Genomic DNA, 288,358 nt, shown 5'->3' on the forward strand with positions numbered 1-288,358 from the left:
TGGTTATGACAAAATGAATATTCAGCCAGTAATATTAAGCAATCATTTGCATTATTTACTGTCCATTATTGATATTACAGTGCACACACAGAAAGATTAATTTCCTCCTAGATTTTTTTCTAATAGTCTCATGATTTTAGGACATATGATTTCAATATGATTTTTAAATAGATTTCATTACTCTCCAAGGTCCTCTGTCTATTTGCTTTTGCAAGTTTTTAAAATGTCTATTTAATTTTGGGGTACTTACAACCTTATTTCAAAATCCTGAAAAATATTTAAGATATATTTGTCTCTAAGTCTGGAAGCCAATGCAAGTGTGTGGAGCCAAAGTCCTGGTCTCTGAAAAATCTGTCTAAGGAAAGTATTTAATAAGTTTTCCTCCTTAAATTAATGTCATGGATTACGCTGTTCTTTCAGCCATGTAGGCTGAAACAACAATAGCTCTCATTAATTAGTTAATGAGAAGGATAAGAAAGAAAAGAACCAGCTTATTACAAATACATTCAACAGTTTAGTCATAATAAGGTGCTCTTACCACCATGTGACCTTTCAGTATACAGGACTGAGCCAAACAGGCACAGCTTTCTTTATAAAGGTCAGATGCTGTTGAAATTTCTCTTCCACACAGAACAGAATTTGTTTTACCCTCCAATTTCTCACAAGGTGAAACTTGTCAACCAAATTCAGCGCAAATATCTGATTCTAGGGTCCTGGTGTTCCAACATTTTTGCCTTTTTCGCTGAGAAAATCTACAAGGCTTAGAAAAATTTCTCTAAAGCTCCTCTGAAATGGAGTAATTTTCATCTATAATGATATTTCAGCCCCAAGTCCCTACAAGTGCCAGATTTCTCTTTTCAGCTTTGAATCAAGAGCATGTTCTGTTTTACCAGTTTGATTTAAATGCCAGAAAGTTGTTTAGGACTGTTGATCTTCCCAAAACCTGGATACAGCTTAAATATAGTGGTGAGGAGGGAGAACAGCTAGTTTTAATGAAATGAATAAAGTTTTTTGAATCTTCTTGGCTTATACCAATGGAGTTTTTTTCAATATTACAGCAGCACTTCAGAATTTCAAGAAGGACTGTGCTCTTATTCTGTTACTGCAAACACAGTAAAAAACAGTCTGACCTAAAAAACCTGAGACAACAGGAAAATCATGGAGAGGACATGGAAAGCCACAGAAAAAGAGTGATCTCTAGTTGCTATATAGCCACCTGTTGATGATCTTAATGTGTTTTTATACTTCATATTAGCTTTCTTGTTATTTATTTCCCTTTATTTATGGTTATATGTATTGTCCATTTATAATAACCATGTCTGGAGCAGACCTTCTCAGTGTAACAACCTGCACAGAGCTGTCAGATAAACTAACCTGTCCTACAGATAACTAATTTAAAGATCCATACTCATGCTTGTCACAAAAAAAGAAAACCCAAATCCAAAAAAAAAACCCAAAAAAACCAACCCAAAAAAAAACCAAGGGAAAAACCACACACCCACGAAAAACAAACAAACAAACAAACAAACAAACAAACAAACAATCAAAAAACAAAAAACCTCAAAAACCTCAAAAAAACCCCAAAAAACAAACAAAAAAAAAACCAAACCAAAAAAACCCCACACAAAACACCCACAAGCCTGGGAACTTTGAGGGCAGGTTTAAAACCTTGTCTTACTAAGAGTAGCACAGTATGATTTCTGTAACATCCGTTATCAGTGAACTCTCACATTGCTGCAGCAGATTCAGTGGAGCATGACCATTTCATTTCTCATGAAAGATAAACCAGACAGACCTGTGCAGCTGGCAAAAATTATAAAAATTAGAAGATGTGAAAAACCCTCAGGTTCATTTTGGCCTTCTGCCTCTTAAGGAGAAAATGAGTCCAGCAATATAAATTTTCCACAAAATTAGGACTGCAAAATAAGGGAATATATGAATCATGGAAGTTGTACTTAATCTTTTATTATGCTTGCATTTTCCCTCAGGACTGCAAGGCATTGTGCTTCTGGAATTAGGATACTAGACTCAAAAAAGAAAATTAGATATTCTTCCTGACCTCCTGCTCAGGAAGTTACTAGAATGGTATTTATTTTCAGTGACTAAACCCTGGGTTAACCATGGCCCAGATTAGCAGGGCAAATCACCTCTCCCAGCTGAAAGTGTTTTGCTTTACCCTGTAAATAACCAAGCACATTTTTCAACACATAAGAACCTTGAATTGCAGTAATTAATTAATGAGACATCAGCATCACAGCTGAAGAAAGCGTGTCCTGCTGATTAAATTCTTGGATGGGCATCAACGGATTCATTGCTGGGACGTATTAGCTTTTAATTATCATTGCTGTGTGCTCCGTTGCAGGGAGGGGATTGCAGGTGGCTGAGTGAGAGGCACCCAGCACCCAGCCGCTTGGAATTAACACAGAGCGCTCCCTGAATGCAGGAGCACTGCAGAGGGGGAGAGGAGGGCACCTCTGGAGGCCCTGACTCACAGCGGACACTCAGTCTGACCTCTCTGTCTTGCAGCACGAAATGGAGAGGACAGGCTGCGTCCTCAGCTCTGGTTTTAGAAGTTGTGCTGCTGTGGCAAATTGACAGGCAAAAGGTGATCCAGCCCACAGGAGGAAAAAGGGAGGTGTGGTTTCGGTAGTTTGAGAGGAATTGGATGGTTTGACAAAAATGTCTTTCGCTGACAAAAGGGAGATATTTGAGAATTGACTGGAAATGAATTGTCAGATACATTTTCCTTCTTTCTTTTCTTTCTCCTCTCTCATCCCAGTAGTCTCTTCCTCCCACTGAAGACAACATAGTATTTACTACTTGTTTTTCCTGTTTCCATTTGAATCCTTTTCAAAGTGAGGGCAGATTGGTAAAAGACACAGATTACTTGCAATATTTTCCTTCAATTTTGATATTTTTATAGTTTGTGAGTGACCTACTCTGCCACACTGAGCTGGATATTCATTACATTTCCTGAACATATGCATATATGCAAATTCAGTGGACTTATTTGGATGTGAGTAGGGGTCTTCTGAGGATCTTTGATGATCATTTAGGAACATCCCATTCCCCAAATTTCCCTTTTATGGTTCCAGATCTTCTAATGAATCTTTTCTTCTTGAGAATATCTCAAGTATGTGAGCAGGTGAAGATGTACTTCTGTTACCATTCTTTGCTCTGACACACAATCCCAAAACTAAGAAGTCTGCTCCTACATTTTATCACATATTAATCACTGATGTAGGTACAAAACATTATTGTGCTAAAGTTAAAAGAATTTTCCAACATCTTCCCCCACTGCTGCATAGACTCTTCTTTAAAGAACTTGTGGGGTAACACCATCAACGTTGTTTATAATTAGTTCCTTGGTTTTGCTTTTTTCCCACTGCTTTTTTATCTAAAAATTATTTGTCTCATGTTATGTTGCTGCTTTCAGTGATTTTCTTCTAAATTTTTGTTCTGTTAGGAGAAGAACACCCCAAAACTTCTGAAGAAAAGCTAAAATTGGTCCATAATTACCATTCAGGAAATATGCCTGGATCTCTGTACACGTGTAGCACCTACTGCTATCCTCATTTGGTATGAGGTTGGTGACAGAAGTGTTGTTTACTTTATTCTGGAAATTGCTCCAAATGACCAAGCAGGAGCCTCCAGGCTCCTGAATGTCATCCCTTGATCAAAGCACAGATTTTCTTATCAGAGCTTCTTCCACCCTGTGGTGGGTACAAACACATGTCCAAGCAATTCCTTAAAAATGTGACCATATTCTCCCCTGGGAAGGCCACCGTGCACCTTTTTTAAATTGCTTTTTTGGCAGGATTAGAAGAGCAAAGAAAACATATTTCCTAAAGTTTTTTTTTTTTTTTTTTTTTTTTTTTTTTTTTTTTTTTAATTTCCTCTCCAGAAAACTGCCATTTCTCGACATTCCACACAGATTTCCACTTCCAGGGCCAGAAGAAGTTCTTTTACTTGGCATTATTAGGTGTTTTGAGTAGACACATGGTTACAAATCATTTTTTTCTCTAACAAAGGAGGAGCTGGAATCCTGATGTTCAGAATATGCCAGAGTGTTGAAAAGATAAATACCGCTGCTCCATTAACATCTTAATGAACTCACAGAGAAGCCCATCAGATGTCTTACACTCATGTTTTACACATGCTGAACAGCCTTAGGTTTCTTTCGCATTCCTTTGAAGCCCTTACATGCAGAAGACCATCACAGGATTTGGGGTTTTTTAACCTGAAATATTGAGAGCAGTTGCAGGTGTGACTCCAGGCACACTGTGCTGATATCTGGCACAGCAGAGAGAAAACAAAGTGCCAGGCCTTTGTCACGAGCACCACCTGCTCCAGGCACTGTCAGCCTTGCAAACTCCTGACCCTGCTGCAGACATGGCAGGGAGAAGGAGGAAGGGGAGCTGGGGAAGGACAGAAAGATTTCAAGGCAAAAGCTCCAAAAACAAAACGCAGTTTCCTTCCAGCCCAGGGAGTACACCAGAAATGTCCCTGCCTGAAACAAAGCAGAGGGAGGAAGGGTGAGGTTGAATTTTGTGTTTTACACTCTATCTCAATTCCACATGAGCATTAGTTATAGATCTGGCCTGGAACATAGTTATTTCTGAAGCAGCACAGAAGAGATCAACTCATTTTGGCATTTGCTTCACAAAATAGTTTTGCAGTTTCACAGGTACACTGAGATGGACCATTTCCAAGGTCCTTTAAATCTGTGAGACATGTGACAACTATGGAGGAGCACCACTTTCAATCTAAACCCTTCTGGCAGTGATTTTCAAAATTCCTTGAATGGCTGAGTGGAAATTTAGTATTTAACTCAAATTTTTTAAAAAATTCTTGCATTGTCATTTCAGGAATTGAATTTTGTAATGCTATCAGACTCAGTGTTTAATAAAATGAGATTAAGGCATTTAATTTTTCCCAGTTCAGGTGGGGTAATTATCTGTAGGGTGATGATACAGAAATTGCTCTTCTGTGATGTCAGCATACCACAGCCTAGAAGGCTAAAAACATTTAATGAAAATTTTATCTCCACGTCATGGATCCTGGGAATAATAATACTGTGGATTGATATTTTTTTTTTTAAATCAGAACATCCCATGGGTCGAGATTGAAAGACATAACCAATATTACTGCCCAGGTCAGACTGGGAGCTGCAGAAAGGGTTTTTCAGGGAGAACTTTCCACTGAGTCACCAGGTGGGGAAGGGACCTCCTGGATTTCTAAATTCCTTCTCAGAGTGAGGCTGGATCCAATCCCAGCCCCAGACTCAGCCAACAATTTATGTCTGAACGATTGTATGGGTGTAATTGAACCTTTGGATTAAGGATGGCACACCAGACATATGTATATGAAAGTAAGTTATTTATTATAGTTGCCAGGTGAATAATTGTTTTCACCTGGTGGGTAAATACAATGCTTATTCTTCAAAAATCACTGGCCTGTGGAACCACACAATGCTCATTCTGTAGGAAGAAGGAATGGAAAGCTGTGCCAAGTTTTACCAGTTCACTGGACGGTCAGGCGTGACTCGGGGTCCCCAACCAGGGACCACCACAGAGAACCCCCAGGACAGAAGAATGCATGAGCAGAGGGGAGGGAACACCTCCATGCCAATGATTTCAGGGAAATTATTATTATTTGTATGTTTTTCCTGGAAAAACCTATGAATATGTATGTAAAATATAGTGCTCCTGTTTATACAGGAGCTTTTCCTGAACTCAGCAGGCTCAGTATTTCAGAGGAGATTTCTTGCATCCTGCTGAAAAAAAAGAATGCCTGCTTCTTAATTCCATACTGGTGGTAAGGAGTTTTTATTTTTACCTATTTTTGGTAAGATTATGATAATGATTGGACTACAACATCTCAGTCAGAATTCTTTACTACACAGTACAGGTAGCTATAGCTACTGTATAGCATAGTGCACTATTTTTTAAATCATATCGAAGCAATTGTAGTGAAGCTAGAAAAATCAGTTTTTAAGTAGAGGTTGGTGTTGCTCATCCACACCCAGATGGGGTAAATCTCTGCCTTTAGCCTCAAGAGATAACCTGGAGGGGAGTCCCCTCTCCGGGGAGGGGTCTCCACACACACTCCAAGAAGGGATGTGTGATAATATCCTGCCTTTAAAAAATGGACCTGGGCTTTCACAGTATCAGGGGATGGACTGTCAGCCAGATGTCCCCAGGCCGGCTGTCGGCTCAGCAACCTCAGATAAGTTATCAGTAGTATCACTTGTTCTCCCTCTATCAGGTGCTTCACCACGCCTGCCACATCCTCACCTCACTCTCAGGATGTTTGACTTGTGCCGATGACGACTTGGGCTGGTCTCAGCATTGTTCAACACTAAGAACAGGGAGACACCCCCTTCTCCATCCAACGCTGGCAGGGTGTTGTCAGAGTTGTTTTACCCCCGCTCCAGGCAGAGCATCCTGCTCCAACAACTCCTTTACTCCTCACACTTTTTTCCTCTGGAGCACCGTAAGTGCTGGATTTGGAGTGGAATACTTCTCAGAATGTTTTTCCCCTCTCATTCTGATTGCGTGGATGGAGGAGCACTTACAGAGAAGTTGTTTCTTTTGTTGCTTGTGCTTTTTGTGGGTTTTTTGTTGTTTTGTTTTGTGGGGTTTTTTTATCTTTAAAGGTCCTTATGAGCTGAGAGCAACGTTTCCACCTTCAGAAAGCTCAGCCAACTGGAGTGCTTGGATTCTGGGAGAAGAAATAGTTCTGATTTAATTACTTACAATGATGTTGTCAATGTGCAAACAAGCTTTCTAACTGAAGACTGTCATACCAGGAAAGCTGCTTGGCAGAAAGTTGCTTTTTTATTTTTTACCAATAAAAAATGGTATCTTAAGGACACTTGTGCTGCTTAAGGTAAAACAAGTGTGGCAAGGCACAATAGAGACTTCGAAAAGCAGCATTGGCTTGTTGTGATTATAATTCAAATTTATGTCACTTCAGTTGTCACAGACTCAGAAAAGCTTTACAAACTTGAGTCATCCTGGATGGCATCCAAATCTCCTACATACAACCTGTAAAAAATGGTCCTTTATAAATATATATCTGACATATCCTACCCATTTTCTGGAGTGACTGTTTGATGTTCTGTTGTCTTTGTGTTGTAAGAGCTTTATGCATGGCAAATAATATGTAATTTCTTACTGTTTTCCTAGTAAGACCTTAAAATCTTTGAAACATGTAGGAGTCAGCTTCCTAATAACATACACACTACTGAGAAGAAATTATTAGGAAGTCACTTGCTATTCTGCTGCATGGTGCCTCAGACATTCCTGTAGACTGGAATTGAACTTTTTATATAAGCACTGAGTGAATATGAATTAAATATTCTCCAAGTACTTAAAACATCCCAGGTCTGCCATCGAGCACTGGACCTCCTGAGCAATTTCCCATCAGTGACTCCACATGGAAAGTGGGAACCAGAAGCAAATCAAACTCTCAGAACTCTAAGAGCACCCAGTATTGACATTTCAACAGCTGTAGCAGACGTTGAACAATATTAAAAAGGCAGAATTTAGTTTTTGGTTCAAAGCTGGAGGAATCCGTGTTTTGCTATCTCTCTACCATTCTTGGGAACATTACTTTACAAGAAATCAGAAATAGAAGCTTTTTGTGTTTCCCTGGTACATACCATGGACAATAAAATTGTCACTTGAAATCATTTGAGATCTGACCTGTACAGGACCTAACAGGGTGAGCTTTATATCCCTTTCTGCTCCCTCATCAGGTACCACTCACTGCCAGCCCAGCTTGCCACTGAAGGAATTTGGGTTGTTTAAACATCCTGAAGTTTGTATTTGTTTTGTTGACATTCACAGGGCGTTCTGTGCTCAAATGAAATATGGGACCTTGGTAAAACTCTAACATCCAACCTTATCAGCAGTGTACCAATTTTCTCACGTTGTTTCTGGGTCTTCAAACTCTGAATAAAATGTGTTTTTATAGTATCTAACACACAATTAATCCTCGCAGCAGCTTATGAACTGCTGGATTCTTCTAAAAATTATGCTGGCAAATATTTAAGGGGGGGAAAGTGTCCTTTTTGGAAACTTGTTTGCTCACCTACTACATTGTCATAATCTCCCTTTTAATTGCTGTGCATTTATTGGATTCTGACAAAGAGTTGCAAAACATGCCTCTGATGATTGCATACATTCAAACACATTTAGATAGCACTTGCCTTAAGCAATCGGTGCTGTGAAAGCAATCCTTATGTAAAAGGGGTGAAAAAACCCTGTAAACTGAAGAGGAGACAATGTTCTGTCATCTTCAGAAACACACAGTCAGTCAAACAATAACACCAACCGTGCTAAAACAGTGGAAAAACCCCAAGCATTGTACGTCAGCATTCCAGTGTCTTTCACAAATGATTCTTGCAGCTTTGTGACAAGATGACACAAGACATCAATCTTCTCCCTATCTGCAACAATAAAATCATATGCCACTTGGGACATGTAATTTATCTTTTCTGTCTCATGTGCAGGAAGTGTTTTCTGCATGCACTAAAATGCTCTGAAATGCACACGTTACGGTGCTGTGCCAGTGGAAAAACCTCATTGGTATAGTATCATAATAGTGATAAGTGAGGAGTAAGGTATGCCAGGGTAGATTTCTCTGCTGTATTTAGACATCTGGAAAAACTATTTGCACAGACTCATCTAAACAGTTGACTCGGTTGCCTTAATGGGTCATCATTCTTTTCTTCCTGCGAGGAGGTCACCAGCATTCACGGATCACCCTGACGTCACCATTACTACTGGCACCTGGCTCCCTCTGACAGCAGAAGGCACGAAGGAGGTGCCAGTTATGCCAAGAGGGAAAGAATGAGGGGAAGGAGTGCAACACAGATTATTACTCAGGGAAAAGGCGGTGGAAGTCGCCAACGTGATTAAACCGAAGAATTCCTCAACACAAGAATGTTCAAGGGCCTGCTTCTGTCACAAGCATCTGTTAGGACACTGGTGTGTCTCAAAAACACTTCCAGTGCACGGTGGGTTCTGCCTGAAAAACCCATTAAATAACAATTTTGGAAAGTGTGTGACGGGCTGCCCAGCAATTCGAACATGTGTCCTCCTCTCCGCGTGCCTGCACTGCCTCTTGCTTGAATTTAGTAATGAGGAAGATTAAAGCTGTCAGTTACATATAAGGGTTAAGAACTCCAAAAGGATTTATGATCCCTGTGCAGTCTCCAGGGAGAATAAGCAGACTGCTCCCTGCCAAAACACTCCTAAGCTGCCCTGCAGTGAGGAGCATTACAGGAAAAGTACCAGTTAGACAGGGGGAGGGGGGAAAAGCTAAGGAATAGGGAAATGCAGCTGTCAGCATCTTACCTGCTGTGTGTATTCCCCATTCCTACTTCACTGCGCTTCCTCTTTTCTTTTAAGAAATGTATTTAAATTGACTGAAATTTAATGCAAAGTTTAATTAAGTCAAGTTACAGAGTATTAGTACATCCTCTGCTGCATATAGAAACTTCCTTAGAATAATGAATTTAAGGAACTCAGAAATAATGAACTGCTAATAATAGTGAGCTACTAATGAAGATGGCTCTTTTCTCAATTTGCTTATTCATTGCTTGAACCAATATTAATAGTTTACTACTGATGGATGGGACAATTATTATTGTTTTAGCACTCTCCTGGAGAATAGTGTTTATGGAGAATATTGTTTAAGTTACAGTATTTTAGTATCTGAAAATCCCAAAAAATAATTTGCTTTCAGCTTCTCTCCTTTACATATTAATAAAAGAAAACCTTCTGGAATTATCACAGGTCAGTCTCCTGTCAAAACATAATCATATCATCTGCCCCTGCCTTTTTGCACAAATCTACCAGTCAGCAGAGGTCTTTCAATCACTTATTTCTCAAAGTCATCGTGAAGGGGTTTTCAAGAGGACAGAAACCCCAGATGAGGAAAAAAAAAAAAAAAAATCTGTGATTTGACTGCAGATCTGCAGCTGAGGCCAACAGCTTGCGAGCCGCAGCTGTGTGAAGCCTCCAGCTGGAAGAACACGCATCTCTGCAAATATCAAAACCATCCCTCAACCGTGGTTCACCTCACCGAGCAGTCCACACTTCCACAGCTGCATCAGACTGTGGCAAAGGTGATGATAAAGGTTTACAAGAGCTTAAGCTCACCCACAACGCTTAATCACGCGGTTCGCGTAATTTGGGCTGGCGTTTCTAAAAACTGCCCCGTTGGCACCAAACCTGCTGCACGGGAGCACGGTCAGTAGGGGTCAACCCAACCTTGAACGAGGAGCTGGGACAGGGGAGGGGGTTGTTTTTCACGGCACAGCTTTTTTTCTCCCCGTTAGTGATGAAGAAGCAGAGTTTTGTCAGCCCCAAAAAAGAGAGGAAAACAAGCCAAAGGGAGGGTTTCACTCCCTGGCACAGGGAAGGGCCATGATGACTGCAGCTGAGTAGCCTTTTCAGGCATAATGTTGCATGTCCTCACTTGTGTAGCAATTTATATCTTGTTTGCATAAGGTGTGTGAATGAGATGCATCTTTCCTGTGAAATGGGAGCATTTCTGAACAGTTATGTAATAAAGGTATTAGCGTGCCTGTCTGCATGCATAATGCCAAAGGAAAGGGAGAATTGTGGCTGAAACTGGAGGAAAAATTAAAAGGCTTCAAGCTTCTCTGTAAGTCCAAATTTCTGTACATCTTTTGGTCATCTTTTGGACTTCTTCACATCATAAAACACTGGCAAACAGGGAATGCAGTGGGGTGCAAATTGTGCACAACCAACCAGCTGTGGCTCTGAGCCCCAAGCATTGCCAAAACTGGGTAAGGAGGGCAAGAATTTGATACCTGTGCATATCAGATTGACTCCAAAACATACAGTGTTAGTGTATCCTCAATCTGAAGTAATTTTCCTATCATTTCATTGGGTGTTTTAATCAAATGACCATCCATGTGTAACAATTCATGTAACAAAAAACCCAGCAGATCACTTAGAGAATGCAGCTCTGCCTGGACTGTGCACTTCAGCAGAGTTTGGGTTAAATTGGCTGCCAGAATGACTCATTGAACCTGGATCATTACATTGGAAAAGAGCTCTTCTGGAAGGAAATTAATGAGCTGAAGGTACAATCTAGCAAGACCCAGGACACCAGTATCAGTTCCAAGCGAAAAAAAAAAAGGCGGTTTCTTTATGGAACACGTGTATTTTTGGATAGCACTAAGACAGTGCCATAAGGAACTGTAGGAGGAGAGCAGATTACAAGCCAGGATCTCAGAAAAAGTCAGAGGCAGGAAACAAGCAGAAGAAGCTGTGGGGAGCCTGTCTACATCCAAAAGTCTCTTTGGAAAGACTGAAGTTAGAAACTGAGAAGGCACAGAAAGAGAAAGACAAGTTAATATCTCTTCAAATTATGTAATGCTTCTATTGTTATCCCCATCCTTTCCATGCCAGAGCTAACAACTTCATAGATCTTACGACCCATTTTTTGTCAGGAAATTAACTGAAGCAGTATTTCAGCACCCCCTTTCTCCTTTTAGCTCCAGTGCTGAGCTCCTGTGTCAGTCCTGTTGCTTCAACAGCTGACTTCTTCCTTTTCCAGGCATTGCAGGACATTTTAGCCTTGTGTGAATCCCTTTCCAGCATGGTTCTGCCTCCATGTGGCCCAGAAGTCCCAGGCAGATGGCTGACAGCAGTTCACTGCGTTTTGTCTCTAGCCACTCACTGAATATGTAAAAAATTCAAGGCAAGAATAAATGCAGTAAAGTGACAACAAAATTATCAGGAATAGAGTTTCTTCCAGCATTCCACTGTTAGACACTAAAATCAGTGTAAAACAAGGAAAAAAAAAGTTATTGTTTCTTGTTTCCTCAAGCCTCAGGATTTGGTTTTTTGCTTAAGTTTAGCGGTAGTCTCACAGACAGGTGACAGTAATTCCCTGTAATCCCCGACAAATTCTTTTGAAGTTTTCCTGTTCTGGAGTTTGTAATTTTGTGGGATGTCTCTCAGCTAATTTTACCTGTTTGAAAGTTAGATGTCCTCCACAAGATTTAGGTGGCTTCTCCAATGGAAAGACAGGCACTTCCCATCTATCTTACATTTTTATCTTCAGGTGGCTGAATCATCCACTGGAGATGCTTATCTCTGTCCATTAGTGCACTGTGAGAATAGGCTGGTAATTTAAAATTGATGTTTAAATTTAGATGGTTAAAATTCAAATAAATCAGTCTGTTAGTGAATAGTTAAAAAAAAAAAAAAACCAAAACAATATTGTGGACAAACAATCTTTATTAAAAGTATTTATCATTAACCCGTTAGTGTCTGGAATATATTCAGAGTACATTGACTAGACCATTTTTTTTTTTTCTGGTCAATATTAGAACCATTCTGCCTATGTTGGCAAGAGTTAGAAAGGGGAATGTAATAATTTTTAAATCAAAGCCCCATTTATTGGCAGTGCTCCATTTCAGATGCATGACATTAATTTTCCTATGTTGAGTTCTGATACTACATTCCCATGTCCCTGTGTTTCTATCCCAGGATGCTGTGTTGAACCATGCTGAATTCTGATACTCTGCTGAAATGTACAGGAGCCTTGACTATCACAGGAATCACAGTTTCTAGATTCTTTACTTGGCTTTTCAGGATCAGGAGATGCTTTTGAAATCCCTGGAATGATCCTTTGAATGATAATTCGAGGTGATCCCCAAAGACACCAGCAAACCTAGTAACAAAGCCTACTTATTCTCAACTTGCTGTTTAAAATATGAGGGTTTTTCCCTGTTTTCTATAATTAGTTTTCTACCACAAAATTGGAGAATTATAATCACAGAATACCAACACCTTCTGCAGCATGTATTCAAGGCAGCCCTGGATGCACGGATGAAATTCCCAGAGGCTTTCACACATCAGTGTAATATTTGGTTAACTCCCATACTTTACACATTTTCTCCTTTTTTTTTTTTCCCTATTTTTTCCCGTGAATCGTTAACTGGAAGCATTATTTTCTTACCAATAACAAAAAAAAAAAGCAAACTTTATTTGATCGGGACCTTGACTCTCGACCTTGTCCAGGCAGCAAAGTGAAATCTTGGGGCTACATAATTTAAATTGTAGACTGACTCAAGGAAGAGGAAACTTCCATGGCTTGATCCCTGCAGAGGGAGAAGCACTGCAGCATCCAGGAAATGCCTGTCTTCCTCAAATTTTGCTTGTTTGTGTTATTTGGAGCTATCTGCCATCTTGGTACAAAGTGACTTCATCCCAGAAACTTGCAACCCCCTTACAGCCAAGTGTCAAAGAATGCAAACAGTAAGGCAGAGAGTATGGAAGTTTAATATTTACTTAGTGTTTTAAAACAGAACATCTATTCCGACATACGTAGGGGTTCAGATGCTGTGGAAAAAGCAGAACTCTCATCTGAGGAGCAGTGCCCCAGCTATTCTTATCTTGTACTTTCCCTCTTCTGGTTTTCAGCTTTAATGAGATTTCACAAGCAATTCTGTTTCCACATCAATTTACACATTGCCATATCCTTGTCAGAGTAATTTTTTTTTTTTTTTTTATTTTTGGTCTGGAACATTATGGAGAGGAGAGGTAATTGGAGGATGTGTGTAACTTCAAACACTCCTTGATTTGTGTAAAGTTTGATAGCTTCTTGTTTATGTTTCCCATGACTTACAGAATTGGGAAACAGGCCCAAATCAGTAAGTTAGGTATATGAACTGTGTAAATATGGCCACATCCCAATGAGAAGCATTAAGTGGTAGGGGACTGGACACTAGGCAGTTTTTTTTTGATATTTTGCACATAAATACGGCCTGTAAAAAGGATAATTATGTATGTGGCAGTCTCATGGCCTGTTTTCAGAAATTAGAATACTAACATTTAGCAGGTCTTTATTTGTAGTTAATCCGTGTAAGTACAGGTTTAGACTTTTATTATTCAGGATCCTGGCAACAGATATTCAGACACTGCTTTCTAAATCCATCCCTTTATGTTCCAGATTGTAGTTCAGAATAACCCAAGCCCAAAGCACCATCTCAGGCACTGGTATTTTGATATTTCTCTTGGAGCTGGGTACAGTACTTGGGAAAGCTGTTTCTCAAAGGAATGGCCTTTCAGAAGATAAAGTGAGCACAAGCTTGAAAGAAAAGCTTAGGAGAGGAGCTTATGACTAATCTGATTCAGCCAGCTGATAGTCATGTCTCTTTCTCAAGATAATCAGCCTTCAATCCTTTCCTGGTGGTAGTAATCATTCAAGAAGCTTAGTTTGGACCTGCTAAACCCCTGTACTTGTCATTCACTGCGCTGGCTTCCTCTTGTGTATTCCTTAAATTCCAAGTGTTTTCTGCACCAGTCCCCTGCTGTCTCTCACTGTTATGGATCTGTCTTCCCTGATGAATGTTAAGTAATAGTTATCAGGCACGTTGTAAGAGAGCCAGCGATAAGGAAAGGCTGCCTGGGGCTCCTGTTGTGACTATTTCAGCTGTGGCACCCGCAACAGTCTACCTCACATGTGGCTAGACTGAGAACCCCTAATCCTAACAAGGTTATCCTGAGAGCCAGCTCCTGGATGGCAGCAACATTTAGCATCCAGGCTAAATCCACTGGAAACTCATGTCATCTGCCTCTGACCCCACAGAGCTCTTTTCTGTTAGCCTCTCCATATGTTTCCTGGGGTCCAGCCTTTGTGAATTCTTTGAGAAATGGTTTGTAACACCTGGAAGGTTGGTTTAATGAATTCTGCCTTTTCAGCCTAGCTAAAAAATCCACTCTGGGGTCCCTGGGGCATTTGAAGTTGGGTTTTCCATAATGTTTTAGTACCGACGAGGCACACTGTGGTTTCTAAATATTAAAAGGTAGAAAGAAGAATGGTAGAGGAGAGTCATCTAAGTAATTCTGAGGTTTTGTGCTGGGCCAAGATAGCAAAAAACCCCATGGAATTGCTATCATAACTTGCATGTCAGCCTCTCTTCATCTATTGATTAATTTTTTTTTGCTCCAGTAATGACTGTAAAGTCAGCAGGAACAGGTCCTCATCATTGTATAAAATGAAATATGTAGAAATATATATTGTTGCTTTTTTTAGTGCTTTATATCTGAAGTATATTTGGAGCCTCTCTGAGGTACATGATGTCCCGCTTGCAGCCAGACAGCCAGTAAGAAGATCAAGCATTCTGTGCTATGCAAAACTGACTTTCTGAGAACATTGCACCTCCTCAACATTAGCCTGAAAGCAATTTACCAGAGTACAAACCTGCATCTCATCAAATAAGAAAGTTCTTACTTGTTAATGTGGGAGTAAAGTGATAGGATGATTAGGACAAACTCTAAATGACCAGAATCACTCTGTTTAACAGAGATCAGCTTAATCCAAGTAAACTTCAGGTTTAATAATGCTCTGTAGCACCTTGTGTGATGTGATGCTTCAGATCCACCTTGTCCATATCCACACTTGAAGGATCATCCTGCACTTGAATTTGAACACTTAAACTTCAAACACTTGAATTTTAATCCTGCAACAGGATTAAAAAACCTTCTCACTGCTGCCTAGGAAAATTTTCAGAATATTTGCTTCTATCTCTGCTTTCACCCATTATTTTGTATTATGAAGACATTTTTATGAAGACATTATTATGTATTATGAAGACATGTCAAGTAAATTGTTCATATCTGGATCACAGGCATTGGGGTGGCCCTGCCCGTGGGGTGAGAAAAAACATGTGGTGCTTGCAAAGCAAAAACAGTGGCACAGGCACAGAAGAACTGATCCTGGCAAGAGTCTCCCAGGGAATCACCTGACCAATGGGACAAGGCTCTAAGAATATTTTATTGTCATTATTGCTGTCAAAATATGAGTATTGTTTCCAAGTCCCTGGCTACTGGGCATCTCCAGAATAGTTTAGTACCCTCAATATTGCTACACACAGCTCTGTGAGCTCTCAGCCTAAGGGACATTCTTTTGTCTCCCTCTGTAAATATTTAATTACTGGCTACAAGCATAATACCCAGTTGACATAAGCATGCACACATCCTGGTGTCTGCATTTCCATTAGCTTACAGTCACACAATATTTGTGCGTATTATGGTTTTTTTTAAAAAACATTATGCATTATTTAAAAATCACCATGCATTGTACTGGGTATTTTCACAAAGATATGAGAAAAACCACACATAAACTAATAATGTTTGGTAGTTAAAATTTAATTTAATAATGCTGCAAATGTATTCATAGGCATAAGAAAAATACTTTTTAGAAAACCCTCTTAAAATTCAGAGATCCAATTTATAGAAATCGGACTTAGAGAAAATACATTCCTGCATTTTCAAATATAACAAGGCATGAAAATACCTACACTGCATTGTAACTCTAAACTGTGCTGTAGTACGTAAGATTTTATGAAGACAAGTCAAGTAAATTGCTCATATCTGGATCACAGCAATACACCAAATATAACCCAAGGTTCAAAACACAGCAGAATGCATATAAAATCTCAACAATGCTACCTGAGAGATATTTGTAAATATCTCAGGTTTGTTTGGATGTGGGATGGCTTGTTCCATGTTTAACACTTTCAATAGAAAACAAGGTGAAAAGAAATGTGAAAGCTTATAATTTCATGATAGTGTGGCAAAGATGGCACCATCTTTGGCTTTATTGTTATTAAAATCAATGTTTCTGCAGAGAACCACTTAGCCTCCTGTGCAACAAACTTCTCCAGCAAATGCCAGCATTTAGGCACCAACAAATTATACTCCTGATCAACAAAGCATCTAGTCAACTTTGACAGAGTTTAGATTTGTATAAAAGCTGTAAGTTTAAGTGTGTGGCTCAAACTGGCTGCTCTTCTGACAAATAATTTTATGTCACATGAATGTAAATACCATAAATTAAACTGAAGCTGACGTCATTCACTTTCAATTTTAACCTTACTCATGCAACACTTAGTTTGAGGCTATTCTACTGAAATTAAGTTTTGTTATCATGAGGGTTAGATTTAAATTTTAGCTTTAAAAAAATCCCAACCAACAGCATATTTCAATCCACAGGTAATGGTAATTTCTAATGCAGATTTTTAACTTTTAACAATATAGAGGATACTGTTTAAATCTAAATTCCACCAAAACTTAGTAAGCAGCACACTGCAAACAAAGGAAAATGTTGTATTCCTCAAAGTGCAAGTTGTCAAAGTACTTCATAGTTCTAATAATAGCTTTCTGGCATTAACAACCTAGAACACAAATGACATCCGCTGAATATTTGTTAATTGTGTTTTTGAATTGCTTATGGCTACACCAGAGGATATATTCCAGGCTCTGACTTCTATTAATAGATGCCTGCTTTGGGAAGCACAAACCTCCCTCTGTCCTATCCAACCTCTCCAGGGCTAAAGACAGCAAGTCCCCATCTTTTAGACCACCTACTCTCAACAAAAGAAAACAATCTGCTGCTCTCCCATAATATACAGGGAATATCCACGTGGATGCACAAGGTGCGCTTCTGTAGGTTCTGCGAAACCCTTTGTGAGCCCTTAAATGCAGAAGTTTAATTAATCTGAGCCAGCAGTTGCATTTAATGCTGTCACGGACTCCAGCATTCTGTAATCCTTCAGGAATAGGTGAGGTTCAGTTCAAAGGGATGTTTATCTCAGTTATCTAAATGTATTGAGATTAGGCTCCACTGTAAATAGAATAAAGTGAACTTTCTTAGCAGGCATCTATTAATTTCTCTTTTGATCACTCGGAAACAATTCAAGTGCAATCAGAGCCCGAGCCAAAACCTGGGACTGTGGAGTTATGAAGTTTGCACAATGTTTTGATTACAACTGTTGAGTTTCAGAAAGTTCTGACAAAAACTCATGTCTGCATTTTAGCTCTTCAGCTTTATTGAACTGACTGAATCTAAAGAAAGGCCAAAGGTATGTAAGTTTTCTCCCCTGTTTTGGGACCCTACAAATCTAACTGATAGTCCATATTACAGAAGAACAAATAATCTGTCCCACCACCATTGTTAAATCCCGTTCTATTTCTACACCCATAAGGCAGAAGACACATAGTGAATTACCTGCTTTGACATGAGTGCTTCATATAGAAAATAAAAGATTTCTTTTTAAAAGTCAGTGGGCAAAGAGGGTAAAGAGGGCAACATGATTTAATCCTGAAAATGCCATGGAATGACCTCCTCAGGAGATGTAATATCTCAGCAACAAAACCAGATCTTCTAAAATTTTCAGTATTTGTTAATGAAATATTATATCTATGGTGGCAGTAACACAATTAATTGCTCTTTTTGTTTAACAAGGAGACAGTCTTTTAATAAGTACTACCTTGTTTTTCCAAAAATGTCCCTGAAAAGTACCTACTGACTGCAGACACAAACATTTACATGTTGCAGCTCGTGCTACTGATTAAAAAAAAAAAAAAAAATTCCATGAAAACATATTACGTAGGTATTGACAAGTTGGATAAGAATGCAAAAACTGATCCAGGAACATGTATCTGCTACTTTTGGCATGGAACGAGCCTGACATTACACCTGCCCTGGCTAGGTGAAAGATTGCCTAGATATGAAAAGGCAGAACAAACACCAACAATGACGCCTTCATGCGAGAGGCTGGAGAGCGTTGTGGTGTGAGGGTAGGGCAGATGGAAACGTCTGCTCAAAAGTTCTCCAAGGGCAGAAAATCAAAGCTGCTTGAACACCGATGAGAGAGAGGCAGTGGGAAGTCTATCGTCGTGGGTTTTATTGGACAAACAAATATTCTGAATGTCATTGGGGCAGTCGATTTGTCTTATCCCAAAGCTACAGTTCCACACCTTCTGAAAAACCTGTTTTCCTTCCTCCTCACCCTGACCATTATTGTTCTCTCATGATCTGAGTCCACTGCACATTTTTCTTGGTCAAATCTGCCTCTCTACATCACCTGGGGCTGTAATAACCCTACTGCTTCTTTTCAAGAGGGGGGGGGGAGGAAATCAAAAAGAAAAATGCACACACTGAATCCAGAAGCAAAGGTTCTACTGTCCAGTGGCAGAATCCTGTGTGAAGCAGATCTCTCCTCACAGAAGAGGTGACAAAATCCTGCCCTCTCCTCTCGTTGCCTGGCAGCATCAGCAATCCTGAGTTCTGATGCAAACCTCTGGGGTTGCATGCCAGCTGCCCAATTTTGCGAAGTTTAAGAACCTAGCTGGCCAATCTGCTCTGCACAGCCTGCAGAAGGAGTTAGGACCCTCTGGAGGGAGGGTTGGAACAGCCACTTAGGCTGTTCTTAGGCTGACTGCCTTTAGAAGTTCTCCCCCACACCATTTCCAGGCTGGCTCTGTGAGGACAGGGTGCCTCAGCTGAACGGAATAATTCACTTCATGTGAACTGAGGCTTCCGTGCAGTAAGACAAATTATTATCAGAGAATAGGATTGCAAAGCTGAAGGGCTCTTAGAGTTAACCTTTAACTGGAATGGCTAACCCAGTGCTTTGTCTACTGAGGGCGGGCAAGTTCCTAGTGTTCCCATCAGAAGGGGAGGACAAGGTGCTTTGGCACAGCCAGGCTGTAGGATGCTGGCACTGGCAGACAATTCTTGTGGGAGCTCTGGAAGAGCGTGTTCTATTGCTGTCTTTGGGAAATTCCCATCCAGGCCCAGTCCTGCAAAAGAGAAATGAGGAATAAAAGCAGCAAATTTATTCACAGAGAGTGGATTTCTGCTGGCTAAAAGTCATGTTTATGGTGGTGGCTCTGTAAGGTGGGGAGCAAAGGAAAGACCTGGCTCTAAGTGACTGTGGGGAGAGAAAGCAGAGGAAGAGAAAGAACAGCTTTACCCTGGCAGGAGAAGAATGGCAAGAAGGAGAGGAAAGAATTTTCCCTGCATGCTTTTTCCCAAGTAGGAACACCACTGAGGAAGCGTCTGATTTAAGTTGCCTGAAGGTTGTTTGCATCCTTGAATCTTTGGCAATAATTTGACATTCAAAGTAGCTACACCTATATTTACCAGCCAAGAAAAAAAACAAAGTACAGGATTTCTTTTGCAAAATTTAAGAAGACAACAAATTATTGAGACCAAATTAGTCACATGGCTTATACCATTTTTGGCAAATGTCTACGTGTACATTCATAATTTTCTAATATTATATTACCTAAATCAGACTGTCATAATTAACTTATATTTAACTAAAGAACCCTGCTTTCCTGCATAATAAATAAACAAATAAATGGGGGGTTGAGTTTTCATTTCCAACAAAGTTTTAATGCAAGAGTGGTAATGTTTTATCCTCCCTAAGTATTCATAGTTCCTGTGAATTACTGGGGTACATCTCAGCTGGTGCATTGTGATGATGAACCTCTAGAGCTTTTTGTGAAAATTCACTATTTTGAAGAAATACCACTTTACATTTTTAAAAAACATGTTAGGAAAATACAACTAGCAGGAAGATATTAACTTACAGACCCATTCAAATGCAGAACAAGGTAAAGGGGTATCTATTACCAATCCTGAAAAGAATATGAATAAAGGTTACAATATTTCACAGACAGATCAGGACTAAAACAGATTGATAATGTATTTTGACCTGAGGATTGGTTTGGGTTTTTTTTTTTTTAATGATAACAGTAAATTAGCAAAATATTTAACTTAATTTACTCAATTTTTTCCAATTAGGTTTTAAAAAAGCAGCACAACATAAATGTAAGTTAAAGACAATCTCACTGCAGAACAATGGAAAAATTATCCAGAAGAACCTAAGATTTTTCTTAGTATTTTGTTTGGCCCTGATATCTGCAGAATAAGTCAACTGGGAAAAAAACATGTTTGAATTTGACCCATGTCCAAGTCCGAATGAAGGTGAAGAAATCAAGAGTGACTTCAATTGTGTGTGTGAAATGTTTAGTGTTCAATCTGACATTAGCCAGATTAAAAACAAGAATTTTGGTACATCTGGATAGTACAGAAAGAGGGATAGCAACAGCTGCACAAATTTAGAACACACTATGTATCATAACTTTTTGTCCTGGATTTTTAAACTTTCTGCCTTTAGCCCTGACCTTTCCTTCCTGTGCATACTGGATAAACAGAAAACAAAATTTTTACTGTGGACTCTCAGGCAATCATATTTGTATTTATGAGTCAGTTATCTTAAAGTCATTAATCCACTAACATGTTATTTATCAAACAAGTAATTCCTTTCCAGAACCTAAGGACTACTTTATGTGAAGTAATTATAGCTAATATAGCAGTTTTAATGTAATTTTATTTTTTCATTTCACTGTTCAAGGTGGTAAAGTTATTATATTACATCATCTTTTAAAGTCATCCTGGTTTCTTTGAGAAAAGTAATTCCTTTTCTTTGGGAACAAATTGATTCATTGTAGATTATGAAGTCAAAGTTGCAGTTTTTACAGAGCACTGCTAAGTGTAAGGTTTCAGGTAATCTTATTAGGCAAGGCCTTTCTGGTGTCTTAAGTTATATTTAATAATGTCTACACTTTAGTAGGAAGATAAAATAGTAATATTTTTCAAATTGGCAGGACAATTGATTTGTGTCTTGTTGCCAAATGCTTGAAATATCAACCCTTCACCAACCTGTTGACAGAGAATTAAGGAATGAGTGGAGCAACAAGCCTTCCAAAATGCCAGTTTCAGCATTCACCTATTTTGCTCATTTAAAAAAGAGAACACCTGCTCTCCTGTTGGAGCATGAAAATATATATGTCACTATTCTACCTAGACAGACATAATTGTCAGGTTAGCAAAGTAAAGGTGCCATCCATATTGTAATAAAAGTAGGAACTCAGAAAAGATGCCCACATTTTTCTATCTAAAATTACATTTCTGAAATGTATACTTCGCTGCCCATCAAATATCCTGTGTGTTACTTCCTGCAAAAGTTTCCCCCAAACAGCATGCAGAATTCTTCCTTATATTTAATACAAGAGCGTGTTACAATGCTGTGGATGGATGACAGTGTGTGCTCACCCAAGGAGCAGTGGGGTCAAATGGAAAAACATAATATGAACCATAAGAGAATCTTTTCTGGGGGTCACTGCCTGTGCCTCTCAACTAGGCTCAGTTGCTAGAAAACTAAATCCAGATAAATTCAATGTAAATATCGTTATTCAGTTCTATTTCTATTCTTTATTAAATATACTTCCTTAAAAAAAAAGAGAAAGAAAAGAAAAAGCAACCAAATTAATAACTTCAGTGACAATATTTAAATATATCTGATGACAGCGCAAGTGTTCAATCTAGAACTCCAATCTCTTTGTTAGAGTCTGTATTTTTACCTCATTTTTCCCCCCCTATGCTCCAAACTGCAAAATGAAGGATTTCTTCCAGCAATCCACCTCTGTTTGGCACGTCTCTCAAACAAACTGCTTGACTTCAGTGGGCCTCAGCAAGTTTAATGCTAAATTCATTCTTCAGTGCCTTGCTGAATAGCACAGGAGACAAACTCATGATTACATAATTTGCCAAGTTGGGTGTCTAGCTATACATATATAAAACAGCTATTCAGCTGAATATTTGTTTCAATACAGTATAGATGATTAAGAATTTTTTTAAAATTCAGTGACCTAGAGTACTGAAAACTTTAATCTGGGATCAGATACCTTTTAACCTGCTAAAGCTCAAGATCTATTGCTGAAGAAGGCCAAGAGGAAAGACAGAAGAGAACAAGACAAGGAACATAAAACAGGACAGTAGCAATAGCTTTAGGAGAAACAAGCAGATAGGGATTCAAAATTTCTCACATAAATGAGACAGGACAGTGGCAGAATGGAGGCAAATCCTTGTCTAAGGTGAGTCTCTGCTGTGGAAGGTAGCTGGTCACACAAGGAGCAAGGTTTGTCTTTACAGGGCAAATAGAAGCACAAATGGAATGAAGAATCAGTTATCATTTCCATTACAAAAGAGAACAAAAATATTCTTTGAAGACATCATACCATAAAGGGACAGGAAGAAAAACTGCTGCTTGCTGACAGAATAAAGAAATAAGAAAAAGCACTGCCAAAAGACAAAATTAGTTATTTTTGCATTTTTGATGTTCTAGTTGAGAAGGATAATCAGATTTCAAAAGTAGAGGATTTTCAAAACTAGAGGATGTGCAGAGAGAAATACTGCAGGACAGTATTTCTACTGCATTTTCTTCCAGTCCATCCTGAAGATTAGGGAGTGCCTAGGATATTAATTCCCTTTGACATAAATGGGTGATGACAATCGAATGTGATGTGTGGGGGTGATGTTTGCCATATGTTTTTTGACACCGTTGAAGGAGTTATTTTTGAAACTGGCTAAAACAGATTTTACAATATGACATCTGGGATGGGAATGAGTTATAGTTACAGCAGAAGTTCTGCCTCTTGGTCTGAATGAGCTGCCTAGAGGATGTTTTGAAAAAATGAACCAGTAAATCGATCAAAGCAGCAGCAAGTCAGTGTCTGTTTCAATGGTGCTTTAGGTACCTTTCATCAAGGGAAAAGCAAATTATAAAAGAAGATTCTCTTTTGAACATTTTTACCAGGATTTGTATCATATTTTGTGCTGCCAGTTCAGTTTCCCAGCATTTATAAAGGTACCTGACGTCCACTTTCTCCACCAGATTCCTCTGAACAGGGGTGTTTTCCTAGGAGCAGGAGCACTACATGAGGTAAATTAATGCAAACGTCATCTGGAAATCCAGTCTCTGAAGGGACCAGTGCCAGTTGCAAGCATGAGGAAATTCAGACAGCAACTTGTGCACTGATTTTGAGGAGGAATTCTGTCTAATCCTTGCTAAGAGTCCACATATATTTTGACAGGAAAAGATTAAGAGCTCTAATATTTTCCTCTGCCTGAAAACTGCTGATGTTTTATTGGTCATTTGAATGGCTAGTCCCTTCTTCCCACCCACCTAAGTCTATGGCATCTGCAAGATTATTATGCTGCATGTCATCATTTTTTAACTTAATTGATAGTTCTATTACAGTTGAAAGATTGACTGTAGCTCCCTATTTTCCCTCTTCAGTGCCTTACAGCATTTTGCACACATGTATTAAGCTCCCTCCTATTTCCATCATAGTAACCACAGCCTTTTTCAGTCTCTCATTTTTCCACTGCTAAGTACCTCTATTTCTATTTTCTAGAAAACTGGAAATTTTTGTCTATTGTGCTTTTTTTTTTTTTTTAAATGCAGACTAATCAAACTGTATGATTTTAAATTGAGATGAGTGGCCAACTGAATATTATTATAAAAATTTTGTAGAATCATAAAATAATAGAATCACAGAATGGCTTCAGTTGAAAGGGACCTTAAGGATCATCTCATTCCAACACCAAGGCATGGACAGGGACACCTTCCACTATCCCAAGTTGCTCCAAGTTCTGTCCAACTTGGCCTTCCAGGGATGGGGCAGCCACAGCTTCTCTGGGCACCCTGTTCCAGGGCCTCACCGCCCTCACGGGTTTCATCCCTTTTTCACCTTTTCACACCATGATTGGGTTTTCATATTTCTTTTTTTTTTTTTTCCTTTGAAACAATCATGTTTACTTGGAAGCGTCATATACATGTTAGCTACATGCTATCTTTTCCAATTAATTTTCATAAACATTAAATTTCCTTAGCACTCCCGGGGACCGTTCATTCAGGTCACCCTGAACTTATCCTAGGGAAAGAGTTCAAAGACATTTGTAATGATAAGAAGAAACGCATTTGGATTCTAGCCCTATAAAAAGTAGGGCTACTTTTTTTTTTCTTTTTTCTTTTTTTCTTTTTCTTTAATAAAATGTTGGTGTAATGATTTTCAGAGATTAGTGATAAACTCTTTGAAAGGATGCAGGTGAGTCACTATCTGAGCATTCAAAGGCTTCAATAGCACATACAAAAATACCCCAACAAAAAAGAACACTTGACCAAAATACTTAGCATTGTTCAGGAATACAATATACAGCAACTTATCCTGCCAACATATCTTTAAAAGTTACACAAAGGACCTACAACTAGTATCTGTAATGCAATCTGTATTTCTTACCCTGAAAGCAAGGGAAAAACAAGTGCATTGCTACAAAAAAAAAAAACCTGCGTTTTCAGCTTCCACTGCTTATAAGATTAGAATGGATTTGACTGCCTTCTGTATTAGCAATTTCCCCAATGAATCTGTGGGTGGAACAAAAATGTGGAAATGAAAACTGAGAGGGTATTGTGTGTTCAAAATAATCCACCTCCACTCTCACACAGTAGAGTCGATTCGGGCTGTCATCTCTCTCTATGCCTCAGTTTTCCCATCTGTGAAATGGTTCAAGTCAGAATATGTTCTTTTACCACTGTATCTTCTCACACTTTGGTTCCTTTGTGCTCCCACACTAATTTCCTGTTCTGGAGATGAAAGGAGAGAAGAGTTATTAAAACTGATTGTGAACAAGCTTCCTTGATTTGCTCCCAGTGGCTGCACTCCAAAGGCTGGACACATGCTCCCTGTGCAGACATCCTCGGGGATGAGGTAAAGGTTCATCTTCCCTGCCTGGTCTCCAAGGATCTTCTGATGCCAAATGTGTACCGTGCACATCACAATCATACACCATACTTCCCCAAAGATCTGAATATGAAATAAAGTTAAGGAGTAAGAGATTACTTTGGTGACACACGATAGAAGTAGTGCAATCCTCGTTTCCCATAATCTTAAACTTCCTGAATTTGCAAATTCTACAAACTCATACATTAACATGAAAAGAAATCTATAAAATCTAAAAAAAAAAAATCTATAAAACTGGATTAACTACACTTGGTGCTGATGGTATATGGAAGACATTTTGTCCATCATATGAGAGGAAGGTATCAAGATTTCCATTCAAACAATTGGACTTTTCCCTCCACCCTGAACCACTCAGTTTTAAGCTGTTACAAGGCAGGACAAAAGCAAGGAGTTTTCTAAACACTGAATTAAGTAGGCAAAGTGAAAAAAAAAACCAAACCCAAAACGATTACTGTAGCATAAATTATTGGTAACTTCCACTCAGTTTTGACAACGAGTGTTTATAGAATATGAAAAAATAAAAAATATTACTGCACCGACTGTCATAGTACAAGAAGAATGAAAAGAAAAGGACTGAAAATTAATTGTATGAGTAGAATGTGGTTGGCTGGCTTGAGCTTCTGGAAATATAGATATCTGTGGACACTGGTGGGCTGCTGGCCAACCTGTCTCCTTTGGCTTCTTTACAAAACGGGTATTTGCTCCACAGGACATGCATTTCACCAGATAATAAATGGGACACAAAGACATAGAAGCTATTTTATCTTCTGGAAACATAATTAAGTAACTAAACAAAAAAAAGGCCCCACCAACAAAAAAAAAAAAAAAAAAAAAAAAAAAAAAAACCAAACCAAAAAAACCAGCAACAACAACTAAAAACTTTGAAAAGGAAAAATGAGAAACAGAAATCTTTTAGCTATATCCCTGAAGGGTAACACACTTCCTTATCCCTGTGCTCTGGCTATCTCATGACTATAGGCCACAATCTCCAGAAGTTTTATGTCTGAGACAACTTCTTGCTTGTAGTTCTAGAGAGCAAAGAGATGAACTGATGAAGGAACTGAAATTTGCAAAATGGACTTTGCTCACACAGAGGTTTCAGAAAGAAACTATCAGAACAGGTTCCTAGCTCACAGAGAAATGAAATAGGAGGCTCTCTGGTGAGATTGACTGTATGAGCTCAGTCCTGAGCAGCTCAGCTGCTTGGTTTGGAATCAAAATTAGTGCTCTGTAGTCTGGACTGAAGTTACTGAGAATTCAGGCTGCCCACTTTACATTTCAGCAGCACCCCAGTGGTAGCCTGCAGCTTCATCTGTGACAAAATTCCTTAGAGACTGAGACATAGGAAATACTAAAACTTTACAACAAAAGAAACATAACAAACAAACCAAAACCACAAAGAACATCATTTTATTTTGAAAATACATTATACTGCACAAAAGGCCTGTTTGTTGTCTTATTTCCAGAATTGTAGCAGTAAGTTCATCTATATTCTCAAATCATTCCTGATGCATCTGCCTATAGCAGCAGCACTTTAAAATAATTAATTCCATCTCCCTTTGAATAATTTCTTCTTCCTAACGCATGTAAGTACACACTGCAATTTTCGAATGCTGGGCAAAAAGAGGAGTGAGTCAGACAATAAGTGCTCTGAATGATATGTGGTAATTGAAGTTCGTAATTATAAGGTCTGTCTTTGCATTTAATCTCCCTGTGTCACATGCACACCTTGGCAGTGGTTTCCAGAGCCTGTGGGCTTTGCTGGTCTCAACCAGACTGTTATGGGCACAGGATGAAAGGCAGTTTCTTGGGTACCAAGACAACCAGAACTTTAAAGATAAACCAGTACCCTAAAACTAGACATGGGAGCTCACACTCAGGGCAGAGAGCAAGTGCTGAATATCCTTCCTCCAGCCACCAAAATCACACAGCATCTTGCAGAAACTTACATTTCTGGATGGACATGAGATGCACCCTGCACCTCTCTCCTAAGCAAATGCATTGGTGACAGAGTATTGAAGAAGCTATCCAAAATGTATCTTGCATGTCAGTCTTCAGAGAATGTTAGAAACACTAAAATTTTAGGACTAGCATAATTATGGTGGTGGTCTCACTCCCACCAGGTCCATAAAAGCAAGGACAGTGAAATACTGAAGACACACAGGGACACATCTAAGGCATGGATAGAACAAGAAAGGCCCCCTGGAAGAGATTTTTCCGGCACCACATCCGGCTGCCAGCAAACGGATTTCACTTCTAAGTGTCTTAATCATAGGATTTATCTGGCAGCCTTTCAAAAGTGTTGCTGCAATTACCTTTTTTTTCTTGTAAGCTAGGATTAGTGTAATACAAATACAGGTAAGTTACCACATGACAATACCGTATTTGTTAGGACTTCATCCAGATTTCTTGGAAAATAAATTATTACTTAAACCTGATTTGGATGAACACCTGTAATAATTACAAAGGACACAATAAACAGCGCAGTAGGAGAATACAAATGTTAACTCCGCCTCTATTTTCTAAGGAGCAGGAAGGAAAAATAGAAGGAAAGGAATAATATAAAGGAAATGAAGAGAAAAGCAGAACAAAGAATCAGGTTGTGTATGAGCTGAGGAAATGGGGTACAAGATGCAAAAAACCAACCTTTTTAGATCCTAATGATGACTGCATTAAGGAACAAGTAGGTAGATGACAATCCAAGAGGGTAAATACCCTCATTATTGTTCAAGTAGCACATGCACAGAGCCTGCTCTAGAATTTTAGCACTGAAGAACTGCATAGAAACAGTGGCTTGAGCTTACTCTACAGGACCAAGAAGCACAAAAAAATCCCCAAATCCACCCATGCTCACTAAAAAAAAAAAAAAAAAAAAAAAAAAACCAAAAGAAAAAAACCCCAAAAAAACAAAATGACGAAACTGATCTAAGACAAAGCTCATGCGGAGACTAAAAGAGACTAAAAGGAGTTGAATTCTTACAGGTGCCAATTGCTGGAAAAAATGGAGAGATAACAAATTTGTATCACCAATCAAGAATGTCTTGAGAAAGGTTGAGAGGAAGTTGGCACAAACAAACAGCAGGAATAAGGCAAGTTACTAGAGAAAACCTTTTCTGTGCAAAAGCTCAAATGTATTAAAACCAAGTCAAAACAGATCATGAGCATAAGATGAATGCCCCAATACAGAAAAATATACAGAAAAAAAAATTAAATTAGCATATAGATCTGGGACAGCAACCTTAACCTCAAGAGCCTAAGGCCAGTGGATGATTATGATGATGATATAAAGAACCCTCGGAGAAGAAAAGGCCCTGTCCCGTTGGCAAAATGAGTTGTTGTCATCTGCTTGCACTTTGGAGGAGAGAAAGACTTAAAATTACAGTTCTTCTGCTTGGCAAAGAGGCACACAGGAGTGAGATCTAGTCTAAATGACCATAACAATCATAATGGCATAAACTGTTTGCATTTTCCAGTGTTTCACATTAATTATCAAATGAGCCCTATGAAGTATCTGGAAATGGCAAGCCCAAAGCAGAAAAAGTTTGTCAAAAGATACTGAAAACCTCCACAGCTCCTCCCTCCTCTCTTTCTAAAGAAAAAAAAAAAAAACAACCAATTCTGTGGTCAACAATCTTGGCCAGAATAGGAGTAATTTAGTGCTTGCTTTTATTTAATGTGTTATGCTATTTCCTTTACCAATAACACCCAAACTCTACTGCAGTGCTATTTTAAGCAGTGGTATGTCAGAAACCATTTAATTATTAGCTTAAAGTGAATATTGTTTTATTTTTCCCCTCAAAGTGTATTTCTTACTATCGATGACATTTTCAGTGGCAGTTAATGGGAATTTGTGTGCCCTTTATTCTCCCTTACAGCTACAGAATCCCTCACCCTTCTCATGGGTTACATGAAGTCCCAGAACCCTGATGAAATCTCGGTTCATCTTCCTCTTGCTGTTGTTGCCAGCTTCTCATACAGTGATTATTTTAATTCTGAGAGGCTTGAATTTTCCTCATGTCCTCCATTCCCTTGCCTTCCTTGGGGGCTGTGGTAGCATCCTCAACTTTTTGTTTTCTTCCAAGCCAGTATTTAGCTCTATCTCACATTCATAAAACCATGGAATCACAGAAATGTTAAGAACTGATGCCAGGCAGGCCACGGGCCTTGCAGACGTAGCCGACACACATCCACTCACCCATGAAGAGTGTCCTTTAAAATATCTAAATACTGCAGGTACCATCCCACCATCACCAACTGTATAACATCCGTGGGATTTCAGTAGCTGCTTGTCTCCGCTGCTTTCACTTATTTATACAGGGAACTGACAGAAATTGCCATTTCCAAGTCTAAGCTGTTTCCAAACACCTTATCATGTGACATTCTATGCAGATGTTGATCAAGAACTGTTTATGTCTGCTTATGAAAAATGCACGGTGGATTTTCTTTGCATATCGTCTGTTGTTTAGGTGCTGTTTACTTTCAGTTCTGAACAGAAATCTTTTATTTTAACTTGTTCCCTTCATCATCCGCTGTTTTACAAGTCTTTGCACCCTGACAAAAGTAAAAAAAACTTCACCATGGCCTAATCTTTTAATTTCCAGCTTGTACAGAGATGTTTTTTCTTTACACTCTGAAAATTTGCTGAATTTTTCAAATATTTTCTCTTTTTTTCTTTTTAAATTTGTGAGTCTATCAAATAATGTCTCAAACTATTTTGAAGTATGATTTTTTTCTGTATTTCTAGAACAGTGTTTAAACAAAGAAGGATCAGTGTACCTTCTTTTTAACCTACGGAGGCATCCTTAGCTTTTTTAGGCATGTACACATCCCTAGAATTGAAATACTTTTTCCTCTAATTGTTATGGAAAAGCGAGCTTTGTTTTATAGTTCCAGTCATTTTCTGTTGGATGACGTCACTAGGTTTGTTGTTAATTGAAATAAAACAGTAGAGATGTGGTGAGCTAGAAAATGGATGCTGGCACTCAGAGTTTGCTAGGCAGAGGAGGAAAATATACAGAACTTCACATCAGGGAAAAAAAAAAAATATTTGGAACCCAGAAGTACCAACTAAAATGTCACTGACATAAAGAGGTGGCATTGCCCAAGAGGCCTGGCTGAAGTGAATGTTTGCTGGATGATTTGTAGCAATCTAAATAAGGTGAAATTGTTTTGGAGACGTAGGCCACCTCTCGTGATCTTCTGTGAGCTGCTACGTTCAAGTATAAAGACAACAGAAATACACAATGAAAAATCACCGGTGAGCCCCTGCTTAAATTCTGACTATGGAAGCTGAAGTATTTTACTCCCATCTGAGGTTTCTTTTCACAAAGAGCCAACTTCATATGCTTTAATAGATTATCCAGGCACTTATGTTCCAGTGAGAGCGAGGAGGCAGAACGACTTCACTTTTCAAATTAAAGAACCACGTATGCTTCTGGAGAAAGAATAAACTTGAAGAGAACAGGGACAAAAAGCTGCAGCAGAGGAGACAGAAAAAGGCATTACTGACATTAGATCTACTATGAAAGTGGTTTTTACAGTGCAATTGGCAGAGATCCAGAGGCTGGAAGGTAAAAAAGGGGGATCCAGGGTGGGTGTGAAGGAGTCCAGGGTGAGGTGAGGGGTTCAGGGGGTGTCAGAGGAACCAGAGGGTGTGTGAAGGGGCCCAGGGTGTGTGGGGTGCAGGGGGTGTGTGAAGAACCAAGGAATGTGTGAGCAGGTCTGGGGGCAATGAGGATGATGGGGGCACTGGAGCATCACTCTTGAGGACAGGTGAGTGAGCTGGGCCTGTTCAGCTTCGAGAAGAGGCAGCTGAGGAAAAACCTCATCCTTGTTTATAAATATGAGAGGGGGGTGCCACGGAGATGGAGCAGGGCTCGGTTTGGTGATGGTCAATCACCACGGCGAGAGAAAGTGCAGGAACTGAAGCACAGGTACAGTCCACCTGAGCATGAAGAACTTCTCTCCTGTGCAGTGACCGAGCACGGGAACAGATTGTCCAGGGACGAGGGTGTGGAGTCTCTGTCTCTGGAGACATTCCAGAGCCGAATGGTCACAATCTGGTGCCATATGCTTTGGGATGACCCTGCCGGAGCAGGGAGACCGGATCAGATGACCCCGTGTGGTCCCTTCCAGCCTGACCCAGTCTTGTGATTCTGTGGGGTAGCTGAGGAACTGGGGGGTGTGAGGTGGTTCGTGGGGTCTGTGAAGACCTGGGGGTTTGTTAGGGCATCTGGGTGTATGTGAAGGACCAGGGGGTGTGTGTGAGCAACAGGAGGGATGCGAGGCGATCTAGGGGTACATGAGGGGTCCAAGGGGCTGTCTGAGGCACCAAAGCATGTGAGAGCTCTGGGGGTGTGTGTGAGGGGAACTGGGGGTATCTACGAGGGGCCCAGGGGGTGTGTGAGAGGTCCGTGTGTGTGTGTGTGTGTGTGTGTGTGTGTGTGTGTAATGGATCAAGGGGTTTCTGAGGAGATCTGGGGAGGTCTATCAGTCCGACAGTACGTGTGAGGGACTGGAGAGGGAACTGAGGGGATCTGGGGTGTGCATGTGAAGTCCAGAGCCGTGTGTGAACGCTCCGGGGGTGTCTCAGGGGATCTGGGGGTATGTATGGGAGGTCAGGGGTGCGTGAGGGCTCCGGGGGTGTCTGAGGGTATCTGGGGGTGTGCATGGGAGGTCAGGGGTGCGTGAGGGCTCCGGGGGTGTCTCAGGGGACCTGGGGGTGTACATGCGAAGCCCGGGGCCGTGTGTGAACGCTCCGGGAGTGTCTGAGGGTATCTGGGGGTGTGCATGGGAGGTCAGGGGTGCGTGAGGGCTCCGGAGGTGTCTCAGGGGATCTGGGGGTGTGTATGCGAAGTCCGGGGCTGTGTGAGGGACCGGGCGGGTGCCTGAGGGGTCTCGGGGGCGCCCGAGGGGTCCGGGCTCTCTGAGGCACCGCGCGGTTCCGAGCGCCCCCACGCTCCTCTCGCGAGACGTGGCGGCGGCCGGCGGGGCTGTGCCGGGCGGGATCGCGGTGCGGCCCCCCCCCCCGCTCCTCCCAGCGGCGCCGCGGGGCGGATGCGGCGGGGCCGCCATAGTGCGGGCGGGAGGAGCCGCCGCCGCCCCGCCGGGGACGCGCTCCCGCCGCCCCCTCCGCCGCAGCCGGGAGCGGGCGGAGCCTGCGCGGCGCTGCCGGCTTTTTTCCCCCCGCATCCCTCCCGCCGCGCCAGCTGAGGAAGCGACCGCGCTCCTGCCTGGGCAGAGCGGGATCGGGCGGAGGGACCGGAGGCACCGTCACCTGGCGCTGCGGCGGGGGCGGGGCGCGGCGCCTTGTCTGCGGCAGCCCCGGGGCGCTGTTCGGCCGCTTAAAGCAGCGGAGCCGCCGGCCGGGAGGGGCGTTCGGAGCAGTGGCGGCCGCAGAGCGAGGGGAAGGCATGGAGGGCAAGGATCTGGCAGCGGGGTCCGCGGGGGATGAGGGCTCCAAGGATGCGCTGGGGAAGCCGCTGGGTCCCACGCCGAGCCAGAGCCGCTTCCAGGTGGACCTGGTGGCCGAGGGGCCCCGCAAGTCGTGCGGGGACATCGGCGCGGCGGGTAAGGGAGGCGAGGAAGCCAAGGGCAGGTTTCGGGTGAACTTCGTGGACCCCTCGGCCGGCGGCGAGAGCCCCGGCGAGCCCGGGGGAGGCAGCTCGGAGGGCGGCAACGTGAGCGGCGTCCAGAACGGCGGCGACACGGTGATGAGCGAGGGCAGCCTGCACTCGGGCGGGCACCACCACTACTACTATGATACCCATACCAACACCTACTACTTGCGCACCTTCGGCCACAACACCATGGACGCCGTGCCCCGTATCGACCACTACCGGCACACGGCCGCCGACCTGGGCGAGAAGCTGCTCCGGCCCAGCCTGGCCGAGCTGCACGATGAGCTGGACAAGGTGAGAGCGGCCCCCGGGCTCCCCCGGCGCCGGGGGTGCGGCGGTTTCTCGGAGTGTGTCGGCAGAAAAGCTTAAAAAAAAAAAAAAAAAAAAAAAAAGCCGAAAGCTCACCGAGCCTCGAGCAGGCGCAAATAGCGCGGGTGCATAGCTTGCGTCTCAGTTCTGTTATATATATTTTTTTTGTCTTTTCGTGACGCAGTGGTATCCATCCCCCCACACACACGTGCTTTTGGGAGATGGTCGCCCAGTGGGAGAGGTGTTTAGAGCCGTAGGTCTGTTTCCCCCGTCAGCGAGCGGGGATCTCTTACAGGTTTTCCACTTCCAAATCGCCTCCAGCAGATAGGGTATTGATTCGGATAGGGTATCGATTCGGGGGCTCGCCGTGGGAATCAGTCTGGGAAGGGAAGTGAAAACATTTGGTAGAGACGCTGAAAAAAAAAAAAAAAGAAAAAAAGTAAATAAGGATGCGCTTGCTTTGGTAGCGGCTTTTGGTAGGTTTGTCTCTGCGGCGCCGAGGCAGAGCCCGCTGGATCCGATGGGATCGGGATCGGATGCTGCTGGATCTGCACAGGCACAGATCCTGAGCGAGCCCTCCCAGGGCTGCTCGGTGCCTCCTGCGCCGCCGTCAAGGCTTGAAAAATTTCGGAGCTGTGCGTCTGAAGCTTTTTTTCTATTTTGGACTACGAGTCCGTGTGTTACTTGAGACGAGTTGACAGTGAGAGCCTTCTTTGCATTGCACGCTGGCTTGGCTAGAAGACCAGCTTTAGCTGAACACAGAATTAATTTCCTAGACCTTTTTTTTTTTTTTTTTAGGCTATCATCACTAAACTAACTCCAGATAAACATTAAGCTCTTGCAGTGCTGTTTTCCTCACAGTTTGAAAATTGGTGTATGGCTGTGCTCAGGAGCCTGTGTTTTGAGTGGGGTCTTTCTGCTGGGTTTAGGGAAATAAAGAAACACAGGGACCACATTCCAAGGAAGTGAATATTTTGTTTCCAGAACTTTTTTTTTGCATCCCACTTTTCACTCCTCATAGGTGAAGTTCCATGAGGAAAGGTGTGTTCTTTCCGGATTTACTTGTTTCACACCGTTTTATTAGGCTGCTCAGTGCATCAGCACTGATATGTGGGGTTTGGAGTTTTTTAGGGAGTGTTGGTGATCCTTTAAGTGTACTTTTGACACTGACTGTGGAATTGTTCCAATAGAAATAACTGGTTGGTGTATTGCAAAGATACTTGTTTGTGACATCTGAGATAAGATGTCAGATTTTAATTACTAACCACCACTGCAAATTACTCCTGCCTTCCAGGTCCCCTTTTGATGGAGCCAAATGATGATCTGTGGTCTGATTCTAAGTTAGTATGAAATCGAAATTGACAATTACTGCTATGCGTTTGGAGCTGGGTAAACTATAAATAAAACACATGTATGTGTTCATGTAGTACATGTGAAACCACGTTGGTTTTCTGTCCTGCTCCCCCAAATTTCTGACTCCTGGTCCATGATGGGATGACCAGGTGTTGGATACTCAGCATTGTAAGGAGAACATTTCTCAAATTTCTAAGGTTGGCACATGGCATTTTCAGTGTGTTGCAGCACTGTGGAAAGCTCTTTGATACCATTAAGATATTTCAGTGCAGAATACAACATATTCTGGAGCTACAATTTCTAAAATTGTAATTTCTTTATTAAGAAGAAATTTATGGCAAGGAATTTTCTTTGTAGTCTGTGGCATAGAGGAGTGGTAGACAACCTAATTACAGGATCATTATCAAAACAGTTTCATAGTGAGCATTAATTAAGTCAAATTATTAATTTCTTAAGTGTCATTAATTCGTTCTGCAGTGTCGATAGATGTACATGTGAAGATACTTCTTTTTTTAAAGCCATGCCCCATCTTCTTGTGCCCCTCCTCCCATTAAATAAATGTTGGGGTGGAATATGGAATTTCGGTTGCATTTGATATTAAGTATTAATTTTTTAAAAGGTCACAATATAGACTTCAGAATTTTAAGTTGAAGTTCAGTGGAGTAACTCAAGTTTTCTGTTGCAGGATGTTTAATGTCCAACGCAATTAAGGTGTTAGCAGCTACTTAGGCTTATAAGAAGTAGGGAAGCCATTTATTTTTGCTTCCAACTTAGCAAAACACTTTCCAGTTAAAGCTGTGAACAGAAAAGCTTTTAATAATAATAGGGGTGTGTTGTGCATGCTAATAGCGTTGGATACCTACATTCCTGGCAATCTCATGTCAATCTCAGGGGAGTATGAAGTACATCCCATCTCTGATTATGTACTTGGTTTGCGAACACAGAGCCCTGATAACTTTTAAATCAAGATGGTTCTGTGCTTTTATGTGGAAGATGTTCTCAAAGCTGTTGTGCTTTTTTGTTTTACTGTTGCCAGGGGGCTTTTTGTCTCCGTTCTCAGAGTGACCTCAGTTCCCACTGACTAGCAGGTCTCTGCTGTTGGGTAGTGCTGTGTGCATTTGGGAAAGCAGCTTGAACAATTAACCTTGCTCTTTAGCTGTGGGTTCTGTACCAGTTTATCAGGTACAGCACGTCTGTTCAAGGCAGCTGGTACATCCTAGCACCCTTACAATAAAGTTTGCACAGCCTATTGTTGTGCCTCTGCTCTTGACCCGGTGCATCAGGAGTGGCAGATACTTTGTGTAAAGAGTGATCCAAAGCCGTTTACCAGCGGCATGGTTCACTGCTTTGAATGCAGCTATTTTATCCAGCAGTTAGAGTTCCTGCTATTCCCTTTGCTTTTAATAAGTGGATAAATGTGAGGCAATGTTGGAGCATTGTCGATGCCAGTGCCCAATATAGAACAGATTTTTTTTCTTTTCCTTTAGCTTTGTTTGGAAGCTTCATCTGTCTAACACTTCTACTGATTCTGTTCTCACAGAAAAGCAGTGTTGGAAGAAGAGTGACTGTTTGGGGAAGACACACACGTGTACTGGAGGGGTCCCATTTCCAAAGGGTTTGTCCTGCAGTCCTGCTGGGATGGGTCTTTGTGTGGTCATTCCAGCAGTGGCTTTTCTCATAGGAAAGGGATTGTTCTTGAAACTGGCTGTGGAAACACAGCTGGGTGATGCTGGAGCACTCTGAGGTGGATGAATTGCATAACACTGGTCTTGGTTGATCATATTAAACTCCAGGTGAGGGGTCTTGCCTTAGCATGTCATTGACTGCAGATAACGAAGGTGATCAATCTGTTCCTTACCCAGTTGGTACGTGTTGATTTCTCTCTGCTTTAGAGAGATGAGAGAGAGAACTTGGTGATGCTGTTGCAGTTGCTGTCCTGTAAAGAGAATGTGTTGCAGGAGCTCTGGTCTCTGGAGATGTTGAGGTGAGAGGGTGTTTATTAGCAAAGAAGTGGGAGGGAAGTCAGCATACCATGTCATGCAGGTTTTTCTTGCACTGGTGTCCCCTGCCCTCTTGAGGGGGATCTGTCTTCAGACCATGGGAAGATTAAAAGTGTTCTTTTCTTAAATTTTTTTTTGCCTGTCTTAACAGCTTTTCTTGGGTCAGCTACATCTGTACGCAAAGATACAGCCTGTAGAAGTACTGCACATGCCTTTGTGCCCCTCAGTTTATCAATACCGTGTCATAACATCACACACCTTATTGTTCTGACAAGTGTGTACTGTTAGGGTATTCAGACCTGCACACTGTAACCCGCTGAAATAATTTAGGATTTTTCTGTATAGCATTGAGTGATTTGGGGAGGTTCTTATTATTATTTTTTTTTCCTTTAAGACTAGATCTCGCTGTGTATGAGTGGTTCGGATTTGATTTTTGTGCAGTCCCTCGCAGCTGTGGTGAGTGGATGTGGTGCGAACCACCAAGCCCTCTGCTGGCAGCTCTGCTCTGCTGTTTGTTAAATACTCACCGGGAGCGCTGACAGGGTAAGGTGCTGATCTCAGAGGAAGATCCTTACACCACCTCCACCCCATCCCCATCAGGATCAAGTTATTAATCAAAACAAAAAGAAATCCCAAGGTATTTAAAAGCACAAGTGTGCTTTGCTTCCTCCCACACAAAAATCTGTGCACCTGTCATTTGAATTTGGAGACAAGTGTAAGAAAAAAAGCAATTACTGGTAGTCCTGATACAAATTGAGGGGGTTTTTGTTTGTTTTTACTCAAGTTGGATGACTGTAATTGTTTTCAGTTGTCTTTCAGGCTTTGTTAAGTATTTTCTCAAACGCTGCAATTATTCCTCTGACTTGACGACTTCAAATGTTTAACATAAGCACAGTGAAAAGGTCTGTGTATGGCACTGCTTTCTAACAAAAATGTTTTCTGTCTTGAGAATGTTGAACAACTGCTGCATCTCTAATATTTGTTTAGTTGTATTTTCTTTCAATTTGTGGTTTATGTTCGCTTAGCCTGTAATAAAAGCAGAATTCAGCTAAAGATGCATAAAAGGCTAAAAGATTGTAGGATATCAAGCTAGCTGACCCTGTTATGTAAGGTCTGTCTTTAAGAGGTCCTTCTTTCCCTCTCACAGAAGATTGGGACCCTCTTGCAGATGGTTTTTACTGCACCACCTTGCTGAATCTTGTCTACAGTCTGGAGGTCTGTTTCTTTCTTCAGTCCCTGTTATTTTTAATTTAAATTACATTTCCTTCTTGCTGTCCTTCATACATGTGAGCAGAATTTGAATCTTCTTTCTGAAGTTCACTGTACTAAAATTAAACAAGGGAAGCTCTCTTAGTCTTGGTCTCAGTGCTGTTGTGTGTCCCAGAAGCCTATAATTGGTAACTGTTCTTTCATCAGTTTTAAACAGCAGTGACCTTAATGCACCTGTACTCAGGCTTTACTTGCACCGTGCAGAGGAATGTTTTTATGCTTTTTCAGCCTGTGTCAAGAATCCTCACTTTACTTACACTGATGCCCCACTTAAGCACAACTATTTTTATCAAGGAAAAAATGAGTGTACCGCTCTGTTTGCAGCAAATAATATTGGAGTTCCATGGGTTGTATTTTATAAAGACCTGGTATAATTTGTGTTTTTATGTTTCTTGATGCTTGTTTCTCTTGAGTCTTTGATAAATCTTTAGTCCAGAACACCCATGGAATGCTAAAAAACATGACCTGTGTTCAGCAAACTGCTAATGTTGTTCTTATTACTTTTTTTTTTTCCCCCATGTCCTAGGGAAGCTGGAAGTAACTGAACCTTTAGCAGCTTATGTGGCTCACAGCGCAAGTGTGGACTGCTGCTGAAAGGAGTGAACTTTTTGCTGTCACAGATCTTAGTTGGATCTGATACAGATCTGATCTGGTTTACAGAAAGCCTACACCCCCTCTGCTGCAAAATCGTGTGCTGCATGTGATGATTCAGTTCCCTGATCCAATACTTAGGGGTTCTCCACAGTCTTTTCACTGCACACAGGCATCAGTAAAAAAGTTTGAGTGTGCACTCCTAATATAAGTATATTAATTTGCTTCAAAATTTTGTATACATGTGCTAATGTTCAAACAATGTGTATAGCACAGAGTAAAATTTCAATAGTGATATAAAGATGAAATTCACACTTCCTTTTTTTCTCTTTATTAACATTACAAAAAAGTGTCCCACTCCCAGTGGACTGTTTCAGAGCTGGTTAAAGAGGAGGGCTGCAGAATTCATCTTCATATTAACTTTTTTCTCTTTTGGTACTGTACTTGATTAGATGTCAAATGATTTCCATTCAAGAACAGTTTTGTAGGGGAGGAGCTTGGCAAGATCAGTATCTTGAAGTAATTTTAAACCACTGTACTACATCTTCTATTGAATTCTTCAGATTTTTTCCTAAAGCCTCATATAATACTCATTCATGAGCAACCCCAAACCCATTTTCCCCACTTCTTGGTATAGGTAATAGCAATCACACTATGGTCATTGGTCTCAATTAAGAATTTTTTTAATTAGTTGACTTCAAATTATTTGCCTTTCAGAATTTTGGGAGCTATCCAGTTTTTACAGTTTAAATCCAGAATGGTCTTTGATTTATTTCTGCACTTCACCCTACTGATTATACCTGACAAACTTACTGACACTTCATTTAGGCATAAAAAATAACCTTGGATGTATTGTCTGTGCCTTGTAAACGTGACTGATTTAAGGATAAGGTGACAAAAAGAGTAAAGAAATTCTAAAAAATTACAGTTTTAATAAGAGGGATTATCTCTTGCATCTGCATTTTGTTAGTTAACTTCCCTTCTTTGAATCCACTGCTCCTGCTTCAGATGATTCAGTTGTTTGGGTTTTTTTAAAATTCAAAGAAAATAGCTCTGTCTGTTCCAGCTGTGAAGGAACTGTGATGCTACTCAACTTGGTCTGTCAGTCTGCATGGCAGAGACTCCTAAGACTATTCTGAGTAATACTGCTTCTGAAGAGTAAGCAATTTGGCAACTTTGGCTGAAATGTGGTGCTGTGCCAGTGAGTACTTTTCTGTGTGAACATACCAGCCCTGCTCACTTCTGGCTCAGGGCTGTGCTGTAGCTGCATTCAGAAGATGACATTCAAAATTCAGGTGGTACTTTTAAAGATTTTTTTAGGATTACTTCAATGGGCTCTTTAGTCTGTTGTAAGCCAACAGGTAAAATGTAATTTTTCAGGAACTTACTACATTGGAGCTAGACTTTTTATAGAAATGGGATGTTTTATTAGGGTTTTACTATTGCTGCTCCTGCTTTCTATTTCTTGAATAGAAAGTGCACCATGTTTTGCAGAAGTAGATGAAAACCAAAAGCTGTTAAGAGCAAGGATGCCTCAAATTAACCTTCGTTTTGGGGCGGAGATGACTTGTGTGCTGGTTTTGGCTGAGGTAGAGTTTATTTCCTTCCCAGTAGCTGGTGTGGGATTCTGTTTTGGATCTGTGCTGGACACAGGGTTGGTAATTCAGAAATGTTTTTCTTTTTGCTGGGCATGACCTGTACAAAGCCAAGGCCTTTCCTGCTCCTCGTCCTGTGGCCACACTGGTGAGGAGGCTGGGGGTGCATGGCAGGGGACACAACCAGGGCAGTGACCCAGATTGACCCAAGGGATGTTCCAGGGCAGGTGACAACATTCTCAGTATAAAAAGTGGGGGGGAGAAGGAGGAAGGGGACATTGGGAGTGACGCTGTTTTTCTTCCCAAGTCACCGAGATGTGATGGGACCCTGCTCTCCTGGAGGGGGCTGCCCAGCCATGGGAAGGAAGCAGGGCATTAATTCCTTGGTTTGCTTTGCTTCTGTGTGTGTGGCTTTTGCTTTCCCCGTTGAACTGTCTTCAACTCAACCTGTCAGTTTTTACCCTTTAGTTCTCTCCCCAGTCCTGCTGGTGGAAGAACGAGTGAGTGGCTGCTCGGGGCTGGGCTGCTGGAGTTAACCTGTGATGACTGGGAAACCTGATGTGTCCCAAACAACTTCTTGACAAGACTGAAATGGATTCTCTTTTGTACTTAATAGCAGAACATTGTATTTCTTGGACTACACTTGAGTATGCTAAGCCTCTCTGCAGGAGGCTTCCTAATTGGATTTACTTGAGCTCTTTTGCAATCAAGTGCTGCATCTGCTTCATTCTGGAGTGTATCAGGCTTCTGTGTTTCAGATACTCATGAAAACTACCCGTGTTCAGAGCATGGGATCCACTTTTCCTGTGAAGTGTGGTTACTCCTTCCAGGACAATGGATATCCAAAGGAATATTGCACTCAGTGCGCAGTAAGGAGTAATTACTTCTGTAGATCATTCAGAGTGCAGTGGTGGTTCTGGGAAGGGTCGTACACATCAGTGCAGAAACGAAGGTGCATTCTTGAGGTGTGGAGTAGACTGCGTGCATTTCTTTCCCTTGAACTGAAGGGGTTGGTTGCCCCTACACTTGTGCAGGAAGTCATGCCTCCTGCAGCTTTCTGTTAACCAGAACTGCAGGGAATTTGGGCTTTTTATGGGGGAAGTTTGGTTTTTTTGGCAGGAAGGCCTTATTTTAGCTACAAAATTTCTGATAGTGCCGACCATAAGCATTTGGATTTTCCCAAATGCAAAACTACTGAACAAAGGCCTTTTCTTGTTTGTTTCTAATTTTCATGATCAGCTTGCCCAGAATTTTCATACCCTCCTGTGCTTAGGAGGGATGTATGAATCAAGATGTAAAGATGTGGGGAAGTTTCCTTTATTTTGCAGAGTGCTCTCATTCTTTAATTAATGTTTATGCTATGGGGGAAAAGCAAATATTATTTATATTTCTGATAGGATACTGGTCTTGCATACTTGTAGAAGTCAGCAAGAATTTGCTGCTTTATCACATACCAAAACTGCTTCAGAGAGATGCAGCCTTCATGTAATAAGCTTAGAGATTTGTCAAGAAAACTGTGTTCAAGTAAGACATTAAATTAGTGCTAATCTTCATCAACAGATCTCTTTATTTGTAAGTATACCACCTTGAAAGAAAAGATTTACAACTAAGCTGAAATCAATTGCTTGAGTAAGTTTCCTGATTAAGTCTTGCTAACTTAGTTAATACATCATACTACATGGAAGAGCTAAGGGATGAGTGGATGATTATCCCTTTAAAAGAATTAAAGTAAAAATGGCTTTTTAAGTCATTATAGATACAATATATACGTGCACACACATAAAAAAAACCGCACTGTTTAATGTTTCTCTATTAAAAGCAGTGTGCAAGACAGAAATACAAGCTGATGGCAGAAGCACATAGCTAATCCTTCAGTTGACATGTTAATTGCAACTATAAATTTCTTCTGTTTAAAATTGCTCTGCTGCAATCACAGTACAACATTCTTTAATTTCAGCTTAAGATAACATTAATGTTCAGTTTGATGCAATCTCTTTTAAAATCTCTGGAAGTGGATGCCAAAGACATTTGCTACTGTATTTTAATGTATAATTGTAGAGAAGGTAATATAGTCAAAGCACTTAAGTTTTGGTCTCTTGGCTGCAAACCTACAAAGGATTTCCTTTGACTGAGGTGAGTAACCAGTGTTTGTAAGCTGTTCATGTTTGAATCCAAGGAATCCCGAGTTTTAAGAACTGTGTTTTTTCCGGGCAATTTATCTCCTGCTGTTCTAGGTAACTTCTGGATGCCATTTAATGGCTTAGTAGGCTTTTTAAAGTTATGACTGTAAAGACACCAGGGTGGGAATTAGGGCAGATTTGCTAATAGAATTTATAATTCATTCCTGTTTTATAACCCAAGTAGTAAAATACCTAATACGACTGCTGAAATTTCTAAACGGCTGTCAACAGCAATGACTAGTCACTGTTCCCTGATAGTATTAATTTTTTGAATTAGTTCTTTGAAGAAAGTGCTAAGAAGGTGTTAGGCAGACTGAGGTGTCTTGAACGTGCTGTGTTTTCCTTTCTGTGTGCTACCTGACTGGGTTTTCTTCCCCCCTGGGAGCAATGATGATCAGTCAAGCTTCCCATTAACTCCTGAAAAACCTGAGCCTCTGAATCTTTTTCGTTAGCTTGGTTAACTCTTTTTAACTAATAAATAAATAATCAGAAATCTGTCAATTGCTCCAGGTGTTCTCTGGAAGATACTGGCCTTTCTGAGTAGCAATTTCTAAGTGAGGGGTAACCCTGTCTTGAATACCAAAGATTCAGATTGTTACATCTTCTAGAATTTACACTTTCATTGCTCTGTCATCAGTATGAGGCCAGTTACAAGGCATTAGTTGAGAGTTGTTCTTAGCTTCCATACCTGTCGCCATCCTTCTTCCAGCAGAGCAGGACTAGTTTACAAAATACTGACCAGTCAGATTGTTCTTTAAGAGAATGTTACATAGAGTAAGATTTTTTAAAAGTCATTACCAGTGGTACTTCCTCCCTTTGGAGTTGTTTGTTTCCCTTACAGGAATAAAAACCACTTGAAAACTGTCAGACTTGGCAGAGCTGTTTTCCAAGTTTAGTGTTAAAAACTCACTGTGATTTGTAGTTTACGAGCAAAGTTAGAAATAATATCTCAGCCTCTCTTGAGAAGTGATTTCCTGAAAAAATGGTTGCAAGCAGTACTGGGTGTCACCAGCTTGAGTCAAAGACTGGTGAAAACTTCTATTCCCTCCTGTGTATTTAAGTACTGAAATACTCTGGAATCTCAGGCAACCAAACTCAAGGCTTTTCTTGATAAAGGACTTATCATAAGATTGTCTGGTGTCCCTGGGCAACAATATGATTAAAACCATTCTGTGGAGATTTAGGTGTTTTGGAAAGGAAGCTCAGTCCTCTTGATCTCTTTCACAACTGTGCAGATAAAAGCAGTAAAAGATAAACACAGCTTATCAAACTGACTTGTAGACAAAAAACTGGGAATTTTATGATTACAAACATTAACATGCTGCAAAAGTAATGTTTAAAGGACAGATACATTTGGTACGGCTTGGTGTCCTTCAGACAGCATTTTTATTATTAGCTTATTATTTATTCTTTATCAGACAGCATCACACTTGTACCAGTACAGACTGTTTTCAAAAGTTCTGTTATATAAGAGGTAAACACCATAGCAGCAGGATTATTCTATTATTCATAGTTATTCTATGCATGAAATACATTTAGCACTTCTAAAGTCTTTTATTCAGCTCCTTGGGAGTGTCACAGGTGGTGAGAGCTAGAGTCCAAAAGTTCATTTGCTCTTGAAAGGAAAAGATCTTTGGTGGTGTTTAAAAATCCTTTGAAGTGTTACTATCATTTGAGGCAAAATGTCTAGTAATTTTTATGTAACTTGGTAGCTTTCTTTATTCTGTCATTTTTACTATATCTGTGCTCTAGCTGAAGTATCCTTTAGTTAGGAAAGAAAAAAAAAACAAAGCAAATGTTTATAAGCTCCTTTTTAATGTATGTTTTGAACTGTGTTAATTCTGCAAAAATAGGTTTTGTAGCCATAGTCTTAATAGTGTGCAGGACTGGAGTTGGGATAGATGGGAGTATAATCCCTCCAAATAATGATTCTGCCTCTGAGACAGATGGTCAGCTGCATCTGGATCAATACATTTTACTGCTTCTTCCCTTCCACAAAATAAGGAGCATCTTAAAATGGCAATGACTACAAAATTGACCTTTGGGAGATGGAAACAAGAAATTGTGGTTGTAAGGGCTGGTGAACAGGTTGCAACAGAGTTGTGAACCACAGTGAAGGACTGCAGCAGATGTGTGAGAGCACGAAATTGTTCTGTCAGTTCTCTTTGGGCAAAGATGGTTCTCAGGGTAGCTCCCTTTATTTTTATTTTTTTTTCTGTTCTCAGTAAGCATGAGAGAGTTATGCTCATTATCAGAATATAGGTAGGTAATCAGAATAAAGTATTATATTATCAGGATACAGTATCAGAATTTAGAATGCAGCAGGGACAAAGCAATTTTAAGTGTCAGCAGCTTGACTAGATGGAGTGGAAGGCCATTTTTATGTTTCTTTGCAGAAGCTGCAGCTTGAAAGGATTACGCTCTTGATTTTTAGCATTGTGATAATATAAACTATTGAAACCAGCTTCAGTGCTGTGTCCTGCCAAGATGAGAAGAAGCTGCTTTTGTGAAGCCTTTCTAGGGAGATTGTGTGAGAAGAACCTCATATTATGTGGCATGTGCTAAATCTGTAGCTGGCTAAATGTGAGGAATGGGAAAAGCAGTCAAATGCTGTAGTCTGAGGTGCTTCTCTGGCCTCCTGTTTTTGCACAGGACTAATAACAGCAGGAGGGACTAGCTAAAGAAGTCAGTGACTGCTTGGAGCACACCAAATCAGGCAGTTCACAGTGACAGCAATCTGCCTGGAGATCCAGAAAATACTCTTACATACAAACTTGCTGGTGGTCCTGCCCTTTACTTGTGGCTTCCAAGTTGTGATTCTTGAAAAGAAACAAGACTTCATGTGTGTTTATTCTGGTATTACCTCATACGGTGCAACATAGCCCAAGTATGTTGCCATTAAGATGGGATTTAGATAAGTTCACCACAAAAAAAAAAAAAAAATTATGCTGCATGACTTATACCACTGTCAAGAACTCTTAAATAAAGCAGTTTTTACTGAACTTTTTGATGGACCAATGTATTATAGGCTGTTTGTGGCAAACCTCAGATCTCCTCTACCAAAATATCAAGTATTTTCTCATTACTAATCTATGTCTAATAGATGTGGAGGCTATTCACAGTTGTCACAAGTAACTTATTGTTATGATCCAACACTGGAGATGAAATAGTAGATTATCTGTGTAGGAGCAGAAATTAACTGTTTCTTCCCTGAAGTCCTGTCAGTGTGTGATAGAATTGTCAGCTTGTAAACATACCTTATTTTTCCCTTAACAATGCAAATGAGCACCATTACTATTTTTGGACTGATTATTTTGTTTTAAGAATTGTGTTAATAAGATTGTTTCTGGTCTGAAATGCTAAACCCCCTTTTCTTTCCCCTTTTGTTACACCCCCTCCAAATCCACAGTGTGTTAGTGTTTTTTACTGTTTATGAAGATCTTATCGTGCATGTATTGGCTGTTCTAAAATAGTGCTAGGGCAGTTTTTTCCATTCAGTGTCTGACTTGAGTAGAAGCATTGTTTCCTCATGAACACGAGCATGAAGAATACTACGCCTGCTTGATTTACAGCTGAGACCACAGTGGTTCTTTCTTAATATTGCCTTAGAGGGCTGAGCTTGGAGCCTTCTGGAGTGAAATTCCTTTGTGCCCACACTCTGTAATATCTGTTCTCAGTGCTGCTTTATTGGGCACCCACCAGCACTGATAACCAGGAATAACCTTTCAGTTATTACATTTTGCTTGTGCCTCAAAATATTTTCCTAAGAAATATTGCACAGTGTGGAGAGACGAGACATACAGAACAAAACTCGCCTGTGTTCACAGTGTGCAGTATCTTGGAGCTGATCTGGTAACTGATAACTCAGAATACCAGTTGTGACCCATTATCTATCTCCTCCCCAAACAGGCTATGGGCTTGTTGGGGCACTGCAGGAAAATGCGTAGCTGCCCCATGGTGGTTGAGGTTTTGGGGTGACCTTTGGGGGTCACATTGGTGATGCGTGCAGGCTTTACCAATACTTAGTCCACCATGCTCACATGATGAAGTATGTGATCCTTTCTTAGACCAGATAAAAAGATATTTCTCCACCATCTTACCAAACCTGAACTTGCAGCAAACAAGCTCCAAGCTTGTTCAAAAAAAAAAAAAAAAAAAAAAAAGGCATTAACCACTTCATTCGCATTTCAGTATTTTAAAGACATGAAGATAAAGATTCCTCCTACTGTTCCTTGATCCTCCCTGACCAGTCTTCTCAGAGAGCAATTTTTGTTTTTTCTTATTACAGACATGATGCGTGTTGTTGTAATAGCAGAAGATGTTATCTAATGTTGGCAAGTTTTTTTGGCCAAAGCTTAAAAATTGTTTAGATAATTTGGATATGACTTCTTTTATGTAATGGTTTAAAATAGAGTGTGTTCCAAGTATAATGTGGTGGTTTTCTGTGAGGAATTAGAATGGGTTTTATATGAACCAGTAATAAGTGGTCGTACTGTCTCATGCTTGATGGGAGGTTTTGGCATAGTGATGAACATGTTTATAATATGCCCCTTGTTTTAATGCATCTTTTTTCTCTCTGTTTCCTCCCCACTTCTGAAAGAAGTCATAAAGGGATACATTAATGCTTAGAGGAATTTTTATATTTTGTTCTGCACTTCTAAGCTATTGGAGCAGGGTAGGTGGTCAGCTCATCCTCTTCTGGCATGAACCTCAGGCTTGAGTAGATGTCTTCTTAGTTCTGGTTCAGGCAGGCCAGCATTTCTGAAATGTAGCAGCATTGTAATTCTCTTTTTGGTCCTCGCTGTTCTTCTTACCACTCTAAATGATTATGTGCCGCTACTTGATTTGGCTTGAGTGCCTGAATACAAATAATCAGCAATCAATAGATTCATCTGGTCAAAGGCTGTGCAAATCTCCCAAGAATTACAGCCATTAGTTCTATCCAGGAAAGCTGCAGTTCAGCAAACTGGGTACCTCCTGGTCAGGTTTCTACTTGTCCTCTGTTTAGTGTATATAATACATATACACACACACACACAAAAAATATTTTATATATATATAACACATAAGGTGTCTTTTTTTTTTTTTTTTTTAATTGTAATCTCTTCAGGAGGCAATATAATGTGCTCTTTAAGAGAGTAAACTGTTAAAGGTAATGATCTGGAAACTGATCATGATTCTGCATAACAGTGGAAGGCTTGTGCCTTACAGGATCACCAGATGTGCCTTACAGGATCACCAGATGTGCAGGTATATCTATTTCTATGAGAATTTCATAATTCCACATCAGTGAGAGAAGCACTGTAATGAATCTGTGCTACTGACCTTTGGATAAGGTTGACATAATCTGTTTTTAAAAATCTGGTTTGTGTGTTTACTGCTGATAATAAGAGCATATGGATGACACCCTTCATAACTGACAGGTTTAGAAATATTTCCTCTGAACCCTGTGCTAAGGATATATCTGGTACTAATGAATCAAGAGTAGAAAGAATTTGGTAAAATGCCTCACCCTAATCTTTATTAGTCTTTCCCTGCATATGCTTAGAAGCCTTATTTGTGTCCATTCTGTTTTGTGTCTTACTTAGCAAATCTGGGTTTTGCCCTTTACCTCATTGGGATTGAATCTCTAATTGTTCAAATGTTTTCTAAGCCCTGGGATGCAGGCTGCTTCACAGTGTGCTGCTTCAGCTGGTTTGTTGAATGTTGTTCAGGGTTTTTTTACTGTATCCATTCTTAATACTTGTTGCCTTGGATAAACTACTTAGAGCGCTTCTTGCTTTCTTACAGCAAGTGTAGGAAATGTTTGAGTTTAAATGTTCTGGTGCTTGCCTGGCTTGGCAAAACAAAATTGCCTATTAAGCAAGCATATATGTGTGTGTATACACATATATTTTCAATTTATGTTTAAAGTTGAGGTTTTCTGCATTTTTGAAGTTGAGAGTTGAATTGTAAATAAGAGACATAAGTTGGCCTTTGTCCGTGGGGCTGATGTTTTCTCTATCTGTGATCCTTCCCATTTAACTGGAGAGCAGTGTTTGGGAAGAGACTTCTCTTCCCTCCTTTTCCCTGAAATGCCGATCTCCCATCCTTCTTTGTGGCAGCATCACCTTACAAAGAGTAGTAGAATAGTTTGCAGGGAAATGAATAATTTATTTCCTGAAAAATTGATCAAATGACAGCTACATCTGAACAACAGGAAATGCTACAGCAGAGACAGTAACTTGTGGTAGAGCAGTCTGTGCTTTCAGATGAAGAAGTAAAATTTCTTGTGCATTTGAAATCTTCCAGCTCTTTTTCTACAGACCAGGTGTTTGACTTTTTTTAGGGATCTGGGGCTAATTCTTAATTATATTTACCACACTGGCTGTTAATGGTTTGCTCTTGTAAGTTTGTTTTACATTCCTTTAAATCCGAGATGTGCATCATGCAAGGGACATAAAGGAGCAATTCAAAACTTCTGCCATGTCTTTCTGTTTATTTTTCTGTTTACACAAGTAAGATGGGTTTTTTGTTTTTTGGTTTTTTTTGTTTTTTTTTTTAACAAGATTAGTTTCACATGCCCACTTTGCTCTGTCAGTCACCCAAAATACAAACTTTTTTTGTCTTTTCAAAGGAGCCCTTTGAGGATGGCTACGCAAATGGTGAGGAAGGCACACCAGCTGGGGATGCAGCTGCTGCTTACACACCTGACAGCAAAGGGGTAGTCAAGTTTGGCTGGATAAAAGGTGTGCTGGTAAGTTTGGTATATGGCTCTTCAGTTTTTTTACAGGTGCTGATCTATTCTTACAAATCTTTCCAACCACCTCCTTTGTTGACAGGCATTGTGATAGTATAGTATAAAGATTACGTGTATGAGAGGTGTGATAAATGCCATAATTTTATGAAGGATTGCTCCTATTTCAACTGAGTTTTAAGTCAATAAATACTTCAGGGCTTTAAGTTCTTAAGGGCTTATGGTTTCTTACCGCAGGTTTTAGGAGTTTTTACATTGCATGATTTCCAGGAAGGAAAAAGATACTGTAGTAGAAAAATGCATGCTGTACTTCTGTGGTCTGGAGAGGTTATCTCCTTTTTTGTAGGATTGATATATTACTCTTTAGGGAAGAGAGAGACCCAAGATCTGTTTTTAGTCTCCTGTCTTAATTCTGAACAAAGCAAACGATTTTTATTGAGACCTAAGAGTTGTAAATACTAGAATTAAAAAAAAAAAATGCACACCTCTCCATCCTGTTACTGTGCAGATGTGTTTTAAGATACAAAGGTTAGGGCTTTTGTTCTTTTAAGAAGAGTAAGTTATTTAGTAGGGTCCTGCTTTAGTGCATTTTTTTTTAGAGAGAGACAGGCTTGTAGGACATGCAAACTGGGGTTTTTGACCTCACAATCATTATAGACTTCTATCTTATTTTAAGTCATTTTTTCTGTAGTGTGACTTTTGGATCCTAAGGTTAGGGTCTAAATTATTATTATTGTTTGCTTATGGCATACTGCAGGTGTCAGATATTGAACTACTCTTAACTCTGTGTTTAAGGTAGTAACTTTTTAATCATATTTAAGTCCCCTTTTTTTTTTAACCAAACTTAAACTTTTATGATAACATCATATTCTTGTGAAATAATTTTAAAAGTGGTGAGGAAATGCAGCAAGATAATTTCAAGAACAGTAAAAACCGAAAGGAAGAATTAATGTAAATGACTGCAGATAAAAGAACTAATCCATGTTATATTTCTGCTTTATCCTAGGTACGATGTATGTTAAATATTTGGGGTGTGATGCTCTTCATCAGACTATCATGGATTGTAGGACAAGCTGGGATAGGTATGGATACTAATGCTGTAATTTTATTTCAGTGACTTTCAAATGTGACCCACTAGAGATGTTGATCCTGAGCTTTTACTTAAAACAGGAATAGGAAATTACCTTAATATTGCTAATTTTTATGGTAATTTATCTTATCAAAAACTTCAACCAGTTACTTAGACTTCTTCATTTAGGTACAAGGCAAGTATTTCAAAGTTGACATTTATAAATCTTCAGTGAACTGTAGAGATAAACTTTTGATCTCTAATTATTAAACCCTGCATGTGGACTGTGTAGTATATAAGCAGATCTTTTCAAAGGCTTAACCTAAGTGTTGGATTGATCTGTAGAATACAGCTCTTACCTTGCTGATTAAAGAGAATCTTTGCCCAATTTTATTTTTATCCTTACGGGGAAAGAGGAAGCCTTTTGCTTGAAAGTAAATTTGTGTTCTACTTGCAAGACTTGAGTATTTAAATGAAATTAAGTTGAAGGCTTGTACTCTTTAATACTGCAGGGCTTACAGTGTTTTCATCTCTTTTCCCAAAAGGTCTCTCTGTCTTGGTTATTGGAATGGCCACTGTTGTGACAACTATTACAGGACTGTCTACTTCAGCAATAGCCACAAATGGGTTTGTAAGAGGAGGTAATGCTATTTTCATGAAGTTTTTAAAGCTTTCCTCACTCTGGAGTGCACACTTGAATGTTGCTGAGGAGCAAAGCCTTCCTTGTGTCCCGTGTGTGATTAAACAGTCACGTAATTAACAAAAACTCAGTAGGGAGCCTACTAATTACATTTGAACTAGTACCTTGCTTTTGTGCTGAAAAAAAAAAATTATTGGTGTAAATTTTTGTAATACAAACACTTTTAAGGCTACATATCCAGCTATGAGTAGGATCTTAATATTCTCCTGAGCTGCACTGGTTGGTTAAGAGTGTCTTCATATGTGTTCATGTCCTGAAATAAACCTTCACCCAAGTAGCTCTCCAAACTCTGTTAGCTCCAGCTTTCCTGAGGGTGATGGTTTTCATTCTCTTCCATGGTTTATGTGGTGGTGTCAGCTGTTTTTGGAAATGGTTGGTGTCTCTGACACGATCTGCTTGCTTCATGACATTACCAGACTGCTACTAGGTGGTGGAATTAAAGTAGGAGGTTGTAAAACTATCTTCATTAAGATTAAGAATGAAGAGAAAAGCCTCACGATCACAAAGTAAACAGACTCAATGGGAAAAGTCAGCTATGAGTGTTAGCATTATGTCAAGCTTAGTTTCTGAATGCCCTTCTATTTTTTTAATTCTATTGTGTATATCAGGTTTTCCCATCTGTACAGGAGCTTCTTTTCTTTTTTTAAGTCACTCTTGAAAAATACTTCTTCATGAGAAAATTTGAAGTCCTGAATTGCAAGAACTGTAGAATTTCATAGGAACAATTGTTCCTATGAAAACGTTATATTACAATAAGATTTTTTTAATGCTACATAAGAAATACAGAGTATAGCCAAGCTGGGTACATATATAGGATTTCCACTTCTAAGAAGTCTAATGCAGTGAAATTAAGCATTTTCTGTTGCAGATTTTTAACATGCACTCAGTTATTTATTTCAGACTGGAGCTGGAGGATTTTGTTACTTCTAGAAAGCTTAACCTTAAGTTTGAGGAATAAGCCTTTGCTACATTTTCTAAACTTTACCTTCCTGTAATACTCCAGATACTCAGATTTTCATTTGTCATGTGGGATTTGTTGTTTTTGTCCAGCTCAAAAGTACAAAGAACAGGCTCTTGAGAGTCCCATTGGAGGGCAGAAAATTCATTTGACAGCAGAGCTTTTAGAAGCAGGTCTTGGAAGTTTGGAACTTTTGTGGGTTTATTGCAATCTGCTTTGCCAGTTCCTTAATCTTGACTGCACAAGTGAAACTGCTTTGAGCAGTTTGAAGTAAAAAGCCCAGCTATACTGCAGCTTGTGTTCTGCTGTTTTTTAACCATAGAACTGGTTGCATACCTAATATGCATTAATATGATGTGGTCCATCACTTATGGTTATTTCCACCTGGTCTCTTTTCCTAAGAACTTGAAATACATTGCTGAAACTTCAGCACATCTGTCCCTAAAATACTGAGTTAAGGGTTATTTTCTAATACATCAGGGAATGAAGAGTGAGTAGATTCTGGCTTGTAATGTTAATGTGTGTAAATGTTAAAGTGCTGATCACTGTCTGTTATAAGCTCTATCATGTAGAGGATTTTTTTTTGTTCATTTTGTAATTTGGTTTTGTTTTTGTTTTTGGTTTTTTTTTTTTTCTTTCAGGAGGAGCATATTACTTAATTTCCAGAAGTCTGGGGCCGGAGTTTGGTGGTGCCATAGGTCTGATTTTTGCATTTGCCAATGCTGTGGCAGTGGCAATGTATGTCGTTGGTTTTGCAGAGACTGTTGTCGAGTTACTCAAGGTACATGGAGGACAGTGCTTGTATTGATTATACTTTATCTATAAAGTTTTACACCTCATACAGAATGTTTAACTATATAAAGTGTATACTTTACATGTAAAGTTAAAGATTATACTTGGTTTTTGATTCATCTGATCATAAAACAGTGTGGCTTGGAAGAGACATTTCAAGGTCACCTAGTCCATCCCCCAACCAGGTAGAATTCAGAATGGTTTGAGTTGAAAGGGACCCTAAAGACCACCCAGTACCACCCCCTACCATGGACAGGGACACCTTTGACTATCCCAGGGTGCTCCAAGCCTCATCCAGCCTGGCCTTGGATACTTCCAAGGATCCAGGGGCAGCCCCAGCTTCTCTGGGCACCCTGTGCCAGGGCCTTCCCACCCTCACTGCAAAATATTTCTTTTTTTCCTTAAAACCATTACTCCTTGTTCTGTCACCACAAGCCCTATCCAAAAGTCTGTTCCCATCTTTCTTTTAAGCCCCCTTTAAATATTAAGTGATGGCAGTAAGGTCTCTCTGAGCTCCCTTTTCTCCAGGCTGAACAGCCTTTATCGTTTCCATTTGGAAGATTCATTGATTTAAAAACAAGGCAAAACCCAAATTACTTGTATCCTTAAAGAGAACTTAAAATCAGTAAATTTGTGGTGTGCAGGTTAACTACTAATAAATTATAGTGAATAGAATGCTGTTGTTTTAGGGAAGGCATTTACCTGATGAAGTACATGATTGTGTATTTTTTGTTTGTTTTGTTAGGAAAATGGAACATTGATGATCGATGAAATGAACGATATCAGAATCATAGGGGCTATCACAGTGGTTATACTGCTGGGCATTTCCATTGCAGGAATGGAGTGGGAAGCAAAAGTAAGGAACTCCCTTTTTTTTTTTTTTTTAATTCTCTGCTTCATAATTTTGATTCCATTTTTTGTACCTTAGCTTTCTGATTTATTTTTAGTGTATTCAGTATTGCATGATTGTGTGTTAGAAGTCAGTTAATTTTTATGCAGTAGCTCTTGGTCTGGCACTAGCATGTGCAGCTCTAAACAAAATCTTAAGATTTTTCAAATCTTAAACCACTTCACTGGAAGCTTAAGCATCTATGAGAACCTAAACTCCAGCATAATCCACTCTTAATGACATTGTCAAATAGATTAATGGTATTTCCCTCTTCTGGGCAGTTGCAGCACAAGAGAAGGTAAGAACTTCAGCATGGGAATTTTCCCTTACTGTGAACTTTAGGCAGGTTCTGAGGATGAAAAACACAGGGCTGGCTTCCCTTCTCTTTCATTCTCTTCTGGTTTGATTTTCACAGCCAGACAGTGGGATGCATTCACAGCATAGAGAAAAGGGTGTTGAATATTGGTGGTGATGATCTGTAGGAGGGAAAACCTCAGTCTTAGGTCAGCTCTGACTGAAGAGATCTTACCAGAGAAGCTCTTCTGCCTTACCAGTTTTCTGCTTGGCATTTTGAGGCACTGTAGCTTGCTCTCTGTTTCCTGCACCTTGTAGGCTTTTTATGAATATCTGTCCTTAATTTGCTCAAAAAAAAAAAAAAAAATGGAGGAGAGCCTCTCAGTGGGGCTTCATTCCCAACTTACATTTATATCACAATAGCTCCTATTTTCTTGACTGAGAGGCAGCTGAAGGAACCTCCTCATGAAGTGTTGTAAGTTTCTTGTGCTCCTTCATCAAGAAGATGATGCTATTTATAATAAAAATGAGAGGGGGTTTTTTATCATTGTTGCTTCCAAGAAATAGGGATCCTAGAAGAAGTGAGTGAAGATCGAGTGCATTGCTTAGATCTACTGGGGAGAAAAGAAACTTACAGAAATTGACTTGGGCATGAGCTTCTAAATTGAACTTCTGTAGAAACTGTTTACCTTTCTCAAGTAGCCCTTCAGTGTCTATAACTTGAATTTGTGATGCTCTCTATACACCCAACTGCAAACAGTGCTGACCTTCTTATTCTGAACTGTTTTGAGGGAATTATTGTTAATAATCCTCTGGGTGCTGCCACTTGAAGTCACAGGTAGTATCTTCATTTTGCTGCTTAGTATGAGCATTTATATAACAATAGTTTGCATGAAAATACCCCTCTTTAATGTTTCTACATCAAACCAGAAATGTGGTATTATGCAATTACTGCAGTGCCATCCTTATTTTAGAGGTAGCTTTCAAAAGTCCTGTTCTCAATGTAAAAGTCAAGACTTGGTTTCTCTGTCATGGAAGGAGGCAAGTGGGAGCAATGATTGGCCACTGAACCTATCAAACAAGCATTTCATGTGGGCTAACAGAACTCAGCGTAGCAAAGCACCAGTGTCTCCATCTTGATCTGTGGTGTTCTCCTGTGCCTTGGCCGTGTCTTAGAGAAAATGGAGCAGGGAAATCTATAATAATGCCTTTGAACCAGATGTAAAATCGAGGAGAGACTGTGGTTGATTCTAGGAAGTTTGCTTTAAAAAATGGCTTTTTATAGAGTTTGTGGTGTTTACTGCTCAGCTCCTTGTGTTGAAGTCTTAGAAGCCCATTCTTTCAGATTTTAGAATTTGAGTAAGATACTCTCAGCATACATCCCTAGCTTCAGGGAGAAGCCTGGTTAGTTACTGGAAAACTCCACTTGTGGCAATTGCTCTGTGGTAACTTCATGTGTTTATGTTTCTGTCTTACAGAAGACTTCTGTAAGCACCCAGCTGTATCCTCACACCTTTCACCTATTTTTGAGGCTTTACAAAGATTTAAATAAATAAGGGCACAAACTGTTTTCCTTCAGGTGGACTTTTAAATCTGCTCCAGCCCATTTTGCTGTGTTTATCACTGTCCCACCCTGTTTTCCTGAGAGGCTGTGTGAACTGAAAACTTTGTTTTGTAGGCATGAACAATGCCACAGTGATACTGCATATTAACTCCTGATCCTAGGCCTGAAAAAGGTCTGTGAATAGCTTTCCCCAAGCTACTGGCATTCTTTCTAAGGAATGAAACCACCCAAAAGATAACAGCAGTGGGATTGCTTATTTAAATGGAGGACCTGAACCATCCTTACAGTACCTAGATTTATCTTTGTACACACTTTAGAGGTGTGGGATGGTTTAAAGTACTTCTTGTTCAACTTGTAGGGTTTATAATAGTTCTGCAGAAAAGTGACTAAAAATCTAGGTTGTAATAAAAGAAGTGTCAAAATTAGGAATTAACAATTAATGGTTGCAGTTTGCAGTTTAATATCCTTAGTAAGGATTGAGAACATGAGAATGTAGCAAAGTAAACTATTTCCTTGCATAAAATAGGAAACAAGAGCTGTTTCATTCTGGATGTATTAAAATTTTTAGAAAATACCACATACTAAAAGATAAGACAAAGGATGACCATGGCTAATAAAGTAGTAGCATTTGTGTTGCATTTGGCCATTTTCATGTAAATTTCTTGAATCTCCTCATGCATTCCTTCTGGAAGGCTTATATATAGAGAAATTAGTTCTTTTAAGCATTTTGTGTCTAGAAGTATAATTTGAGGCATTTAGTAATAATAAACCTTTTGGATTAGGCATAAAACTTGGAAATTATTCCTATTTCATAATTAAAAATCCTTGTACAAGTTCTCTCCAGCTTTCCTCATTTTTTTGCAGAGAACACGCTGAGAAGGTGAAGCTGAATTTGGAATCAAGTAAACATTTACATTTTATAGCACAGCACTTGATACTATGAAAAGAACAAGTTCTCCTGTCTGACAGCAGTCATTGTGTTTCAGGCACAGATAGTCCTGCTGGTGATCCTCATTCTTGCTATTGGAGACTTTGTCATAGGAACATTTATTCCTCTGGAGAGCAAGAAGCCCAAAGGTTTCTTTGGTTACAATGGTATGTTGGAACAGTTTACAGTATGGTAAACAATTCCTTCCTTTGCAAAATAAGCTGCTATTATTAAATTAAACATCTAGTATATCTTACAGTCCTTTTTAACTGTGGAGACTTTTCCTGGTTTCTTGTAACTTCTGCAGCTGGGTCAAAACTTGAGTATTGCTTAATGTTGAATATATATTAAATTTTAAAAAGCTGGATTATACGGGAAGTATTTTTTACATTTAACATTTAAATCTGCTTAAGTTTACTGTCTTGACTTTGAGTTGAAGTGATGAATTAGGGCTTAAATGTTCTACATTTAGTTTTAAGAAGGTCCAGTGACTGTCAGCTTTTTTACTGGTCTGATAGTGGCTGGAATGGGTTCATACTTCAGCTTCCATGTGAATATTGACAGACTCAAATCTTCCTCTGCAGCCGACATATTCATGGAGAATTTTGGGCCGGATTTCCGACAAGAGGAAACTTTCTTTTCTGTGTTTGCCATTTTCTTCCCTGCTGCAACTGGCATACTTGCTGGTGCAAATATCTCGGGGGACCTTGCAGTAAGTAGTGAATTAAAGACATTTTTCATGACCACTCAAGTGTGCATTGACCTCTGTCATCACTGTCCACTGACGTTTTTCTTTCAGGATCCTCAGTCAGCCATACCTAAAGGAACGCTGTTGGCCATCTTAATCACTACATTGGTTTATGCAGGAATTGCAGTATCTGTAGGTAAATAGAGAATGTTTTTAACTTTATCCTTTCACGTTCGTTCTGAGGATGTGTTTTGATTTGGTTTTATGTAATTTGTTATGCAAAGTCGTTATGTAATTGACTTTCCTGCACAGGAAAGTAATAGCCAAAGGTTTGTTGTTTTTGCTGTTGGGAGATTCAGTTTTCAGCTGGTTTTATAATTTCGTGAAGTAACTGATGCTTTTCTAAGAAAAGTGACTGCTTCAGACTAAAGATGACAGAAGACTTCTATCAGTGTTGCCCCATTGTTGCAGTTATTTACATTAAAGGATTTACAGAGTTTAGCAGTGGGATAATCCCTGGATTAGAAAAGCAGGTTTTCAGGAAATACCCACTGAAAAAACACCTGTATTGTTTTGAGGATTATGGTAATCAGCCACATACCTGCAGGGAGCTGTGGGATGATCGGAGAGCACTGTGGTGAGGATGTTTGAGCAGTAATTCCCCAGCTGAGGGAGGAGACCAAGAAAGGCCTTCAGTTCTCATCAGCCCACTTTTGGAAGTGTTATGTTCTTCTGTAAAGAGGAGAAATAATTACAGACTGATCTGAGTCTTCTCTTCCCAGTCTTTCCCACCCCAGAGTTATTTGAAATCCTCTGTAGAAGTCACCCTGGGGTTGATACCAGTCTTGCTGTAGAGCACCACTGGTTTACTATGTTTTTCCCACGTATAAAATAATTCTAGTAACCTTAAGATTACAGGATTGTAATTGAATCATGCACGTTTCTTGCCTGTGATTGGAAACATTTTTTAGTCATGTCACATAAACTAGTTTCTGACAGCAATAATAATTTTTCTTACATGAAAGACCTTGTTTTATAATAGCTGTGGTGCCTTTTGAATGAAATTCCCATTTCTAAGAGGACCATTGATCTTACCACTAATGATACTTCCTTTCCAAAGATACCAATCTTGCTAGTCTGCCTCTGTTGGCTAACGTGGGAGTGTAGTTCTGCCAAATAGTTGCTCTGTAGTGATTGTGCTTTATGCAGCATAATGAGCTACACTCATTTCCTAATTAGATTGACTGCTTAGACCTCTTGCTACCAAATTTGAATCCTTTGGAACCTCAACCCACACAGGACTAAAATTATTGTTAATACTCGCTTATTAATGGAATACTTTGATCAGCTTCCAAACATGAAAAGTGCAGTATAAAAACTGACAAAAGAAGCAGTTTGCAAAACCAACTGGACGTGAAATTGATTCATCACAAACGTTCTGCCGTGTACTGACTTCTGCTTTGAATTCTGCTCGTTAGAAAAAGGCAGCAGGAGTCAGAGATCATGAGTGAAATTTAGCTCCTTTTGAGGCATTGGATTAGGAGTATTGGACACACAAAAATACTTTTATTCCTTTCCCAGAGGAGTGGTGTAAGCAAGTCACTGAAGATGTGAAGGGGCTAGTGAGTGCTGCAGAGTAGTCATATCTGAAGAGGAGGAAGATACTCTGAACTTAACTCACTATTCGTATGCTCTGTAGTAAGTAAGAAGGCTAAACTGAGTAGAAAAAGAAGGAAAACTACTGATCCTGCTGCTAGACCTAGGCAGCTATTTCAGAAGGGTAACTGAGACATTGTAATGCATAATTCAGTTTCATAATTCAGCAAAGGACTGCGGCAGACAAGCAGGTGGCACGAGGAGGCAGATTTCACAGGCAAATTTGCTTAAAGAATCTTGGAAGATAGATTTCAAAGAAGTACATTTACTGCTTTAAGAACAAGGGAAGCTAACAAAAAAAAAAAAAAAAAAAAGGCCAGAGTTCTGAGTAGCATTATGACCTGCTTCCTGTAGTTGTGAAAGTAAAACTAATTCACAAGAGCCAAACTGTAAGTGTTTGCAGCACTAGTAAAATTAAACACTCTGAACTGCACTCTGAAGGGCTGTAGTACGTCTGGAATTCATATATTAAGGAGATAACTTGATAGAGATGGCTGTAAACTTTCTCATGCTTAAAGCCTGGCAAAGCTCTATTTCACTTTGGCAGGAACATGCTTATAAATGCCTGTGAAAAGGTGAAATCTTATTTTCACAGGAGGGAAGACCTAAAGACTTCTAGGGAAAATGCTGCCAGAATCATATAAATAAATAAAACTTTTCTGAATGAATCTTAAAGAAAGTAACATTTATTATTGTTACTTTTATCTAAGTGTCTTCTGCTGAGAACAGAGCAAGCCTGCTGTTCTACATTCTCTCTCAGTAAGGCCCACATTAAGTTTGTTCCTACTGCCATGTCTCTTTCTGCCATATTTTGATTGCATGTCTGAAAGTCCTGCCAAAGCTGAGTTTGAACTTTGACAAGATGAGGAAGAGGAGGGCTGTGATAGTGTACTGTAGGTATTTAATGAGTTGCTCAGTATAATTGGCCTGCCACTGCAATCTTGTCACCAACAAAATGTTGTTTACAAATAGTTCAGCTGAGAAGTGTGTTGTCAAATCCATTATATACTGCTTGAGTGGCTGGGGCTAATACTTGAATAGTGAAGAAAGAAAATTATTTTCCTCTTAACAGAGCTCTTACTCCCAGTTAAACAGGAAAACAATTAAAAAAACCTCAGCTCCTCCACATACTCACAAGAAAAGCATAAGACAGGTGTGTGGTGTAGGGAACTTATTGTAATTTCACCAGTTAGGCATAATAAGTAACTAAAAAAGAAATGAGGAGTGGAAGGATTAATTAATGTCCACCTACTGGGACCAGGTGTTGTGGTGGGCTGTTAATCAAGTTCTGATGGCTCACAAGAATTTAAATATGGTATAACTAATCAGGAATTAATTTTCCCTGTGGAAGAGAGACAACATACATAGATGCCTAGGAATATTACTGAATATACTTAAACTTGCAGCAGATCTCTGCCTTCTTACTTAATTTGTGCAAGTAGTTAATTTAGGTCCTTAGCTGTCACAGGGTTTTGTTGTAAGGCAGTTCTTGTCATTCAGATTCCTGACAGATTAAAGTAAGGGAGTTTTATTGACTGTTGACTTTTCCCCACTCCTTATTTAATTCCAATCCCCACAGTATTTCCTGGTGTTCAAACAGTTTGATTACCTCTACTATTAGATTACAGAATGTTAAATAATACTTAGTCTTATCCAGTTTTTGTCATATATGAGACAAAACCCCCTTCAAATAGAAGACTTAATGGTCTTTTAGGACTCTTTAGTTTTTCTTAATACTTACAGGCTGAAATGCTGTTTCCTCAGCATTTTCTTGACCAGCAAAATTAAAAGTAATCATAGATGAACAAAAGACAGTAGTTAAGGTGATGGATTATAAAAGAATGTGGGAGAAATGGTACTCTGTGTCTGTTTTTCACCAAGAAACCAACTGAAAAATACCATGGTCACATAGGAGATGGCTTACTTAAACATTGGGAAATGGCTTGCAACAGGCTTCCGTGAAACTGATTTTTTTAATGGCTAAGTCATAGTGACTGGGAAAAAAAAAAACTGTAACAAAAAAAAAAGTGTACCTGTCTGCAAACATCTATACACACAAAACAAATCTGCACTCATCTAGGAAAATTGACCAAAAGAGAAAGTATAAAGTCTTAAAACTGTAAACTGGCTTGGGTTGGAAGGGACCTTGAAGATCATCCAGTTCCCTTCCACTGTCCCAGGCTGCTCCAAGGCCCAGTGTCCAACCTGGCCTTGGGCACTGCCAGAGATTGTGCTCTTAAATTTCTGCAAGTCTATTGGCATGGTTTTCCTCTGTGCTAAAACTTTCTGTTTCTTCCTACAATCAGATCTATTAAAAAACTAAAGATTGTTTCAGCCAAGGGAGCAGTTGCTCTGTTTGTATTTGTTCTTCATAGTGAAGATGAGCTTAGTACTGTAGTGTGTTGAAAAACTAAATGTGGTATTTTAATGTTGCTCTGTGATATTATGCTTACATAAAAAGGAGCTAACACATATCCTTAAATTCAGGTTCAGTTTGTTAATGCTTTTTTTTTTTTGTTGTTGTGTCCATTGTAGGTTCCTGTGTAGTTCGAGATGCCACAGGGAATGTTAACGACACCATTGTCAACGAGCTGGCAAACTGCACTAGTGCAGCCTGCAAGCTAAACTATGACTTCTCATCCTGTCAGGCAGGGGCAGGCTGTCACTATGGGCTGATGAACAATTTCCAGGTATAAAACTTCCTCCTTAATCTGTATATTGGGGTTTGTGTTCAGATTTTTTTAAATTTTTTCGGGGGGGAATATTTTTTCTTTTTTTAATTTGATTTGGTTTTTTGTTTTTTTGTTTTGGGGGTTTGTTTTTTTTGGGGTTTTTTTTTTTTTTCTTTTTGGCTTTTTTGTTGATTTGGTGTCTTGGTGGGTTTGGGGTTTTTTTGGTTTGTTGGGGTTTGGGGTTTTTTTTGGGGGGGGTTTTTTGTGTGATTTTTTTGGTTTTTTGTTTGTTTGTTGTTTTTGAGGGAGCTGTAAAGGTTTTTGGTTTGTTTTTTTTTTTTTGCTGGTTTTGGGTTTCTGGGTTGGTTTTTTGGGTTGTTTGGGGTTTTTTGTTGCCTGTTGTTTTGGCAGATCTTGTTTGTTTTTTCCTGGGGTTTGTTGGCTTGTGTTTTTTTTAGTTGCCTGTCAGGAAAAGTCATAGGTTATGTATATTTACCTCCATAAATACAAGTTTAATCTGGAATAGGTGTGTGGTACACTCTAGCTGGTATGCAAAAGAATGAATACATGTTGAAAACTCTTAGGTGTTTATACACAAGTGGCATAAATATTTACTCTTTTTCTGAGCAAATTGTTTATATTTACATGGTGGTGCTGCAGCTTTCTTTAGGTACCTGAATGTCATCATTCACCAGTGAGGGTAAATGTACTGATTTTTCAGTAATGATGCTGATTAATCATAGGTAGCCTCTGTCAGTAATTTGCTTGCTAAATTTTTAAGGTTTTTTAGAAAATACGCTGAAATTTTAAAGACTGTTTTACATGTTTATCACAGCATCCCCTTTAGTGGTAACAAGGTCATGAATTTTCATTAAACATGATGTTGCAGTATTTAAAAATCCTCTGCAAGTTAAGGGGTAATTCACAGTCTTTCACCACAGCCAGCTGGGTTGTTCATGAGCTGCTGGTAAGGGTTTGAAAGAATCCAGGGGAAAATGAATTTACTGCCCACTGATTCCACTTCGGTTTATGACAGTCCCATCTTTGCCCAAAGTTTTTCTAACATGCGTACAAAAAGTTGGCTGGAGATTGAGCTGAGATCCACTAATGAAATTGTTATAGCGTAATAATGTGAGTATCTTGTGGGGTGTTAACTTCGTTCTTGTTCAGGGAAGTCAGAATTGCTGTTGTGGGATTGACAAATTTGCAAAGTCTGATGACTTTCATTGTTTGTTTTAAGCTCAAAAGAACCAACATATTGTCAGATATACATCTGTGAATAGCCTGTAACTGGTTTCCTCTGTGTCTTTAAGTCATGACTGTTGTAAGGTTCTAAACATAAATGTTACTTGTACTTCAGGGTATTTCTGCCTCCCAGATTATTCTTGCCTCTCTCTGTGGAAAAAAGAGTTTCTGTCAATTAGGAAAAGTCACTTTAAAGGTCAGAGGCAGCGCAGATAATGTGGTGCCCCTCACATCCCCCTGCTTTGTTGTAGTTTTGTGAACCTTCTCTGTGAAATTTCATCTTTCTAATACCCAGTGGGACTTAGCCCTTGCTGTTTTTCCCTCTAACCCTCCCAGCTTTTGCTGTGCATCTCTGAGAAGAGTCTGATTCTGTCTTCTCAGAAGGTGTCAGAAGGAAAATGTTTGTGTGAGAGGCTGTTTATCTAATGAGACACTTGTCTGTTTCATAACTGAACTGCTCACAGTTTTGTATCTCTGGTTGTTAGCTGTAAGGAGAGATACTTTTTTTTTTTTCATATGTAGTGCATGGCGTGTGTGGGAAGGGGGGTGTCCACACATGTGCACTTCTCAGGTTCTTTTCTATATGGTAAATAACTGAGAAAAGTACTGCCCAAGCTAAAATTAATCCCTGAGGTGAGGGAATATTGTTGTATTTCTCTTCCAGCTTGAAAACAGGCAGGTTCTGGGGCAGAAAGTGCCAGTTTGTGTTCACAGTGTGATGACTTCATCACTTCAGGACACTCTGTGCTGCAGTCAGTTCTTTTGGCAGAGAATTGATCTGAAGTTCTGCTGGGTCAGCTCAGGGTTTGGGTGTGTTCAGGCAGCTGATGGATGACTTTGTAGTATGATTTACCTGTGGAAATCTTGGATTAGGAACTCTAAATGAGGGCAGGAGGTGAGACAGGCTGTCAGACCTGCCGAGGAAGACCATCTTTAGTTTCTATTACAGTGAATTATAGGTCCTCACAGGCTTCTGATATTTCTGTTCACTGGTTAGTCTGCGCCCAGGCTGTCACCTGGTAGAAGAGTATTTGCAAAAATTTGTTCTGGGCTCTACAGCCTGAGTCTAGAGCTTCCCAACAAAAAGTTACAGCTTTGGGTAATTAAAATGTGGGTATTTTTTTTTTCAACTTTGGATGAAAGTTGAAAGTAGAATGAAACTCAGTTGTTTTAATACAGAATTTTTGTTTTGCTCCAGAGTGCAGGACCAAGGAACTGAATCGTATCAAAATATGGTATTTCATGATCCCAAATGTTTGAAATTTAGGAAACTGCCTTAACTGTAAATGCCAGGCAAACTTAATGAGGCCCTTATCAGCAGGAACTGTATGTCTGTGTCAGCACACCAGTGGTTGCAGGGCCACTCTGCCCTTTTACTCTGCAGGGATGAAAATTTCAGTGCCATGGGGAGCTGCCTTTGTGGGCTCCTTGGTTCATGGTCAGGAAGTCTGGATTGTGTTGGGGATGGAGGGAGGGGACACTGATTCTGCTGGATCTGGTTCCCCCCTGTGTTCTCCCAGCTTAGAGAAGCTTCCTAAAGTCACTTAACTAACCTAAGGCATAACTTGCTAGCTTTTAAAATGGCAAATATTAATTGCATAGGCTTGGCAGGGATGTCTCTCAAATTTATAAAACGGGGTAATAGTCAAAAATAATGAGTGTCAGTAATTGGAGGCATTGGACAGAACCTAGGAAGAGAATGTAAAATGTAAGTTGGTTGTCAGAAGCAAATAGCAAGTTGAGGCAAGTGTAATAAGGTAAAGGCATCAAAATATTTTACATGTGAGAAGAAAAGTGAGGGAAACTTGTACACAGATTCCCTCTATAATGAGGGAAGATTGATTAAGCCATCCTTGAATGGGAAAAATATTTACATACTACTTCTATAAAAATTAATGTGCATTTGTTAATTATGTTGCTATAGCAGATGTTTCTTTCTACAATAGTAGCAAAGCATTTGCACCTCTTAAATTTCATTCTGTAACATAATGTAGGGTTATTAGAAACTATCATTGAAAACTGTAACTTTTTCTGTTGCTTATAGAATTAAATTGAACTGGGGCATAGGAGAGATAGCTTAATAGATGTGTTGTTAGTCTTACTCCTCTATGATTATAGGCCTGGCGTGCCTTTTTTTTTGTTTTTTTTTTGTTTTTTTTTTTTTGTTATAACCTTGCAAGTAGGCTTGAGGAAGTTCTCTCCTTCATTTGTTACACTACTCTGACAGACACTTTAGTCTCATTTTTTGCAACCTCCATTTATTAAATTTCTCTTTCAAGCAAGGCATGCCTTGGACTGACCTGTGAAACCTGATGTAGTGCAGCAGATTCAGCTGACTCAGAGGCCCAGCTGCCATTGTCAGTCTGGTCTGGAGAAATCCACTAAATTTTACCATGAATTTAGCCCTAGTGAACAAAGCTTCCTCAGTCATCTCTACATTATGTCTGAGAACATCTGACCTAGTAAGATTTATTTAGACAGCAAGATTTTACCATCTCAGGTGACAATAACTTTAAAACAGGAGACTTCTGCATGTTTTTTCTTGCCTTCCTTTGATTGCTCTCCTGATAATTTAAATGAGATTGCCAGGGTGAAAAAGGCAAGGAAGCAGCGCAAATGATGCAGAACCACATTGTGCTTGAAAAGCCCCCTGATGAGTTTGGTCTGCTGACTAAAATTCTTCAGCACTGGCTGTCTTTAAGCAACTTCAGCTTTTTTTCCCTGTAAAGGAAAGTATTCTATTAAACCATGAACATTTTTTAATTACACAGTTGTGTATCTTAAATCACATGATAGATGCAAAGCTGCATGCAGCTATGGTACAGGTATAATCTGTAGAAAAGTGGAGTCACAGATTTACGGTCCCTTTACGTTGAAAGGGACCTTAAAGACGATCTTCCAATCCACATGGGCATATACAGGGATGGCACTCACTTTTTATAATCTCCCTCTTTTTTAAGGCCCCTTGAGGTACTGGAAGGTACCAGCTCATTACTCATCCAGTTTACATTTGACTTCTGTCACTGAGATTACAGAGATGTGCTGGGATTTGATGTTGGGGAGATAGGAAGCAAGTTTGTCTGGACCTTCAGGTTTTGACTGGGGAAAAAAAAGCCTAACTTAAAATGGAGATTCTGAGAAAAGTGGTTTTCACATGATTTATCACTTGGGGTTTCTGAGACCGTGTTAGTTAGCAATTGGTTAGCTGGAATACGTAATACATTCCAAAGTATTTCTTCTTCCATTACTTCCTTCTAATCTTCTTATGCGCCCATGAAGACTTTTGCCCTTGGTAATTTGAGCTTCAAATTATATTGTATGAAAAGCCACCACCTCTTGTCCTGAAATCAGGATGCATTTATACTCCCTGCTCTGTCTCTAGCTCATTCATTTATATGAATGCATGATATACAGACAGCTTTTAAGTGAAGAGTGTGTAGTATTTTTTCTTTTCTGTTTGTGTAGTTATGGTGCCATCTGTTTGTTTAGTGTACCTTTTTCTGTATTTTAAAAAAAATTATTTTGGTTTTCAGGTCATGAGCATGGTATCAGGATTTGCACCACTGATTACTGCAGGTATTTTCTCAGCCACACTGTCGTCTGCATTAGCATCTCTTGTGAGTGCCCCTAAGATCTTCCAGGTGAGTAAGGGAAGAAAATGGTAACATTTTGAAGAATATTTAATTTTGAGTCATGATTTTTGGAAGGGGGCTTTGACACACTGCCATCATTATCCATATCAGATGACATCAGTGGATTGTTCTAATATTTACCTGTTGCTTGGAATGGGAGAACAGTTTATTACTGTTTCTTGGGGTTCCTGAGTGTATTTTGCTCTATCTTCTTTTTAACTATTGAATCTCCTTCTCTGTCTTAATTTGGGTTAAAAGGAGTTAAGTGGGGAGTCAGTTGTATTGATGCAGAGAACTAGTGTGTATATTGAGCAAAGTTTCCACTTCCTGAGAAAATAAAATATGGGAAAAAAGACTTTGTGATTCTAAGACAGTAGTCAAGTAAAACAGACAGTTACAGAAAAGCAAATTTGCTTCTTGCAGGTGGACATTACTTAAGGATAGAAAAGTGGAAATGCAAAATGTCAAGATGCAATGACATTTGAGAATCCAATTAGTGTATGGTGGCTATAAACTACCCAGAAATGTTCAGAAAGATACTATGCAATGGAAGATGGCATGAGCAAAATGCATGTTGACTCTTGATTTTTTTTTTTAAATTTTTTTTTTTAATTTTTCCCCTTAGGCTTTGTGCAAGGACAGCATTTATCCAGGATTTCAGATGTTTGCTAAAGGCTATGGGAAGAACAATGAGCCACTGAGAGGATATATTCTAACATTTTTAATTGCTCTTGGATTCATACTAATCGGTTAGTTTGAAATTATAGTCAATCTCAATCTCCTTTTGTCCTTTAGAAAGCATTCCGGTGCATGTTGTGAACTTGATGACAGGGTCCTAGAGATCTAATGTACAGCTTAATTCTAAGTCAGCACTCTAAATCTGGTTATTTTGAGGCTTACTTTCTCCTCCTGTCTTCTAGATACAACTCTGTCAAGAGCTGCAGTAAATTTTAACTGCAATTCTCTTTTTAATCATAGGTCTCTGTCTTTAGGTGCTATCAGTCAATAGAAATGCATTCTTTGCTTGAGACAGTGTTAACATCCTGTAAATATGAAAGTTTATTTCAGATTTTTAGTAATGGCAGCTTCAGTAAAATGCAAGCTTGCATGAGCAATATTATTTAAAATGTGCTTTTCTGTTAAGTTACAAATGGCAGAGCTGAGTGCTGACACTGCTGTTGCTAAAGGTTCTCTAGGTTATAATTAATTACACATGTTCTCTGTAGGTGGCAAACTGATTGTGCTGTGTCCATCTATGAGTCCTGAGCCCGTGCTTTCAACTTCTTTTCCCAATTTGCTCTGTCCTCCTTCCTCCACATCTCTGCTTGAGGCAGAGATACACCCTTGGGGTCCCTGCTGAGCCATGCTGACTGGAAGCTTGATTGCAGCTAGAAACTTGACTAGGATGGTGCATTTTGATCACTTTTTTTTTTAAATGATGGTGAGAATACACATAAAATTGTTTTGTACCATGCTGCCTCAAGGAAAGGAGAGAGCATCAGGTTTTTCCTCTCACTGAAGGGGGTGTAAGCATAATTTACTGCTGTGATGGTGTTGGTCTGTGATATTTATGTCTCCTGGAATTCTTCAGAACCCAGTGTGTTAGTGCACTGTTTGATCCAAGCCCTGCTGGGAATGAAATTTTCTCAATTAATGATCTTGAGAAAGTATGTAGCATGTCCAGAGTGCTTCTAGAACACTTGGTAGTGCTTATGTTTTTGAAGCTGAAAGCTGCACTTCCTAACTGTTAAAAAGATAACTTAGTAAATAGGAGATCATTGACATAAAGTTCTGTCAGCAAAAAGGGTAAACTGCATTCCCTTAGAGTTTATAAAAAAATAAGATTCTCTGCAGCAGAATTTTTTCACTGTAATCTTCAAAACCATCGGGTGATACCTTTGATAACGCCTTGCTTTCTTCTTTTTTCATTTTACAGCCGAACTGAATGTCATTGCTCCAATTATTTCTAATTTCTTCTTGGCCTCATATGCCTTGATTAACTTCTCTGTATTCCATGCTTCTCTTGCAAAATCTCCAGGTAGGAATTACTCATGGCATTAAAAGCTTAATATGTTGTATTCATGGGTCTTCTGACGTTTTGAGCACTGGGTGATCCAGTAGGGCTTGGGGGCTGCTAATTTTGTCACCTTTGCTGAGGGAACACAAGGTAATTCAGAGTTTATTCAGAAACTGAGGAAGAAAGCATTTTTGCTAATTCAGTAGCTGGTGCTGGGAAACCACCTTTTGTTGTCTTCAGTTTTTGTTAATGTTTCATATTCCAGACAAGAAGAAACAGGAATTGGTGGTGGTATTGCCCCATTTTTCTGGCCTTTAGTGTGGGTTAAAGTACAGGAATAAGCCAAAACCTGGTACCTGCAGGAACAGATGTACATTATAGCCAGTTCACATGCAGTTGTACTGGAATCACTCCCCTAAAAGCTTCTTAAGTTACTGAATGGGTAGATTTATTATTTTTCTTCTCAGAAGGTGGGTATAACAGTTTGCATAACAGTTCTAACTTTAATCACTCTACTTGTTAATCTTGGATGTGTTCATGGAGGTGTGTATACCTGATTTTTGGATAAACTTGTGGCAAATAATGTAAAACACTGGCAGTCCAGTACTTGGATGTACCCAAGTTCTGTTTGGATATACCTGTCCTTTTCATGTGGTGAGAACTTTTCATGTATGTGAAAACAGTAAAAATGCACAACTAAAAACATACATATGTACGTAAGAAACTGAGGTATGAGATGATGATTTATGCTTTTCTACCTTTGAAAGGAAAAATCTAATGTCAGGCAACCTGGTTCAATAGACATACTAGCACAAGCATCCTCAAACTTCCCTTCTGAGCTGTGCTTTTAGGGGGAAAAATTAGGAGCATTTACATATCTGTGTGAGAAAGCTGGAAATTCATTTGAAAGGTGCTGGAAAATGGAAAGCATAAATGTGCCATTCTGCATTTACATCACTGAAACTCAGATGTTAACATGTAATGAATGCAGAATACCAGGGAAGGGAAGGGAACAAAGTGCAGTGCCTTCCTTCTTTTACATTTTAAATTTAAATTAATTTTCCCCCTCTTTTTTCTACCCTCCAAAATTTTATTTTGACTAGGTTGGCGGCCTGCTTTCAAATACTACAATATGTGGATTTCTCTCATTGGAGCTATTCTGTGCTGCATTGTAATGTTTGTCATTAATTGGTGGGCAGCACTTCTAACTTATGTAATAGTCCTTGGGCTTTACATCTATGTCACTTACAAGAAGCCAGGTATGTACAGGGGCTTCTTTTGGTTGTGGAGGGGGGAAAAGAAGGGAAAAAAATACGGCCTTGTCAGGGAAAAACCCCAGCAACTTCTTTCTGTTTGGACCACTAGATTAATTTTCCATTTCAGCCTTTTTAGTTGTAATTAAATGGAATTCTTCCTGCATCGTCATTGCTGTTCCCCCTCCTCCCAAATTATGAAGATGCCACTTGGACATAAATGTCTGAATGGCAATTGGATGAAAAGGTGCATATGGAAAATGGTAAATTCATTATGGCTATCAAGAGATGTGTATATGGGAGGAAAAAGATGATAGTGGAGTCTTCCTTTTCCTCGTAAAAATAATAATCTGAAAGGATCTGCTTTATGTAGCATTTTTCCACTGAAAATAATCTGACTTTGTTCAGGACGTGTTTTGAGATTCAGTTTTTTCTTTGCTGTGGTATAAAATAGCACAGCATTTTTTCCTCAAGTGGTATTCTTTTGACTGTGAAGTTGTTGAGGTCTTCAAAATGTGGAGATAAAAAAAGCCTCTCTTCCATAACTTTTTTGCTTAAACTTCTACGGAAATGTTATCTTTAAATATAATTGCCTGTTAAGATGTAGGGTTTGTTGACTGGTATTGTATAAAATGTAGCAAGGTGTAGCTTAAATCTGCGGGTTTAGTCAATGTCCAGCATTCATTTTGTGATCATGAAGCTTTACAACAGACAAGTGTAAATAACACACTGGAACCTCAAATCTTTGAGCAGATGTGAACTGGGGATCCTCAACTCAAGCCTTGACTTACCTGAATGCTCTGCAGCATTCCATCCGGCTCTCAGGAGTGGAAGATCACGTGAAAAACTTCAGGTAACACTGAAAGACAGGAAATTAATTCTCTGTTCACTAGGCTGCTGTCACAAGGTTTGCCGTCAGGGTTCCCATTAAGGCATTGTTCATCTCCTGTGATTCATCCAAGTAAATGGAATTACAGATTAATGGGATTGTGAGTAGAGGTGCCATCCTCTGAGGTTATGAGGAACCTGGCAGCAGCAGAGTTTTCAACAAAGCACCCATGAAAATGAAATGGAGCAGCTAAGGAGATTGTGAGATTACTTTAGGGGATTCATATGGTATCACCTATTAATTATGATGATGATGAGAAGTGATCTCCTGTAATGACTTCTGAAGTTTGGACACTTCCTCTTTTAAAATTGGTTTTAAAAGTTGCCTTTGACTTACTTGCACTAGGTTGGCTCTGTCTTCTGAAGGAAGGTAATGTGAAAGATGAGCAGATGATTCCAGTATTTCTGCTGGACACAGGAGAATATAAGTGACAAAAATGCAAGGGACGTGACTTATCAGTGGGGAAGAAAAACTTAATCCCTCTGCTCTAGTCTTGTCTAAGATCTGTTCTTCAACTTTTTAAATCTGTAGATTTTCAGATTTAATGGGATTACTGAATTTTTATGCAATTAGTCATAGATCTGCTGACAGTTGGGTAACAGCTGATCTTTTCTTAATTTAACATAGTCTTGTAGAAGTGGACAAGGTTATTAAATTTGCAGTGATGAATATGTTATTATGGCTAATATTTGGAAGAACCTTTTCTGTTACTAAAAACCCCCAGAACTCCAGATTAATTCTAATGCCAATCTTCTTTTTTTCCCCTCATAATCCTAGACCTCAGTGCTTAATTATGACAGGTGCTCCAAATGCACGTCCAGCTTTGCTTCACCTTGTCCATGCTTTCACCAAGAATGTGGGCTTGATGATCTGTGGCCATGTACATATGGTAAGTTTATTCTGTCTTTACTTTATAAAGTTACTTTGGTGGTGTTTTTCTTCTCTCTGCTTTCTTGTTTGGTTTGGTTTTTTTAACCTGTTTGGCTTAGTTTGTGGCTCATATTTAAGTTTTGGATTGTTTATTTGTTTGGGTTGTTTTCTTTTTAAATGAAAGCATCATTAGACTTTAAAAAGCACATGAAGAGATTTACTGGTAAGTTTTGCTAATGGATCATGACTATGCCAGTTAGGTGTACTACAGGGAAAATTTGTAAAAATATCACTACCTTTGATAATTTGATGCTTAAATGCTGAAGGACCTTTTTACTTCTAATTTAAGTGAACACTGGGAGATTGATTCCCTTGTAGAGTTCTTAAAAAGCCTGAGAGAAAAGAAACCTTGAGCAGGGAAGTCAGTATCAGTGTAGCCAAGAGCTAAAAATTGCTTTTAACCTTCCAAGTAGCTTTTTATTCCTTCAGTTATCAGATTAATTTAATTGTCAAGTGTCTCCTCTTCCCCTTCTGACCAGCCCCTGATATTTCACTAAGTGTGAAATTAGTGAAATTTGATATTTCACTAAGTATCCTTGGATGTTTTTGTCAGAATATCAAGTGAGGATATGTTTGCAGAGGTTCTGCAAGGATATAATTCTGACAGTTCTTACTACTTAGTGTCTTACCTGGCAATCTTGAGTGGTTTTGTGATGGTGGGAAGGAAGCAATTTCCAAGGGGCTTTTCTTCAGAATCAGCTTGTCATAAGCTGTGTTGATTGAGATACAGGGTTGCTGTCATACGGTGACCTGTACCAAAACTTCCATTTAGCTACAGAGAGGCTGTGGCATCTCTGATAAACTTAGATAAATGCATTTTACCACACTGGAATTGTGTAGTTTTGCTTCCTATCTTAAGGCCAAACTTCTGTCACATCACTAAGAGCATTTAAGCAAGTGTGTGACTAAGAGATGTAATCCAGGACTGGCACGTGTCACCTACCCAGAGTTCTGCAAGGCCTTCAGCACAGTCCCATGGGACATTGGCATCTCCAAACTGACGAGACCTGGGTTTGAAGGGTGTAGGATTGAGTGGATGAGGAGTTGTGGCCAGTGGTCAGTGATTCCATGTCCAGCTGAGGGCTGGTGATGAGTGACGTCCCTCAGGGCTTTGCTCTGGGACTGGGGCATCCTTCATAGGTGACATGGACAGGGAGAGCAGGGCCACCCTCAACAGGTTTGCAGCTGACACCAAGCTGAGGGTGCTGGTGACACACCTGGAAGACATTGAGTAAAAACATGGATTGCTCTTAAATGTGTTTAAATTTATTACACTCACCAAGTGTGACTTGCTTCTGATCTAATGAACAGATTAAAGCAAATCAGGTTAATGCAGTCCACATACAGATACTCTGTCTCAAAAAGCTTTCAATTTATGTCTATATAAACTTAATATTTCAATGAATATGAAAGGACAAACTGAAGACTGCTAGGGAGATAAGATATCACAGATGTAATCACTGCCATTTAAAAGTAGGGCTGTACAGGAAAGAATAAGCTGGTGTCATCCTTCTTGCAGGAAAGCAACTCTGAAGATTCTTTGGGAGCATATTCTTTCCCTATTTAAAATTACTTTCTTAAAGGAAGGGTGGCACTGCCTCATTCTTCAGTAGCTTTGACCGTTTGGTTGACTCTGTGTCCTTCTGCAAAAACTGGGCTGCTGTGTTCTTGATTGTTCCTTGTCCTGTATTCTGCATTTTGATGTCTAGGAGGAACACAAAAGATTCACCCCCACAGAAACAACATAAAGGAAATATTTAAAGAGGAGGTGACTTTGCAGGGTACAAAGACTCCCTTAAAGTGTAATTTTAAGTCATCCTGCATCTGTGTATATTTTTTTACAAAGCCCTTTTCTTTTAAAACCATGTTAATGCTTTGGAGGACAAGCTGATGCCCACCCCCGGGGGAAGAGGGTTGTGCTCTGCCAGGAACAAGATTGCTAAAGTTTGAGCAACCCTCTTCCTAAAGATGGTAAAAGTTCTTCACTTTTTGCTGCTGACAGTGCCTGCTATTTTGTAGTTTGGGGTGTTACTGGTAGTGTGCAAGCATGTTTTGAGGTTTTCTGAATTTGAATTTTTTTCTAGTAGTGACTAAAAAATTGGGAGGGGCTTTTTTACTCCCATTACTCCTATTCCTAATTCTTGTTCCCTCCCCTCTTATTATTTCCTTCTTTTGAAAGGGTCCTCGGAGGCAAGCCATGAAGGAACTGTCAACTGATTTGGCCAAATATCAGCGATGGCTAATTAAAAACAAGATGAAAGCTTTCTATGCACCAGTGCATGCAGAGGACTTGAGGGATGGAGGACAATACCTAATGCAGGTATTTAAAAAAAAGATGTTAAAGTGCTGAAGATGCACATCAAAATCGGAAGGGGCTTTATACTTTGAAGTACATTCCTTTTGCAGAATTATCTTAAAGCTTTGATGAAAATATTATTCTCGTAAGCAGAAAACAGAGCCTTTAGTTATGTCAGTAACATGTTACTTTATAAAATACTTCTTGTTCTTCTTAGGCTGCTGGTTTGGGTAGAATGAGACCTAACACCCTTGTTGTTGGATTTAAGAAAAACTGGAGACAAGGTGATATGAGAGATGTTGAGACCTACATCAATTTATTCCAGTAAGTAAAAAATACAGAGTTTTAGCTGCTATGCTCCATTTCAGTATGTTTGGTAGTAAGAAAGTTCTTACTACCAAAGTAAGAACTTTACCAAAGTAAGAAAGTTACATGAAGTCTCTTTCAAGTGGACGTAGATTTTCCATTCATCAGTCTTGAACACCTTGGGATTTTTCTGACATGGAAATTAATAAGCAAATCAGTGTAGTTTAAGCAGATTAGAAATCTCCATGATAACTTTCTGCATCAAAAAAGAGTTGTGGCAGAGGCCTGAGGTTGGAGAGCTACTGTCTGAGAAGGAGGGGGAGCACTTTGCTCACAAGATACACAGCACTGACACCCAGGCTAATACAGGAAGGAGAAGAGAAGGGAAATCCCAGAGTAAATTGACAGTACTGAAAGGCCAGACCACTTGTGGCTGAAAAATTTAATAAGAGCAACTTGTGCTCCTACCCAAACACTTAAAGGAAAAAAACAATGCTTATTTTACTTACAGAGAGGTTTTTGTGTTCAGCTGAAGTGCTGGTTAACCCACTTCCTTTCTGCTTTATATTTCTCATTTTCTGTGCTTTTAAAAGAGAGAGGGGATGGGGCTTTAAGCTTTACAGGCAGATATTAGGAAAGGACGAAGAAAAGTCATCTCACCTTGGTCTTTAAGAGAAAAGCAAGGGCACCAAATAAGGAAAAATAAGGAAACAAGTTGGTTAGTTTTTTTCTTTTTTTTCCTATTTTATTTTGGGATGGCTTTTGCAGGAAGATCTGTCAAGGTCAGCAAGTCATGTGGTTCTCCACAACCCTAAAGAAACCTCAGGAGGTAATAACTGCAGGTCAAATGTATTTCTGGAAAACTAAAAGTTTCTGAAGCACACAAAATAGAAACACATCTAATCTCTGCAAATCTAACACATTAAATAATGAAATTAAATTGTTCACTAATAAACACAACAAATCTCAAATCAACCTCAATTTTTCTTGCACTTATTATAGAATACATTGATACTTCAAACATTTTTAATCAAGTCTTACTACTTCTAAAGTAAAGTGTTTAATTAGTGGAATCCTGAGAAATTTCTGTGGAAATTATATGGGAGGGAGTTCTCTGATTTATGGTTGTTTGCACTGAACAAGGTATTTATATGCAAAGGACAGTGATTAATGACTAATGCAAACTGTATGATATGGTTGAGTTTATCTTTTTCTTGTCTTATATTTTGGGGGTGGGGTTGTTAACTAATTTTACTCCACTTTTACTCAGCAATTTATTCAGGGTTTTTGCTCTTTTCTACAGTAATGAAGTTCTGCCTCTTTATTTTTGACTGGAGTGAGTTTCAGCTCTATCAGATGTAATGGGGCTAGGCACATTATAGCTGACTTACAGCTAGTTTGATATTAAATTGCATCATCTTAGGTGTTTTCAATATCCAAACGTTTGGAAAGATGTCAGAAATCTTTGATTCTCAGCTCAAAAAGATCTTCTCAAACCTCTTTTTCGATGGATGGAGATAAAAATCGAAATTTCTTGGACAATCTTACTACCTGTGCAGAACTTGAGTGACCTGTTCATGATGATTTTATTTAATCACTGTTTACATAGTGGAGAGAGGGAGTAGAAGGAATAGGCATCCTTTTTAAATACTATTTTTCCTAAAATGATGTTCAGGTAATATTTTGGATTTGAAGCTAAAGCAAATTCATAATTTGAGACTTGCAAAGGCAGTGCTTAATCCCTGGAATTTGTTCAGGCAGGGTGCATTTTTCATTTGGAAAAGAAAAAGCTTTAAACTACTTTGATTTTGTCCCTTTTGTTTAGTGATGCCTTTGATGTTCAGTATGGTGTAGTCGTCATTCGCCTCAAGGAGGGCCTGGACATTTCTCACCTTCAGGCCCAAGGTATGACTTTGTTCCATGTGGTGAATTTGCTGTTCTAATTCCCTCCTGCAACTGCATTCTGAAAATATTAAAGCTGTGTAAAAAAATCCACCAAACATCACTTCTTTGGTACAATAAAATTCAGTGAAATTAGTAAGTCTGAACTGTAAGATAGTAACTCATGGTCAGCAGCACAGCTTGGATTTCTGTGTTTCACATTTCTGTATTTGCAAATTTTATACAAATGCTTCCAGAAGAACTGCTGCTTTCCTGAAACTAATTAGTGATGCTGGCAAGTTGGCATCAAATATTTGGGGCCCAAGCCCAGAAGTTGTAAAATCACAACAAATACTGCACTATGCAGGGACGCCATTGAGTTTGGTGGGGGTTGCCAACCCCTACACAGACTAGCCTAGGGACTCTGATTCAAATTTGGAAAGGTTTTCTGTGTAGAAGACTTGGTTGTGCTTTCTGAGTAGTGTTCTTAAGTGGAATGGTGTAATTTTAGTTAAATTCCGGGCCTGTGAGCTTTGGTGCAGCTGCCCTGATTTGATAATGTGTAATTTGTGGCTTGCTCCACGCACTGCTGCTACCTTGAGGAGAAATGACACAAGGAGGAGCATCCCCCTGAAAAAGGAGGATCCTTCATTGAAAAAGATTAATGTTTTAGTATTTTTAATCCCAAAGATCAATGTTTTAGTGTTGGAGAGAGTCAAGGAGGCTGTCACCATGTGCAGGAGGGCAGAGGAGTGTGAGAAATGGCAAGGAGTGTGAACCTGCAGTGTGGAAACAACGCTGCTGAGAAAACTGGGAATGTAACCACTGGGAACTCTGAGTTTGCTTCAGCTCCGACAGCTGCTCCACAGAAGCCAGAACTGGAAAAAATAGGCTTGACAGTGAGACAGACACACTTGGTCTGTGCTGTGCCTGAGGCTCATCTTCCTCTTGGAGTTAAAAGCAAAAACAGAAAACATTTCACCGATTGATTTTTTTTTTTAATCATTTTCTAGTTGTAGTTCCAGTGTTACCTAGCTCTGTTTCTGGGTGGTGTGGTTGCAATCAGCAACCACAGCCTGGGAAAGGAACAGAGAATGACAGCTCTGCTCATGGGAGGAGCCTCTTGGTGCCCCGAAGAAGTTCACAGAATATTTTTGTGTTGGTTTTCCCCCCTCCTGCCCTCTTCGCTGTGGTCTAACAGTTGCAACAGCATGTAATTAATTTTGAACCGGCTCAGAACAGGCACATACCTCTGTTGGTACTATTTGTAACAATTCAGTGGTTTCTAATAGGTTTTTTGCTTTCACAAAGATCTGCTGTCATCCCAAGAGAAGTCTCCCTGTGCCAAGGATGTCATAGTAAAAGTGGATTATAGCAAGAAGTCTGAGACAGACACTTCCATAGCTTTTGCTCCATCATCCAGTGAAAGAACTCCCACTCCACGCAAAGGTAACTGCTAGTTAGCAATGAACCTTGAATTCTCACTCCTCCTCTCTCTCATTCCTCCTCAGTTCCTCTCTCTCTTTGCCCAGGGATTATTTAGGGGTTTTTTGTGTGTGTGTGTGTGGAATAGAAGAGTTATGCTTTTATAGATGTTGATGTCTAATCTCTTAAGTAGTTTGTGTCGGATCTTACCAGGATGTAGAATAAATATTTGTTTCACGTCCCCTAAATAAACCAGGTGGTAGACAATGACTTAAAATAGATTTTTTTTTGCTATTGAGTTTGAGAGACAGTCAAAAGTGCTTGGGATTGTGCCCCACATCTTACGAGTGATGAGAGGGCTGCTAAATTTATGGAAGTTTTTTAATCTCAGACTAGAAAATGTGCATATTATGTGCATATTAACAGATACAAATCATTCAAGATACTTTGACATGACAGTAAACAACTTTACTCTTTTCTTACAAAGCAAAAGCCTTAATAGTTAGATGGGTAGTGGAGGTACATGTAACTTTTTGGAAGTAGAAATGAATCTTAGGATTTGGTAGACTGCATCTGTGTGCTTTTCTCTGTGCAAAAAAAAACCTGCTTCATTTCACGTCTTTACTTTCTATTTTTTTTTAATTTACATTTGTATTGTGTTCATTAATATCACAAAGGAAATTAACCTTTTTATTTTGTATCTTTAAAAACCTTCCAGAGGAGGATGAGGATGGAAAGACTCCAACACAACCACTGTTGAATAAAGGCAGGCATTTTCCATCTTTTTGTGTTAAATCATTCATCCACACTGTTGATTTTAGTTTTCCTTTTGTAATTCTTTCTACACCTAAGTACCAGAGAGGAAAATACCAACCATGCCATGTTTATTTGTTTCTTCATATCTGCTTTAGAATGTGCTTCATCCTTAGGGATTAGGCTGTGGAAAAAAAAAAAAGGCAACATTGTGGAAATTCCCAGAAGAAGTTGCTACTGAGAAAGGATTGTGCATAAGTGTAGGAATTTAAAAAAAAAACAAAAAAAAAAAAAAAAAAAACAAAACCAGAAATTAAGAAGCTCTTTTGGTAAAGTAACATTTGAAATGTATTCATGACCTTTCTGCTCTCTCAGTTCTGTGTCTCAGGTGTCTGCCTGGGGCCTTGCTTGGTTCAGGAAACAGCATCTGATGGTGCAGTGGAGGTGCCCTCAGTTTATTCAGTGTTCCTTCCATAGTCATGGTGGTTGCTCTCTTATTTGCAAATAGTTCAATACCCTCAAAACTCAGGCTTAGCACAGCTACCCAGTGAGGTGAACATGTTGAAATGATGCAAAGTAGTCTTCCAAATCAGCATTTTGAGAAATTTGCTGAGCAGTTTTCACTAACTTGTTCTGAGTTAATCAGGTATTTTTGCCTTAACTGCAATTAATCTGAACTGTTTTGACGTTGTCTTCATAATTTCAGCAGCTAGGGGCTTTTGTGTTTTAATAATGGAGAGTGAGATTGTATCTTGAAGCACAAGATGGCAGTTTGGAAGAAGTCCCAGTATGCAATAAAGTAGTATATTAATGTAAATCAGTCACAGATGTGCTCTAAATTAAAAAAATTCCTAATAAAATAAGGACAGAGACAAATGTCATACTCCTGGCTCTTGCTCAGACTGAGGTTTTAATTACGAGAAAGAGGTCAGGGATTTTTTCCTGCAGTTCAAAAATGGGGTCTGTATTATTCTAATTGAAAATGGTATTATTGTCTTTTCTCAGTAAATGAAATTACTTTGTTATGCAAAACAGTGCTTATTGCAAAAGGGCCCAATATGCATAAATAGCATTTAATTTTACCACATACTTAAAGAAATCTGGATTTAAGGAGAGAATTACTTAGGACAAGACATTTACTTAGAAAATCAGTTGCCTACATATTTTTAGGGAAGTTCTGTCATTTGCAAGAGGTAGAGTGTGTGGCCTAAAGCTCTGGAGCAAAGTTCATTAAATTGTCCAGGCAAAAGTCTGCATAGAGACCTCACACATCCTTTATTTCTCAGATGCCTGCTAAAAGAGTTCAGCTGCTGAAATTATGAGTCTCTAGACACCCTAAGTACAGCCAGTTCAGCTTATAGCCATTCAGTCAAAATTTGGAGTTGGGTTGGGGGGTGTAAAGGAAAATTTTAATTTAAAAGTAGGCATATCACAAAATGTTAAGAGTTGCATTTGATGATTTTCAAAGCGGTTAAGCAAAGCACTCCAAAACCAAAATTTCACCATATGTTTTTTTCCAGATTCAAAGAGCTCCTCCTCTCCTTTAAATGTGACTGACCAAAGACTTCTTGATGCCAGTTCTCAGTTCCAGAAGAAACAAGGCAAGAGCAATATCGATGTCTGGTGGCTCTTTGATGATGGAGGTAATGTGTTTCATAATTTAAAACCTTTAAATGCTGACAAAAAAATATTGGAGTAATTCTGGATTGTTAATAGATATCTGTCAATCAGTTCATATAAAATCTGTGCTGTGTAACAAAGTACAATTTTCTAAATTTGTCTGAAATTCTGTTCAAAACACAGGCTTGACACTGTTGATTCCTTACCTTATCACAACCAAGAAGAAGTGGAAGGACTGCAAGATCAGGGTGTTCATTGGTGGAAAAATAAACAGGATTGATCATGACAGAAGAGCGTGAGTTTGCCTTAAAAATTCCATTTCAAATGCTAATGCAGCATGTTACACATTGGATTGCTTCTCTTCCTGCTTACCTTATTCAGTTGTTCTTTGCTGGAGGTGTGATCATATTCTGTTGCCTTTCTGAAAAAAAAAAAAAAAAAAAAGGTTTTGTTTCCCCCCCAGGTTGGTTTTGGATGAGTTACCTCAAACTAACTTTTCTGCAATATTGTCTGACACTATTTCCAAATATTTTCTGATATTATCTTCAAGAGAGAGCTCCTCTCTTATTTTAAAGCCATAAAACTGTGGTGTTTTTTTTTTTTTTCCCCCCCAAAGCATGTTGCTGATTTACGGTCATATGCCAAGTCAGTTTGATTTTTGTCCTTGTTACATTTAAGATGCCTTTTTTTTTTCCTGTTTCTTAAACCAGTGGTTTTTATTAGCAAACAACTCTGTTCAAAATAATTAAAATTATGACCATGTATAAAAGCTTGTTTTTCTGATGCAGGATGGCCACTTTGCTCAGCAAATTTCGGATAGACTTCTCAGATATTATGGTCCTTGGGGATATAAATACTAAGCCAAAGAAAGAAAAGTAAGTCTCAAAACACATCTTGTTTGTTCATTGAATTTGTGATTTCTTTAATTTGGAATGCTTCATTCTTTCCTACGTATGTTATGGTACAGAGGATCCTGTGTTACTCAGTGTTTCACAAAAACGTGGGAAATCAATTAACAGTAACTCCTACGTCCAAGAATATAGAAATCTTTATTTTTTTAAATCTCTGGCCCTTAGAGTGTAATAACAATTTGAGAAAAATGAAGTTAAAAAAAAAAAAAAAACAAACCAAAAAAAACCAAACCTGAATTGTCTGCAGCAGTCTTCCTTAAGAAGAGAGATGTTCACCAAAACTTTAATGATCTGAATCTCATAATGCCCTAGTTTAGGTAACAAAGCTTGGTCTTGAAATAGCCTGATTTGGGTTTTTCTTTTTTTTTTCCTTCTCCTTTTTTAACTTGCTTGGACTTTCAGTGTACACAGGAATGATCATACATATGATATTTCTTACTTTCAAGTTCAAAAAAGCATTAATTGTAGATGGCTTTCAGCACAAATTTAGAACAGAATGTGTATGATCTAAACATACCCTCCTCTGCCATTATCCTCCTTTGCCTTCAGGCATTCTTGAGTCTGCTGAAGTTGTAAAAATATCTTTTATTTGGGCATGCATTTATCTGAAAGACTTGATACACCATGGAAATTGGAAAGTGTTATTTCAGAACTTGGCTAAATGCTAAAGTTAATGTGGGTTCTTTTGTACCCTTTTTAGTAGCTTTTTCTTAAGTGTATAGAATACATTGAGCAACTAAAACAAAGGAAAACAAAGTATTTCTGGCACTCTGGTGCTTTTGGATATGCAGTGTCCAGGAGCCTGCTGCTGTGAAAGGTGTAAACTCTGACGGAGGAGCAGCCATTTTATGCATCACAGAGAATCATGATGATCCTAGAATCATGTGGAATTATTTTTGTTTATTAGAAGTGATCCACGGATTACTTCTGAGAGCATTTTTCTTTCTGTCTCTGTGGATACATCCTCACAACATATCCAAAATATTCCTGAATGTCATTTAGGCATTAACGACAGCTGAGAACCAAGTGGAGGAAGATTGATTTTCAACAGGTGCTGTGCTGTATAATAGTGCTGTTATTAGATCTGCTTTTTGCTCAGCCAAAGAATAGCAGATCACATTTGTTTTCTTTCTTTGGATTAAGGTGAAAGTCATTGTACAGTAAAGACCACCAAGGTCTTTAAACATATTCTTGCTCTAAAGTCCTGATAAATCCAAAGTATTCCTGTTCTTACAAGTGCAGCAGGAAGATTAAGTTAGATATCTATGGTTTTTTCATTTGAATGTGGCTCTTGGACTGTACTGGAAAGAGATAAAAGAAACAAAGTAAAAAGATCAAAGCCAGAATCCAAACAGCGATGGCATGAGACCTGATAGCTGATTTTTACTGGAACATGTAAATTCCTCCTCCTTCAAAGTTAGTTCTGAAGAATGTGCTCCTCCTAGATACTGTCCCTTTTTTAAGGATGGTACTGTTGAGCTTTTAAAATTAGAGGTAAATTTCTGAACTGAGTAAAGCTTTAATTGTGTGGTGAATTGTTTGCTGAATCACAACATCTCTGCATGCACAAAGCTGATTTGATGCTCTAACTGCAACAGGCAGGGGGAAAAAAAAACGTCAGATCATCTTTACATTGTAATAAAACTTTAATTTCTGACACTGTGAAAATAATTTTTCATGTAAAAACTCCTATCTGCTCTAATTTTTGTTCATTTAATCCTTCCAGTATTGCAGCTTTTGAGGAAATGATAGAGCCCTTCCGACTTCATGAGGATGATAAAGAACAAGAAGTTGCAGATAAAATGAAGGAGGATGAACCATGGAGGATAACAGATAATGAGCTTGAGCTTTACAAAACAAAGGTTCTGGCTTTTTTTAGCAACTAAAACTTCCTTCTCCTACTTCATTTGTGGTTGTGGTAACGATGAGTTAATTCCTGTTATTCTCTTTCTTCCATAGTAGTTTTTTATGAATAGCAGATAAAAAGCAGCATCTAAAACCATTTACATGGCTCTAAAGGCAAAAGGCAAAAAGGTTCTGAATTTGAGTACGAGCAGGGGCCAGACTGCTTTCCTGCAGTATTTCAGCAGTTAGTTTAGAATAATTTCATCTATAGCCAGCTTGTTTGTCTTTTTTTTTTAATCAAGCTAATAATTATTATTTTTAAAAAAACACCACTAAAACCAAGCAACATTTTGTGGTGCAGAGGAGCAGTTGAAGGTTTGACACCTTTCCCAAGCTATTGTGCAGCACAGAGGCACAAAAGTATTTCTTTTTCAGGTGTTCCTTTGCATGAGAAGATAAATGGCACCCAGTAATAGGGTAGCACTTGGCTTACTTGCACATCTGAGCTTCCTGCTTGCTTTTTTCCCAACCTTACAGGTTATTTGATAATGAGGAGTTTCCACACTGAGATGGAATTACCTTCTTTTTATTAATTACTCATTCCAGTTGGTCATACTGATTTTCTTCTTTTCTTTATTTTTTCTAAAGGATTTTTTGTAGTTTTTAAACAAAAGCTCTTCTGACAAGTTTAATTTTATTTACAGACTTACCGACAGATTAGGTTAAACGAGTTGCTGAAAGAACATTCAAGTACAGCCAACATAATTGTCATGTAAGTAAATTATTTTAACTTGTGATGCTATCTGAATTGGTACGGAGCTGTAATTCACAATATAAATGGAAATATAGATCAGAAACAGGTCTTTGCCTTGGCATATTCAAGATTTCAGTCCTGACTGTCTTTATTTATTTATTAGAAGTATGGAGCCACCATTCTGCTGAAGACAAAAATGCCCTTTTTATTGTTGTGCTTTTGATTATGCTGCTTTAGTTGATCACCTCCACATTTGTGGTGCAGCTCAGGATTCTCAAATTCTTTCTGCTCCTGTGTGCAGTTACTCCCCTCTTTCTCAAGTCCTTCCTTTGATTTCCTTTTCTAGAGGGGTCTCTCTGTATAAAATTAGTCATTATCTTGCTCACAGATTTTTGGAGGATTACTTTTGGTGTGAGCAAGCAAGAGGCAGATTTTTTTGTGGGTTGTAGATTTCTTGCTGCTGTATTTTAAAATGCTCAGGATGAGTAAAATGTCCTCAGCTTAGGACGATTCTGCATGAAGCTGCCTGAGTATGAAATGGTGTTAACAGGCCAGAACTGAGGGGGAAATAGATGTAAATGCCTGTGATGTTTCAGATACAAACTTCCAACCTCATTAATCCTGAGGAGGGTAAAAAATAAAATTAAAAAAATATCAGGAAATTTGACTTAACATTTAGATCTTTCCAGATTCATCTGTCATATTTAGTATGATCTGACGTGTGGCTGGCCGGGTGTTTCTGCTCAGTGAAACTTGTTTCCCCTGTGGCTTGCAGGAGCTTGCCCGTGGCACGGAAAGGGGCAGTTTCCAGTGCACTGTACATGGCCTGGCTGGAGGTTCTCTCTAAAGACCTGCCACCCATCCTCCTGGTTCGTGGGAATCACCAGAGTGTCCTCACCTTCTACTCCTAAGAGTGCTGCCCGTGGCCCAGCTGTGATGGGATGGTACTGCAGTGCCCAGGGGAGAGTGGCTGCCGTGGTCTACAGCTCATTAACATCACCGAGGCAAAAAGTGACTCTTCTTTCACTGTTTCACTGACTTGAAAGCACACAAGGAAAGTCACTGTATTTCTAAAAGTTGTGACATCTTCAGTTTTATTCTATATTTTCTGTAATTTTAATCTTGCTTAATGGGGGAGGATTCCTTGTTAGACTGAAGAACAAGACGAGCTTTTTGTTTGCTATTTGAATAGCAGCAATAAAATGTTGTATTTTTGATCAATGAAAGGATTATAGATTTATAAAAGCCTTTTAGCCTTGAGGTGCCTTCTGAAATTAACCAAATCTCACCCATACATCCTATTTTGTAAATTTATATAGAATGTCAAAATCTGCCTTCAACTAAGAGTTTCGATCAGACTTCCTTTAGTTTTTAGTCTATTCCATATTACAATAAAAATGAATGCTGCTTTTCAGTCTTCCATTGAGCTATTAGTTCTTAGTACTGTATGTTTTCTATCATCAGAAAGTTTTTTGGTTTTCTGTTTTCTGTTTTTTGGTTTTTTGTTTGTTTTTTTTTTTTTTTTTAATTATTATATCTGTTAGATTTAAAGGTGAGAATTGGGGCAGGTCAGTTGAACTAAAGCGAATCCCTGATGTTAGTGCCACTAAGTTTTGTAACAGTTAAAATAAAACTAATTCTGCTTGTAGAGAGGGTCCTTTTTTCTCAGATTTGTACTCCTTTGGCAGCAGTCTGAGACAGAGAGCTGATTCTATCTACCTTGGCAGAGGGCAGTATCCTCCTAGTCCTAGCTCTGCTGTGAAATCAAGCTCATCTTGCTGGCTGAGGCTTCCCATCTTAATGCAAATTGGAAGAAAATAAAAAGACCTGTCCTAGTTCTTGGCCTCTTACGTTTTAGTGTCACTTTCAAACTCGTTTTTGAAACAAAACTCGACTTAAGGCTTGAATGGGGATAATATAAGCAATGTGATGCTATCTAACAGAAAACAGTAAACACTATGTGGAATTGTGCTATCCAGTATGAAATGTAAAAGCTGCAGTTCTCTCGCATTTTTCAACAAATGGTTAAACGGACCACTAAGTTCTTGGGGGAGATGTTTTTAGGTCAATTCATTCAGTTGTCAGAAAATGAATTTAGTCTTATTAAATAATACTCAGGTTTTATCGTCTAGCAATTTCGATCTATTCCATACATCCTACTTTTTACATTTTCTATGTTCAATAAAGAAACTGCCAGTCTTGTGTGCCCTTTCATCGTATATTTTGGAAACTTCATAATTTAGTCTACTGCAAACACCTGCAAAAGAAATTTCACTTGAGCCTTTGTATAAAGGTTGGTAATGTGAACTGTTTTTTAAATTCCTAATATTTTTTTGGATAGAAAGGATTGCCTAAAAACATTTCACAAACTTTTGATACTAGCATTGGACATGCTACTGGATCAGTTTACCAGTGGGTGAGTGACTTTCATTTAAGGATGCACAGAAAAGGTTTTTTGGTTGGTTTGGAGGTTTTTTTTGCCTTTTTTTTTTTTTTTTTGTTCATTTGTTTGGTTTGAGTTAGTTTTTTGTTTTTTGGTTTGTTTTTGGTTTTTTTGGCTAAATACAGGATCAAATTGAAATGTAACTGTTCCTTTTGAAGGACAAAGTATAATCATTGTGTGGCAAGGTAGAGCTTCAACTTCTTGTGATTAAAGATAAAAATACACTGTACAGTGTACACTGTTGTCAGGCTCTTGGTAAACTGCTAAAAATCCTTCTTCTTTTCTCTCTTTTTTTTTTTTTTAATATTTTTGCCGTTTCTGTCCATTGGATTCGAGACTATGGAATCATTTCACTTTTTCAAAACTTCTAAAGAAAAACAAACATGCATGTCTTGCTGCTAAGTGTGAGATAACTGATGCCAGCATGAACCCAGCTTGTTGTGATAAAACATTGTAAGACAAGACAGACAGCGTGGGGTCAGAGTGATGCTTCCTTCCAGGTGAGGGGATGTGGATCAAACTTACCAACATAAAACATCACAGGTTTTACAGTGTTTTGTAGGGGATAAGGTGGTCACATTGTGCATATGGAATCATTGCCACGTTTCTCCTTGTTTTGTGGGTAACATTCTTTTGAGCAGGTGGACAGTGTGGCATGGACTTAGTGCTGCTATCTTAAAAAAAAAATACAAAAACAAAACGTGCACAGGTACACTTATTTAAAAAAAGGTTTATTTGCCCATTCAGGAAACCATTGCTTGTGATCTGTAAACACAACACAGAAACCAAATGAAGTGTGTGTGTCTACATGCATATATGTGTATAAAATTATATAAAGTATATCTAAATATGCATAATGGGGATAGTTAAGGTCATGTCTGTGAAATACCATAGGATGCTTTTTCACATGCACTCTCAGGAGTCCACTAATGCTAGGGATGAGGGCAAGTTCCAAGATTATTTGCTCACCTTAAGTTGAACAGTTAATGGTAATTGTCTGCAACAGATGTCAGTTCGTGGCAGTCACTCCAACTCCTGCTTTGATTTCGAAGCCAAATTTACTTAGGTTCCAATCATCGTTAATTAAGTGGAAAATTAAATCACTTACACATGGCAATTCATACCTTCTTATAGATTAGGTTCCTTCGTATGGGTTTAGAAAGACAATAATAGCTGGTGAAAATCAATTATTTATTTGTTCACTTGTGTTTAGGTTTCCTTTTACATACATTCTTTTTGTATGCTTTTTTTCTGACATTGCATATTTAAAAAAAAAAAAAACTAAAAATAATTTAAAAGATTTGAGCGTTAGTGGGTCGTGGCCCACTTGGTTTGAGGATGTAAGATTTGACACTGTACTGTAACTGTCCCACACAAATGCTTTTCTAATGTTTTAACGTAATTATTGCAGTTAATACTTTGTACCAGGGGGATGTCACTGCAATAAAAGAAGTGAATTCAATACAACTGTCTTGTCTAACAAAGCTTTTTTTTTTTCCTTCTTTCCTTTTTTTTTTTTAAATGGGATGGGAATAATGTTCATAATTCGACAGGTTGATGCTGAATTTGGTTCCTGACATGAATATTCTTCTTGCTTCCATCTAAAAATTACCTTTGTAGTGGAATTTGCACAGGACCAGTGGAGCTTAAAGCAGCTCATGTGACCAAAGGTCATTAGACCAAAACCATGTTGTTTTTTGGGCAGGAATGTTTGCCTCTCATAGGTCTAGAAGAAAACAAGAAGCTAACCTTGTAAAATTGTAAAATCTTGTAAAATTTGCCATGGCTTGGCAGACAGCACAGACCCATCCTCAGCCCCTGGTGTGTCTCAGCTGCGTTGGTGGTACCTGAAAATCTGCTCCAATTCGCTTTGCCCCTGAATACACACAAGGACTCTCCTTAACTCCTCTTTCTCCCATTAAAATAAAAGTCCACTGGGACATGGAGTGTGTTGGGAAAAGAGCTTCTCAGGCTGTTGCAAAGTTGCTTTGTAAGCAAGACATGTTTGTCCCTAACTTCAGTACACGCCACTAAGAAGTACTGAAAATTAGAAGTTTAAAAGCATAAAGAAGGGGCGAGTTCTGTTGTTGAAATCCCACAGAACACTGATAAACTTGATAATCTCACCAGTTTTGGTGTTTGATCTCTGCTACAGTCAGAGCTGTTCTGCATATCCATTGTCAGTCGTGTTTAAACCTCAGGAGTGAGGTTTGGGGGCCACTGGGAAGGGAAAACTTGTTAAAAAACGCCCTGCCAGCTCCCATGGCATTGGCTCCACCCTGGTTTATTCTGTGAGGAGGCTGAGAAGGTTTGTAGCAGCTTTTTCTACACCCTCCTGTTTGCTTGGAGCAGTGTGAAGAAGTGGATCTGAATGATGGCATTGCCTTGTGCTGAATCCATACCTTAGTGACCTCAAGCATGCGTTGGAAGGTAAAAAATGAGGATTTGATCAAGGTCAACCCCATCAGTTTGCAGAAGAGTCAAGGCTCACACTGCAGAGATTGAGTGCTGTGATTTTGGTTTACAACACGGAAGCAGCACACCCCTCCCTCTGGTGCTTGTTCTTCACCAGCCTCATTAAAGTTCTCACACAGCCCCTCTGAATCCCAAGGCCTGGTTTGTGTTCAGCCTCAGGCCAGTGCAGCCCCGCAGGCAGCGAGAGGAGCGCCTCAAATCTTCCTGCTGTTCTGCCTTTGGGCGCTGCAGAGCAGCTTTCCAGAGTTAACTCTGACTTAAGCTCGATGGAGAGGCTGCTCCCTGTGGTTTTAGGACAGGAGAGCTGATCCAAACCTTTCAGGGTTAACATGGAAGGAGAAAATGGTGAAGCAGCAGCAGGGAAGATGTTTCATTCTCCAAACAGCACCAGAGAAGATGGAAGACGTTTTCCTTGAAGTACAGGAGATTTCCTACACCCAGAGGAGCATCTGGCGCTGACAGACTGTGCTCCATCCTTGGGGCTGCTCTGGACTCGCTGACAGCTGCACCAGCAGAAGTCACCAAGGGAGCCTGTGCTGGCTCTTACACCCCTGTCCTTACTGATCTGAGAGCAATTCCTTTGTCTCTCCTGTGACCTGCCTGCTGTCTCTCCAGAAAACATTGGCTTTCCATCCCCAGGAGCCCTCTCTGACCCTGCCTGCACAGCCAGCTTTAACTGCACCTCACGACACAACAGGGGAAAGGGAATCCCTCAGGATTTAAACTGTCAGGCCGTGCTAAATTAAACTTTTCAACACATCTTCCCCTAAAGAGCTCTCAGTAGTGACCCAATCTACAGAGAGAAAATGGCGAAGGCCTGCAGGGAAATGTCAGCCTGCTCTGCCTTGGTGATAGTGGTGTAAAAACAAAAGTAAAGCAGCCTGTCCCGTGCCCTCACAGCCCTCTCATCCCTGCTGACAGCAATTAAAGGCAGTAGCCCCTGGCTCTGAGAGACTTTCCTCACAATCCTGTTCCCTGGGATCTGGGGAAAACTGACCCTGCTGAGCTGCAGCCAAAGAAAATTCCAGTGTGAGGTTCCGTGTCCATGTGGGTCCCCTGGCAACCCCTCAGATCCATGCACAGTGATAAGAAAACTCCTGCTATCAGAACATCGTTTTTAGTGAGGGAAATCCTATTCCTGTACAGTTTCCAGGAGTTCCAACTAAAATCCTGTCACCAGGTGGCACCACCTGCCTTTCAGCATTTCATGTAAAGCCTGAAGCTGCTCTGTCAAACGCACTCTTCCTGCCCTGTTCCACTGGAGTCATTCTTTAAACAACTTAGTACTTTGAATTAACAACAAATATCGGCATAATAATGTTGTTTTCCAATTTTTTTTTTTTTTTAATTTTGACTGGATTGGTGAAGAGTTTAATATTAATTCTGCCAGGCCCTGTGGGGAAAAATACTGTGGTTTTTGCTCCCGAGAGATTCAGGAACCTTCAAGCAGAAGCTGCCTGATGAGCTCAAGCAGCCTTTTTACCAGCCTTGCTTTTCTCGGTGGCTCTTTCCATCTGTGTCAACCTGAGAGAGCAGAAGGAGAAATGCTGCAGGCAGAGAGAGAAGAGATGTTAGAACACACTGGCACGTCCCATCTTGGTTTCAGAGTGATCTGTGACATTCCAATAGGGCTTTTTGCTTCATAAGTAACAAATGACAACTGTCTTCCGCTTCCTACTACCAAAACAACCCCCCCCAAACCAAAAAACCTGGACAAAAGAAAAGGCTTTTGGTCATCCTGAAATATTCAGGTCCTACTGGCTGTTTAAAGTACTGAAGGAAACTGAATCCTGAAGCACGAGACACATTTTCAAGTCAATTTAGCTTGAAAATATCACCCTGTTGAACAGTTTTACAGCTACTAAGTCTTGGAACATCTCTGCAATTAAATTCGTCTATGCAAAACAGATGGTAACATGGAGTCAGTCACGAGCAAAGTATTTCCACAGGCTCTGGCTGAAAATTAAAGAGCTGGGATTAGCCTTGAAATATCCTCCCTGTGAGGTTACTCATTTTTTCAGACCAAGCTGTCTGGCTGGATGGTTTAACCACAGCATTGCAAATTACAGGGGACTCTTGAACAATTCCACTGCACTGCTGTTACCAATTGCAGAAAACAACATTTACAGTAGTGTTAAATATAATTGCACCTCAAGTAACGGGTGAGACACCTGTGCAAAAAAAAAAAAAAAAATTTTTGTAAACCCTGGGGGCGATTTAATGCAGCTCCTCCCTCGTGGGTAGTAGTGCTGAAGAAAAATTGAATCAATACCACTCGATAAGGTGCAAAAATACCAGCACAAGAGACAGGCTTGTACTTTAAGCACCTGGAAACCATGGCAGGCCAAAGCACAGGGCCTGCCAAGAGGAGCAGACAGCAGAGTCAACCAAGGACAGATATTTGCAGAATTAACAGGTGAAATCAAGGCTAACCACACACTGGTGCGGGCTTCCATGTGGGGTTTTGGCTAACCTCATGCAGATTTCATTTTACGGGGCGTTGTTAAGAGTCTTTGTTCTCATTAAAATCTTTCTGTACCCTTCCAGCATTAATAGCAGTAACTCAAGCATGGCAGGATTTATGAGGAAAAAGTTCAGCCTTTGGCAAATTCATGACAAACCTAACTGAGCACTCTTTATTCATGATATTTTTATTTTCATTGTATTGCAGGGCTTGGGGGTAGCTTTCATGTTCTTGCCATGTTTGTAAGGTTCTAGAAAAATGAGGTTTGATTCTCAGCTGAGACTTGGAAGTGCAAGGTTACGATTCCCTCTCCAGCCAGAACACAGATCTCACTTTTTCCATCCTGTTGGCCAACCCTCAAACCCATCAGTCATTCCAGAAAACCCATCCTGCCCTGGACACAAATCATTCCAGCATTAATTTGTGGGTTTGGAAATGCATCCATGTGCCATCACTCCAAAATGCATCACAGGCAAGAAGTTTTCACTTTTCCCAGGGTTAAACAAGGGTGATAATAAAACCAATCTTCTCCTACTGTAGGTTTGGCTGGATGTAGTTAGTCTCTAAATAAGGGGCAGTGAGCTCTGAGCTGGTGGTTTTGTCATTGTTCTGATAGTAATTAACCATATTCTATGGCAGCTTTCATGCCAGGAAACAAAACAACTTAGTGGTAGATTTGGAATTCTTTTAATCCAAAAGGATAAAAGCCCCCTCTTTTTTTTTGGGGGGGTGAGGATTTTAGGGTTTTGGGGGGGGGTTTTGTTGTTTCCTTTTTGTTTGTTTGTTTTTGGGGTTTTTTTTTGTTTTGTTTTGCTGTAAATAATAATAAAAATACTTTCTTTTAATGGGAAGCACCTCACTTTTTTTTTGGGGGGGGGGTCATTTCTTTAAAATAACACTTTAAAATTACTCTTTGTAATCTACTTTAAGAGATTCCTGTGGGATAATTAATAGTTTCTGATAAAGAAAAAAAATCAAATACATAAACCAGCTTGTTCCTTCAGTCCCTGAGCATAAGGGAAGATACTTCCCAAATCTAAACAAAAGCAGGCAAAGCTGTGTGTGGTTTCACTGGCTTCACTGCAATATCTGTACAGCCCTTTTAAACTGGCCTGTGGTCTGTGCAGCTTGAAGGAATAACAGTGTTCCCCCCAAGATCTCAGATTTTCGTGATGGCTTTAGTAAAAGTGAGGATGCTCAGGCCACATTGTCTGGCAGCTTTTGGAAATTGGTGCTGTTTGTCCTCCAGGTGAGCCCCTCTCAGCAGTTTTTGGGGGATAGGCTGCACTTTTCTAGGAGGCTGCTTTTTGGAGGAACACAAATATTCCTTTTTCTTAAGAGGTAGGAGAAATTTGTCCACTCTCCCTCTTGGCCTTCCGAGCTGTGGGGGCACACACATTTCAGGTGTGTTCTGGGGCACTTAAGTGCTCCTGTCAGAACAGAAAGGAATGGAACAGGAATAGAACAGGAATAGAATAGGAACAGTCACCTGCAGAGCTGCTGGAGAGATCTCAGGTCTCAGCTGAGGAGCTGAGAGTCATGAAAATTAATGTATCCACCATGAGAGAAGCTGTGAGAGGACCTGGTGGAGTGAACTGGCCAAGAGGAATCCCTGAGAACGAGATCCTGTGGTTCTGAGCCTGCTTTGGAGAGGACATCAAAAGTGCAGTAAGGAAATATCACATCAGGACAAGGAGGGAGCATGAATGCCTTCTCTGCATACTAAATTTATTTTTTTAAGTACTTTGTACTATGGAAGGGCTTGAAGTGGTTTGCCCTTTTTTTTTTCTTTTTTCTCACTTTTTTTTGTATTTTGTCTCTCTCTTTTTCTCAATATAAACCAATTCATTTTGGAATGCTTGATATTTGATCACTGAAAATCTGGGGTTTTGACAGCTTGTGTGGGCCATACTCTAGATTCTGCTTCCTCTTCTCTTTAACAAACCTTGTTTTTTCTCTGTGTCAGTTTATCATATTTGTTCTTGGCTGCCCCCATAACCAGTTTGTTTGGTGCAGACTGCATTCTACACCTGAGTGCACAGTTCTTTGTATGCTACTGCAGGCCTGAAAGTGAAAAATTAGGAAAATAACTGGTTTTTTTCCTTTAATTAAGTAGCAACACTAAACAAAAGGAAATCTAAGGAGCTTTCTTAGGAAAGTGGTGGTTATTTCACAAACAAAAGTATTTATATGATACATAAATACTTTCAGTATTTAGTCTGGAGACAAAGAATTTGACAAGACTGATTTCATCTCATGTATAGAAGAAATTTCCATTTCATTCATTTTGGAAAGTGTTGTCTGGACAATGGAGAAGGCAGAGCTGGCACTGTGACTGTAACATTTTTCATGTTCTCTGGATAAACAGGTGTGACCCCATTTTCTGTCTGTGTTCATCTTGGAACTTCAGAAACGCTTTAAAAACCACTGCTTTCCACAAAGGACAGGTTTGCTGTTTGTGGTTTTGTTTGTTTTTATTGACCATGCCAAGTTATACCCATACTTTATGCCCTTTCCATGCTGTCACTTGCTGGGTTTTTTCTGCTCTTGTCAGCAGCAGTGTTTTCATGGGTGTTGAAGGCAACTTTGAGGAAACAAGATCTTTTCATGCCTTTTTTTTTTTTTTAGCTCCATTCAAGGTTTGGTTGCTGTGGTTTGTTTTCCTTGGGCCCTTCCTCTGGGCTGTGCATGTCCTGAGGAAGGGGCAGCTCAGTTTTCCTCTCTCTGGAGGAGGCTGGGGAGTGCAGAGGAGCAGCCAGAATTCCAAACACGAACCCAGGAGCCAGCTCAGGCCGTTTGATCACGTTCTGCTCAGTGCTGCTTCAACCAAGCGTGGCTCCTTCCCATGGGAAAGGAGGTTTGGGCTAAGGAAGTGCTGGCTGTAACTCAGTTCATCCAGCAGGGAAAAAAAAAATTAAAAAAAATCTGTGATTAGCTCCATATTCCACAAACTCTCATGTTTTGAAGCGTGTGTTTGTGTGCGTCTTTATAAAATTTACATGTGTTCTCAGCAGCTGAGAAGTGGCTTGTAACAATAAAATTTATTTTAGAGTAAATCTTCTGCTTCCATCTTGGCTTCGGAACTTGGGTTCCCCGACAGCTGCTGTTTAGCCAAAAAATCAGCTGTTTTGGGGCTGGATGGAAGACTTAGAAATAGCATTTCTTTGCATCATGTGATAGGAAAGAAGAGGAATTTCAATATCTGTTTAATTAATGGCATGTCTGGTACACTTGGTATTTTCCATGGAGTGATATTAATAGATGAGCTACAAGCAGGAGCCATTCCCTGTGGATCTCAGCTCTAATTCAAGAGCAGCTATTTGAGACCATTACCCTGTGCAAAAATAGTGCACAATGTGGGGGTTTCACTAAGTTTTACGTGTGCTGAAATAATAATAAAAAAAAACCTGAAATGCTGTGCCTAATGATTCAATGAATGATTCAGAAAAGGGTTTTTCTACCAGTTTCAGAGGCCTGTGGAGAAACACATTGCACTTTCCAGAGGTGTGGGTGCTGCTGCCAGAACTGTCTGGTGATCAATTTCACTGATCAAGACTGAAGGACAAGGAGCTGAGGTATCTCAGCAGTGAGTTTGGCCTTAAAAATGCTGCAGTTGTGGGGTTTCTTTGTTTTAATTTATCTTATCTAAGCTCTGTGAGACACTTGATAGATTGAACAACAGGCATTTCGAGCTCAGTGTCCATTCTTAACTATGGGTTTTCAGGCTCCCAGCTGTGTGTTTGAAACAATGCCATGAGAAGAAGGCATCCAGCCAAACACTGGCTGTCATTTTTCAGTACAAAATGTAAAACTGTGACACAGAAATTGTTAAGCTAGAGTTTGGATAATTTATGAATAATTTAGATGAGGGGGAAAAGGAACTCTGTGATTGTCAGATGGTGTGGGATTGCAGACTTCATTCTAGGGCTGAAGATAATTGTGATTATCCCTAAACCAGGGCCTGGGAATGAGGCCTTGGATTGAATAGCAGGAGACATTCCAATCTTAGTTTTAAGAAATGAGGAATAAAATATGAAGGCTATACAAGTTTAAAAGCCCATTTGGAAGAGGGAGGAATTGCTGGATTTTGCCAGTGTGTCTCAGAATCACCAGATCTGACTGCTTTTTGACATTGCTTCTCTCTGGCTGTGCATACACCCAGGTAAAAATACGTGCACAAAATTTTGATCTAAGGTTCCTACCCAATTGCAGCACGCCAGACGTGTTGTATTTTTACCACACAACTTTTCCTTGTTGGTGTTAAATGTTTACACCTGACTCAGGCCGTTTGTGCCTGGCAGTGTCGTGCGGGAGCACTTCTTCTCAAATGTCAGCCTCACATGCTCCAAACTGCTTTGATTTCTGACCTTTAGGAATCTGTGGTTTTCAGAAATGGGATATGATTTGGGGAAGACAGTCCCATTACCTTTTAACCTTGGGGGTGAACTACATGGCAGGATTTCCATTGAACTGGTAACTTTTTAGTCAGTTTTCAGTTTTACCTTTCAGCCTTCTGCTGGATGGTTTTTCTGGAGCAGACAGAACAACAGTGAAATTTCTGCCTTTGGGCATTATGGTTGCTCTGTATGTTCATTTTTACCTTAAAGCTAATGTTTTTTCCAAAAAAAATGAATGTTAATCTGAATGCTATGGTCAGATTTATTATTTATCAGGTTATTTGATATTCCCCTCCCCATCCTGTGTGGAGCTGTCTCCACATGAAGAACAGCAAGGCCTGGAGATATGAAAATTATTTTCCAGAATGCAGAGAAGCCTTTGTATTTCCCTCACTTAGGTACATAAAGAATTCTTTTCCTAAATAAGTAAACTGGGGGTCAGATCCTATTGTCTTGATTGCATATTTATTTTTTGGATTCAAAACCACAAGCTCATTTTCAGCTGTGAGTTTGGTGATCTGGCCTAAAATTCCAAGTATTTCCAGAATTCAGGTGTAGTGGTAATTCCTCATTTCTCATCATTGCAGAGAAGGGGGAGTGTCTGTCTAGCCATGTGCATATTTGTGTTGTTTTGATTTTGAAATATTTTTTTTCTTCTCAGTAATTTTGCCCAGGGGGAAATCTCAGGGGCAGCTGACAGGGGTTTTTGAGTCTACATTGTTCAGGAAATGCTGGAGGCTGAAGCAGAGAAATACCAAATATTTCTATATGAGCAATACAGAAATAGGAGAATTGGACAAAAATGCAGAAAAGTGTTGCATATTTACTTTAAGTAAAAACATTGTTAGTCACAGGATTTTAAAACGTACCAAAAAATCCTGTTTGTGTAACAAGTGCTTTTTGGGGCAGCAAAGGGATTGGCACACCAAGAGCAGCTCCTGCTGGCATTCTCTGTGTCTGGAGGTCTGCTTTTGGAGTGGAAATGGAAATGCTGGAACTTTCCTGACTAATTTTTAATTAGTTGCTTTAGTTATTTGTAAGCAGCGACCACTTTTAGCCAGCACTAGTCAGGTTTCTTCACATGCTCTTACTGTTCCTCTGATCCTGAAATCACTGGAAACTTAATTTTGCTAAAACTAACCCTGACAAGCTTCAATAAACAAAGCCAAAAGGAGTTGAAGATTGCACATCTAGGATCCTATATTCATGGCACTTCAAGGATATTGGAGTAACCAGAAGATACGGAGGAGATGAAGGCCTGGAAAACTGGTGACTCCCTGTCTGAGAAAAAATGACAAAAGCACTGAAAATGTGGGCCAAATGAGCATGAAGAGCGAAAAATCAATAACCAGAGGAAAGAGCAGTGATTAATGAAGAGAATTATGTAGTTTGGAAGCAACAATAATGTCAGTGTTTGCAAGAAATGCATAAATGAGTGGGAAAGCTTTGCATCAGCCTCAGTGTGGAGGCTGAAGATCTGACAACCACACTCACAAGGCCTGGCCAAGAATAAAACCATGCCTGACTTGCCAACACAAAAAAGAGCTGTTAGAGAGGGTCGTATTTTCCCTGACATTTCCATAGGATTTGGGTAACCACCTCATTTTGGACAAGCCCAGGCAGGGAGGAGGCCTTGGGAGGGCTTAGCTCGTGCTAAAGCTGTGCCCAAACACACAGGTCAGAGCTCTCTGTGACCACCCATGCTGAGGTGGGGCTGGCTCCTTGCAACGTGTGAGAAACCACCTCCTCCACCCTTTCTGTAATTCTGTGGGAGCAAAGAACTCATTTCCTGTCATCTCTGCCACAGCAATTTGGTGTCAAACCTATGGACAGACACAATAGGGACCCAGGATTTTATGAAATCCTGGGTATGAAATTTTATATATGAAATTTGAAATTTAAATATGAAATTTTATGAACCCAGGGTATGAAATGTTGTTCTTCCCTGTCTCAGGTTTTCATTCCCTCCTGTTGTGGTGTTGTCACGCCAGCATGAGGTGAGAGATGAGGATTTGACTCCGAGTTCTCAGAAGGCTGATTTATTATTTTATGACATGATATTATATTAAAAGAAATTATGTACTAAAACTATATTGAAGAAAGGACACATCAGAAGACTAGACAAGAATGAATAATAAAAACCCGTGGCTGATCAGGGTCCCAACACAGTTGGCTGTGATTGGCCATTAATTAAAAACAATTCCCATGCTGGGTAAACAATTCTCCAAATCACATTCCAGAGCAGCAAAACAGGGAGAAGCTGAAGCTCCTCAGCTTCCCAGGAGGAGAAATCCTGGTGAGGGGATTTTTCATAAAATATCACGGTGACACCCTCCTGCTTTATGAAGTGTGACTATCCACCTCCTCAGAGCGGAGCTCACAAACCCAGCCCTCTTCTTGGATTTAAGGCGTGCCTGTTCTGCAGCTTCAGTTTAGTTTAGGTGTGTAATCTTAATTTATTACGCGTGGCAGGAATTGAGCAGCACAGTCAGGGCAGTGAGATGTTTGCTGTATCGAGTTTTGCAGTGCCCTGCCACTCCTGGGTTCTTTTCCAGGTTTAGCACAAGGACCCTCCAGCTGCCATCTGCAGCCCCTCCATCCCAGGTGTGACTGCTGATCCCAAGGCAGCACAGTAAAATCCCATATAAGAATCCCTCAGCCCTTTCTAGAATGCCTTAGCCATGCCAACAGCTCATGTATAAAGGATTGTATAATTGTATATAATTGTATATAAATTGTATATAATTCTATATAAACTGAGCCTTTTACACAACTGAGGGATTAAAGATGTCAAAGCACACATATTTATGTAATATAATTTTTTTTTTAATTTATGATGATGATTAGACTAAAAGGCTTTAATCAAACCTCCGTCTGTACTGCACAGTATGGACAATTATAATTAAAGTCCCTGCTGCCTAGGCCAACCTTAGATCTTACAAATAGTCACTAAAATCCTGGTTTCAGTTGCCACAGGATACTGCAGGCTCTCTTAAATAGCAAGATTTTCATTCTACTTTTAAAGAAAAGATGTGGGGGTCTGTGGCTTCCTGGGACACCATGGCTCTGCATGTGCAGTCAGCTTTCTCATTAAAAGACTAGCAGCTGTAAAAAGGTAGAATTTTGAAAAAAGGGTATAGAAATATATACTGTGACAGGCTGGATGGCAAAGAGGTTTTGGACTTCTTCCTTGGGATTATTTTTTTTTTTCTTTTAGTTCCAGTTATTTTTTCATCTGGATTTGAAGCTGGGAGTGACTTCTTTCTGGGATTGTGCATAACTATCTTGTGGAATTTACCAATTCTGGTGGTAATGCTGCCTTTCTAGAAAAGAGATAATACTTTTTTTTTTTTTTTACCTTGTACTTACTATGTAATTAGTTAATGCAGATGAAACCATCTGATGATCGTTTCTTTTTTAAAAAAAAAAGGTACAAGAAAATTCTCCAGAATTTGTAGCCTCAGAGAAATCACGGGTGAGTGTTGTTGTTACTTTCTCTCCTGAGAATCTGACAACAAAGGACAAAATTCTCTGCTGTGTGCCAGTCTGATGGCTTTTCCTGCAGGGTTTCCTGGAAAAATTTTGGAGCAAGAGAAGCCTTTTTCTAAACCACCTATTGCAGTTGTTAAGCCTTTAAGTCGGTGCTGTCCTGTATGTATTTATCAGACCCCTAGAGGTCTCTTTATTTCTGTAATGTCAGTTATTTTACTCAGAGGCAGCTCTGAATCCTTTGAAACTTGCACAACCATATCTGAAAGCAATTTTAAATAAATGTGGTTCCAGACCCTAGTATTGGCTATTGTTTTAAATCAATCACCAGTTTGACTCTGAATAGAAAAAAGGACCAAAAAAAAAAAAAATCCAAAATAAGCTTTATTGCAAAAAAAGTGTTGTCTTACTGATACAAATGTTCAAGAGAAAGCTTTTTTTCTTAAAACATCTCTTTTCAAAATCCCCAAACTCAACAAAAGAGAAGAAAAATCACTGAGTTTAACTTAGTACAAAGTCTTTGGTCAGCACCTAATGCAACTGGAACAATCCTGGATGTGCTTTGGCTATTTTCACATGTGAGATTCTGTTGCATGGCCAGTGACAGGCACCAGCTGCCACAGAAAGCACCACTGAGACATACAATTAACACATTACAGTACAAAATGTAAAAAGAAAAACAAAACCAAAAAACGACTAAACTAAAACTCAAGTCATTGTACCATCATCTTTCTTACAGAACAAGCTATGATAGAATGAGGTGCGTATAACTACAGCATTAATGAGATTTCTAACAAATGAAACTTCAAATACATAACTTTCCTCACCTGCTCTGCAATAACTGAGCTTGCAGGTGTGGCAGTCCTGACACAGCACTCAGGGCTCAGGAAATGCAGCCTGGTTTCCAGCCAGCACCAAACAGAGTGAAGCATTCTCTTCTGAGAGACATTTCCTTCAGCTGCCTGCAGGAATTAATGCCAGTTTGTGGAGCACCCTTTCTGAGAGCATGAGGAGTGGCTGCCTGTCTTGGCTCATGAGGTCACTGAGGGAAGGGCAGCACAGTTTGGTTCTGCAGTTCTAAGGGGGTTAAAAACAGTCCAGGTATTTTGCTACAGGGCTGGTGCCTCCTCCACCATTTGTGGGTGATTCAGAACACAAACCCACTGAGCTGCTGTGAAATAGGATCTCTGAAGAGACTGATAGTGTGATACTTGTCCTCTATGACTTTTTTTTCCCCTTTTTTTTCTTTGTTCTCATTTGCAAGAGAACTTTAGAATGTCCTACTATGCGAACAGTTTACAATCTCCCACTTCAGGATATCCTACTACACTGATCTTTCAGATCTGATATATTTTAGAATTACTTATATACTGTTTGGATGCTGGTCCAAGTAGAAAAGAAAACACCTTTCCAATCTACTTATTTTTTCCTTGATTACAAAAGTACCTCTAAAATGTTATACCTCAAATTTATAAAACTACAGAAAAACAAGCAAGTTTCCCTTTTTGTTTACATAATTTGTTATTTTCTCCATATATTACTGCATTAAAAATAAATAAACTTCTATAATTTTTTTTTTCATTAGGAATTATAGCAAAATACCCAAAGTGTAACAGACTGCTAACAGGGAAAAAAAAAATAGCTCATGTATTTGTGCCATTTAGTGCCATAGGATGACTTCTTGAACTTTAGCTTTTTAAATATACTTTAAATCGAGGTTATATAAAAGATAAAATAACCATGATTTGCCCTTGTAAATAGAAGTTTTGGCAGTGGCAGAATTTTAAGTTGCCCTCCTGAAAGGGTGGTTCTGCAGTCTTGGCAGGATGGAAAGGAAGGGCTCTTCCCCTCTGCCTTCCTCTCCCAAAATACACTTTTCCAAAGCATATTTGCTTGGAAAAGCAGACATTCTTGGGTGTGTAGACACAAAAAACAAGTGGCTGAAGAACAGCACCACGGTTAATAGAGGCGCACCCACAGCCTCAGCCTGAGGGCCTCTCCCTTCTCCCCTTGCAGGCCGCCGTCCTCATGGCCGCTCCCCAGCTGCTCCATCTCCTTCTCCTCGGGCAGGGCCACGCTGGTGATGTCCAGAGCGTGCAGCCCGGGCGCTGCCCTGCCCCTGACGGCGTGCAGGTGGCTGGCGCCGTCCCTCAGGAGCATCCGGAAGGTTCCGCGCCCATTGCCGCGGGCGATGGCGTAGCGCGCACGGCGCCTGAGGGCTGGCAGCAGCGCCAGGATGGGCTCCCGGCTGCCCAGCCTGGACATGGCCACCTGCACCTTCAGGGGACTCTCCGTGTCCAGGCTCCCCCAGCTCACCTGCTCCAGCTGCAGGAGGGAAGAGTGTTTAGAGCAGGAATTGATAATTAAACAGCTCCTGACTCCATTCCCGACGACATGGCCTGTAAAGCCTAAAGGCCTCAAGCAGGCCTTGCACAGCCTCTGAAGGCTCTGATTTTGAGAACCTGTTTAACTTCGTGCTTGCAAAGAGGCCATGCAGAGGAGTATTATGAACAGGTGTTCGAGATCACTTTAAAAACCATCAGGCTATCAGCAAAAGTCAGATTTAATTTTCAAGGCCGAGGCAAGATGAGGATTTCTCAGATTGCACTGCAGCCTGGAAAGGGGGGAATGCACCACCACAAGGAGAAACCTGTGTTTAGACACAATATAATGTTCTTATGACCAACAGAAACAACAGAGAAATGCATTTCACAACACTGCATGGAAATTCCCTGGCACCTTCTCTGAAAATTCCATACCTTACCAGTATGAAAAGCAACCAAAAACGCATCATGAAATTAATGAAAATTTTTGAACAGGAGCAAGTAATGCAGTGTTTTAAATACTTGAACCCCATAGATAATGATAATGATTAAAAAATGTTTCTTTTTTCACATAATTTATGGATGTCACTTTTACTGCCTAGAAAGTTCTAGAAACTGAAAAGGTTAATGGTATTTAAAAAATGTAATAACAAGATGTAACAATTACAAACTTGATGTGATTTCCTGTAACTTACCTTCATAAGCCCACAAAATGCAGCAAGAAAAATAATTAAATGTATAATCCTCTAAAAACTTAATCAATTCTGATGAACATTTGACTTCCATCAGCCAGGTCTAATCCCCCACCTCTATGAGGAACTATGGAACAGACAACAAGACTAAAATGATCTTCTGCAAGATCTGTTTAGCTGTCCCAGACTATAAATGCTGTCCAACCTCCTCCTGGCAGTAGAACTTGCTGTAGACATGTCCAATTCCCCAGGTCTCTGCAATTAAAGGAGAATTATTCCCCTGAATGTACTCTGAGGAACTAGACCACATCTCACACTACAAAGGAATCTTTGCAAGCTTTAGAAACTTCATCCTTTCACAGCTGCTGATGTATTTGTTATTGTCAAATTATTACTGCCAGCAGGACCTAGGTGAGGTAGGGGGAGAAAAGAGATTTTTGAATGTGACCTGTTTGAAGGACTTCCTCCGTTTACTCCTGGTGTCACACCTCTGAAAATACCTCAAGAAACATTACAGTGGTTTTTTATCCTGGTACATACAGTGTTAGCACTTCTCTTCCTCCTGCTGTCTTGTTTGGAGTAGCCATTGATTTTGCACTCATAACACACTTCAGGGGACAAAGCATTCTCTCCATCAGCATCTCCATCCAGTGGCAGGTACTGGCCTTTGTTAAATCCCATCCCTGAGACACAGTGTCTGTGGAATGAAAACATGTGTTTTAGTCACTCCTTGCAGTTTTATGAGCTGTCCCTGCTAAATGGAGTGTGTGTAATCTGTGCCACAGTGTCTGCATCCCCCTCCTTGCCCTTTCCTCAGCAGGAGGGCTGTGCAATAATTTCCCTCACACTAGAGTGGCTTACTAAGGGGAATGCAAACGCTGGCTGAAGGCTTTTAGCCTGATCTAATTTTCATTTACAAGTCCTACAGGGAAACCAAACAAAGCCAGCCTGCCCTGTACCAGAACAATGTTAATTTGTGTTTAATGTTCTGGATTGACCAGTGATACTTAAACCCCTTAATTATCTCAGTACACCTAGTACCTATCCTTATGCATTATCAATCCCCACTCAGCAGGCCTGTGAAGGAGTTCATGTGCTGATACCGGGGGAGAAAGTAGAACTTGTTTAACGTTATTTATATGCTACATTTAAAATTAATGTCGTGTTGCATGCACAGACATTTTTTTTTTTTCTAGTTTCTGGATATTTAGCCAGAAACTAGAAAGGACTTAGCAGCTTGTCCTTAATTTGCACCTCTGCACCTTCTGAATGTGTCTTTGGTGAAAAGCTGTGTGGAGAAACTCACCCTTGCCCAACTCTGTAATAGCCAGGCGGGCAGCCACAGAGATAACCACCCTCGGTGTTGGAGCAGCCATAATTGCAGGGGTTCTTGGCAGAGGAGCACTCATTCACATCGTGGCAGGCATGGGAGAACTGGTCATAGGAGAATCCCGATGGGCACACACACCTGTAACTCCCCAGGGTGTTGTAGCAAGAAGCAGAGCCGCACATGTGAGGATTGGAGCATTCGTTTTCATCTGGCAAGCAAACACAAAAATACTGGTGTTTTCTAGTATGATAGACAACAGGTCAGCATGATGCAACTAAGAAATCAGAACATCTGCAAGTCCCAGGGCTCTGCTGCATCCCTGACCTCATCATCCCATGGACACTTGGTTTCTGGAAGAGAAAAGGAGTATCATCTTCACTTGTGGGTGTTAAAATATAGCGAAGATGACATCTCCAGTCAGTGAGACTTGAAAAAAAAAAAGGAATGTTGATGTTGTGGTATGGAAAGTTGTTTTGGTAGCTGGTATCATGGTTATTTTATTTCTCTCACCAAGGTATTTCTCTAAAACCTGTAGGTTTTCCTCACAAAGTTTTCCTCATCTCAGTTTTCCTCACCAAGGCCACTAGTGAATGCTTAGCCATTCTTGCCCACAGTCACTTGGAGGGAGATTCCTTTGAGGACCATGATTTACAGAAACTTAAGCTGGTTTGGGGTTTTGTGGGAGCTGTTCATTGTGGGTTCTGTCACTCTCGCCCCGGTCCTTTGCTCTCTTTGCTGAAGAGCAGCATTAAGCCAGGAGTGATTGTGGTGATTGGGACTTCAGAGAAACTGAAGGCTGGTGTGCTAGTTAATGTTAAAATGGGTAGAATAAACTAATTTGTATATAGAGAATCAGGACAGTAAAGTCAGTGTAAATGACAGTGCTCAGAGTCATGCTCTGATTATGATACCATTGACAGAAAACCATGAAAGCAAACCTGAAAAGGTAAATATTTTGTATTGGTCTTTGTGAACAGCGTGATATGACATTGTTTCTGTGCAACTTGGTTTCTATTAACAAAAAAATCCCACATTTTGTTTTGTGCATGATATAGCTTAATTCAAGCAATGGATTGAATGAGCTAAATCTAAACAAAACTCCCAAGCTTCCTAATTTGTCCCATTCCCTGCACAAAGAACTAATGCTGGCCTTAAGACTGTTTTGGAAGAAGGAAATCCTTAATGGTTTTGTTGGTCTAATTTTCTCACTCTTTGCTTTAGATGCTATTCTGTAACATTCTTTAATTGCTAATGGTTTTTATGCTTTTTTGGTTTTTTTGTGGGGATTTTTTGTGGGTTTTTTTTCTTATGACAGGTATGGTTTTTCAATGCTTTTTTTCCTCAGCAGAGGTATTACATTGATACTTTCAGGAATTCAATGAACATTCAATGATGGGGATTTTTCACAGAAGAAAGAGATCAGAATTTAGACCTTTCTAGGAAAGCTAACTGTCACAGGGAGTTTCAAAAGGCTGAGTGTGTTTTCTTGCTACCTCCTGTCACTGATTTACACTGGGAGTAGTACATGTATGGAAAGAGTGGGAGACAGACAAAAAGACTTTTGTTGAACACTCCTAGTTCTGCTCATTCTTGCCCTTGCCTGGTGTTGCCCCTATAAACACTCTGATACATCTGCTGTTTAAATTCTGTGCTGTTTGTTTCCTTACCAACACACTGATTCCACTGGTAGTGCTGGATAAATCCTTGTGGGCACCCACATCTGTATCCACCCAGGATGTTCTGACAGCCATGCTGGCACCTGTGGTTTCCATCACACTCATCCACATCTGTGTGTTCAGGAGGGAAGCAGAGCATGACACAGGATTACACCCACTGCCAAACACTGTGGGATCCGAAGTTTGTTATGACCCAGCCGTGTCGTCTGGTAGCCCAAGAAGCCAAATCTGTGCTGGGCCAAGCCTGGACCCCAAAGCCTGGGCTGAGCCCAGAGCCCAGAGCCCCGTGCTGGGCCCAGCCCAGCGTGGGCAGCAGGGCAGGGGGGATTCTGCCCCTCTGCCCCTCAGTCAGAGCCCACCTGCAGAGCTGCCCCAGCCCTGGGCCAGCCCAGCAAGGAGCTGGAGCTGCTGCAGCCAGGCCAGAGGAGGCTCCAGCACGGGCAGAGGGATGGAGCAGCTCTGCCGGCAGCAAAGGCTGGCACAGCTGCCATTGCTCACCTGGGCAGGAGAAGCTTTGGCCTGAGCTCAGGGTGGCCTGGCAGGGCCTGAAGGGGCTGCAGCAAAGATGGACACAGACAATTGCCAAGGGCTGCAGGGACAGCAGCCAGGCAATGGCTGCCAGTGCCAGAGGGCAGGGCTGGCTGGGATCTTGGCAATGAGGAATTGTTCCCTGGCAGGGTGGGCAGGCCCTGGCACAGGGTGCCAGAGCAGCTGGGGCTGCCCCTGCATCCCTGGCACTGCCCAAGGCCAGGCTGAACCCTGGGACACTGGGAGGTGTCCCTGACATGGTGGCACTGGATGGGCTTTGGGGTCCCTTCCAATTCCAGTCATTTTGTGGTTCTATGGTTTATGACAGAGGAGCACTGATGTAAGATAGAAGGACCATGAAGGTTTTTCTTTTGGAAAGCCTGGAAGTCAACTAATGTCCAGTTCTTTCCATCAATAATCTGATTTTAGTTCTTGAGCCTTTTTGGTACTCAATTTTGGAGAATAAACACTATTCCCAGCAATCCCACGTTGCTGCTTTAACATAATGCTTAGAATTTGAGGGGTTTTGTAATTTCAGTTTTAAACCAATCATTTAGGGATAAGCTTTCATTTTCCTGAGAAATATTTTAGTGTTTGAATGTCAAATTTGGATGTCTTTGCAATTGAAAATAAAAAGCCACATAAAAAGTCTCTGAGACAAGTGTTTATAAAAGGTGACAGCCACAACCATCCCACCTTCCAAATTCTAAAAACTCAGACACCTTAAATTGCATCTGCCACAGGAAATAAGTAGATTGTAAGTAACCTAATTTTTAAGGTACAGCATCCAAGTCAAGTAGAAAATAAAAGAAAAATTCTTTGTTTTATAGGCACACCAGGACATATGCACTTTATGAGAACAAAGTAAACTGACAGGAGATAAATCTTAGTAAAACCTTTAGCTGCATATATTCTGCAATGCTGTTTGAGAAATAGGCTCTAAATACCAATTCCTGTATTAAACGCTGTATCAGAGTTGTTGGTATTTTGAGAGGCCATAAATTTCTCCATGCATGCTCTTGCATTTTTAATTCTCAGCCAGGTGGCCTCGTACTGCTTTCATTTTCTTCTTTGCTCAATACCTGAGGCCCACTGAGAAGTCTGGAGCTCTCAAATAGATATTTCCTAACTGAGGCTTCCCCTTGGAGAGATAAAGCTCATCAATATAACCTTCATTTTAAGTGTAATAATTATCTTTCTGAATGCAGTGAATTGGCCTCCTCAGTGTGTAACTCTGTGGTAGGAGAATTCAGTACAGAATTTAGAATCTAATCTAATTAGAATTAGCCAAGACGAAAATTGTAAAGAGATTCTCTTTAGACATATGAAGACATAAATGTAAAAAAGCCCCACAACTACTATACTTTTAGATGCATAAACCTATGTGAAGCTGAAAACAACCGTTGAAGAGTTCAACTAAACAGTCACCATTTTATCCTAATTTCTGTAAAAATTACTCGAGACAGTACATTCCTGCATATGCTTTTGTTATACTTACAATCAGTCTAATACTTTCCAATTTCTTTTTGTAATTACTTTTACTGTGGCTGGTGCTCTGTTTTCTCTGTCTTTAACATCAAATGGTTCAGTAGAAACTGAAGTAAGGATTCACACCATGAAAAAAATCTGACTGCTCCTACTTACCTTCACAGTTTAATCCAGTAGAATCCAGAGAAAATCCCCTTTGACATTCACAGGTAAAACTTCCAGGAGTGTTTTGGCAAATTCCTTTTGATCCACACAGTGATGGATGAGAACCACACTCATTGTTATCTTCAAAATAGAGAGGAAAAAGAAGATTGGTTTACCTTGTGGCACGATGTTGGACATGTTCATGTAACATAAAAATAAAATCCACAAAGGTGCAGCATTTTATTTTGTACCTTTTCATTTTTAAACGCCAGATGAACTGGAGACATGCAGAGCAATGAGTAATTAATAAATTGGAAATGCTAGTGGTAGTTCAGTTGTGATATGAGTATGGAATGTAATTGCTGATATTGGAAAAATGCTGCCCTTTTGTGTTAGCTGAACTGAAACAGTTTCAGTTGGCAAGATTTATACATATGCTTAAGATCTGAAGACATCTGTATCAACTAAAAAAAGAAAATGCAGTCTGGTTTTGGTTAACTACATTTTAAATGAGATTTTAATAATTCACCCTTTTGTCTCCATGTGGTTATATTTAGAACATAATAACATGTATTAAATATGTACAACTCTTTACTAACCAAGAAAACAGAAATATTGGACAGACTGGATAGACTTATTTTTTCTTTAGCTTTAATTGCTGCTTTTCAAAATCTGTTTTCTACCCTCTTGACACTATTGCTCTGCATAAAGAGCACAAGAGACAGTTGAGAATGTTGTCCTTAGAGAAAAGCTTATGAAAGAAAACCAGTGTTTTTCTTACCAATACAAGCTGTGTGATGTTGTGTAAAACCAGGTGGACATTTGCATGTGAAGCCTCCAAGGGTGTTGACACAGAGAAATTGACAATTGTGTTGTTTGGTTTGACATTCATCAAGATCTGAAAGTAAGAGATGCTGTTGTCTTAAAAAAGTCAACAAAGAGGCACATTTAATCAAATCTGATAAAAACACCACACTCCAAAGCCAATTCATTTTAAGTTGTAACCAAATTAAAAGGTACTGTGTCTAACTTTCTTACCTTTACATGTCTTTCCATCTTCCTGAATGACATAGCCCCTGGGGCATGAGCACTGATAGCTCCCTTCTGAGTTCTTGCAGATAAAATTGCATGGTCTGGGGGACTGGGAGCACTCATCAAGATCTAACAAGAGGGAATATTAAGTTATCTTTCGTCCTCATCTCTCTGACAGAAAGATGTTTGCTACACAGCAGAAGCTTTTAGAGAAAAATGCTCACAGAAGAAAGCCCCCCATTTACATTTGTTCAGAGTTCCTATTCCTTTCTCTGTGAATATGTTGCTGTGGAATTTATGTGGGGCTGCTACTACCACAACAAACTGCCTTGAAGGAGTAATAAACTAGAGTGAGAGTGGCATTGGTATTTGCATCTAAGCAACAAATATTTACTTTTTGGTATTCTACAGTATATTTGTACCTGCAAACCAAAAAAAAAAAAGCGGGAAAAACGTAGAAGTGAAGTAATGAGCTGGTTTGCCACTTAAAGTGGTTGCACAGCTTTAACCAACTTCAGTAATCATTCTACTGCAGGAATTCTGCCAGCAGAGCTTGTTCCTCCATTTCCCCAAATGAAACACAAAACCAGAAATGCGTATTAGGAAAAGAAATAGAGGACATGAGATAAAAGAGACAAAAAAATGGTTGCAACAAGTGTTTACAAAGGTTGGTACATCACTGTGTAACAACTAAAAAAAAAATAACTGATGAATACTTCAACTGATGATTAATTAATGAATCTTACCATTACAAGATGTGCCAGTTATGTCAGTGGTATAGCCAGCTTTGCAAAAGCACCGGAAGGAGCCCATGGTGTTAATGCACTGCCCATTCCTGCACAGGTTCGGCAGGACCTTACACTCATCAATATCTGTATAGAAATTATTAAATATGTCATGTCTCAGTTTTAAATTCTACTTTTTTCTTCTCTTCCATTTTTGCAGTTCCTCATCATCATGCTTCTGACAGGAACTTTCTCCCTTCTCCCTCTTTAAAAATGGATCTCACTCCAAAGCCAAACATCTTTCAAATCTGATTTCTGTTTTTTGCATCAACACCTTCCTGTTGTTTCACTGGGCACTCAGATTCCAGTTTTGCTAACTCCAAATAAAAACCCATACAAAAGAATTTTCTTATGACTACTTCCATGTCAAAAGTTAACACCAACATTAAAAAATACACATTAGCTTCTTTCCGTGTAGAAATAGTACCTGCAAAGCATTGTGAGATTATTGTTAAATGAGATGGTTGCTGCCTTTGCCATGTGTCCAAGTTTTCAGCAATACAAAAGCTTTGGGATAATTTCTAGCTTTTAGTTACTGGTTGGTACTTCCAACCAGATCCTAATCCTGAAAATTCTGCCCAGTTGATCTGTTTGCAGCTACTGCCAAATGTGCTTTTAATTTCTGCTCTCTTGGCATTATTTGAAAAATCAAACTCTGCCGTTTAACAGGAAATTCTCCGAAGGAACTTCAAAGAGAATTCTTGCATTTTCCTTAAGCATGCGAGCATATGCTTTTCCCCTTTTCCTCCTCTTTTCATCCCTGCAGATACCTCTTCCATCTGTGGTGTAGCCTGACCCGTGCGGACAGAGTTTCTTGTAGTGGGTGGTTCCGGGCAGGGGGCAGAGCCTGCACTGGTTCCCCCAGCCCCGGCCGCCGTCACAGCAGCACTCGGACCTGGTGACAAGGCTCTGGCTGCTGGAAGCCATCTGGCACATGGTCTGCAGAACTTCAGCAAAGCAAAACCCCCGCCGATTATCTGAGAGGGAGAAGGAGAGAGGCTGGAAATAGGGAAGGAGATAAAGATCTGCTCCCATTAAGCATCTGGTGAATTATTCTGGCTCTCCGTCAATATATGCAAGCAGCAGAAGGTGATTAGCTACCATCAGGTCCATCTTGATTTAGCCTTTCAGAATTGTTGTGTGCTCCTGGTAGTATGCTGCCATTCCAAATATATCCAAGACACCCCTAATGTTCACTGTCTGCATGAGCAGGGTAAGAATTTTGCTTCTAGGAAAGCTGTGCTCTTGGTAGTAAAACAAGATAAATGCTGATGAAGGGTTTTGCTATTTTTTCAAGTTTTCTTCTAGGAAAAGCTAAAGGTTTTGCTATTTTTAAAGTTTTGCTTCTTATTTTTTAAGTTTTGCTTCTAGGAAAGCTGTGCTCTAGGTAGTAAAACAAGATAAAGGCTGAGGGCAAAACTGAGCTCCTACTTCAGCTGCCTATGTTGTGTTCATATTTCAATGTTTTATTTGGAGTGGGGTTAGAGGTTTGGTTTGTTTGTTTGTTTAACTGGCCAAAATGACAAGTTTTATCATCTGTAATTATCCTGCTAGGGTTTAAATAAAAAATCCTAACTTAAAAGTGTATATGCAACTCAGTACTTTTTCAGTGGTACTCCTAAATTTTGTTGTGGGAAAAAAGTAGAATTGTATGGCCTTATTGTTGGTATGGCCCTGTCTAATTCTATTTTAATTTTTAAACTTTTTGGTTAATGCCTATCAATAATGAAAGGGGAGCAAAGTTTTAAAGTCATGGGGCTCCTACAGGTTATCTTCAAACAGGCAGCTGAGGAGAAAAGAAATCCCAGTTTCCAGTGCTACTAGAAACTCCAAATCTTGCAGAGATTTTATCTTCTATATAGAAAATAAAATTTCTTCTACCTTCTATGTCATCTGTCTCATTTCTTGATTAAAATGGAGACACCGTCAATTACTGATCTGAGAATCCTTATGTTTTTTATAGAAAAGATTTTCTTTTTTTTCTCTCAAAGCCAATAGTGATCCCTCAGAATGTGTAAATGTATCAATACTCAGCTGACCTTGTCTTTTACAGATTAAAAGAATATGTACATGTCTTACAAGAATTAGGCAAAAAGCAAACTTTGGCTTTAGGAAAGACTTAATTTGCCCACCTGCTAACTTAACTTTTTACATCAAATAAAGCTGTCCTCACTGAAAGTGTCAGTTCTGTGAAACAAAATATTGGCTGCAGTAATTTGTAAGACTCTACAAATTTCTGTTCTCCCAGACAGGGATACTGTGCAGGTCTTTAGGGACATTATGACCTGAGGAACATATAAATGCTTTGTCCCCAGTTTGAGAATGTGGAATGAATTTTAAGGTGAGTGGAATATAAAGGTTTGCACAATGTATTTAAAACAATGTAATCTGTGAATTAATGCTCGGGCTATAATTCAGAAGAAATTCTGTGTTTCTGCCAGATCCATTTTTCATTGCAATTTCTAACCCAGGAAACCCGAAAGGAAAAGCAGCAAGAAGCAAACTTTCCAAAGGCAGAAAATAATAGGAAAATTACATATTAAATATAGAAAAGCAATAATGACCTCCAAACAGGGTATTTCCTCGGCATTAATTACTGACTGGGGTTAACAGACTGCAGTTTTGTCTTCCCATCTGGTTCTAATCCTCAGGAAATACTCTGCACTTCAATGTTATTGCTTAGCCATGAAGTCAGCACACTGCTCATGACCATTTAGAGGGAGCTGTTTTACAGTAATGGCACAGGATAATTAGGCTTTTTTTCATGCAAGAATACATAAATAAATAAATGCACCCTTTCGGTGCTGTATGTACACCCAAACACTGGTCAAGAAAAAGTAAATTTTTGCAGTTCTGTTTTACTCCAAAAAAGGGAATGATGAATTTTGTGGTGCAAATGACAAATATGAATATATTAAAAAGAAAATGCGCACTGATGAACAAAAACCCTTCATCAGCATATATCTTGCAGGCTTGCCTCGAAAAAAAAAACCTTGCAATTTTCTGGTAAAATCACAGTATTTTATGTCTGAATTAAAGGTGTAGAAATTGAGATGCCTAGTTGCCATATGGTGCTTAAGATCACATTCTGAATAAGCAAACACTCAACTTTACTCTGCATCCATTTTTGAATTATCTAAAGGTGACTAAATTCTCCTTCTTTAAAAATCCCTGTATTTTGTCTACATTTATGTCCTATGAAATTTAGACACTTCTATGTGAGGCCTGATTGCTACAAGCTGTTAATTCCTAAAATGATCTAATAATTTTAATAATATTTTTAATATCGTACCATTATTTAACTGAAAAAGTGTAATTATATAATTTCTGTAGATATGAGGGCTGATACGTTTTCAGAAGCCTAATTTTCTCCCTACATTTACACTGTAATGTGAGATGAGACGTGTACAAGAGAGACATTTACCAAGGCACTCAGTGCCTGATGGGCTGGAGAGGAATCCTTCATTACATTCACATCTGTAGCTGCCAACAACATTCACACAACGCCCATTTTCACAGACACCTGGCTTGGAGCGGCACTCGTTTTCATCTTTAAAAATGTAATTTAAAAATTAATTAACAAATATAACAACATCAATAAAATTGTAAGAGTAACAGAAAACAATAAGAACAAAAATAAAATATAATTACATTGACAACAACCACAGCAATTCATTGCAAGAAAATAAATCAGAATTTCTAGAATACATTAAATATTCCATGTAGCATTTGAAAAATATTTTCAATACGTGGAAAAATCCACTGATTAAGACTGGAAAGGGCTTGCAAAGGAGCATTATCCTATTCCATTCCTTCTGTACTTCATCACAGGACAAAAGCTTTAATTGCTTCACAGCTTATAACAAGAAGCAGAAAACGCAGCAGAGCAAGTTGCAGTCGCAACATTCAGCTGGTAAGTAAAATTTAAATAAAATTGGAACACATGCATAATTTGAGTGACAAATCTTCACTTTGTAATCATCAAGAGTCTCTGCACTTGATCTCTCTCCCACAATAAGTCATATTTGAGTCCACATAATATTTTCCTGAAAGTTTATACTCTTCATGTATTTTCTTCCATAGCTAATGGCACGGATACTGTAAGCTGTTACACAAATTTTTTAGATGCTTACAATAAACCTCAGGAAAATCTCAGGTTCCTTAAAAGCAGAATTATATGCCAAAAGAAAGGGAAAATTCTTGTTAATAAAGATTATTTTCTGTAAAATAAAAAAAAAAAAATCTCTAAAAGAGAGTGCTCATTCTCTTGCTGAAGGAACGTTTTTATAAAATACTTTTAATTAAAACATTCATTAAGTTGGATGTTTATTTTTTTTTCCCCATAGAATTTTGGTCCTGGGGTTTTTTTCAATATATCAGAAGAAAGTACAATGTGCTAAAATATAGCTACTGTCCTCCTCTCAACTGATTGAGTAAATGATGGAGAAAAGGTGTTTGTTTACTTCCAGAATGGGGAATTGTTTTGAACTATGGCAGTTTCCATATCTTTCATCCTTTATAGTATTTATAGGTGGTTTCAGAATCCTAGGAGTCTTAATTCTTTAAAGAAGTGACACATTATTTATACTAATGCTAAAGGAAATGTAACTTTTTATTTATGAAAATCTTGCTTCCTACCCATAAACTGAAGTCTCATTTTTTTGGCAAGTAATTTTTTAGATGTAACAACTGTCTAAAAAACTTCTGGATTTAGCTTTAGAGCAATGAAGTTTTTATTCTTATTAGTCAGTTAGAACTCACACTGAAACAAAATAGAAATTTTAAGATGCTTGGTATCATTAGATGTCTTAAATGTCCTTAATGAATTGTTATTTTCTGATTTTATATATATAAAATCAGGAAAAAAAAATATTTATATGTATAAAAATTATATATATAAAATCAGAAAAAATATACATTTATAAATAAATAAATAAATAAATAAGTATATACATGTATAAAACAAGTTTTTTTTTTCCTTCTGTATATTCTATTAGCTGCCTTCTTCCCCTTCTAAGCTTTACCTGTGCATCCTTCTCCATCAGGTCTCTGGATCATCCCAGGAGGACAAATGCACACGAAGGTACCAATCAGATTTTTGCAAATCATGCCTCTTGATTCACAGTCATGGAGACCTTCAGCACACTCATCTAGATCTGGGAAAAAATAAAAATTTTGTGTTTGAACTTTTTTCCAGTAGCTTCAGTTCCTGAAGACAACTTCAAGAGAAAGGAAGTACAGGTTTCTCTAAGTAAAAGCACTGAAGGAAAAGTCTAAAATCTATGATTATATGCAGTTATCTTGATCCTCCTGGGCTGTATCATCTTGTCATGTTAAAGATGAAATTCAACACTCTTGGCTTTGCAGTCCCCATCAAGGGTTACACTCGATGACAAAAACACTAAATACTGCTTTTTTGTGAGTTCTGAAAGAGCAAATCATCACCTGCTGAGCTGTTGGCTACATTCCACTGGAGAGGATGAATGCAAGATGCACAGAAATGTTTGGGTTATGTGCTGGTGATGGAAGGTGGGGAGAAGTTTACACGTCAGTCATTACCTTTGCACATCTTTTGGTCTTCCCTCAGCTCATATCCCACTGGGCAGGTGCACTCATAGAAACCGTAAGTGTTGATACAACGAAAAGCACACAGCAGGGGGTTCTGAGCACACTCATTGATATCTGAGCAGAGAGAAACAGAACAGGCATTCTCGACCGTGTTTCAAAATAATCACCAAGAAAGATTTATTACACCTATGTTTCTCTTTTCAGCTAAAATTATCAGAAAGCTAATTCAAACTAATTAGCTTCTGAGTAACTAGAGAAATTCAACAATGCTCTGCTTAAGAATAATGACATAGTATATATATAGAACTACTTGAGCTTAGTATGGCAAGTCAGGGCAGGCCTATTTCAGATTTTTATTATATGCTCATATTTAATGTACTTTCATGTGATGAGAAATGTCAGCTTCAGAAACAAACTAATTATGATTCATAAAATATAACATTTTTGAGAATGCCCCACGTGGGGCATTCCCATTGAGTGTGGGAAGTCCTGTGATAAACTAAAAGTTCTGCTTAAAGCAATTCAGATTTCTTTTCCAATGACTTATTTCAAAGTATAGAAACGTTGTTTTCCTCTGAGTTATAAAAGCATGAAAAACATTGCTAATGAAATAATTTGAATGCTGACAAAAGCTGGACAAAAGCCAAAGGAAAAAAAAAAAATGAAGAGGACAGGTTACCTTCACAATTCATCATTGGCCCTGGCTCAAATCCTTCGTGACAGCTGCACTCAAAGCTGCCAACCACGTTGGAGCACGTTCCGTTTCCACAGGGGTTGCCAATGGAACATTCATCTGTGTCTGTTCATAATGAACAAATGCAGAGTGAGGAGAACTGGGACAAGTTGTGCTTTAAATTCAAGAGTTCCAATTCCTATAACTGCACCCACCTATGCAGTGCACCCCTGTGAAATCCAGGTTGTACCCCATGGGGCACTCGCAGCGGAACGATCCATCAGTATTGATGCAGTGACCATTGGAGCAAATCCCTGGGCTTTCAAGACATTCATTGACATCTAAAAAGCAGGGAGATATTAACAGCCACTCAGCTGATGCATTTCAAGTCTCAAAAAAAGCATTTAAAAAAACCTAAGCACCCTGTTATGTTTGTCTAGAGCCATGCACTTCCAGAAGTGTTCTTTTTAACATATTTTACAGGTCAGCCTCTTGTCACCAGGAGCTGTGAGGAGTAAACTGTCACGTGCTATAATATCCAAGTATAGTTTTTGGTATTAATATTACTTTTTACATTTAGAAGAATAGCTACCTTCACGTGTATCATCAATTCCAGGAATAGTTCCATGACCATATGGGCACAGGTCCTGAAAAGCAACTGCAGAGATAAATTTTCTTTAAAAAACAGAGCAAGTGAGAGACAGAATCATGACAAATGGTTAAAGTCATCCAAAAAGGACCTACGTTCAGGTCTTTATAGGGCAAAACCAAGAAGTAAGTATTTTTCTTTGTCTGTGATTTCTTCCATTTAATTTTACTCCTTTGGCTGACTTGAAAAATCATTCTAGAAAAAGCCACTGAGAGCAAATGCCAGAAAGATCTCTCTTTGAACAACACCAATGTGCTCCTCCTTTTCCCCCAGCAACAAATTTTAAACTCTAAACGTGTACCTTCCTCTTCCTTTGGACAGAGCTCACAAGGATCACCCCATCCTTCCCCTGGCATTTTACTGCAGCAACACTTGGCCTTTGTGGTGTTGAAAGCCTTTGGCAATGAGCACTTCCCATTCTCAAAGTTGGTGAAACAGAAGCTCTGACGAGTATCTAGGAGACAAAAACACAGTTATGCAGAGATAGAACCTTCTCCCAGATCAGATGATGACTGTCACTGTGATATTTTCCGAAAAATTCCTTCACCAGGATTTCTTCTCCTGGGAAGCTGGGAAGATTCAGCTTCAGCTTCTCCCTGATAGGAATGTGATTTGGAGAACTGTTCACCCAGAATGTGAATTGTTTTTTATTAATGGCCAATCACAGCCAACTGTGTCAAACTCTCTGAGTCTATCACGGGTTTTTATTATCATTCTTGTGAAGCATTCTGATGTCTCCTTTCTCTTTCTTTAGTATAGTTTTAGTATATAATTTTCTTTTAATATAATATCATAATATAATAAATCAGCCTTCTGAGAACTTGGGAGTCAGATTCTCATCTCTCACCTCATCCTGGGCACCCTCACAGCACCACAACAGATGACTGTCTGCCCTGAGAGAAATAACCTAAGACCTGTATTTTTCATACTTTTAAAAAATCACTTAGCAATCCTCGTAAAGATATAAACTGGGAGGAGTTTCCACAGAGTATCTGTTATCTTTTAGACTGAGCTATTGCATTCCTTATCCATGAACTCACCAAAGCACCTCCTCCTGTTATCAGACAGCACAAAACCTGTGGGACAGATGCACTGGAAACCTCCTGGGGTGTTGGTGCAGGACCCGAAGAGGCAGATGTTGGGATCCTCGTTACACTCGTTAATATCTGTAAAGCAACAGAGAAACCTTCACCACAACCTCACTTGCTGTGAACCCCCGTGGTCAAGGAAAAGTGTTTATTTATTGATTGATTGATTTAACTGAAGCAGCTTCCAATAGAATGATCAAGAGTTAAAGCTATTTCACTGATTCCTTTAAATCAGATTTTCTCACTGGCATGCACCTTCTTTTCCAAACACCATTCTCTGCTCTTCATTATAATCAAAATATAAACATTAAACAAATGCTTTCAGAATGTATTTCCCACAGGAACAATATTTTTCTGTAAACGAAAATGTATCCATACAACATCCAAAGATTATTTTTTAAAATCTGTACGATGGGAGTTCTTTTTAATTAAAGGTATACTTTTTCATATACTGTCAGATTCGGGACTGAAACTATAGCTCCTTATTAGTAGAGTGACACCTTTACTTGTATTTACATGCCCAGATTTATATTTAGCAGTCTTTAACTGCCACTTTCATTGTGTTATTTAAAATGTATTCCTGTTCTATTAAATAATCTATCTACTATTACTGCAAGAAGACAGTTAAGATTTATTTTTAAAGTATATCATTAAATATTATATTAAATAATTGTGAAAGGCATAAGCCAAATATTAGTATTTAGTGTAAATCTCTAAGTGCCTGTAAAATTGTGCAGCTCAAACAGCATCAGGTGTACATCCCTCACTGTACAGACAACAGGCAAAGCAGGAAAAATAATATATTAAGAGACACTTAATTTTTCATATCTATTATTCAAAACTATATTTTGACTTATCATATTCTACAAATACTAAAAGAATATATAAACTGCCTTGCTAAGGTAATTTTTAAAGGTGATTATAATCTGATAAATTATGAGATGCATTTTGTTAATCTTCAAAGTACAATGCTATTTGAGTCTTTCAGTAAGGAATACTGGAAGAACCATCACAGAAGCCTGTGGCTATGTAAGTGTTCTACAATAAAAACCACACTGAGCTTGACCAAAGAATGGGCAGGAACAAGGCTCTCTCCATGAAAATTAGCTCCATGGACATTGAATACTCAAATTTGTAGTGCCATTTCTGCCCTGCTGTTCTGAATTTTAGAAAACCGCCCTGTTTTCAGCAGGTAAGAAAACAATGGAAATACAATCTTCATTATTTGGAAAATATAAGTGGAGTGAAGGAAGAAATGAGGTGGAGTAGAATCTGTGGTGTAATATCTGAAAAATACTACCTTGAGTCCCACTTTCAGAAATTGCTATTAGGTACAGCACATGGACAAACCACTGCAGCACAATCTGGCATTTGGCTGAACTCTGCAGTAGCTTCCCAGGCTACATTCTGTGTGAAGCATTCCAAATCAGCTTATTTCAGAGAAAATGGTAAATAATTTCCCACTTGCTGTGATAGCTGTTAATACACAAAGCTCAGCAATTCAGCTGCACAGCAAAGTTGCTCTCTTGAAGTGCTCATTATTACTGCAATGAATGGTTTGGTGCTAAGGCTCTTTCTGTGGCCACGATGGAGAGGTGACTAGCCAGGCTGTGGAAGTAAACAAGTCCTTTCCCCTTTATTCCTGTACAATGGAAGGGAATATATCACATGGGTAGGTGAAAGGTAGGAATATTTCTGCGGCCCCAGTTCTGTTTTCTTCTGCATATAATCACCCTGAGCTCACAAAGCAATCAGCCACTGCCAACCTTCACATCACAGACAGCAGTAATAGATTCTCATAAAGCTGTTTGCATGCAACATCAATGGAGAGTAATGGGGAACATCTGCTGCAAGGGCTGTCAAAATATTAATCTAAGTTTTAGTGCAATCACATGTGATAATCTGGGCATTTCCTAGGAGATCTGGCTTCAGATTTTCTGGACACGTGGCAGAATGACAAAAGAATGCAAGCAAGCCCCTTCCATTCAGTTTGGGCAAAAATCTGTCTGGCAGCCACTAACGTTCTCAAAAACATAGATTCTGAGAAGGTGCTAAAGTGGCCATAAACAGTAACATTCCTTGAAAACCAAAAGCTTTCTTTACTTTACATTCATGACTTTAGAACTGTAGATGATTTGAATTCACCTCAAACATAACTGCTAATGTGGAGCTAGCAGCTGCCAAAAGAAATCATGAGGTTGGCAGGCAAACTGAATATTGGTGGCATGATACAAGTGGCTGAGAGAACTCTGGGGCTTAGAAAAATAAACCCTGTTGTTCAAGACAGAAAGTTCAAAATGGTTCCTGTTCCTGCAGCCACACAGATTAGGTGGCAGTAAGTCAAATCTTAAATGCCCAATAAATTCACAGTATCCCATGCTTTGCTCTGTTGGAAAAGCAATTTGTAATCTGGATTTATTTCTTGCCCTCTGCCACAGCAAATCTTAGTTCAGTGTGTGACATTCAGCTCCTGAATGGCATTCAAGGCTATAAGTGAGACCTGTATGAACAAGCTAGAACATAAAAACTGATGACTGGTCTGCTGTATCCTCCTTCTCCTCCTGGGAATCTCAGCAATTTAGAGACATTATATAAATAATAACATTGAAATCAGAAACCTATTGTTAGAAGAAACTGACTTAACTGATTGTTCCTATAAGCACCATAACTTCATCAAGATTTTTAAACTTCATTTCCCTCTGAAACCAAATGCTTAGTTCATGCATTGATTGACAATAATTACCTTCTGTAAAAATTACATAAATACAGTGAGAACACCTGTTATATGAATTATATTTTTTCAAAAGTCACTGAAAGATAAAATACTTCCTTTTTAAAAAGTATTTTTGTCACCCTGGTTTTTTAAGATTTTCTTAGCCTTTTGATGTTGACATTTTTGTAGTAAACTTTATCACACACTTTCTGTAAATAACTCATTGTTGTGCATTCCTTTATGGAGGAGGAGAAATTTGATGGACTGTTGGTTTGACCAGTGTCATTGGAGAGGTGGCACTGTCACCCTCCAATCCACCGTCCCTTTTGGAAAACTATAAATGTTGGAGTCAGAAAATAAACTTCCCTTTTTTCCTTCACCTTGAGAAGGGTGGTGAGCTTGTGTTCTTTTGTGACATATTTTTCTTTGCATTAATGAAGACATCAATGTTCAATATAGAGTACTATACAAAATATTCTTCTGCCTCCCTTTTTAAAATCTCTTCCTGAGGACTTTTTATACATACTTTTCATACCTAATGTTTCCTGCCTTAAGGCGACATTCCCTGTCACCTTCAGTCAGGAAACATTAACAACCATTAGGGTGTACAACTGCTTTCCACCCAATTAGAACCACATACAAATTCTTAAATTGCTCAGGAGCAACAGTTACAACTTGCCTTACCAATACAACTTTCACTTTTTACTTCGTATCCTGGTGGACAGATGCACCTGAATGAGCCTTCCAAATTCTGGCAGGTACCAGGAGAGCACGAGCCAGGCAATGCCACACACTCGTTGGTATCTTTGGGGAATGGAGGAAATCAAGAAAGGTTTAGAATATTGTAATTCTTATGGTAACAAAACATGAAAATCACTGAAGGGTTCTGTACTAATTTTCTTTTTCTAAGGCAATTAATTGCTTGAATACCAACAACTATTAAAAAAAAAGTGTTTTCATTTCAGTCCCCATCATTCTCTTTTGATATTTAGACATTCAGACTGTTGCTTCCCTCTGCATGGCAGGTATTAGTTTACTTCAGCTCACGAGTACTTGAACATCATGTGGTTTCATACTTACCAACACAATTCTTGCCATCCAGAGTGAGCTCATATCCTTCGTTACACAAACACTTGAAAGAACCAATTTCATTGAAACACCGTCCATTTCTGCACACCTGACCAAAGGAGCTGCACTCATCAACATCTGATTAAAAAAAAATTAAAAAATTCAAAATTGAACCCAAGAATTGAGAGTCGAGTCCCAGCACACTATATACAGTATGTTATGAACACACACAAGTTTCAATGCTTAGTATTTCTGTGGAAAAGGTGCATTTTGTAGCAACAAGAAATCAGCTGACAGCCAGAGGAAAGTAACTCTCACTTGAGCATTAAGATGCACATTCTAATTAAACCGCAATTTTTTTATAGGGTATTACCATTTCCAGGCTTCTAGCATTACTCAGTTACTGCATCTGGAGACATTCAATTACTGCTAAGGGACTGCATGACACCAAGTCTACCAACAGAGGAGAAAATGTTACATGGGGGATTCTAGATTTTATCTGGATCCATATGCACTTGAGTTTCCTCCTAAAAACCCTGCCAATCTCAAGTTTTGGACTATGCAAATTGCTTTTTACAGGATGATTTTCTCCTTAGTTGCAGTTCTGGAAATGATGTTTTCAAATTCTTGTTATTTTGTAGGGTTACTTCAGTAATGCAGACTTAAAGGAGCACTGCAGAAGGAAAACTATGGATGAGGAAGGATAAATGAAAAGGATTTTGGATAAGCATCAAGCTATGAGAAAAACTTGTCCTTTGCAGAACATTCTTGTTACTTTAATTTTTTTTCTTTCCTGGACAAGAAGAGGATTTCAAATGCTTTTTAAAAGATGTATTAGTTCTATCCTGAAGCTGAAGACTTTGCTGTGTCTTCCTTCTGCAGCAGGAAGGAGTGTAAAGCCTCCCTCTTTTCTTTGCTTATGCTCTGCACAAAGGAGATCTCAGGTTTGTGAGCCTGTTTATCAGCCCAGGAAGGTGTTGGTTGCTTCATCACAAGAACCCAGGAATTAAAGCAGTCCAAACCCATCAGATACTCTGGTGCCCTGTACTTCAGGGAATGCAAAATAGCAATGCCTGTGTCAGCTCTGCATGATTTTGCTCATTTTAGGAGAGCAGATCTGGCAGGTCAGCAGATGTCCATTTTAGGAGAGCAGATCAGCTCTCCTGGCTTTCTTACTGCTGGTCTTCTTTCTCACCCTGTGCAAGAGTCAAGCAAAACAGTGAAATAAAGGAATTATTTGAAATTCATGAGGCAGCACTGGTGGTGGGATAGAACAAGAGGTGCCTGTGGACTGTGCCTGTAGCCAGAGATGTGCTGTAAATACCAAGGTACTCTAAAGGAGTTGAGAGATGCATTTAAACTTCAGTGAACTAAAAGTTGCCCCAGCAGTCCAGATATTTAGTATATTATATTATCTCAATTGGCTGTAATTAAAAAAATCTTTTAATTAGTTTAAAACATGATAGAAAGGATTAATCTCTAGGGCTGGTTACAGCAGAAGCTACTGCACTCAATTAACTTTATTCATACCCTGGCATCTCTTCTTTTTATCTACTCACTGTTCTCCTTGACATGCCAATCTAGCAGCAATGAAAACAAGAGCTTGGATTAGGTCTCTTACCCACACAGTCATTATTACGAGTTAATTCAAATCCTGGATAACACAGGCAGTTGTATGATCCAACTGTGTTCTTGCAGGTTCCATTTCCACATGGATACTGTTCACACTCATCAACATCTGCAAGGAGAGACAAACTGCAGGTGGGAACTGGTTTTCCCAGGTATGGGTGATGTGTTCTCTGTGCACAATTGTAGCATCCTAAACTTTGGTCCCTCGTTTCATCTGTCACATTTTGTGTTTATGCTACAGATTTTTACAGCTTCTCAGTACACAGAGAAAAACACAACATGATGTAATTTTGTATGTATTTTAAAATAAAAGGTACTGTCGTATGTAAAACTAAATGTGTATGTGCAGTTATCTGAAGGCATTCCACCTTTTTGTTTTCCATACTAACGTTTCTTAATTTCTTTAACATATACAAGTGATCAGGATTGAACATGAAGGATTGGCCATCACAGCCCTGAAATGATCAATTGTTGTGTACATATTGTACCTCAGAGCCCATGAAAAGCTGTTGAAAATAAAATTCAATTCATATAAGTAAATGGATAATATCAATATCACATCCAGAATTACAAAGACTGCTTAAAAACTTCTGCAAACATCCATTTTTAAAAGGCACTAAAGTTCAATGTCTCCTGTGTGTTACAGTAATTTCTGGAGTTTCATGGGGATCTGGAAGCTATTGAGATTTTTGTCCTGCTAGTTCTAGTTCTTCAAAATTCTGCGTTGTCAAGTCAGGTCACTTTTCCAAATATCCTCCTCTGAGCGTCTGACAAATGTGACTTAGTTTAAAGACAAGAAGACTGTAGGCAAATATGAACATGTATTACAACAGGAATAGGTTTTAAATATCTGTTTAAAGCTGAAATGCATCACCTTTTCATTTTAAAACCCTGCAGAACTAAACAGATTAAGAACTAAGATTATGAATGAAAAGAACATGAACATTCTTACTGTTCAATCTAATTTCTTGTATCATCTCTATGATGTCATCAATTTCACAAGATATTAGTATAAAGTTACATTAAAAGGGGGATTCTGGTTTTTTAAATGACACATGAACTCGATAGATTTAAATCATTGGAAAATGTGTGGTTTTAGCTCCAAGCTCTATCACTCTATACATCCTATAAAACTCTCTGTTGAGTAAGTCACTATGATGTGTTCCTCTGGAAGTGTTTCTTCAGTAATGTGGAGCTATCTCAGAACAAATTGTTTTGTTCTGTTTTTTTCTCAAATGAATTTTTCCCCTCCAAGGACAACTTCACAGCCTTTAATCACAAAAAAAAACCCCTAGAAATGCCTGAATTAGTTTTTTAATGTCAGTACAACCTACTGAAAAAATCAGACTCATCTTCCCTGCTGCAAAGGGTGGGGGGAAAACCAAAAACAACCACACACAGGAAAGTATTTTCCCTCCATACCCATGCACATAGTCTGATCTTGGGATGCCTTGAAGCCATTGTGACATATGCACTGGTAGCTTCCCTGCATGTCCACACACAAGCCATGACTGCAAACGTTAGGAATTTCCAGACATTCATTGCGATCTATAACAAAAACACAAAACACATGGTGCACGCTATTGACCTCCGTTATATCCTCGTTTTACATAAATAATGTTTTTACAATCTGTTGTTATGATTAAAACCAGATTCAAAACTATCTGTAAGCTAATCTGAATCGTAAGAGAGCTTAATTTTACAGGAAGTGCTTGCCTACACACCTTGAGGATAAAACTACTCTCAGGATTTGGGTGACACCTAGAAAGTGTCCCTCAAAAACATCACTCTGTCTTTTTCTTTCCTTTTACTGAGAAATGTGGCTATAAATCAAAACAGCAGAATGCACAAGGGTAACAGAAAATAAAGGATGCTGAGAGAAACACATGCACACCATTGGTGAGGTAAAAACAGGAGAGAAAAGTCATCTGATTTCTTACCGACGCAGGCACCGTTGGGTGACAGTTTAAAGCCAGCAGCACATTCACAGCGGTAGCTCCCAGGGCTGTTGATACAGTCAGCATTTCTCTGGCACAGGCTGTCCCCATTGCTGCACTCATCAATGTCTGAAAAACCAAGAGTTCAGGCATCAGAAACCACCCCTGCCTCAGATTTGCTCACTGTCTGTCTGTGCGAGAGGAAACCTCAGTCCTACACAAAGCCCCAGCAGCCTGACCTCCAGCCCTGCGTGCTGGGAATGCACACAAAAAGCAAAATCAGCACCATTCACCCATGTCACCTTTTGGATGAAAGAGGATCCCACAAATCCAACTTACCACGCATCAAAGTCACTCTGGAAATCTGCAACATCTGCCTTAAGCAATTTTTGTATTAAAAAAAAATCTTCCTCTTTGCCTTTAGGCTGAAAAAATAAGTGGCAGAGTTTGCAACTTTTGAGGTTGCACATGTTAGCACAAAATTCTTGAACAAATGACAAATCTCCTACTGGCTTTACAACAGACAAAACTTTATCAGTTTCTATGAGTATCTCTGCCTCTAAAACTGTAGCAGAAGAGACACAAGTTGGAAAAAAATCCAAGATACTTTTTTTGAGAAGTTCTAAGAACAAAAATTACATTTTCTCCCTAAAATAAACAAAACAAAAGCATTGACTACCTATTTAGGGCTTTACAGAAAACAAATTTTATTAGGTGCTTGTGCAGCAGTAATAAAGACAAGCACTTAAACTGATTTATAACCTCGAGCCCTACAAAAGCTCACAGTCTGTCTCTTAGATTTTGAAAACCACATGAATTAAATGTTCCCTTTCCCTTTAGGATGAGCTTAAGGGGGCTAAGGAGAAAATAACCAAATTTCAAATCACCTTCACAGACCAGGAGCAGGTCATTGTAGCTGAATCCAGTGGGGCACTCACAGCGGAAGCTGCCAATCTGATTGATGCAAACTCCATTGGCACAGATTCCTGGGATTTCCTTACATTCATCAATGTCTGAAAGGCAGAGGAGCTACTTTTAAGTACAGTTCATCATGTCTTTACACGCTGCAAGGATTCTCATTTTCACTGTGTTTAAAAATGAGCTGAGACGTTCCCTTTAATCCACAGAAATTACACACAGGTTACAAAACCACACACATGCCCATTATGACAGAAAATGGCACGTGAAGTTCAGGAAGTGATCAAAACAGAGCTACACTAAATACTGGCCAAGATGCAAAACTCACAATCCTGCAGAGAAGCTCCACAGTATTTTTGAAGGCAAAGCTTTTTAACTTATTGATTAAAACTCAAAATCATGAACTCGAATGGTGGCAGGTGAACAAAATACCACAACAAAATGTAGAAGTTAAAAACAAAAAGGAAACATTTTACATAAAAATTGGTTGCAATTTGTGTCACCACTGTAACTCCAAAATGAAATGTAACCACTTTAAGATATGAAATGCTTATTTTAGTTAACATTATGCAGGCACAAAAACATTATGCAAAACAATTTTAGGATAAAATAAAGAGTGGTGAAACTTACCAACAGCTTTTCCAGTATGGATGTCAAAAGTGAAGCCAGGAATATTTCCACATAGGCTCTTGAATTCAACTAGAGCAAAATATAGAGCAATGCATTTTCAGGGAATGCATAAATCTCCCAAGAGTTAACCACAGTCTTCTCAGAGCTGTTTTAAGCCAAATCTACTCAGGAGAGCAATTGCCTCTTCTATAGCTTCTATTGAAAACTCAGACTGCCATTAAACTAATGCAAATTGAAATAGCAACATACTTTCCTCAAATCTTTTTTGCAGATTTTGGCATATGAGTAAATATCTGATTTGAGAATTCAGTCATACAATCAGGTTTTGGTTTTGTTTTGTTGGTTTTTTTAACAGAAGTCCTTAAGGTTTATTCCTGTTTTTTAAGCATCAAATATGAGAAATAAATATAATTTACCAGTACCTATGCTCCTTTTACAATACTATCTATTTTATTTTCTGTGGAATTACTGCAGATCAGTTCCTCTGAACTGTTCAGCAGAATGGAGACTGTTCTTTAAAAAGAGATGCTCCAAAAGCCCCACATTTTTTTAATATGCTCCTTCTATATCCTATATCCTCTTTTTGCATTTGCAGAGTGGGAAATGCTTGGTGTGTAAAATAAATTAACCTACAGTTCTCTAGGTGTTTGAAATTGCGTGGGTTTGCAACATACAGAGAAAAATTTCTATCATGGATTCTACTAATTTTTGCAGATGAGGTTTTAGCGGCAGAACAGTGCTCTCCAGGCAAAAAGTTATTACACATTTACAGCAATAATTTTTTATCTAGGTAGAAATATAAAAAATGAGAGGGCTACAACTATAAGCATGTCAAAACTGCATAATACTACCAGAGGAATGTGTACCTGTTTGAGGGAAATGAAGCAATTCCAGTGTGAAGACACAACCAGTTTGAATGAGCAGTTTGCAAACAAAAACCATGCAGCCACTATTCAGCACCTTTTCAGATCCTATCAGCATTCAAATTATCCAGAAAAAGTATGTTTCAATATTCAGTTTCCAAACTACAGCCAAGGAAGCATTTCAAGGTGTGTGGCGGGTTATTTCTACAGTCAGGCCATTAGGTTAATGTGAAATATCCTTCAAGAAAGTGAGTAACACTTATAAAAACATCTGATTTGACATAAAATTCAAAGGGTTTCTGGAAGTTTAATATCTGGAGACCTCCATGAGTGCTTGGTCCACTGCTGGTGCTGCTGAGGACTTACAGGAAACCTCTTTACCCAACAGAAGGAAGAGTATAGAGCCTGCCTTTGATTTGTCTCTAAACCTGAAATGCTGACAAATTATTCTAGCACCAAAGCCTGAAAAGATATAGAGCTCCTTCTGTATTCTTACAAGTAATGCTCTTTAATCTGGAGCAGTTATAGTCTTTACTGGCTGTAGTTTCAGTTTATTGTCATCTACATTTTAATGGCAGCTCCTCAGCAGCACATGATTCTGAAAAGTTTAACTACCATTATAAACTGAATAATTCTTGCCTCCTTTACACCAAACATCCCCAGTTTTAGAAAATTTAGTTAAGCACTGCTCAGAATGATATTTGGCAAAATCTTTTTCCCACATTCAGACATACTTGGTCATTTCTCTAAGCCAAGCAGGATCCAGTGTATCTGAACATCAGCATTTTCTACTTTCTTCTGTCCTACTCTTTAATGTCTGCTTAATGTTCACCCAGATTATTCTTGCAGTGCAGGGTAAAGGGCTACAGAGCTGTCTCCCATAGTGCTTTACCATCCAGCAATTTACTGCCCTTCCATAGATACATTTTTAATACATGCTACTATAATAATACACTAATATATTTTACATACTACTTATGTGTAAGATTTGAGGCTTAGCAACTTAGCTCTTTTCTGCAAGGAGATTTATGCCATTTACTGCTGTTAGTAAGCCTGTGAGTAAATATCCCAGAAAAAAACAGAGCCCTGTGCTCACTACCCTGTCCTAGTGGGACACTGGGATCACCTGTGTGATCACCTACTTCCGTAATAAAACACATCAGGTCTGGGAGGATGAGGAAGGATCCTCCAAGGACTGCAGAACCTCTTTAGATCTATTATGCTAACTCCATGTTTCATGAATTTCAGTGAATTCAGCTTTTCACACTTTTTTCCCCAGTCTTTACTGTGGAGAGAAAGGGTATATATTTAGGTAAGGATTGTATGAAAATGTCTTTATACAAATTGCCAAAATGCCCACATAAAAGCATGCCAGAGATTTACCTTCTGGAAGCTTGGCTTTGCATCAGTGACTTTTAAAAATATTTCAAAACCACATATACTTATAACTATACAATATTTTAGGACAAAAAGATCTGTCACCTAACAGGAAAAAAACTGAGATCAGGCACTCCTGAATTTACCAAACCATGGAAGAGTTCTGTACATTCTTCATTACCTTGTAACAGTGAAGCAGCTTTCTACCCTTCTTTGGGTAAAAAACCTAACAAAAAAGGACTATTATTTCTGGTTAAAGTCTGTATGCTAATAGTTATGATCTGCATAATGTGTAAAACCAAACAAAACAGTCTTTACTACTTAAAGTCATCAAACAGAGACTGATTGCTAAGAATAAACAGAGAAAAAAGGAAGAAAGGGCTCTGTTCACCAAGGGAAAAAAGGCAAATGCGTGGCCATGTGAAGTTCACTTGCAATCCTCATCAGGGCAGAATAATGCTCTTTATGAGCCACTGGGCTCAGTCTGGTGACGTGGGTAAGGTCAGTGTGCCCCAACCCCTGTCTGTGATGTGCAGCCCTCACCCAGATTGCAAAACAACTGATTATACAACACAAGTGCAGCTATTCAACCATTTCCACTTGGAAGTTGTGTTTGATCCCCCACACAATCCCTTTTCATGGTGAAAAAGGTTCAACCATGCCTGCAAAAACAGTAAAGTCATTTAGAAAAGCTAACAATGCAACGTTGAAATATTTCAGAAAATATTTGAACCCCATAACTAATGCTTGCATAATACCAAGCAATTTTGGTTTTAACAAATCATTAAAAGCTGCAGGAGTTTTTGAGAATTTGAGTGTCAGAAATCTAAAAGGAGAATTCTTTATTCCACCCAAGAACATTAATTGCATGAATCCCTGCCAGCAGTTTGCTGTACTCTTCTCATCATGTTGTCACCATGGTGACAATTTTATGACATTTAGATAAATGATTATGGGAAAGAATTTCATGAGCTCTCTGTGGTAGCAAACATGTATTTCCCCTCTCAAGCTTATTTCCATTTCCCATTCCTGACTGCTAGGAGCGTTCCTTCATTCTCCCTCCTCCTATTTAAGAAGGAAAAGGAAAAGGCAGTTTTCTCTTCTTTTCAGTCCTATTTTCCTCCTCTTTACTGTGAGGGAAAATCTTTCTTAAATTATCTGTTGTTTACCTCAAATCACCAGGATAAACCACTTTGAATGGAAGTAATGAACTCTTCACACTAAAATCATAAATGACATTAAAATCATAGCACCAGAGGCATAGATTACGTGACACTAAACCAGTAAACCTGGGGCAAGTACATTAAACAACAAACTGTGTTCGTACAAAACAGGCACATGAATTTTTTAGTTTTATCTAAGCATCCTTTTTCTTTTTTTCAAATGGATGCCTTTTTTCTTTTTTCAGTGGATGTCAGGTTTCCCTCTGAGTTAGTGATTCTCCCACCAATGACTTTTCTGAGTTGAGCTTTCAGGGATGTCTTATTCTAGGAAAACAATTCCATAAAGACTGACTAAAAACAAACTGTTCTTTATTATTTTCACCTCCATTTTTGGAAGAGAGTTTTTTACTTCCTGTTGCAATGCCACACTTACTGGGCAATTTTTCAAGTTCAGTCACCTTCAGCAGAGGAAATGTAAATGCAACCAAGCAGATCATAGATCAAACATGAGACAGCTGAAAAACCTAAAAAGGCTTCCTACACTCAGTACAAAACCCATTTTTGATGTTCTGACAGACTAGGACTACCAGGATAAACGTGTCTCCAACTACCAAGAACTAAAAATTACACTCTCCTAAATTAATTATCCTGGAGGACACACTAGACAGGAGGTATCTCTGGTCAGCCAGTATCTTCAACACCAGTTTTACTGCACAGTAAAAGTTCTTTTGGGATGAAATGTTAACTTTAGCTAATAGGTCAAAGCAGCAGATAAGCAAAGAAAGTAACAAAATGGGGTGGCCACAGAAGGCTTTACCTGTTCCTGGAGCTGGACACGGCTCACAAGGTTTGTTCCAGGCTTTCCCAATATTGTATGTGCAGCAGCACATCCTTTTGGTCACATTGAAGGGCAGTTCATTCTCACAGGAGGTTCCATTATAGCTTCTGTAGCAAAAGCTTTTCCTCATGTCTGGATGTGAGAAAAGAAGCACTTATTAAGTAACCAACATTATGATAATTGTGATATTATGTAAATATCAACCCCCTACCAAACCAGACAAGATTCATTAACTCATTTTTCTGAATGCAACATAAACACAGGCATTAAAAAATAATTTAAGGATTGATGTAATCCACAGTCTTTGTTTCAGACTTGTGTGACATATTTTGTCTTCATTTAAAGACACAAGGGGGAAAAAGACAAACTTCTAAGAAATCATAAACACAGTGTAAATACTCAACAGATACATTTATATGGTAAACCCCACCATTTAGAAATGATCAGCTGAAATAAACCAGTGAACAGTGAGCCCTGTTAGGGAGTAAGAGGCCTTAAATGCTGCAGGCCAATCACAGGGGTCTCTTTTCTGACAACATGACACCAGCTGGGAGCTAAAAATAGTCAAAATAAACACAAAGTACAGGGTCTGGGCCTCACACAGCCTGATAATCTTCTAGTAAAGATGACATTTTGCATACCCATGCAGTTGTGTCCTCCGTTCACCTGCATATATTCAGGTGGGCAAATGCAGGTGTAGTTCCCCAAGGTGTTGTAGCAGGTGCCAGGACCACAGACACCAGGGTGTGCAACACACTCATCAATATCTAGAAAACAAGAAAAAACACTCCAGTTAACGAGGGAGAGGAGGTCCAAGGCCAAGCAAATATTTCTGAGAAATACAACCATAATAAACCAAGCTAAGATAACAAAAATCCTTCATTTAAAGAATTGCTTGAAAAATACAGCTCTGATTTTAGCCTCTAAGTTTAGGCTTAGTTCTCTTAAGTGCCAGACAACATATTGAAAAAACTCTAAGTTCTTAACTTGCCAGTGAAATCAACTTCACAAAAGACATTCACACCTTCTTCTCAGAGCAGGGTTAGTCACTGTTTAGGGTCAATTTACAATTTTGGTTTTTAACAGTTTCAAAAAATCTCAAACACAAAAGGAAAACCAGTATGAACTTTACATCATATTGAGTAAATTAAACTGGTAGTCTCACATCCAAAATGCAGAGAGCATCATAAAACTTGCAGGATAAGAAGCAAGAAATCATTAATAAACCCTCAGTCTGCTGAATACACATGGCTGAGGTCCAATATCTAAAATAAACATTAATATATTGAAGTGTTCCATTTCAAGCTTTGTACTAATTGTATCACTGGTGCCAAAGATAATGATTTTAGGGAATACTCTAGGTAAGGGTGGGGTGTACCACGCCCACTTATGGATTTAAGGCTAAAAAGTAATGGTTTTCATAAAAACTGCACTGTGACAGAGAAAGAGGATTTAAAGGACCCAACCTTCACAGATTCTTGTCTCTTCACTGAGGTAGTAACCTTTTGGGCATTCACACTGGAAGCTGCCAAAAGTGTTGATGCAATTCCCACCTTGGCAGAGACCTGGCAGCTCCTGACATTCATCAATGTCTGAAAACAGAGGGGGAAAAAAAAAAAACAACTCACCATATTTTCATTCCGGAATGAAAAGAAAGAAGAGAATTTAAGTACTGCCCTGAAATTTTGCCAACTAGTAGCTTTGAACTATCATGTGTGGTTTTTTGGGCTTTTTTGGTTTTTTTTTTGGTTTTTTTTGATTCTAAATTGCTCTCCAGGAATGCATGGATAAGATACTCATTCTCTTCCATTCAAACAGCCCTTAAGGAGCAGTTTCAGCTTGTTAAGCCCAATGTTCCATTGCTGTTTACAGGATTTTGGCATCTAATTCCTCACTTCTGCCCATTTATTGGAACCAGAGCTGCTTTGCCTGATGAATATTTCCTGACATTTGCACTTTCTGCTGATGAGCTGTAATTTTCATAAATAACTTATCCTTCAGGGCCCAATTTTGAAATCCAGTTAAAGTAAGGAAGCACACAAAAGGTATGCACCAGATTGTTTTCCTACTGCAATGGTGCTGGACTTCAATATTCTTTTGCTGTGTGCCTTTTCATGTTGTTTCCCAATTCACATAAACAGTTGTTTTAGCTTTGCACGAAATATAATGATTTTTGAAAAAATGCAGTTCCTCTTCGAAGATGACCCCTTTATTATTATTATATCAATCATCACAGTAATTTATGAGAAACTCACCCTCTAAAATAATAGTGATGGGATTTGGTCTGAATCCTTCTCCCCCTGGACAGAGAGTATTGTATTCAGCTAAAGTAAAATATAACAAGAGACATGTCAGTCTCATAAAAAATAAAATTATGACAACAGAATCATAAAATATCACTTGTGTTTTTAATGGCTGTTCTTCCCTACAGTCATTTGGTTTCTACTTTTTTTGACCTATTCACAGTAAATAAAATATGTGCATTAGATTAACAGAAAACCAATGTAAGATGAGGACTTATGCTTTATTTTATTACCATAATTCAGATACTCTTGAGGCAAGCACAATATTGATTTTTCCATACTGTGTCCTTACAGAGGTACATAATTTCTGTTTTGATTAGTTCCTTAATATGAGATGTCAGTATGCCACTGATAAAGGTAAGTGTCAAACTTGTAATTCCCATTGTTATGTAAAGAAAACATACTTGACATTTGTGTTGCATTATTCATTGAAGACCTTCAAAGTTCTAGAAAGCTGATAACTATCATTAAGGAATAGTTTTTAAAGTACTCAAGAGCAACTTAGACACAAATAATAGCAGTTATCAACAATCTGCTTTGGAGAATAAGGAAGCCCTTCAAATTAAAGCCATTATTTGAGTTCTAAACATAAATAATTTATTTCCTTACCAGCTTGGAGCTGCTGAGCATGCCCAGCAGACACATGCACTCTATTTTATTCTTATCTGTGAAGTTCTTAATTTTTTTTTTTAATGGGAAAAAAGAGCAAAATAAAATGCCCAACACCACCTAAAGTATCACCTGGACTGGTGGGAAGTGTCTCCTAAAGGCAGCACTGATTTATTAGTGTGAGAACAGGCACCAAGTCAGTTACAGAAGACTAAAGGTCAGGTCTGTGATGCTCAGGTCCACACCCCTGGTCCCTCTGACAGGGAAATTTGACTCGAATGACCAATGTACAGCCACACAGGAAAAGACTGTAAATTCCTTTTCCACCCCTTCTGAAATAAGGCAGCACCAGGAGAAGGTGAGGACGTGTCCTTACTGCTGTTGACAGGGGGACAGGTCTCACAGGGGTTCCCCCAGGCCTTTCCCAGCGAGCAGCAGCACGAGGAGCGAGTGACTCCAACCCCAATCTCAGTGTTGCAGGACAGGCCCCCGTCCCCTCTTGGCCCAAACTTCAGGTAGCAGCTGCCCACACGGTTATCTGTGTAAAAAACACACGTGGTTACAGCTGCACACCAAGATCCAGGCAAAGAACTGCAGGCATTCATCTGCAATTCCGTACCTAAGGAGGAGGAGCTGAGGTAACATTGTGCTCTTGAGGTCATTGGCACTTCAAGAACATTGATAGTTATTGATGTTGAGAGAGACAACGGTAAAAAACTATATAATAGGATATGCAGAATTGTGGAATCGTTAATTTTCTATCTTATTTGCATAAAAGCAGTGATTTTTAAAGTGATAGTTTAGGAAGCTTTTACTTACCCACACAACCCACTCCAGTAGGATTCAGCTGGAAGTCTGGAGGACAATTACACTCATATCTTCCAGGAGTGTTTACACAAAGACCATTAACACAATTAATGGGATCAGCACATTCATCAATATCTAAAACAGGAAAATCCACATTCATAAATCTGCTCACTGGACAGAAAAGAATAATTTTACTTCCCAGGACAACTTAGAAAGTTTCAAAGGCAAGTGAATTTCAGCTGAAACTGAAGTAGAGTCTTAAAAATAATTCACCAAATGACTACAAATAAACCTTGTTCATTTTCATATTTAAGAAGCCACCATTTTTGCTGATGTATTTCTGAAAAGCAATGACTTACCTGTGCAATTTCCCCCAGTTCTATCCAGTTCATAGCCATCATCACAGATACAACGAAACATTCCTGGGAGATTATTGCAGGTGCCAAACACACAAATATTCTGGAAGGAGCATTCATCTGTGTCTGAAGGAATGTATTAAAATCAGAAAGTTACATAGCTTTACCACATTATTGTTATTATTATTGCTGTTGTTGTTACTATGTGTCACAGCACCATAAAAGCAAAAGGGGACAAATGCAAAATATTTTAAAAACTAACATTTTTGAGTTTAGGTAGAATATTACATAAAATTTCTATTTGTGAATTTGTATTTGTAAAGAAAGTGTAATAAGAGAAATGAGAGTGTATAGGTATCAAAAGTCCTATGTCCTTGGAGGAAGAATACAGGGAAAATAGGAGGAATATAGAAAGTATAAGAATTATCTATGATTTTCTCAAGCCCACATTGAAATACTTATGTAGTAACTACATACAGATGAGCTAAAATGCATCTAAAGGACTGCACGCTCAGTAAATTGAAGATGAAATCAAGCTGAAAGACACTGACAGAAAATTGGATGATTTTGTCAGCTGCAGTGTAGAAAGGAGATGAACACTGACACCACGGACTGCAAAGCCGTGGCTTTAGGCACAAACTGTGAAAGGCTTCTGAGCTGAAAGTAAGTGGGACAGGAGTGGGAAAAAAAACCCTTCCATGTCCTGTCAGACAGCAGGACTTTTTAAGTTGCCAGAATAAAGCAGCTGTGGAAAAGGCAAATGCTGTCCTGGCACGTATTAGTGAATTATTTTTAGCACAGTCAGGGAAGTGGAAAGCATTAATATCATTTTACAAAGCACAGCCAAATCTTAATTTGAAATCCTGAGTACAGTGCTCTGTTGATGAACTAATATTGCACAAGATGTGCAAAAGGGGTATTAAAATTATTACAGTAATAAAATACCTACTTTTAGCCTGGCTGGATTACCTCAGCCAGAGGCTGAGAAGTGATAAAATGCCTCTTTATAGTAATATATGAGAAAGGTTAAATTCTGAGGACCATTTGAGAGCCACATTTTCTAGGGAAAATGAATACTCAACATCCAAAAGTCCTGACTCAATTTCATCTGGAAAATAAAATTTCTAAATACCCTGGAGTACAGCCATGGAATGACCTCCAAATCAGGTCACTGAGAAGCTAATGTACTGACATCTCAAGAGACTTCTGAAGAAAGTGGATTAATAATTTTTATTTCACCATATCAAAACTGGATTTTACCTCTTGATTGTAGAAATCAGCAAAGGACTCTGCATACCATAGTACTGATTAATATATAAACCTCAAAATGAGAGAAATAAAAGCTAACTTTTAAGAATTCAGCACCCAGATATTTTAGTTCTCCAACAGCACAATTTAATCAATGGAATGCTTTCAGATCTCTGCTGTAATCACAGTAACATATTAAGCATTTCTCCAAAATCCTTCACTTGTTGGACCCAAATCCTTCAACACACTGACCCAAAATTTAGAATTACATTGTTTTTCAAAATATTGGTTGGCTGGAAGAGATTGGATCTATTAGGGGATTTTTATTAGAACATTGGCACCACTGTAATACAATGCTTACCATATGAGCTGCACCAAGAAATTCAGTAAAGATGACTGACAATACTTGATAATGATTAACAAAGCTGACTGTGGCACAGGTAATTCCTGAGAAGCACCTGAATTATTCTGAAGTCTGATTCATACATGTACACCTGAACATTGGAACATGCCACGCTCTGGACTGAACCTTAGAGATTAAACTTTGAAACCTGTTTATCAAATCTCACCAAGAATTTTAGTTTTCATTATGTGATTTTCACCATTAAATATGAAATAAGATAAAAGCTTTGCGCTAAAATGTTTTCATTTACTGTAACGTCATATTAAATAACAACAACAAAAGGTAAAAGAACACAATAGGGAATAGAAGCTGAACTTGATTAGAAAGATAACAGAGGATTTCCCACACACTGTCCAATAGTGACAAAAAGGAATTTAAAAAAAACAATTACAAAATTGCTGAGGCAAACCTCTGCTCTGGGATTTATGGGTGAAAGCCAGGAAGACATCACAAAAAAGAATGAAAGCAACCTCCCAACATAATTCACACTGGAGAAACTCCTTGTACGTGAAGCATGTGGTGCTTTCTCTGCTTCCAGGCTGAGGTCCTGTCGGTTGCTCTTTGCTTCAGAGCAGCCAGCCCAAACTCAGAGAGCAGAGCTGAGGCGGCAGCAGCAGCAGCAGCAGCTCACCTTGGCAGGACTTGCTGTCAGGGGCAGGGGTGAAGCCCATCTCGCACTCACAGCGGAAGGCGCCGGGCGCGTTCAGGCACTGCCCGTTTTCACACAGCTCCACATCCTCTGCGCACTCATCAACATCTGCGGAAGACAGGAAAACCTCTCTGGAACTGCAGGTTTCACCGGCAGAAATGCACATAAAATATATCCTGGTGTTCAAAATAATAGCGCTGTTGAGTGCTGAAGGTATAAAACAGAACACTTGTATCCTGAAGTAAATTGAAAGAATGCAGAAAAGCAAACACAGTTTGCAAAATTATTCCTTTCACCTTGCCACGATTCCTTACTCCTCATTTTTCATCAACAGATGAAAAATTTTTTAATTATGTAGGCTTTTAAGATTCAGTTTTGAATAATCTTGACAAAAAAGTTAAATACCTTGCTTAAAAAGTCAAAATTTTGCCTCTTGGTATACATTGCTATGCTATTTTGACAGAAAAGATGTTCAAATGGCAAATTTTCCTAAATAATACGTAGAAAATTATTATCATATTAACTTCAGAAAATATTCTTTGAGGGTGAGGAACATTACAAGTACTGCTTGCACACCAAAAATTCTCCTAGTATGACCCAAAAGAGCTATAAAATGGCAAGGGAGGGCATTGACCACTGCAGTCATCATAAGAAGTGATAATTTTGTCAGGTATTGTTATGATTGTCCAAAAAAGATTTTGCATGCTTTCTTCATTTTATTAGTCCATAATTAGCATGACATCCAATTTTTAGAGAAACCCAGGATATAGGGTTTCTCTATATATTCTCTATATATAGGGTTTCTCTATATATTCTCTATATATATAATCTCTATATTCCTTTCAATATAGGAATAAAACATTTTGCTCATGAACCAAAAACCTGAAATACAAAAACCATGCCACATTTGAAGGTCTTTATTGTTAAATAAAAAACTTCACATTACTAATCAGAAAATGTAATTTCTAAGTTTTAAATTAAGTTTTGTTTGTAATTAGCCAATATTAAATATATTCACAGCATTTTCTTGGTATTTTACTATGATTAGGATGCATTCTCAGACCTAAATATGGTGACCAAATACAGGATGTGTGTAAAGTTGAGAGCAGAGACAATGTTGTATCTCCACCCTGTAAGTGATAAAGATCAGAGTAACCCAAGACACAGTAATTAATATTTAATACAAAATCTCTATACTTGATATAGTACATATCAGCTTGAGTCACTTGCTGTGTTAATAACAATGTCCATTCTCACCTACAAATTTAAACAGAGATCATGGGCAATGTTTTTTAACTGCAGTTTGTTTTTCTTTTTAAAAAGTCCTATTTAATAATCACATCCTGTTCTAATAAAAGAGTGATGGGAAAATAGATGATGCTAGAGGAACTGTAATAGAGCTGGCATTTGGTGCTCTTGACTAGAGGCACTCCTGCAGCCAGGACATGCATGTTCAAAATAATTGGCATGAAGATGAGGAGGAGGAAGAAGCAGCAGGAATTCCCCCTAAAAATGGACCTGGTGCATCCGACTGGGACACAAATCAAAGAACAATTGGATGCCTCTCACACCATTTCTTACACAGGACAGACAGGGACCATCTTGATCTTAAATTACATTTTCACATTCATCGTCTTTGGGCTCTGTGGGCTTAGGTCTAATTCACAAAGGTTCCACACAAGAGAAGAGCCACCAGGGACAAGTCAGGTGTCACCAAACCCCTTACCAGAGCAGGTGAAGCCATCTCCAGTGAATCCCTCTGCACAGGCACAGTGGTAGGAGCCCGGGCTGTTCACACACTGGGCGTTGGCGCTGCACCGCTGGGTCCCGTTGGAGCACTCATCAAGATCTGCACATCGGGGTCAAAAAGTGCAGGCAGCAGCACAGCAATTAGTAAACTGGCTGGTAATAAACTGCCAAGATAATCAGCACCACTGCAAACTTGACTTATGTCTCCATAAATACATATATTTAGTATTAGATGATACAGGGTTAATCTATAGTGACTCCATTTTAATACGTCTTCCTTTAAATTACAGCAGGTGGGACTGGGGAAAATGTTTCGGAGTAACAGATGGAATTCAGCTGGCTCATTACTTGGATATAAATGTCCTGTTAATGAGCTTACAGTTAAAATTAGTTTTAAAAAAAAGAAGCTGAACCAAAGAAATGCAGTGAGGTAAAAAACTGCCACTTATTTAGGAAGTCTCCTCAAGTAATAGAAGAAATTGAAAACAATGAAACCCCATGAGAGTTGATGCAAGCTATTCACTTGGATGTTAATATGTATGGAAAAAAAAAGAAAAAAGAAAAGAAAGAAGAAAAAAAAAGAAGAAAAAAAGAAGAAAAAAAGAGGAAAAAAAGAGGAAAAAAGAAGAAAAAAATTTTTTTAGCAGATCACATCAATTAAGCCTTATCTTGCATAGATCCAAAATGTTCTGAAAACAAAAAGCAAGTATTACAATCTTTTACCCATCAAACTGAAACATGAAGGCATGGGGACACACAGAACTACAGCAGCCCAGCAAATGCAGATACAGGTTTCCCACCCCTCCAGTCCCAATCTGGTTTATATCAGGGTCTATAAATCAGATAAATTAAAAGACATTTACTAAAAAATGTTTGAAGGACTGGAAATATCTGACAGGAAACAATAGAACAAATCTATTTAATTTCTGGGTTTGTTTTTTTTTTTTTTTTGCATATTCTAGTAGCAGTTGTATATAAACTTTGTAAAATATGTAGTTAATTTGGAAAGATGTTACAGCATCAAATTTCTGAGATAGTAGATTTTTTTTTTTTCCCCTTAAAAAACCAGATCTGTGAAACATAAGAATCTTTCATACCCATCTATCTACCGGCTACAGCACACAGCAGAATAATTCTTTGTTTCCAATGGACTAATCACACAGTCACATTACATGCTTTCAAAAAAAAGAAAAAAAAAGAGTGGGGAGACAGAGAAAAAAAATCTTTGTTTTCCACGTACTTACCAATACACTTAATGCCATTTCCAACCCAACCTTCTTTGCAGCTGCATTTAAAACTTCCTGGCACATTGACACACGAGGCATGCATGTCACAGTTGTGAGCTGCAATTTCACACTCATTCACATCTACGAGCACAAAACAAACTATCAGTATTTGCATCAGAATATTAAAAATTCTGTTCCTTTTACATATTTCCACTGTGAGGGTTCGCAGCCCTTTAAAAAACAAATGTTAAAGAACTTAGAATAATTCAAGCAAGCTATTTCGTATTCTGCATTAGTAAAAAGGAGTGACAATTGCATTTTATTTTTGCTCTTTGTTTGCAAACATGACAATCAGTCCACTTTCCTACAACTGCTTCTCAGCATGAAATTAACACTCTTTTCCAGAAATATGAAATATGCTGATCTTTTTACATCTAAAACTGGGATGAGGGCTTTGGGTGCACAGCCACCTTTCAGTCATAAAAATAATTATACACCCATGGCTGTAGTAGTTATAGAACAGATTCCTAAACACAAAATTGCAGGAGACATTCTGTCAGCTTCTTTTGGATGAGCCTGGATTCTTGAGAGCATGCAGAAGAAAAGGTACTGCTCAAATATCACAGAACTCATAGAGTGATTATGAGTGACTACAGAACTTTAAAAATTGTTGGCAAAGGTTGAAGGATTTCTAAACTTTTTTTTTCCCCCTCCTGTTCTTTCCTTAGACCACATGGCCATCTTCCTGCAGCTTGAGTTGAGATGAGCTCATCCTCCAGGTACATGTGAAAGATGAGCACTGATAAAAAACTTCCAACACAACTGCAGCCCTGCCACCCCAGTTCTGTAACAGGGGTGTTCACATAACCTGCACTGCCAAAATCTTTAAAATCAGTTTGCCATGGCCCTCCAGCATTGATACTGGTGAAGGAACACTCCCTTTAAAACTCTGGCACATGCTAGCAGATGTGAAACACTCATATAGATACAAATATATACAGTTACCAAGCTCTCTCTTGTGTGTGAACACTTGTGCATTCATTTTACCTGGAAGCCAACCAAAGTATGTAACACCTTCACTGGAAATCTGTTTTACCTGTGCACCCTGTGGTTCCTTTCTTGACTGAATACCCAACTTGACAGTGACAAATGAAGGAGCCTTTGGTGTTTTCACACTCCCCAAACATGCAGATGTTGGAATTCAAATCACATTCATTCACATCTGTAGGTGATTATAAATTAATTATTAGTTGGACATTACTGTCATTTTGGAACACTTTGTTTCAGGTGAAAATACCTGCTATATGAGGTTGTAATATATTTCAGCTGTTCCACTCTGTAAATTCCCTAAAACAAGTAAGGATAAATGTGTAGTCCAAATACCACTGTTTTGTGGTAAAACAAATAACATTTGTTTTCACCATTTTTTGGAATGCTAATTAAAGGAACATGAAGCAAGCTTTTTCTTACAGGAATCACTTAAAATTATTTTCTTAAAACATATTTGTGCTCATAATAATTTTCTTCCAATGAACAATTTTTGAAGTGCCCACTTCTGAGCGCCTCATCTGATCCCTTCTCAGTATACACGTTCCATTATATTAAAATCACACCAATGTTTTTTAACTATGGGATCTGGTTCATTGTTAAGGAGCTACCAATAGGCATACAGATCATTTTTTTTCATAGTATGCATAATTTCAATATGCACTTTCAAGGATGCAGTAGAAAGAACAGAAAGAAAACGCTGCAGAATCTTCAAGACTTACACTAAATTTGGTAGCACACAGCTACTTACCAACACAAGCTTTCATGTCTATAGAAACCACAAATCCATCATAACAGAGACAGCGATATTCCCCTGGGATATTGGAACACTGCCCACCATCACAGATATCTGGATTGTTTTCACATTCATCAATATCTGAGGAGGGGGAAAAAAGAAAACAACCAACAATTCTGTCACTCTGGCATGGATAGGCTGAAACACCCCCTTGATTTTGGCTCCAAGATAATGATGCTGGAGCTTTTCAGGTGTAAAAACCTACCTGCACAGGTCCTGACATCTGGCATCAGAGCGTAGCCATCACTGCAGCTGCACTCATAGCTGCCCTCTGAGTTAGTGCAGTGGGTGTCACAGCCTCCATTCATTATCATACACTCATCAATATCTGGGGAGGCAACATTGGTAGCAGTAAGTCTACTTCTTTAAGAAGAACATCGTATTCCCTTTACATTTTACATAAAGAAGTTCACCAGTAGCTCCATTCTGGATTTTTATTCTCATTCTACTGCCTCTGATCTGTATTTGGTTTGTTTTTCCCTCTTTTAACTGCTTTTTCATCTGTGGGAGCAAGCTGCTTAGTTAAATGTTGGTTTTGCTCCTGTGTATTGCTAGGGGTGTGTAAAAAAGCTTAAGAAAAATGGTTTGGAAAGGAAAAAAAGGGAAATGCTGAGAAACTTAAAGCTTGAAATGTGGCACAAATTTGCAATTTTGTAAAAAAATAACCATAACAAGCAAATAGAAAACCCTCTCAGTACTGCTGCTCTCCTTTGCAAGGAGTTGATGTGCTGGGCACTACATAATTCAGTATTACTGTAGTGAAGGATTAAAGAGATGCACATGATAAGGAGAAAAAAGTGAAAGATACACCATCAACACATAGAGCTTTTCTTGCTTGATCAAGAAACCTAGGTGCATTTTCTTATTGTTAGCTCAAACATCTGATTTTAATGGAGCAGTACAGGAAGCATAATTTCAAAGTATTCTGCAGAGTTCAGTTCAGGAACCACATTTTTATACCCTCCTTATATTCCTTTATACTTCTGTATGCTCACAATAGCCCATGATAAGCATCAAACCACATGAGGAAACAGCCCTGCTGATTTCCAAAAGGAAGGTGTAAAGTTAAATAAAAGCAAGGACAGGTGGAACAATGCAGCTGAAGCACAAAGCCCCAGGTGCAGGTGCCCAGCACTTGCCTGTGCATCCCTGTCTGTCAGGAGTGGGCTGGTACCCAGAGTCACAGAAGCACTGGTAGGTCCCAACCATGTTCACACAGTTGCCATTTCTGCAGAGACTGTCACTCAACGAGCACTCGTTCACATCTGGGGAAGAATCATTCAGATCAGCTGCAATTCACGATATTTAACAGCTTAAACAGCTCAGGTTCCAGGCAGAATGAGAGGTAATATTGCAAAGTGGTGGCTGTCAGGTTTGTTAAATTTCTTTCTTGTTCTTGGCATGCTCCAGTTCAAGGAATGGAGTTCTGCACACCATGTTTGTGTCCAAAGATTTGACTCTGGTTTGAGAGCATTAATTACAGAGTCTGGGGTGGGCATTAATTACCAAGTCTTCTATTTCCCATCAAGAAAATAAGCCAAAGAGATAACATGCTTATTTTTTGGCTTTTTCTTTCTTTTTTTTTTTTTCTTCATCGTTTTGGCGGATTATGTGCTAAAAGGAGAGATACATTTTAACACAGGACAACACCTTTTCATGACTGATTAAAGTTGCTCCCATGAGTGGTACAGTCCTTTCAATTGCTAAATAACCCCTAAGAGGCCTGATAAATCACTCCTCTCTGGAGTCAACAGCATTACTAGCACTGAGGATTTTACAGGCTTATAGTTTTTTATTTGAAGATACAATTTTTGACATAAAGGAGGAGCACTAATTTGCTTAAGAGATTCCTGAGACCCCACCTTTGCCAGGGACTGACCATTCCTCCAACTAAAGATTATTCTCCTGAGTTGAAACTCACCCAAGCATTCCTCCTGGGATGGTGACAGCTCATGCCCCAGGGGACAGTCACAGTGAAAGCTCCCCTCAGTGTTCACACAGGTGCCACCTCTGCACAGCAGAGGGTTGCGCTCACATTCGTCTATGTCTGCAAAGAAACCACCATGTGCAGATATAAAATGGGCATATAAAATAAGGGGCAACAAAGAGAAAAGCAATTCCCAGTGCCTACAAAATAAAAGGATGGTTGTATGGTGTTGCTCTTCTATTCAGGCTGCACAACAGAACAAACCAAAAATTGTATGTCATTATTAACTCTAAAGATGGGTATTTTTCCTCTCAAGAAAACCAAACATTCATCATTTAACATTAGATATTCAAGAAAACATGGAACACAAGCAAAGACAGCAAATTTTTGGATATTGCCCTTTAGAATAATGTATTAATCTGATGTATATATATTTTGAAATTGCTTAAGGCAATCAAACACTTGTTCACATGTGCACTGAAATTCTTCCCTGTGGATGCAGTTATGGTGGATCTTTGTGTATCAATTTTTACCTAAATGGCTCCTCAGTTTGGTAACTCCTGTGTTTGCCATGGTGTGGCTGGGAAATATTCTGGCTACAGCTCATAAAGGCAAACTGAATATTTGACTCACAAAACTGATACAACCAGCTAACACTACAGGTGTGGATGGAGAGAAATACAAACAGAAGATGTTCAAGGTGGAGGATTCACTCACACTACTGGACTCCCAGGAAAGTCTAAAAGCACCACAATTTGCAGGAAAACAAGAAAAGGTGACAGAAGTTTAAGTCTAGACTTTTTCAGGGTGGCTAGACACCTTTTTGTGTCTCCAGACCTATTCTTACAACTTTAAACAGATTAAAGAGAGGTAATTTTTTTTCAGGAAATGATATGAGAATTTCTTCAGTCCTAGAAGAAGCAAGGAAAAGGGATTGACACTGCTTTTGAAACTCCAGCTTTCTATTCCTAGCTTTACCAAATATTTGGGAACCCCATTAGCAGTTTTTAAATGAATTGTATGAAGAGCTGCTGCTATCCTAAAATCTCTGTACAGAATAAGTTTCTCTTAAGGGTATAAGTAATTAGCATACAGAACAAGCAAGGCTATATACTTAATTCAGTTATCTGTCTCTATAAACTCCGTATCTGAATCATTTGCTCATGAAGCCACAATAATGACACATCTGAAGTGCTCAGCTCAGATCACAGCCAGGCTTTGCACAGCAAATGGAGACTCCAGGGGATCCTGGCAACACTTACCCATGCAGTTCTTCATCATCATAAATCCACTTTCGTAGCCATCAAAGCACTCACACTCAAAGCTGCCAGGAGTGTTGACACAAGTGCCACTTCCACACAAGTCTGGGGATATCCTGCACTCATCAATGTCTGTTACAAAGCAGTGGAGAGGTTAGAAAAATCAAACTGAGTTTAAGGTTATCCTGCTTTTCACAGAAAAAAAATGTCACTGTAAATTAAGCCTACAGAAACCATATACAGTATGCAAATCAACAGAGAAAAAAACTTACTTACAGAAACATCTGATTATAAGACAGATAATGAAAGACTTGTAAGGCTGAGTCTTCAGAGCTCTCAGGCTATAGCAAATTATGTAACAAGCTTGCTTCTATTAAGTGCAATGTAAGGTTAGATTCTTAAGGAAATAACTAAGTGTAAGACATTTCAAGATACCATTCTTACAGAGGTAGGAACTGACTCCATTACTACAATGCCATTGATTATAATTTGATTATTATGAAGATATTTTTCCAGTAATAGCATTATAAGTTTACATACACCCTTTCCATTAGGAATTAGCTCCTATCAATACCAGATTTACAGTTCACTGGTTGTCTTGTTAGTTAAGTTTGAATGAAACCTACTACAGAAAACAATAGCAGAAAAGACAGGAGAGCTCTTTTTAAATCACACTGGTAGTGAGTCAGAAATCTAAAGGAGAATTTTAATGTGGATATGACCCAGTGAAACAGGTAAGTGTTGCAGGAGAGGACTTTGGGTCATTGCCCACGGACAGGTTTCTGCTGTCACCCAGTCCTCACAGATGTGTGGAGGTGTCAGACCCACATGGAAGATCTGTCACATTACTGAGTATCTGGGCTCCTACAAACTTTATAAAACAATTTCTTGCTGATTTAAAATAAGCAAAAAAGTAACCTGTTTCAGAGAACCTGTTCCTCTACAGCTGCTCAGTGGAGTAATTTTGTCACCACAGAACAGAAGGGGGAAAAAAAAGCTTTTGCAAGGAGTTTTCTGACCTATTCTGGTTAGTTTAGAAATAAAGTTTGTAAAATACATTCTTCATCAATGCAATCACTATAAAAACAAGGAAATCACCAGTTAGGGCAACATTAGCATCCAGACCAACCTCAGTGAGCATGCCTTACCACCCACACTTCATAGTTATTACTCAGACACACTCATGGATGCCTGTACATTGTAACAAAACCTCCTTCATTTCCAGCCACCCACAATGCTGGCATCCGAGTTCCCACAGCCACAGAACTGTCAAGTTTATCTTCAGATTTTCCAGACAGTAAAGAAAAAAATCCTAAACTTGTAAATTAAACACACGTGTCTTGTGTCTTCCTGACTTAATGTTGCACTGGTGTCAGAATTGCTGAGGTGCCCTTGTGTGCTCTCAGGTATTAAATCTAAGTGAAAATTAACTTGCAGTCTCTACATTCATAAATTAAGATAATCTCTGTGTTAGAGCATTAAACTTGACATTGCTGGTGATCCTTATTGATTTTACAGATTGTACAGATACAGCATGACCTGAGCACCTTAAACATCAATTATAAAATTATAAAAGTGTTGCACTTATTAACTAATCAGTTTCTGAAAGGAAAACTTGAGACTGTTTGCCATTCTCTCCAAAGACTGAGCTCTTAGAAACTGAAGGCAATTAATGGCATTGGGTTTCCAGATCACCAAGCTATGCCACAAGAGCAAGCCAATTTAAAAAGCCCCAGGGATGTGGTGGAGTCCCCCTCACTGGATCTTTCCAAGGTGGACAGGGTGCTAGATAACCTCATCTGGGCTCCCTTTTCCCACAACAGGTTGAAGGAACAGGCTGGTCTTTCCAGGTCTTTTTCAACCAGGACTATTCCATTATTCCAGGGAAAACTGTGGAAAATGCAAGGCTTACTCACCTGTACAGTTTCTTTCATCCATATCTAAAGTGAACCCACTGTTACACCTGCATTTGAAACTTCCAATTGTGTTTCTACATTTACCATTCATGCACATGCCAGGGAACACTTTACATTCATTGATATCTAGGAATAAAAACAAAGGAAGTAATTAAGAATTAAGAAATTCTCAAGCACAAAGATATATGGAATCAAGAGGAATTTCCTGTTCCTTCTTACCAACTGCATTGAGCATAAAAGGCAGGGTTTGGGTTAGAGGGGTCATCCTTGGAGACTGGAGGTGAGACGTTTCCCTATCTTTTTGGTTATTTTTGGGTTTCTTTGCTTCACATTACCCAAGCCAATAATTAAAAGTTTATGCTTATCAGCAAGCAAAGAAATTCAGGGATATTCTCTGAGTTGAAACTCTGGTATGTGTATGGTGCTCAAGTTTGCTTTGTGCCACAATCAATATTCCTGGCATTCCTGAGCCAGTTTGTACAATATGCTACCATCACCTGGCTGACTGGGTTTGGTTTTCAAATTGAGACTGCCAGAGTTTTATCTGGAGCTGTTTTGAAAATGGTATTTTTTTTCTTTTGTAGAGCATTAAGTGAAATGTTTCACCTCTCCTCAATGCCAAGTAACACAAACTGTTAAAAGGATATTGCATAGGACAAGGCTGAACGACCTCTCCTACACTCTGTGAAATAATTTGCTGAGGCAATGCCCTGAACTGAGAATCATCTTCAACAAAACAAACATCTCCCACTCATTTCTGTGAATGGAACACAAGAGTGGTCCAAATTAAGAAACAGAAACAGGAAGGAGAACCTCAGAAAATCTCATCCTAGGCAAGATTTATGAAATAATTAACTCTTTCAATTAAACAAATGTTGGTAATTTGTTGCTATTGTTGTGGTTGTTATTTTCCTAATTTCTTTAATAAATCACCAATGAAAATCAAGAGCTTTGCCTAAGAGTAACAACTCCTGAAAAGCAAAGCTTATTTATGGTGAAGCAGAGGTCTCACCTGTTATAGCTTTCTAAAGCAACTCAAAATATTCCAAGACAAATGTTTCAGAATATATCCTTTAAAAAAAAACAAAAAAACCCTAACAAATTTCTGGATCACCTGAGCTTCTGGGCACAGAAAACTAGTTTTTTTCTTCTCAGATTTTAGCCATCTGAAGTAAGTTGGGTCTGGTTTCTTGACACTTTCCAGCCTATTCTGTTTTGTCATTGCTCTACAGAAGATGAAGCCAGCAAGAACTGGACAAAATATTTTTATTTACTCCATTATCACTGCAGATCCTTGTTGTCACTGCCCTCACAATTGTAACACAACAGACACCCTCTCCTTTTAATCACTTACTGATTTTGCAAACCAGATAAAGAATCCACCCTTCTTCAGTCTCCCAGAGAGCCCTCGTTGAATTTTAGTAATATTTTATGTTTACATCTAAAATAACTTATTTCTCATACCATTTGATGCTCGGCTCATTCCCTGCAAAGCACTATCCTAAAGAACATGTGCATTTTGCACTATTCCTGTAATTCAGAGTTCCTCTCCTTTCAGGAATTTCCTTCTCCTCCTTACCCAATTCAGCCTTTGCACGTTTTGCTCTCAAGCTCCCATGAAAGCAGAGAATCTCCCCACCATCAGCTCCTTCAGGCAAATACCTTTATCCCATCTCTCAAGCACACTTAACAAGCAGCCTCAAACCCAGGAATTTCCTCAGGACACCCTCAGGGATGCACCCACAATTAATCCTCAGACACCAGAATTGATGCCTTAGGATTTAGCTTTTATATTTTTCAATATATATATATAATTTTTTTTCCTGTACTGCTTTAGTGTGTAACTCTAAAACCCCATAGCCCGTCAACTACTGTTCTCCCATTTTATTCAGGCAAATCAGTGCTTCTCTAGGCATGAAACTGAAGGACACCAAACTGTCTCAGGCCCTGAGAGACATGAACAAATGTCAAAATTCAGGGGGGCCAAACTTAGAGTAAATGACTTCATTACCTGAAGCTGTAATTGGAGGATTAACCCCTGACACATAAATGGACCAAACCTTAACTGGGTGAAAAACTCGTGATTGCTTTCTGTCACCGTGATATTTTCTGAAAAATCTCTTTGCCAGCATTTCTTCTCCTGGGAAGATAAGAAGCCTCAGCTTCTCCACGTTTTGCTCCTCTAGAATGTGATTTGGAGAATTGTTTATCCAGCAGGTGAATTGTTTTAACTTAGTGACCAATCCCAGTCCAGCTGTGTCAGGACTCTGGTCTGTCATGGGTTTTTATTATTCATCCTTGTCTACCCTTCTGATGTGTCCTTTCTCTTTCTTTAGTATAGTTTTAGTATATCATTTTCTTTTAATATAATATAACATCATAATATAATAAATCAGCCTTCTGAGAACTTGGGAGTCAAATTCTCACCTCTCACCTTGTCCTGGGGACCCTCACAACACTGCAACAGTTTTCCATCTTGAGTGTAGCCTCTCTCGGAGGCTTCTGACTATTCTGACAAGCTGTACCTATTGAAGGCCTTCAATAAATACCCACTTTAATTCTCTTAATCTTGTCTAGCCTCTGTTCTAGGAACACATATCACTGGCTGGGGTCTCTGAACAAAGCACAAACAGGATGGGACTGCTGTGGAACGTGCCTTGAGCTGTTTGATTTTCCAGCACCAGTCTCATTCCATGGTTATGACAATGGGAAGATGCCACCAGCTCATGTCCCAGGCAGCAGACAAAGAACTTAATGTTACAACTCACTTTATAAGTTTTTTGATCAATCCCACAAAGCAAAAGCACATTGACAGTAGCTCTATCCAACCACTATAAGCACAGGTACCTTTGGTTAAACAATGCCTGCTTATTTCAAATACAATACCTGCTTGTGAGCCTTAAAACACAATGCACAGAGCTCTATTATTAAGCTTCAAACTTCCTAATGTCTTGCTAGATAGACTTTGCTGTAACTTTTCTGCCTGCCTTTTGCAGTTTTCTCAAAACCCTCTAATATTAGAGATTCCCACAGCACACTCCAAGCCATTATCACCATCAACTCTTTCAGGCCTTTATCCATCTCTCAAGCAGGAATTCCCTCCGGATACCCTCTGGGATGCACCCACACTTACCCCTCAGGCAGAAGGAGGAAGGCTCACCTTTGTAGAAGGGCCTGCCAGTGAGAAGATCCCCCCTGTTGGAGAATCCGGGGCCCCTGGGGCACAGGGCCCGGTGTTCCTGGGAGCCGGGAGCAGGGCAGCGCTGGCAGCCAAAGCCCCAGGCAGCTCCCAGGGCACAGCAGCAGGAATCCATCCGGAGCCTGCCGGGCACGGGCTGCAGACATTCCTCCTCCTCCCAGCGCAGGTAGCACTGCTCCGTGCGGATATCTGCGTTACACAACAACAACAACAAACAGGCTGTTATCCCTCTTCTCGGCTGTTTCATTGTGAAAAAATGCATATTTTATGATATTTTCACAAATATTAAAATGAGTATTATGTGTGTTGTGTTAGAAAGTAATGCTGTGTTAATTTTCTGAAGTTGTGTGTTAAATACAGTTTTAGGTTATAACAAAATGTTAAAATAGAAACTGTGCTATGTAGGATACTTTTTTTTCAGAAGAAAGGACTTGAACTGAGACAGCAGCCACAGGACACCTAAATCTTTCAGAGAAAGGGAATTTATTGCTCCCTTATCAGAAGAAACGAACTTCTTCCTGCCTCAGTCACACCAGCTAGTATTAAGAGGAAGAAATTGATGATGACCAGACAGAATCCTGTGTCTGAATAGAATTTATGCATCATGAATGAGGTGTATGAATATGCAACAGGCTGTTGTTTTTAAGGGTTAATCTTCTGTTAACGTGGGTCCTTTTCCGGGCTTATGCTGCCAGAAAAAGGTACCCAGGTTGGTTGTCCCTAACTCTTTGTTTCTATTGTCTCATGTTGTCATTATTGTCTCATATTGTCCTAATCCAAATTGTCAAAAAAACTTATTACTCTAATTATATTGCTATTTTTCTAACCATTTTATTACTATTAAACTTTTAAAAATTTAAAAACAATTGATTCGCATTTTTCACATACGTGCTGAGGCCTGAGCAGCAGGCCTCAGCCGGGCTTGACTTACAAGATGAATCCTGGGTACTGTGATTAACACCACCAGTATTATTTAGCTAAAAACAGATTACAAAGGTGCTTATGCTAGCTCTGTATAAACTTGCGTAGTTACCTATAAATAATGTATCAATTTAAGAAACTTTCCTAAGCGCCTTAGGATTTTACCTTGTATATTTTTCATGTATTTATGTATTTTTATATCATCCTGCAGTTCTTTAGTGTATAACTCCAAACTCTATATACAGTGCTAGCTACTGTCTTCAGATTTTGGTCAGACAAAACAATTCCTCTCTAGGCCTGGGAATCAAGGACACCTCACTGCCTCAGGACTCAGAAATGTAAACAAAAGTGAGTTGGGGGAAGCAAACTTAGGGTAAATTACTTCATTACCTGAAGCTGTTATGGACTTGTAAATGTAATTGGAAGATTAACCCCCAATATGCAACTGGACCAAACTTATAAAAGTATAAAAACCTGTCATCCATTTTGGGCGCAGCCCCTGCTGGGGTTTCGTATGTCTTCAGGAAGTATACCTGAAGGCCCTTCAATAAATATAACCACTTTTTATTCCCTTAATTTTGTCTGGCCTCTGCTTTTAGGTAGCCCTGGAAAAGGCATCAGATTCTCCATGAATAGAGGCCTGTTTGTGGGGTATTTGAGGGGAAACCCTCCAAGCTGAGGCCTGGGCCCTGGGCCAAGCCTCAGACCTTGCTGGATGGGACGTGTGCCACCAGATCCAGGAGTTTCTCTGCTAAAAATATAATCAAGATGCTTCGACTTGGTGATTTGGGCCTATAAAAGCTGGACTCACTTTTGGGGTGAATTTGCAGATCCCAGATACAGGTGGACACACCGTGTAGGATTTTCCTAATTGCTGGGAAGGGTTCTCCAGGTCCTTGCTGTGAATGAGGATCTGGATGATGGTGAAGTATTTAGGCAACTGGGGATGAATCTTTCTCATCACTAGCCTTTTCTCTCATATAGTAATTATTAGGTGCACTGCCTTGCTTACTTTTGCTTGTTGCTAAAGCCAAGCGTGTAGTTTTATTGAATGCATTATTTTACCTTTGTGTTGCCTTTGTACTCTCAGTAAGATGACACCATTCTTTCCATCGGTGTCTGTGTTTTTTAAATCACCCCCGCCAATTGGCAGAACACAAGCACACATAAACGCTCAGCTCCTGCTCAAGATTCTGCATTTTTGCACAATGTTCAGCCATTTGAAGTTGCTGATTTGCACGATAGTTAAATTTCTGGATCTTTCTTGTGCCACATAAAAGCACAAGAATTTATTTTGTTGTCTCCCATATCAAGATAAACCCTTACCCTCACATGATTATGCTTTTTAGGATTCTGTGTGTATTTGACAGGACAGACACATGTATTTCTTTACTGTACCAAGTATTCTCACTTATAAAATGATTATTTTATTTGATGGGACAGACACATCTGTTTCTTTATTGTACCATTCTGACTTATGAAATGACCCTTTTGTGGCTCTTGTGGTTAAAAAAGAAAAGGTAAAAAAAAATTTTAAAAAATCCTCCCTATATTTATGTTACTGAATTAATTGAATAGTGCAGTGAATACAGATTAAAACCAAAAAAGCTGACTGTTGTTAGGCTTACTGTAACACCAGGAAAATACAATAAGGTTTCCAGAAAAGTTAATTATGCTTATAATACTCAAGCGTCCATCCCATTAGCAGCAAAGCAGGTTAACCAGAAGACAAATCAACCAAGTATGCAGGCAAAATCTTGTACTTGTGTACACAAATGTCAGGAAAAGAACCACACACTGGCCTGTGCACTGAAAAAAACAAGACTAATTTGCACCAGCATATTTGTGCTCACCATCCATCACCCAGGACACTGCTGCTCCTGAACAGGAGTCAGAGCAGGGACAGCACTTTAGCACAGCCTACTGACTGCACTGAGGGCAAAACAAGCCTCAAAACAAACTCATTCCTCGAAGGAATCAACAGTTCTTCTCTGAACTGGCACAGATATTTGACACCTAAGTAGGCACGTTATCTGGGATAATTCAGAAATAAACCAGGCTTTCTTTCCAGCCCCTTGGAGAACGATTTTGGACAGCTGTGGGACACAGCTGTGAGAGTGGGGTGTGCGCTTACCTAAACACACTCGCCCTGTGCCGTCCAGGGTCAGCCCCTCGGGGCACTCGCAGTGGAAGGAGCCTCTGCTGTTGATGCACCGCCCATTGGGACAAACCCCCGGGAAAACCTCGCACTCGTTGACGTCTGTCGGGGACACAAAGGGTTCAGTTACCTGCAGGCTCCAAGGGGAGAGCTACAGCTTCGTGGAGAATTTTAAGTGACAGGAAAGAAATAACACAGTGAATCCCCTTTCATCACATTTTCAAATGGGGGGGGGGGGGGGGAAATGACATATTGAATGTAATATGTGATGTGAAGTAATTCATGCTTACATGAAATATGTATAAAATAAAGTTGTGAACAAAATTGTGTATGTAACAAAAATCAAAAAAGCCTAAGACCACTGACACTCAGGAGACAGACTGCCACAGCGAAATTGTGAAACTCCAGATGGCAGCAAGGAAAGGAAGCCTAATTAACAAGCAAAAGGACGTGGCCTGGTGCAGTGATGAGCCTTTCCCGGGACTATCCGGGGAACACTGCAAGAGTGATGAACACTTGATAAGCATCTTCAATCAAGTTAACCAGAGTCTCAGGAAGACGCATCTGAATATCGGGTTCCCATAACTCGATCAAACACCAGCCACCTCCCAGAAACAGTATTGACCAGCCCTGCACAGAGAAAAGAGACTTCATGCGTATGCGGGGTGACAAAAGAAATCGGGGCACCTCTGCCTCAGGCAGAAAAAACTGTATAAAACAGCATTGGTGAACAGAGGAATATCTGGCGTGATAGAGGTCGGATCAGGGTTCACCCAGCACCACTGTCTCTGACTGTGGCTATTGAGGACTGCATTTTCATGAAAATAAAACCTTTTGTTATTATTATTAATTCAGCTTTTTCATTTATTACATATAACATTGAGTAAGGAGCAAAAACTTCACCTTCACAGGTAACACCCTTGACTCTGGCAAATCCTCTTGAGCAAGCTGTGTCTGGAATCAAGACAGAAAGGTATTGTTACTGCTTTAGAGGGACAGGAAGGCAGGAGCAGAAAATTTAAAAACACATGTATCTTCAGAATTCGCTAATAATTTCACTTTGCAAGTTAGGGAGTGCTCTAGCCTCAATCAAGAAAAGTATTGACTCATATTTAAACTATTGACTCATGTTTAAACCAAGTGAATAGTTGAGGAAATTAATCTTAGACTGTTACTTTCTCATGTGCTTTCCTTAGTAAAATGATCAGCATCTAATCAGATCAGTCCCTGCACTCACATGTAGCTAAAAGGTAAAATTCCTTCAAGAGGCCTGAAGATTTAAAACTGTAGTCACGTCAATTATCAACTTTTTTTCCCCACCAAAGCTTAATAATGGATCTGAGCAATGAGCTTACTGGAGCAGATGCATGGAAAATGTAGCATCATATAATGATTTCAGAGCTTGCTGTAATTTCACTACTTGCCGAATAGGAAATTCAGAGCCCAAACTCATCCAATCTGAGCTGATTATCTATCTAGATTGATTAGATTTTGATCGGTTTTACCAGTCTAACCTGACCATCTGCTTCCTGAAGTCCAAAGGAATACCTTTGCTGCACTGCACAGTTAAGAGCTCTGCTGGATGCTGCTTGCACTCTGCTTGTTCAGGGGGGATACATGTGCCCACAGTTACTGTTCCAATTAAAATGAGAGGCTAAAACATCTTGACACCAGTTCAGCTGCCAGTGGCACTTTTCCAGCCTTAAGGGGATCAGTATTTTTGCCATAAACTAGAGTACAGTTAGCATTGCTGCTTCCAGCTTCCATAACTAGCCCTGAAATATAATAGCAGCACTATTTCTGCAGTCAATAATGGTACATGAGCTACATGTTCGAAAAGAGCTGGGAAAAAAAGTGTTAACAGCCCACACCATAAAAATGAATTTTGCCAGATATTTCACTTTACTGTTTTAGTCCTTTACCTCCCCATCCCAGTCAATACATAGTCCTTGTGGAGATGAAACATATTGTAGCCATTAAGAGGTTTATTCACATGTTATTTCCTGGTATGCTTCAAAGTTATTAGAATGATCCCCGGTGGTGCAGATTACAATTCTAAAATAGATAACTTCTGAAGAAGACAACTTCTTTTCATAGGTTTTTGGGAGGGGAGCTAGTTTTGGTGGTTTTTTGTTTACTTTAGTTGGTTGTTTTTTTTTTTTTTTTGTTTTGTTCTTTGGGGGTGTTTTTCTGTTTGGGTTTTTTTTTTATATAGAGAGATGATAACAATCTATTAGTGATACTTATTCCCTTCTCCCAAAAGATGCAGGATGGTGGAGCATACCCAGTTCACACCGTTCACATGGGCTGCCCCAAGCTGCTCCTAAAGTAGCACAGCACTCAGATTTCAGCGTGGCACCGTTGATGTTGACTTCACAGTGGCTGTCTCGGATATTAAGCCAACAAGTCCCCTTCAGGCTGTCTGCAGCAGAACAGAAGGCAAAAACAACACAGAATTGTCACAGCCAGAAGAGCTGGCATGCCACATCCATGACACCAGCAGGCAGAGTACCAAGGGAGCACAGGCTCTCTTTAAAAAGAAAAATCTTCCATTAGAGTAATTTTGTATACACTTTAGTTTAGATAGATAGTGCTATTTATCTAAACTAAATATTTTATTTTAGTGTAAAGGGATAGCACTACCACTGAAAGTGACCAACAAACCACACTGCCTGAGGCATTTTACAATCCAGGTCCCACAGCTGGCAGAGGTTCTTCCAGACACTGCAGTGGATATATTTATTTCTTTCAGCTAGTGACTGATCCATCTAAAATATACAAAAGCAGAGATCCCAGCATAGAACTCCCTTTCCTGGGTGTCTGCCTGAACCCTTTCTGAAATGCAGGTGGTTCTTGTCTCTTTCAAAGGGAAGCCTTCAAGGTTGTAAGAAAGTTTAAAAAAAAACAAAACAAAAACATGGTGGGTAGGAGTGTTCTGTATTATTTTAGGGGTCTGGTTCTGCTGCTGCATTAGCTACACTTTGAAAAGTCAGTCAGATCTCAAATCAGGTACATACTTTGTAAGTTTTACCTTCAACACCTTTACACTTCCCTACCTTACCAAGGTTACTCCTAAATGGTACAGCATTTATTGAGACAGGCAATCCTGTCTCAAGGATTGGTGATCAGACAGCAAAAGCAGCCTGTAAGGTCAGACCTGAAATGGGAGCTCAGCCTGGCCAGGGTTTAAAAGTAGGTGCATACTCAAGAGTTCAAAGTGACCCAGACAAATTTGATCAATAATGAAAGGAAAATAGGATTTGGCTTTAAGATTTACATGCATTGTATGTGCAAAAAGCCAGACATTTCACCAGTACCTCATCCTCAGGAACAACTTGCTCAAAATAGAATCATTCCAACTTATTTTCTTCCAAACAGCGTCAACTTTCTTACCAAGTTGTCATCTTAAAAAATTATGTGGACCCCAGGGAGCACAAACTTTCTTAGGTTAAAGCAACAGGGAAAAAACCTCACCCAACAATGCGAGTGAAATCAGCCCCAGAAATTGGGCAGGGTATTTCGTTAACAGCTAAGTGTAAAACAGTTCTGTTATTTAGACTAGCATTGGCCTCAAACATGTGGGACAGAGCACGCTTGGAAAGGTGCATAAATACAGAGCTCAATATTATTTCCTTTTACTTGCCAACTTTATAGGAGTGAAAAATCAAAACCAATATCTCAAAAATTATTTAAATTCTACAAATTAGCAGGTGCTTCTGCTCACACCAGCTGCATCCACACTATCCTGCCAAAGTCTGCTTGTCTTATCCTTTCCAGGATATTCCTTTATTTTGCATCATCTCTTTTGTTCAGACAAAAATCTTTGGTGGAAGAGTTATTATCCAACATCAAAGCATTCTTTCTGCTGCTCTTATCTCTTTGACTCACACTTGAAGAAGAATATAGGCATAATACAGGCAGATGGCATCCTACTTATTGTGCACTGTATGAACTCCAAAAATCTTAACTAAAATATGTGTAAAAAGCATGTAAAAGTGTGTATTTCAAAAAGCACAAATGGCAGTGTCCCTGAGGTATGGGCAATTCCCAAAATAGCAATGAAACACTTGAATATTTCAAACATCCTTCAAAAACAACTCTTTTTTTCCCTCCATGAGCAGGGTCTTAATATTGCAAAAGCTGCCCATGGGCAAGCAAAGTATGTCACTATCATTGCTGAAAGTTTTTATCTAGTAACTGCTGAACCTACAACCCTCATTTGCTGAAGGTTTGAGCTTAAATCTGAGTGCAAATTACTGTAATTTGAGCAATGGATTTTTCTCTATCTGCTCAGGAAAGCCCACAGAAAGAGACAAATGGCTCACTTCTTTGCTGAATAATGTGGTTCTGATTCTGGGTTCTGACATGAGAGCAAATTTGAAAGTAAAAAATAAACTTGTCAGAATTGGACATTACCTTATTTTGATCATTCATATGCAGAACACAAAAAATCCTAAACCTCAATACTATTTTATATTTATACTTTTACTATTTATATTTAGGAATAAGGTATCTGTTGCTACAGCAGTGCTTTACAGAAGCAATCTGCAAAAAAAAAAATAGGGCAAATATATTCAAGTTTTTCTCTATAGGGGTATTGCAGGAAAATCAGCTTGAGATTTAAAATGGCATACATTTGATAAGAACACTTCTAAGTTTTTCCACACAGTAAGTCACCTGTAATCTCCAGCCCCTCACTCATTTTTCAATAACCCAGCCTGCCCTCCTCTCATTGCTTCCAATGCCAACGAAATTTTGGCCAAGGTGGAAAAACTGGGCTCTAGCAGTAAAAATCTGTATGTCTTGCACCAGCTCTACTTCTGACCCTTCTGTCTTAACATATTCACACTTTTGGTGGGAAAACATGGTTCCTGAGACAGTTTTTGTCAACATGAAAAACGAATGATTAGGCTCACAGTGTGTTGCTGGATCCTGTTCTTCAGTTTTTATCTGACTACTCAGCTAATTTTTTTGTTTATATTTTATGTTATTTGTCACTGCTTTTCAGGCCAAATGGGACCTCATACTGTAAACAATCCAACAAAAACCATTTGCAAAGTAAATCCAGAACATTGTTATAATTGAGCTCTTTGTGAACTTGTGGCCCCTTTGGATGTAAGAACACAAGATTGAAAATAAGAGGTACAAAAAGCATATGTTTAGCATGGTTATATCAAGAAATCAGCATAACATGAAAATTACAAAAACAATAATAAACTTCACCAGCCAGTAATGCTACAAGGAAATGTAAGAGAAAGCTTAGGCACAAAAGTAACATTCACTTAAAAAACACATTAAGGTATGGAAGAATACCATAATTAAATGGGAGCTTGAGTCTTTGCATTCGTTTTTCCTCCTTACAAAAATCCTGACAAGAAAATTTGAATGAAAAATGCCAAACAAATCCATATGAAAACAAAAGTAACATTTAAGATTAGCATCACCCACTTAATAATGACACCCACTTATTCATGACCACTTATCAGTTGGAGCACCACACATATCCTGCAATAATTTCAATTATGCTATACAAATAATATGAAACAATGGCAGCTTATAAACACCTGCAAAGTACAGCAGAATACAACCCTTTTGAATTTTCTTAGAAAGCCAAGGGAAAAAAAACCCACATTAATGAATGGTTTTCAAAAATAATGGCAATGACATCCTGCAGACAGCTGTTGCTGCTTACTCCAATAAAACCTCTGCAGCATTCTGCTTTTTTTCCCAAAAGAATCCTCAAAGGATGCTAACATTTTTAGATACATGTAGAATATGTATCTATATATATAAATATAAATAAATAAATATATATGTATATAAATTTATATATTTTTTTAATAAAAAGGGAAAATGAAAGGAGGAAACACCCACCAATACAAATCAGTCCTGTAGGGTCCAACTTGCTGCCAGATGAACACTCACAGTGGAAGGACCCAAGGTTGTTCCTGCAGGCACCATTGACACATGGGCTGCTTTCACATTCATTTATATCTGTAATCCAGAAACAAAAGGCATTATTAGGACTAAAGAGTGCCTCTGGGAAGTATTCCATGGTAATTTATACCCTCTAAGTGCTGTTGGGGGACTGTGAGGGACCAGGACCGCCTGAAATATTTGCCCCTCCTCTCCTCCCAGCAAGTTTTGTATCAAAAGGTACAGGGACAGACAGGTAGGCTGTATTTTGAAGTACACATATTTTGGAGGTGCTAATTAAATGGCCCCGTTCTACAAGGACAATTAATTTCCAACAGCATGGGCCATGAAGTTCTCCAGCATCAATTACAACTGTCCCGTGAGAAAACAAAACTCTTTGCTCACAGAATGCAAATGCATTCCCAGCCACACCATGCAGAGAACAAACAAAGCCCTCATTGTTTCTGCCATTTATGGCCCCATAAGAAGAATTAAGAAAACCCTGTCAGAAGCAAAATATCACAATGCTGGGTGCAATTCTCTAGTTATGGAAACACTGAAGAAATAGCAGTTGTAATTGGAATACTGTAAAGGGTACTTCTCTTTAACCCCAAAATCCTGTTTTATTATCCCTGTGAGATTTTTAAGCTTGTTCACATGCAAGAAGAGGACCCCTGCAGACAGCATTATTTGCTGATTTTTTTCTTTTAAGTGGAATCAGTTTTAAGATTGAAACAATGCAAACACACATTCACTCCAAGAAGAACTGTTGATGCATATCCACCATTTTCTTCTGAACTCAACTAATCTATTTTTTTTTATATGCATCCTGAATCAAGCTATACATTCTAATCCAACCAGTTCCCTTTGGCAGGCTTGAAGTAAAAAATGTTTAGTGCTTGTTTATATTTGCTGGCAGTGCTTCAGGAATATCTTGTAATATCTATAAATTAAACCATCTTAATTTAAATTAATTATAACCTAATGTAGTATCTAGCTAAGCACTAGAGATATTAATAGCATCAAGAGATCATTTTCAAGACAAATTGAAATGCCCTCTGTATGTTTTTTAAGTTTTCTAAGAGATACAATTTGCTATTTTTTTATGATGCATCAAGCCTTCCTTTCAGCAGAGATGTGCATCACAGGAAGCAACAAGTATTTAAACACATATAATAATAGGAATGTATTAATTAAAAGATAAAAAAAAGAAAGCAAGAGAGAGAGAGAGAGAGAGGATAAAACTGCCCAAAATCAGTAAACTTTAGAAACTGTGGTATCTCTCTTCATGCCAAAAGCAAGCACTTAATTTAAAAGCCAGCTTCCACAGATCCTTTACTTAATGGACTTATCTACAAAGAGCAAATAGGACTTGGCTTTGACTGTCAACAACTTTCTGAGCAATGACAGAGCTTTATGTTTCTGAAGCCTGATTTTAAGCTATGGATTGCCCATTTTACAGATTAATCATACACAGATACAGGGATGTAAGATCTAAGAGGCTTTATCAGGTCAGGACAATGTGTCTCATTGTTAATTCTGACAGAAAAAGCTCCAAGTCCCTCTGCATCCAAGCTGGCAACCTGGAGTGCTCACCAGCAATTCTCCTCCCCGTGGATATATTTTATACTCTATTAACTCAGTTTTTATCACCCAGGGAATGCTCCCTGTCTCTGTTGCTTCCCACTCTCTGGTTTCCCCAGCCAGCAATACCTGGTGGTGGGGAGGGCTCTCTGCTGCTTTTTGCAGAGAAACCAAAGTGGTCCCTAAAACCATAAATCACTCTGACACACAAAAAAAAAGCAATCTTAAGTATCTACTTTATGTCAAATAATCCTCTGAATGGAAATGCTCTGAGACAAAGACACACTTTTGCTTCCTCTCCATCTGCCATCTTGCTTTCAGAAGTTTGTCTAGCTTAAAAAAAAAGTGAGAAAAAATTGAAAAGACAGGACAAACTAACAAAACAGAAGTGATGTATTCCCCGTCCAAACAATCACAAGTGTTCCTCCCTTCTTTAAATAAGTTGCAACGTGAGAGAAATTTCCATGAGGGACCAGGCATCATCTGTGAAGGTACTTAAAGCTGAAAATGGGTGATTTTCATGTGAAGTGTCACACTGTCAGCTGACCTCACACAGAGGTTTGCACAGGCACAACCAATGTGCAAGACAAAGTGAAAAGCAGACAGGTGTCACTGTCCAAATCATCACTTCAAGAAGATACATGAAAGTTAAACTGCTGCACATTTATGGGAGTAACATGAGGTTGTCATGCCTATCTTTGATTTTCCCTTTGGCATTTAGCAAGGCAGGATTACAATCAGTTTTCTTCTAAGAAAAGACATCTTTTTGTTTCAAATTTTCAGAGTTTAAATGAAAATCTGAGAAAAATAATTGAGGGCCACACCTGGAAGCCAATGTCCCTGAAACTACAACCAAAGAAGGGAGTAAGTGGAGATAGAAGGGCAAAACCTTTCAACACCTTTTGAAAAGTAGAGTCAGCTCTCTTGGCTTCATGGGCCATGCTCCAGGCCTTTCTGCATTTCATATAGTTTAGCACTATGCTAAGTAAGAAGGAAAAAAAAGAAACAAAACCAAGCCAAATAAATTTGGATGGCAATAGGCTGATAATAGTGCATTGACTACATCCCAAAATCGCCATCCAGGAAAAAAAATAAAATTAAATGATATTAAGTGCATGTCAGCATTAGTGCACTGCTGAATCAAATGAAAAAGTATCACATGCACAATGTAAACAAACTCCAAAAATTGTTTCCCTACAGCTTCTCATAATAATACTAAATGGTAATTTTTAAAAGAGTAAGCCACAAACCAAATAGATTTTAACACTATTTTGTATGGTAAAATAAAACCTGCTATGTATGAAGATATTTATTGAGGTGTGTTTTAAATTTTTTTTTCTCTTAAGTGAAGTGAGTGTACATTGTAAACGTCAGAGAAAGAAAAATTGAAACAGTCCACTGTACATTCCTGGAAATGAACTTCAAAGCACATCTGGTTTACATTTAACTAGTTATGTCACTGGAAACACAAACTAAACCATGGAGCTTGTCATAAAAATCTCAACTTTCATAGACTCTGGTGCCTCAAACAAGTCTCCTACTCCTCGCAACAAACTGATAAAAAATTTCAATTGAACTACAAACAAAACAAGAATTTTGTTGTTTCTTCAGAGAAGAAGAGAGTCTTGCTGATGAGAGTCATATTAAAAATTTCTTGGTGACTAAGAAGCATCAGAGCATTTTCAGTGCTCAACACAGAGCTCCTGACTACAGCAGGTTTTTACAACCAGTGAACTTACAACTCCAAAACGAATTATGAGAAACAGGATTTGTGCAGAAAGAGAGTAATTTCTTTCTCTGCTGCCAACCCAGCATTGCTACTGCCTAGCCAATGTGAGTAAAACCACAACATTTAATAGTTTTACAGGCACTTTTACACAAAACCCCTCCTGACCAGCTTTTTTTACCACACTGGCTAAATTTAGATGTCAATTTAAGGACAAAGACTCAAGATTATTAACAATAATAGTGTTATTACCATTAAGAAATAAATCCAAGTTTACTGTTTGAAAATGCAGATACATTTTATTTCAACAGGACTGGCTGGGTTGTCTGCATTCTGGCTTCTCACCCATCCAGCTTTAGGTCAGTGTTTTATGCTCTGATGTTCTTGGTAGTGAGCACCTCCCCTGACCACACTGCATCAGTTTCTCTGTCTGGAAGATTCCTCAAGAAACATGTGCATTAAGGGCACACAATAAACTGTTTTCACAGACAGAAATCTTGCAGTGCACAGACACAGACCCTGGAGGATAAATTCCTGAGCACAGGTAGGCACTGAGACAGCTTGGCACAGAAAGCTCTGTAATTCCACGAGGGTTGGCACAAGAAAAGCCCCACTCTGAACAAGTGGTACCAATTTGTAACATTCAAAAAGAGCAAGAACTGACCTCCAAAGGGGTCCTCTGAAACCCACATGTATTAAAATATAAAGGAATGTAATTTCTTTTGCATAGAAGGAGTGAAGACGTTTTGTGTGGAACATGTGAATGATTTTATACTGCCAGAATTTAAAACATTTCTACTTTCCTTTCTATGTGTTTGCTTAGCTGTATGGCAGTAACTTCTACATGATCAATAATAATAAGGAGCTGAGGACAGTAATATCTTCCACCACTTAGGAAAAATCTGGATGATTACACTGGTTCACATAACAAGTGTTTTGCAACGAAGAACTACAGCTTCCCCATCACTCAAAGAAATGCAAAACCATTTACTATAAAAACTTCCTAATGATTACAAATACTGAGATTTACTGTGGAACTAATTAAAAAAAAAAGGAGAAGACCAGTAAAACTGTACATCTCCTAATATTAATTAAGAGCTGGCACATAAGCTAATGCTTCTAATTTAACTTTTTTTGGTACAGTTTTCCGTGGTTTTTTTTTAATAACTAAAATTGCTCATTAGTTTCTGCTATACGACATTTTTGCTGCTTTACCATCTGTAGTAATGTATTAACTAACATTGAAGTACTAACTAACATAAATAGTAATATTACTATTTAGAAAGATTATTTATAAATATTACTATTTATAAATATTACTATTTATAAATATTACTATTTATGAAGAAAGCAATTTGGATTGTACTGAAAAAATGAAGGACAATTTTAGTATTACTGGGCAGTAACACACAGGGTCTGGAATGCATCACAGATAATAGGATTTGATCTAGAATTAACTATCACCCCAGAGTGAAGGGAGAGAAGAAGGGAGAAAAGAAAAAGGAGACTCTGTGATCAAGACAGATGCATTTCCCTAAATGGCAGATGTGGTGTTCCTACTATGTGATCAAAGGCAACCACGTATTGTAGGCTAAAAATGTTGTAGCTAAGCAAAGGAAAACATTATCACATCAAATTAAATTATTACTTTGAAAGAAATTCAACAGCAACACCCAACACAGTAAAAAGCAGGGAAATAAAAAGAGAAATGCGGAGATTTATTCAACATCACAGCTCTCCCTTTTCCTCTGGTGTCTGCCATCGCTCCCGCGACGGTTTCGCTTTGACGTGGCAGAACAAGCAACAGGTCGGACAGGACGTGCAGGTTCCTCACCTTCACAGGTGTCTGTCTCCGAGCTGAACAGGTAACCCCGGGGGCAGGAGCAGCTGTAGCTGCCCGGGGTGTTGCGGCAGAGCCCGTTGTCACACAGCAGCCCGTTCACAGAGCACTCGTCAATGTCTGCAGGGACAGGAGACAGACCATGACCAAAAATGACAGCTCTGGCTTGTAAAGCTCTGGCTCACTTCCAGGTTTTTACTGCAAAGATTTCTGCTCTGCCTTTAAAGTTTTGGTTTTTTTGTTTTTTTCACTAGCAAACACAAAAATTAGTTCACGGTTAGTCTTAAAAGAATAATTATGTTTTCCTACAATGACCCTGACCTTGGCCAAATGACAATGATCTTGGTCATTTCTATGACTGCACCATATAAACTAATGGAGGTCTATTTGCTCTGAAAACAGTATTTTAATTACTTCTTTTATTTAAACACAGGAACAGCAGTGTGTTAATTACTGTTCTCTCTTTTATGGGCTAAAATTGTTTTTGTTATCCATGAAGTGGATTAAAATCTATCCTGTACGGTTGATGCATGGCAGCCATCTCAAGAGTACACATACACCTCCCTTCCAGAGGAGCACTGAATTTAAAAAAAAACATGATTAAGACCAGGATATCAAGCACACTGACTAGGTACAGTAACATAATTCCTTGAACTCCCTTTAAACTAAGTGAAAGTAATTCTAATTAAAAATAATGTGTCTTCCTCATTGCCCTACTATTTATTCTATGAAAGATGAAAATTATAATTTTAAGCCCTTTCCTTTAATGCTCACCACATGTTAAAATAACCAATGTGTATAAAAGAATACTGATAAGATAAGCCAGGATAAACATGACATTTCATCCTGCTTCAGGTTGTCTCTTCTTTATTGACTGCTTGATTTCCCAAACCTAATATTGCAACTGAAATCTTAAACAGATTTTTAGAGAGTTTTTAAGTTTAAAAATATAGAAGAAAAGTGAGAATGCAATATAACTACAATCTGGTGAATTTTGGTTACCCCAACTTCTTCAGATTTTCCAAGCTGTGCTTATCCTGTAGGATTCAGACAACAAAGCCTAAATTTCCCCAAATGATGAATCCAAGATTTATGTCTGGCAGCCATAAATTTAAAAAAAAGCTCTTCTTTCCTAACCTGTCTCTAATCTAACTTCATCTGATTTCAACCAAGGAAAGGAGGATAAATTTGCAAACTGACATTTTCAAGAGCAATTCTGAGCCTGTTGTCATAAAATCCTTTGGCCCCAGCTATGCAGTGTGATGAATGCATTATTTCATTAGAATCTCACAGAATAACTTCAGATTTGGACTGTAATCTGTTGGGATAAGCTCTGTAAAATACTGAATAATGCATTTATGCTTTAAACCCACTCAGACCTCACAAAAATTCTGTCTGCATTCTGACTGATGACCATTTCTATTTCCTGGCATCTCATAAACTGTGCCATTAATTATAATCTTTCAACCTTTTATCTGAGTGTTCACACTTAAATTCTTTTATGGAAAAATTCTATCCAGGAATAAACACATCCTCAAATTCAGTCAGCTTTATCTTTATTTAAGTAAATACATAGATTATACTAGCACTTACCCAATCCCAAGAGTAACTAGCTAAATAAAACCCCTTCCAATAAAATCCACTTGGAGAACGAATACATTAAGCATTTTAAAAAGAAAAACACCAATAACTTCTCTGCAGCAGTGCTTTTCCTGCCAGAAGGTAATATTTAGGGCTTTAGGAAGTAGCTAGATGTAAAGTTCCTTTATTCAAGCAGATGAAAGGAGACACTTTCTTTACTTTGTGCTTCCTTTGCATCACCAGGAAGGACACTTTCTTTACTTTGTGCTTCCTTTGCATCACCAGGAAGGAATGTTTGATATGAAAACTGTACTGCAGCTATAGACCAGGTTTTCCCCAGCAAAACTGGTGGAGTTTTGCCAGTGGACAGGTCAGTAAATCTTTAGGTGCAGAGAGCAATAATTTACCAAAATAAACACAGTATTTAAGGACAATACTTTGGACATCCTGATGGTTCCTGAGAGATTTCTATTAGCTTTTAATTTAAACAAACTTTGCCTTTCTGCTTAAAATTACAAGGCTATAAGCAACATGATTCTACAATGCCCTTGTGGTGTGACACACTTTTTCTGGATGTAAGAATTCCCAAAAGAAAACAAAAACCCACTGGATTTCATTAATAATAAAATTAATTAGATGGAGAGTGAAACCTGCAATGTTACCTCCTACTTACACATCCCAAACAGCAACACAATAAATATACAGTATACAAAAATGTACAGTATGCAAAATATACAGTAAGTGTAACATTTATGCAGAGATTGAGAAAAGCATCATTCCAAATTTTTTTGCATTTTGATTGCAGCTTGAAGAAGCAGATGTCTTGCGACCTAAATCCTGTCAGGTCAAACCAGCATCAACACAATGATAAATAATTCATCCACAATAAAAAAAAAACAACCAGAACTTACCCACACAATTGGTTCCAGCAGGATCAGGCTGGTAGCCACTGTTGCAGTTACAGCGATAGCTGCCACGCAGGTTTTCACAAATCCCATTGGAGCAAATATCAGGATCCAAAGCACACTCGTTAATATCTGCATCAGCACAGCAACAGAAGACAGTCAGGCACTGCCAGCTGTGACAAACCTGCTCCTGTGAGAGGTGTGGGCAACACCTGACTCACTGCATGCTGGGGCCCTCAGTCAGAGCCAAGGCACAGATGCAGCCCAAAGGCTGAAAGAGGTGATTATTCTCCGTTATTTGACACTAGAGGGACAAACCCGGAACACTGCATCCAGTTTTGGGCCACTTCACATGGGCCCACTCCTCAAGCCTCCTATGCCCTGGCACTCCTTGCTCAACTCAGCCCCAGAGTGCCCTAGCTTTCCCAATCCCATGCCTACACATCTGGGCAGCTTTCCTCTGTTCCTCACAGCATTCTTCCCTGTCTCCACTGACACTGCATTTCCTTCTCACACTTCAGCCTGATCCTTACTCAGCCATGCTGCTCTTTCCCCTCCTTGCCTGACTTCTTACACATGTGAAGAGAGAGCTCTTGTGATCTCAGGAAAACATCCTCAAAGCTCTGTTCTGCTCCTCCTCCTGAGGGCAGTTTCCAAGGGAATCCCATTCACTGATGCCTTAAGCAACTGCAAGTTCATGCTCATGAAATTCAGGGTACTTTACTCTCCATCTGGCTCACACCCCTCAATTCAGCAGGAGTTCCAACAGGGCATGACCAATGCAGTCCAGGCTGCCATCAGTATGGACATCACTAATTAGTGCATTGGTTCATCACTAATTAGTTCATCTGTGCTGGTAATCAATAGGTCCAGTAATGCCTCAGCTCTGTTTAAACTATCACCTGGATTAAGAAATTTTCCCCTCAGAGTGCTCCAAGTGTCTCCTGAACTACACACAGCTCATGTCAGTGTGGCTAAATTCCCTCAGCAGAATCAGTGCCTGAGGTGCAAGAAGAGGCTGAAGGGGCTGGATTTGTTCAGCTGAAAAGAGGGATTATCAGAGGGACCCCTAACAGCACTACCCTGATTTTAAGAGATGATTACAAACAAGATGGAGGCACCTCTTTGAGGTGCACAACGACATGGCAGGAGACAACACTTGCAAGATACAATGGTGGAAATTTAAATTAAACACCAGGAAAACAATTCTTCACCATGAGTGTGGCTAAGCAGTGGAGGAAGCTGCCCAAAGAGGCTATAGAAACTCCATCCTTGGAGATTTTCCAAATTCCCCCAGGCAAGGCTTTGAGAAATGGTTTAACTTTGAAAATACCCTTGCTCTGAGCAGAAGGTTAGGTTGGATCATCTCCAGATATCCTTTCCAACCTAAACTGACAGGGAATTACCTGTTGTTAACAAAAAGCTTGATGCAAAATACCCAGCCTGTGGACCCAGTGCCTGTAGTTTAAGGATCTAGGTAAGAAGTTATAAATTACTAGTTGACACATAAATTTTCCTAATACATAAGTAAAACAGAGGTCAAAACTACAGCATATTCAGTCCTGTAAGTACTTGCTGGAAATTTAAATTTTTTCTCAGACAGACAGGACAGGATGATGGATGAGTTATATACCCTGAATTTACAGTTCTATATAAAGTTTCTGCTGTAGTTGGAAAACTCCAAAATATTCATATGAACTGTAAGAAGAGGAACAGACTAATTTTAATGCTTCTCGCCTCTGAGGAAAAGAGGGTTTTTCAATATTTTCCTTCTTCTCATATGGTAAGCCCATTACTTTAAATAGTTCCTTTCCCAAACCCTGGAAAGAAAGGGTGCTGGCCTAGCTGTGACTTCATGAAAGGCTTGTTTTATACTTGTAGAGCTCAACTTTTTGCAAAGAACATTTCCTATTTAATCACAGTGCAGTTTAGATACTGATTTAATACATTTAATCACATATGCATTTGGAAAAAACCATGCTACCCCTGGATAAAACTCAATGCTATGGGACGCCTGAAAAACTTTGTAAGAAAATACGATTTGGCGCGCCACTTCAGATTTGTATTTTCTTTAGAGCAAAGTGTATTCTGTAGCTCACTAAACATGTCTGGATCTTGGGGACAAGCCACACAAGGAGTGACAGGAACAGAAGCATGAAAATTGGCTGCAATGCTGCTGTACAAGAGGCACAGAAAACCCTGTGTTTGCTCTAGAAACCTGAACAAAAGAGGACTTCAGTTGAGACATGAATGATCTTTGTCATGCACTTGGTAGACAGCACAGTTTTTCAATGTTTTAGTGAGAAACTGCATTTTCCATGTGTCCAAAAGGACACATGAACCACTCCACCAGGCTGCATGCAAATTCTTATGGTAGGATGCTGCTTGTTTTAAGTATTACTGAATACTGACATTAATTCTCTGAGATTTAGAGATTCTTCACTGGACCCGATATAATTCACTGGAAAGCAAACGGAGAGAATTCATAAATTCCATGGATTTCACATCATTCATACAAGTTTACAGCATGTTAAACAATGAAGAAAAAAATACGCAGATACTTACAAGTACTGAACAAAACCAGAATTTATTTTATTTAAGTCCTAGTTTTAAAAGTTATTTAGGCTATTGCTAAATGTAATGATGGAAGCTCTTATTCTGTTTCTGCTGCATAGAACAGGAGCTTTAATGCTGACAAGGATAATTATTAACACATCAGACAAATACCTAGCAATGAATTTTATGTTCCTGTATCCTCCTATTCCTTCTTCAACCCATTTTACTTATCTGGCAGCTGCAGCGTGCTTTGCCCCTACTTCAGACCTGGCTCAGCCATTGTTTTTTAAAATCCCTGTCTCTGTGGCACTAGGAAAAGTATGTGGAGCTTTACAGCTCCCAATGCTAAATGCAAGTGGTCACTTTCAGGACTTTTTTTCATAAGGATATGGTTTTTTCAGTTAAACTCCCTTCCAGTTTTTAACTCTACAGAGATACAATCTGTCCATGGAAACAATCCATGAGTGAACATTGGATCTGGAATGAAAAACTGCTCTATTACTATCCCAGCTGACTGAAAATCAACTGCAAATGCAAGTGACTCCTGTCAAATGAGAGAGAACTGTTTTATGCCTAATCTGAAAAAATATCTAGTCTGAAAACAAAATCATAGGTCAGAACTCTGAAACAGATGACTTATTTCTATTGAGAGGGTCAGGCAAAATCCACTGTTTTAGAGAGTTAATTCCACCCTTTCCTCTAGACAACATTCAAATAATGTAGTCTGAGAATTAAAATACTAAAATTAACATATTAATCTTGAAGTTAAAACTCCACTGTAGTATGTTATCAAAAAAAAAACCAAAAAACAGTTCTGAGGGTTTTTTTAAAAAACTTTGAATCATTGTCCTGGGGTGACTTTATGATGCTGAATTGTTGAATTGTTAATCAGCTGTTAAAATGTCAATGTAACAACATTTCGATGTTATCAACAAAATGTTGTTAAATAAACAATTTCATCCACTTTTCTTGAAAGAAATTTACCTCCTGAACTTCTTGGGGGAGGGGCCGCTTAAATTTGCCTTCTAGAAAAAAAACACTTCAGAAATTTCCTCCCAAAATTTGCCCTAAACCAGGACAATCGTATATATTAGAGAAAATATGCAACATACCTCTTCCATCAACAGTAATGCCTATTCCACTGCTACACAGGCCATGGAACTCAGCTGCTCAGTTGAGGTGGAGATGTTGGGGAAAAGAAAATGTTATTTCCAGTATTTCACCTTCTTTAATTCTAAACTAAACCCACATGATTTTTTTTTTCCCCAAAGTAATTTTTCCACAATGTAACTCACAAAATGCCAATGTTCACATGAAATAACCATTTATAGATAATTTAGTTATCCATCCTGAACTTTCATATATATATATATATATATATATACACACAAAACCAAACTTAGATGACCAGAGTTAAAAACTCAGGTGATTTCTTTTTTTACAGTCTTGACATGACTGTCCTCTCAAGTTACTGCTTTTAATCACACTGTCACTTTTACTTGTTTTTTTTTTTTTCTAAATAGTTTTCTGCTATAATATTAATACTAAATGTACTAAATGGAAATTCTGTCCAAGATGCATCACCTCAGCTCTGTAGTCAGGAGATTTTTTTTTTAAATCAATTCCCAGGTTTACTTAAACAATTGATTCTTATAAAATGAAATACATATTTCTAGAAATAATATGGGCTGCTCTTTTAAGCTGGATTGACTGGAGCAGGAAATTTACAGATTCATTGGAGAATTCTGCTTATTCTCTTGCAAGAATTAATACTTATAGCAAACATTTAATTCAGGAACCCAAATTTACCCTGTTCCCTTTTCTTTAGGGCATGAAATAAATCAACAATGTGATTTCAACAAGATTTTTGTTTAAAGTCTGTATGTTCACTGTACCCCTTGAAGAAACAAAAAAATTTTACCAGAGTTTTTAGCAGGGCAGGGATGGCACGGCTCCCCAAAGCCATAGTCAGGATTGGCACAGCAGCATTCAGACTTTGTCACAGCACCAGGGAAGGGACGGACACACAGCCCTTTCCTGATGCCCCCATAGCATGTGCTACGCATGTGAGTATCTAAAGAAAAGGACAGAGGAAGACGTAATTATTTCCTTAGGCTGAAAATTAAATGTATGCATACTATCCCAAAAGCTAAAGCCTCTTATTTTTGGTTAACAAAAAGGTCACACTGGCTACATCTGCACTGCCTTAATAATCTTGATGAGACCAAGGCCAATTCTCAGCGTGGTTGCCTCCTGGAGCTTTCCCCAAAGCACTTTCAAACCACCTAAACCAGGATATTGTGACTAAATTCAAAGGCATTCCAAAGGAGCCAGCAAAGGCGACCCACACCCCAAAGCAGCTCTGTAAATCCATCAACAAATATGCCAGTAAGAAACACAGAACAGCCTGGATCAGCATGTGGTGGCTGATTCTTCCCTTTGGGAAGTACCACAGACATCTCTGACTTCCACAATGGGTCCTCAGCTAGGATAACCCACCAGCAGCACAGGGCTGGTAATATGGGATATTATATTGGGATATATATATATATATATCCCAATATAATATCCCATATTACCCATAATATCCCAAAATAATATAAATATAAATATTGGTATATATGTATTATATTATAATATGGGATATTGTACCAGCTACTGGAAGGAGGAGCATGGTCTCCAGCTGTATTTACAAAATCATGAACAGAAGTGCAATTTTAGCAGATTGTTCAGACCAGCATTTACGTGACATGACCATCTTAATAGGTTTATACATAAACAGGCACCAGTGCTGGTTTAGCATAACCAAAGAGGCCCCAAAATCCAGCTGGGAAAAGCAATCTAGCAAATTTTACACACAGCTAGGCAGTGAGGGAAGCAGTGATACTGTCCAGACTATAAGAAACTTCAGGGGATTTGTGATTAAAAACACACTGGAAGTTAAACTGCCATCCCTGGGGAGAGGCCTGGAAATGGTGGGCTGGATGAACCACCACTTGTCACACAAACAAAACACAGAACACCTGAAAGGTTCTTCAACCCCAAAGACCAGTCCAAAAATTAGACAGCAGAAAAATTACACAGGCCAACCACACATGTGTAAAACTCACCATGTACACACTGCCAATCTTACAGGTGATTTAATCACATAAATCAATTTGACAGCCTTGACCAGTAAGATGCAAGAAATGTCTTACAAGACATATTTCAATACTGACCTTTACAGGAATATTAATCTCCCATACTTATCCAAGAACTATGAGAATGTCTCTGAGACTGCTTTTTATACATTTGTTTGGGGTTTTGTTGTACTTTTCTGGTTTTGGTCTCTTTAAGCTTCAATGTTTTTTCCCATGTTTGCTTACAGGATAGTATTAGAGACCTCTGAATAAGCATGAGATTGGACAGTCCTTCTAAAAATGTATAGCTGAGAACTGCAGGATACCGATAAACAGCCTTTACTTTTGACTCCTAAAATTCTACAGGAGCTGCAGAAATACTCTTTGTTTCAGGTACATTTATGGACTAGAACAGAACACAGCTTTAATTTATGCTCCTTGACAGTCCCCCAGTAAAACCACCATGCACTGTGGCCTGGACACGAGCCTGAGTGGACTCAGAAACTGAAACGAGTTTGAGGGAATCCAGACAGCTCCTTGCTTGAAGTATGACCCCAAAACAACAAAGGAAAGTTGCATGAGAAGCTTTACAGTGAATGTTGAATATCCAGGGCCAATCCAAATAAGAACTGGCAATTCCTTATGTGTTCTGTCGGCCCTTTGAGTGTTGTAAGCTGGCTCCTGTGTAACAGTACTGCCTGCACATAAATGTTTTCTCTTGCTTTTGCTATCCCATGGAACAGATAGTTCTGGAGCACAGCTACATATGTCCTAGATTTTAGAGGTTTCTTTCCTTGCCAAGAATCTAGGTGAAGCCAGTACAACTCGCTTGCACTTGACATCAGGAAAAGATTATGATGCTTGAAAATAGCTGAGCACTTTTGCACAAGAAATCTCTGTTCACTTTGCAAAATAATTAGAGGCATCACATCCTTTCCCTCCATCTCAGACAAGTCCAGTTGCCACCCTGACAAGTTCTGCCATGAACAAAGGGGGCAATAATCAATCACTGCCCTATCACAGAAGGGGAGGTTTCTCCCTAGTTATATGACTGAGGAAATGGAGAAGCAAGTCAAGGGAAGGAAACAGAGACTGCAGAGGGACAGAAGGGACCAAGGGAGACTGCAGAGGGACAGAAGACTGGGAAAGTGTGAAAGAAATACTCTGGAGGAAAGTCTTCAAAGATGTGGAGTGTGGGAAGTAGCTGAAGGAAGCTACAGATTTACTGAGCAACTGCTCTGCACAAGAGAGCAAGTGCTCTCAGTGCAGATCAGTGCTTTTAGTGAAGTGACACGGAGAACCTGGGGACAATCTCATGCCCAGTGACAGGAAAACAGTCTGACCTACACAGTCAGTGATTCACCAAGCCTGTGAAGGATGAAGAACCAAGCTGGCTCTCCCACAGCAGCTGTGTGACAGGGAGAATGTCCCCCTTGGGCTGTGCTATGAGCAAGAATGAGAAGGACAGGCTCTTTGTGGATGATTCAATTGCTGTAGGCACCTCACAAAGCTCAGGTTCTCTATTCCACAACAGTTCTGAGTCTGCATTTACTGATGACCCTGTGGTGCTCCCCATGTTTAGTTTGATCAGCCTTTGGCTACTCATTCCAGAGCACCAAGAATTTATTTTTTGCCCTGGATCAGAGATGAGCATTGTGCTGCTGTACCCATGTACCCCTTTATGGGACTCTCCACCTGTCCCCAGGCATGGCACTTCTACACTCTTAAATTTGGCAGTGTAGCACTTCAAAACCACAAAAATTATCATCACCACATTTGTGGTCAATATCAGGTGGAAAAGTGTCTGACCCACACTCAGGGAAAGTCATTGCACCCATCCAGGAGCCTTAGAAGGTCAAATCAGGCTTATGACAAACACTTATCCATTTGGCTCTACAAAATTACCAGGGTAAAATAAAGTTTATTTAGTCTATCCTGGATGGCTCTGGCTCCGGGCAGAGGTAATTAGAAGTGTCTCAGCAGAGAGCAAGCAATACTGTGTGAAGCTGGAGCCACAGCTCAGCGCAAGTTCTGAGGTGATACATGCTCACACACAGAGCCAGCTGAGGTGTCCAAGCATGGAGCTGCAGCTGGAAGTACAGCCAAACCTAAAAAGCCTGCAAATATTCAAATATTGGAAGTTTGGCTCCAGGTATTTATCTAGCTGTTCCACAACTCTGTAACTGTTCCTTTTCCAAGCATTTGCTCCCCTTTGCTGTACCTTTTTCAAGCTTGTATAACATTTTGTGATTGACTCAGCCATACTTATAAATACTAAGTACAAGTATATAATACCAGCATTTCCTCTCTATGTGTACTCTCACCAGGATCAAGGTCATTATTCAGAAGTAAAACAGGGCTCAGGGAAAGAGGGGGCAGCCAGACTGTGGGCTCTCAGATTTTATATTCCTTGCTGGTTACCGAGCAGACTTGCGGGAATGCTCTTACAAGATGTCCAATTTAAGTTATTAATTTTCAAACTACCAGTGATCATCTAGCAGCCAGAATGTCTGAAAAGTACTATTTAGATCATGCAATATATGGAATCAAATAGCCAGACACAGAATTCCTGTAGTTAACACAGCATGTGGATTACATATAAACACACATACACAATTCTGAACAGTGGACTGGCTTGGAAATTCTGCTCTCAAGTCATGTGTGAGGATATGTTGTTATGCAGTATTTGAAATTTGCTATGCTACTTTATGGCTGGAATAATTACATCATCTTTTTTTTAAATGAATTTTCCAACTAGATCATTATTCTGCTTTAAGTCTTTTTGTCCTATGAAGGGAACTTCCTGTTGAAAATGTAAGCATTTATGGTAAGCCTTAAAGCTGTGCAACACGTAACTTCTAAATAAATGGTGTTCACAGATGATGGCCAACCTGTCAAGCCTTTTGCTGCTAGTACGGTGGCAACACATTAGGTAAATGAAAGCACAGAAAACTGAGTACTGTATTGATTCTTTGCAGCTGTATCACTGACAGGCGTAAAGATGAGGCCAACTTGGAACACAAAAAAGGTACTGAACAGCTTGTACTCAAATCTGGTTTTGTTGGTGTGCCACTGAGCAGTGAAATCCCAATATTTAAAACAGTACACCAGGCCTCTTCTCATTGTTTTACTTCTCAATGCTTTTCTCCAAACTTTTAATAAACCAGAAGAAAACAACTCGGCTACCACACAGGAGGGAACACAACTTGCTTTTGTTGGTTCAATCTTCAGTACAGTTTTGCCTACTAGAACATTTAATTTACTTAAAACAACAAAATCTGTGCTCCAACTGAGAGACTGAGAATGTGTTTTAGCTTTTTTTGAATCTATGTTTTTAAGACAGCCTCAGTTTTTATCATGCATTTTTAAAGCTGAAGTGGTAACAGAAGGGGCTAGATTGTGGTGGCACTTGGTAGAAACACTTGTCCTAGATTTCGTTTTGAAGACTTTTGAACTTTAGCACCATCCGAAATGTTATTTGAAATGAGCTGGTAACAGCAACATGAGGATTTAGTATGTCCTATCCCTTTGGTGTGAGAACCTCCAAAGCATTGTGATGCTGTTTTTCCTTTATCTGGAAAAATGCTGATAAGACAAAGGCAGATGCAACATCCATGAGTCCATCAGCAACAACAGCCATTAATTTTTAATTAATAATTAATAAATATGATTCTTGTAGAGTCTCTGTTCACTAACATGCCTGATGACAGACATATGCAGGAGCTGGGGAAGGAGGAATTTCAGGGATATAAAATTGATGTTCTGAGATACACAGGGAAAAGACTGTGGATTAAATTAAGGAACTTCGCAAAGTACACACAGTGTCATAACTCTCAGAAATCTCTGTCAAATATTTATTCCTCTCGTCCCTCCCCATCAGCAATCAGCAGAGAACAAGGAATTGAATACTTCTTGCCCTCTATACTTTTTTAATTCATCAGCTTGAAAATGATCCACTTTTTGTCCCACGAGCTCCCTGAAGATATGCTAGAGCTCCTAGCAGAGCTTAGTGAAGAATCTCTTAAATTCCAACCAGTACCAATTGAGAGGATAAGAGGCTGATTACATGGCAAAATACTACTTTTCATCAGGCTAGAAAGGGTATGTCTCAAAACCAAAAGGAGATGCCAGGCAGAGCAGGCACTTTAAGCTTACTCTTATATGAGTAACAGGTAAACAAGAGGTACCACCTCATTGGAGAGAGAAAATTAATTTCTTGTCTTTTAACAATAGGATTATGGGCTTGCATCTTGTTTGTGGTTTGATATCAACATTATTTAGAAGGAAATAATTTGATGCATTCGATAATTAATTAACCTGATAATTCCACTTGTTTTTCTATGAAGAGAAAAGAATAAATCTGACTTACCTACACACACACGACCATCAACTCCAACAACCAAGCCAGGAGGACAATCACACCGAAATGAGCCTTCAGTATTTATACAATGGCCATTCATGCAAATTCCTGATGTCTGGCATTCATCAATATCTAAGAGGAGGCAAGACACTTCAGCAATCAATCTGTTTTTAAGCAAGGTTACAGCTAATAGTTTCAGAACATTATCAAATTACTTTATGATAGTAGATAACAATATCTTTGTTTTATTTCTAATAAAAATTTAATCTTGGAATAACCAAAATTCCAGCTGCACAAACAAACAAAACATCCCCAAAACATGCAGAAGAACTTTAGGATTAGAAGTACTTCATATTCCACATTAAGCAAAATCAATGACAAATCTTCCCCTTTGTCCAGCTTGTATTTCAATTTTTCTTTAAAGTATGGCTAAAGAGCACTAGACATAAAATATCCTTATGATGGTTAATTTTAATTTCAAAGAACTTTTAAGTGGTCATCAATTTTTAAGCACAACTGCATGTTATTAAGAAAAGCACAACTAGTAGAAATGGTTAAAATTCAAATCAGAAGAATTTAGATTATTTGCTAGAAGTAGCTTAAGTCCAAACATACCTCTGTGGGCAGCAACAAGTATTTTCAATTAGTTTGCTGAAACTGAAGCTAAATCAGACTGTATTCTTAAAATGTTTAGTAGAAGTTTTTAGTGATTGCACTTTAAGAAGTTTACAATGCTGTGTGACCCGTAAAATGACTCAAGTGCTAAGCACTCTGAATTATTAGAAAAATGATGTGGAAAATATGTGTATGTGGGTGGGGCTCATCAATGTAGAATCTCTCTAACACCTTAAATTTACCATACTGCTGCTCACTTTACCATTTCACAAAGGGCCTGAATATTTTGATGCATTTACAATGCTCCAAGACTTTTCAGAAGCTAATTTGTTGATCATTGTGGCTTTCCTAACACTATTAAGTACTTCTTTCAGTAAATTAAGGATCTGTTTCCAGGCAGCTAAAGAAATCTACTTTAGTGAGTAGCAAGGTGTTATATGGCTTTGAATCAATCCATGTTAGCAGACTGCCATTCTTGCAGGGATGAGCAGACAGTGAAAGCCATTTTCCATCAATATCCCCCCAGATTTCACATACCAGTACAGTAACGTCCATCTGGAGCCAGGACAAATCCTGGTTTACAGATGCATTTAAAACTCCCATCCTCATTTATGCACATCCCATTCAAGCACATGTTTGTGGTGGCACACTCATCGTGGTCTACAAAACATTGCAAAGAAAATTGCTTTTAGTTTCTCACCCTCCAGAAGACAACACAGTGAAAATGATCAGTGAGGACTGATGTGGCATATTTCTTCCCTTGAGGATCAATTTCTGATCATAACTCTGATAAAGTATCTCAAGAGTTTTCACTCCACAGAAAAAGCAGCAATTTTTCATGTTGTGATCTGTTGCTTTGCATATTTCAGCAGGCTGCGTATGAAAGGACAGGGTGTGTCTTTCTTTCATACATGAGAGGATAAAAAGCTTCCATCGCCTGAGAGAATTAAGCTTGTTGTTTATCTAGCAAGTTTTTTTCTTCACGCTGTGCAGCCAAATTTAGAAACAGGTGTTTTCTTCAGCAACGCTGATTTATGGATCATTTGCTGTGAAGCTTTATGGAAAAACATTATTATTAGGACTCTTGAGTAGAGGTGCAGCTTGAAAAACAAAAGTCACCTCAAATTTTCTTTGAGATCATATGGTTCTGTATAATAACTATTTGAATTAAAGGCCTCTAAGTTCACGGTATTTCAAAAAAGTAATCTTCGGTGATCCTCACCTGTAGTATGAAGCACAATTTCTAGAACCACCAAGCTAATGCCTGCCCCATTCTTCAGAAGGGCCCTTACCCACACAGTTTCTTCCGTTTGCAGTCAGCTCAAACCCAGCATTGCAAATGCACTGGAAGCTTCCCTCAGTGTTCACACACCTCCCATTTTTACAAAGAACGCCATTCTGAACACACTCATCGATATCTAAGGGGAAGAAAAAACAAACCCAGCCAAACAAACGAAATCCTGCACAAACAGAGAACTACAGTTAAGATAAAAATGCATTCGGGAGGCAATTAGTGCTTTGAAAAATACTGGCACATCACTTAAACATTACCTAGAAAAAAGTTCAAAAGTAAGTTAGGAATTTTGTCTCCTTGCATCAGGGAAAAAAAATATTTTTACAGACATGTACAGCAAATGCTACAGGTTGTGATGCTTTGCATTTTCTTCATGAATACTTTTAAAATATGATGAATACTTTCATCTGCATGCATACTCAAAAAAGCACCTGTCATTCAATTTTTACTTTTTTTTTTTTCAGAACTCCTGTCTGGGAAATTCCCCAGACAGATATTCCAGAAAAATGGGTAATTAAAAGACAACAACAAAACAAATGAGGTGGCAGCCCAAATCTAGAACCGATTCAACACTGGGATTTACTGAAATTGCACGCCTATCTTTCAAATTCAAATGGAGTCTGATGCAAGGGGTCAGGACATCTGCAATGCCAGCAGACATGGAGCAGTTCTCTTACCAATGCAGGCTTGCTTGGTGGGAGTTCTCTGGAAACCTGCGTGGCACTTGCAGTAATAGGAACCAGGTGTGTTGACACAGTCCCCATTGGAGCAGGGGTTTGATGTGCACTCATCAACATCTGCTGGCAGCACAGAGAAGCATTAATGACTTCACAAAGTCTACAACTTTTTTTCCCCCCCCCCCCAACTCTGGAAGCTTCTGAGTGAAAAAGACGGTAACTACCAGCCAAATGCTAATTACCAAAGCCTGTTCTTGGTTCAAAATCACTGCTTTGTCAGGAACACGGGGCTGTTCCTGGTTCAGCTAGGCAGGCCATTTGTAAGAGGTGAAGTGGCGCTGCATCATTTGTAAGCATCTTAAGGGCCAACAGAAAAACAAAAAAATCTTCTTGAGGATTTTGAGACCTGATGATTGCCTTAATGGTTGATTTAATATAACCCAGTTTCGTTTAAATCAATGGCCATTTATGCTCCTTCACGAGAAAAAACAACACTAATCAAAACAGGCACTTCAAATTGAGAGCAAACCATGGCATCCAAAGCCCACCCCTACTATTTTACAGGTTTGCTGTAAAAAACTGAGGAGGGGCTGCACACCAGCAGGAGGGATTCTTAATGAGACCACAGTCTATGCACCACATCTCAAATATTTATGCTCCACTGCACCCTCAACCTCAGTCTTTGCACTGAGTAATGCCAGATTTAACCTAACTCTTTCCTATAATGTACCTTGCTCTCCTTTCCAAAAGTTTTGGGTATTTGGGTGCAACCAAACACATTTTAACCAACTGAAATGTCAGAAAGAACTCTCATTTGACATGGGGCTCAGAAAACTTCAACAGTTCTTTTTCAAGAACCCTTTCCCAAATTTGATATCCAGTAGTTACCATTGAGTCAGAGGTGTCTTTGGTCACGACAGCTATTCCCAGATCTAAAATAACAATTGTTCTTCTGTAAACCCTCCAGAACCCTGTAATCCACTGGAGCAGAGTGGGTGTATCCCACTGGTAGGGCAGGACTGCTGGATCAGTCCCCACAGCAGTTCCTAAAGGATGACCTAAGCAGCTGCTCGCTGTTAGAGCTCAATTTACAGGTGACAAATGGATCCCTTGATGAAATCCCCCATTTCTTTATCAGCAACTTTTGCTAATTTGATTTTTTCCTCCAGCTAGGCCCTTCACTTTATTTACAATGCACTTGTAATTACTCATCTCTTCACTTAGGCAGGCTTTTAACACCACAAACCCGGTGGTGATTTGCAAGAGTTTCTGGCATCTGGCTGAAAGCTGCAGTAAGAAACTCTGAAGCTGATCAGTTCCTAACAATGATGATTTTCCCATGCATTTTGCAGTGCGTGCTTCCAGAAATACCAGGAAAACCCCAGGGCAATTTTTGTGATCATTTCCACTCACTCCTTATCAAATCTGGTTCTAGAGCTCAGCTCATAACATCTTGAGAATACTGGCATGCAACAAGAAATTGAAATCATAAGGATGGTTATGTGTACTTTCTAGAAAGTGCTGTTCCACGAATAACTTCTAAAATCACTATAAAAGATGGCAAAAGGTCCGTTTTGTTCTAATTTAATAATAAATAAGACCCCATATTTAACAGGAATTACTGAGTTAATGAACACACAAAGTTTAAATCCAGAGCATCACTGTACAAAAAGAATCTGTGTTTACACAAGTCACTGATATAATTGCCTGGTTTACAGCACTCATGGTGCCCAGATACATTCTGCGTAAACAGCTAAATGAATAAAGGAAGAGCAAATGGAAGAATCAAACACCTCCCCTCACAAGTAATTAGGTCATTCACATTTGCATATCCACTGATCACTGCAGTAAAACCACAGGAAGTGAGAGGAGATAAAGAAAAGAGGAATTCAGGGTGTTAAATACCGAGGTATTTAACCATGATTTTTTACATGCCAGTCTGTGTCACTGTAGTAGTTCCCTGCCCTCAAGTTTCTCTGCCATGCCTGGGTGTTGGGATGCTCTTTGTCAGAAGTGAGGTGATTTTTCACCAGAGGTGATTTTTTTCTCAGTGCTCAGCTGATTTAGGAAGGGGTCAAGGAGGATTAAACACCACCCCTTCAGAACAAAGTCCTCAGCTACCAACAGAACATCAAACTCTGAATCACATCTCAACAATAATTTTTTTGTCAAGTGCCCTAATTCAAATGAATTTACTGTATTTATATTTTGCCTTATGATAAGGGAGCACAGAGGGAACTTATAAATACTTGACACAGCGCTCATCTGTTTTATTTAGTTTTCCTGAAGAGAATGACATTTAGGACCTTCTCTATTACAGACTCCAACTTGCTTCAAAAAAAGCCTATGTTCATGGTCCAAAGGATCTGTCTGTAAGTTTATAAGCTCTACAGCAGGAATGCAGAGGTTCTCTATCAAACAGCTGACTTAAGCTTCGAAAATCCTTCCAAAGCCATGTGCATCCTTCATGCACATGACTTCCACATGAAATATGCATCTTAAGCTGGTCTTATTTTTATATGCTCTTGATAACTGAGGGAAATGGCAAATGTATGTTAATAGAAAGGAGTTGTTGGCTTTGATTTTGCATTGAAAGCATGCATATTCCAGCAGTATAAACAGGAAACATTTAAGACAGAGATATTTAACCCATTTATTCTGTCTTGCAGCATACCCCCTTTCAAGGTCAAATGTTAGTTTTTCAGGACTTGCCTCACACACATCTCCACTTTTCAGTTTTTCATCTCTTAACAATTGTCAGAATTCTCTCACGCACAGCAGGAAATTTCCAAAACCCCCCTTAAAAGACTTACTGCAATGAGTCTGGAGACAAATGACAAAATTTTAAATAGGCCTATTTGTATTCACAAGACAACTAAAATTCAACATAGCACACCTACAGGTTTGATCCCACTTTTTTAAAAGTCCCTACAATTTTATCCAGAGTTTTTTGAAACAGAAATGAATAAGGAAAGGTAATAAAATTAAAGCTGTCTATTTTGGAGAAAAGGACTGACCATTCAGAGCCAGACCACTTAGGACACTCATGGTCCTTGGCCATGTTCTGTTGTGAAGAACAGCATAATGCAGGTTTAGGTCAGAGACAAATAAGTAACACCACAGTTTTTCGGTTTGGCAGGATTAATCTTGAAACAATGCTTTTCTTTAACTCTACAGAAAAACATGTAACCATTTCTGGATTTAATTTACTGCTTTGGGAGCAGGCAGACAGAGAAGTACAGCAATAGTGTTCATTTATGTGCCATTAACCCTATTACCAATGCCCCAAGACTGTTCTGTCAGTAATAGGATAAATATTCAAATTATGATATAGAAATTGACTATAATCATATATATATATATATAAATTAGAATATATATCTTGCCTATATTTCTAAGAAACCTTCTGTGTAGTTTGCAGCAACTACTGTTTACAAATCTCAGATTCAGGAGGGAACATAAGATACTTTGGCTACTTCTTTATAATACAATTAGAAAATACCAGTGAAACAAAGCTGTGTTATTTATGGAGCTCACGGAGTTATTTATAATTTACAGAGTTCACTCTCTTATAAAACATCTAAATTCAAGCAACTACTGAGAAGGCAAACCACTGCAGAGCTGAAATTAGTAATGACTGATTTATTTCATGCAATAAAAAAATGGGCAAAATGACACTTAAACTTTTTTGAAGCCATTTTGGGGGGTCTCTTCCCATGCTTTCCACGTGGGACAGCACTGTAGCTGGCACTGCACATTCAGCTTTTGTTAAACCAATTGAAATTTTTGTTTTGATCCCAGTGCATCCAAAATTTCCTCTGCTTTCACTTTACTCTTTTATGCTGAGGTAAGCATTGTAAAGTCAAGATTAAGTTCTTTAAGTGAAGACACATTTTTACTGGGCACATGCCTGTAAACTAGATAATTAACCAGGTCAATTTTTTCTTCCCCAATGCACCTATCAACCTAACCTCAGAGTTTTCAGGCACTGGGACCCAAAAATGAAAATTAGATGCAACTTCACTAATTATCACAAGCCAGGAATAGAAGGGGAACTGCCAAGCAAGTGTCCTGCAGGGTGAGCCCACAGAAGGGTCAGGGACAGAATGACAGTGACGGTTATCAAGAACAAAAGACAAAAAAAAGACAATTATCAATTGTCTTTTCCTGTCCCAGCACCCAGATAAGTAAAGCTGATGGGCCTTTCAAACCACAGATTATTGCCATGCTCCAATGACACCTGAAGAACTAAAAAAACTGAAGTTCATACAGCTCTACTTGCTACAACCTATGTGCTTCAGATGTTATTATCAACTTGACCCTGGAGTAACAAAAATATTAATACAAGATGTAAACTAGATTTCAAAAAGATCAAATAGTCCAAGACACCAGATAGTCCTTGAGTGTCAAGGCCCACCAGAGTTAAAAATATTACTGATTTCAGTGATGCAAAATCTAGTGCTGTAACAAATGAGCCAGGGTTCGCCATAACTCGTTTAATAAAGAACAGCCATCAAGAGCCATCAAGCCATCTTTTATAAAGAACAGCAAGGCAAACATCACAAAACTCCTACTCCCCTCTCACAGTGTGATGATGGCTCCTGAGACCAAGGATCCAGCAAGAAATTAAGCCCTTTGAACTTCCCAGTCAGAGATCAGAGGCACAGAAAACTGTCACCCAAATAAAAAAGCTAAAAACATTCAGGCTCACTACATCATAAAGGACAGCTTGTAAGAAGAATTATATAAACCTTCAAGTACAAAAAAGTGACATGAAGAAGGTACTGAACTGCTTTCTTTGTACAGTGAGGATACGACAAGAAAAAACAAAAGCTGAGTATTTTTGAAAATGTAGTGTTTAAATTAGATTAGATGTTCTGAAAACTTTCTGGATACTTGACTATGGGAGCAGTGCAACTGCCTGGGGAAATGGTGGCATCTCTTTTAAGTGAGTTTTCTTAAAATGAGGGTGTACAGTGGCCAGGAATGGTGCAGGTACAACCGAGCTCTCTGATGCAAGAACACAGCTGAACTAAGAGGAGACCTGCAATCCACAGACACATTAGAAACTGATTCTCAACCCACACTGACTGTGAGGCAAACCTATTGCTAACAAGCTCTTGTGTGGTGTTTTTCATTCACATATCTCAATCTCTTTATAAAGACGCAGTAAACAAGGGTTCAATCCAAAATATAACCACAATTTTTTATGTAGGTTCCTATATATTAATCAGTGTATCCTCCATAGGGGGTTCCTCTCCACACAACCACCTCACAAGAACCCGCAAATATTGTATTTTCTCTGAAATAACTGATGAGTTTTGGACACTGCAAGAGTGAAGTTCACAGTAATTGAATAGAAGTATAGGATGCCAAATTCAGTTCTTGTTATATAAAGTTAGCATTCTGTATTTTCATCCAAAATGCAAATTTAACCAGAAGTGAATTAACGCAATTTTAAAATTATTTTATATCTTTCAAATTGCCATTAATCCTTATGAGGAGGCAAAACATAAATTCTACCCTTCATCATCTTGATCATAACAATACTACATCCCGAAAGTCGAGCTTTGTCAGCCTAACAGAAGAGAAAATGAAGCACAACTTACTTTATTGAATGTGGCAAAAAATGTTCAATAGCCTTTAAATACAGGAGTAGAAATACTCAACAGCAATATTTGCAACTCAAGTTTTTTTTTATTGGTAAGAAAACAGATAACTCTCATAGAAAACTGAAATACCATGGTCTTTTCACTCTCTCTGAAGAGCAGCATCATTAAAATTAATATGATTTCTTTTTGTAAAAAAGATTTTAAGCTGAAGAATATTAGAATAATGGATTTTGAAATCTGCACTCACCAATACAATCGCCATTTTCATCCTGCTTATATCCCATGTTGCATTCACATCTGTAACTAGAGGGGGTTGGTATACAACGTCCATTCAAACAAAGGTTGGGATGGTGCTTGCAGTTGTCTATTGTCTGATTGAGTATTGCTAATATAAAAAAATCAGAATGAGAGACAAATCATCAGATTTTTATACGGAAGTAAATATGAATATTATACTTGGCTTTAAAAAGGATGTTGTGAGGTGCACAAACACATTAATAAAACCTTTTTCAGAGCACTATCTGTTGACCTGACAGGAAACTAACAACAACAAACAGCTCTTGGAAATAAAAAAAAATGCATTAGACAAACATTCTTAAATATGATTTACCATTTCTGTCTATAGCCTGATGAGCCTGTCAGTGAACTCGGGGATAAACCACAATTTGTGTGGAAGTCATGGCAATTTTTGGTGTACCTGTCTTAATAATACTTCTTACATTTTATGATCTCTATGGTTCTGATGCCAGGGGTGTGTTTACACATGTCATGAGCAATGCTTACATCCATGAGACTTCTGCCAGAAAATTATTCACCTGGGGCTTTCAGCCAAGGCAGTGTTTCTGCAGAGTAAGTAGGTTTTACAGTTGGAAGAGAAAATACAGAAGACGTTTATTTTTAACCTTGGTAGTTTTTGGAAAATACCTAGAAATCTGGAGTTTTATTAGTGCTGACAAAGACACCTCAACAGGGACAACACAGGCTCAGGGACTCGGTAACTGAAGTCATGCAAAAACCTCTTCCTACATCAGGAAGGGCTCCTGACCTTCCTGATGTAGCAGCTGAGGTGTTTAAAACATGCTTGAATGGCAAAATCACTTTTAAGTGTTAAGAACACCATACCATATCCAGACTGAGCAGTAAAAATAAAGGAAAAACAGAAGGAATAGCATAAAAAAAAAAAAAAACCCCAAAAAAGAGCGGAGCAAGTCAGAACACAAGCACTTACTCAGCCCTGTAATGATCGGGCCACTTCCAGTGGGGCTGTGGCCACCTGCTCCCACCCCTGCTCCGCCCACAGCCGGGGAGAATCCGTTGCTTCCTGGGATGGGGATGAAGCCAGCTCCTCTCGGTCCGAATCCATTCCCGTTGGCCCCGGGGTGGAAGCCGTTCCCTCCCGCTCCGCCGCCGCGCCGGGAGCCGCCTCGGGCAGGGGCACCGTCCACGCACAGCCTGCGGTGCTCATCTGTCACACAGCGGGGGACACAGCAGCACACACGGGGTCAGCCTCTCACAGCCAGCTCAAAGGGAAGGCACGGCTCTCCCTGTGTGCTACAAAAACCAGGACGGCAACTCCTCCTCTCCGTGATGTCGCATCCCTCCCCCTGCCACTCCGAGTGGCAGGTGTTGCTCAAGGAAATAATGAAAAGGAATGCTGTAATTTAGGAATATTTGTTCAAGTGTTTGTTGACGCTGTCTTCTTGATGTCTTGACAGCAGCGCTGTAACTCCCTGGTTTCCCAGAGGAGAAGAAAATACCTTCTCATTGATAAAGAAAATACCTTTCGTTAGGGATGCGCGCTATTCCTCTCTGAGCAGAACCGAAAGAACAACTTAAAAACTGGTGCATTGTTGTTCAAAGTAACCCAAAATGTAATGGAACAGGAAAGGAACTGTTCCTTTAAATCAAAATTAACTATGGACCCTAAGAGTCGTTTCCTCTTCAGGCCTGACCACAAAATCTTTCCCATTTCCCAAAAACTATTTCCAAAGCCAACAAAAGGACATTAAAAAACCCAAGTGCCAAACAACCACGGACCAAAAAGAAAAATGGTTAACAGATGGCAGTATCAGTATTAAAACCAAGCAAATTAACAATAATGCAATCCATGACCTTATTTTTTTTCTGTTTAGCCTACATTTTAAAGCAGTTTAAAGCACCCCGGTGACCTCCACCCAAAGCAGAATGAACAGCAAGGAGAAAATAATAGCCAAAATAATAGCCAAAATAAAAGCCAAACCAAGAGGGCACTCACCAGATCCTCTGGCAGGACACACCTCTGGGCCGGAGGCACTGGCCCAGCAGTGGCCAGACTCACAGCAGCACTGCCTTCTGGTGAACCTCCCCTGCAGCTCCTGGGCACAGCGGCCGCTCGCAGAGCTGGAGAAACAGCTGCCTGCTCGCTGATCTGGCAGCCAAGGTAAAGACAAAAACCAAAAATGGTGACATCGATGCCGTTTTGGCTTTACCCTTCTTCCTTTTACGCGTTCTCTTGTGGGGGTACCCGTCGTTGGTTTCTCTGGGTCTGGATTGAAGGCACTTGAGACAGTAATTTGTGTTCGGACTCAAGTGTTGATTATTTCTTATCATAAAACAGTCTCATCACTGAAAGTTCAGCAGCTTTTCTTTAGAAGGCAAAAATGGCCAACAATCTCTTGTTACAAGGTCTTTTAAGACTAAACTGTCCAGTTAAGAACTGACACCTAGATTATTTTCCCTTTTAACCCAGTAACTGATCCCAAAGAGCTGCAATGCAGACTTTTCTGCCCAATTACAAAATGCCACCCAAACCCATGGAGAAGAAGGAAGAAGAAGCATGAAGAAGAAACCCAGGATGACACCCTGTGCCCTCCATCTTGCTGCCATCCACAACACACTAAAAATCCCAAACCCTAAATTTCTCACCAAGTGACACATCTGCACTGCTCTCTATAATCTATTTGACACTTTTGTGGGTTCCAGTCTATCTTGAAGTCTGGGAAACTTTCTCCATGAATGAGGGTCAGAGTCAGTGCTGCCCTGGGGGTCAGGGCACCCCAGAGCAGACAGAGAAATATTCCCTGTAGTGCCCTGGGTTTCCACATTCTCTGTATCCTTTAAACATATACTTGTAGCTTTGTAGCCTCATTTCGTAGCCTAGTTTCAACCTTTTCCTTGGCAGAAAGACAAAAAAATTCCAGGATCCCTGTGCTGTCTTGGTCCTCCTTAGAAACCAAGGCTGAAACCAGCTTTCCGAGACAGACTTTTGTAAACATGGATCTCCCCTTGGATCTCATCCTAAGGGGAGAGAATCCAGAAGGTACTAGATAGAACTGGGGGAATTACTTCACCAGGCAGGTTCCTGATTTGGGGGGGGGGGGGGGGGGGGGGGGGCTCTTGTCAGATATGATAATTTGCAGAATCTATAAAAATTGTACATGGATTACACAGTGGGTGCATCTTTGGCCTTTTCTACCCGATGAATTTGTGTACTTGAGAACCCTCATATAAAAGGTACCCTTTTTATCACCCTAATCATGTGTGACTCGTGTTTTTAGGGCCAGAGAAAAAGGCATCAACGTGAGCTCTCAAAGCTACATTCCCTTGTTCAGCTGAGGTAAGGATGAAAATGGTTTACAAGTTGTGTTAAAAATAACAAAAGCAAAACCAAACAACCAAACAAAAACCCTCAACAACATCCAAACTGCACCCGATCTGACCCATGTACTCCACACTGGATTTACTGCAGGATCACACATGTGCAGTGGCATCAGCTTTGCATTAATCCACCATGCAATCCTAAAGCCTGCTCAGTCCAACAAGAAAATATGGATAATGTGAAAAACACAAGGCAATACAAACAAAAAACTATATATATTTATATATATAAAAACCCTACTATGGCAAAACCTGAGATCCTGCATGTAGCAATAGCAACATCAATAAATTTAATGATTTTTTTTCCCCCTTAGCTTAGATGTATCTAACTGGAAAAATGCTATTAGCCTGCTCTGCTCAGTTGACTGAAAGTACAACAGAATATTTAGTAATGCCATGTGAAAACTACTCTCCTTCAAGGGCAGATGATCTTTTATTGTCAGATTAGGGCTTGTGATTTTTCTGCAGGACTCAGGTTTGGGGAGCTGACTTTAAAAATCAAATTGTAAACCACTCCAAAATCCACAGAAATTTTGATCGTATTGGAAATCATAGGTTTTAAGTATTCCTGAGGCTAGCCACAATGTATTTGAAGTTGGCACTCCTCAGATGAACCTGAATAACAGAAGGTGGCTACACTGTTTAAAAAAATATTAATTTTAAATCACTTGCAGGTCATGTGCTGCTACTTGCTTACATCATTTATCTGCAAGTCAGAAACCCCTTCAGAATTCCTACCCCTTCCCCAGTATGAGAACAAACAGCTTTGGGATATCTGAAGTAAGAAGAACCACGTGAGATCTAGAAAATACATTACTGTTAGCAATTGTTAAGGTTTTTTACATGTGGTATGCAGTATTTATAGTTAATTGGTCAAAATGGTTAAATCACATACTTGACACATGCACCTATATATAAGAAATCAACACGTAGAAATAAACAAAATGTTTTGTTTTTTTTTTAATGTAGGGATAGCTATTAAAGAAACTGTCCTGTAAAAGGTGTAATCTAATTAAATCCAACATTTGATTTGCTTCATTATCTATTTCTGACAAATTAGTGGCACATCAGCATACGTAACTTAATGTCTTTTGAGTTTACTTTTATGCCCTATGTTGACCACTAAAGATTAAATTAACCTGTGTGATATGGGATTTGAAGCGCCAAGTAGGGATAAATGCTTGCTCCTTTAAAACCAAGGTGAGCTAAACTTTTGGGCTCATCAGATGCAGATTTGAGAAACAAACAAAATTGACAATTCCTATGTTCGCCTGGACAACAGAGTGAGGCCCTGGGGCAGGGGGAAGCGCCAGATGGATGGAGCACCTACCAGGAGTGCAGGATCCATCCACAGATGTGACAAAACCCCGTGGGCAGACGCAGAAATAACTCCCCACAGTGTTGGAGCAAACACCACCCTCACAAATCCCTGGGATGACGCTGCATTCATCAATATCTGCCCAAAAAGGATAGGACATGGGATAATTAGCACACTGCATCAAAAGGAGGCAAAGAGAGCTTTTCTGAAATGAAGCTGTTATTCATCTCTGAATAAAATATTGCTGGTGCTTCCTTACTGAGAACAGTTTTGGTTGCCACCTGTTGGAGGTTTTCCTTGTACATGCACAGGGTGTTTAACCCTTCCAGGCACAGAGTGCACGAGAGCAGGCTGAGATTCCCTCCTCCCGAATGACTCAGTGCCACCTCTGAGAAGCAGAGAACAGTACGGACAGGAATGCCAGAATACGCATCCCGCTTTCAGGATGAAGGGAGGAGGATGGCACAGCAGCCAGCCAAGGATATCTCTGGGCTTCCTGTGACCACACAAATATGGCCCGTGAGATCTGGCTGCTCTCCGGCCCCCTAACATTCCAGCTCTAAGAAAGAATTTTGGCCAAGCCCTTGCAAATGCAAACGAACCTTTTGAAGCACTCAAATGTTTCCTGCTGACTGAAAGCAGAGGTCCCACTGAAACACCAAGGCAATTTTGTGTGTAAATGTGTATAAAGTGAGACGTCACCACGCTGATAAATGAGCTGCTGTGTCTAACCAGGGGCTGCCAAATTCCGAACCAGTAGTCCAGCAGTGCAAAGCCCATTTGTAGCTGGCAAGTTAAAGGCAGATGAAGGAAGTTTTTCACCACCTCTGCAAAGCTGCAGGATGCAGATCATCCTTCCCAACTGGCTGCATCCAAGGCAGTTTAGCACTGTCCAGGGGTCTTGTCCAAGAATGACAGGGAGGTGGGAAGGTAAAAAAGCACCTTCCTGAAACCCAGGCAGTGATCAGAGTGGCAGGAAGACTCCACAGTCTTCTCCATGTGGACAGAAAAACCAATTAACATGGAGAACCCTGGTGGAGGAATAGTTTATTTTACTGGAGCAGTAATGAGTAATTGGCTTTTTGTTTCACTGGTTTTTGAGCCAAATCTGTCTCTCCTTCCCCTTCCCTGGTTCTTGCACGTGTAATTATTTCAAAATATCACTATTTCCTCTGACAGGAAATTCTGAGACTTCATCTCAGGGAGGGCTACTTTTAGTGAGGCTGACTGAATATTTTATTCGTTTTCTTCCCTTCTCCCCTCCAAAGTACATAAGTTAATGGTCTCAGGGAAAATGCTCCAAATATAAGCAACAGGAAATGCTGTATTAAGGGAGAGGAAGACTGGAGGCATGAATGGTTCCAGTGCTGCACGCAGGATGGGACATCCAGTCTCAATGTGAGAAAGAATTTAAATGTATGACAAAGGTGTTGCAGATTTAGTACCAAGTGAGTTTCAGCCTAAAAGACCCAGCCTAGCTGCCTGCAGTTCAGAAATTTTGACTTTTACTGCCAGGGAAAGCAGGGTTTCATAAATAACTGAATTACAAGTACCAGAAATGGGGCTCTCAACTGCCAAACTCTAGGAAAGGGCTACCTAAAAGCAGTTTTAGTCTAGAAAATAATATTAGAAAGTAGTAATACCTGGTAGGACCAAGTCTGAATAGCATACAGTCTAGTGCAATTATGCATTGAAGCAGGAAAATCCAAAATAGAACTATTTATTTTAAGGGATTCTTTCAGTTTTGGTGGCACTTTTTTTTTTTTTTTAAGGCCTTAATCTGTTTCATTAAGTCTTAACCTTTTGATATCAACAGTAGATAGTAACCTATCTTTTTGAAAAAGCAGCAGAGGCATCCTACCTCCTTAGAACACCTTAAATTGTAAAGGGTGCCATAACTAACTACATCTATTTAATGAGTATGATGTATCTGCTATTTGAGAATAGTAAATAGAACACATTTATTGGAACCCTGGAAAACACAATAAGTAATACTCCACACCTTTTGTAAAGCAGCAATCATAACTGAAAGTTTCTCTACATTTAATTCATTTCCAAATAACCCAAAGATCGAAGTTCCATTAACTCTGGGAGATAACAACATCCTAAAAATGAACAGCATTTAATTCCTAAAAAGACAGTGAAAACTCAGTATATTGTAGACCAAAATTTTAAGGCAAAACAAAACAAAAAAGTGGAGGGTTTAGGGTTTTCTTTTGTGTAGCTAAGACATCACATTGGTGGACTGGATATCTGGAATTTGGTACAATCCCTATAATGGTCTTTCCCAATTTTTTTCAACTATTATGGGTACAAAAGCACAACATGGACATTCCTACTTTCTCTAACAAGTGCTGTTGTTTCCAGGAAAAGCAACAGGAGAAAAAAAAAAAACCCTAAAACACAAAATACCTCAGGATGCTCAGGGGCAGAGGGTATACAGGGGACCTCAAATCTCTCCTTCTTAGGTAGGAGAACTGCTGTTACAGTAAAGAAGGTCTAAATAATCATGGCAAGGCTCCAGCCTGTGAACACTGGAGCCTTGGCTGTTACTGACTCCAACTTGGATTTTGTCTCTTGCAGCCAGTAACATCTGATCTGCTTTTCCACATCTAAAGGAGGGAAAGGAGTGAGCAGAATACTCCTTACCACATCACTTCTAAACCATGTTTGTGACAAAAAAACTCATTAAAATAATGCAGTTTCTACTAAATGATTTCTCTGTACACAGGTTCTGCTAACTCACATGACATCAGTTCCTTACATCATTCCCAATGGCCCAACCCACGCCCACAGATTCCTAGATATATATAAATAATGCTACTTCATTCAAATTACCAGCTCTACCAACTGAAAGTGCACTTGTTTGAAGGACTGGCTATGGTATTTTCCTATAAATTTAACCCTGAGAGGTTACAAATATTTAATTAAGCATACAAGTAAAAAAGCCAGAACGGAACCATGGCTTATCTTTCATTCCCTGCTCCATCATTAGAGTAATGTAAGCGTGGTGTTATCCTGCTAAAACTTTGGCATTACCTCCTTGGCTGTGAAGCTTCACAATGTCTTTCTTCCCCAAAAAAGATGGTACAAACGGAGGAGAAGGAGGTTATTTGCCTAATTCCCTGTGGGGAATTACCTGACTAGGGAAGCTGTGACGAGGGATGACAAGTACTTAACTTTTGCCACGGACACAAGTGGCAGGGCTCAAAAGACAGAAAAGCCAGAACACATGACCTGTTCTGCAGCAGGCTGCCAACAGGAAATGAAGAGCTGTTGATTATTAGCAAATCATGAAGTAACAGCAAAATCAGACAGCAGATGATTATGCACAGTCCCATAAGCGCCACAGCTTTTTAAGATGATCTATGTTAAAAATACATTCACCTTTTCAAGTGGAAACTATCAAGGAAAATAGCATTTTTAAACATTTAGATTGTTAAAACAGAATCCAAAGAATGCTCAAAGTACTGTTTTCAGAAGAAAGGAAACATGTCTCTGAATACATCCTTTGGCATCAAAAGGACCACAGTTAAGAGAATCAAAAAAACAAGTGCACTTCTAACAAAAAAGAATGGGTTATAGGCATGGATAGATAGACAAGAGCTGCCTCTGAGAAACAGCCACAAACAGGTTCAGATTCTGTGGGTAAAAATCAAGGACTAGACCAATAAAGGACCTCTTGTACTAATTTGTGTAGAAAGCCAATGCAAAGAACTTTTTTTCCCTCTTTCTTTCCTTTTTGCCTTCTTTTTCTCTTTCTCTCTCCCTTCCTTCCTCCCTCTTCACCCCACCCTTTACTTCAAAATCCAAACCCCATCTCTGATACCTGGAGGCCGGGGACAAACATTCCAATTTCCATGCCAAATGTGTAATTTCCTAATACAATTTTTAAAGTTTTCAGAGACCTTCTGACTTTTGCTGTTCCTTTTCAACCACGAGCACCTACATACCTGCCTGCCCCCTCCCCTTCCAGGCGCTGAGTAAAAATTAAAACTAGTCAACACAAAAAAAAAAAAAACAAACCATAGAAAAACAGAAGAATGTGAAGGGCGGGACCAGAAAGAAATACCTTTGGATTTTAAAAAAAAATTTACTTGGGTATTACTTGCAACAACACCAGAAGGAACATTTTCACTGAAAAGACATGATTTTTAAACTGACTATACTATTTTTTCTGTGAGTGCTGTACTGTAGGCAACTCAAAAAACCTCTGAGGATCTGTCCAAAATTGGCAACAAACAATATATTTGTTTGTAACTGAACACTGAGCAAAATGTAATTTGGTACCACAATTAAACTGCCAGCAAACAAGTCAAAGCCTTTAAGAACAAAATCCTCTTATCATCACAACTTAAATGTGGAATCACCCGCTGGTTATGATGAAGTCTGAGAGTTCTGATTCCTTTCAGAGGCATGAAAAAGTCACTGAAATCAACGAAGTCTTCAGCAAACTCACAAAAACCCAACAATTTTCTTTCACATTGTTTTAAATTATATGGAATTGCTGCTCTTAATTACATCAACACATTTTCTGAGTAAATATGGTCTATGTTTATTAAACTATACTTATTAAAGGTGGTCTGCTTATTTTTTAATCTAAAAGAGAAGGGCATTTCCTTGGTATTTTTCACTTACCAGACTCATCAAAACTGCCATATTTGCCTTCACTCTGTAGTCCCGACACTAAAAATATCTACCTAATCTAGAATATATCTTTTAGAAAACAAAGAAAATCCTAGAAACTCAGCAGCAGTTATTTGGTACTCACACACAAGAGTTTTTATCAAGTGCCTAAATTTTCAAAGGAAATAAACGCTGTCTTTACCCACAAAAGTCAGACAGAAAAAAATATCTAATGCAAAACAGGAACAGCCAAGTAGAAAAGATGGGATGCTGCAAATAAATAAAAAAGCACAGTTCAGTGATGCTATGCCCAGATCAGACACCACAACTATTCAACTGCTTAATAATGTTCATTACCAAAGTGCTCTAATGCTCTGCAAAACCCCTTTTTAGGTATGTTCTCCTACAGAATCACTTACCATCACATTTTTGAGTTGCCTCATTCTGTTTGTGGCCCACAGGACACTTGCACTCATATGAACCTACTGAATTAATGCAGTTTCCTCCTTGGCAGACTCCAGGGATAGCCTGGCACTCATCAACATCTGCAAACGCAAAAAAAACAAACCCAGATCTGATTACCTGACAAAAGATATACATAAGTTACTTTCAGTAGCTTCCTGTTGCATTTCAGAAAGTTCTACTTCCACTTCAAATTTTGTTGGGTTTTTTTTGTTTTTTGGGGTTTTTTTGTTTCTTTTTTTTTTGTTTGGTTTTGTATTGTTGTTGCTGGTTTTGTGTTTTTGTTTTCTTTTTTTCTTCCCAGCTCTAATTTGGTTTCACATAAACCACCCCATGTTTCTGTACCTTTTTACACAAAACTATCCAATAGGAGATTTTTCCTGGTTGGCTTCCTTAGTACCTGTACCATGGAGTTACTATCCAAATGTTTCAGGAATCTTCTGTGTGGTGCCCCCCGATAACATCTGGCAAGAATATGAACTCTTTTTCAGGTGGATGATCAAAGCCCTTATAAGGCACTGAAATTCCACCTGAGTTTGTGGATTATAGTGCTTCTTCAGTTTTTTATTCCTCCTGGTGCTCGTGCTATAGATAAACCTATGGTATTTGCCTTGCCCAGTCACCTGCCTTTTCATTTAAGCAAGTATAATTTCTCATATCTCAGGAAGAAGGAAAGCACTTTTTGCAGATTTGGGGGTTTTTTTTGGTAACCATTGGACTTAGGTTTAAATACATTTGCTGAGAAGTTTGCATTCAGCTCCTGAGTCCATGCTGATTTAGACAGCATACTACCATGTCCAAAATGCAACAGCTAAGACTGCAAATGGATTAAGGACTTTATCAAAGGCATAGAATTTCTTAATTTTTTAATTTTTTTTTTAACTTGTGAGGTTTTTTTCCTCTAAATAACCAGTGCCTGCTGCCTGTTTACTTGGAAATCAAACATTTCATGCCATAAGTATTTTAAGGAGTGAGGGGCTGGACTGGTTCCTCTCCAGAGATTCCTTCCAACCCCAATTATTCTGTGAACCCTGACATGGCCTAGCAACATCTAGAGAGAAGATGGTTCCAGCATTTATTGATACACAGCCCACCCTGTAGCTCCCTACTGAGTAAAACATGTGGTGTTTGTCTTCTGACCCTGGGGCCTCAAAATGCATTTATCACACACAGTGTGCCTGTGCCTTTTGTCACTTATTAACACTGAAATTAAGTTCCCTGTGTCAGCAGATCAGTTGTTAAAATCCATTGTCTGTGTGATGTACACTCTTAGAAGCTGAAGGTGTCAAGGAATAGTGAATTAATGGCAGCAGCAGCAGGCAATAAACACCTCCCAGAAACAGGAAAATATCACTGGAGGCCTGAGGTGAACTAAATTTTAATCTCTATCAATTACATTAATTTCTTTCAGGTCTTTTAAGATGGAAAATAGATGTTGAGCTTTGCTGAAGCCTGAAGAGCCAATCCCAATGATGCAATGCATCATATTTAAGCACACTTACATCGTATTTAATTGTTAATAAAGCAAGCAGATTCAACTGTTTTCCTAACTTAATGCTAGAAGACTGATGGGGTTTTTTTTGTCAGTATTACTTTTTGCTGAAAACCTAAGTTTGTTTTAATACATTATTGGTGTTTTGGGACTGAGAAAAGTCAAGAAGAAAAAAAGTATTTTATTAAAAGGGTGTATTTTATCAATTGCTTCCTAAATGCTGTTTTAGGATTTTTTTTTCTCAAAATACAAGCAAATTGAAATGAAGTTGTTTTTATTTTTGAGAATCTTTGACAGTTAGGCTAAACCACACAGAAGTTCCAGCATTATTAATTATCCACTTATTCACACTTTTAAACCTCAACCACATTAACATAAGAAACTTTTAACCATAAACAGCAAATTTGATTAATAACTCTGCAGATACAGTTCTACATAGAAAAGTTCAATATGTTACAGATTAAGCAGAATTTTTCCATATGTTCATAGTCTAATATTTGGTGAGGGAAAAAAGATTTTGTGCTTCTTGCAGACTCTTCTCTGCAAAATGCCTGTGGGATTTGCACAGCTAACTTTAAACATGCACCTTCCCTTTCTGTCTGTGGGCTGTTTCTAAAAAAACTCTGATAAACCAAAAAAGCTCAGGAAAAATAAATCCACTGAGATGTCAGACACAAATTTTGGAGAGTTTTTTATTATAGCGGTGAAAAAATTTATCCAAATTAAAAAAAAAAAACTCTCTCTTTAGTTCTACCTGGGGAGTTTCCATATGTATGAGGAGTTTCCTTGTAATTGATCTGGCATGTGGGAATAAAAAGTGAATTGGTCATGAATACAGTGGGAAACTGTTGGTTCCTCCTCTGCATCCTAGAAAGCAGAAATACTGCACACAACAGAAATAATACCATGCTATTTTTTCCCTGTTTTAGTAATTATTTTCATATCAGCAGGACATGACCCTAGACAACATTGTCAATATTTTCAGTCACTCAGACACATTAATACCAAGCACCAGATTACAACTTTGAACCTTCCCCTGTTGTTCTCTCTCTTGCCCAGCTCACCTCAGTGCCTTTAACATTTTAACATCCTACTACAGAACAGATTCTCTTGGATTTCATCTCCTGTCATTGATATATGCACATAACCATGTCAGCAGCAGAGGCAGGAAGAAGAACCTTCCTATTTTCAAAATCTACTCAGCCGTGAGCAAAAAATAAACTGTCTGCAGGGAAAGGGTGCAAGTGGGAAATGGGACTTTTGAGGAATGCAGGCAGGAACTGAGAGAACATCCAGCACAGGATTTCTGCCATTATGCTTCTCCCAAGGCCAGGCAGCAGTGGCAATAAAGCTCAATCAAGCACAACACTGAAGTTCCTCCTGCCTGAATTCTTGGAATGAGGGATATCTGAACAGTTAAATCCCTTTTTAAGGCATGACTGAATAGAAACTTCCAGGGGGGAAAAATAAAATTAAAAAAAAAAGGAACACAACCAAACAATTTGAATTTTGGATTGGTTTTGCTTCTCTTAAATTTTTTTTAAACCTGTTCGAGGTAATAATGAAGTAACAGTACTACTACAATGTAGTAGTAATCTACTAATAGAAGAACATTACCCAGAAAACATAATTAAGCCTCAAAAGGTCCTGAAGACCTATTTAAGATCGAATCCTGCAAATCCTTTGCAGAATAGGAGCAACTTCCTACTTGGGAGTTACATCCTGTCAAATTCAGATCTCTAGCACATACTGAAATCGTGACTCATTTTCCAACAGCAAAACTTGCAAGTTCCACTGATTCTGAGTTGTTCATACCAACTCCCAAACCCAGCTATCTACTGATGTAAGCAATCACTTCAAAAATGCCAAACATCTGAAGTGTGGACTGAGTGAGCCTGGTCTCCCTGATACATGACAAAGGTAGTTTCACTGAATACCAAAGAGGTTTGTGTTCCCTATATCAAAGTCTCTGCAAATCTGATGTCCTCAACAGAAAGAAAAGCACTAAAAAAACAGGACAGATCCCTCTGTTTGCTTCTAAAACCCTCAGAGAAAACATTTGGTTTCTTCTGAGCTTTCTACTGAGGATGGCAGAGCACCAGAAGAGGCTGCCCAGGGAGGTCTGGAGGCATTTCAACCCCACGTGGACACACTGCTGTGTCACCTGCTCTGGCTGACTCTGCCCTGGCAGGGGGTTGGACTGGATGATGTCCAGAGGCCCCTTCCAACCCCAGCCATTCTGATATTCTGTGATCTCATTTCAACAGACTCTGCACTGAAATGTGGAGTTTGGAAAGGCACAAAGTGCCACATCCAGCCCCTTCCTGCATCAAAGTGGGCTGGTAATTCATAACAGAGCGGACATGGCGCTACCAACCTGCTCACAGCACAGAGCTCAGGTCTGTGAAGAGGGAGGAGTAACCAGTACCCAGAGCTCAGAAGGAAATGTCTCAACTGCTGCAAGGCAAAGATTCTGTGAAATGAAGAAATTCTGTCTCTCCCTTTTCCCCAGAGAAAGGCCAAGCATTTCTCATCTACGCCTTGCCATCACCTTGTAACACAGTGTGCTAAGCCCAGCCGACATAAATACAATCCAAGCTTCCTATTTAGCAATTATATGTCAAAAATGTAGCAAAAGTTACGGCTGTTCAAAATTCCTTTGTTTACCCATCACACAAAGTAGACTACCACATTGTTTCTATGCTCCCCAGGGGAATTTAGCAACGTGGTCAAACGGGTAACTCAAAACTATTTGCCACAGGGAATATACTGCCAGAAAAGGAAAACACAATTATTGTGGGCATGGGTGCCAAAGAGCACCACTGATCTCTCACATAATTGAAATGAAGCCCCAGAAGCTATGCCAGGGCCAGCCTGGCAGAGCAGCTTCAAGGACCCTTTGTATGTGGCCAAATCATACAATGGAGCTTGACTTGGAGATTGCAACATGCACCCCTTCCGTGGTGCACTGTTTCTGCTCCTGACACTGCTATGAAAAGAGTGTCTAAAACATATTAATCACTTCAAGATGAATGGCAAAACACAAACTGCTGCACGCAGGCAGAGGCCCAGCTCTGACACAGAAGGAAAAACAACATCCAGTATTTCTCCTTAGTATTGATTAATAATCAATTTTTCCAGGCACTTAAGCTTTGTTCTCTACGTCCAGCAGCAAAAATCTGGAGGCAGCAAAGCACACCTGGGTTCCATCCCAAAACACAGGCCACACGCAACACAAGGAAAACAGTGACCTTACTGCAAGGTTTCCAGGGTGACTGTCAGAGGTGAGGGTTGTCACGCGGAGAATTCCAGCCAGAGCTCACCTTGGCAGGCCCCACTGCGGATATTTGGGATGAAGCCACGGCGGCAGGGCTGGGGCTGGGCAGGGCACATCTCACAGGGGTGGCCCCAGGCCCGTCCCACGGTGGCACAGCACAGGGACTTGGTGCACACAATGCCTGTCAGCTGGCCCTGGCACATCTGCTTGCTCACCTGGGTGAAACACGGGCCTGTCCTGTAATCTGGCGGGGGGGGAAAAAAAAAGGAAAGCTCGCTGTATTACACGAGGCACTGTACTTGTGGCTGTAGAAGGAATTGGTTTTGAATCAAGAAAAGAAATATAAGAATACATTAAGAAAATTCCATGGAAATATTAAGAAAATTTATATATTAAGAAAATCATTATATATTAAGAAAATTCCATGGAAATTTAAGCTATATTGCTGCTTACAGAAGTTGCATGGCACATTCCATTGAAGGTAGTGACTTTCATGAGGTTACAATTCAATTCATTTCTTTCAAAAAGATACAACTAAATGAAAGGCAGCTGGACACAAAATTGCTCTTGAGCATTGACAATTTATCCAGTAAAATCCGCAGTAAGCAAGAGAATTTTACAAACAAACAAGCAAGCAAATAAAAAGAGAAGACGAGATTAAGCAAACAAGGACTGGAAACTGGTTTTCTTGCTTCTAGGCTACTTCATCGTGATTTATAGGAGGGAGCTACAGGCCACAGCAACCACACATTTTTTTCACTCCACACTGATCAAGATGCATGCCAGAGAGAGTCACAGAATCATCATTACAGCTGGAATTCCTGTTGCAAAATTGTGCTACCGACAGAGGAACTGATTGGCAAACCACCACTTATTTTCAGAAGGAAGGCATGAGACAACACAACCAATCCAAGCTGTATGCAGTACACTGAATAAAGCATAGAAAATATACTTCTAGCAGAATTCCTGTGAAAAATTAGTTCATTAACACTGAACCTGTATAAAGAGAGGTTTTTTAAAGTTATGAGTCAACGCCAACTAGGGTCAACAATTAACTGAAATTCTCTAGGAATAAATAAGAAACAGCTTGTTGCTCTAAGCCAGATTTCACATCCTTATGGGAACACCTACAAAGAGTGAGGGGTGAAAAAAAGAAGAAAACGCAAAGTTTTTACTCAGAATCAGTCACGTGAAGAAAGGCCCAACAGCAGGGTTATGGCTGCTCAAGCTGCTGTTCCTCTTTCTTTTTTGTCCTATTAAAAGCAGGCTCCAGCACCAACAGGTGGATAAGACATCATCTTCCACACACTTTCATCATTCGGGTGCAGCTGGTCCCACAACCAATATGCAAAATGGATAACCTTTGCTTTTTATAACTTGGTACTTTCACCCTGAAAAAATAAGAGCTTTGACATCTTTGGAAAGCAAAGAAATGGTCTTCCAAATGAGATGCTATACAAAGCTTCCCAGGCTCTTAAAATCAAAGTTCAAACCGAAATAAATGTTCTGCTCCCTCTCTTTGGTAAGGGTCACTCAGGTACCAGTCTAGGAAAGACTTCTGCAGTTATTGATGCACACTGGTAGTCAATTTCAACTGGGCTTATTCACTTTAAATAAAGTTAACCAAGTACACAAGTACAGAAATGACTGATGATAAAAGATTAAAAGATCTTACATACTCAGTAAGGCCTGTGAACTTTACTATTTCTTGATTATCAATACAAAACATTCCTCAAAGTAACACCCTGAGCTTCTCCTGTGACCATCAAGCCACAAAAATGGCACTTCTAGTAAAATAAATACATGATAAAAAGAAAATCCTGTCCTTGCTCCGCACACTGAGAGTTCAGCTCTCCATGGGTGAATGCCCTCTACAGTGAAATCAACTAATGACTTACCACACATCTTCAAATTCCCAACACTTGCATTCAGCAGGTCTGAATTCCTTAGCAATCCCAGCTCACCTAGCAATTCCTATTCAGGAAATAAGTAGTGCTGCTGGCAGTACTGTATTTTTACAGCAGCAATTCTCCAAGACAACTTTTTGTAGCACCAATCTTTGGATATCAGGAAGGAATCAGAGTAGGAGTACAAGTTCAAACCATATATTTCTCTGTGTGATGGCTGGTGACCCACAGGAATATCCTGGCCAAAGATAATCTGCATTAAGAAGCTTGGAATTCAATCAGAGGAAATTAACCTTGAAACTCAAACCAGAGTTGAGACTTGTATCTGAGTTCCACTACCTTCCAATAAGACACAAAATGATTGTGTAAACTCTGCCAAAACTAGCAATGAAAGTTCAGATTACAAAGTGTGAATAGTAGAGAGATTAGAGAATATAACCAGACACCAAAGCATGTTTGTTCACGAGAATATGAATGAGTCAGGTACAAGAAGGAGTAATGCCAATACACCTATTGCTTACTGTGTCCTATCAAATAGAAATACATGCTCTGGAAACTACCGATGCATAGGTGCCTACCCATGCCCTAATGAACAGAATATGCACTAATCTAATATTAATATTAGATTCTGTAATGCAGATTCTGTAACCAAGCAATGTTTATCAGCATAAGCCTGCTGCATGTCTGTTCAGATATACATTTTATAATACTACTAGTATTTTAAAATTTTACTGTAATTTAACACGTTATTCTTAAAAAGTGCACCCATTTTAAAAATCTTTACTTGTTCAGTTTATCCAGCATGAAATCCAAAGGTAAAGAGACTGATTAGTGGCTGCTCTTCTATACTATGAGGAAAATTCTTCTATACTACAGGATTTTAAAATACAAAGTGAAGGCAAGCATGTTCATGTTAATGGCAAAGTTCAGCTGCTTACACAAAGATCTGTAGTCACACAGTAAATTTTACATGTGGGAAGCAAATGCAATAAAAATAGATGCAATTTTGAAGATACTTTGTAGCTTCAAGTGAAGCTGTGGATTTGTTTCGCCCAGCCAGTCAGATTATATTATTATAATGGTTGATCAGACCTTAAAAACCCCCACTTATGAATCAGTCATCTTTCCCATATGGGTTTGCTTGTCTTAATTCTTAGGTGGTTCTTCATTTGTTCCTTTGCCAGCACTGCTGATGGAATAATTTTGCCAGAAAGAACACATGTTGAACATAAGTTACAAATCATCTGTTACTCCAGAAAGGGTAACTGCTTTGGTGAAATGAGGTGATCTTCAGCACATGTGTTGTACAGTTTTGTTTTTTAACTTCAAAAATTATATTCAATATGCACAGTGACCTGAAGAATGACAACCTTTATCAACAATTCAAGTTGTTAATATAATCAAATTTAATGAGGAATTTTTTTTTTTCCTGGCCTCAAGAAAAAAAATCACACCATGGACTTCAGTATTTAGCTATGCTGCAACATTTCTATTTTGTCATAAAAGTGTATATTTTGCATTCTCAAATGGAACCATTCAACTATTCAAATTTCGGTTCTTGGATTTTTTTTTCCATTAATTCCTTCCAAAAATTCTAATTCTACCTGTAATTTAAAAAGTCTAGTTCACAGGAGCCTGAGACAAGGAGTTGCAACATTGAGATTTCTAATCTTGGTTCAGTATCCATCTATTTTAGTTTTCTTCCTGTTCCTCTGGCCAAACAAATGATCCAGATGAAGGTGTAAAAAAGCCTGCTGTAAGCAGACATGGAATAGATAGCCAGTCTGCCACATGTCCTCTGTGTCTAACACCCACTAGCTAAAAACCTGAAACACAGTGGTTAACATCCCAAATACCACCTACTGTCACTCAGGACAAAACATTAAAATCCTGTCGTACACATGCAAGGATCCAATTTCTAACTGAATTTTGTCTGCCTGGCCTTAAAAATTTCACCTCCTCCCAGGCAACATGAAAGAGAAAAAGCGAGGCATGAAGAAAAGTAAAAAGGTAACTACACATGTTGGAATGTCCATTGCAAGCTATCCAGAAGAACATTAAAAATTGAGTTTTCTTTCATAGGAAAGCAGAGACTGAAATTTTAAATGGAAGCTCCCAATGCCAGAATACAGTTCCTGTGAGAAATCCAGCAGGGGTGCAGCGCCAGTCTCCTGCACCCAGCCTGCAGAAGGGAAAAGCACATTATCTCAAATACTGTATTTCATGTTTGTGAGCAACAGGAAGATTTAGCAGGAAGGAACAGTGAATTATCTTCCATCTTTTTTACTTAAAAAAACCACACAACTGTATCCTAATAAGGAAGTGCATCTGGAAACAAGCATTTTTAACTAGAAGCTACTTAGAAGATTGATATTTCTATTACTAAAAACAAATTCTGAAAACATTAGGCATGTTCATCAAAATCAGGAGTGAGTAAAGGGAGGTGTCTGAGACAGGCCTTCACAGCCCCTGCCAATTAAAGAACAAGACCTAATAATCAATGTGTTACACTCCCTTACAAAGCAAATTTGTCTTTCATTGGACTTTTTACAGAACCTCACTCCCCTAAGCAAGATTTAGGAAATATTAAGGAATAGATGAAAAAATAAGTAAGTTCAACTTCCATCACCTCACTTGCAGACTCAAGGTCAGCAAACATATTTATTATTATTATTATTATTATTATTATTGTTGTTGTTGTTGTTGTTGTTGTTGTTGTTGTTGTTGTTGTTGTCTGAAAAATCCATTTCATACAGCAGCATTATTAAATTAATAATCTAATGCACGGGACCTGAACGCTGGGAAGAAGTAAATGCTGCCAGCATTACCAGGAACTTCACTTTCTCCTGAAAGAAAAATCATCACAGTGAGTGAAAGCCCAAGAGACTGCACTCTATGTCAGGGAACCTCCAGGGTGGACACATTCAGTCTGTCCTGGCAAAAACCTGAGGTTGAATTCACCTTGCTAAAAGTTACTCCAACAGGAAACAAGATGGAGGAACAACTGTCTTTATTATGACTGAGAGGTGGCAAATTTCCCCATAGTTTCTGCTAACACCCAGTGGTCTCCAAACATCTGAAATTCTTTTTGGCTGCTTGTTGCAGAACCTGCTAGTTGATCACTGAAGAGATTTTTAATGGAACTCTCTGAATTTTCCCCTTTGCAATGCGAAATCTTCATGTCTTGATAAATGAAAGTCTAGTCAAGCTTCATCTTCCTGCAAGGGGAAATTCCATGGTATTTCACGGATTCCTACAAAGGGACCATCAGGACTGGAGGAGCAAGGCATGCCCAGTTCTCCCACTGATTCTGCATAAATGACAGCATTGCCCAGACCTTCCAAAGAAAGGGAGATCAGGGCTTTCCTTGACAAACTTTCCATGTGAGTATGAAAGGGCTGGCAATACTCATTACTGTCCTTGGGTTCAGAGCACAAATCTGAAATTTATGCATATGTAAATATTATTCTTCTTACTCAACTCCAACATCTGCAGATCATAAGTCACAGTAATGCAAAAAGCTATTTAAACATTTTAAAGTGCATATGTTTATTAAATATTATCTAAAATTTATCTTCCTTTAATGTTTTGATCAACTTTATATGGAAATTTGGGGGGCTTTTTCACAGTAAATGCTTAGCTGCCAGCACAGAGTACACAATAAGGGTCATTTCAAAGGTAACAAGAAGGTAGGTGAATTGTACTTGACATAAAAAAAATCAAAAGAATTTTTTTCAAAGGTGACATCCAAAAAGTTATGGTAAAAAAGACTCCTGGCTGGAAATAAACAATGACTCTCCTGGAATATGAAAGGGAGTTGGCAATGCTATTGATTTTCTTGGAAAAAATAATCTGTGGGCAGCACTGCTATTTAGACTGAGGTTTTCTTACAAACCTGAATAGTAAAATCAAAGCCTCCATTTCTTGACTTTTCCTGAGAAACTTGCGTGTAAATTTCTCAGTTAAGTATCTAATAGCATCACGTTTATTGTTAACATAAATAATGATCACAAAAGTCTTTCAAACGTTTAAAACTGCTGCTAACTCAAAGCTGGGACACATCCCCAGCAGGTTCTCTAGTTCATTACCTGAAGTGGTCTATAAAGTTTATTCTCACATGCAATAGAGGAGAAGAGCAGCTTAGTGGAAAACTGATGTCAAACACATCATGATGGTTTGGATGTTTTTATACAGCTGACAGCTTTCATTTTCAGGTAGAAATTTTATTACTGCTCTAGTGGTCCCACACGACCTTTTCTGACCAGCTCCTGTGATGCAAAACTTCCCATCACACAAACTCCTCACACAAACTCACTTGACAGCTGAAAAGGAAGTGGAGGGCAGCTGTAAATGAAAGAAGGAAAAGCCACAGGTTCAATGCAGGAATCTGTGTGAGCTTAGCAGCTTTTAGCAAAATTCCAGGTTCCACCAATATTTCTGTCACATCCATTCTAAGCATATTCTCATTTTCCTCTGGCTGGAACAGCAGCAGCTCTTTTCCAAAAGCAACAACTCCATGGTTCAGACAGACAGTTTTATATAATTGGTGTTATGACAGTTTTAAGCAGATAAAGTCTTAGTGTAGTATTAACTGCATATCATAATACTCTTATTAATTAAAAAGTAATTCCCACCTAAGCACATGGGCGGAATGGCAAAGTAGCAGATAAGCAACAATATTTCTGAAATAAAATGCAATTTTGTCTAATCGATCTGAACATTGAAGAAAATGCTTCTAATAATTCAGGACAAGAAACATTTTGAAAAGTACACACACACACAAAAAGCACAGAAACAGAGAAACAGGGAAATACTTCACTTTTGTCATTTATGGAATTCAGCACCTTCCATAACTGAAGTACTTCCTTAAAAACTTCTTGGAACAAAACGTTTCCACGTGTAACTGAAGTATCATACACTGACTGACAGAAAATTTCAAGCACAGAATAAAAGCTGGAGAGAAGTACTCCTGAATTTTGGTTCCAGCAAGATGTCCACTTTTTGGTTTGGTTGGTGCTCCTTGTAAATGTATATATTTCCTTATGCTTCCACAGGGCCTGCTACTATATAAAGATGGCCTGAGGTGGGACTAATGAAATCCCAACACTCAGCACACAGTCTGACACACAGTGGAATAATAATCATCAGTCATTGCAGGAAGTCACGGCCTGAATCACCCCTGGGCAAATAACAGACAAAAGAAGCAAAATAATATCTTTTGGTTTTTTCTAAGATTCAGCAGTTTATGCCAACTACCCTAATATGATGTTTGTACATGTTTGTTTTACAATATCTAAAGCAGTGAAGGAACTCCTTCATGCTGCCTGCTGCTCCTTCCTCTCATGCTTCTCCTCCAAAAACACTTTACTTATCAAAGCTTGGATGCTGGAAAGCCAGGTAGATGCACATTAAACTCTTAATTAATTCCTTCACATCCCAGGAATTAAGAAGCTAATACTTTACACTGTGCATGCAAAAATGTGCTACTTTTCTTGACTTTTTAAGATGCAAACTTGAACTACACTGTCCACAGGCTTTGGTTCCCTGCTCCATGAAGTCAGTGCTACACAGTTCAACCCCAAAGGAACAGAACCCCAGAATCAGTGAAGAGGAAGACTTAAAATTTAAGACAGGACACCCTTTTTAAGAGTATTGCTGAAAAAGAGCACATTCCACCCTCTCCTCCCATTCAGTGTCACTCCCCACAGCAAAAGCCAAGGCTTGCAGAATGCACCCATACTCACAAAATGAGGAGGGAAAATGTTTCATAACCAACCCCTGTGTAAATTACAAAGGCATGGAAAAAGGCACAAGGCATTCCCAGTAGACCAGAAACCCTAATAAAACCACAGACATTGGAGCTGAAAACAATCTCCTTAATTATTAACCTAAGTAGGAAAAATAACTGTTTCACACATTACCCTTAGAAAAAAAAATTAAATATATGTCTATTTAAACTGCAAGAAACATTTCCTCAGGTTACTGTCTAGACTGCTGTGATAATTTGGGTTCATAATAAGCTAAAAACCCAGCCTGCTACTATTTACTAGAGCTCTGTCTGTGTAGAGGCAGAAACACAGATTCTGTTCTTCAGATCTTTTGGGTGTGTTCAGCAAAACCAAAGGGCTTTAGAAATTTACCTCTTGGGCTTATACAAGATTTTCATGGAGACATTATAAAGCTGAGTATCGTTTCATGACCAAAATATAGGAAGGAAGATAATTTATATATCCTCTCAATAAAGAAATAATTTAATCACGTTTCTCATATAGCAAGCTATTGGTCTGAGGTGGAATAAACCATTTTACTTTTGGCACTCCATGATTTTGCAACCCTGAATGCAATGTGCTCTTGACTGGCTTCAGTAAATTACTCCTGATAATACCTGCATTACTCTTTTCCATACATATTTTACTGTGGCTACTACAGCTTTTAAGATACTGCATAATTAATGCTTACAAAGACAGATATGGTTGAAAACTTAAAGAAGATCCAATTTACATAATTTTAGGCCTTAACACTTAATTCACTGTAAGGGAGCTCAAAGCATAACAGACACAATGAAAAATATCAGGGTGTGCAAAGAATACAGGGGGAGAAAATACAGAAAAGAAAATTCCTTCCAAATATCTGGTATCCACCTGACCACCTTCAACCAAAGCCACACAGAGTTTTGGGTTCTCCACACTCATCCTCCTGGCTCAACACTGAGACAGTTTTATCAAACCCCTTTCTTATTAATCAAAACAAGCCTAAGGTGAATGACAATACCGTTTGAGAGAAAAGCAAGCAAAACAACAACAACAAAAAAACCTTCCCACTTTTTTTTTCAAAACTCCATGTTGTTTCAAACTCAATGTTTCACAAACAACTGTGCAGGTGTTATTGAATAATATGTACTTTCTCTCTTCTACTTCTTGCTCCAACGCTGCAATATTCAAAGAAATATCCAAAACCCTTCTTTCTCTCAGATCTAATATGGAACCTCTGTGCACACAGAACATATAACCAAGAAAAAGAAACAATTTCAGTCATTCATAACCATTACAGAAATAAGCTTCCAAGGTTCCTGAGTGTCCCAGATAATCTCTCAAACCTCCTCTACACAATACCTGTAAACTTAAGAGGAAACTCGTCTAACTTATTCTAACATATTTTACCGTCAAAAAAGGCGAAAAATTTGATTATTGCTTCCTCTTTCCAGTACTTCAAAACTGGGTTCTTCAGCTTATTTCTGCTTTTTCCAATTTTGCCTAGAACACTTATATAAGCAATATATAACATTAGTACTTGCTGAATTTGACAGAAAGTTTTCCCTTTTACATGAATATTGCAGATATCTTTGCATTTTCTTTGTTAAAGACACTCCCTGTGGCTTTCTCAACTTCTTCTGACCTCTAACTTTCCTAGATATCCTGAAAATAGATCAGATATTTTTTCCCCTAGATATATAACAAATTAATTAGCTTAATAAAATTAATTTTTTTTTTACTTTTCAGAAGAAATTATTTTTTGAAACTCTAACAATGCCATCATAGCCTTGCTCAGCTCTTCTATTTTCTCTCTCCCCAAGGAGTTAAAAAAAAGAAGGTGACATTTTAGTGCTACTGACCAAAAGCAAAATTTTTCACTGAGGGAGGGAAAAGATAAGACCAGACAGAATTTTTCAAAGGCATCTTCTTCCCTCTCCTCTGCAACGTTTCTCACTCATGATTTTGCTCTGTATTACCAGACCCTTGTTTCACTTTCAGTGAACAATCCTTAGATGCTCTAAGTCCTACCTAACACATAAAAACCACACTATTTTATGCTCTCCTAGACTTGTTCCTCCTGAAGGTAAGAGGAGAAAAAAGCTACTTTTCAGTGCAGATTTAAAAAAATAGATATATGAAGAAAATATATATATTGCCTCTAACAGTTCTGGCAGTTCTTTCTTTCTTTCTTTTCACAGTTTAGGGCAGCTCAGCTACAGGGCTTCCCTTTAAAATTATTTAAACCAATGAAACATTGCCTGTGCCTGAGCTGCTGCACCCAGGTGAAAACTCTCAAGCCCTTGGAAGAGGTCATTTAAATCCATATTTTCATTTTACTGTTGTAGACCTACTTTAAAGGCATAAAACCTCTGCTTTTAATTCTAATACAAGTGCAACAACCCCACTTCTATCACACTTGCCTGTCCTATGCTTGAACAAAGAAGTTTTGAAGATTTCAAGTGCTTCAAAAGCAGAAAAACTGCCACATTTAAGAGTTTTTATCTTTTTCCTTTGTCGGTGCCAAACAAAGAGTCATCCAAATACTGGGATTTAATTAAAAACTAAAAGAAGGGAGTAAGGGAGAGACACTGACTGGAATCATAGTACTTCCTTTATCACTACTGCAATCAGCGTGACCAGCATTACCCCTGTCATTTTTAAAACTCCTAAATGTTGTATCTTCTGCAGACCTAGAAGGGAGAAATTTTCCAATGCCAGCTAACAACAAGCAAACACACACCCTGTGCAGCTTTTTCTGGCTACTTCCCTTTGAAAACCTTGTTTCTGGGGATAATGATGGACAACAACAGCAGGGAATGCAGTGCCAGAGCCCTGTAACATCACCAAGTGAAGACATCTGAGAGCAGGCAAGCAGCTTTTTGAGTCTGCCCTGCTGTGATCCATCAGGGGATGATGGGGGCCAGTATCTACAGGCCAGAACCTGCAGCAGGAAAAGGAGTTTGGTGAGCAGGGACCGCACTTAAATGTGTGTGTTATTAACACCTGAGAGCACCTCTAGCCTCAAAAAAACCCTCCTAAATATCTAAAAAGTTCTTCCAACACAGAAGAAGCTATTCAAATACTGTATGTACTTCCTTATTTTTCCCCCTATATTTTATTCTACGTCTTGACCCAGGTACTTACCTGTCAGATGAAGCTTTGCCTCTTCCTGCTGCAGGTACTTGCAATTCTTATCTCTACTATTTCCAACAGGAAGAGAGGCATGCTTTTTTTTCAGTCTAAACTGCAGCTTCTTTTGCTATTAGAAAAAATGACTATTGCAGCATTTTGTTTGCAATCAGCCTTCAGCTAAGTGTTGAAAAAGCTGACAGAAATGTTTTCTAAAAAAAAAAAATTAAAGAGATAAAAGTAGGCAAGAATGGTGTAAGTTGCAAATTGTAGGAAGATTCACGTTCTATAGTTTTAAACTACTGCTGACTCATTTTTAGCTAATTTTATTAAACAGAACTTATTTTATTTTAAAATAAATTGGTCTTCAAGTTGATGATTTAACACTTGTATTTCTCTCAGTGACCACGAACATCCCCTGTGAACTGGACCATGTAGTTTTGAGCATGCTACAGTAAACTGATTACTTTTTTCTTCACTCAACAGGCCTTGCACAACTTCTTTATGAACCCATAGAAAATAACCCAAGGACCACATGCTGCACTTCCCAAAGGCTAAAATTGGACTGAAGATGAATTAAACTGATGTTTAGCAGGTCAGTCTTTCATTTACTATCTACTGAAAGAAAAGAAGCAGGAAGACCATAAAAAAGCCTCTACTCTGCCTCAGGATAATAGCAGCCATTAATAAAGGGAAAAAAAAATACCCCCACAGCAAAATTAAAAAGCTATCTTCCCAAGACTCCCACAAAAAGACAAGAGCTCCCTGATCTAAAAACATTTTTGCTGTTAAGCGCCTCATGGTACTGCTAGAATCAACAGCCAGGAGAAGTTGTGTGAGGTTAAGAGATCTTCTGAATACTTGTCAGAAGAAGATGTTTCTTAAGGAACTACATTTTCTGTTGCTTAATTTAGACCTGATCACTGTCACTTAAGCACACACAAGCATCTTCAGCACCACTGCAGACTAAATATATATTGTATTTCTTCTTTATAATAAAACTGTATTTGAGAAGTATTGACTCCTATACAAATCTGTGTCAGTTTGCCATGCTAGCTTAATTTTAAACAGATGCATTATCTCCAAACATCTCCATAAGCCCTGTGCCCATCAGCTGCCTCAGTGTACGTGCACTTCAGTTCTGCATTATTCTTTACTCTTCTGCCTCAGTTGCTACACACTAACAACACTTTAACTGAGGATGCTTTTTGCCTTGTCCTACTTGCTTCTCTGTGCTGTTGATAGCTTTTTTATCCGCTGCCAACTTGAAGCAAAGCTTTTTATCTCATGTTAGTCATAGAATTTTAGTCTCCCAGAATGGTCTGGGTTGGAAGGGACCTTAAAGATCACTTTGTCCCATCCCCTGTGATGGCAGGGACACCTCCCACCATCCCAGGCTGCTCCAGCCCCAGCGTCCAGCCTGGCCATGGGCAGTGCCAGGGATGCAGGGGCAGCCCCAGCTGCTCTGGGCACCCTGTGCCAGGGCCTGCCCACCCTGCCAGGGAACAATTCCCAATTCCCAAAATCCCATCCAGCCCTGCCCTCTGGCAGTTTAAAGCCAGCACCCTTGTCCAAACCCTACCTGCCCCTGTAAAAAATCCCCTTCCAGATCTGTTTTAGGCTCCCTTTAGCTACTGGAGAGCTGCTCTTCAAATACTGTACCTCCTTATTTTTCCCCGTTTCTTACCTGTCAAAGCTTGGTAACTTTATCTGAAATTCTCCTCCCTCTTCAAAAGGATGCTCTTCCCAAGCTATGCATTTCTACTCATTCCAAACCCTTTTGCTTCCCATTATGAGCCATTTAATACGGGGTAAACGAGAACTGTTCTTCCTCCCTCTATATGGTATGGAGGCAAAGTTACACCAGTAACAAGATTTGCCTTTCTCACTACTTCTTTCCTCTTATCCCATGATAAAGAAAGAAGAAAACATCCTTGCTTTGCCACAGCTTCATATTTCTGAAGATTATAAATTTTAAAAAATGCACACAGACCATGAGCAGTGACACAACTATCATTTACAGCATTGAGAAACCAAAGGAATTGTTCATGCTAGGAAGAAAATTGTCCTTACATGAACAAGTGAGAATGAGGCCTCTTTTTCTGTCGCTCTTTCTTTTTTTCTATTCTTTTCACTGGGAAAACTCAACTGCAGAAATTTCAACTTTTTTTTTTTTTTTTTTCCTTTAAAACACCACACAAAAAAAACTTGGATCTTGGGTGCTTGCTGACCAAGGACCAGATTTGACAGGAAACATAAGAGGTCAGCATACGTATCAGAAAGAGCAGGAACTCCCAAACAGGTTTTTCTCTCTTTTTAACCCAGCAGAAAGCCTCAAGTTAAACACTCTGATCATGCCAGTCATCAGTTACTGCTCAGCCTCCAGTCTCCAGCCCGGAAATTAGTCTGCTCAGAGCCCAGATAGCTGAAAAACCAACCACATTTTATCTACAGCTTAGGCTGGGAGGCCAGGCTGAAGGAAACACACACATGTTCTGTATTAGGAAGAAAATACCTAATTTTAAAGAACTTAATTTACAGAACCGTAAAAAGCGTGCATTTAAAACACAATGATTTAAATAAAAATTACAAAACAATGTCTCTTATAACTCTGAGGTGATTTGCAAGGGAAGTTCACGTATCCTTAAACTATAAAATTTTACTCAAAGAGTTATGAACGGCTGCTAAATTCAGTTTAAAATTAAACCACTGAGACATTTCTTGCTGTAAAATATTACAGGCAACTATGGCAACCCACAGATGAAGAAACCACTGCATTCTGCTATTTATTGGAAAGCATAAACTATTACATCAAAAGCATAAATTGCAAATTACTGTTGAACTAAATAGGCATTTAAGGCATCTTTTACAGTACTTTCACGTACTCCACCTCATGTAAAGCTCATAAACACTTAGATACTTTTTATAGTTATCAAGATATACTATAGCCGTCATCTTTAACTGAGTAATAGTAAAATAAATTACTAACTTCTTTATTTGATTTTGAGAAAGTCTATGCAACACCAAGATTAGGCAAAATTTTACTTAGCCTTGTCAAAGCTGTAAAAGCATGTCATCTTAGATAGTTATTATATATGCAATTATGTATGCTATATTTTATTGACAGTGACAGAAGGAAATTTGGCTTACTACCTCCAATTTCAAGCAATAAAAAGCAAACCTTTAACTGAAATAACTCAATTTCTAAATATCCATATAAGACCCTTTCAACATCATAAAAGTTAGGCTGCAACACCCAAGTGAAGTAGAATCTTTTCAGCTTTGAAGGTCAAACAATTATGAAGTATAAATATCATTACTAAAAACTCTGAGCCATCATCACAGCTGGAGTCTGTCATATGCACCAAAATGATTCCACAGCCCTGAATGTAGTCAGAGAACAGAAGCAAATCTTAACCAGGAATCATTTCTTTTATCTAGGATAAAAAGCAAGCTTACCAAGTTGTCTGGCAATAAATAAAAAGCATTTCTGAATGTAATCAACTAATTAAAAAAAAAAAAAAGAAACAATTTTGAATATTGCAATTCTATCATGCCATAGTTCAGCTAGAAGTATAATCCACCTTAGATACTTAGCCCAGACTGCAGAATTTGCAATGTTAGGATCCAATAGAAGCAAGGCTAAAAGTACTAATTACCCTAACTTTGTCCAATCCCTTGAAAATCCATTCCAAACAGAAAGACTTGGTAACCTCTTATTTTAGACAGGTATACACTGTGCACAGACACACCTCTGAATGGCTACAAAACAGCTCAAAGTATTAACAAATTTATAACAAAATACTACTTCCTATTTCTCCACTAACCAAACTATGTAAGATTTGAGTCCTTGCGCTTGCTTCAGAAGAAATAACTACAGGAAATGGGATAAATAGAAAACTGCAAATCATGTTTAAGAATGAAAACAACAACACTCAACCTAGAGACAGACAAAGTGATCCTTTACATTCCTCCTACTCTTGTGATACCTAGTGGGTCTATAAACCAGCCTGGAATAGCAAATAGAAACTCCTGCTTTTTCAGTGTGTGGCTTTCTAGTTCCTTTACCTCCATGGAAATTATTTCCATTTCACAGTAAACAAATGTTAAAAAAAATTTAAAAACATAAAAAAGGTACAAGATACTTCTCCAAATTTATATACAGCTCTGAGCATTTCACAGCTGAATTTGAAAAAGGGACTTCCACATGTCTCCCTTCAGAAGCCATCTCTGAGATGCATTCTAGAATAAGAATGGGTTTAGGAACTGATCCCTGTACTATGGTAATTGGTTATTTTTTCAGTCCTTCTTTGACTTCTTCCCAACTAACCAGAGCAAATTACTTCCCAAGTTCCTCTTATGAAAGAGGTGTTACACAGAAAAAAAAAATTTTCAATTATCTAGACTTACACAATACCAACACCACCAGCAATTTTTCTGGATTTCATGTAGCAAAGAGCAAAAGACATGTAATCTTTTAACTACTGTGTGACAAAATATGCAGCCTAAATGAGCTGAAATTCTACCAATTAGGCTTTGTACGTGTCAATTCATAATGCATCTGCCAAAGTTAAAAAAAAAAAAAAAGACACTTACTAAAATTACAAATAATAAGTGGTTTAGTGAAAGTTTGCTGGCTGAAAATACACATCATAAAACATGTACACACAGCATTTTTTTTGTATACAACAACTCACAGCTTGCTTTCTTAAATTTCTTTTACCTCTTTGGCACTGAGGGCCAGTGAAGCCGTAGACGCAAGCGCAGCGGTTGGGTCCAACACACCTTCCTCCATTCTGACAGCCACTCTCACAGACAGCTTCAGTCAACAAAACAAGCAGACACAAAAAGGTTAATAATGTCATGGCAATGACATTTACGGGTTAACACGTGCGCCATTTCAAAAATTCTCATTTTTCTCCCGCTGCTCCAAGTCCCTCTAGGCCTGAGGATGGAGCTGATCTCCCTCCCGCCACCTCCACCAGCAATGCCTGTGCAAACCAAATTCCATCAGCACCTGCTGGTATTCACTGCAAACAGCTGCTCAGCACAGATTAGCAGCACACGTCCAACTTCAGTGGGTTTGAATCAGCTGTGCAGCTCTAGTCACTCATAAGAATTATGTAAGAACTTATTATCCCTCACTGAAGTTATCTCTCTGTCAAACCTCAAGTATTTTTTGGGCATACTGTGTTGTTCAGTCACAACAGCAACAAACCTTTTGAGAAGAGAAAGGAGTCCCAGAGTGAGATAAGCATCCCTCAGAGTTGATGCTGCTGGAAGGAGGAGCAATGTTTACAAGCAAAGGTAAAGAATTACCTGTTTAACTCATCGCTTTTTACCTGAAAAAAAAACTGTGTTTCTTAAAAGATCCCGAAAAAAATAAAATTTTTGTAGTGAAGGAGGAAGCAGGGTGGGGTGAAAGGGTTTTAAACCCACGGTACACTTCGATGAGAAAGGATTTACTGTCAGGGGACTTCAGAGCACCCACTCATACTCTTTCCCAATGGTCTGAATCAAGAACAAAGCTTCCTGCCAGACCACTGAATTTTCTCAGTTCAAAAGGAAGAGAGGAAGAGTTCTTCAGAGAGGCTGAAAAACACCATCAAAAGAGTGCCTTAACTAACCATCACTTTAGCTACTTTCTGACTCATTACGTCAGGTCTTTGCTTCAAAATTGTCCAAAATTAGCACATGAAATGTTTCCAAATCAAAACATTTCAGCTTACAGGACAATCATAATATTTTTTAAACTTTTCCATTTTTGGTCTTAGAGTCATTAGGCTGCCTTCCTAGAAATGCCTCCTCAGTTTGGATGAGGTATTTGTAACACATTTGAGTATCCAGGGCAAAAGAACCTCAGAAACCTAGAGAAGGTAATAATTTCAAACTGAAAAAAGGTACACATTACTCCTGCATCATAGTGGAGAGCATAAAATATTCTGTTGTGTGGAAATGTGATAAAGCCTTGCTTCTTACCAAGAACCACCAAACAGAATTACCTTTTCCTGAGAATGCACACATAAAATGAAGACATTTTGTTGCATGCGTTACATTACTGAATTAATGGACAACACTTCAGCAAGACAATTAACTTGATGATATACAATTAAATTTTTCTAAATAGAAATAAAAACATATTTACATTTTTAAGACTCTCTAGAAGACACATATTCATAATCCTGCCTGAAATTTTAACTACATGATACAGTGAAACCAATCTCTGCAGTTTGTTCAGATTTTCTGGATTGCTTCAGGGTCACCACTTGAAAATTCAATCATCTTTTCATTTATTCACTGGAAATTTGCCTTGTCTGAGAACATTCAGGTGTTGAATATATTAACAATAGATTTTAATACATTTTAACAAAAGCAGGAAGGGACCAGCAACCCTGAATACAAAATTTCACTGGGGTCACAGGTCAGCATTACAACTCTTTGATAAAATTTTAGTTTTATCCAGCTAAAGCAGGAACAAGACTATTGTTCCAGCATTTATAAAAATGACTAGGGCAAAAAAATTATCTTCCACACTATTCAGCCCATCCGGTTTTTGCAGAGCTGCCCTCTGTCTGTCTCTAGTTCTTTCAGCCTGCTTTATGCAATTAATTTATCTCCTAATTAGTAGTCAGCTGGCCTCAGAATACACTTTTGAGTCTTTCTTCATCCCTGCAGCCTTTAGGGACTTTTATTGTTTGCTAAATTGCTGCAGCTTGTAAACACTGTGTTGTTATAGGTAAAGCTGGGCAAATAATTCACATTCTAGTTTGTCTGCCAACCCAAAAAGGGTTGCTGAGGATTGAACCATATTTAATCCCTTTTTTCCTTAGACTAAGTAGAAAACAGAAGAACATTCTTCAACCCAGCAGTGAGACTATTGTTCTGAGGCAGAGAAAACTTTGTTAAAAGGGAATGAAAAACTAGCGAACATCTGGTATGAAGAGGGGGATGCACAGCGATGCTGCTGCTCCCCAAGCGTTTCCCAAAATTGCTCAGTGATTCCGAACTGCAACTTGAATTTTGGAGAACACAAAAGCACTTCATGCAGGGAATGACTGCCAGCTAAACACCACACCCCAAAACAAGCATTTCTTTCAGGGGTTTCACTGCCCTTGAAGCAAACTGGCTGTGACTTACGCTGCTCACAGTGGGCACCAGAAAAGCCCTTCTGGCACTGGCACCGCTCATCCACGCACGTCCCGCCGTTCCTGCAGCTGATGCTGCACTGCTGTGCTGCTGAGAGAGACCCAAAATCAGCCAAAAACACCCCAAAGGAATGGACTTTCACAGTCTTTAAAATGGGATCTGGGTGATGGGCTTTGTACCACCTATGCTACATATTTTTTTAAGTGTATACTCATGGAGAGGTTTTCTAGAGTTTTCCACGATTATGTTGCAACTCAGAACATTTAATTGCGTTGGAAACTGTACAATCTTGATTTCTTACCAAAATGGACTGAATGAAAATGTCAATACCACACACACACTCATTTGTGAACTTCCTTCTCTCTCTAAGCATATTTTATTTAGATTCGTCACACAGAGTAAACAGGCACGTGTGGAATAACAAACCTGAGGTGTCTTACCTAAGCGTAATTTACAGTTGCATAGGCAGTAATGAGAACTTAAGGAAGTTAGCATTTCTGTCACTGAAACTTGAAGAGAATGACTTTCAGTGAAGTCTCTAATGAAAACACAGCAAGTCCTTACCAGGTCTTGACCCACACGTGGGTGATATCTGCCCACTGGCACAAGTGCACATGTTGGGACGGGAACAAAATCCATCACCACAGCTATTTCTGCAAATTGCTGAGGAAGAACACAGAAAGAGGGTGACAGGGATTAACGGAAACCTGAGGCTTAAAAAAAACCCAAAAAACAAAACAAAAAGAACCCCAACTCTTGAAAACTCACTTCATTGGGACAGCTATTACACATGCAAAAGTAACTTTAGGTTAAATAAAGTAAACTGAATTTTGGCATAATTAGTATTTCTTGACTATTTTGAAGATAATTAGAATTTAAATCAGGCATATTCAAGCACTAACCTGACCACTGAAATCAGGTAATCAATTCTTTGCCTAGTCAGAAGTATCAGCCAATTATGCAAGCAATGTAAAATCATTAAAAACACGCCTTTTAGACCACAAGACTGTGGTCTAAATGTTTTCCTGTGAGAAAACATTACCAAGAACCCAAGATTTGAAGGAATATAAACAATGCCAGTTTGCACTATGGGCTTCACTCTTATAATCACCATTTTAAAAGCATCTTAGTGTCTTTTTTTTTTTCTATTCCCAAGATTATCCATCCTTTACCCAAAGAAGCTTGGCGGGAAGTCAATGTGCAAATGCTGGACTTTGCAGATTTTGTGGTGTTTCCCTAAATACAGTTTCTTGTACTCAGGTAGCTCCCACACTTTTATTTAAAAACCAACCATAAAAAGCTGAGGAAACCCCACATCTGTGTGTTGCATGCCTGACCTTGTGCCATCCCCACAATGACCCAAAGTTCCTGCCTTCCCTTCTCACTCACCATCCAGCACAGCTCCAATGAAGAAAGGACTGACAGGACCACAAAAAAAAAAGAGCTAAAAGTCTAAATTATTCTAAAGCATATCCAAATTAATACATCAAATCCATCTGCTAAAGTAGCAAATTAATCAAAAGACTGAAGCAGTCAGTCACTATAGCACAACAGAGGACTCCAAAAAGACATATATTGTGCAACAGACAACAGGTATAGTAAAATATCCCCAAAAACAAACAGAAACCACCACCAAAACAACCCTAAGAATCACAATTTCTTTGTAAATAGGGTAGAGTTTTGTGAGAACCAAATAATCTGGCAGCACATCACCACTGAAGGACTAAAACGAAACAAATACCTTGAGAAAATCACATGCCACTCTTTGGGCATCAAAAAGATGCAAAATACATTGTCTACATTTATCAGTAAATTCTGCTACAATAATGTCCCAAATGTGAAGGCATGAGAACTCAAAGACTTTATGGGATTTTTCTGTTTAACTGGAATTAGAGACGTGCCATGGACTGACTTAAAATATTATTCCATGAGCCAGGACTTGGATTTAGACCACTTGACAAGCACAGGAAATTGGGTTGTTTCTTAATATTCCTGTTCAACCCATCTTTATACACCACAAGGTCAATCTCTTGATAAAGCAAGGTTTACATTTAGTCCATTTATTAATTTATTATCCGTTAAGGAGTAATTTTTTTACCAACTGAAAGCTCTAGACCTTAAGGCATAGCCTAAATATGCTTTCATCAGAACAGTTTATTCTGTATAACAAAAGAGTAAAAGTAAGTAGACCTTTTAGACCAAGGTTTAAAAACCTTGGTTTTTAGACAAAAGATCACTTTTAACCATAAGTGTGCCACAGACCACCAACAACCACCACCACATCACCAGCTTGAAACACTGTCAGGTCAGGATGGTTTCTTTTTCACCTACCACCGGCTCATAGATTTCTCCTCAGTGAAATACCACTTTAAAATCACCAGTTACAATATGCATCAATTATAATCAGCAAATCTCCAATAAGAAGTTTGACACCTTGTCCAGCATCCTGTGCAGGAGGCTTTTTCCTAGGTGAAAAACTCTAGCTAAAGGGAAATGTCATCTCCACAGACATTAAATGTCAGCATAGAAATCTGTACACTTAAACCTTCACCAAAAGCAGAAACATAAAAAGTGTCACAGACAATACTGGCCTGCCAAAATCATTCCCCCTATGAACATGTTAGAAAGTGCAATTTTCTTTTCAATTGCTTACTGCAATTAGAGTGCAGTAAGCAGGCAGGAGCTAAAAGATGTCCCATGTGCACATTAATTAAAAATAAATCAGATTATTCTGGATGTGGGCAGACCTGAGACCAAGGCCTTTAAGAGGCATTGAGAGAGACAATTTAAAGGATATCTTGTAAGGATTGTTGAATGCCCCTAAACACATTTGAGCCAGACACACAGCTGAATCTGAAAAGCCTATCAACAGCATAATAGGCAGCCCAAATCCTTCTTAAAATCTCTACTTTACATTAAAGTAAAGTAGCCAGTATTGAAAGAGTTGATAAACATGAAAAGGACATTCCGAGGAACTCCTTTTATTCCACAGCAACATTAGTAAAAGGATCTTCCTCTGAATGGCACCATAATCCTTTGCTGGGAAATTCTGGGTCAGCTTGAGGTGAAAATAAGTGTTACATTGGCACAGTTATCCCCAATATTAGCCAGTCAAGTTTCACCATGTAAAACCAATAGATGTGAACAGGTGAGGGAGAACTGGAATCATAAAAAAAGGCCACCAAAGGTCAAGAGTTTGGCAGACCTTGGCTTATCACCCTTCCCTTGGCCAGTTTTGTCCTGCATGCCTGCAGTTAATCAGATGGAGAATGACAAAGACCTCCACTCTGAAGCTGAGCATATTTATTACCAAAACAGACAGTGACAGGCTAGATTAAATGGCAACAGATTAAAAATTTAAGGTCTGAAGGAAGCATTGTCTACTATCAGCTGTTACCTAACACAGAGAAAGCTCAACTTCATTTTCTATTTCATGGTAAGCATCCCCAAAGACATCATCCCACCAGAGTACTGAGCACATTCCCCTCACACACAACTTTTTTCCTTTTTTTTTTTTGCCATGCCATGTATGTCAAAAATCACATCTGTCAGTACCTACCATGACCAGCCAGTAGCCAGCCTACATGCCTCACAGCCATCAAAACACAACTAAAAATAACAAGAGAGTAAGCATCCCAGATGTTCAGAAGCTTTCTAGTCGACTATAATTCCAAGTTTCAGAGAACTTCAAGATCTGATTTGCCTATATCAAAACCTTCTGGCTTTTTTTTTCCCCTGCTACTACACTTCAGTATTTGATTTGACAGTTTTGGATTTTTTTCCTAAGCTGTCACGGGTTTTCTTTAAAACCTAGGAGGAGACATGTCTCTTATCAACATACAGCCCCCTTCAGTTACAAGGAATGTGGACCTGCAATTCCATCTTGGTTTGTTTATTTTTCCCTTTCCTTTCTTCGGTTATTTCTAAAAATAACGTGAAACACAGAACTGGAAGTAGCTTTTCTTCTGCAATCACAGAAGAATATTTACTTTCCCTTGTTAAGCCTTGAGCAGTAGAAGCAGCCATATACTTACGAACAATGCACTGGTTCCCTCCAGCAAGGGTCCTCCACCCAGGGCAACAGTAGGAGCGAAATCTAGAACCACACACATTTGGCCTGCAAACACAGACAAACCAATAAACGTGTACAGGAAAATAGGGAGCACGCCAAAGAGAATTTAATGTTTTACATACACACACGGGAAGAATCCAGCTGCATAAAACAAACAAAAACTGCATAGCGAAGTTGTCTACAAAAATATGCTCCCCAAAGGGGAAAAAAAAAAATCTTCCTCTAAGAGATTTTTATTTTGGGTTAGTTCAGCTGATTAGTAGAAAAGGGGAGAGGTGGATGAGGCAAGGGTGGGCCACATTCATCCTTTTTGCAACAACTGAGAATGTGGAAGGGATGAGTTTGATTCTGCTTTCATTCAAAGTCTGAGAAGCGTTGCCATAAAAACGAGCTTCTTGCTGTCATCCGACACTAGACAGAAGGAATGCCCGCTCATGAGGTTAAACTAACTCAAAATACCAAGAAGTCCCTGAAACATCAGACGAAGAAAACCAAACCGACTCTGCATCATTTCTTTGTAGAAACCCCCCAAAACACTGAGTGTCAAAGTATCTCAGTATCGGAAGACGCTGCACCAAGGAGCCCAATGGGGTCAATTCATCAGCCGTAAGGTAGGCCTCCCACAAGGTCTGCCTTTAATTAAATCGCACTAATTAGCAAGCCAGATTCCACAGGCAAGCACCAAACTCCCAGCTTAGCGAGCCGCGAGTCCTCAGCCTCAGTGAGGCGTGAGGGAGAGCGGCACCGGCGGCACCCACGGAGACCACCGGCAAGGGGCTCTGGCTCGGGACATGCCCTGGGGAGCAAGCAGGCGGCGGGGAAGGGGGTTTCAGCCTTGTCCCTACCCTCGGAGCCCGTCGTGCTGTCCTCGCAGGCGGACCCGACCGGCGGCGCCCCCGGCCCCGTCCTCACGGTGCGCGGCGGTGGCGGCCAAGGGGCCGCCCGCTCCTGAGGGAGCGCGGAGCGCCGGCCGATGCTGCTGCTGCGGCTGCTGCTGCGGCTGTCGCTGCTGTCTCCCGGCCGCTCCCTGCGCACACAGCACCAGGCAGCCCAGGCACAGCGATAAGAAGCACCAGCGCTGTGCCCAAAGCCGCCGCCGCCTGCCCATGCTGCGGCTATTCCGGCGGGAAGCGGGCCGGCAGCCGCGGGCGGGAGCGCGGGTCCCGCACCGCCCTCAGCGGGCACGGGGCGGCCCCCGGGCGGGGAGAAACTTCAGCCGCGGGAAAAGCGCCGTGTGTCCTTCCCAGCCTGCCCGGCCGGTGCCATCAAAGCTCGGGCTCCACTTTGCTCGCAGATAGCCCTCTGCGGAGAGGTGGGAAAAAAGAGGTGAATAAAAGCAGAGTTGGATTTTCTCTCCCCCTCCCCGCCCACTCCGCCGCAACAGGAAATCTAAGGGAACCGCGCTGAATTTTCCATTAAAAAAAAAAAAGAAGAAGAAGAAAAAAGAACCAGGCGCTAATTAACCGCGGCTAAATAAACGTGCTAGGGCAGAGAAACAGGGGAGCGAAAAGCCCCTTCCCAGCGCCAGGGGCGGATTTACAGCGAAAGGAGCCGGAGGAGGAGCCGGTGCCGGTGAGGGGCTGGGGAGGGGGAGAGGGAGGGAGGGACGGGGCCGGGAAGAGGGGATGGCAGGAGGGAAGGAGAGAGGAGGGAGCGAGGGGTGGCGGCTGCTGGAGGGAACGGGGCTCTCGGAGAGCCAGCGGTGCAGGTGGGGCTGGTCCCAAAGCGGGTTCTTCGCATTCCTTCCGTTCTCCCCAGCCTCCGGGAATTGCGCCGTGGGATGGACGCAAAAGCCCTCCTTGGGACAAGCACACGGGGCTCCCAAAGGTTCTGGTCGCAAGGATGAATGAGCCCGGAGGGGACGGCGCCGGATCCCCACACCTGCCCCGCCAGCTGGGTCTGGCACAGGAGCGCCGGGCTCCTCCGAGAGCTCCTTCCCTGTTCCGATCGCCTCAGCATCGAGGGTCTTACGGTGCTTCTGCCATCAAGAGCAGAGCGTGTGGTGCTGGAAGAGTTGCGCTTCCGTTCAGGAGCAGTTTCCTTCACGAACAAGCAAATTTTTTGCTTGTTCTCTGCTTGCTGTTTCTCATAACCATCCCCCCAAAAAAAGCCTCTGGCTTAGGAAATTCCCTGCTTGCTTTTTAAGGCCGAGAGCGTGCATTTACCTAGATGTGCCGAATAGTTAGCCACCGGTGAGGAACAAATAAAAGAAGTGAGAACAGAAACGTGGCCCTGTTGACAGTCCCCAAGTGCTGGGTGCTTGTCATTGCGATAACACGGCACAATCTGGTTTTGTCGTCTGAGATTTTTATCCCTTTGAGCTGCACCTCTAGGGGTGAACACCTCATGCTCTACTACAGCCCATGGTTATACAGTGGCAGCCCAGAAACTTTAAGGTTTTTGTCATTTGCAACAAAACTGGGACATGTAACAGCTTCATTTAGCTCCACGTGCATTTTATCTGTCACTTCTAGGGGTGAGAAGCAGGAGCCAGATTTTGTTATCTCTGAAATAAAACCCAAGAGCCAGATTTTGTTATCTCTGAAATAAAACCCAAGCAGCCAACTCTCTTTTTCCATTTACTGCCCTGCTTCGATGGTCCTGACAGACCATCCAGTGGCTCTGACAGAAGCTCCATTTACTGACCCATGTTCTGACAGAGCAGAAGCTGATTTTGTTTAAATTTGTAAATTTAGCAGAAGTAATTTTGCATTAGAGAACCTCAGTCTTCAAAGACCTTAAGAAACTAAAAGCATTTATGAAGACAACTGGGTAGGAGGGTTCAGCAACCTCCTGATTGTGGGTGAGATTTGGAATTTCTTTCAAACAGAGGCTGTTAAACCTGTCATGAATGAAGTGCAGCTGAGAGTCACGGAAAGAGAAGGATTCCATGCCACTTCATGTGAGTAACTATCTCCAGAAAACACAAGGAATAAATAGATAGGACACAAGGAATCAAAAGGAAAGAACTGATTTGAGATAAGCTCAGGGTCTTGGATATCAGGAAACACAGCGATATAGAAGCAATTCAGAAGTTAAACACAGCACATCTGAAAAAAGACAACACTAAAAAATCTTGAAGGGGAAAAACCCAAACAATGAAACAAATAACCAACAACCCAAAAAAGTTTGGCAATTACACAGCAAGGGTGGGCTAGAAATTAGAGCATAGGAAAGTTACAATTTAAAGCCAAGAGAGACATAATTTCAAACTGGAAATACTGTGTAGAGCATCAAAAGCAAAGTCAGCAGTTACCAGTGATTTGTAAAGTGGTTGTAAGACTCAAGAAACCTTCTTGCACTCAAGAAGGCGCTAGCACACCAAACTATAAAACATTCACTGGGCAAGATTGGGCAAGATGTCTTACTTTTGATAAGTCTGGCCTTTGTAAATACGAATAGAAATTAATGCTTCCCAAGAAAGCTGTCTTTGTTAGAATGGGCATCATAAATGCTCTACGGGTAAAAGACACAGACCAGACATGATTTAAAATAATGATTACGTTCTGATCATTCATCTTAGAACTACGCATGTTAAATTTGCAATAGCTGCCCAGAAAAGCCATTGCTGTGGTAAAGGAGAGAAGAATCACTGCCAGAAGGCTTGGGTTCTTTAGCTAGCAGCAGCTCTCTTAAAAATATGGAAGAAAATTCATAGAATAAAAAGCACAACATGATGAATCAAATCAGTACTATAACTAAGAGTTGCTTGGATAAGACAGGAACACAACTCTGCATTTGAAAGAGCAGAACCTAAGACTGTAAGTACTTGTGGGATGAAATTAGATTTTTTTAGGAAAAATATTGTACATCTGCTGCGGGTGGCTCCCCTTTATTGCCGGCCAGGGGTCTCTGTACAAATCACAAACAGGACAGGGCTGCTGTGGAACGTGCCTTGAGCTGTTTGATTTTCCAGCACCAGTCTCATTACATGGTTATGACAATGGGAAGATGCCAGCAGCTCACATCCCAGGCAGCAGACTAAGAACTTAATGTTACAACTTTATATAAGTTTTTTGACCAATCCCACAAAGCAAAAGCACATTGACAGTAGCTCTATCCAACCACTATAAGCACAGGTACCTTTGGTTAAACAATGCCTGCTTATTTCAAATACAACACCTGCTTGTGAGCCTTAAAACACAATGCACAGAGCTCCATTATGAAGCTTCAAACTTCCTAATATCTTGCTGGACAAACTTTTCTGTAGCTTACAGAGTTATTGCAGACAAGTGTTAATACACAGACCATTGTTCTATTTATCCTTGCTTTTCTACTTTTTAAATAATTTTTCTGCTGACCAATCTCATGGCTGCTGCTTATCTCCAATCACAGCTCTGCTGTCTCTGAGGCCTGCCTTTTGCAGCTTTCCCAAAACCATCTGATTTTGTGGATTCCCACAGTCCAATAGGGAGAAGGCCCGGGGGGAGGAGCTGGAGTGGAGTGATACAGGCTGGACCAATCAGAGAGAAGGGAGGGAGTGGCCTTCTGTGGAGAGCCAATGGGGAAACTCGGCATGTAGAACTTGCCAGAACTGGAGGGTGAGCGACAGTTGGCGAAATTTCATGGAGGTGCAGGGAGCCCTAGGAAAGTGCCTCGCTTCTTCGCCCTGAATTAAACAAGGGTGTTCTTCCAAGGCATCCCAGCCCTGCTTTCTGTCTCCCGCGGCTTTTGGAAAGCATTTTGTTATGGTTCGATGCTTCCGGAATGCCAGCGTGCCCATGGAAATGGGTTCTCCCCAGTGGCTGCTGTGAGAATGTGACCAGAAATAGAGCAAAGCAGGCTCCAGCTTTGGAATAAAGTAAAGAACTTTATTAACTTACAGTATGAAAAAAGGAACACACAGAACTCAGAATGAAAACCTTCCAAAAGCATTCCTCCTCCTCCCCCCAATTTCCACCACCACCACACGAAATAGAATCTTAGATTCTCAATCCAGTTACCACCCCTCAGATAATCAACTCTCAGTTCATCAAGGGAGACAGCAGTCTCTCTTGTACCATAGGTTCCCCAGGAAACACAGTTGAAACCTCTTGTGTTTCCGTGTCACTCATGGCACTGCCTGGAGAACTTTTGCCATCCCCACATCCTCCTTCCATGTACAGCAACTCTCACCACCATCCATGGACCAAGAATGCTTATAGGGCTCCTTTTACGGATGCTTTACAAAAAACAACAGTTTCTCATTTTTTGGACAACAGTCCCCCCATTCTCACCTTCCCGAGGGCCAAGGGTCTTGAGAACAGAGATCTTCTTCTTCGCTGAAGAGAGAGGGCACCACCACAGCCTCCTCAGCTTTCTCTGTTCACTTCACTCCTGCACTGGCAATCAGTGAGGCAGGTCGCTCTCTTGGCTCAAGCCATTGCATCCCCCTACACGCAGTCTCTGTGTTACAGGAAAAATTGGTTCAATCCATGGCTATGCAAGAAAAAAGTCCAGCCAAAGGCCACTCCATCATCTCCTTCCACCTAGGATTCTTCCTCATCTTCTTCTGACATCCTTCACTTGCTCTGACTTTCACCACGCTTGCCCATTTCCTTCTATTTCATGTCTGTCTCTTTTCTCCTTCAAATCAAGGAGGACTCTTGCTTTGTAAAGTTTCCACTGCCCGAGAAAACAGTTAAAATGTCGGGCACCTTCTCACCACACGCCCCCTGTGCTGCCAGCACATGATATCAAATGTCAAGATGGCACAAGCACAAGCACAGGCTCTCTCCCTCTCTCTCTCCCGGAGGGGAGTTGGGGGGCTGCTGTAGGAACCCAGAACATCCCTCTGGCTGTCCAGGATGGCCAAGAGCCCTGCCAGGGGGCTCAGAAGCCCTGGCACAGAGCCCAAAGCACCTGTGGGTTTGATTATGACCCGTGGAGCAAATTACCAACCTTATATGAAGATCAGGAAGCCACGACAGTTTAGGTAGAATGATAGTGAAGTTATCACGGGGTGAAAAAGTAGATTTTGGGGTTTCTAGAATGGGAGTTCAGGAGGCAAGATGGAGGGAACTGGGTGTGTCCAGCCTTTCTCCTTCTTCTTCTTGGCCTCCATCTTCTGCTGTGGTGCTGGCACTTACAGATTGGTTTAGAGTAGAAGCTCACTGTCTAACATAGGTGATGGGTATTGGAAAGTAATTGTAAACTTGTAAACGTAGTTTTTAATATAAAGACATAACACCACCCCAGGGGCAGGCAGAGTGCCTTGGACTGTCCTGCTGAGTGGACCTTGGCAGGGCTGGAGAAAGAATTGTATAGATAAAAAACAATAAACAACCTTGAGACCGAGAAATGAAGAGCCCTGACTCCTTCTTCAAGCGCCGGGCTGGGAAAAGAGACTTTGGAACTTTCCTTGGGGTCACTCTGAGCAGCTAGAGACCCCAACAGGCTGCCCAATGCCTCTCAGTGTTCCTCCACCCTTCCATCCTGCAGCTGGGCAGGGAAGGTCTGACATCTTTCATGGAACCAAGAGAGAATTCCCCTGGGAATGCTCTGCTTTTTAACCCCCTGTGTTCTCAGAGGCGTATCCATGTCTTCAGTGGCCACACCAGGTGCCAATATTCAAATCTGAGCACTGGTTGGTCTGACCACAGCATCCCAAAAAACTCAATTCTTACCAACCTAGGACACATTCGGATCTGCTGATCCAAATTCTATTCCCTGAGTGTTATAAAATAAAAAAGCTTCTTTCACAGAGGATGTCATGATATATTGGCATCATGTAGCTGATGCTGAAGGATGAGTGATGCCTCTTTTGCTCTGCTTGAACTTCCACTTCAAGTCTGGCCAATTCCAATAACAATTGTTCAAAATGTTATATATAGTGAATATTCAGGAAGCATGCAAGTGTACATCTGCATAAATAAAAATTTTCCAGAGGAAAGCTCTTAATGCTTTATGAGATTATTTTTTGATCTGAACTTTTCCCAAGTGATTAAATTTCTTCCCAAACAAGGGTGTGTGATAATTTTAAGTAAAGCCAGTCATATTATTTTGACACTTTGAAACAGAGTAAAAAACATAGGCAATCATTTTGCTATTGTAGGATCTAACTAAACTAGACTCAGTGGGTGTAAATAATTTCTTACAGTGATGAAAATTATGTTTCTCAATGGCCACATTGATTTGACAAGTAAAAGCATTCTCAGCCCTTCATTACTTGAATCACCAAGAGCACCCAGTGGTGGTTGTCTAGACCAGCACAGGTATTGAAAGCAGAAGTGACAAGACAATGTCAGGACCAATAATTTCTTTTCATCTATTCCCTTTTCCACACTGGACTGAATTCACATGTCTGCGTGTTCAGTGAGTGCCCAACCTTCATTTGTTAAATATTTGTCAAATATAATTTGTTAATATTTTTTGATATCTCTGGTATCTTCACCATAGATCTATTTTAAAAGCATTTTTGGAAAAGACCCTGGAAACTCATTTGATTAAACCTCTCTGCTCTAAAGCAAAAATAAAATTGATCATTTAACCTGTACTTCAAGCACAGGAATTCTGTACAGCTGTTGGTGATCTGCTATAGATTACAGTGGTTTCACTGCAAAGAAAGATTGAGCTGCATCCTCTTTTTGCTTGTTTGGTTGATTTTTACCTGTGCTTTCTTTTCTTTTTACCATTTGTATAGTATTCCTGACCATATATCTGACCAATCATTTTGATTTCTAATCCTGTCCTCCAATGTAATTGTGCTACCTCCAGATCGTCATTAATCTGGAAATAGAATAAATAATATAAAATTAAATACTTTACTCTAGACTGTGATTTTTTTCTTACTAAGAAGATGTAATTTGAGACTGTTTCAAAAGCATTGCTGAGATTAGGTAATCAACATCTTTTATTATTTTTTTATTATTCAGCCTGTCTGCTTCATTCTCTGCCTGTCCCTTCCTTCCTTCGGATGAGTATCTTTTGATTAGCTTTGATGTTCTTGTTTTCACATAGAAACTTGAATTATTTCAATTTTCAGCACAATTTCTGGCCAGGAAATGAGATTAGTTGGTCTAACTTCCTTTTCTCCCACCCTTTAAATATAGGCACTGATTTGGTATATGCCCATAATTCAGCAAACAAAAAATAAAAACTAGTAAGAAGAAGAGCTAAAACTAATTTGCTCCCACTCTAAGTTTATTCTCTAAAAAAGAAATAAATAAAGAGTTATCATCTCCCCTCTCTGTGTGCTTATTTGTAAAACTTCAATGCATATGAAGGGTATTACAGCCATTTACGGAGCAATTTTGATTCACATTTTTTTATTAATTCATTTGCATACCTCTATAAGTGAATATATTATTCAACATAAAGTCCCTTGCATATGCAACAAATAGATAAATTATTCCACAGTTTCAGTTTTATAATTTATAAAATTCAAAAATATTTTAGTAGTGGTTTCAAAGCGATGCTTTCACTGTAGAAGGAAAAAAATGTATATGTTGCCTGAGGCGTATTGAAAAGGAACAAAACATTAAGTGGGGCTTAAAAAACAGAAGAGAAAGGTACTTAAGACACAAGATAAATTGAAAAAAGCAAAAAAAGTGTTGAAAGATGTCATGAGGGAACTGTTCCATGCAATTACAAAAAAGATCTATCAAAAATGCAAAGCTTCAGCTACAAAAGGATTACCCAGCTTGGAATGTCTAATTCTTTACCTTTGTGACAGAAATAAAAATGTAAACAAGGCAAGATATTTTAGCACGTCATTCCAGAAGTGATTTTTGTGTGTTCTGCCTGTAAGACCTCATTATAATTTGGGATTTTTTTTTTATTAGCATAGGAGAAGTAGGGTGGACCACTCTACTGATTTTTCCTTTTTTTTTTTTTTAAGTGACAGCAAACAGAAGTGAAATGTTGCTAATTTAGACATCTTAACTACCACCACGCAAATCCTACTTTAAGGTCTGAAATCTGTCATCAAAATGAAGGAGCTGCCAGGTATGATGATGATGATGATGATGATGATGATGATGATGATGATGATGATGATGATGATGATGATGACATGTCCGATCCCCTTGAAGGAACCTCCAAGACATATTTCCAAGGAAAGAAGGACAACCAGGCTTGGAGGGGCCCTGCCTCCAGCCAGGTAGAGGCTAGGGGAAAACCGTGTTTTCTGGATTGTGTGGATTTGTGGGGCTGGCACATCTGAACCACAAGAATACAAAGCTTTGGTCAATACTGGTGCACAGTGCACATTAATCCCATTGAGACATGTGGGGGCTTTGTGGTGATGCTTGCGGGGGTCCCAGGATGAGGGAAGAGATGAGAATTTTGACTCCACGTTTCAGAAGGCTGATTTGTTATTTTATGACATGTACTGTATTTAAATGATATATTAAAACTGTACTAAAAGAATAGAAGAAAGGATTTCATCAGAAGGCTAGCAAAAAGGGAATGGAATGATAATAAAATCTTGTGACTGACCAGAGAGTCCGAGCCAGCTGGACTGTGATTGGCCATTAATTAAAAACAATCACATGAGACCAATCAAAGATGCACCTGTTGCATTCCACAGCAGCAGATATCCATTGTTTACATTTAGTTTCTGAGGCCTCTCAGCTTCTCAGGAGAAAAAATCCTAACAAAAGGATTTTCCATAAAATATGTCTGTAACAGGAAATTCTCACTTCTCTCCAAGGAATCTTTCCTGAATCAGTTGGGGAGAGGGGCTGTGTGGGTTTGCTTTCTGGAGGTTTTCTCCCAAATTTACCCCAAACCAGGACAGTAAGAGCTGTGCAAATGCTGACTTCATGGAATCCCAGAACGGTTCAGGCAAGGGACCACAGTTGGTCCTATCTCACTGTTCAAACAGAGAAATAAAATCAATTCTCTATCTTGTATAAAATTCTCGCGTATAATATGTTATAATATCATTATGGAATGTTTAAAACATCTGTGATGGAACTACATACACTAAGAACAACTCAAAGTTTGCATTAATGTATTTCAGCAGATCTAGGCCAGCATGTTGTAATTATGAAATATTATGTACAGCATACCCTTCCTGTAGACTATAGGAAGGAAAAAATAATAGGTCACGCACCAGTGCAAATTCCGTAAGAAAACTGGCAGAGATATTTGTTACGTGGCTTTCCAGAAAGAAGGATTTTTTGGGTACAGTTGAAGTTCCCAAATTCAGCTCCCAAATATTGCTTGAAAATATAGGGATAGGGTTTGGTGTATAGGCTGCTGCACACAACCCCTTACACACATCTAAAAAGATCTAAAGATTCAAAGACTTTAAAACAACATGAAATCGCCTGCTTTTATTTTTACTTCCTCAAAAACTTAATTTCACTCTTTCTAACTATTACACCCTAAGGTGCAATCAGTTCTGATGTTATTATTAGGTAAAGCAAATCTGGACTCGAGATTAGAAGTCTCAGTTTGCAGACACATGAATCTCAATTTCTGAGGGGCAGAAGCCATGCTAATTCCATACAGATGTCCTGCTGCAGTCCTGTAAATTTTCAGACTGGAAAGGAAATGCTGGTTACACCCCTTTCCCCTTCAGCCTACGGTAGAACATTTCACAGATTGCATATGTGTCTTGCACGCAGAGAAAAACAGATCTCTGCTAGTTCAAGCATCATATTTGTTTCACACATAGATATTCACATAGATTTCATACCTGTATATTTATTTATCTGTTACATGTATTGATTCCCCCCACAATTTAAAAAACTAGACTTTGGGATTAAGATGGGTTTTATCCCAGCGTGCAAACACAAAGAAAAGGAATATTTTTGTTCTCTTAGATGTCTTCCTTTGTTAAGGAAAAGAGCATATATTTGTATTTTTATAGGTGTGAAAGTGAACAAATATGGTTTTATATATGTAACATGAATATTTTTCAGAAGGACTTGGCCCAGGAGAACTAAAACACCCAAACCTGACATAAAATGTAGCTATTCTTACGTAGCCCAGAAGGTTCTTTGCACAAAATAAAACTTCCATGCTAGAGCTTTCCAGAGCAGAAGCTAAAACCAAGCCATGTTCTCCACTGACTTCCACTGGCATACAACCTAGAGGAAAACACATGTGAATGTGAAGAAAAATATTTCCTTTTTCTCCCTAAACCATAGATTGAAATCTCTTTATCAAGTTCCTTGAGTGTCATTCAAGACCATCTTTACTTTAAAGCAATTCTGTTGCTATTTACAGCTGCTACTGGTTTTTTTGTGTGTTATTGTACTGACATCTAGGGGTTTTGTTCATGCATTGGGGCTGTTTTCTGCAAGCATGGGATGAACACTGAATTTCTTGATCACAAAATATTATGATCAATATAAGAGAGGAGGGAATTGTCTATCAGGGACTGCACAGAAGAGATGCTGGTAAGGATCAGGTGGATTCATTGTGCGCTTTATGCAGAGCTTCTTAAAATTCTAGAGCTACGGGGATGAGAGGGGGGAAAAAGATGCTTTGCAGTTACTTCCCAGAAGAGGAAAAAGAAGAAGAAGGCAGAGATATATAAAGATTTTGCAGGTCCTCATCTGTGAGGGTTGGTTCTACAGGCCAGCAAAAGGGAGTCTCTTCATCCCAAGAGGGGCAGCTGCAAGATTCTTACAAAGCAGGGTCACATAACCTGAATTTGATACAATATAGGATGTGGAATCAGGGAAATAATTTTGTCAGAAGCAAATAAACAAATTATTCATGGCATTTAGCCTGTCTTTGAGAGCAAGTTGATTGTGGCATTCAGATTACTTATACAGGACAGTGATAAGGACTGGTAGAGCTTTCAGTTGGCAGATGAAAAGAGTTTACCATCAACCTACAATTTATTTCATTATTTATTGGTTTACTTACTTGTGTTCTCTTGAAGTTAAAGTAATGCAATACTGTGTCTTTAAAAACTTAAACCCCTGTGATAAAAATCAACCCCCCGAAGAAAATGTAATTTAAAGTTAAACTGCCTAGTTGAGACATGCTATAGCAAACATATCAAACTGCATAACACAGCACTACCCATTCCTTCTGTTATCTCACAAGCAACAAATCCCATCACTAACAGTCCTGTAAGTCCATATTCCTTTTGATAAAATATTCCAGGATTGAATAAATAAACCTGGAATTTGTAAACTAAGCAAGCCCAGAAATATATATATATTTATATATATAAATTAATACTACTGAAAATATTCTGTTTCATCTGTTAAAAAAAATAATAATTCATTGTAATTTTCTTTCTTCCTACCAAGAAAATGCTGGAATAATTATTCAAAACTTGAAAGCAACAAAAAGTGAAGCCTATGCTGTAATTCTCCAATAAGCCACAAGCTGAGTCTCACTTTCTTCATGGGAACTGATCTTGCTGCAGAAATCTGAAGAAACAGTGCCTTGTTTATGACCAACATGAAGAAAATAAATGATCATGGCAAAACAGGTGGGCAGGGGTGGTGTTTGTGTGCGTGACTTTATCCCCTCTGCACATAATTGGATGTTGAATGTGGAAGTTATGTGCACTAATGCTGTGGTAGGCTGAGGCAGAGAAATGTGAGTTGCAATTAACTTCAGGAAGTTCTGTAAATTCTTTAGGCAGCTCTGAATTTGTTTCCTGCAAAGGTAGGAATGGTGATTTTTTTTTTTTTTAATGTCCTTCCTCAAGCTGAATGTATAGTCTTTTAACATTGGATTTGTCAAAGGCAAGGAAATACTAACCTATCCTATAGGGAACTTTGGATGTGAGGATTTTCCTGTATATTGCTAGTGACTGTAAGGCTGGAAAGACAGCTTGTATGGGTATCACTTTCACCACAATTGACACTTCCAGAAACTTGATTATTGTAAACTTTAAGGGCCAATTCTTCAACCTGGCTGTCAAATCCAGCTGTTAGCATAAAAACCTCTGTGAAAATTATCAGAATGTGATTTTGTACCCCACACCTGTCACTCACTCAACTTACACTGGTTTCTTGTGCTGCCTTTGCTGACCTGCTCTGTTTACACATTTTGCTTTTATAGACACATGTAAAATTAATTTATAGCTCTCAAATATGTGCAGAGGCTCTCCCTACCTAGGCTGACTTTTGGGAAGTCAGGGAAAAGGTGCCAGACATCTGCCAGAATTGTTGGTTCACAGTTAATTTGACAGGAGATCCTGAAGTGATGATTTATTGAGGACAGACAGTGTTTTACACTTGTTATTGCATGTAGCAGTCAAAATATTAAAGATATTTCAATTAAAATAGGCAAAGTAACTTGGGGGGTGATCACTCATGCCAGTGAGTGTTAACTTGTTAAAAGGCATCTCTTATCAGTCAAGAGAAATTTAAATTTTGCAGGTTGTCAGTGTTAGTGGTGCAAGGCTGAGGTGGGGGGCAGTTTTCAGGGTTCATGTGACCACCTCCCACCAAATATTTATCACTTACTAAACCACAAAATTGTCACCAATGTTGTCATCAATAGTCATAAATTTAGGACTGTTAGCATTATTCTTCATGGCTTATGCAGCCATTTCTGCTTCAGAGTACACCTGGTATAAAGTTTAGTGCACTAAAATTGAAACGATAGATCTCCTCCTCACCTATTTCTGATAAAAGTTTATCAGCATTTGCTTGAAATATAAATGGCAGAATAGCTCATACCTGTCCTCTAGCAGAAAAGTGAACTTCCTTTAGCATAATAGATCCTGAGAGCCTCTACTTAGCACTCTCCACTAATGAATTCTAAAAATTAATGTTTTCAACATTTAGCAGACTAAAGCAAAGGTTTCAAAATCCCCAGCTACTTCTACATAATTAAAAATACATTGTTTTTTCAGGTGGGAGATCCACTTTATATCCCAGGACACTTCCAATGTTAAAAGACTATAAATTCATCTTCAGGAAGGAAACTTAAAAAAATCACTATTCCTGCTTTTGCATGAAACAAATTTAGAGCCACTTCAAGTGCCATTGTGAGAAAGAAGACCTCTGGAAATTGAGCAGGTTGATAATTTTTCTTGAAAATGTGTAAGGATCTATCTGCTTGTTTTTGGTTTTTTTTTTTTTTTTTTTTTTTTTTTTTTTTTTTTTTTTGTTGTTTTTTTTTTTCATTTCTGAAAGTTCTTTTTCAAGACTAGAACTCCGCTTGTTGTGGCATAAAGGGTTCAATAGAACACATAAAATTAGGGATGAATTATATCCTGGTTTTGTGATGGGAATTTCATGTCATATCTTCAGTGTTTGGGGATCTCAGGCAATGAGAAATACACAGAATAAGATTTCAGAGTCCATAAATTCAATGAAAACAGCCTCGATGGGGATGAAATTCCATATTAATAATGCATTATTAATAAAAGTCCTGAAAATCTGGTGTGCAGCCCACAGTGGAGTAACTGGCAGAGGCATGCAGCTGACCATACGTGGCAGTGGCACACTTTAATTAGCTAAGTCTATGAAAATGAGGAAACTGGTCTAAAGTTAGCAATTACAGGTTTTCCAATACTTTACTGGAAATTTCCAGTACTGGTTCTCTGGAGAGCACTGTGAAAACGAAGTAAGGGTTGAATGTTATTGAAACAATAAAACAGCTAGAAATAATCTTCATGGAACCAGCACATTCATCTCCAGGAAATGGTCAGGTTTCATGGACTGATCTCACAAAATCACCAAGTTCATCTCCAGATTTCATAGGCTGACTCTCAGAAGTGTGTGGCATCTCTGTTTCTCTGGGATCACACTGGTTTTGGCAGAATCACCTGCCCTTGGTGTTCCTCGCAGGTCCAGCCAGCAGCTGTAACCCAAAAAAGATGAGGACAGTTTTTTCTCTAGAAGTCATCATCATGCCCGTGCACTCCTGGGTGAGCCCAGCAGTTTATCCATGAGTGAGGGATCACCAAGGAGGCAACAGCCTCCCTAAGGGTATCTGAAACACTTGGAATTCCTACTGTACCCTACAATTGTGCAGCTTCTGATCCCAGCCAATCTAGAAATCACAGACTGCAGTTTGTGTTGGGATGTATTTTTGTCAATTCGTGGCCAGGATGTCTTCCCAGGTCATCTGGTGGACTTCCCTTTGGGAGGGGGAAGCTCAGACCCAGCCTCAGCCCAAACACTGGAACCCTCCTGAGTCTGAGGAAGTACAACAATTCCTGTCTTCCCAAGAGCTCATCATGTAATGGAATAATCTTTGGCCCATATGCAGGCAAAAAAAAACCCCAATCAACCAACCAAAACAAAACAAAACAACAACAAAAAAAAAAAAAGGGGGGGGGGAAGGGAAGTCAGAATCCTTTCAATGGCACGGGATGGGGGATTTGGAATGCTGTCTGCATGCTGTGGGTTGTCAGGTATGGATTTCCATCCTAATTCCCCGTGAATGACTTGGGATAACTGAGAAGCTTTGTGAGATAATGCCCTGTAAATAACAGTGGGTGAAAAGTAGTTTGAGCAGAAACAGAGAACAAAACCTCTGGAGGTAAATAAGAAGCAAAAGTCCTTCTGTTGCTTAGACAAAATATGCGCAGCCTCACTTTTGACTTCCCAGAGAATGCTGTTTTTCCTAGAAGAAGGGAACGGGCTATGGCACGTTCCCTGCTTTCCTTTTGTTTCTCTGCTGCAGAAGCCAGCGCACGTGTGGCCGGTGCTGGGCTGTGCTTCCCAAGCACCAGAGCACAGATGCCAAGCCCTGGAATGCTTCTTTCCAGGACTGGTGTGTGGGACCGTGGCTGTCTGCCTGGCTGGGTTTCCTCATGCTCCAGGCTGGCCCCACATTTGGCTGCCAAAACTGCTGAAGTAGCTGCAAACAGGACTGGTGTCAGAATTAGTCTGGTTTGCTGTGCTAGCCTTCAGGATGCTGTGATCTTTCAATTTTCTGTTCACAAAAGGGGAAAAAAAAAATCCCTTTTTTTGTTTTTTGGAACAAAATTCTAGAAGTGTGGCTTGGGTTTCTGGTGTTTTTGTTTGTTTTGCTTTTTTTTTTTTAGAGCTTTTTTTCAATAGAGCTTCTTTTGTGGCAGCAGAAGAGAAAATGCCACATTTATTTCAATTGTTAGAACACATAGAGAAAACTACAAATGTACAAATTCTGCCCTTTGTTTTTTTTTGAGCAGGGCACAGATTTATCATGTTCCTTCCCAGATTTGCTCATAGCTAAATGGGAGAACCCTACTGCTCTCTGCAGGATTGGGGCATCTTGAGTATTTTTAACTTAGCAACAGAGGAAATGGCTGTTTTAAACACACACTACTTTGTGTGTTTAAAAACAGCATCTAAGGACAAGTTAAGGGCATTGCTCAGTTTGTGACTAAAGCAGGAATACAAAAGAATACTGAGACAAAACCTCTGTTTGCATCTGGAGCAGATGCACCAATCCAAACTTCTTCCTGAATGTTTCATATGCATCGGATAATGGTGTCACTGCAGCAGGAAGCAGGCTGATTTCCACAGCAGAATGAAAGCTGGGAAATGCTTCCATCAGGGAAGTTCCTGGGAAAAGAGGGTGAAAAACATTAGGAAGCAAAAATGCTCAAAAAATGAAGATCTGTGATGGAGGAAATAGTAAAAAGAAGTAGCAGAAGCTGCATCAGGGAGGACAAAGTGTAAACCTTGTGGTCTCGAGTCCAAATCACATCACAGGAACATTTCAAAACTTGGGCCTGCACTTTGTGCCCCACAGAATTTAACCAGCTCTGGAATGAAGCAGTACTTGACATGTATTTGAGGAAAAGGTAATTTTTTTTTTTTTTTCCAGAAGCAATGGCAAGGAAAGACCAGTGAAAAGTACAAAACCCCCACCCTATGATTAATGTAAAGATGATGTAAATTTCATCCATTTGTTACATTTGTTCTTCCAAGGAAAAAGAAAGGATCCAGTGGGATAGACATTCCAAAGATACCTTCTTATTCTTCTACTTTCTTTATCTTGTTTGGAGAGGATAGGAAAAATAACTGAACCCTTTATTGATCAAAAAGACTTAAAGTGACATTAAAAAAAAACCTGGGGGGGGGGGGAGTGGTGGTGTTTTTGGGATGGAATAATGGATTAAAAGAATCCAAGACACTTTCAGGAGTTGTGAGGAGAATTCATTGCCATGTCTGGGGCTGGGGCCATGGAAAGTGTGTGTGTTTTATTGGGTAAACATCAGTAAAATTCTCAAATAAGCTCATCAATAAACTTCTGAGAGGTTCTAGTGGATGGTTCCAAAAGATCCTTTCCCAAACCAGCCTGGCTGGCAGGGACAGCTCTTCCTGCATTTCACTTCTGTACCTGTTGCAGTCAAAAACAGGAACCCGAGAGAGGAAAAAATTGCAAACAAAGGCCCAGTGTAGCCATTCTGCTAAGCAGATATATTTAACATATCTCTCCAAGAATTACAGAAAATTGTGATGAAACTTGTGTAGGACAGATGTCAATAAAATGCCATCCAAGCTGTGAATTCTTCACGAAACTGTCAGAAATCTTCACAGAGAGATCAAGCCTTTTGTCTCCTTGATCTGATGTAGGCTCCACAAGGAAAAAGAAAAGAAAGTCCAGAATGAAATGTACTAAACTTTTTTAGGGCTACACTTGAATTTAGCAAGCTATGAGTTCAGAAACGGTATCTTTACAAATTTACGGTTTCAATACTTAAAATAATAATGTGACCACAAAATAAGTCCTGTTCTTTAGCGGTGCAAGATACAGGATGCTGCATTTGGTCTGAAACTCAAAAGCAGGCACATGAATTTCAAAATTTTAAATGCAAATGTCTGCTGTTACAGAAGTGGGAGAGGTTTTATTCTACACCTCTGGAACTTTTAAGTGATTTTGCTTTGTTGTATTTAACTACAAGATGGGAATTAAAGGCACAATCCGTATTTGGAAAACAATCACACCTGAAACTTTGAAAAACATTTATAGGGAAGTGGGGGAAGCCTGACTTTGCTTTCTTCTAGAAGACAAAGTGAGCAGAGCTCAAGGTTTGAGGGAGGTTCTTGAGCTTTTAAATGTCCAGTTTGCTAAGACCTTAATAAAATCCTGCAGATAAAAAATACTTTGTGAACGTTACCAGTGGAATAAGAAAATAGCAATAGTTATATCAAATACAATTTTAAAAAAAGCTCTCAAAATTTCCTGTCCTTCTGCTAGCAATGGCAAATGAGGGAATGTGAGAAAGGGGAGGAAATAAAAAAAAAAAAAAAAAAAAAAAAAAGAAGGAATTGCGGTTGAATTTCAATTTCCTTTGTGAAATCTTAATGAATCCAGTGAGAATTTCGGAGATGGAGACTTGGCTTGCATGTTGCACTATGCACATTTGTGCTTTCACAAGTGATCATGTGAGTTATCACTTTTGCACTCTGGGCAGAAGTGATAATTCACATTTCAGCCTTTTTTAATGAGCCTGTGACCTTCTCAGGTGCTGTGGTTGTAGTTTTGGAGTCCTCAAGTAACAAAAATTTATAAATACTTCTATGGAAATTTACCTCCACTTGAAAACACCCAACCACTGCATAATTTCAGTACAGTGTGAAATTCCAAAGTAAACTGGGAATTTGTTAGATGGGACACATCATCCTTCAGCATCCAGACTGTTTGTATTTAAGGGAAAAAAATAACCATTTAATTCTTTTCACTGGAGATCCTCTGTCTGCTTTTACCACTCATCATTGACACAATTGTCTTCTAGGCCAAACCAGAAAATGAAACTAAAAATGCTGCCTTTGGTATGGTGTGATTATTTTTAATAATTTTTTTTTGAGTGGTTTGGTGTTTGGTTGTTGTTGTTGTTGTTGGTTTTTAATTTTGTGCTTTGTTTTTTGTTTTTTTGTTTTTGGCTTGGTTTTGGTTGGGTTTTTTTGGTGGTGTGTTTTTGGGAGGTTTTTGTGTTAGTTCCCACAGAAATTCCTGCATGTGAGAGAGTAGCTTATATTGTACTTTTTTTTAAAAAAGCACGGACACACAAAGCAAAATAAGTGTTAATGTAATTTTGAAGGAGAAAAATTTAAATATTTCCCACTGCACTTTCTATTTCTAGAATGCTATAAATAAGTCTGACTGTCACAGCTGGATCTCCTTTTCTTCCTGCAGAGATTTCATGCAGTTGGAAAAAGACAAAAGCCAGTAATTCACAATAATTAATATAAATGTAATTGTGGATTCTTTGGGACTTTTTCTACTTCTGTTGGCAAATGGAAGGATGAAATATTAGGAACAGTGATATTATTAAGTGGTTCTTCAGGCAGTCAGATTATAAGGGGCAATGTAGACAAATTAATAATGAAATGATGAAATTCGTAATAAATTCACAATGAAAAGCTGGACAAGGACACCAAGCCTTGTGTCTGCACTTCATGGCTCCTGCAGCTGGAAATTTCTTTTTTCCCCTTCTGACCAGGAGGAAGAATCAGTGACAAAATCTTTTGTTCAGAAAAAAGCTGCAGAATCAGAGCAAGGCAGAAAGGCCAAATGCTCTCCAAAACAGAAAAGATGTGGGTGGAGAAAAAGGACTTAGTTTGCTACTGGATGTGCCTGGAAAAGGGGAATGGCTGAAGAGGAATTGGGCCAAAATCAAAGTGTTTCCCTGAGAGCTTTGGAGATGCAGTCCAGCCATGAAATAAACTCAGCTGACAGTACCAGGCAGATGGAAACAGATAAAATTAACTTGCCTGTAATCTATAACAATTATTATAGGTGCCCTAGGATTTAAAAACCCTAATAAAGAACGGGAATTGTAATAAGTAAATATATATTCTGAAAGGGATGTAAGTATTGTAGATTACAGGTAATAAATATGGATCTCTGCGCACAAGATGTGCACCTGAGATGGCTGCCTTCTGCTTTTTGGGATGTTTTGTTTGGGTTCTATTCTTTTTTCAGAACAGCTGAAGTGCTGATGGCTGTCTGAGAGAAATGACAATTACCTTGCCTTCCCTCTTTCCTATCTACAACAGACAGTGGGGGAGAAAAGGGGGAAAACAGAGAAAGAAATATGCCAGATGTGTTTATAGCATGTTAATGTGAAGCAAACTGCAACAAACGTTGACATTTTGGCATTGAGAGCATGGCTTTGACTAGGGTCTAAGTGGTGGAATGTCAACATTCTTCACTTTCTCCTGGTAGAATATTTGCTTTAAAATGTAAATGAAGACCAAAGAGATTTTCCTCATATTGGCCTGCCAAAACATCTGGATTTGTGTTTGCATTCGTTGGCATCACAGGGTTGTCCTTCAAAAAAACCTCCTGCTATTATTTTCTCATTTCTAACTGAACTTCTCACACATAAAGTGCTTTTCTAGTAATGGAGTATTTTCTGACTATGGGAGTAATCTTAAATATAAAATAAAGCAGTAGCAGCTGAATCAGGAGCAGGTGAAATATGAAATGATACAGAGCAAATGCCACCTCCCTGTGAGGCTCAAAAAGCCACTCAAAACCAGGTAATGCTCATACAGGACTCATTTCATCAGCTGATGATTAATTTAAATATTAAAAGGAATGAATTTTAAAATTCTTTTTTTTTTTTTTTTTTTTTTTTTGTTCTGCTGTTGCAGGAAACAACTCCAGCACTTTTTTTTTTCTCTTTTCAAATTCTGTGTTTTCAAAAAAGCATGAAGCAGAAAAGGACTGCTGCAACTAAATTTGTGTATTGATGATTACATTTCAGTGATTACAAGAGCTACCAGCTGGAGCCCCATACACCTGGTGTGTGTTTGCACAGCAGGTAGTATGACTGAAAATTACTACCAGAAAGCAATAGTAAGAAAACAGAAAAAAAAATAATTTAGAAAAGCCAAAATTTTCTAGAGTGATTTTCAGCCTCACTCCAAGGTTTATCTCCCTGCAAAATTAGCTAAGTGTTAAACTACCAGTGTATTTGTACTTATTCTTTCTTCATCTCTACATTCATTACAGCTTAACTGAGCCAAATATTTCTCTTCCATGGCTGGATTTTGTTGGAAAATCAGGCTAAACAGCGTTGTAATGGTGACAGTATAAAGTAGTTACTGAGTTTTGTTAAAACTTAGACCCTTTAAACTAACCATTAGTCAAACCAAAACCATAAACCCAATGCTGCAATCCCTCTTTGAAATAAAGTTTATTAGTAAGAAAAAATACACTTTTTAGAAAGTAGTTTAATTGGCTTATTCATTTAGTATAAACAGACATCTGACCACAGAATTGGGGGTTTTTTCATCCCCAAAAATTCCTTACAGCATTTTAATGTGCTTAATGTACATGTGTAAACATTCTTGTATAAAAATTAGGAATATGCTGCTGGGGTCTGTTAGTCCATCTGTTTATTTTACACATGTGTATTTATATGAGGAATATTTTAGTTATTACACTTCACATCAGTGAAAAATTAACGCCCCGGTGCACTTTTAAACTGTTGATTTTCTATTATTGTTACAGTCAGAGAAGGGGCTGTAAAAATGTCTTTGTTTATGAGCATTCCAGTTCCTGTGTGTCTTCAAGTCACTGGGAAGTTACAGTAATGGCTCTGTATTTAAGGATTATATTTTACAGTCTTTGCCCTGGGGACTCCAGCACCTATTTTTTTCCAGTTTCTAAAATGCTGTATCTTGAAAGAATTTCATAAACCCATGTCCCAGTTTATTAGGAGCACTCTAATCATCAATAAAAGACTCTTCAGAATTTGGGCATCTTGGTTCAAAGGCAGTGAGATTCACTCCATCTGCTAACCGGCCCTAAGACTGTGAAGATTATTTTTAATAATCTAGGAGATTGTTTTTCTTGCTGTGGAGCACTCAACAAGGCAGGTGTGAGACACACTGGCCTTCATCTGAGACAAAGAAATTGATCAAGAAATCAAATTAAATCAGACAAAGCTCATCTGGAATATGTGCTATAGGTGGGGGTCACACTTTTCTGCAATTCTTTTATTGTGGGTTTTGTGTTGTCTTTGTTGCTGTTCACTTAGGACTCCCTGGACACGAGATAAATTTTTTCTTTGCTAAATTCTTGGGGTTTTTTTCCCCATGTTGGTTTCTTTCTTTCAGAAGCTACCACTACATAACTGTTGGACACAAAAACTTTAGGCACACCCTTTGTTTGAGTGCATTGCTGCAGTGCTTTGAGAGTGATCACAAAGCAGAACTGACATTTTTTTTCAATGCACACATATAGACTATATCTCCACAAAGATCTGTCTGCAGCCCTTTTGCTTCAAAATACCTTGTCAGAAATTGCAGCTGGGCATCTTTGAGAAGTTGTTAAGCATCCCACTTTTTTTTTTTTTATGGACTCACCTACTGCAGGCTATACAGGGTCAGCAATCTGATCAGGTGAATATCTCCTCTGGAGATCAGAGTGAAGTAAATTAATTATCTCTGTACCTCATTGTGCCTTTTTTAGCTCTACCTCACCTGTCTGTTTGTTTCTTGTCATGATGCTTGAGGTGAAAGAGTTTCCTCTGGTTTCTCTGAGTGTCCTTTCTATAGAGCACGGATACAAATAGGCTGAAATAGATGCTGAAAGAAATCGACAATGGCAAAATTGAAAGTGGGTGACGTCGGAGTTATTTCTGTTTATAAACACAGAAACTGCAGAATCAACGGGGGGAAAAAAAAAAACAAAAAACCCAAACAAGTGAGGAGAGCTGCTCTTTTGATAAAGGAAAATATAATGACAAAATTCAACTCCTCACCCTTAGCCACCAGGCCAGAAAAACAGCAGCCCTCAGAGCTTATCAGAGCACAGCCTCTCCTCCTCTCTGTATTTCCCCCTCCCTGTCTCCTGGGGGCAGGATTATGTACTTCAGTATTTAAATTTCCCTTAAAAACGTCATCAGAAGCCGGAATACTCAACATGAAATTTCCCTACGTCTCGTTAATCAGTACTTTAAAGAAAATCCTTGTAGAGATGAATGCTCCCAAATGATTTGTTAAGTGACAGAAAGATTTCCTGGATAATCTTAGTGTAAGATGCTGATTAATCTCTCAGCATTTGTGATACCTCTTCCCAAAGCTTGGCCACTTTGTCCCATTCATTAAGCATATCAACTGTTTCTCCTAATTGAAAGCGTTTCATTATATTAAAAAAATTAGCATGTCTTTGTAACCCAAGCGTCCCTTTCTGTGTTTATTTAGTTAGTTAACAACACTTTTATCTCAGCAAGTCAAAATCCCTCCTTTTGGCAGCTCCCCCAACATGTTCCCTTATGAAATGTCAGTTTCACAGAGTCGTTTACAAACCAATCTGACATAAAAGCAGGTTTGGGGCAAACCTCACCTACACCTTCCATTTAAACCTGCTGTGTGAAATAGTTACTCCAAGGCTCTTCTACCTACTTTATTTTTCTTTGCCAGGGGCACATTCCTTTAGAAAATGTGATAAATCATCAGTAATGAGAGACTTGAAAGGTAACTTTTCAGCTATATATCTATATATATAAATATATATATATATCTAAAGGGATATAAGGGAGAAACAACAAGTGAGGAAAAAAATAAGCACAGCACTACAGCTTTTCCAAATTAAACTCTTGTCTCTCTTATCCCTGCCTATTTTATAGCCCTAAAGATGGAAGGCTTGTAAATGAGATTTATTTCTATGCAATTCCATACAATGATGCCACTCCAGGCAATTTTAAGTGCACATAGAAATTGGTCTTGTAAAATTCCTCCAGAATTTTACCCAGTAAAAATCCTCCAGGATATTATCTTTTCTTTCAATCTGAGGTGATGTGGGTGAAGTTATTATTTTCAGTGAGCTACAGGGAAAATGTGTTCAATACTTGTAAAACTGATTATATCATGCTCTGGAAGATAAAGAGAGAATGTTCCGAGGGTCCCCACAAAAAATTTTGTCAAAATAAATGAAATGCTGCCCTCTTCTGATTAAATTTGAACATAGAAGAAGCTGCACTTTTAATGGAAGAGGTTTGAAGATTAAAATGAGTTAAAAACAGGGCTTGGCAGGCTACCCCCTCTGCAGGGAATGTTGTGGGGAACCTCCATAATTTTTGTGTGGCAAATATTGTCCCACATCAAAGCAGGAAATATGTGGAGCCTGAAAAAAAGCAGCTTGCACTGCAGTTGTGTATTTTGGGGTGATTTTGTGATGTGGCATGTAATGCAAGCAGCAGATGGATTAATTGAAGCACACCTGGCATGGTTTTCCCTTGGTTTAGGCATGGAACTTCCTGCTTGTCCAGTTTTGTGCACATGAAGCTTTTTAAATGTCCAAAACACAATCCAAGCCCCAGAAAAGAAAGTGCACTGGAGACTTGTCAAACACAAATACCCAACTGAGCTGGAAACTGCTCAAAGTGTGAGCGTGCTGCAAATATCACGTGCCTTTGTTTGATGACCTCTCCTAAATGTTTTTTCACTGGTAACTATCGCTGTTAATTTCTGGCATTTTTAATTCTTTTTATTAATTATTTCTCGAATTGCAAAATATGAGTGGGACTCTGGTCTTAAGTTAAAGCATTTTGCAGACCTACAAGCATAAAAAGATTAAAAACTGAGATTATAGAGAAATATGTACATGTTGAGCCACTTCTCTGACCAGTTTGACTATTTTGGTGGTAACTTCCTTATAGATTTTTTCACACCAAGCTCCAGCTGTAAATTACCACATACTCTGAAAATCCATTGAGTGTGGATGCTTCAGTCAAGATTTCATTTGGCCTTTCTCACCTGGATTCCTTTTTTTTAAGAGGTATTTTAAATACACAGCAATATGTCAATGGTATGTACGTACCTAATTTTCTGTTCAAAAAGAAATATAAAAGCACTTAGAAGAAGAGCTTTGCTCTTCACTAATTTAGCTTGCACAATGCTTCCACTTACATGCTTTTAGGCTGAGCAAAATTATCTTTCTGCCCACTGCTGACCCTTTGAGTGTTAGAGCTAAAGTAAAAATATGTACAACAGGCTATTTGTAACATGGGAAAATAATTACAGAACTAAAAATGCACAATTATGGCACTGCTGTAAGAGCCACTGGGCTGCTTAGAGCTGATATGCTGCGAGCATAAATGCATATGCTGCATTTATCTTGTTGCAGCTCCCTTTCTGTCAGTGGAGGAAACATGTTAAAACATAAAATTATTAAATTAATCACAAAAAACAAATGCTTGCAGATTTTGTGGCTATAAACAGTGGGAGTGCTGGAATTAGGTGTGTCCCAACTTGCAGACTATGCCAGGGAAAGAAAGCGTCATGAATTTTGTAAAATCAGCTTTTGAAATGAAGCAAAGCATCTTTCTGCATTTGTACAAATCTTTACAATACTTTCACGTAACTCACTCAGAGGAAACAAGGGGAATGGTCAACAATTTAAGTACCAAATTGCACATCTGCTTACTCTGAAGCATTTCTTCCTATTTGCTCACATTTAAGTTGTGATGGTGGAAAGAGCAATGAGTCTTTCCACCAAGTATTCTGGTTGAGCAATGGATTTTGATGAATATACATTAGATTACATGTCAAAGACTTGCAAAATTTCTTCTAGCATGTTTCCAACAAGGTATGACTCCACCCTGATGAAACAGATGGCTGCCCATCTGTCTTAGACACACTCAAGTTGTTTAAAATCACTCATATTTTTGTAATCCTACCTGTAGAAAAACCAAGGTGCTAAAAAAAAAAAAAATAGGCACAAAACAAAGAATTACTGCTGGATCTGAAATGTTCTACCATATTATGAGCTTTTACATTTCTGTGGAAGGTGAATGTTTTGCACCCAGTGCTGCTGGTTCTTTGTCATCCCTGTAGGAAACACACTTGAACTAGAAAGTGGGATTTGAAATTCTGTTTATTGGAGCTTAGATTATCAAGACAGTGTCACAGTTAACCCCACACCTTTCTAGGTGCTCCGAGTCCTGAGGGGTGTAGCACTGGCAAACACAGCACTCCATGCAGACCTCGTCCAGAGCAGAGAATCTCCCTTTTTTATTATTTTCTTACAAGGAAACAAAACCCTTTTCATCATTTCTGCAGTCCAGGTGAACATCATGAATGTTCATCTTGGTCCTGAAAAATCACTGCCTGCGTGTCCTTAGTGCTAAAAGGTTCTGATTTGATTTATTGTTTGTAGGTGCTGGTGAAACTGAAGATAAAGTCAGTGACAACTGACTGAGCAGCAAAGGTCTGAGGCAATGACTGCAAAAAGGGGAGGAAAATATTTACACCAAACAACGAGGAGAAAACATGCAAAACATTAAGCCAAGCTTGGATGCAGCCAGTTTCTGGGAACAATTTATTAAAGCCCCTGTGGAACACAACTAATGTACAGAACTGCATGGAAATTTATAGAAAGAATTATGCTAATTTACCTTTTAAATAAAGGAGAAATCTCCTCAATGCAAACCAGGTGTCTTCCTGGAAACCGATAAACCTGTCTTGTTCCTCTGATTTTGGCTGGGAGATTGTTTTGTGTTTCTACTCAGAAACGTTGACCGTAATTTGCATTGTATCAGTGGTACCAGTGAACATCAGGTCAGTAATTTTTAACAGTATTTCACTGTAAATGAGTCCTACTGTCTTGTGCAGAGGATTTCTCTTAGGAGAAAAAGAAGGAAAAAATCTAAACCCATTTTTGCAATGATGCTGAATTTAAAAACGGGATCGACCCATGTGACGTACTTGCAAAGTGCACTGCCACTCTCAGGTATAAAGTTTTGAGCCTTTAAAACATTACTGTAACCCAGATCCTGTAATATTTGTTCTTCTAACGTCTCTGTAAAGATAAGATTCTTGGTTAGATGGTTCTCCAGCTGCTGAAAGGAAAGAATCATACCCTGGGTTGCAGTGGAGCACGTGGGGAAAGGAATAAAGTGGTTTGGCAAGAAAATAATGACAAGAAATAGAGCAAAAGCTACATCTGCATAATGAAAGAAACCCCAATTCATTTTTCTGTTTACTTGTTAAAGGAAAAACAAAACAAACTCAAGCAAACAAAAACTCAAATAAAAACAAAAGTAACTGAATATGTACAAATAAAAAATAATAAAGCTGTAGTGATTGTGGTGTGGCTTAGTTGCCAGAAAAACATTTTCCCTCTAAAGCTTTTTGTCACATTCTAATGTGACAATTCCCACCTGCTCTGACTTCTGTTGGAAGAGCCCAGCAGCACTTTTAATCACCAGGTCTATTTTGGAAGAGCACTGAAGACTGGAAGCAGGAGGAAAACCAGCACTGGGGTGGCACATTTGTATCTGCAGGCAGTTTCTGCAGCCCGAGAAGGGCTCAGAGCTGAGGGATCCATGGTACGGGGAGATTCCTGTCACATTCCACTCTCTGCCTCTCTACACCTCTTCGGATCTTACTGACAGCAGAAAACAGCTTTGAAAAATTCAGCATAATATCCTTACATTAAAACTCTAAATGCAATTGTTTCTACCTGCATCACTTGCATAAACACAACTTTTTTCAATCACAAAAGTGTCTGGATTCAGTTCTATTAGGAAAAGGTCATCCCTGAAGGGTTGCTGTTTATCAGTAAATTAATCTCAGAACTACAACTGACAGAAAATCCATTCTCATATTCATTTTCCCCTCCTAAAATGAAGAGTTGAAGAGTTAAATGCATTTTAGGAAAATTAACATCCTGACTTGCTCTGTAATGAATATGCAAATTTTCCTCAGTACCACACTGCTCCATACCAATCCATGACCATGCACATTCCCACAAACACCTCAGATAATCATAATTTATCCAACAAATCAAGGATCTTTAACAGGTCAGAGCAAGTAATTTCCCAGGAATAAACCAAAATGTAAGGTTCTAATTCAGAAAACAGAGACAACAATAATCAACTGGGAAACCTTTTATTCAGGTAACAAGGTATAAGTAAAACCTATTCTACCAAGCTGATTTTTTGCAGCAAAAGTCAAACAGCCAGTGAGAAAAGCAGTAGAATTAAGGAAAGTAGTACCAAATACCAGTCTCCTCCAAACTTGTTTCCAATTTTTGTAAGTAACTGCCAAACTAGCAACTAGAAAACCCTCAGTAATCTGCCAACATCCGTGCAAAGCAGTTTCAGTCAACACAAGCCATTCCCCAACACTCAAAGTGCACCTTAGAATCATGCATCTCTCTCACCTACCTGGCAGGCTTGCAGAGCAGCACCACTACCAGCCTGCATCAAAAGAGCACAAATTCAGTGTTACAGCCACACTCTACAACTATCACCAAGGGCTTCTGACAGGGTGAAGTGCTGCTCTGGGAGCTACACGTCACCTTCCTTCACTTTCGTGGCTGCCACCACAACAGCCACAGCCTGCACTTAGTGGGGACTGCCAGCTCAGAGTTTAGGAAAGGAAGATTCCCTTCATTTCCAGGTTATCCAGACAAGTACTGAGCCCAGAGGTGTCTACACCTTCCCCCTCCTGGCGTGTCTGAGGCCTTTACACAGAGTATTTTAGAGTGAACAGTGCAGCAGTCCAAGTCTGCATTGGAACTCTCTTGAGCACAGGTGTACAAACAGTGCAGCCTTGCACTGGGCACATCTGTGGTCCCAGTGACACTAACGCTGTGGTTTACTGATCCTTGTGCCAGAATAAGGTTGATAAACTATTGTGGATAAACACACTGGTTATCAGAAAGCAGAAGCAGTAGTATCCCCTTGGAATAAAAATAACTGATAGGCATTCCTGTGGAGAAGCAGAGGGTTACAGCTTGTGAGCCATCCCAGGAGTCTCCCCTGACCTCCTTCCCCTTTTAAGTTATATTTTCATAGTTTTCTTTTTGGGTGTGGAAAGCACAAAGTGCCAGCTAACATGGTTTCATTATCAGGTGGACTTTGACTGACTTTAGTCATGTATGTGAAGCATGTGCAGGTTTTATTTCATTAGAGAACACACCTCCACAAGGTGTGCACGTGGAAAGCGTCTTACCTGGAAAGTTCTCTCAGAATGCCCACTACTGGACAAAAGCATAGTCCAAAAAGGCAAGAGAACTAGTTCTGGTGGAAGCAGAATTGCTGTGGATATTGAAGCACAGAACAGCCTACAACCACTCCAAGAGGCACCCACTGCATCCAGTCTGCATCCAATGGAATCAATCAGCAGAACCCTGGAGGTCTTTAAAAGCCTCTGGACCCAATCCTAAGTAATCTGCTCAGGAGGGAGGTTGGACTAGATGACATTCTGTGATCCCCCCCCGAGCCTCACCCACTCTGATTCTGTGAAAATTAACAGCAAGTCCAAATCCCTTCTCACAGCTCCTGTTACAAAAACCTCCTGGACTTTCAAGCTCTGTTGTTGACGTTGCTCTCATGCACACAACTGGACATGAAGAGCTCAAAGAGGGAGGAAGACACAGCAAAATGCAGTGAGCAACTTCTTTTAGGCATCTAAAATTGTATTACCCTGCACAGTCTCACATGCTTTTGGGACATTGAGACTTTAATTCACTGTGCAAATTCACTCCTTCCTTAGTTTTTTCCCTTGTGGAGTTATCCCCAGCTATCCTAAAAAGGGATGACTATTTTACACTTGGTATTCAGCAGGAGACACTGCTTCTAGGTCTTTAAGAAGGTCAAGGGTCTCACAGGTTGTTTTTAACATCACTACTCCTGCAGCTGCACCACCAAGTATGGGGCTCTCCAAACAACACAGGAAATATTTGGCTTAAGCAGCAATTTACTTTACAAGGTTTCTCATAATGTTTAATGAAGACCCTCTGTAGCCTGTCCCAAAATGGTTCCAGTGGTTCATGTAGTGGAACAGCTGGTAAAGCTTCAGGCGCCTCTCAAACCCTGGAGCTCTGGGGATTTTACTGTGATAAGCAGAATAAAAAGAGCTGCCAAAGCCACCAAACATCCCAGCTATTGCAAGCTCGTACTCTGAATGGCCGTAGAAAGAGGCTGGATCAAAGATAATCGGACCAGATTCATCCTCAGAAACATTTCCTCCCCAGAGATCCCCATGCAGGAGAGCAGGAACGATTTCCACACCACTGAAAAAACTGGGTATCTTCAGCTGCAGGGGGAGAAAAGAAAGATGTGTAAATTACACAATCATTCCCTTCAAATGTAGGGGTTTATCTGCATACTTGACATGTCCTAAAACCCATCATTTAAAACACACAGGACCTGGTCAGCAGAAATGCTGAGTACATCCAGAGGACTCTTACTGTTCATAAAAGGCAGCAGCAGAATGGTCACCTAAATCTTTTTTAGCAAGAAAATAAAAGTCTTGAAACTCAGATATTGACCAGGGTTAGTCACAACAGCCACCAACACTTCATCATTAAAAAGCTGAAGGATGTCTCAAAAAATTTCCAAAATGTAGGAGCCAAAGAGCCAATAGTGCAGTCACTCAATCAGGTGCCAACAGTGAATGAACAGACAGCATGCAGGACAGAGCTGCTTATGTACATTTCTAATCATGAGCAAGTTACAGGGAATGAGAATATGAACTCCATCCAGCATTTCCCAAACAGCCAGGCAAAGTGCTATCTGGCACTTTGGAATTCACTCTGGAATGTTAGCATAGGGAGATGTGGCAAATGCCATTGTAACTTAGAAGAAGGGCATTTTAATCCCTAAAATCTGGAGTCTCTTACCAACAGAACCTGGTGCAAACCAACAAACAGAAACTTTGGTTTAAGAAAATAAAATTTGAGTACTCTCCCAGTAACGAGAACTGAGGGAATTGCTCCTACCTGGAGCTGTGACCAAAGTTCTCTTGCTTCTTTGTCACCTGATTTCTTTTCAATCATGTCCATCTGGGGCTGGATCCTCTGTCTAGCAAAGAAGGTCACCCAGTCACTCTGCCAGTCGTTCACCTGAAGGAACAGCACTGCAGATGTCAGTTCCACACCACACAAAAGGCACATTGGCTTCTTTTTCAAATAACGCTTTTGAGGATCGCACAGTTTTTGTGCTGGCACCATTCAGGACAGTAAATGCTACCATCGTTTAATCAAATGTTATCTTAAAACATTAAATTAGGGGAATAATTTTCTCTCAGTGATTAAAGTGCAGGAAATTGAAGAGCCATCAGTGTCCAAAGCACTTTTAAGTGCTGTCCAAAACACAACCTGCCTTAGCAGGCAGAACCAGAGTTTTTTATTTTCATGGCTCCACAAAAATTCATTTATTCCCATTATGCTACCTTTGACCTCCTATATCACTGAAGGGAAAACAAGATAAATTTAAAATTCTATCACTCTGAGAAAGTACAACCTACCTGTGGAAGATAACCACAGCAGGTAACTGTATGAAAGCCAAACTGATCCACAAACTGGAGTTCTGATTGCCCTTCACCTTTACCTTTCAAACCAAAGACAAAAACTCAGCAACAGTGACATAATACTGAGCATCCACGACACAAATGAACCTTTAAAACTACACAAGAGTAAAATGCTGCTTCTACTGAGAATAAAAAAGAATTGCACTTTAATGTTTTTTTCAAGATTACAATGTGGTTGTTTTTTAAATTTAAAGTTTGATGTTAACCAGGCATATTCTGCTCTTCAAAATTCTATTTTGAGGTTCTTTATGGCCAAAACTGAGTATGTGTTTTGCTTACACAGACCCAAACAAAAGCAAAAGGAGCAAACAAAAGCAAAAAGAATCCCTGCCTGTGTCTGGTTCATCCAAACCTAGTCTCACGCTATCTTCAGGGGAAGATGAACTTGTCCTGAAGTAGCAAAAGTTTTATTTTAAATACTGCAAAAGCAGTATTTTAACTGCTTTGTAGATTATTATCAACTTGGTTAAATATGCAAACAGCTGTGTACTGTACCAACTATGCTTCCTTCTTTCTTCAGCTTCTCTCCAAGTTTCAGGTTAGTAAGGTGAAGATCAGCCAGCTGACTTCCAAACAGTGCTGAGTGTCTAAGAAACAAAAAAGGTAACATGAGTACCACTGACACATGAATAGAACCAGGGCTTGATATTCCACGAGTCACTTGAACAGATCAAGTAAGCAAAAGCAGTTCTACACCTCTAACAAAACATTCTTTTCAGTGTATTTCAGTTATAAACACCTTGTCTTCCTACAAAGACTGCATATTAACACAAAATGTACTTGGCTGTTTGTGACACCACTAATGAAAGTGAAAAGCATAAATTCACTAACAATGAGAAATACCAATTCTGATTTCTGTGTGACATCACTTCTGTAAGGACTCTCAGTAAGACGTGTAAGAAAGAATGCACATGTTGTGATTTTTTTTTCCTAACTCTGGTAAACTGTGTTTGGGAAACAGAACCAAAAGGCTGATCCTTTTCTTTCTATTGCTGCTCCCAGCTGCTTTTCTCTAACATGCCTAAATGATGAGAGTCACAGGGGCCTAGTTTATTGTCTATTTTTAATAAAACCTCATCCTCTATATGGTTCAGAAAGTCTTGTAGTAATTACAAACAGATATTACAACGAGTTGCCTCCCATGTTAACAAAATTATTTTCCTTTTATGCCTTTGACCTTCTTCAACTTCCTCTGTTCTCCAGTCACTGTCGTTTAAGGCACAGTTTTTTCTTCAATGTGTTCCTGTTAACACAGGAGATCTGCAGGCCAAAGGCACCATTTTTGACCCCAAAACAGCATCATCTCTGCCCTTTCTCTTGGGACTCGCTGAAGGTCTTCATGAATTAGAAACTCTGCCAACAAGCAGGATGAGGGACAAGACTTTAAACTGGCAGCACAAGTTCTGAGGGAGAGGTGAGAAACTGGTCATGATCACCTCCCTAATGGAATCAGATAGATGAATTCATCGTGTTAAGTGCTCGTCACAGAGAAGGGTCAAAAGTTTGTAACTATCAAAATGAAGGTAAAGAGCTGAAAATACTGAAATCAAGATTAATTGATCTGGGGAAGTGCCTCTGCACAATCATGCCAAGCAATAAAGTAGTGGCTCTTATATAGAGGGCAAGTACACAAAACAGGTGATGAGGCTGCTCATTTTCCTCTCTGTGAAAAGAAACCTTACTGTAAAAACCACTAATCACCTAAGCAAACAAACCCAAAACTAACCAAAACCGAGACTCAGTTTGGGACGTATGATCTATTTGCTAGGTGAGCCATTATCAACTATTTCATGCAACTCTCTGCTGTGTGATTTCCCATACTGTTCTTGACTCGCTTTAGAAAAAAACTGAACAAGTTTCCCCTATGAACACAAGTGATTAAATTTCCTAAGAGCCAAAATTTCTGGTTGAAGGAGGCAAAGACAACACTGTTTCACCTGTTCAAGCTCCGCATGTCCAAATGCTCCATCACAAACACAGTAATGCCCCCAGAGAGGTCAATGACTTTCATGGGTTTAGGCACTTTTATTGTCTTTGTTTTCAGGATGGCTTCCAGGCTTGCCATTTCTCCCTCAAACATTCTTCTGGCCTGCCAGATATTAAGGGAAAAGCATTAGTGTCTACAAGCATCAGTCACAGGCAAACAAAGCACTTCCACAACATCAAACGATTTTGTAAAACTTACATAGAAAGGTTGGAGGAAATGTTTATTCACACACAAGATACAGACAGGACCACCCCATCAGACTTGACAGTAGCTTTACAAATACAGTGCTTTCACTTCATGAAACAAGTGAGTGAAAATGGTTTCACTTCATAAAACAAGTAAGTAAAAATTTGGTTCTAGAATTCTGTACAATTTAGAAAGTCTGTTTGCAACTGAAGGAATGCAAACTGCTTAGAGATAATAAAGTATGAGCTCCTTCAGCTGTGCCTCATCAGAGCTTTCACCAGAATGGTTTTCCATGGTGTTTTCTTTTACCTCATAGGGGAAGGGCGTGGGTGGCCATCAGCTGTAGCAGCCAAATGCCCCTTATCACACTTGCACAGCCCAAGCCACCACCAAACTGCATTTGCCTGGAAGACATTCTGAATTTTGGACCTCTTTCTAGCACCTGCTACCCACAGCAAGGAAAATCTACTCTCCTGAGTTCCTCCTCTGAGACCAGGGACACTCATCACAGGAAGAAACGTTTCTCTACAAGAATCAGGCAGGTAGAAAGAGCAGGTGGGAAATTTAACATATCTGGCAAAAGCAAAAGCAGGGAAGTAGAATGAATGAAATAGAGAATGCAAGCCCTTTAGTAGTGTTCCATGCAACACAGTCACAGGACAATTTGCAGTAGACATCAGTTAAGGGGCAATCACAGAATGATTTGTGCTGGAAAGGACCTCAAGACATCCATAAACATTATCTTGCCCCATCCCTGCCATGGGCAGGGACACCTTCCACTATCCCCAACCCCTGTCCAGCCTGGCCTTGGACACTTCCAGGGATCCAGAGGCAGCCACAGCTTCTCTGGGCACCCTGTGCCAGTGCCTCAGCACCCTCAGTCAGGAATTTCTTCCTAATATCTGACCTAATCCTACTCTCTGTCAATTTGAGGCCATTCCCCCTTTCCCTGTCACTCCAGGTCCCTGTAAAAAGTCTCTCCCCATCTTTCCTGTGGGCTACCCTCTGGCACTGGAAGGTGCAACTGTGTCTCCACAGATCCCTCTCTTCTGGAGGCTGAGCAATCCCAGCTCTCCCAGCCTTTCCTCGTGGTGCTCCATGCGTGTGACCGTCTCTGGGAGCCACCTCTGGCTGTCCTTTTGCTCCAAGAGCACCCACAGGAAATCAGGGAATGCTGTGTCTCTGTCTAAAGCACCACGCTGGGCCATCAACTGCTGATGCACAGCAGCTGCTGCTCACACAGCACAGTGCACACAAACTTTTCCACAAAGTTTGCTTTAATCGGCGCTCAGGATCCACACACAGCAAGCAGCAGACAAAATGAAATTGCTGAATAGAAAATCCATCCAGATCTCCTTTTTTCCCCCCCACCAAAGCCTGATCCTGCAGCTCGTTGGATTGTACAGCTAAATACAGAACGGTGTACAGACCTAAGGAAGGGCTACACCAATTCAAACTCTCCTCTGTGAAGCAGGATACCCTTCCTGCATTATCCCACGTCGCCACCCCCACTCAGCTCCCCAGCTTGATCAGAAATTGTTGAGAAATTTGGAATAGATACAGTTGCACACACATTTGCAACTTTCAAGCACACTTGCTTGCTGTGAAGGGCAAATGCGAGTTTTGACTCCTGTTCTGCCACTGAAGCTATTTACGTGACAAACACAAATACAGAGTATCTTTAAAGTAAATTCCACCCGATCTCTGCTTCTGCAAAGGATGCTGAAGAAATAAGTTGTATTTATTGCATTTATCTCTGCCAAATGCAGGCAATCCACCTTCGACAGCACATTCCAGGTATTGAAAGGACAAAGCAGAAAAGCTTGAACAATTATGGAAAAGTATCACTTTTTCTTGTGCGCAGGGAATTAAAAGTTTTAGTTAAAACCACAGAAGGCACGCGCCCCCTCAGCAGACACAATTTTGGGTTGCCTTAGCCCCTGTCACAGCGCTTGCAGACACTGTTACACCACTGCTACCCTTGGAGGTGACAACAGCATGTCATGGGATACCTCTAACAAAATTCTGCATGTCCTGGACAAGCAATGCCAGTATCACAACACCATCCTGCCTCAGAATCAGTCAGGCTGGAAAAGACCTCCCAGACTATCAAGTCCAACCTTTGAGCCATCTGCACCTTGTCACCCACACCACAGCACGAAGTGCCACGTCCGGGTGTTCCTTGGGCACCTGCAGGAACTGGAACTACACCACCTACCTGGGCAGCCCCTTCCAATGCTTAACAACCCTTTCCAGGAAGAAATTCCTGCTGAGAGTAGGTTTAGGTTAGATATTAGGAAGAAATTCCTGACTGTGAGGGTGGTGAGGCCCTGGCACAGGGTGCCCAGAGAAGCTGTGGCTGCCCCTGGATCCCTGGCAGTGTCCAAAGGCTGATGCCCAATCTAAACCTGCCCTGGCCCAGCCTGAGGCCGTTCCCTCTGCTCCTGTCCCTGTTCCCTGGAGCACAGCCCGACCCCCCCACTGTGGTGTTGTGGGGATCCCCAGGATGAGGTGAGAGATGAGAATTGATTCCTCTCAGAAGGCTGATTTATTATATATTGATATTATATTATGTTAAAAAAATATATACTAGAACTATACTAAAGAAAGAGAGACATCAGAAAGCTAGAAAAGAATGAACAATAAAAACCCGTGATAGACTCAGAGAGTCCTACACAGTTGGCTGTGATTGGCCATTAATTAAAAACAATTGACATGCTGGATAAACAATTCTCCAAATCACATTCCAGAGCAGCAAAACATGGAGAGGCTGAAGCTCCTCAGCTTCTCAGGAGAAAAAATCCTGGTGAGGGGATTTTTCAGAAAATGTCACGGTGACACCCCCCGGCTGTGCCCTCCTGGCAGGAGCTGTGCAGAGCCACAAGGGCCCCCTGAGCCTCCTTTGCTCCAGGCTAAGCCCCTGCCCAGCTCCCTCAGCCTCTCCTGGGGCTCCATTCCCTTCCCAGCTCCGTTCCCTTCCCTGGCCACGCTGCAGCCCCTCCATTGCCTGCGTGAGGGCCCAGAGGTGCCCCAGCCCTCGAGGTGTGGCCTCAGCAGGGCCGGCACAGGGACGGGCCCTGCCCCGCTCCCGCTGCCACCCCAGGCCCGGAACGCTGCCCGCCCACCCCCGGCAGCCCCCCGACCCCTACCCCGCCACACCTCCGACTGAAAGTTGCTCTTCACGAACACCCGGCCCTGGTCCGTGTCGTAGCTGCGGCCCTGGCTGATGCAGCCGCTCCCCGTGTGCCCGGTCGGCCGCAGCAGCGCCGTGCCGAGCGCTCGCTTCAGCGCGTCCTCCATGGCGGCGGCTGCCGGGGAAGGGATGGGGCGGAACCGGGAGGGCAACGGAGGGAAGGGAGAGGGCGGAACCGGGCGGGCCAGAGAGGGAAGGGACGGGCCGAGAAGGGGAGGGACGAGGCGGGCAGAGGGCGGCTGAGGCGGCTGGGGCGGTTGTGGCGGTTAACGCGCCCGGCTGAGGCGCCCGGGGCACTCGAGCGCTACCGTCTAAAGATTCTCTCGTTCCCTGTATGCCAGTTGTGAAAAGTGCATATTACACGGCTCTGCGCAGATATTCACTCTATGTGTTTTGATGTATTGATTAGTAGTGCTATATTAACATTTTAATAATGTAGTCTTGTAGTTAAAAGGTAACTTTTGTAGTTAAAATAAGAATTATGTAAGTGGGATATTTTTTTTAAGGAAGGAATGAGGCACTTGCACCAGACAGCAGCCAGAGGACACCTAAATCTGACAGAGAAAAAGAATTTATTGCCCTCTTATCACAATAAACGAAGTTCTTCCTGCCTTGAAGGCGCTGTTAGGATTCAGAGGAAGAAGTTGACACTAACCAGATAAATATTAAAATGAATATTATATGTGTTGTGTTAGAAAGTAATGCTGTATTAATTCTTTTAAGTAGTGTGGTAAATCTAGTTTTAGGTAATAACAAAATGTTAAAATAGAAACTATGCCATGTAGGATACATTTTTTCTAAAGAAAGGACTCGCACCGGGATAGCAGCCACAGGACACCTGAATCTTTCAGCAAAAGAGAATTTATTGCTCCATTATCGGAAGAAACAAACTTCTTCCCACCTTGCTCAGCCAGGACGATGCCATCAGGATTAAGAGGAAGAAGCTGGCAATGACCGGACAGAATCCTGTGTTTGAATGGAATTTATGCATCATGTATGAGGTGTATGAATATGCAACAGGCTGTTGCTTTTAAGGGTTAATCCTCTGTTAATGGTGTTCTTTTTCGGGTTTATGCTGCCCAGAAAAAGGTACCCGGACATCCGTAATTCTTTGTTTCTATCGTCTCATATTGTCCTAATTCCATTTGTCCAATTATTATTACTCTAACTGTATTACTATTTTTATAACCATTTTATAACTATTAAACTTTTAAAATTTTAAAAACAAGTGGTTGGCGTTTTTCACACCGATCCTCCCGTATGTTCAGTTTTATTCCTCTCTTAATCGACAAACAATTCCAAAATTGTTCCACCAACGGCAAAATCACGTAATATGTTGAGTTGGAAGGGACCCATGAGGACCATCAAGTGCAACCAGTGGCCCTGCACATGACATCCCCACTATCCCATGTGCCTGAGAGCGTTATCCTACAATATTTTTCTTAAAATCTGCACAGCTGCATAGTAAAGGTACCGGATCTCCAGGATCTACTGATACGTTTATTAGATAAAGCATTGAAGAAAGGAAAAGAACAGGGGGAAAAAAATCAGCCTCAAATATGATAATAGGCAACAACAGAAGTGGTTACAATTTACAAAGTTACAAACTTTAATACAAAAGTTTGATGCTAGCTTACATCATCTTAAATAAATAACTTACGGATCAGTAATGACATACATAATCTTAGAGGCATTAACCTAGAGTTTTAAATTATTTATTTTAAATAAATAAGGTACACTTGATAGATGTGTCCTGGCTGAAGCACACAATGGGTGCCAGGACTCTGCTTGCTGTTGCCAAATTTCTGTATTAGTCTCTAGTGTAAGACACATTGTTGTGCAGACTGGCATCCATTCTTCACTTCACAATAGCCGGGGTTAAACCAGGAATGAAAGATAAAAAGAAGATTAAGGCATGTAAACATTTCTGCGGACATTGGAATCTCATGTTCTTCCATTTAAAGCAGCACCAAAGACAGCTCAAGTGGGTGGAGTCTGCAGGCTGAACAAATCCTTTGGCTTTGTTTTTGTGAAAAATATATATTTTAAGATTGGCTTTTCGCAAATATTAAAATGAATATTGTATGTGTTGTGTTAGAAAGTAATGCTGTATTAATTCTTTTAAGTAGTGTGTTAAATACAGTTTTAGGTTATAACAAAATGTTAAAATAGAAACGATGGGTTTGTATTTTAAAAGACAGATACTTTTTTCTAAAGAAAGGACTCGCAGCGAGACAGCAGCCACAGGACACCTAAATCTTTCAGAGAAAAAGAATTGACTGCCCCATTATCAGAAGAAATGAACTTCTTCCTGCCTCACTCAGCCATGAAGACACCTTAGGAATAAGAGGAAGAAGCTGACACAGACCAGACAGAATCCTGTGTTTGAATGGAATTTATCCATCGTATATGAAGTGTATGAATATGCAACAGGCTGTTGTTTTTAAGGGTTAATCCTCTGTTACTGTGTGTTCTTTTTTAGTTTTATCCTGCCCAGAAAAAGGAACCCGGACGTCAATAACTCTTTGTCTCTATTGTCTCATATTGTCCTAATTAAAATTGTCCAAATCATTATTACTCTAATTGTATTACTATTTTTATAACCATTTTATAACTATTAAACTTTTCAAATTTTAAAAACAAGTGATTGGCGTTTCTCACATTTTGCAAAAATCAGTGACAGCACACCTCAAGTCTGAGCATCAGTGGGAATTCCTCACGGTTTCCCTTTGTCTCAGGGCATAGCATCAGGGAATAACAAATACGAAAGTGTGAAAAACGCCAATCACTTGTTTTTAAAATTTTAAACGTTTAATAGTAATAAAATGGTTATTAAAATAGTAATACAGTTAGAGTAATAACAATTTGGACAAATTGAATTAGGACAATATGAGACAATAGAGACAAAGAGTTATGGACGTCCGGGTACCTTTTCCTGGGCAGCATAAAACTAAAAAAGGACACACAGTAACAGAGGATTAACCCTTAAAAGCAACAGCCTGTTGCATATTCATACATCTCATACATGATGCAAAATTCCATTCAAACACAGGATTCTGTCTGGTCTGTGTCAACTTCTTCCTCTGAATCCTAACAGCAACCTGGAGGCGGGAAGAAGTTCGTTTGTTCTGATAAGAGGGCAATGAATTATTTTTCTCTGAAAGATTTAGGTGTCCTGGGGTTGCTCGCTGGTCCGAGTGCCTCATTCCTTTCTTAAAAAGAATCCCACTAACATAGTTCTTATTTTAACTATAAAAGTTACCCTTTAACTACAAGACTACATTTACCGTATTACTAAAATGTTAATACAGCACGACTAATCAACACATCAAAATACATATGGTAAATATCTGCGTAGAGCCATATAATATGCACTTTTCACAAATAGCAATCTAGCCAAAAAACTAAACAAACGCGAGCCGACATGCCTCAACGTTCATAAGGACCTAAAGAATTCTCATACTGAAGTTGTGCAATCTGCGCGCCGAACTCGCAGAAGTTGGCGGAGTATCAGGGCGTGTCCAGGTGGACACTGTGACCTCACCGCTGACGGCATGTCTGTCCGGCAAGGGCTGTGCCGGGAGCCCTTTGTGACCTCACGGCCGCTGCCGCTGCCTCGCTGCCCCGCTGCGCTATAAAAGCGGCCATGCGCCGCCCCCGCCCCGCGGCAGCATGGCCCGCTACCGCCGGCGCTCCCGCAGGAGCCGCAGCCGCAGCCGCAGCCGCAGCCGGCGCCGCCGCTCCCGCCGCCGGGGCGTGCGCAGGAGGCGCCGGGCCTCCCGCCGCCCCCGCTACCGCCGGAGCCGCCGCTCCAGCCGCAGACGCCGCCGCCGCCGCTGAGCCGAGCGCGGGGCTCGGCCTCGCCCGGCCCGAGGAGCGCGCAGAGCGCGGCTGTGGCGCGGGGCTGCGCATGCCAATAAAGGCCAGCAAAACTTACCGGGCTCTGCGGCTCCCTGGCTGGGCCTGAGTGTCCGTGCGTGTCACACCCTGGCTGTGCCTGAGTGTCCCTGCGTGTCACACCCTGGCTGGGCCTGAGTGTCCCTGCGTGTCCTACCCTGGCTGGGCCTGAGTGTCCCTGCGGGTCACACCCTGGCTGTGCCTGAGTGTCCCTGATCGCACCCTGGCTGTGCCTGAGTGTCCGTGCGTGTCACACCCTGGCTGGGCCTGAGTGTCCGTGAGTGTCCTGCGTGTCCCTGGATGTGCCCCTGCGTGTCCAGGCTGTCCGTGGGTGTCCGTGGGTGTCCCCAAGTAACAAGTCTCTCTTTGTTTGTAACAAATCTCTCTGGTTCAGGTGGCGCGGTCCTGACTACACAAGTGATGGGAACACGGACTGAGGTCAACAGAAAGCTCTCAGGTCACCAAATCCAAACGTTAACCCAAAAGTACCAACCCCACCCCCAAGCCATGTCCCCAAGTGCCACATGTACATCCTCCATGGCTCCCCCCATGTGCGGCCTTGTGGGACCCGGCTGGCCCCCAACCTGCCCACAGCGAAATCTGCTCCACAAGGAGCCACTCACAAATGGGCCATGGAAAAGTCACCAGGAAAGAAAAAGACATTTCAGGGCTGAGGGCAGTGCCTTCAGGCTGAGGGCAGTGCCTTCAGGCTGAGGGCAGTGCCTTCAGGCTGAGGGCAGTGCCACAAGTGGGAGCTTTTCCCCAAGCCCCTCTCAGTGACAAATCTCTCTTGTGCAGGGGATTGGGCTCTGAATCCCCAAATGAAGGGAACACAGAGAGGGGTCTGCAGAGAGCTCTCAGGTCACCAAATCCAAACGTTAACCCAAAACTACCAATCCCACCACTAAGTCATGTCCCAAGTCCCAAATTTACCCTCTCTTTAAATCCCTTCAGGCATGGTGGCACCACCACAGCCCTGGCAGTCTGTTCCAATGGTTGACAACACTTCTTAGAGAAGAAACCTTTCCAAACAGCCAACTAACCCTTCCCAGCTGCATCTCTCCACACTTTCATCTTTTTTCTTGTTCCCTGGTAGAAGAGCCTGGTCCCTGCATGTCCCTGGCTGTGCCTGTGTGCCCGTGGGTGTCCCTGAGCGTCCATGGGTGCCCATGCCCATCCCCAAGAGGAAGCTTGCCCCGAGCCGCTGTCAGTGTCAAACCCAAACATCAGCCCAAAATTACCAATCCCACCACATAGTCATGTCTCAGGTGCATGGTGACACCCCCACAGCCCTGGGCAGTCTGTTTCCAATGTTGGACAACACTTCTTGGTGAGGAAACCTTTCCAAACAGCCAACTAAACCCTCCCCGGTGCATCTCTCAGCACTTTTCTCTTATCAGCTCCAAACGTTAACCCAAAGCTGCCAATCCCATCACTAAGTCATGTCCCAGGTGCCAGATTTACACAAACTGCCACAAACAGCCCCTGGAGAACTCCTCTCCACAATGAGCCACTCAAAATGGATCACCAAAAAGTCACTGGGAAATAAAAAGACACTTCAGGGCCTCGTGAAGATTGCACGGGGATCAGGAGTCCAGGGGCTGATTTCCTCAATTCTTCCCAAAGCACCAAATTACAGCGATAGGAATAGGCAGAGCTGTCAGGCCAATGCCTGACTGAGGTTGGTGTCAATGGAAAAGTTTGGGGTTTGTGCAGCACAGAATGATCCACTCAACAGCTGATCCTCTGACACCTGATGGGAGGCACCTTTCTCCCTGAGGAAAAGAGTTCAGCACAGGAGCCAGCGGGGCTCATTGACAGAGCCTTAAACTGGCTTGGAGGGGGAAAGGGTCAAAACCTGCCTTGCCAATTATGAGACATGGCATGGGGTGCCAAAAATGGAACAAACACCTGGAACGGATCCCTCAATCTGCTTCAGGGGCTTTTGGTTACAATGTGCACACCTGAAATGTTTCTACATTGGTGTGCTCAGCCTGAGGCATAAACCGGAGGAGCTGGAGGCTTTGCTCCAGTCCCAGAGATTTGACATCCTCGGCAGCAGTGAAAGCCAAAGCTGCTGGGATGAGTCCTGGAGTGCAGAGCCCTGGTGGACACTCGCAGGCTCCTCAGGAGGGATGGGCAGGGCAGGAGAGGCAGAGGGGAGGGACAGGGTGCAACAGCAGGGTGACAGTGGCTGGAGCTCCCAGCTGGCAGGGGCACAGCTCAGGGCTCTGGACAAGAGCCCAGGAACAAAGAGATGATCTGGATGTCACCGTGGGAGTCCCCTCCCCAAAGGACAGAGAGCTCAGCCTGCCAGGTGAGCCCAGGGACGGCCCACGAGGGTGACTGAGGGCTTGAGCCACCCTGGGACAAGCTGGACAATCCCAAGAGGTGCCCCAGCCTTCGGTGGCCCTGTGCTTCCACGGATCTGCACCTCAGCTGCATCTCACACACCACAGGGCAGGGAGAGGCTTCTGAGCAAAACCAACACAAAGAAAAACACTGAATGGGAGAACTGAACCAGCAAATGTCCCTGCACTCGCATATGGCATCGTTTAGCTATGTTTCCTTGTCTTAAATTCTGTCCTGATAATTCTTAAGATCAACATCTTATCAACTGAAAATAGAAGGGGAAAAATTACAAAATTATCTCTTTGAGCCCAAAAAACCCCCTAAACATTCAGGAAATATATGCTGCATGCTGTTTTTCTGAAGTGCCACAGGATCACAGCAGCTTGAAAGGTGTTTCTCTGAAAGGTCCATTAGGGATCAGACTTACCACAATGAAAATTCCAATTCTCAAAACCAATTTTTACCCCATTTAATTAGGGACACTTTTCATTGTTCTCTTACCCCATCTCAGACCTGTTGTGCACGTGCCAGCTGCCGAGGGATGTTGGCAGGAGCTGGGCAAGGTTTGCTCTTCATTGATTATTATTGCTCTTCCCAGCAACCAGTGCCTGCAGCCTCTGCAGAAACGCTGCAAACTTCCCTCTGCAAACACCAGCACCTACACACAGCAACAGCTATGGAGGGACCAGCAGTAAAACAGCTCCAGGAAATTCCCGTTTTTCCATGTGACTTTACCTTTCTCCCCACAGTCTCAACTGTGTCAGGCACTGAGGGACAAGCGTTCCTCCTCTCCCCAAAGCTCCCGTGTTTGGTCCAGCACAGCTACAACCTCTGCCCCACAACTCTGGCCATGCCCTGATTTAGAGCTTCCCTGGACAGGAATTGGTTGCCAACCACAGGGGGGGACGCTGAAGCTGCATTTGGCTTTGAAGTCAGCCCTGCTTTGTGTGGTGGTGCTGGACAAGATCCTGTAGAGATCAGTGCCAGCAGGGCTTGTGCTTCACTCCTGGGGCTGCAGAGCTGCATTTGCCAGGGACTCCAGTGGCACCAAGGCCAGCTGAGCCCTTGCAGGTTTAGCCACCAGACCCTTCTTCAGTATCCACTCTCAAAAGGCTCAGTCATGGTCTGGTCTTTCTGTAGGAAAAGCCAAAATAAAAGCTCCTTTTCCAGTCTCTGGTGACTTGAAGCCTCTTCTTGCCAAAATGCACGGAGGGCATGTGGTTACTTCATAAAAGATGATGGGAAATATCAAAGGGACATCCTTGGTGTCCTAAACACCAGTTGGAGAAACTATGCAGACAATGAAGAAAAACATTAAACCATGAATTATATAGCTTTTGATAGTTCTCCAAAAAAGACAATTTTTAGAAGTTTAACTACAATTTACATTTTCTCTCCTTTTAGAGCAGTCTGCAAAGAAAATATAATAGAATTGGCCATTTCTTGCCATGCACAGCAAGGACATCACTACTAATTGCATACCTGACACCGAGCAGTGTCAGCTCCCTCTGAGCACCCTGCAGGTGATGGAACCACACGGGTAATGAAAGTGGCAGCCAAGGGAAGGGATGTGGAGCTGGAGCCCAGGAGCACCTGAGGATCCACAGGATGCCCGGGGCTCTGCTTTTCTCACAGGAACCTCACCTGCAGGGCCAGTTCCTCCAAAGCAGAACAGTGAACACTGCACAAACTGTGCTGGTCTCGGTGTCTCTGAGCACTGGGCACTGCTGGGTGTTCCTGAGTGCCAGTTCCACTTGGGATCTGCCATTCCAGCATCCTTCCCAGCTGCAGCACTGGATCAACACACAGTACTCGTTTGCTTTCCTGTTTCTGGAGTGAACACCTTTACTCCTGCAAGCTGAAGGCACCTGACAGATGAACCTCAGCAGTACCAGGAGATCGCTGTGTGACAAATGGCTGCATTCCATTTCCACAAGCACCATCTCAGCATCCATGCTTAACCTGCCCTATCTCAGACAGATGACAAAACTAAATTATGCATTTTTTCCCTTTCTTTTCCTTGTAAAGGCTGCTGCTATTCGAGGAGAGTCAGGTAAAACAGGCTCTCTGTAATTCCTGATTGCATTTCGAGCGAATCGAAGTCTCCCAGGGAAGCGAGGGTGCGGCGGGGCCCTTTGTGATGCCAGAGCATCGCAGAGGCGACGTCCCCGCTGAGGTCACAGCGGGGCTGCCCCGCTGCGCTATAAAAGCGGCCATGCGCCGCCCCCGCCCCGCGGCAGCATGGCCCGCTACCGCCGGCGCTCCCGCAGGAGCCGCAGCCGCAGCCGCAGCCGGCGCCGCCGCTCCCGCCGCCGGGGCGTGCGCAGGAGGCGCCGGGCCTCCCGCCGCCCCCGCTACCGCCGGAGCCGCCGCTCCAGCCGCAGACGCCGCCGCCGCCGCTGAGCCGAGCGCGGGGCTCGGCCTCGCCCGGCCCGAGGAGCGCGCAGAGCGCGGCTGTGGCGCGGGGCTGCGCATGCCAATAAAGGCCAGCAAAACTTACCGGGCTCTGCGGCTCCCTGGCTGGGCCTGAGTGTCCGTGCGTGTCACACCCTGGCTGTGCCTGCTGTCCCTGCGAGTCACACCCTGGCTGGGCCTGAGTGTCGCACCCTGGCTGGGCCTGCTGTCCCTGCGTGTCACACCCTGGCTGTGCCTGGTGTCCCTGCGTGTCACACCCTGGCTGTCCCTGCGTGTCACACCCTGGCTGTGCCTGCTGTCCCTGCGTGTCACACCCTGGCTGTGCCTGGTGTCCCTGAGTGTCACACCCTGGCTGTGCCTGCTGTCCCTGCGGGTCCCTGGCTGTGCCTGGTGTCCCTGAGTGTCACACCCTGGCTGTGCCTGCTGTCCCTGCGGGTCCCTGGCTGTCCCCGCTGTGCCCCGCCCGAGGGCTCTGCTCCGAACGCGCCGTTCCCAAGCGCGCTCCCAGCAGAGCTGTGACACCCGGAGCCCTTCGAAGCTGTCGCTGGCCTGGCGCCGCAGGCACCCGGTGTCACACATGGGCCCCGCCTATGCAGAACTGCACATCCCGTGCTGCTCCCGTTCCAAGCCTGCTGAGGGCAAAAAACAGGCTTTGGGCTTTGGGGTGAGAGAATGTCACTAACTGGGAGCTTGACCTGAGTCCCTGCAAGTGACAAATCGCTCTTGAGAAAGTGATGGCGACCTGGATCATCACATGAAGGGAACACAGAGTGAGGTCTGCAGAGAGCTCTCAGGTCACCAAATCCAAACGTTAACCCAGAACTACCAATCCCACTAGAAATCCCATCTCTCAACTACCAAATTTCCCCCCTCTTTAAATCTCCCCAGGAATGGTGACTCCCCCACAGTCCTGGGCAGTCTGTTCCAATGGTTGATAGCACTTCTGGGTGAAGAAACCTTTCCAAACAGCCAACTAAACCCTCCCAGGTGCATCTCTCAGCACTTTCCTCTCATCCTTTTTCTTGTTCCCTGGCAGAAGAGCCTGGTGCCAGCTGGCTACAGCTGTGTCTGCTGCCCTGGGGAGTTCCATCCTTGGATGAGACTTAGAAGTTTTGATGAGCACAGTAGAGCAGAATAGCACAGCCTTAGATAAATAGATGAAGGATGTAGCTTAGACGACCAGAAGCCATGCCAAATGCAAACAGGACATTTTTACTCCTTTTTAAAGTCCTTCCAGGAATGGCGACACTGCCCTGGGCAGTCTGTTCCAATGTGTGACAACACTTTTTGGTTTAGAAACTATTTGTAATAGCCGAATTAAACCTTCACAGGTGCAACTCCAGACATTTTTCTCTCGTACTGTGCTTTGTCCCGGGCACAAGCACCCGAAGCCAGGGTGACCGGCCGGAATCACAGTCTCCTTCAGCACCCTCCTCTCGCCGTGTTCCCCGTAGGATGCGATGGCATTCCCTCAGTGACACCCGGCCCTTCCCGCTCCTCATTTCCTCCCTTCTCCCCCAGATACAGCCCAGGGATCTCCCCCTGCCGGGTGCCCCGGAGGTGCCGCTCTGGCCGCTCCCGGGCCGGGCCGGGCCGGGCCGGACCGAGCAGCCGCTGCAGCCGCGGCCGGAGCTGCCGCGGCCTCCGAGACTGAGCGGGACGTCGGGGCCGGAGGCAGCGGGGGGAGATCGTGCAGAGCCCGTGAGGCTGAGGAGCCCCTGCGGGGGCTGCGGCGGCCGGGAGGGAGCGGCGGCACTGAGGGCTCTGGCGGGGAGCTGAGGGGCACGGCGGGACTGAGGGGACTGAGCCGTGCCGGGGGCTGGGAGGGCCGGGGGCTGAGGGCGGTGCCGGCGCTGGGGACGCTGAGGGCGGCGGTGGGACTGAGGGGGATGGGGGAGAGAGCCATGAGGGCGCTGAGAGCAGCATGGAGGGGTGAGGGCCATGGTGGCTCTGAAGGCAGAATGGAAATGTGAGGGCAATGGCGGCACTGAGGGCAGCATGGAGAGGTGAGGGCGATGGTGGCTCTGATGAGCTGAGGGCAGCATGGAGAGGTGACGGCAATGGTGGCTGAGGGCATCTCTCTGATGAGCTGATGGCAGCATGGAGAGGTGAGGACGGTGGTGGCACTGAGGGCAGCTTGGAGAGGTGAGGGCGATGGTTGCACTGAGGGCAGCATGGAGAGGTGAGGGCGATGGTGGCTCTGAGGGCAGCATGGAGAGGTGAGGGCAATGGTTGCACTGAGGGCAGCATGGAGGTGTGAGTGCGATGGTGGCTCTGAGGGCAGCATGGAGAGGTGAGGGCGGTGGTAGCACTGAGGCTGATGGCAGCTGTGCCACTGGTCTGAGGGCAGTGACAGCTCTGGGCACCTGAAGAGCAAAGCCACACACGAATGATGTGGCAGCATGGCCCTGGCCCTGCTGCCGTGCCATTCCTGATCCAAGCCAGGTGCCACTGGCATTCCTGGGCTCCATTTGATGTCTGGCTGTTGTGGAGCATTAGCAGACACTTTCCACAACATACGCTCAAATAAAAAGCTCGACCAAAAGTCAGTTAACATTGTCACTGTGGTACATTGTATTAATGCTTGCCACTACTTTATCCTGTTCACTCATATTCCAGAGATTAATTCAAAACAGCTGTCACCACTTTCACATGAAGCATTCTTCTGTCTCTGGAGACAGGGAGGGCCATGCCTTTCTCAAAGGTTCCTGAATGATGTTGAGCCTCTGGGTAAGTAGAAGCAGCAATTAATATTTGGTCACTCAGGATTCCAGAGATCTAAACATGATTTTGACAGATCTGGAAAATAAACTTTCCAACACAGTTTGAAGCATAAGAAAGTAGGGATTCTTCACCAATGCAAGATACACAGGATATATACATCCTTTAATCTGATACGTGTGGTGAAATTTTACAGCAGGGTATTTATTCCATCACAGACTCACAGAATTCACAGAATGTCTGGGTTGGAAGAGACCTTCAAGATCATCAAGTCCAACCCAGCCCTAGCACCTCAGCTGAACCCTGGCACCCAGTGCCACATCCGGGCTTTTTTTAAACACATTTAGGGATGGTGACACCACCACCTCCCCGGGCAGCCATTCCAGAACTTTATCACTCCTTCAGTAAAAAACTTTTCCTAATATCCAACCTATATTTCCCTTGGTGTAGCTTGAGGCTGTGTCCTCTGGTTCTGTCAGTGCTGCCTGGAGAAAGAGACCAACCCCACCTGACCATAACCACCTTTCAGGCATTTGTAGAGAGTGATAAAGTCACCTCTGAGTCTCCTTTTCTCCAGGCTGAGCACCCCCAGCTCCCTCAGTCATTCCTCACAGGGTCTGTGTTCCAAGCCCCTCTCCAGTCTCGTTGCCTCCTCTGGATGTGCTCCAGCATCCCAAGATCCTTCCCAAACTGAGGGCCCAGAGGTGGATACAGCACTCAGGGTGTGCCCTCAGCAGTGCCAGTGCAGGGGCAGAATGCCCTCCCTGCTCCTGCTGGCCACACCATTCCTGACCCAGGCCAGGAGCCATTGGCTTTCTTGGCCCCCTGGGCACTCTGCTGGCTCATGTGCAGCCTGCTGTCCCTCAGTGCCCCCAGGTCCCTTTCTGCCTGGGCACTGTCCAGCCACACCGTCCCCAGCCCAGAGCATTGCAGGGGTTACTGTGGCCAAAATGCAGCACTGGGCAGTTGGAGTTATTAAACTTCATCTTATGGACTCTGCCCATCCATCCAACCGTTCCAGGTCTCCCTGCAGAGCCCTCCTACCCTCCAACAGATGGACACAGCTCCCAGCTCAGTGTCATCTCAGATTTACTGATGAAAGGCTCAGTCCCCTCATCCATGGCATCAATAAGAACATTGATCAGAGCTGGCCCCAGCACAGAGCCCTGAGGGACACCCCTGGTGCCTGGCCCCAGCTGGATGCAGCACCATCCCCACCACTCTCTGGCCCGTCCAGCCAGCTCTGAGCCCAGCACAGAGTGCTCCTGCCCCAGCCCTGGGCTGCAGCTTTTCCAGGAGGGAGCTGTGGGAGACAGTGCCAAAGGCCTTGCTGGAGCCCAAACAGACACATCCACAGCCTTTCCTGCATCCATCAGGAGGTCACCTGGCCATGAAAGGAGACCAGGTTGGTCAAACATGACCTACCCCTCCTAAAGCCCTGCTAGCTGGCTCTGATCCCTGGCCATCCTGGAAGTGCTGGGTGATGACACTCAGTATAAACTGTTCCATTGCCTTACTGGGTACTGAGGTCAGGCTGGCTGGCCTACAACTGCCAGGATCCTCCTTCCCACACTTTTTATCAATGGGTGTCACATTGAGCATCTTCCAGCCATCTAGAACCTCACCAGTGAGCCAGGACTGCTGGTAAATGATGGAGAGTGGCTTGGGAAGCTCATCTGCCAGCTCTCTCATTACCCTGGGGTGGATCCCATGTGGGCCCATGGATTTATGAACATCCAAGCAGCTCAGCAGTTCCCTGACTGCCTTCTCCTGGATAACAGGGGGCCCATTCTGCTCCCTGACACCATCCACCAGCCCAGGAGGACACTTGTCCTGAGGACAAGCCCTCTTCCCACCAAAGGCTGAGGCAAAGAGGGCATTAAGCACTTCTGCCTTTTCCTCATCGGCATTTCTGAGTTCCCTCCCGCATCCAGTAGGGAACAAAGGTTGGTCTTACCCTTCCTTTTGCCATTAATATATTTGTAAAAGCATTTTTTATTATCCTGTATAAAAGTTGCCTTATTAAGTTTGATCTGAGCTTTGGCCTCCCTTATTTTTTTCCTACATGCCCTAGCTACCCCTTTAAAAACTTTCTGAGAGATCTGACCTTCCTTCCAAATATAATGCATTCTCTTTTTATTCCTAAATTCCTCCAAAATCTCATTGCCCATCCAGACTGGGTGTTTGCCTCACCAGCTCCTCTTTGGGCACACAGGGACAGTCTGCTCCTGGGCCCTCAAGATCTCTGCTCTGAAACACATTGTGTATAATCACAATCATACAGATTCATTACAACCTGCCAAAAAACCCACCATAGTCCTCTTCATCTGTTTCTTCACTGGTTCCAGCTGCACTTCTCCTGTGTGCACAATTTTACATTCTTTTATCTGTCTTGACACTCTGTCTTTAAGCTCTATCCAGTGCCTTCAGGGTAACTGAAAATTTCTATTCTGTGTGTTAATTGTCAGGACAAACTACTGTTGTCCAGCATGAGATCTTGGATACTGAATCTTTGTCTCCAGTACTGAAATCTCAAATATAATCAGCAGGTGCAGAAGGAGTGTACAGCAGTGAAGAGGTTCCCTGAAGTCCTTTTCACCAGAGGAGATGCCCAGGGGGTTTCTAACTCCTAGCAAGAGCAGGCACAGTCCTGCCTTCAGGGCTGGGGCACGTAGCCTCTGAGCTTTCTGAGCTTTCTGAGGCCACCTGCCTTTTTTTTTTTTTTTTTTTTGCCAGTGCCCAGAGAGGCTTTGGGGATATGCTGGGTGTCCCCAGCCCCCTGCTTCCTCCCACCCCGACCTGCTGAGCCCCCTTTCTCCCAGCAGCCATGGCTCTGACACTCATGTCCTTCCTGGGTCTCCTGGACATCCAGCCCAGGCTGCAGCACCATGACTACACTGATGTAGCCACGGGCAAAGGGATGCATGCAGGGCATTCAGGGCATTCCAGGATGGAATCAAGCTTCGCTGAATCAGACATGAGCATAAAATATGCCAGATCAGGAGGAGGAAAACTCAGCTTGCACTTCATATTCCCTTCAAACATACCTTGTTATTAGGTCCTGTGTGAGGTTGCTGGGATTTCCTTGGAGCTAAATCAATAATCACATAGGACTTCTGTGCTACTTGGATGTTCTCTAATAGCAGCAGCCTTTCAAAAACCAAACAAAAGTAAAAGAGGAAGAAAAAAAATAAAAAATGTAATTTGTTTTTGTCATCTGTCTTAGATAGGGCAGGTTAAGCATGGATGCTGAGATGGTGCTTGTGGAAATGGAATGCAGCCATTTGTCACACAGCGATCTCCTGGTACTGCTGAGGTTCATCTGTCAGGTGCCTTCAGCTTGCAGGAGTAAAGGTGTTCACTCCAGAAACAGGAAAGCAAACGAGTACTGTGTGTTGATCCAGTGCTGCAGCTGGGAAGGATGCTGGAATGGCAGATCCCAAGTGGAACTGGCACTCAGGAACACCCAGCAGTGCCCAGTGCTCAGAGACACCGAGACCAGCACAGTTTGTGCAGTGTTCACTGTTCTGCTTTGGAGGAACTGGCCCTGCAGGTGAGGTTCCTGTGAGAAAAGCAGAGCCCCGGGCATCCTGTGGATCCTCAGGTGCTCCTGGGCTCCAGCTCCACATCCCTTCCCTTGGCTGCCACTTTCATTACCCGTGTGGTTCCATCACCTGCAGGGTGCTCAGAGGGAGCTGACACTGCTCGGTGTCAGGTATGCAATTAGTAGTGATGTCCTTGCTGTGCATGGCAAGAAATGGCCAATTCTATTATATTTTCTTTGCAGACTGCTCTAAAAGGAGAGAAATTGTAAATTTTAGTTAAACTTCTAAAAATTGTCTTTTTTGGAGAACTATCAAAATCTATATAATTCATGTTTTAATTTTTTTTTAATTGTCTGCACTGTGTCTCCAGCTGGTGTTTAGGACATCAAGGATGACCCTTTGATATTTTCCATAATCTTTTATGAAGTTGGCAAATTGCTTCTTTTCCTTCCTGTCCCAGCCTCCTTTGTCGAATCCCAGACCAGGTTACTGTGGTCTGGAATATTTGTGCTATGTCTTTGGATATTCTGTATCCACTCAGTCCCAGGAAATTTAAGAATGCCACAGTCTGCTCCCAGCATTGCTGTTGAGTTTCAGTGCCTCTCTGAATGTCATCTCCATACTGGAACAAGACTCCAGGAGGGTTCTGATTTTTCTATTCCAACAGTTCTTTTGGCAATTGATTCCAAATATGGTGGGCCTGTTTTTAAATCCCTGCAGTAGAGCTGTCCAAGCCTGTTGGGTTCTTCTTCTCTGTGTTTGGATTTTCCCATTCAAAAGCAAAAAGTACTCCAAGGGATACAGAAAGAGGCATCTTTCAGATATAATACTGTGAAGCATTTTCATTTTTCAGTCAATGTTGTTAGCAAGGTGTAAGGATCTACTGCTACCAGGTGTATATCTTCTACTATCTCATTTATGGCATTGAGGTCCTGCACCACAGGGTAAACCTTTCCATTTTCCTTCTTCACTGGCAAAATAGGGGTATTTAATTTGGATTCACATTCCTTCAATAGGCCATATTTTATCAAGTCTTACACACACAAGGAGTAATAACTTCTTACCACTTTTTGTTTTCAAAGGGTAAAGTTTTTTGCTTTTGCTTTACCTGCTCCAGGTATCAATTAAATTCTTACAGGCTCTGCTCTTTGGGATGTCCCAGGTATCTTTGGGTCTCTACAGCCTAGACCATCAGAATCGCTTTATCCCCAAATAACACTGGCACATGGATCATTTCTGTATTTTAGTAACTGTAATGCAAAAACAGAGACTTCCACGTAATTAGAGTCTGGAATAATCACCTGTATATTGCCATTTTAAAATTTGTAATAAATAAGGAGAAGCTTTGGCAAATTGGATAGACACAAAAATTGGTGAGTCATTAATCCATGGTTTTCCTAATTTAAAATAAATAAGCTCAAAAAATGGCCAAGTTATGTGATTCCCTGTTACACCAACAATTATTATAGAACCATTACTCAAATTTCCTTTTACTGGGGAATCTGGTGGTGCATCCATCTTGCATACCCTCCCACATCTCTCCTTAGTTCTAGTTCTAGTTCTCCCTAAAACTCTTTGCTCCTTGACACATCCTCTCTATCCTCTCTATCTTCTCCTCTGCCCCTCAGCACTTCCTGTCTCTTTTATCTTCTCCTCTCCTTCTTGATACATCCTCAGTATCTCCGTTTTCTCCTCTGCTCTTTGATGCATCCTCCTTATCCTATCTTCTCTTCTAGATGTGCTAAATCTGCCTCTTTTTGTGCCAATTCCCTCACAGCATCAGCCTCAGCAGCCTGGTTTTCTGTTCCCCCATCCCGCCTGCAGGTACTGACCCTAAGATCTGAATCATCCTCCTTTTCAGGGAGGTGTTTACACCAAATTTGTCCTATGCTGCTCGTAGAACAGTGTTTTGTGTCTTCTCCTTGGTTCTCCTCTTCAGGAGGCAGCACCAAAGTGTCTGAGGGTGCTGGATTCAAGCCACAATCTTTCTGCCATTCCAGATGATTCCACAAAGTGACAAACATGCCAGCATAGATCACCTTATCCCATTTCTGCTCCCGCCTTAAAAGCACCAGTAACTGTAACAATGTATTTTAACTCAAGGTTCCATTTTGTGGCCACTGTTCTCCAGAGTCCAATTTGTACAATGACCATCACTGATAACAGTAGTTAATAAAATTCTCCCTGGTCACTGTTCCCAGAGGAGCCCCCTGTCTTGCTCCAACGTTCCAAAATGCAATGAAGGGGGGATTTTTTAGAGTTTTTAGAGCCCCCTTTAGACTGTTCACTGCCCATCTCCAAATAAAAGATCCAGAATGTTAAGATACAGATTCAAATACAAATACAAAACAATTATTGGTCAATAAAACCAAGTCAAATACCAAATTCGGGAAAAGGGAATAACCCACTCATTATGCTGGAAGATCCACACATCTTATGTGAGCAGGATTCCCAAAAGAATGCTTTATTATTGAATGGGTTCTTACCTGTGTCCCAGACTGATCCGAGGGTCTGTGGTCTTCTCCAGGAAAGTCCCAGTGCTGGCATGAAGATCCAGAGACCCCTCAGATCCACAGGAGATCAGGCAGAATGTCCCATCGGAACTGCCAAAAATGACACTGAAATTGGCCAGACAGAAACTTTCTAATACAATTTGAGTAGTAGAAAGCTGCCGTTCTTTATTGCATCACTGGGCACTCAGGGGATCCTTCCTCCATTTGAACACAGATTTTATCTCACACACAGACTACACATCTATCAGCTATTCCTACTTCTGTAACTTTATTTGACAAGGTCACACCCCTTATTAGAAGTCCTTGTATGGTTCTTTGGGGTCTGATTTCAACATCTGGTGTTCTTCTTAGGTGCTGTTCCTTGACATGTTCCTCGACCCCCACTTTTGAGTATGCACAATATCATTGTTTTGCCTAAATTGTACCTTGTCAGCCTTGCAGAGCTGAGCTGGTGTCCTGCTTGTGTTTGGCACGGCTTCTGTTTGCCTAAGTTAAATCTTGATCTACTTGTCCAAGGCTGTGCTGTTCGGTTCTCCTGTCCTTATCAAAACTTCCAACTCCCATGGACTGCCCAGAACAGAGACTCAAAGCACTGGGAACACCACCTGCCAAGGATGGAACTCCCCAGGGCAGCAGACACAGCTGTAGCCAGCTGGCACCAGGCTCTTCTGCCAGGGAACAAGAAAAAGGATGAGAGGAAAGTGCTGAGAGATGCACCTGAGAAGGTTTAGTTGGCTGTTTGGAAAGGTTTCTTCACCAAAAAGTGTTGTCAAACATTGGAAGACTGCATAAGGTTGTGGTGGCGCCACCATGCCTGGAGGGATTTTTAAAGAGGGGGTAAACTTGGCACTTGGGACATGACTTAGTGGTGGGATTGGTAGTTTTGGGTTAACATTTGGATTTGGTGACCTGAGAGCTCTCTGCAGACCTCACTCTGTGTTCCCTTCACGTGGGACAAATCTCATAAGAGAGATTTGTCACTGAGAGGGGCTTGGGGCAAGCTCCCAGTTAGTGACACTGCCCTGACCCTGAATGTCCTGAAGAGTCTTTTTATTTCCTGGTGACATTTCCATGGCCATTTGTGAGTGGCTCCGTGTGGAGCAGATATCTCCAGGGGCAGGTTGCGGGGCTGTCTGGGTCCCACAAGGCTGCATAGGGGAGCGGTGGAGGATATAAACGTGTCACTTGGAACGTGGCTTGGGGGTGGGGTTGGTACTTTTGGGTTAACGTTTGGATTTGGTGACCTGAGAGCTTTCTGTTGACCTCAGTCCGTGTTCCCATCACTTGTGTAGTCAGGACCGCGCCACCTGCACAAGAGAGATATGTTACAAACAAAGAGAGACTTGTTACTTGGGGACACCCACGGACAGCCTGGACACGCAGGGGCACATCCAGGGACACGCAGGACACTCACGGACACTCAGGCCCAGCCAGGGTGTGACACGCAGGGACACTCAGGCACAGCCAGGGTGTGACACGCACGGACACTCAGGCCCAGCCAGGGTAGGACACTCACGGACACTCAGGCCCAGCCAAGGTGTGACACTCACGGACACTCAGGCCCAGCCAGGGTGTGACACGCAGGGACACTCAGGCCCAGCCAGGGTAGGACACGCACGGACACTCAGGCCCAGCCAGGGAGCCGCAGAGCCCGGTAAGTTTTGCTGGCCTTTATTGGCATGCGCAGCCCCGCGCCACAGCCGCGCTCTGCGCGCTCCTCGGGCCGGGCGAGGCCGAGCCCCGCGCTCGGCTCAGCGGCGGCGGCGGCGTCTGCGGCTGGAGCGGCGGCTCCGGCGGTAGCGGGGGCGGCGGGAGGCCCGGCGCCTCCTGCGCACGCCCCGGCGGCGGGAGCGGCGGCGCCGGCTGCGGCTGCGGCTGCGGCTGCGGCTGCGGCTCCTGCGGGAGCGCCGGCGGTAGCGGGCCATGCTGCCGCGGGGCGGGGGCGGCGCATGGCCGCTTTTATAGCGCAGCGGGGCAGCGAGGCAGCGGCAGCGGCCGTGAGGTCACAAAGGGCTCCCGGCACAGCCCTTGCTGAGCCCGATCCGGCCAGAGCCAGCGTCGCCAGTGAGGGCACAGCGGGGCACGCTGGGACCCCTCGGGGTGCCGGAGCCTTGCGGAGCCGGCGTCAGCAGTGACTGCACGGCTGGCCGTTGCGACACCTGAGCTTCTAAGAACCAACATCTCCGCTGAGGTCACCGTGGGCCAGGATGGGATTCTTGTGACGGCAGAGGTTTGCAGGCTGCTTTCAGCAGTTCCAGCACAATTGGCCCTTTGTGACATCAGAATTTGGAAGGACCAAAATCACCAGGGAGGTCACAGCTAAGGCCGGGGAGGCCCCTTGTAACACCAGAGCTTCCCAGAGCTGATGAGGTCACAGTGAGGTGCCAGGGGCCACACGGACACCCCCAGCTCCAGCATCTCCCACACCTGGGTGGTGCCCAGCAGGGAGCTGGATGCTGTGGTGTGAGATGTGTCCTTGTCCTTCCAGGGTGGATGCCCGGCCTTGTCACTGTGCCAGTGAAAAAACCCTGATGCCAAAAGAAATAGGAAGGGGAATTCTTTCCGGGGTTTGGAGCCCCACTTCTGCTGGCCAGCAGCAAGGGGAACCATTTCACTGGGCCAGCAAAGCAGAACAGTCACACAGCCCCAAAAACTGGTGCCAAGTGCCCTTGTGCCCTGAATGCAGGGGGGCTGCAGAGAGAAGAAACTCTGACTGTAAACCAAGAAAATGATAAAATCTTGTGCAGGGACTGGCCTGAAATGCCTGGAGGCGATGGCCTCTCCCAGCAAGGCAGAGCAGAAGCCCCATGAATAGAGAGCAGGGCCTGTCACCTGAGGAGATGTTCCTGGGCAGAGGCAGTGGGGGATGCAGAGAGCAGCCTGGGCTCCCAGCAGCCAGCCCTCAGGCTGAGAGTGCTCTTCCCAGGCAGAAAGAGGTACCTGAAGTGCTCATGACTCCAAATGATGACAACACCCTGAGACAAGAAGGGATTTGGGACACTAGGGCCGGACTGTCCTAATGGATCCTGGGTTCTCCCAGTTGTCCCACACTCTGGAGAGTCTGCAACTCCAGCTCCTTCCACTGCTGGTGCTTTTGACGACCTCCAAGGCCCTCGTTTCCAGGAACATGGAAACTTGGGAAGCAGAAACAGAATGTGGACAAATGCCACCTGGAGTGGATGGGGTTGCAGCAAACCTTTCCTTTCTGCTTCTCCCTGTGGCAGGAGGACAACCCATAGGGGTGGGAGACTCTCACCTAGGGCTGGCCACACATTCCCCAGGTCCTCTGAATGCCAGCATTTCCCAGGCCAGGGCAGTGAGGAGCGGAAAGGTCATCCAGATCATTTTGGGAGGAGGGACGAGACACGGAGCCATGGATATGTGACAATGGTGACCAAGGTAGAGCAACACAGAAATGAAGGGGTTTCAAACAAGAAAGCGGTAGTTCCTTTTTTCTCCTGGACCCCGTGCAGTCCTGCCTGTGCCAGAGGCTGCAGGGAATGTACTAGGAGTGGTGGTGGCTGGCAGAGGGCAGGGAGCTGCATCCTGTGCACCTCTGCCTCTCTGGGCTGGTTGTCTTCCTCCAGCCTCTCCTGGACAAGGACACAGCACCCCTGACCCACAGCATCAGCAGTGTTGGGGCTGCCCAGAGTCGTGAGAAGGCTGAGAGGCTGCTCTGCCCTGGCCAAGTGAGGGACGAGAACAACAGCCCTGTGGCCAGAGCCAGCCTCAGCTCCAGCAGCTCCAGCAGCTCCAAATCCAGCAGTTTCTGGGAGAGGATTGGCACCACCAGCCCTGCAGGCTCCAGTATGGAGGATGAAGCTGGAACATTAGAAACCAGTTCCTCCTGGGGTCCCAGCTGTCCCTGACTGTGGAAATCCACAAAATCAGATGGTTTTGAGAAAGCTGCAAAAGGCAGGCCTCAGAGACAGCAGAACTGTGATTGGAGCTAAGCAGCAGCCATGAGATTGGTCAGCAGAAAAATTATTTAAAAAGTAGAAAAGCAATGGTCTGTGTATTAACACTTGTCTAGAATAACTCTCTAAGCTACAGCAAAGTTTATCTAGCAAGATATTAGGAAGTTTGAAGCGTAATAATGGAGCTCTGTGCATTGTGTTTTAAGGCTCACAAGCAGGTATTGTATTTGAAATAAGCAGGCATTGTTTAACCAAAGGTACCTGTGCTTATAGTGGTTGGATAGAGCTACTGTCAATGTGCTTTTGCTTTGTGGGATTGGTCAAAAAACTTATATAAAGTTGTAACATTAAGTTCTTGTTCTGCTGCCTGGGATGTGAGCTGGTGGCATCTTCCCATTGTCATACCCATGGAATGAGACTGGTGCTGGAAAATCAAACAGCTCAAGGCACGTTCCTCAGCAGTCCCATCCCGTTTGTGATTTGTACAGAGACACCCGGCCGGTAATACCTGACCTGTGTACAGGTGGGACCAGTCCCAGGAGCAGCTGCAGCAGCCACTGGCAGCAGGTCCCTGTGCCCAGGGCAGCATCCACAGTTCCTTCCCTCCTGCACAGAGCAGGAACTGCTTGCCCAGGTGGCCTTGGCACCAGGAGTCTTCTCCTTCCAGCAAGAGACTCCCCCCATGGGAGAGCTGCAGGGGCCTGTCAGGAAAGACAAGGAAATGCATTGCTGCTTCCCTCACAGAGTTTCTCGGCTTCTCCCCATTCTGGGGCTTCTCCCCTTCCCCTTGTGCCACACTGTGGCCGTCACCCCTGTGCTGGGGGCCTCAGCTGTGTCCCCCAGAGCCCCAGGGCCGTGTCAGCCATGCCTCTTCCCACAGGAAATCCTGCTGCAGTCACACACCTGAAGCAGATGCCAAAAGTAGAGTGGGTGGGAAGGATAATTGATCACAATCCCAATGGGGAATCAACATCACTCCTGGCTTCTGCTGGCAGCTCCAGTTGCCTCCCTTGGTCCCAGTGCCATGAGGGCCCTCCTGATAAACTGTAGTGAGAAAACCCCGCATCCCTCCTGCCAGCTCTAAGACACTCCAGAAAATCTGTTTGGACATTGGAGACTCAGGATTGTTTGCATTTTGAAAACTGTCTTGTGGGCACTTTTGATTGTTGTTGTCATTGTGTGTTGATTCAGTTGATCTTTCAGAGAAGCTTTCTTAATAATATTGAAAGGAAGAGTTGGGGGGACCCTGGGAGGCATTCCTTGGCTTGGGGAAACATGAGAGGCTTCCCTCTGGGGCTGTTGGGACCCCATTGGCTCCTTTCCCTGTTCCTACATCCCTGAGCCACTCCCTCCCAATTCCCCAACTGGCCCTCATCTTTGTATTGCCCCGAGACCACAGGTCAGCCCCTACCTCTGGGAAGAGAGAAACCTGAGGGGCTCCCATGAGCGTGCTTTGGACCCTGAGCATCTTACTGGCCTGCTGAATTAAACATCTGTGGTTACTATGCAAAGGCCTTTTTGCATCCTGGACTTTACCAGCAGCAATTACAGCTGCAACAATACACCTTCTTGAACCTGTGGTCTTGCCTCAGACTATGTCTTGAGGCAGGCCAAGGTGATGCAGGCACTGCCATTTTGTGGGTGTGCACTTCCAGAACCCAGGTGGTTGGGGTTCCAGCCTCTGGAAAAGGGAGGTGGGTTTTAGACAAGTGGTACAGGCAGGAGGGGGAGTTTTCTTGGAGCGCTGGGTGTCCTGAGATGGAGTGGGCAGGACAGTAGGTGGGGCTTTGGATGGGGTTTCCTAACGACTCAGGGCATTGACTGAAGGTATTAAAATGATCTTCAAGATGGCCTCTCAGGTTTTTGGTTGTTAACTGCTGCCCTGAGATGTGCGAAAGGCCCCTGTTTTGGCCTGCGCGTCCGAAGAAAGAGTCAGAGCTCTTCAGTTTTCGGTCTTGTTTATTAATTCTTATCTATAAAATTTTCTTTCTGTCCAGCCGAGATCTGCTCAGCAGGGCAACCAAAGGCACTCTGACCACCCCTGAGGGGGTGTTGTCTTTTTATACTACAAACTACGTGTAACATATTTATGATTACTTTCCAATACCTATCACCTATGTTACACAGTGCACTTCTATTCTAAACCAATCCCAAAGTGCCAACATCACTGCAGAAAACGGAGACCAAGAAGAAGAAGAAGAAGAAAGGCTGGACACGCCCAAGTTCCTCCATCTTGTCCCCATAGCCTCCATACCAAAAATCCTACAATCTACATTTTCACCCTGTGATAATTTTATTATTATACTATTCAAACTTCTGTGACTTTCAGGTCATACAAAGCTGGTAATTTGTTCCACGGGTCACAATCAAATCCCCAGGTGCTCTGGGCTGCGTGCCAGGGTCTCTGAGCCCCCCGGCAGGGTCCTTGGCAACTCTGGACACCCGGAGGGATGCACTCAGTCATTTTTAATGTAGCGGTTGGTGGTATTATGGAGGTGTATGGCTTCCTATCAGTAATGTCAGAAGGATAAGGGAAACACGAGGGAACTGGTGGGACGGCGCGGGGGAGATCTGCGATGGTCTGTGCAGTACTCTCTCAGACCCCAGGTGGAGGGACAGGTGATGGCAGACACGGCAGCAGGATCACCAGCTAAGGCACCTCACTCCCCAGGCCAGCCATGGGCACAAGCTTTTGCCATCTCGGCCCCGTATCTGTCCTCAGAGTACACGGAAGGAAAAAGCTTGAAGAGGAAGGGTTTGTTGGTGTCCCTGAGCTGATCTGAATTAGGCTTTTGTTGCTCTGTGCCTGTGGAGGTCTCTGTTAATGTGCCAGTGAAAGGGCAGTGGCCAATACCCTGGAGAGATGCACCATAGCTCCAGGATCCAGGCACTCTTCACAGCTCAAGGTAAGGAAAGAGGTTTCCCCAATGCTGCTCAGCAGCACAACGTTAATTTGTCCCAGTTCTGTCCTCCCCATTGGCCTGCTGGCCTTCCCTATCCCTTTTTATGTTTCCTTATATGTTTTATCCTTATATGTTCATGTTCTAGGATCTCCCTTCCGTGTCTTCCCACTGTTTATGTCCCTGCCTATCCACCCTGGGATTCCCTATTGGTCTCTTCCCTGTGTACCATTCCTGAGCCCTCAAACTACTGGATCTCTGATGCTCTCTTCCATGCCCTCTTTCACGGTATTTATAGCCTGTGATGTGAACACCAGGTGAATCTCCAGCTGGCTCCTTCCTGGACTGTGCCGAGATTGGCCACCCCTGACCTGGATCGGTCCAGGTGGTGGTAGAGCAGGGCTGCTTAATACCACAGCAGCAAGGCTGTTCTCCACAGCACTGGCTGTTTCCACACTGAAGATCAGGACAAAGAACAGGGCAGGACCTTTCGTATGGCTCCCCAAGAAAAAGTTTATTCCTGGAAAGGATCAGGGACAAAAGGCACTGAACAAAGCCACACTTCAACTTATGTATTGGGGAGGTCTTAGGGGTGGGTACAATCTTTGACCAATTGCAAGGCACCTGGGAGGAGAGCAAGGCAAGGATTACAATGTCTAGGCCAATAGGGAATAGCAAAGGAGAACAGTTTGAGGAAACCAATGGGGTCTCAGGGGATACACAAATGACAAGTTCTGGAAACGAAGGTGGGGTCATCCTGACAGACAAGGGAGAAGGGCAGGGTTACAATGATGGACATAGAAAGAGCTGGAACAGAGGGCAGGTCTTTGGGAAGATGGACAAGGGAGGTGGGAGGATATTACTCAGGGACAAACCACCTGCATAGGGGCAACAGAACAAACCATTACAAATTTGTAAGGAAAAAATACACCACCACAACCCTGGACCCTCCTCTGTCTTTGTCTCTGGCCCCTAGACCCCTGCAGTGTCAAACCCTAATAGACACTCATTGGAATTCCATGCCTGGACCCTCCTGTGTCTTCACTTTTGATTGCTTTGTCAGTGTGTGTGCCTGTGCGTGCTGATGCTCTCGGGGAAAGTTGCATCCACCACCACCATGGACCACAACACGTGTCAAGTAACTTCTCTCTCATTTCTTTTTACTTTTGGTCTTTCTTTATCATGTCAAATGTAATTTTGAAGATTAGAATCAATTTCTGTGTGGAGAAGTCTCAATTTGCTGCTGACTTATAAAGCTTTTTCGTTACCAAGTCCCAAAAGTCCAGTGAATTTATCTTGGGCTCAGCAATATCCACAAAATTTCCATGGATACACTGAATTAATTCTTTAAAAAGTTCTTCTCAATTTTTTTGCCCCATTTTGCCCATTTTAACTTAAAATTTTGGTAAATGTCTTGATCTCTGCTGCAGTTGACATCCTCACACCCATTTTAAAAACTTTATTTAGAACTCCAATTGAGAGGAAATTAATGGGATGGATGTCCATCTTTCTCTTATCTTCTCCTCGAAGGTAGGTAGGTGATAAGGCAGCGTCCTCCTTGCTCCTTATCTGCCGAAGTTCTCCCAGCCCTGTTGCCAGCACACGTGAGAAGGGCAAGGTCCTACGACCCACTCCTAGAGGCAGGGCAGGTTCCTGACAGGCTTCCTGAATGTCAGGGGTCCCTGTTCGGGTGCCAGATGTTGCAATCCAATCCAGGCCCAGACAGCTTTGGACCAGTAGCAACTATGCCAGGAATCCAATTAGGTAACTTTGGGGAGAGAGACACATGTCCGGACTAGTGGCTCAGGAACTGAGCACCAATAACTGGAAAATAAGAAACTGGAAGGCGAACAAACTACATGGGAGCACACCAGAAGAGACTAGCAGAAGCCTGGGGTCTAGGGTAAGGCAGAGGTACATATAGGTTAGGGTCAAGGCGGGCTCTGAGGGCGAGGTCCAACAGGAAAAGATATGAAAAACAACAAAAGATATGAAAACAGGGGTACACTGACCAACCAAGGGTAATGAGGTAACTGGGAACAAATCAAACTAGGGAAAGCAGAGAACTTTCTAGCACAAATTTGCTGACTTCATCAGCACCACAAAACCAACACACATGTGCCTAAACACCCTTGAACAAAGGGGATGAGTCAGCACTCCAAAAGCCCCAGCACTGACCCAAGCCTCCCTGCCAGCACCTGACAGGCAAGGGAGGTTTCTCCCCTGCTGTTGGTTTGGCTGTGGAATGTCCAGCTCTACTTAGCAATTGTTTTTGCTGTGTTTAACATAATTGTGTCAATATTGTTTCAAAAAGAGCAGCCTGGACTTGTACTTGGATGGTGCAGTAAAAAGTTCCAGTTAAGGTCACTATATCTGACTGCAATGGTTACTGTAATCAGTTGATATAAATAATTTATAACTAAAGGTGGCATAGAGAAGAGTAATAGACAAATGCATCCTTACAAATAGAGTCTGTAAATCTGCTTGTAGATAAGGCCAGACACTTGGATATAAGGAAACAATGAGAGAACCCATTACATTTGCAAACTTTATTAGTTGGATATAGACTGCTGCTCAGTTAAGGTCGTGCTAAAGTGCTGACCTTTGGGAAGAGGAACTAAGACTTAGAGTTTATGAGTATTAAGTTTTGCACCAGGGTAGAATTAAATTTCATGGAGGGGGGTCTATCCTAAGAATGGGTATGTAGTAGGTGGATTGGGAAGTCTGTACCTTCCAAATACCACAACCAGTGGAGGAAAAAATAGGGTGTAATGTTGCAAGGAAATTAAGGTAATAGAGGCATTTCTATTGATTTAATAACCTGACCATAACAAGAGTTTGCCAGCCTTAGTCCTATGGGATAGGGTGGTATCCATGCTGAATGACACCTGTATGATCTTGCAGACATAAACCACCCTGCCTGCCCCAGGCTGCTGCTGGCACAGTTGGCAGCAGCACAGCGCCCACAGGGAGTGTCCTGGTCCGTGCTGCTTCCTTGGTCTCCTCAGGATCCGGGCACGGTGGGATGGAGGGCCACCTCCAGGGGCTGGAGGGCTGTGACCCAAAGAAACAGAGCCCACATCAGCCCCCGTGTCTGCAGAGCTGCCCGCAGCCCTCGCTCCGCACTCAGCTGCAGATCGGAGCCGGCTTCTCCTCAGCCCGGCCCCTCGGTTCGGTGCGGCCATCCCCAGGCACGGAGCTCCGTCAGCTCCCGCAGCTCCGCCAGCAGCTCCGCCAGCTCTGCCCGCAGCCGCCCCAGTCCTGCCCGCAGCAGCAGCAGCAGCGTTAGCCCGGGCGCGGCGCTGGCCGAAGTGCCCGCCGAGCCCGGCTGTGAGGGCAGAAAGAGCAGGGGGGGCCCGAGGCCCTGCCCGGGGCGTCCCCTGGGCTTGGGGGACGGAGCCCGGCTGCCCAAGAGGGACCCCGGGAACGGCCTCACCAGCGAACCCGAGCCTCACGCACGGGCCCGGGGATCCTGCAGGTACCCGAGGCTCTGTTCAGCCCGGCTCCCGTCCCTCGGCAGCCCAGAGAGCTCAGGGGCACGGGCCCGTCCCAGAGCTCGCAGCCGGCCAGAGCAGGCCCTGCGGCCGGAGCTCCCCTGCCCCCGCTGGCCAGAGGCCTCCCCCGGCTCGGCGGGACAGGGCAGAGGGGCTCCGGACAGGGCAGAGGGGCTCCGGAGCCCTCGGGGGTTGTGCTGTCGAGGGCAGGACCGAGGGCGCGGCTCTGCGGCTGCAGCAGAGCCGGAGGGAAGGGGCAGCCCCGGCCCAGCCTGGCCCTGGGGCTCATCCCCGCCGATCCCCCGCGGCTGCTCCAGGAGCTCCGGCTCCTTCCACCTGAGGAGCTCTGCAGCAGCCGGGAGCGCTTCCCCGGAGACCTGCGGCACAGCAGAAGGTGGGAGGCGGCAACAGAGCCCAGGGAAGGAGAGCTCGGGGCTTTGCTCTGGGGCGATCCCGCCCTTACGGATCCCGGCTGGGATGTGCTCCCACCCAAGTGTCTGGGGCACTCTTGGGGACAGGGACTGAGGGTCAAAGCCGTGACCTCCCACACCGGTGGGGACCGCTGGGAAGCCTCGGAGACACCGGCGTTCAGCCTCTGCGGCCGGGGGCTGCTGCCAGGCCCTGCTGGAGCAGGCAGGGCAGGTGCTGGAAATGGCCGTGCCGGCTTCTCTGCCCCGGCTCGATCTGCAGGGACCCTTCCCTCGGGCTGGGCTGTGCTTTCACAAAAATAAAAGCATCTCCAGGGCTTTCTGCAACTCTCATTTAGTCTCTGGCATTTAAACATGTTTTGGGATGGAAAGATGTGCTGGTTTGAAAGTGAGCCAGCAGGAGAAATGAACCTCACTGCGCTACCTTAAGAATGATTTCAGGTCAGAGTTACAATTTGCTGGAGAGATTACTATAAATGCAATGATACAGAGCAAACTGGCTTAGACCCACAAAGTCAGACTACAGCCTGGCATGCTGTTGGTCAGTGCGATGGTCGCAGTCCTAGTTCAAGTGATGGTGGCATTCTTGTTCAAAGTGGTGGTCCTGTGGAAGGTCAATATCCCTTGAGGGAGTGGTGGTGTTCTCCCAAGTCCAAAAATTATATATGGTTAGGTTTGTGTGGGAATGCTCAGTACCTCCCCCAGGGCAGTGAGAGTTTCGCATTGGAATGATAAAATACTGTGAGTCATGGGATATTTTGGGAATCCTTGGTCTAAGTCACTGCAGCTGCCCATTCTGCAGGTGCTGTTGCCTGGAATCAGAACCAATACTGAAATAGTAATATAAAAAGCAATGTTTAAATGAAAGCTTTCAAGGTGGACAAACTACAGGAATGCACATGTGTAGTATAGGATTTCTACAATTTTAAAATAATTAGTGCATGTAGCTCGTACACCCTCAGCAGCAACCCACCCTTGGGTCTGTCTATATTAAATAAGAATGTATCCATTTTTTAGCATCAGCATTTAATCTCATTTGGTTTTAATCTCATTTTTTAAGAGTATTTTGAACCTTCAGAGTCTTTCCAGTTTAGACATAGAGACTTTTTCTTTGCTTTTCTGGCTTTTAAACTGGATTGTAACACCCTTGCCATGGTCTGGTTGTCCGAGGGGTTTTTGGAGAGCAGCAGGAGCAGCCCAGAGCCTGGTGGCAGAGGCTCTCCTCACCCCAGCAGTGCCTGGAGGAATCTCCCCAGAGACACAGCCCTTGGATGCCCAGCAGCAGAGCCTTTCTTTGTGCATGTGCTGTTACTGTGCAGCCCTTCTGCTGCTTTTCCACTCGACGTTAAGTTAAATCGCATTTATAGCCCACACTTCAGAAATAAAACTACACAGTGTTGAGGCGTTCGTATTTCAAAATTAAGTCAGTCCCTCATGTGGAGCAACTGAGAGAGGACAAAGTCCTCAAAGCAAAAAAAAAAAAACAAAAACAAAAAACAAAAAACAAAAAAAACCCAAACTCTTTGTGATGATGAGTCAGTTGAGCCAGATTCATCTCACTCCCTGCAGAAAAGAGCAAACTCAGCCATTGTTAAAAATCACAGCTTTTTATACCCTTTCCAGCCAGACGCGGTCCCTGTCCCCATTCCCATTGGATGTACTCAGGAACTTCCCCCCTCTTCCCACCTCCTACGCTTCTGTCCCCTCCCCTCTCACCCTTTTTTGGTCATGTCTTCCACTCTCCTCTCCTAGATCCCAGCAGCACTTAACAAATGCAATGAGCAGATTAAGCAAACCACGTCTAAACCACAGGTAACAACAATTACAAAACAGAATTAATTAAAATAACTTTTCCTTCTTTGACTCCATAATCTTTTTAGGTTGAAGCAAATTGTTATTTTGTCCTTCACACTCACAACCGCCAACACCTTTCAGGCCTCTGTACCTGGCAGAGGTACCTTTCTACCTTTCTACTGCAGTTCTTGGACCATCAGCTAAAACTGAACGTACTCCCAAAATATCTGAATTAAATTGGTGCATGTATATACAAATATAGCTATATACTTACACAAAACGAAAAAAAATCCAGAAAACTGGATGTGACTACCTGTCCTAAAAAAAACCCCAACCCTAAAAATGTCTGTTTTCACCACAAGGGGTGTCTCTGTAACTCTAAAGTAATAGCAAAGTGCTACAATTCTGATCTAAAGAAGGACCAAAGGGAGGAACATGAGATTTCAATGGTTTTTCCAGTCCTTTTTATATTTCTCTTGTACACTGCTATTATTTTACCATCCAAGCTACCCACCAGTCTCCTTAATTTCCTTATTACCCAGTTCAAGGGAACAGTTCAAGTTTTTATGCTTTCTAATGTATAATTTTTTAATTTTCTCTATTGGAAGAGAGGCTGTACTTTTACTGGAGATCTGCCAAACACCATATTGTGTACTCCTTACAATTCAGAGCATTCAGAATTAGATTGTCATTTTACTGTATTTTCATTCAGATTCTCCCTGTTGCATAAGAAAATAAATCTTTCTGGTTTTTATGTTTTCCATTTCCTAAGATTCCAGGTGCAGCTTCTTATTCTAAATACCAATGCTAGCTCATACCATGAAATTTCAGGGATGGTTTTTATGGGAACATGGAATTATTATTTAGCAATTCTGTAGTTGAAAAATATTGTTACCTTCAAGGAAGTTCTATTTGATTGTAAGAATTAGTATCCTTGTCTTCCTGTATTTTAATTGACAGTCACCATTCAAATGCAGTGTGGTCATAAACATATTTTGTCTGTATTGCTCCATGATTCATCAGAAACTGAATTTGCAACATTAATAAAAAGAGTGGGTTTTGATTCACTCTATTTATGATCTATTTATGTCACATTCTGTGCACATAGCCTCATAAATAGCCTTTTATTGTTGCTCAGCCCAAAGGCAATTGAGTTCTTGATACTCTGAGCTGGTAAAGGAGTGGAAGCATCAAACTAGTAGTAAAATCAGTACTTA

General features: G+C 40.6%; 4 protein-coding genes across 5 annotated transcripts; 1 reads left to right on the top strand and 3 right to left on the bottom strand.

Annotated features, from left to right (window-relative positions):
• Positions 1-32,202: 32,202 nt before the first annotated feature.
• Positions 32,203-32,910, bottom strand: LOC118699179 (proline-rich protein 2-like). The gene has a single exon (XM_036402970.1). The coding sequence runs from the start codon at positions 32,908-32,910 to the stop codon at positions 32,203-32,205; it is 708 nt and encodes a 235-aa protein (XP_036258863.1).
• On the top strand, positions 32,616-87,025 carry SLC12A2 (solute carrier family 12 member 2). 2 transcript variants are annotated; one of them, XM_036403036.2, is made up of 27 exons: positions 32,663-33,409; positions 49,029-49,148; positions 50,155-50,230; positions 50,763-50,858; positions 52,517-52,656; positions 53,413-53,523; positions 56,401-56,509; positions 56,927-57,054; positions 57,142-57,226; positions 61,222-61,376; positions 66,137-66,244; positions 66,861-66,984; positions 68,172-68,273; positions 69,356-69,511; positions 70,259-70,358; positions 71,172-71,283; positions 73,504-73,644; positions 73,838-73,944; positions 75,752-75,831; positions 77,119-77,256; positions 77,951-77,998; positions 79,506-79,628; positions 79,789-79,900; positions 80,394-80,480; positions 82,243-82,378; positions 83,066-83,133; positions 83,891-87,025. In XM_036403036.2, exons 1-27 carry the CDS (start codon positions 32,909-32,911, stop codon positions 84,024-84,026), a joined length of 3,399 nt encoding a protein of 1,132 aa, XP_036258929.1. In that variant the 5' UTR covers positions 32,663-32,908; the 3' UTR covers positions 84,027-87,025. The 2 variants fall into 2 exon arrangements, with proteins under 2 accessions (XP_036258930.1, XP_036258929.1); XM_036403037.1 differs by lacking the exon at positions 77,951-77,998 and having other exon boundaries at positions 32,616-33,409.
• Positions 87,026-98,749: 11,724 nt separating this feature from the next.
• On the bottom strand, positions 98,750-221,780 carry FBN2 (fibrillin 2). The gene is made up of 65 exons (XM_054517971.1): positions 221,518-221,780; positions 220,635-220,717; positions 217,165-217,263; positions 216,592-216,687; positions 214,178-214,273; positions 198,712-198,909; positions 193,854-193,979; positions 188,821-188,946; positions 186,109-186,261; positions 185,083-185,319; positions 184,102-184,239; positions 178,243-178,362; positions 177,564-177,689; positions 176,809-176,931; positions 175,666-175,788; positions 170,099-170,251; positions 169,290-169,343; positions 165,628-165,753; positions 163,130-163,255; positions 157,944-158,063; positions 154,354-154,491; positions 152,973-153,023; positions 152,046-152,171; positions 148,952-149,179; positions 145,792-145,917; positions 143,879-144,007; positions 142,611-142,736; positions 141,829-141,954; positions 140,895-141,017; positions 140,645-140,770; positions 139,943-140,068; positions 138,865-138,987; positions 137,598-137,720; positions 135,854-135,979; positions 133,575-133,697; positions 133,228-133,350; positions 132,785-132,946; positions 131,752-131,820; positions 130,963-131,088; positions 130,138-130,263; positions 129,476-129,628; positions 125,256-125,324; positions 124,595-124,720; positions 123,711-123,836; positions 123,193-123,318; positions 121,763-121,879; positions 120,154-120,279; positions 119,758-119,877; positions 116,313-116,438; positions 115,574-115,726; positions 115,216-115,281; positions 114,839-114,964; positions 114,630-114,749; positions 113,942-114,064; positions 113,407-113,538; positions 111,807-111,932; positions 109,153-109,359; positions 108,344-108,469; positions 107,604-107,726; positions 107,347-107,463; positions 106,578-106,706; positions 104,397-104,516; positions 102,706-102,937; positions 101,940-102,096; positions 98,750-100,708 (listed from the first exon to the last, which is right to left on the bottom strand). The coding sequence occupies exons 1-65, from the start codon at positions 221,778-221,780 to the stop codon at positions 100,343-100,345; spliced, it is 8,724 nt and encodes a 2,907-aa protein (XP_054373946.1). The 3' UTR covers positions 98,750-100,342.
• Positions 221,781-246,337: 24,557 nt separating this feature from the next.
• Positions 246,338-257,275, bottom strand: LOC118699354 (ketosamine-3-kinase-like). The gene is made up of 6 exons (XM_036403327.1): positions 257,132-257,275; positions 253,737-253,888; positions 252,295-252,386; positions 251,737-251,819; positions 251,210-251,332; positions 246,338-250,524 (listed from the first exon to the last, which is right to left on the bottom strand). The coding sequence occupies exons 1-6, from the start codon at positions 257,270-257,272 to the stop codon at positions 250,186-250,188; spliced, it is 930 nt and encodes a 309-aa protein (XP_036259220.1). The 5' UTR covers positions 257,273-257,275; the 3' UTR covers positions 246,338-250,185.
• Positions 257,276-288,358: the final 31,083 nt, after the last annotated feature.

This window comes from Molothrus ater, chromosome Z, assembly GCF_012460135.2.
Source record: "Molothrus ater isolate BHLD 08-10-18 breed brown headed cowbird chromosome Z, BPBGC_Mater_1.1, whole genome shotgun sequence".
Classification (NCBI taxonomy): domain Eukaryota; kingdom Metazoa; phylum Chordata; class Aves; order Passeriformes; family Icteridae; genus Molothrus; species Molothrus ater.

Coding starts and splice junctions, on each gene's coding strand:
- SLC12A2 (XM_036403036.2), top strand. CDS start 32,909: ATGGAGGGCAAGGATCTGGCAGCGGGGTCCGCGGGGGATGAGGGCTCC. Junction 69,512..70,258: donor TGTCACTTACAAGAAGCCAG/GTATGTACAGGG, acceptor ATCTTTGAGCAG/ATGTGAACTGGGGATCCTCA. Junction 71,284..73,503: donor TCTGTGGCCATGTACATATG/GTAAGTTTATTC, acceptor TTCTTTTGAAAG/GGTCCTCGGAGGCAAGCCAT.
- LOC118699179 (XM_036402970.1), bottom strand. CDS start 32,910: ATGCCTTCCCCTCGCTCTGCGGCCGCCACTGCTCCGAACGCCCCTCCC.
- FBN2 (XM_054517971.1), bottom strand. CDS start 221,780: ATGGGCAGGCGGCGGCGGCTTTGGGCACAGCGCTGGTGCTTCTTATCG. Junction 184,240..185,082: donor CCCGATCATTACAGGGCTGA/GTAAGTGCTTGT, acceptor TTTTTATATTAG/CAATACTCAATCAGACAATA. Junction 154,492..157,943: donor TACAGGACTGATTTGTATTG/GTGGGTGTTTCC, acceptor GTTCTGCTGCAG/ACAGCCTGAAGGGGACTTGT.
- LOC118699354 (XM_036403327.1), bottom strand. CDS start 257,272: ATGGAGGACGCGCTGAAGCGAGCGCTCGGCACGGCGCTGCTGCGGCCG. Junction 253,889..257,131: donor AGAGCAACTTTCAGTCGGAG/GTGTGGCGGGGT, acceptor AATATCTGGCAG/GCCAGAAGAATGTTTGAGGG. Junction 251,820..252,294: donor GAAAGAAGGAAGCATAGTTG/GTACAGTACACA, acceptor TTGGTTTGAAAG/GTAAAGGTGAAGGGCAATCA.